Genomic DNA, 275179 nt, shown 5'->3' on the forward strand with positions numbered 1-275179 from the left:
TATAATTGCAATTGTAATACTCGTTTTGTGCATAATTATTTCGATCCTTGCTTTTTGGAAATACAAAAGAATAAAACAAGCGCAACGGGATTCAGTTCAACAAGGTTGATGTCCCCATACATTAAGTTAGAGTTAAAGCATTGCAGAAGCAAACTTTTTTTAATAAACTGAAATTCTCCAAACATTCTATGTGTAATTCCTGAAAGATCTAACCATTAATTGACACGAATCCACTTTTGCTAAAATCCAAAGTATAGCAAGGACAGTAAACGTTTCGTCCAATAAATAGGTGATATTAACCGTATGTGGATATTTTGAATGCATTGTGCGAATTAGAACAGCTATAAAAGTTTTAACTTAGTCAGGAAAGTCTATCAAGTTCCGAAGAGTTTTTTTTTAACTTCAAATCCTTATGTTGCTCATTAAATTTTTCGAAAATTATGTTATTCAGATCGCTTGTAAAAGTAAGCCCTTTTTCTCTTGATGAAATTTACTTTGTAGGTCGTTTGAAGAGACCGTTTCATTGTGTTAGATATAAATAACACAATATTATTATCTTCACTTTAAAATGTTATGTATATCAAATGTGAAGATATCGAATATCAGTCTGAACAGTGAACAGTTGTAAAATATGGAACATATATAAATACTCCTAAGCAAAACATTAGACCATTCCACAAAATGTTCACGTATTTTAGCATTAAAAAGGATTATCCGGGCAATGGAAATTTATACAAGTGCCAAAGTGACAACATTTTCCTTTTATTGGCCATTAAAGCGACTTAGCGCGTTCAGTTGATCTGCTCATGCCCTTTGCACGCCTGCTGCCTGCTGCCTGCTACTCCTATCCTTCGACAATTGCTTTGCTTTACAGCTTGTACTCATAGTCAGACTGCAAGTCGCGACTCTTGGAAATGTACAACGTAAAGCTGAAAAGGACTCTTCTGAACGAAGTCAGCCATCAAGCAGCAACCAACAAACGGCACCCAGCGCACAATAAAAAACTTCGACACATCGCCGAGGTGTTTATTGAATTGGCAACACTTTAAATCGTATTTTTCTATTTGCAAGACGACAAAATAAGCTCGCAATCCTTTGACAAACAAACCGGAAAAATAATAATAATTTGTTTTCAATTTTATGTGGATAAGCTGAATTTATTTGGGTGTTATGGTCTCAGCCTTGTGCTTCGCAATTTCCATTTGCGTCTTTACGCAAAATGTGTGCAGTTTCTTAGGTACATTTTCTAGGGTTGGCAATTTCAATTTATTGTTGTGAAAAATTGTAGTCATTAGAGGCGATATAAGTAAACATAAAATCTGCTGCTGGATAAACGACAGCAAAATTTTATTCGCAAATTCGTCAATATGTTATTATTTAATAACATATCGTGTTGATTAAGTTCTGTCTAAAGTTCGAGTTGTGGGATTTTAACTGAAATCTAATTAGTAGTTCAGAATTTTTAGACTTCCTTTAAACTACATTTTTACGTAAGCTATTCATTTCTCTGAGTTCCAATCATTTCTGTGCACAAAAGATTTAATCAATTTTTGCTTTAATTACTTTCATCCGTGTGAACAGCTACATAGTACGATTTCTCAGCTACTGCTCAACAACAACAACTCAACAAAAACAAAATGTAAATAAACGCAAATGTTTAAATTAAAATATGCAGTACGGAAGTGAACATATTTTCAAGAAGCAAATATCCTTAAGGAATAAAACTTCGCCAACGCATGAAATGTATGGGTATTCCAACTGAGTGAAGGAACAGCACTAAACAAACGGTTCAAGAGGCGAGCAGTAATACGTCGCTGAATGCTACAGTCACTTAAGCTAAAGAGCAGTAGCAGTAAAGGTAGAGTTGGAGTTGAGGGTTTATTTCCACTGCAGAAGGTAAATACACGTACTCAAAATATACGAATCCCGGTATATTTCACATTGCTTGGTTTCTGCAAATGGAGCTCAAATCTTCTGGCATACAAAAAGAAAAAGTTAAAAAAAAAAGTCTCACATCCCCAACGTTTACCCACCTCGTTTTCCTGCCATTTAAGTTAAGATTCTTACAAGGATTTAAGAGTCACTTAAGTTGAAGACATTCGAATTATTCTAAAAGCAACGTAAAAATTTGAATTTGTGTGAGTGCCAGAATTGGGTTTGCCTTTTTCATTTAGATTCTTTCTTATCCTTCAAATTTTATTTAATTTTGTGCTTTTGTGCATTTTTAAATGTTGTTGATTTAGTGAAATGTAAACTGCAATGAATTAAAAATATTTAAACTGTTGAAGAAGGATTTCAAACACTTTGAAGAAAACAGTATTTTACTGCAAGTTAGTCGTACATTAAATTTAACCTGTTTTTTTACAATGTTTTAACTCATAATTAGATAAAACGATATGTATTTATAGAAATCGTTATTTTCTTGTTGAAAACAACTTCTAAAAGAAAGAAGAACGGTACACACATACCAGTCAATGGACTCCGGAAGCGAAAGCAAAAAAGTTATGCTCCTTGTAGGTTCATTAAGCTGATAATAAGTGTAGGAACACAGTTCAATAGAAAGTAATCTGATTTCATCTGTATTTCTATCTTCTTCTTCTTCTTCTAGGTGCCTTGTCCGCTTAGAACGTTGGCTAACATGATTGCTATTTTGATTTTATCTACAGCTACTCGAAAAAGTGATCTTGTACTTTTATTAAACCATTGACGTAAATTCTTCAGCCATGATATCTTTCGTCTCCCAGGGCCACGTCTACCTTCAATTCTGCCTTCAATGATTAATTTTAGTAGTCCGTACTTTTCCGGATGCCTCAGAATTTGACCAAAAAACTCCAACTTTCGGCGTTTTACTGTCTCTAATATTTCTGTCACTTTGTTGACACGCCGAAGTACCACTGTATTTGTAATTTTTTCTGTCCAGCTTATTTTGAACATACGTCGGTAGCACCACATTTCAAAAGCCTCGAGTTTATTCATCGATGCAACAGACAGCGTCCAGGCCTCTGTCCCGTAGAGGAGTATAGAGAATATATAGCACCGCAGCATTCTTATTCTAAGTGGTAATGACAGCTCCCGGGTACACAGCAAGTTTTTCATTCTGATAAAAGACGACCTTGCTTTTTCAATTCGGATACGTATTTCTTTACTATTATCCCATTGCTCATTAAGCTGATATCCCAAGTAGTTGTACTTATCGGTTATTTTTATGGCTGAACCAAATACTGTCAGTCTTCCTCCAGGAATAGGACGTTTGCTTACCACCATATATTGAGTTTTACTGCAATTTAATTTTAGGCTCTATTCTCTGCACTTTAATGCAACAGCGTCTAACAGGTTCTGTAAGCTCTCTATTGAATTGGCAATAAGCACTGTATCATCAGCGTACCTCAAATTGTTTATAAGTATCCCGTTAACTATAACTCCATCTGTCGCATCTTGTAGTGCTTCTTTGAAAATACTCTCCGAGTATATATTAAACAGTAATGGTGACAAAATGCACCCTTGGCGAACCCCGCGCTTTATTTCTACTTCTTGCGTTAAGTAACCATCAATGCAAACATTTGCGTACTGCTTCCAGAATAAGTTTGCTATTATTCGGATATCCTTTTCATCTAATCGGCAATGTTTCAGAATTTCTATGAATTTGCCATGTTCTACAGTGTCGTAAGCTTTTTCGAAATCAACAAAACATAAAAAGACATCTCTGTTATAGTCACGGCAACGTTCTATTAGAACTCGTATTCCATACAAGGCTTCTCTAATACCAAACGCTTTGCGAAAACCAAACTGAGTATCACTCATTTGTTCCTCGAGTTTTGGATATATTCTATTATGTATAATTCGGAGAAATATCTTTAACATATGACTCATCAAGCTGACTGTTCTAAAATCTGCACATGTTTTTGGTATAGTTTTCTTTGGAATAGTAATAAACGTAGATTGAAGCCAATCGTTTGGTATCTGACCTGTATTATAAATTTTATTAAAAAATCTTGTTAAATTACGTATGCCATTATCTTTGAATAGCTTCACTAATTCTGTTGGTATTTGGTCAGAACCCACCATTTTTCCTATTTTTGCACCATCAATTGTTTTTTGAACTTCATATAAGGTTATATGTGGACCTGAATCATCTCTTAGATCGGATGTCACAGATGATCGGTTGCTCGCAAATATAGTTTGGATATAGCTTTCCCACATGCGAAGTGTTTCGTCTTTTTCTGTTATGTATTTACCTTCGGTATCCATAAGTGTGCATCTCTTTCTTCTAACAGATGTCATCATGTTTCTAATTTTCTTGTGTAAGTTAAATAAATCGTATCTTCTTTGATAACCCTCTATCTCCTCACATTCTTTTTTGTGAAACTCTTCTTTTGCTTTTCTAATAAGAACACGTATAGATCTGTGTATATCCTTATATTTGCGATTATCTTTATTTTTATACCGACTTTTTTCGTCCATTAATGCCTGGATTTCATCTGTCATCTAAACTTCCTTCTTTCTAGATCTGACCACGCCCACTTCATTATTTGCAACTTCCATTATTGTGTTTTTAATTTTCATAGATATTTCCTCAATGGACATGTCGTCGGGTTGTAAACTTAATAACTTCGTTTCAATTTCATTTTCAATTCGCCTCCTCAAATCTGTGCTTTTTAATTTCTATACATTGAGTTTACTCCTCGGTTGAGCTGAGCTTGTTGTTTTGAACTTAATATTGATTTTAACAGCTAGCAAGTTGTGATCAGATGGAACATCCGCACCGGGGAAAGTTTTTGCGAATTTTATTGAGTTCTTATATCCTGCACTTATTGTTATAAAGTCGATTTGGTTACGAATGACCCTGTTTGCTGTATCAGCTGGTGACTTCCAGGTAGAAAGTCTTCGTTTTTGCAGTTTAAAGAATGTATTGGAAATAATCAACTTTTTACTTCTGAAGAATTCAGCCAAACGATCACCTCTTTCGTTTCTTTCGCCTAGGCCAAATTTGCCAACAATAACATCATCCGTACCTTGGCCTTTCTTGGCATTAAAGTCACCCATAACCATCAGAACATCTCTTGACTTTGTACTTCTTATCAATAATTGATTTCCTTCTATCTACAATTTTAATTCACCGAATCCTAAATCATGAGTTTTCCTTCCGTGCTAAACATTGCTCTGTTATGTTCACCTTTACTAGGAGTTGTTTTGAATTCATGTTTCCCAAACCAATCGCTTATATTTTACATTTCAAAGTTTCCTTTCCTCTACACAAGCTTGATGAAGTTTTATTTCATCTTTAACATTGAAGATGTGAATGGGACTTCAATAAACATTTGTACTCATCAATTTTCTTATTTGACAGTACTTACTCATTGTCGATTGCTTAAAATAAAACTGAAAGCAAGTAATCAATATCTTCCTTTTTTTAACACTTTTGCTTTTTTCATATATATGAACATTGACTGCTTGCGTGAGTGAGTACAGTGGGTTAATTTAAAAGCGATTTTAATACAATTTGTCTAAATCAGTAGAGTAGTATTTTCAATATGTAAATTAATTATTATAGTAACTGTTGTTGACGATTTTTTATAATCGCAAGTGTTACTAATGTCGTGCTTATTCGATACAATAAAAACAAACAGTAGGACTGCTCTTTTTATCAAATCAACAAAATGTGCAATGTTATTCTACAGATTCCGAACAAAAAAGTTTCAAAAAAACGTAAGCCTAAGGTGAGTTGTAACACCGGTTGAGGATAGCCCCAACCTTCTCCTCTACTTGGTTTGAGTAAATAACCTTGAAACTGTTGTAAAATCAGCTGTATCTAGTTTATTCAATTCTTTTGAATATAAATCTCCTAGACAGTCAACTGTGTCTAAAAACATGCAGTGATCAATAATTTTTGTCGCCATCGTGAAAGTGATAATGACAGAGAAGTCTCTAATGAGGTTAATCTTAAAGAGCATCAATTATTTTTTTGCACACCAGAGGGTGCGTTGTTTTATATGTCTAATGCTGTATGGTAATATTTCATGGAAATAATGTCTTCCAGCACATTTTCTGTTATTGTTTCCGTATTGCATATTTAATCTGACTGGAACGATGAACACTCTTAAGCTTCTTCAATCTCTTTACTAGTTCTGCTTCATATTAGATATCAAAACTTATGGATAAGAAGTTTTATGTTAGAAATATTATCTCCAGTAGAGAGGCGTCAGCTTTTTGGCAAAGTGTTCACTATTCGATCAAAATAGAATTCCAACTATAACGTTTTCCCCCTACTTCTGAGTTTTGTCCTTTCCACAAGCAAATAGCATACAAGACCAACAAAACAATTTATTTAAATGTTCGCAGCCTGTGATCCACTGGTTTTTATGGTAAATAGCTGCAGGAAAACGGCGACTTACCACATATTTCGAAATTTTTACATCAAGTACCGAATTCTTGATATTTGGAGTTGGTCTATTCATTTTATGAATTAAAACCTTTTTTTCAGAAGATTGTTTAAAAAAAGATATTTGAATCAAATCTTTAATCACACATTTATCCATTTGTAAATATTATTTTTCACTTCAAATTTCTTTAATTTTTTTCTTTACTTTTACCATTTGCTAATAAAAAATTGCAATAATGACTTTGTTTTTAGTTTTTGTCCAACCTCTACATAACAGTAAAAAACTCTCATGCATTCATATACTCTTTTACTTTGTATTTACTATGCGCGGTTCAATTTTTTTACTGAACCATTTGCCCATATAAAACGGCAACCGTGATTTTGATTGTATTTGCACGCTTTGTATGAACTTGCGGTTCAATTTCGTCAACTGAACCTCTAGTCAAATGTAAAGCGATTTTCGCTCAGTCATTTTTTTCTCTTTTGTATTTACTTTGCATAACATTGGAGGTTTACATTTTTATTGAACCGCTCGCACGCATTAATTTAAGAGTTATGATTATTTTAGGTACACATTTTTGGGGGGGTTTGTTTTATCTTTTATTTTTATATTTGTTTATATGTTTTGTATTGTGTATTCAATATTGAATAGTCCCAATGTGAATGTGATTTCATTTGCATGCTTTGTAAGCAGCGCGGTGCTGTTTTTATTCTGAATCTTAGTATATTTTAAGAGGAATGTGTTTTCTCTTTTATTAATTATAAGTAATGTTGGGTGTAACTAACATATGTGTGATTTTGTTTGTATTGTACGTTTTGTGTTTATGTTAATCTGTTTGGAAAAGCTATTATAAAAAATGTTAAATAGCAAAATATCGAGATTATTTACCTAATAAAAAAATATCTAAAGAAGAAACTTTGTTAAGGTGTTCAGTGAACACTCTGAACCATTCGACGCCTCGCCACTGATTATCTCTGACATAATTGTGTTATCTGAACAAATAGTGAAGTGTAGGTATGACTAACTTCTTATTTTTATAATTTCTCACAATCTCAACACAAACTCTTAACTCTTAAATTGCACTACAATATTTATTACTACCTCATTAAATAGCTATTTATATATAAATTTTATTAAAAAGAACACAAAATTGTGTGTTTATTCTATTTTGCTACTGACTATCCTACCTACGTTTAAAGTATTCCAACTGCTCCATCCTTTTATGTGACTTTACACGTACCCGCATTCAGTTCAATTGTTTCATTTGTATTCAAAGTCGACTCGTTATTAAAACAAAAGATGCCAATTTAATCTACTGAGGCCACATGGGACACTTAAAATACTTGGACAATATCGTGTAAAATACATTGGCTAAGCATGGACTTCATTTTCCATTTGCAGAAAAAAGGAAAGCGTCAGCAACCAGCAAGTTCAGGTTCAATGGTAAGTTTTTGTTTAGGACAGCAGGTAACTTCCGGCATCAGTTGAACAAAATTTACTGGACGCACACCATCTTGTTGCGGTTCAAGTGTAAAGTTAAGGACGGAGCACATCCTTTGCGCAGCTCTTTTCCCTGAACTTGTGAATGTGTCATAGAGTTTGTGGTGCTGCTTTAGTGGAGTTTACTACGCTTCTCGTAAAGTGTGACAAATTAAATTAATGCTGCTGAAAATGGTAAAAGATATTGTAGTTCGTAATTGTTTAATACCCACAGTGACGACGGAGCTTAATTAAGTTGAACAGGGTTAAAGTAAAAGTTGGTGTTTTTATTTACTTACACATGAATTTAAATATCAACAATAATATTAAAAAGGTTGAAGTTAGCATTTGTCGTGTTTTGTTGTGATTCTAAACAAATATCTTATGTTAGGGTTATTTAAATGTGCGCTTGCTGATTTATTGATTCATCTTCAAAGCTCTAAAGGACAGTTTAAAGAGGCCGCAACGAAACCGAGCCCATTTTCCGATTTTCTGTATGTTGATAATAATACAACAAAAGTAACAACTTTTTAAAGGTCATTTTAAGCTGTTTAAGTATCAACTTTTTCAAATTTAAATAGAATTGATTTTTTTACGTTAAAGAGGTGTACTTCACTTACTAAATGACCGCATCCACTTGACTTATGAAACTCAAACACAGACAAATTTGCCACACTCAAGTTTCAGTCATACTAGAAAGAAATCTTCAACATCCTCTTTACTGTATGTTAGGTCTTCATGCGACAGGAAAGTTCATAACAACACCGAAGCAGCTAAATATGAAAAACTGTTAAAAGTACTTTTGTTTAGTCCAATGCCATGTAAAACCCGAGTTGGCAATGTCAAAAGTACACCACAATGGACAGTGACAAAACGAAACCACAATGTAAACGGTATGTCAGAGCAGGCAGACCGACGCATTGCCATAATATTTCAATGGAAGATACGTAAATACAAGTGAAGAGAAAATCTTAAAGACAAATATGAGTACACACGCATATAAAAATCGACCGCATCCTTTTGTGTAGTGCTACATACGACGGTGTGTTCAAATGACCTTTGACTTAAACTAATCATAGCCGCAACAATGGTAGCGAAAACGTCCCAAGACATAGCAAACGAAGCGCTTATGATGAATCCTGCTAGAGGATGTACATTCGGACGTTAGCTATTTCTGAGTATTGCTGGCGTTGATGGCAGAGGTAAAAACATGAGGTTGTCTGGACAAACATGAAGAAGAAAACATTCTGAAGCGGTCACGAGTAGTAGACACTTAGTAGCAGAGAACACACATTGAAAGCAACCGGACATGGCCAAATAATAGCGTTTTACGAGGAGCCTGGATTTCGTTGTCTCATGTGTGTACATGAACACATCTAGGTAGAGCTTTTAATTTTTATTATGAGAAAATAGCAAACAAGGCGTAAGGATGGTTTATTATCCATTATAGTGAAATCTAATGACTTGGGGGTAGTTGGAAAACGACGTCTTTATCAGTGTGCATATATGTTATCATATTTTTTGTGCATCATTTGAAAAGTATGTGACATATGATTATAAAATAGAAAAAGAAATTTTAAATACATTCTGATATATGTTATATTATTGCTTCAAATTGTTTTAAAGATCTACTTAAATTTTCATAGTAACATCAATTATTATAAAGATCTAACATCCATTAAAAATCCATTCATTAACAAACAAAAAGAAAGTCTCTATTTTTATACTTTAATTGACTCTTTTTGAGCTGTATTAAGAAATACAGCTCAAGGATCAAGGATATAAAAAAGGGTTTAGAGCATGACAAAGATAAAGTTCCTGGATTTGATCTTATCATCGCAATGTCTGCCTTACGCAGCTGTACAACTCGATAGACCGATGTTAATATTTTTCCTTGCAGTGGAAAATTCTCAAATTATAGTGATTTCCAAATCAAAAAAATCACCAAAAGAATTGTGATTATAGAGATTAAAAACCTTTCGTAAATAGTTAGCCAAATCTATGAGTAACTATTCTTTTCAAAATTGAAACCCAACATTTACAACAAGAATGTACTTCCAAAATTCTAATATCACTTGAGTGAAAGTTATAATAGATTAAATCAATTGAATCGAGTTCATAAAATAATGAAAACTGCTATTGATAGAAGGAACTATTCTCATAAGTTTTTTTGAGTGTTATTCAAGTATTCGAACTTGATCTCAATCTTTTTAATCTATACTAAGACAAAAACAATTCTTGTGTTAGTTAAATTTAACAAAGAAATTATTAAAATACATAGGGTAGTGTTGTGGATCCCGTTCTATACACACCTTTCCTGTACACAATTATAAAACCCATATGACAGTATGGTGTACAATTATGGAACTAAATCCCAAATGTGAAATTACTATAATTCGAATGATAGCAAATCCACCTTAGTGTTTCCCTAATAAGACATTATACCACAATATTCACATAGCCACAGTTGTAGAAGAAGCTATGAGATGCAATATTTTTTTTAATGTATTTGTATTTGTATATATTGTATACATATTTCATCTAGGACAGGACTACAAATCATCGAGTATAGGTTATTCCTCTTTAATAGCTGTACCAGTAATTAATCAGCAAAGAATCTCTTGTTATTAGATCACCAATATTGCCAACACTCAAGAATATGTCAAGAGGTTTTATTATTACAGCAATAAGAGTATCATAACTCAAAATAGCTAAGTAGAGTTTAGATTTATTTATCTTATACTAGACTGCTCCTAAATGAGAAATTTTATTCAAAATTATCCAATAGAAAAGCAGGGCTTGAACCAAAAACACAATCAATAACACAGAACGACTACAAAAACAACAATGAGTGAAGCAGAATAAAGGAAAATAAAGAAAAAATATGCCACGAAGGTCATATTAAATTGCCATAAAACTTATCGATTTCTGCTACAAAAGAAAGTTGAAAAATGCTTTTCCCAGCGAGGACACTGACACGACGACGCAGCATAGCAATGAAGCAGAGCAGCTTCGGAACGACATAAAATAGACGCAGCGCAACGTTTCAAGTGCGACCCTCAATGCAACTTTTTACTGCCTTTTCAGCCTTCCTCTAAGAAAAGAGATACAAAATACTCGTGCACAAAACAAAAGCGCCAAAAGTGAAGCAGATAAAGCATATTGGAGCATGTACATAAGAAACTTGTGCCATGGAACCTACCATTTATGTACTGACTGCTGCCGTTGTGTGTGAATGTGTGCGAATGTGTGTGTCTATACATAATACAATTTTATGGTTATAAGACTGAAATTACTTGGCTAATGAACAAAAAAGTTGGCTGAAATAAAAACAGCAACTTTCGCTGACAGATAAACTTTACCCCGCATACCGCAAGCTAATTATAAAAGTATACTTTGCATATATAGTCAGTCGTGTACACGAACTGTGTGTAGTCTACAATACTCAAATATTCAAATATTCAAATAAATATGAGTGGCACCTATAAGAGGCGCATTGTGGATGTCAATTAATCTGTACATGAATTTTATTTAATTCAAAGGGTGTTTCTTTCTTTGCAATTTACCTTTTTATTTTACTATTTTTTAATTGTTTTTCCATTTATTCCATATATTTGATATATGACTGTATCACTTTAAGGTATTTATACCTTGCAATGTAAACAGCACAACCAAATGTCACACCTCTTACTTCATACGCAACCATTGGTTGAAATAAATCAAAAAATCTCCCCTCACTTTACCAACGGGAACAGAATACACATACAGAGAAGGTGGGAAGCTCATTACGGTGTGTTGTGAGCAAAAGCTCTGAAGGTGGAGGCAGCAACAGCAGCAATAGCAACAAAAGCAACAACAGAAACGTGTGGAGCAACCTGCTTTACAGTTAGGTGGGGGCACACCTGAATATAGGTGGAGTCTAAATCTCATTTGTGTTTACCTAGGAATACCTAAATACGTAAACACAGCAAATCACGAGAAATAATTTGAAAAAACGTTTTATATAAACACTTTTATATACACATAAATAATACTTAGATACTCAAGCTGTCTTAGTACATAGGGGATTAGGTAGTTTAAAAAAGTTTTTACAATGTATGCTGCACTGTACGTAGCTGGTGCGGAGTTCTACATTGTTGATAAAGAAGGACTCAGCGCTGGTTGTAACTAATTCCATAGGATCAACATTTGAAGCAATGGAATTTCAAAGAACTGAATATATGCACATAGAAAACATTTTTACTGCACAGTTTATCTACTAAAAGATATCCGCTGGAGATATTTAACTCTCAACACTCTGCATAAGATAATATATGTATGTTATATATAATTCATCTGTTTATGTGATTGGAACTTAGGTTACGAGAAAAATTTAACATACAGTCAATTTTCTATGGAATGCAAACTATCTGCAGACTAATAAACTAATTCAAAAACATAGAATATGTAGTTTTATACAATTAAATAATAATTAAATAATAAATAATAAATAATAGTTTTAGAAATTTGTTAAAACCTCAAGTGGACTTTATTCTTAACTCCATATTGCACATGAATTACTGAATATAATTATTTTAAATAAAATTTTTAATAAAATCATAACAATTATGCGCAATAACATATAATTTTTATGACTTTGAAGTATTTCATACGACAAACTAACTTACTCCTTTACAGTTTCGTGATTAAATCAAGATTAAATTCTGTAGATAATTATAAATAGCCATAAATAATAAGTATAAATAAGATCAGAATAATACGATGATAGCTTAAGATTATGAGTATGAAATACGTTTATTTTAGAATCTTGGAAATTAATATATTATCTTAAATATTACATGTGCACCTTTACAACATCTCCATGCATTTAACAATATTTAATTTTAGTCCTATGAACCATATACACAAACGACGAGATACATGTGTCCAACAGTGTAAGTATATACAACGCATACACGTATAGCGGCACCTTAATATATACTTCTTTCACGTTGAGCGACAAATCAAATGAATATTTCAAGGTGCCGTCGGTTAAAATGCAAAAAAGGTTTAGTTTTATACTCACACATAAACAGCAACGCACACAATTTAGGAATTCTCGTAACTTTGGTTGGTTGCCAATTTTGCACACCTTAGCGCCAACGTGCGAACGAGACGCAATAACAAATCATGCAAGTTAAAATGAACCAGCAGACGCACATCACAACTGCTACTTGCGGTTAGGTATACACGAGAAAATGATGACTCGGCAACGTTAACGTCTCCGCCAGCTTACAGCAACTACATAAAATGTGTAGAAAAATGTAAGAGATGAAAGGAGGACACTGACGTCTGCCATCCCAGCTACTCGGTCACCCAAAGCTGTGTTGAAAATAAACATACAGCCAACGATAACAGCTACACTAATGTAGCATCAGGTGCGCACACTTGCCGTTTTGATTTTATGCTACTAAAGCACAGCTGTGTCCCAGTGTCTACTCTGCTGTTGAGTCTACCAAATAACATACGTACCTACGCCAAGCCAATACACAAAGCAACGAGTGCTCCAAGCTTTCCATTAACTTCAGCGACAAATTCCTATTTACATAGTAGGTTCCCTTTCAATGTGCCTTTCTCAGTGCTTCAACAAAATTTCACTCATATACAAGAACTCAAGCAACTTTCTCAGCTACAGCGCAGCAACAGCACAAGAAACAGCACTCGTGCACCTATCCCAGGTATATAACGAAAAAGAACGGTGCGGATGGAGGGAACAGTTTCTATCCGCAGGTAGATTGGTGGATGCGTAAGGTACATTATGTACACACGTGCCACATTGAGCTTTATCTATAGTGGCAAAAGAGCAGAAAAGGTGCTGGGGTGCAGTCGGTGTTTTTGCCATGCGCACTGATGCAGCACGTAACTCATTATTGAGTCTACGTTGCTGCGACTACTTCTACTGTCTCTGAGCAAGAGCTTTTCTTTATGTGCACTCAAAGACGTTTTGCGGTGTCGTAACAGGCGCTGCAGTTGCGGTTAATGTTAATGCTACGGGTTGTGCTTTCTTAGAAAGAAAACTAAAGTTACACTTTCATTGCGAGACCTTAAGACTTCTGAGAGAAAAATGTTACGTTGTAATGTTAAAATGCCTCTGCTTATCGTAAGATGTATATAAAATTATTCGGAGTACAACTACAGCTGTTAGAGGGACTACTTCTTGTAAATCTAATAGAATATCGTACATATTTTTCACTACACATCTAAGTACAGATGATTTTGAAAGATGTATCTCCTTTAATAAAACAATCGTTTAGCATGTATTTACTGCAGCATGTCGTCCTTCCTGCCTGCAGCATTAGAATTGAAATTTTAGGTAAAAAATTTCACCCTGCACATATATTTACTACATATAATCAATGTTTTCTGTATACGTGATGGTCTTAACTGGAACATAATAGATCGGCTCATTAATTTTTGCTTCTACAACTATCTCCTTATCAATATCTTTATTTTCTTTTTTAACTTACTTTTCTGTGCCAGTAAATCTATTAGGGCTTAATTTCTTCAAATGACTTTAGGGGTCAAGTACGTTTGATTACCAATTATTGATAATCAGTCGTAGGACTCTTAGTTATGATATGTGACAATAGTTTTTATTAGTCAAAGAGGTTTTTTTTTAACGAAAAGTCCACATTTATGCAGACTTTTGCATATTTATACATGCCATGTTTTCAAATTGACTGCTCTTGGTTTCGATATCTAACTTCTAAAAATAATACACTATGGTTTAATCAAACTATGGTTGTTTTAGTTAAGGAACTATTTCTCTTCATTCAATTATTAATCGCCATTCGTTTATTCTTACTTCTCATTTTAAAAATTTACTTATTACTTTCCCAAGAAAAAAAAACTAAACTTTTTATTATATGATCCACTATCATATTTGCATACTACCTAGAGCCGAAGATTCTTCTTACTAGCTTACTTCATACTAGATAGTGGGTTACTTAAAAGCTTCTCTTCAAAAGTTTTCAACTTGTCGACTCTACAACATGCTCTACATCTACGACAAAACATTTTCCTATTCTCTCTACTTACAATTTACTTCTTCAGATAACATAAGCAGATTCGTCACTTTAAAGATCAACAATATCAGTTTTCTTTATTTGTTAATCTTTTGATTGTAGACCCCATAATTACGCATTTTAATTCATTAGCCCTAAATTGGAAATCATTTTCCAATCTAAACAGATAAGAAATAAATACAACAAGGTGTCATGTAATAAAAGAAAAGACACAAAAATTAATATATGATACTCAAATACAGAAGAAAATTGATTAAATTATACCAAAGCTTTTTTTATTAAATCGTGTGCTTTGTTAATCCTTTAAGTTTGGGTTTAGTGTTCTCATTGAAGAAATTGCAGACACTATATCTATTATACTACAAGTGAAAGAACATGATTTACTGATGTAGAAATACTTACTCCTCTTAGCCGGTTGCCATGATTGGTCGCAATGCTGATATAAAGATCAACTACATGAGTGACAATAACAACAAAGCCAGAGTGAAACCGATTTAATTAAGAAGATGATTAAAGCTGATTCCACTTATTTGTCGAAAGGATAAAAATGAACAATATTTGAATAAAAAAAAGAGAAAAACAGTATTATATTCATCATCCCTACTGCTCGTATCGGAAGTAAGGATGAAATGCATTTAAAGTTTTTCACGGCCAGAAGATGCCGGAAATTCCGTAACAAATGACGCTATATTGCCGCCGGAGGTGACGCTAAGTACATAATGCTTCATCATAATCGGAAGCTAAGTTAAAGCGAAAGCGGAAACAATGGAAATTTTGAAATTTTATGCTTTAATGAATGAAGGCAAAAGTAGCAAGAAACGAACGAAGACATAAGATTTGCGGCGGTCCACGCAAAGGTGAACGAAAAACTGCTTGTTTCATCCGGAAGCACAGACCTTGTACGTTAGAAACGGACCAATGCACTGCATAATACTCAAACAACCAAACGGGAGCAGGGAAAATAAGGAGTAAGGGAGGTAATACAAACAAGTTGAAAATTTTGTTAAACTTTTGTTTTGCATATTTTGTCAATTTGACTTCTGCTCTTCTCGACTACAGTACAAAAACAGGAACCGAAGCTAGACTGTTGGTCTTCCAGGAATCGAATTTGGCAGTTAAAGTTTGTTTTTGTTGGCTTACGCAGTAATTAAAATTCAATTAAGGAATTAATTCATGCACAATTTGTGCAAAAGGTGCTAAGCTCTTCCAAAGGTCGAATATTAGTTCGGTTTGCAGGTTGCGGTGATAAAAAGTTGTGCCACTTTAATTTGTTGTTCAAAAAGTTTTATAATTTTGAATCTAAACAATTTATTATAAAAACCAAAATAAAAAGAAACGCAGTCTCGTTAATCTTAGGGATTTCTGTCAACTTCCATGGAAAAAAATTTTTATTTTAATTGCTATTTTCTTAGATTTTTGGTTACGTAAGTATTTGATTTGAAAAAAATTTCTATTATATAAATATTCGTTATTTGTTTGAATTTTTGTATCTGCTTTATTAGTACTAGTGCTATTCACAACCTTTAAAATTCGATTTGAGTCAGTAAGAGGGAGTAGCAAAGATATGTATAGTCTAAGATGTATGATCAAAACACATTACATTTTCCCTTTATCTCTTCTGGCGTCATTTACTTTTTTACTTCAGTTGTAATAATCACTGACAACACGGAATCGATTAAACCATGTGACCAGACAGAAGTAATATTAATAAATCATATTTTACAACTAATCTTAAATTTAACAAACAAATCAAACATAACTGATATAGAGCGAGCCCAATAAAAATCTATATCGAACAATTATAACCCCTAAATAGGGTTTGTTGTCAAAAAATCATTTTCTGATATATTTTCCTATCCTATGTAAATGTAAATTCACATTAGGTATATATTTACTAAATGGAAAATGGCAAATGCTCATACTTAAATCTTTATTCTTATTTAGACCAATACCAAAAACCAGAAGTCAGCTCTTCTGACATCGAAATATCAGGCGGCTGACCGATCTTATAACTATTTAAATGTATTAGGAAAACAACAAACTTTTCTTTCCAGATCTACGCTTGGGAAACTTTATTTACCAAGATATTTATACAAAGCAAACCAATATTACCCCAATTTACAATTCTTCTATTTCAGACTTTTCGACTTCAAATTGTAAAAATGCTGTACAAATTATTAAACCCGTTTATGGAAGTGGCAGTCAGACGCAATTTTTGAGTCTCTTGGCATGCACAACACGTTCCTGCCGACTTAATTCACGTCGGGCATAAAAAATATACCGGAAAGGCAAAGGCAAATAAGCCTACGAACGGCATTAAAATACTAGAAATGCAACACAGAAAGTATTCACTTCCATTTTATGCGTCATCACTGGAGCTAAATAAACATATTTAAAAGGACATCAAGCTGTAATGTAGTCCTCTCGAACTGTTCTTCCTTTTGATTGCAATGTTTTCTTTATTTTGCTTACCTTTGGCCATTTGGCTGATTGCTACATCTTCAAGTTTTCTCGTCCTGGCGGTGTTTATTTTAAGATTCCGTCGCACGTTTACAACTGCTTTGCAGCATAAGTTGCGACATCCAAGGCAGGGTTGCCTAGGACATACACGAAGTGCTACTGGTGCTCTAGAAACGTGATGTTAGACTAGATTTTTTATTTTTGTTTGATTTTTTATTTAACTTTTTCGCCAATACGAATTTCCTTATTTTTTTGTGAATGTGAGCATATCCCGATAGTGACTCCGCACTGAACTTGCCACATATTGAGGTGGATTGCAGGAATAAATCGTGTGTGAAGGTGTGACGTTGTGGTATTCCTTTGACTTGTCGAGCTACTCTGACAGTTATAATGCTCTGGAATGAAGTTGCATTTTTTGCGTCTGACATGAAAATGCGAACATTTTGGCGAATTTTATGCTTGACTGCGAATGTTTTGAATGCTAAACTCCGGCAGATCCACACTTGTATGAGTGCGTGTAAAGGTGCTTGGCCTGGGTGCGCTGGAACACATGTGTAACGTTTCAATATCCTGTTGCGTGATTTTTTCTCCGCGGCACGAAGCTATTTTTTGCGGAATTACGTGAAAAGTCATAAGTCACAAATCATATTGTTCATATCGTTCGGTAAAATGCGAAGAAATAAGGGATCTATTCCTGTCTGCAAAGCCGTACGTTAGCCTCAGCATCTAGCGATTTGACTGTTAAATTTTTTGTTTGCCGAATTGTAATAAATCATATGGAAATTGTTAGCAATAACTTGATTTTTATCTTATTTGTTAGCTGAATGCTCAGTAATTTATTTCACGGTTGTTTGTTGTGTCCATTTATAATTCCATCGAAGCTTCATGAAGAGACATAAAGCTGTATGCGACGTGTTTGGCACTTCTTCAGATATTTTTCTGTCTATTTGTGCACGTTATTTATGGTGTATTTCTTTACTTTTTGTGCCTTCACACAGATAAATCTTGTAAATTCATAAACCAATTAACACAGTTTTACGTACAAAGTATTGAATGGACATATGCACCTCTGCCCCTGCCTATTTGAACCGATAGCTCATTTAATATGTTTACCGTGTTAATGTAATGGAAGTAATTTACGTCAACTTAGGAAAATCTATGTGCTGCCAGACTGCTTACGTGTCCCACTCAATGCACTCCATTTCGAGGTAATATTTATACTCCAAATGAATGTCTGCCTATACACAAAGATATTTACGAGTTCTAAACACTAAACACATTTGTGTTATTCAATTTCGTAAACTAAACGTAAAAATATCGCATTTCCTGCCGAAGAAAAAGCAGCAAATAACAGGAAAGACGCACTTTCACATACGGTGTGGAAAAGTAAATTTCAGGTTAATGGATTTGACTCCCCTCCAGTTTTTAGAGCTCATGAACTGTGCACATACTTCGTCGAAATACACGCAGATAAAGCAATCTACCGACGTTGTAGTTGTTTCTCTTCTTGTGTGTTATTTTGGTCCAGATTCCGATGAAAAGGATGCTTATGTGTGATGGCGTGTGTGCATGGTAGTATGCGATTTCAGTCTTAGATTTTGCCATTTTCCACTCAATAACCTTATTTGTAGCTGTGGGAAAATGTTTGCGATAAGCAATTTTCTTCGTGTTATTATTATTGTTGTAGTTGCTATTTACTCCATCCATCTACTCCGCTTGCCGCTGCTTAATAGTCTTCATTTTTTTTACTTTTTTACTTACGTTTGCTGAATTCAATCTAAATTCACTGAGCCTCATGACACTTCTCTTTAATGCGGAGATCTCAAGTGTCCCCGATTTTAAATATTTCATAGTTGAAGAACTGCTAAAGATTTAAAAATGTTATGTGAACCCAAAAATTATAGGTTACTAAAAACTTAAGGATCCCTGTTTAGTTTTTTTAATATCAACTTGATACTAATTGATATCAATTTCGGGAAATTCTAATTTGGGTCACCTTTAATTGCGGTCAACTAGTGCACATTAATCATGTAACTAGGGTTAATACAAAAAGAATACACACCTATAATAATTCATAGTAAAAAAGAAGTTTAATTTTTTTATATTTGTATTTAAACTTTCTAGACAGAGTAAATCAACTTTACAAATGAACAAGTATGAGCGACCTTAGAAATGTCCTTAGTTTATATAAATCAAGAACTATGAAACTAAAGACTTTATTTTATAAGACTTTATCCAGCTGCAATCTTTTAATAAAATCAAAAAAATTCTAGTATTTCTACGTAACTTCTAACGTCAAATGTTTTTATTCTCACTCATGGAGGTATATACTACTATCTTAACCTTCTGACACTGTTTCTGAAATTCTTAATACACTGCTACACACTCATAAAAGCATAGGTATCTGCTTCTTCAGAATATTGAATCCACCTGGAATTGCTTCTAAACAAATACATTTGTCAAAAACAAATCAAATTAGTAAAAGTTTAACTTGCCTAATAGAATTACGCCTCAAAGTGAAAGGAAAATTAAAAAAAATTCACCCTTTCCGACGTGTCCAATTTACCTTCTTCAGGTTCGATTTTCTTTGACTATGAAAAATGGCAGTCAATATGAAAACAAATAAAACAAACAGGTCAAATTGCACATATAAGAGAGCAATTACAATTAGGAGTTCCTTGACGGACGTTCGCTCAATCATTGAGTTCATCCTTCATTTTCGACGTGCTGGTCCTTCTTGGTCTGTGTTCTGAGCTGATGTTCAGAGTTGAGTTATTCGAAATACCGCGTTCGCGTTAGGATTTGCTGGAATGTCAGTAATGGCGATTTTTATTACTTTAATACTTTTCCCGTCGACGATGAACTGTCAAAAAGTATAAATAGCGAAAGTAATTTAAAAAAGGTAACGGTTTCAGTACTTAAAGGCAAAAATGGTTTTCTCATTAAATTTCATTCCACATAAAGGCAAAGGAGCATCGTTAAAGGAAGATGAGTCTGCACTGTTAATATTATTATTGTTTCTGTTTAATCACCAATAATGTTTACTTTTACTGTTGGAACAATAACTTAGCAGAGATAAAAAAATACAAAAAACCGAATTTCGTCAAATGGTTTAAAGTTAAACCATAACGACTACGAAATAGTTTACTGATAATTAAAATGGATCACAAAATCTTCCTTATCAAATATTTCTGTTTATAAATCTATTTTCCAAATAGTAGATAAACTACTCCAAAAAATCTTCAAGTAAATGTATTTTTTACTGCAATTTATATCTAACGTTAAAAGATTGTGCAACACATAGCCACAACAGAAGACAATTCGTTGCAATCAAAAACCTTTGATATCCAGTATCAGTAGGTTAATGTAAATCGATAGTAAATATTTCTGACCTGTTGAAGTGGTTATATTTTAACTAAATCAATTTATAAAATATTGTGACGTGTTTTTTTACTTTTATAAGACTGCGTCCTATGCTATCTATGATGCTACACCTATAAAAAGTAACAATTACTTTTCTCAAGGATATGACCACTAACATACTTCGCAAACAGTCGGTGTATCTAAGTGCTGACGGAATCTAGCAAATGGAAATTCTAAAGTAAGGTTTTGTACTAAATAACGTAGTATGATATTCTAATGGTAAATATCTTTTCATTACTTTGAATTTATTTGATTGATTTGGATTTTTATCATGGTCTAGGTATAAGCACATTATAAATGATTAGTGATTCCTTCTCATTGCATTATGAAATTAAGTTTATGAATTTTGCTCTGAATATATTTGTTTCTTATTTTCATTGAATTTAAAATTACCAGGAACGTACCAATACCAATACTTGTATCCAACAAGGTATCTTCTTATAAAAAATTGATGGAACTACACCGTACGGAAAGGAAATTGCTACAGTTAGACAAATATTTTAATATTGCTTCACATAACTAACTGCACTCGTCTCTTCAATGGCTCCGAAATCTAAACTACAAACGCACTTCTTTCTGAGTGACAATGTCTGAACTTTTTGAAGTGGTGTTCTTTGTGTAAGTCCACAAGACGTAGAAATGCAAAAATATACGTAACAACAATTTTACTTATTAAGTAAAATGACAGGAGAAGAAACGAGAAGGATATGTACGTGCAACTTTTGGAAAAAATACTTCCATATTTGAACTTTTTCGGGTACATATTTCATACAAGTCTTGCATCTTAGTGTCTTATCTAGCAAACAGTTCAAATTCTTCAACATTCTCCAGTGCGGAATGACTTCACACGCATACAAAGACACATCGTCACAAAAGTTGTCAAAATGAACTTTAAACTGTCAACTCGAAAATTTGGCAAACGTAGAACAGAGAAGACCCCGTCTACACTTTTGTTGATGTTTTTATAGTGTATCTGCAAAATAAAAAAAATCCAAACATAAGTTGTTAACTATTTGTAATATGAGCGCACGTCTAATATTGATTGAAAGAATTTTTGCTAGAAGCTGCTGTAGAAGGTCCACTATAGACACTTTGACAAAAGTAAACTTATCGAACTTGACCGTCAGTTGGAATGCAAAGTTTTGCAAATTGTAGTTAGGGAATGATTATTAAAAGATTTGTTGCCCACTTTTTGTGGTTTATTGTAATATTTCGTACGTTTTGAACACTTTCATTCAGCTTTAATTAAAATACCTTTAATAAATAAATTTAAATTTTAAATTATTCAAATTCACAAAAAATGTTCATTTCCGTATAAATTGAGAATCTTGCACAACTCATTTTGTTGCACATTTGCACAAAAGATAAACATCACCGCACAGGAGCTGGAAAGCCATCAAGGCAGATATAATTGCACACAAGAGTGTGACAGATGTCAACCGAAAAGGAACATTTGGAGGCAGAGCACCAATAATCATTCCACCTACAACAAAACCGATATTCATTGTAGCAACAAAAACAAGCAAAGCTAAGTTGGCGTAGAGTTTAGGTCGTTAACCAATACAAATGCAACGAACCAGTTAGCTATATACCCATCATCCAGCATCGACGCGTAAACATTGACTTGAGGCTGTTGCTGTCGCCGCAAAATATGCCATCGAGCCTTGGCTTCACATAAGCAGCAAGGCGCCAAAACTGTTGGAACAGAAAAAACACAGGAACTAACATAAAATGTAATTCACAAACGCACCGAAGTCGGACAAATGCGACCATTTTAGCTTCAAGCCATTTTTGACAAATGCATTCGAAGCATAGGAATGTATAGGAGTATGTGGTGTTATAAGCATTGGCTTGGTGTCGGTGTCGTCGTCGGTGTTGCTGTTGCTGTGTGGTAACATGTGGAAGCTGTTGCGTGTTTACGCAAAGTATCCAAAGTCAAACCTCGATTAGTATTCAATCTGGCACAGCCACACGAAAGACTCAGAATGCGGTAAGCCGGTGAGCCAGCGCGGAAGCGACATAATTTGAGGTCGATATACAGCTCGGTACTATGGTAGTAGCACGCCAGTGAAGACGATTTCGCATAAAACAAATGTCCTGGTCAGGGCAAATACACGAAAAATTGTTGTAGTATGAAATTTCATTGTAGTGGAGCCAACTAACTACAGTTTAGTTTTTATTTTTGCATATCGGTTGTATGGAACTCTTTAAGGAGCAATTAAATTTGTCCATGTGCATTTAAAAGCCCCTGTAAGTATGCAACGATTTCATATCACGTAGTGACTGTATCGGGCACTGTACAATATCTATGCCCGGAGTTGATATTTTTATTCTCATTGAATATACAATGCAGAAATTTTGAAAATGTATAGCAACTTCTTCATCTTGTAATTTAGAGTTTTTGTACAAGGGCATTGCTATATGTAGTTTGATTCGCTAAGTAGTACCTCCTTCTTCCCGTTCGAACAACCCAAGCCTTTAACAAAAAAATTCAATTTTCAAAACCAAAGTACCAAGAAGTATACCTAATGTGCTTGAGAGGAATTGTTCTATGAACTACAACAAACACAACTCCTATCTCCTTGGCGAAAACCGTCAATTGCAAGGAAGCAATTATCTGAGGTGCAATGCATATTTGAAAAAAGTTTTACATTCTCAACAAAAAATCTGATAATGACACAGCTATCAAGAGATAAAATAAATTGAATAAAAGTTTGAATAAACTCCCAAATACTTCATAGTCTGAAATAAATTATTTTCGTGCAATGGAATATTAGCCTGTCCACCGTGTATCCTTTAGATTCCATTAATTTCATGAAGCTGAAGGACGCACTCAGCTGTAACGGAACTGCTGCACTTCTAGCCACTTAAGTTGCTATAAGCAAACTAAAAAATATGCATTTCTTCACAATGAAGGTGGTAGATATAGAACTGATAGCATCTTGGACAGACAAAGAAAAAACTGTGTTGCCGGCTGTTGAAATCGAGTATTTTAACAAACAAAGTTAACAAATAAAATTTTTATATTTAGCAAATGAAGGTAAAGAGCAACTGTAATTTAGTTTTTGAATTTAGTTCAAACCATGTGATCATATATTAATAGTTATCCAGTTCTTATTGTTTTAACATAGATCTATTGCAAACAGAATTATGCAGAAGGCATCACTCTTCAAAAACTTTTAAATTCATATTTAACATCTCTTTAAAGGGTATAAAGACAAAACAGTATTTATATGAGGTTTTTTAAAACAATATATCGACATCTAGTTGTGACTTTATCCAGATTACTTGTAATTTCCTGATTTAAAACATCATTTGAAACATCAAATCCGTTATCTAGTGCACCGCAAAAAAGTGTTCAGAGTATTGGCAGTCAATCTTCTAGGATCTTTCAAATGGGGATGAGTCACACGTGGACTTTGCATTAATTGACCTAGAATTAATGAAATTCTGATCATGTAATTCCTATATTCCATATATCATAATTCTTAATTTTTAAATGTGTTAAAGCTTTAAAGCTTCTGAGGTACTTGCTTTGTGCCACAAATTTTTATGTTTCTTTAAAAATTTCCTACTAAAAAACGCAATTCGATTCCAACGATTATCTTGCGATCTATGTTATATTTAAATGGTGAACAAATTATAATAAAATTGCTGATTCTTACATCCAATCGTTGTAGGTTTCAACCTGGTCGTAAACGATAAATACCACACTTATGAAGTGTAAATACTTCAACTGCTTGTTGGTTTCATCTTATTCTCCAATATTTCTAACCAACCGAGCCTCGGGCATTTCGAGTACCGCATTTATGACTTATATGAACTCATTGCTTCTTAATCGCAGCATCAATTGAAAAACTTGAGCCATTACAAGTTGTTAGAAGTGGCATACATTTTTGCTGTCATTAGGTGCAGCCAAGTTAGTGGTATGTGTCACATATATCCTGCTGCCACAAACGCAAAAAGTGCAAAAAAAAATTTTAGTGAATGCGAAAACTTTTCAGCGGTAAAAGTGAGTCTTGGCGAAGTTTGAATGGCAAAAAGTCGACGTAAAGTATAACGTGAACGGTCGCCGATACGGATGCCGACTTTAACTTAGTGCAATGAGTACTATTCATTTGTGCGATACCATGTGATATGCCACCGTACTTGGCCAAGATCATTGAACCATTAAGTGGGCAATTAAATTCAATTAACTCCCGTCATAAATGTAGCAGCGGGGCGAAGACACAGACGGACAGAGCACGGAGAAAGACAACTGCTAAAATATAAAATCGGAAATAATTGTAATGTCAGCAATCCACAACACATCGTTTATCTCAAAGTTGCAAAGAGCAGTACTGCCCTGCGAATCGATGTATTCACGTATTCGCATTTGTACCTACAGACTTTTTTACTGCAAAAAATCTTTCGTTTTTCACTAAACAGCAGAAAATCTAAAAACTTTTGAAACTCATTTCAACATTTGAAAATTGCGGTCAGTTTAAAGAAATTCTGCGATTTATTTATCTCTCCATTTTGATTTCTAAACCTTTTGGAAAGATATTGCCGTTCTTCCTTGAATTTAGTAACACAATTGACAATTGATTTAATAGAAATTAAAATTACAATTTTTGAAATATAGTCACACTAATTATATTTTGATTATAATGTGATTTTGATTACATTCTGATAAATCAACAATTTATTTCAACAAGTGTCAAACTGTAAAGAGTACTAGATCTTCACGATGGATTCAGAGATTTTTCTTTCTATCAGACTATTTGTTTAAATATGTAGTTCTATTTCAAACTAAATTAATAAATAATGATAACAAATTTATCTCTATGAAATTTCTACTTTCAAGCTTTTAAAACAAAAGTTGTAAACAAAATAGTTAAAGGTCAAGTTGCTTGTAGCAGATGCGTAATACCGTCCCTAAGTTCATAGGGACGTAGGTTTAAATTGTTTCTTTTCTCTACCAATGAGAAGAAAAAAAATAAAAAAGTATTAGAAAAATTGTACAGTTGGAAGAAGTATAATTTCAATATGCCTTTAACATACTCCTAACGTATTGCACATAATCCACAACTCAGTTGCATTCTGGTTGAACGTAAAATAACTGTCAAGCAACACGCAGCAGGCTGACTAGGAAATGTCATCAGGCGGTTCGCCAAACCGAGCACCAAATCGGCAATATAATTGCAGTGAAACGCAAGTAGCACAGCTAAAATAGTCTAGTATGAATGTATTTGAAGGACAATTATTTTCATGGATTTACTTACACTAAAAGGACCTTCAATTTTTCGATATTGTTCTCGGCAATAGCTGAAAGTGACTGCTTCTACAGCATAAAACAATCTTTTATCGTGGATAAATATTGTACATAAGTGCACCTTTACAGCTCCGAAAAAGCATTTATAAAGAAAGCCCATTGCACAAAGATAGACAGACATTTATACACTACCGTAAAGATAAAAGTGCATACCTCCATACACGTGTCAGTGCTTCTTAGCAGGTCCAAATGAATTTATTACTCTACAATCCAGAAAATATTACCTATAAAAATGTGAAAAACACCATGTGGTCTACAGCGTCTCAAATAAGTGTATCTTAACCATAAATAATTCAAAACATATAACATATCTGTCAAGGAGTTCTAACTTTCATTTGGTTATAAAATTTTTACGAAAATAGCATCATTTGAGTGGCATTTGGCATAATGACAACCACACAATTTTCTGAACAAACTTTAGAGTTCATGTGCAATTCTACTCGAGGAGCTATACTCAAATGACTTTTGGCTCCACATATCACCAGAACAACAAAAACAAACGCAGTTGCAAAACTCAACCACGTGATAGTATGAAATAAAATGCTGTATGACAATACAGAATATTAACACTTGTTAAAATACAATGTCAGACAATCAAAACAACAAAATTCATAATGAGCCCAATTTCTAATATCTCACATATAATTTTATAATTATAACAATCCCTTAATATAGCTTACCATCAAGCAAAAATTAAGAAATGCTTCCAATATACCATAGATACCATAACATGCATTTATTGATTCAAGTGTTAGTGGACGATCATTTTGCTAAACAATAGAATAACACATTGCAGCATACCGATTATCATTATTGCAGACCAAAGAAAGGTAAAACAATAGAATATCATCTGTAGATAAACAGTATTGTGGAACACAGCCATCGTATGCTGATGGGAGTGTAAAACTATCACCACAGCTTTATTATACTAAAATTCTGCCGCTAGTTCTACTAGGGCTTTGCTCGATCTGTAAAGTATATCTCAAGGTTAGTGATCCTGATGTACGAGACGATGCTGCAGTTTCTAGTTGAGAGTTTTACTCTCATGCAGAGTGAATTTGTTAACAATTTAAAGAAGACGGTGGAGGACAACAAACCAAAGGCAACTTCTACTAATGCTAAATAGCTCAATAGCATTATTCAAACGCACCTCGTGCACACCCATTTACCTGAGTGATCACCTTGTACAGTCACCGGTAACGAAGCCATATAATGGACTATATATGGTGGTAAGCCAAAACATCTCTTTTAGTTTTGATATTAAGGATGGCCGCAAGGTGATAATAGAAAGCAGTACAAGGGTAAAAGCTGAATACTTTGATGAGCCTAAAGGTTGATGATTCAAGAACTAGTTTTGATTACTTCAAGTCTGTTATAGAAAACTTATTTACTTTGAAGTGTAGTCATATAATCCAAAAATTGCAGAAGTTCATCAGTTCTGCCACAGACCAATACCGAGTTAGGGACACTACCAAGATACGGCCATGAACATTCTACACACAAAGAAACGTCGGTTTCCGCTATATAATTATCAATCATTTTCACATCTTAGTACAGTAAGCAACATTTATTTCGATCGAAACTTGGCAACAATACAATAACTAAATAATAAATAACTTATATATAGCAGTAGTTATAGTTTTAAATAAATGTCGTTTCTTTTTAACATTAGTTCATTTTTCAAAAATAATGTTAGATAAAATTTTAATTATAATGTGAACAATCGAAAGCTTTCGGTTGCTTTTAAATTTGAAAAAGCTCTTTTGAATGCATAAATTTACTTATACTTGTGTGAATACTAAGCTTTTAACCTCAATGTGAAAATAACATAGCTATAATTTTATGCTTTTATTTTCGTAATTTTTTTTTTGTTCAAACTCTTTGGGTAATTTTATTTACATGCGTTTTAATGCTTGATCAAACCATGCTCTACATAGAACAAATATATGCAATCAAACACATATTCAATTTGTTGGCAAAGTTAGAAGTGGATGGTCTTCTTTTGCGCAAGCAACATAATTTTACAAATGGCAACGCTGAAAGTACTCAAATTTTATTTGGAATTTACTCGTATAGCTGCTGCTTGTAAATTTCATGTGTTCTGCTATAATAAGTTTTAATTTTCAATTAAAAGTGTTCGAAAAGTAAACTGGAAAAAGTAAATGCTTTACGACTAAATAATATTAATTTTCAAGTATTATCAAAAGTGCGACATAGATACTAAGATTATATGGAAAAGTTGAATATATAATTTAATTTTATTTTATCTTTTACCTCTCCTTAATTCGTTCTTTCGTATTGAACTGTATTGAAAGAAATTATATAGAGTGAATATGTGAAAAATGTGTAAACCCATATTTTGAAAATATTCTTATAGCTCTAAACCAACAAATAAAAGCGGTATAAGTATTTTGTTTATTTTGCCTGTTTCATCAAGCATTCAGTTTCCAACTAGACGACGATAGAAACGCAAGTGCAAATTTTCATTGGCGACGACAATCATTCTTAATGCAAATGGTATTTCAGTGTTAAAGACAAATTGTTATTTACAACCGCGAAGTGTGTGAACTTTATTTGTGCAAGAAACTATGCTCCTCAACCGAAACAAGTAAACAAGGAGTAAAAATTAATTTTTATATTTTTAGTTTCTTTTTTAAAAGCTTTAAATATACGACTATATATGTGTATATAATTAATTTTTTTATTATTTTTTAGATAATAAATTTTATTTTTATTTATTTTGTTAAGTCCTGCATTAATTACTACATCTTCCTTTTCAGTGCCCTCCGTCTACTCCAGGTTTTTTAAATATATGTAGTTTTAAAATATCTAACTAAGCTTATTAACTCTAAATGAAAGCAAAACCTCGTTTTTAGTTACAAAAGTTTAATTAAATCTATAAATTTATTTTGTCGTAGTTCCGCTATACAAAAAAGTGCATATACAAATGCTCGAATTTTCGCTGGAAAAATGGAAATATAAATTGCTTTATGCTTTATGGTTCCTTAAATAACTTTTTTACTTTTTGTCAATTTCTTTTTCTGTTCTCGTTCTGTCTGCTTTTGTTTCCATTTTTGTTTTTCGTTTGGTTAAACGTTGCGCGTTTGTTTTTCTTATTTGTTTTTGTTGCTTGCTTTGTTACACACATCATTTCCGACTTCATTTGAATTATTTAAATGCTTTGATTAAAGCAAAATCTATTTCATTTTTGTTATTTTATTGCTGAACTTCAGGTTTTGCTTTTAAATTAACACGTCCGATTAAGACTGTTTTCTTGTCGTCACGAGTTTATTTATTTAATAGATTTTTGATCTACTCCAAAGAACTAGAAAATAATAATATAGCAGATCTCTAAAATTTTATTCTATCAGTACATTTTTCAAAAAGAGCCACAGTGAACTCGCCTTGTCAATGTAAAACACTTACAGAGATAAGATAAAAACAGCCGTACTATACCTCTTTCGTTCTGTTGTCATGTGTTCTGAACGTGTCGTTAGTATTTCCAAAATCAACAAATCAATTTTAATCAAATATAGTTTTACTGCACAAAACAAGATACTATGCTCAGAAGTTGTTTGATTGAAACAACTGTCACAGAAAACGTAGCAAGGCAAAATCAATTTTTCAATTTGTACCAGAAATTGAAATTTTGCTGATAAGCTTCAAGTAGTTTTAATTTTTATTGTAGCCCATGATCTCTTGATGCCAAATTGTAATTTTTCGGAATTCAATAGGTTTCAATTTAGTCTCGAACCCCATTTACTATCTTCACATTCTACAAGTCAATATAAACTAATAAAATTTTAGAAGATATACCATCTTCCAATTACTAAATGCGACATAGTTGAAGAATGTAATGTAGGCATTTCTCTGTTCACCTAATAGATTGGGTGGTCTCCAGTAGATTTAAACCTTTTCAAAATAATTATTGTAATAGTACATTACTAACTTTAAAAAATTAAAAACGATTAATTTTAGCATTTTTACTGTACAAACCAGCATCATTTGTTGTAGTATAACACAGACAGTTATCACGGAAGAAATGTACCTGGAATACCCGCGTCTACACCAGATCACAAGTTACGCTACTCAAAACAAAAAAAAGCGATCAAATCAAACTTCCCGTAGAATTGAATTGAATTGTTTCAGTTCAAACAACATAATGATAGTAAAACTTGTATCTTGCAAGTATATCTTTTCCTTCAAAAGGAAAATTACATCTTATATAATGATAATAAATGCTCTTTAATACTTATGTGATGAAGCGACGTTTCGTAAGAAACTTTCCAAAGTTAACGAAAAAAGGTTAAACATATAATAGAGATCCAGAAAGGAAATTCCCCAAATTGAAAAACTTATACATTGTTCTTTCTTTATCTTTTGTTCTGTTCTTTCATTTTGATTATGTCGAAAGACGATGGTACATCTTTAACCTCCATTGACACACGATCTATTGCTTCATTTCCTAGATTGGAAGCAGCATCTGAATCATACTCAATGTCTGATGGCGGACCAGTGAAAGTACTTGGGGAAGGGGGTGCAACTTTTACTCCATTCTCTTTGTGTTTACTTTGATGTAACAGGATAGTTGATTCGGTTGGTTATAGCTTATATTATATTATAATTTAATACTATTAACGTGCATTGGTGGTGATATTAGTTAAATGATGGAACTTCGTAGGTCGGACATTAAACTTTTAATTGTTGGTTTGGAAAACATTTCTTGTACAAGAATTATGGCTGAATTGTAGTCTACTACTATCTACCACTACTACTATACTACTATAAGTTGTTGAAATTCTCTTTAGACAGAATGGAATTTGCATTCAAGATGATTAGTTTTATGTGTTGTTTAATGTCTTTGTTTATTCGTTTTCTGCACAAGTATGATTTAATTAGTTTTTCTGATTTATGTACTTATTATATAGCTCATGCTTGGCATTAAATAAATTGACGCATTCGATCAAAACATAATTACATTTAGATATATTATATAAATATTTAAAACTACAAGAATTTTATGGTGAACTTTTGAATCTATAAAAAATATTCTTTTAAAATACACTTTATAACAAGAGGAAAATATTAAACGTGTAAATTTCAAATTGTCTAACTAGTCTAACTTCTATTCTTTACATTTCATAGTTCTATGAATTACCTAAAATATTTGATTTTACATTCAGACTACCACGTGTTAATTGATTCAAATCAATAATCGATAAATACGGCTTTGGCGGCATATTAACTGACGGTTCATATATATGTGTAGGAAGCTTAATAGTTTTTTCTGCAATAGACCTACTTCCTTTATAAAATCCTTCATGAGGCTGGTTTAAAGTATCATATCTTTTCGTGTTGATAATTGGTAAAGTAAACTGTTCAGGATCGTGACGACCAATACTACGGTAGCCACTGAAATGACTACACCCAGGACCTTTGGGCCGTAAAGGAGAGAATCCACCTTCGTCAGATGAGCCGCAAGAGTCATAGTTTATTGATATATTCATATAAGAAATGGGTGCATAATACCGCGTTGTTTGCGGCCTAGGCTTAACTTCATAACGTGTTTTCGAACGGGATCGTGATTGATGAGTGCGTGGTCGATTTTTGTGCTTTTGGCGTATGTCTGGAGGCACTGGAACTGCTAAAACGTTAATAAAACGATAATACTGCAGTAGTGTGCGTACCAATGTCCGTCCACAACGGTAGTCTTAACAATGAATAAAATGTTATAAGTAAAATTTTAAATAAAGCTGCATACTTACAGCCATCTTCTGTGTATAAAGCAATGGTTTTTCCATCCCTGAGATAATGGCCACCTACAGAAATTTCCAATGTGTATGAATTAATTGTATCGCTCAAACGTTCGCAACAAAAGCGGCGCACACAACCGACCTTTCGTTCATCCGCATTAAACATCATATTGCTTTGAACATAGTCGGCAGCATTGGCAGCAAAAAGACGTGGAAAGACCAAATGACGTTCATAACGGTAAACATCCTCGTATGTATTACCATATATAAAACTGCCATGCATACTGGTATGTGCATGTATATCGAATACAAAATCGATTTGATAAGACTAAAAAAATTAAATCATTCCTGAATTAAATAATTACAAATATTACTCTTTGACTTACATCGGAGTTATCTAATTCTTTTAACATATTCCTTATAGCAAAAACAGTTGGATGTGAATATTCGGTTGCTATGTGCCAGACACGGTTTAAGTCCTGGCCTATTAAATTACATCGATTATTCCCAAGAAATACCCCATCCGGATTAACCATCGGTAATATTTTGAATACAAAATTTTCCCGTAGTACATTAGCAATTGGGTGGTTGCCTACAAGAAATTCAAGAAATCCTTGGCACACAAATGAAGCTGGAGCTTCTGCGCCATGTAAGCGACATATTACAACTATAACACGTATAAAGGATTTTTCTATTCGGTTTGTTTTCATTTTTCCAGTGACATGATCAATCGTTATGAGGTCTAAGTTACGATTTTGCTAAAGACATAATATAGAATTTATTAGTCAGATCTAAAACGCACTTCTCTAACTTTAAATACCAGAGTTTTAGCCATTACACTACGTTTAAAACGCAATTCCGTTTGCTTCGCATCTAAAACATTTAAATAGGACTGCAGTCGAGAATAACTGTATGGTAAAGCCGCAGCGAACTGGTAGACATCATCTTCCTTATCGAAGGAGAATGCAAAACTTAGCACATATTGATTTTGATGCAAAATTGATCGATAATAAAAAACATTTTTTTTTGGCAATCGTTGCCATTTTGGACGGCTTGATGATTTAACCAAGGGCGTGAGATTAGAATTAAATAAATTCCTTGGCTTACTCATATTTACTACATTAAAAATAACGCGTTGATCGACTTTAACATTATCCACAGTAAAATTAAACCAAAATCGATATCTAGGATTACATGTATCGGGCCGCAAATATAAATCGTATTCAAAATCACCAACGAGATCAGCCTTGCCTAAATTGCCTGTTTCAAATGCAGCATCAAAACAAAGATGACCACGTTTTGCTTTTCCGCTCTGCCCAGGAGGCCGTATAATCACTCGGGATACATTGCCAAGACCACCTTCACCATCACTATCTTCACTTTCTGCAAATATAATATATTTTAATATTCACTTTATGTTAAATTATATGCTATGTATATTTTTAATTAAATAATGACAAAGCATTATACCCTCCTGCATGCGTTCATACATGCTAGTGTGACGCAGAGGATCACAAGCTATTCCAATCATGTGTCTAAACTTGCTCTTTCGAAAAAGATAGTCAACCTTTGCAGTTGACTGCAAGAGTTCATTTAATATTCGTTCTTTTTCAAATACCTTCGTTGACTACTTACTATGAAGATAGAAAATTGAATAGCACCATTACACCTCAAGCCAATCTATTTTTAATTAAATTCTTTCAATTACTAAAGTGTTAGTTTCAAAGCACTCATATCTCAAACTTGCTTACCATTAAATAATCCATCATTTAACCTTCCAACCAAGTCATACTGCTTAAAAGCAAGCCAACGTCACACAATCTGATTGTGAAATATTTCCTAAATCGCGACATTGTCAGGAAGGTACTTGACGTGTTCAAGACTGTGTCAGTTATTCGTACTTTACGTACTTTACCACTTTTACATTTTAGATGCGTGTTGTGAGTTTTCTCGTCAACATTTCATATAAGCTATTGCAATTATAATTTTAGTGTTTTAGGGCTAAAAATTTAATTATTAACAAAAAAAAAACAGTTTTCCTTTACCAACTTGTATTTGAAGTTTTTAGATTGGATTCATTTTTTTTTAATTACAATTATTTAAAATTTGGACAAATGTACATATATTGAAAATACAAAGGTATCGTTATAAGAACTCCATATGTTTTTTATATTTTAACCAAACGCTTAATTTTGATTATACATTAGTAATTTATGTTATTTTGAAATAAATTAATCAAAAACATACAGTGTTGTGCATAACAAAAGCAACCAAAATTTGCCCATCAAATAAATAAGTTTTTTGTCTACTTTTTACTTTTCATTCAAAAATCTAAATACACAGTTTTATTTGTTATTGTATTAGCTATTATAAAAAAACAACAAAATCTACAATTCTTCATATCGGGTTAATTAATTCACACAAATAATAAAATATTGCGAAATGCGGCTGTGCAGAACAATAGCTACTTTATTTATTATATTAAATTTTTGTATTATTTTTCTAAATTTTGTATAAAGCCCTTTGCTTTTTATTACTTGGGCACTTTTACGGGTCATAGGTGATAATTAATTGTTAATAAAACTATTTGAAATTTTACACCATTCATCTTTCATGACCTCAAACAATTGGAAACTTTTCGACCCCCCAAAGCGACGTTTGAGAATACCAAAATGTTCTGAGTTGAATTAAAATCAGGTGTTTGGGCTGGCTAATCTAAAATTGGAATTCCATTTTTCGAAATCCATTCTCTTATCAGCTTTAAGGTGTGTTTTGGGTCGTTATCGTACTTATATACCCGTCGGAGTGACATTTTTCATCCGCCATGGGGTACCATATGGCTCTCTAAAATTTTTTTGTGTTCATGTTGGGCTATTATTTGATGAATTTCATGAAAAGATCTTAGTCTAAATCCTGAAAAGAACGCTCAAATTATCATTGACCCACGCCCATGCTTCACAGTCGCTTGGCAGTTACGCGGATACAAACGTTTTTCTTTTTCGCGACATACTGTGCACATCCCATCAGAATTAAAGATGTTAAATTTTGATTTATTGCTGAAAAAAATTATTTTCCATTTAGTAAGAGTCCAATTTAAGTGATTCCACGCGAAATTTGATCTAAATGAAGTATATTAATATTAATTAAAAAGCAAAACAAAAATCTGCCTCTTTTGCTAATGCTTTTTAGTCAACATTGGTTTTTTGACTGGTCTGTAACTTTTGAAACCGGCTTCGAGAGTAAGCCTGCGTACAGTACTAGAGTCAACACCTTGTTTAAGCTCGGCTACGACCTTTTTCAACGACACGAATGGTTGTTTTTTTTGTAATTCTTATGATGTTTCCATCAATTCTACAAGTAATCTTAAGAGAGGCTTCACCCAAATAAACCGTTTTAACGGTATTTTGTCTAATTATATTTTTTTATAAGCTGCGAAACAATAAACTAATTAATTTTAAATATTTTGGCTATTTCATTTGAGCACTGCCATTTAAATATTTTTCAATTCTTGCTTCTTTAAACTTCAAAGTATACGTGTCACTAGCCATGATAAAAACGTACTTCCATTACCTGATTTAATATTGAACTATTCTGTGTTTATGTTCTAATTTGCTTAAAAACATAAATCACAGCATAAAAATGCAAAAAATCAAAAAAATATCTTGCTAGAATGCACTTTGGTCATAGATCTATCATTGATCTTGTCTCAGTTGCTATTGTTTTGCACAGCCGCATTTCGCAATATTTTATTATTTGTGTGAATTAATTAACCCGTTATGAAGAATTGTAGATTTTGTTGTTTTTTTATAATAGCTAATACAATAACAAATAAAACTGTATATTTAGATTTTTGAATGAAAAGTAAAAAGTAGACAAAAAACTTATTTATTTGATGGGCAAATTTTGGTTGCTTTTGTTATGCACAACACTGTATATGTTGAAGAAAATGTTAATGAAGATCATTATCGTATGTGACCGTTATAAGATAAACCAATGCACCGATATCGGACAATTGATCAGATAATTAAATCGTATGTAATTCGTATGTTTTTTTGTAACAATTTTATAGAAACATTGCAGATTATTTATGATATTTTGTAATAATATTTGACAAAGTTGATCTGTCATTGGTATATCTAAAAATGATAATCGAAAAGACAGTGATATATCTAAACATACTGTCAAAGTTTTTATGTTTCAGACATCTAAAGACAAACTTAATATACTCTTCTTAAACTGTTGTGAAGGGTATTTGCAGTTGGATAAGGATATTTTGCGATTTCACTTAAAGTTCACGTCATAAATTCTAAGCTGCTCGCATGCGACATCACTATTTTCTATTAATCAGTTGCGTGCATTTCCATCAATATCTTTAAACTGCCGACCAAATATGTTTAATTCTAACACTGTAATCACAAAAATGTTTGTTTGTCTAATATTTGTTCCGACCTCCATTTTAACAACACCTTTTCATCTTAATTTAATAGAACTTTTAGAATAAGGCAAAAACTATGAACGCCTCAAGCCTGGTATAACACTGGTGTTTTATACTAAGTTTGAACATTTGATTATGTTGCTCAAGGAAATCATTATAACATTTCGATAAAATTTGTTAACATTTATTCTGTTTTGAAGTGCCTAGCGCAACTATGAATATTTAAAATGACTCACCTGAATCACCCATTTCACCTTAAGCTTCAAAACATTTTAAAATGTATCAATAAAAAATCAATCAAAACCGAACTTCACATATAAACTCATGTGTCCCACGTATCAGTGGATGTGGCTCGTTCTAAGTTCTGGCGTCTGACATTAATGGAACTCCAATTTTTTCCAATTTGGCACTTATGTTGGTTGATTTCTTAAACGAAATAAAAAATTAATTTCATAACGCTAGTCACTTGTATGAGCACGAAATTCTCTTTAATTTATTGTTGTATTTTTGCATTTGAGTTTCCATATAATAATTTAAACTTATTTTTCTCACTCAATAAAGAACACACGCCACTACTTACTTTCCATATAATAATTTAAACTTATTTTTCTCACTCAATAAAAAATACACGCCACTACTTAGATCATTATATAGATGAGCAAGGTTCTTTCTATAAGCCACGTTATAAATTTCAACGGATGAAATCAACTATTTGCTTTATTACAACTACAAAACTCATTACGCACGCCTTTTTGAAGTTTTCCAAAAGTGGGATGTTAAGTATGCCCGATTTCAATTCTTGTAATTGTGATTTCCTGCATTGCAACAGAGCAGAAACTGTTGACATGTAAATTTCATTTAAATACAATACCGTTCCAAATAAAGCTATCTGTTTGATCGATAATTCGATGCGGATATTTTTTCCTTTTCAAATATTCGCAAAACTTGAACAACTTTTTACTTGGCTTGCATAGATTTACAATTCCTGTAGCAGTTTACACTGTGAACTATGTGTCGCATTAAATGGGTTATGGATATTCATATAAGTTGCTGTTACTATCACGTTTAAAACGCGCAGAAATAAAGTATTTGAAACTTGTCGTGTCCTTCTTTGTCCCATGCAAGCAGTACCGTGGCTGCCCTTTTTGTCATTTAAAAACCGAGTTTTGTTGAAACGTGCCTTACTTTCGAATATAGTTTACTAGGTTATTTCGCATTATTTGGTATTGTTGTGTAATCAATAAATGTATCCGGTAACTATCAATACGGAACATATTGCGCCTGTGAAATGCTAGTATATATTACTCTATTTAAAAAAAAAATTTATAGAATATCCTTTACTATACTATAATGTTAGAGACAAACTCAACAATGAAAAGAAGGTACCGAAAGGTAGCATCCATGCATACGTAGTTTACTAATATGTTCAAAATATAATACAATTAATAATTAAAACCATTTCTTATTTATATAATTTTAATTCAAATTCCACCAATTTTAATATAATTTATTTTTTTTGCAATTGCTTTATTTATAGTTTGTTGTTTGCTTTGAATTTATTAGTAATAGTAATTTAGTATATTTTCAACATTACATTATATTTTTTTAATCTTAATTGGTTTTCTTCTTTCTATAGATTAGGTAGCGTTCGGCCTCCAAAACGTTGCAGAAGTGATATGGATACTACATCAGCTTCAGACATTGTTATCATACATGGGAATTCGCATCCAGACTTAGCAAATCTGGTGGCAGAGCGAATGGGAATCAAAAACGGAGGTTGTTCTGTTTTTCATAAAACAAATAGAGAGACGATGGTAGAAATTGGAGATTCTGTACGCGGCAAAGATATTTATATTGTTCAAACGGGCACAAAGTAAGCTATATATACCTAGTGATCAAAAAAGAACGAGAATTTTAATTTTTTAAATTCCCGCGCTTATTTTATTTTCTTGCTGGCACAACATTATTATACAAATTCTGTCAAAGTTTAACGCATATCGTAAGATTTGGTTTTTTTTGTCGTCTACACAAAGAAGTCGAAAAATTTTCGTGTGACGATTTTTATAATGGATCAAAAATTAGAACAACGTGCGTGCATCAAATTTTGTGTTGCAAATGGATTCAAGTGTGCCGAAACGTTGAAAATGTTAAAAAAGGCCTTTTGTGATTTGTGTGTGTCGCAACCACGAGTATACGAATGGTTTAAAACGTTCAAAGACGGTCGTACAAGCTTGGACCATGATAAGATCCCTAGCCGACCAACAACATCTGTTACTGAAGAAAACATTGAAACGGCGAAGCAAATCGTGTTAGAAAATCGTTGTGAACCGATTAGAGAGATTGCAGTGTTGTTGGGCATCTCATATGGATCGGCCGAACACATTTTAACTGATGTTTTGGGTTTGAAACGCGTCACTTCTCGGCTGGTGCCAAAAAAGCTGAATTTCATTCAAAAAAGCATCGTTGTGATGTGGCCAAAGAGATGATTTCCAACGCAGATTGCGACCCCACATTCATCGAACGCATCATAACTGATGATAAAACATGGGTCTATGAATTTGACATGCCTAGCAAACAACAATCGACCGAATGGTGCTAATTTTCCATTATAAAAAATCGCCACACGAAAATTTTTGACTTCTTTGTATAGACGCCAAACAAAAACTAATTGTACGATATGCGTTAAACTTTGACAGAATGTATATAATAGTGTTGCCAGCGTGAAAATAAAAAAAAATTACCGATTGGATAAGCGTGGGAAAAAGAACGAAAATGAAAATTCTCGTTCTCTTTTGAGCACAAGGTACATGTATATATAAATTTCATTTCGTAAGAAAAGAATATAATAGCAGTCTTTATAATGCAGAGATGCGAATAATAATATTATGGAACTACTAATAATGGCCTACGCCTGTAAAACCTCATCTGCGCGATCAATTGTTGGTGTGATTCCTTATTTACCGTATTCTAAGCAATGCAAGATGCGAAAACGTGGCTGTATTGTAACCAAGTTGCTGGCAAAGGTAATGTGATTTACATGATGTTTTCCCGACATTTTAGTCTAGATACGTGTTGTATATTCACAGATGATGTGCACCTCTGGCCTAACCCATATAATTACAATGGACTTGCATCAAAAAGAAATACAAGGCTTTTTTGACATACCAGTTGATAATCTTAGAGCTTCTCCATTTCTTCTACAATATATACAAGAAAGTGTATGTACCAAAAATCATACTAAAACATATGAATACAATTAAATTTATTGTTTATAGATACCCGATTATCGAAATTCGGTGATAGTGGCCCGCGATCCAGGCTCTGCAAAAAAAGCAACATCTTATGCTGAGCGATTACGTTTAGGTATTGCTGTCATACATGGTGAGCAAAAGGAAGCAGAAAGTGATGAAGTTGATGGCAGATACTCGCCTCCTCCAGTGAGGTGAGTTATTTGTATTCAAACAATTTTATAGCATCATTTAGTTTGTATATTATGCTCTCAACATTTGTCAAATGTATCTAAATTCATTTGCTTATCTCATATTTATGTATTATTGACTAACTTTCTGCTAAAACTTAGATCAGGGTTAAAGCACTAACTTTATTGAAAAGTTTTTTGTAATATATGTTAAAATTAAAAAATAAAAATTCATTACTTTATGTCTAATAATTATTCCTATGTAAAATTTATATTCATTTTAAAATAATTGCTCATATAAAAAGTATATTCCCTTTTTATTAAGTAAATAAAAAAGTACATTTCAACTTAAACATTCAAAATTATAATTGTGAAAAATGTCCACGTGCCGCCAATAATTTTGCAAATTATTTTCTATTTTTGTTTAAAATTTTTTAAATGTTATTATTTATTTGCATGAAATTATGTTATTTAAGTTTTGTAGTGTGTATAGATTTTCCGATTGATCCTCCTATTCTAGGAACAAATTAATGAAATTAAAAGTATTTTGTCTAATTTGTTCTATCATAGTGGAGGGTATCAGTATTCGACATTATGATTTCTTAGAAAGAATAATAATAGTGCTCGTACACAACATTTATGATATATTTATTAAATTATAATAATTCTCATAATACTCAAATCCATGGTATTTACTCAAAGCAAATACAATTTTTTGAAAATTCAATATATATATATATATATATATATATATATATATATATATATATATATATATATATTGTGTTGTGCATAACAAAAGCAACCAAAATGAGCATATCAAATAAATTAATTTTTTATCTACTTTTTACTTTTCATTCAAAAACTTAAATACAGAGTTTTATTTGTAATCCTATTAGCTATTATAAAAAAACAACAAAATCTACAACTCTTCATAACAGGTTAAATAATTCAAAAAAAATAATGAAACAAAACAATAGTAACGTTATATTTACGTTTCTGCTATATTAAATTTTTGTATTATTTTTTTAAATTTTGTATAAAGCCCTTTGCTTTTTATTACTTGGGAACATCTACGGCCCATAGGTGATATTAAATTGTTAATAAAACAATTTTGAATTTTATACCATTCATCTTTTATCACCTTAAACATTTGGGAACTTTTCGATCCCCAAAGCGACGTTTGAGAATACCAAAATGTTCTCAATTGAATTCAAATCAGACAATTGAGCCGACTAATCTAAAATTGGAATTCCATTTTTCAGAATCCATTCTTTTATCAGCTTAAAGGTGTGTTTTGGGTCGCTATCGTACTGATATACCCATCGGAGTGACATTTTCTCATCCGCCATGGGGGACTATATGGCATTCTAAAATTTTTCTGTACACATGTTGGTCCGTTATTTGATGAATTTTATGAAAAGGTCCAAGTCTTAATCCTGATAAACACGCCAAAATCATTACTGACCCATCCACATGCTTCACCATCACATGCTTACGCGGATACAAACGTTTTTCTTTTTCACGGTGTACTGTGCACATCCCATCAGAATTATAGATATTTAATTTTGATTTGTTACTGAAAAAAAACTGTTTTCCATTTAGCAAGAGTTCAATTTAAGTGATACCGTTCAAAATTAATATTAATATTAATTAGAACAAAACAAAAAATATAGTTCTTTTGCAAATGCTTTTTAGTTAACATTGGTTTTTTGACTGGTCTGTAACTTTTGAAACCTGCTTCGAGAGTTTATTTGGGTGAAGCCCCAAATAAACCGTTTTAACGGAATTTTGTCAAATTATATTTTTTTATAAGCTGCGAAACAATAAACTTATTAATTTTAAATATTTTGGCTATTTCATTTGAGCACTACCTTTTAAATATTTTTCTTCCTTGCTTTTTTAAAATTAAAAGTATACGTGTTACGAGCCATGATAAAAACGTGCATCCATTACCTGATTTAATATTGAACTATTCTGTATTTATATTGTAATTTGCTTGAAAACATAAATTACAGCATAAAAATACAAAATATCAAAAAAATATCTTGTTAGAATGCACTTTGGTCGTAGATCTATCATTGATTGTATCTCACTTGATGTTGTTTTGCACAGCTGCATTTCGCAATATTTCATTATTTATGTGAATTATTTAACCCGTTATGAAGAATTGTAGATTTTGTTGTTTTTTTATAATAGCTAATACAATAACAAAAACTCTCTATTTAAGTTTTTGAATGAAAAGTAAAAAGTAGACAAAAAACTTATTTATTTGATGTGATTATTTTGGTTGCTTTTGTTATGCTGTATATACATATATACATGCTACATAAGGGTGGGTGAAAAAAACAAAAATGAGATTTTAAATCTGCGCATCTCCTAGGAATAGGAATTCGTCATTGACCAAAAAAACGATATTCCCAAGTATTGGAAAAGTATGATTAAAACTGACGCTACGGTATTCGAGCAAAGTATTTGCCAAAAATAAAGCAAATAACTTCAGGAGCGGTCTTCAAGATTTATACGTCAAAGCGTGAATTTTCAAAGATATCAGAGATTTTCGTGGTGAGCAATTAAAAAATATCACTCTCGCGATCATTATTAAGTATTTTTGGAGGTAGTATTAATATTTTTAGGCGACAATGTCTGCAATTTTAAATTTCGTCACCCAGGTGCCACTTCACATTCTCGAAATTTGAAAAGTGGCACCTGGTCATATATTTGCTAAAAATGTTTATTTTAAGAGATCAATTTACATTTAACTCGTTTGATTTGTATAAAGTATGAGATTTGGTTTAAGTGCACAAGTGGAGTTACAGCAACTAATGAAGATCTTCGAATCATTAAAAACGCTATTGAATATTCCATCATTGGTAAAAAAATTTAGAAAGTTGTCTTGATGAAAATGACCAAGCATTTATGGTACTAAGCAGAAGAACTCATGACCATGGCTTCCTTTGGTAACACTGTTTTACTTGAGGAGAAAGCAAAAATGATTGAAAATCTTAGTCACTCATTTAAATATGTTCCAAAAAATAAAAAGCTTGATCCTTTAGATATTAGAAATATACCAATTTACTCATCAATATTTTATTAAAAAAATATTTAAAATATCTATCAAATGAGTATATATTAATAATTGTTGAATAACAAAGGAATGAAAGGAATCTAAATTGAAAAATTTTCGTTTTTTATACTGATAACCCACCTTTACTCGAGTGGCGAAACGCCAATTTAATCCTATTCTTCCAAAACTTTTGCAATGTGGTTTATTGGTCAATGGCATATTCCTAGAGGTGCGCTCATTCAAAAGTTCATTTTTAATTCTCTCCCTTAAAATATGAGCCATCCTAATGCTACGTATATAAAATGCATAGAATTCATTGACATATGTATATGCATACGCTTTGTTATAACAAAAAGTATTTATTTGTTTCAAAAAAACCATAAGGCCCAAGTAGAGTTTGAAACTTGTAGTTGACTTGTTCTACAAAAAACAACAGCAAATTTAAAAACTACACTAATCTGTAGCTTTATCAATTTTTCATTAAGTAGAAAATTTGCAATGAACTGTTGCACAGTTAATCGTTTTTTGTTAATCATTTTATAAAACAACATTTAAACTGTCTAAATTTTAGTCTACTTAATTTCATTCTTATTTTTGTGTTAATATGACTGCAAAGGTTTACAAATGCATTTACCTCTAAAAGTGTGTTGATTATAAATGTAGTTGTGCAACTCATTTTGTATTATTAAAGTTACACTTGCTTAATAATAATTAAGATAATTTTTATATTCGAATAACAAAAACATCAAAAGCGAAACAAATTTTTTTTTATTTATTGTTTAGTACCTATAGCAATTTAATAGGAAATTCAGTTGAAATGTGCTTACCATCAACTCCTAGGTTTGTATTATTTTATTTAATAAAAGATATATATTTTATATTCATATTTTTAACAATTTTAAACAATCGCATAATCTCATACATATCTATACTATACAAACTCCGAATTTTCAAATATTGTATAAAACACAATATATCATAATAAAATATATAATTCTTTTGCCACTATTAAAAAAAAATCATCACAAACTCAACAGCAATAGCAGAACACGAACTATAAGCGTCTCAGTTGGCGTACCTGAACATCCGCCCAAAGTAAAACCGCCCATCAATGTTGTTGGAGATGTCAATGGACGTATAGCAATAATGGTGGTAAGTTAATTTGTTCAATGCTTTTCTTTTGAATCACACACAAAAATCATAAAACACAATAATGAATAATTTGGATAAGTATGTGTATGTCAACGAAAGCACCTTTATGCATTTCTTTATCTTATATATAGTTTACATACAAAAAAAATCGAAACGAAGGTAGTTAAGTCTTACCATAAAATAATCATTCTAAAATGTCACTTAATTGACACAATAACTTTAAACAAATAACTTAGGAAATGATTAACAATATCGACTAAGCAAAGAATTTTAAATTGAGACTACAACGATAACAGAACAGTCTAACAACTCTAGATGCAACTATTGAAAGCCGGAAAGTAGAAGCATACTGTTATCCAGAGTCAGTCAGCAAAAGAAGTCGAAAAGATTCAAGAATGGACATAAACGTACAATATTATTTAATGAATTCAATCAATTCCTATCTTAAATGATAACATTATGTGAAAATAGAAATTTCGATCTTTACAACCTTATTACTTAAAGAACTGAAAAAACGATCCTTAACTGTGTCAAGGATACAGTCACTCGAACGTTGAATTACCACAAGCTCTTGACGAAAATTGTGTGTGTCGTTCACAATAGTGTGCTACCTGCCATTGCGTTATGCATTCAACAAAAAATTTGTGACAACGTACTGCCGCGTTCACATATTCAGAACAGTAACAAATGAACTCTACTGAACACATACCAAGTGATAGATAAGTGATAGCCTATACTATCCAGTATAAACCCTCTTAACATTGTCAAGACTTGCTGAAATAATATATTACACTGTGTCATATTTCTCGTAGCCAGTCTTATATTTTTCTACAACACATTATTTTGCTATAATTATAATTATAACATATTATAATTGCTATTATTATAATTATAACATATTATAATTGCTATTATTAACAAGCAATTCTCCTAATCGCACAGAATGCTGGTTTTATCGGCATTCGCTTAAAAGATCTTTTATCATATCAATATCAATTATCTTAAAAATAAAGAAGTATCTTTTACCTTTTTACAAAATCAAATGTGTTTCGGTAAATAAGTACAATCGATTAGTAACGTACCAAGTGACACCTCAACTATTCCCCCCGTCACATAGCTATTTTCAATTGAAGATTACATAAAGTAGAAATAAACATACACCTGTCAAATATAATTGTGTATATATTGCAACTGCAAGTGAATAAATAAGCGAAATCAATTTAAAATTGAACACTAATTCATCGTATATCATCATCATTGTTCGGCTGATAAATTCTGATGGCAATCTACATTAAGGGTTTTGCTAGAACTACTAATTCTCTAAATAAATCAAAAAGTATTAAAATTTGAAAATATAAAATAAATATATATTCTTTTTATGTAGGACGATCTTATTGATGATGTACAATCATTTGTAGCAGCAGCAGAAGTCTTAAAAGAGAACGGAGCTTGCAAAATTTACGTTCTAGCCACACATGGATTACTCAGTTCAGATGCACCAAGACTTATTGAGGAATCTCCTATTGATGAAGTAAATTCTCTGTTTTTTTATATCTGTAAATGGATCTCTTTTTACTTTTTTGATATTTTACAGGTTGTCGTAACAAATACCATTCCACATGAAATTCAAAAACTGCAGTGTCATAAAATAAAAACGATTGATATATCTATTCTAATAGCTGAAGCTATACGTCGCATCCATAACAAAGAATCAATGTCTTATCTCTTCCGAAACGTCACTCTGGAAGACTAAATAATTCAAACTACAATTTCGTTTTTTTACTTTAAACGATCAATTTGCTTAAATAATAATATATATGAAAGTTATGTATATGAACAATTTCTAATTGATTAATACTAATAATGTTTTTATTTCTTTATTTAATAAATTATATATAATACAAAACCGTTAAGGACATAAAATATTCAGAAATATAAAATTCAAAGGAATTACAATTTAAACTGTAAACTATTTTAATGTAAAAAACCCCATATATGAAAATACACAACTTAAAATTAACTTTTTGGTTTCTGTTTTCAAACTAAGGTATTTGCGATACTAAGTTACTAATCTAACGCCCACTTACAGATGAGCATACATCTTCTAAACGCCAATTTCAAACCGTTGCAAACTTGAAGGTGACTTAATATTGAATATATACGAGTTTGTATCTGTATTTCGAAACACAATAATTTCTACTTATTATTCAATTTTGTCTAATTCTTCTTTAGAGATTAAAGGTAAAAAAATTTTGTGAAGATTATTTCATTCTTAAATGGAATATAACAATTTATTAGGTTTTTCTGTACAAAAATGATATTAGAAACAAAAACAAACTTTAGTTCACCTACATAAAACACAAGCAAACCTTCGATTGCCGAACACTTTTTTAAAATGGCTAAATGCAAACTCGAACGCTATTCTCCATAATTTATATGAACTGAATGACAAATATTTTTAGATTGATTTTATACATACCAAAAATAAAAAACTACTAAATTATCATCGATAACTTATGGTCATTATCCATATTGATGCATCTTAAAGCGGAGAAGCTGAGAAAATACGGGGTTAATTAAGTGCGTCGCTCTTAGACATATCAGCGGTCAGCTGGAATCGTTAACACTAAAATCGAAGTGGTTGCACTTCATCACTTTCATTGATTTATCTCACGTATTAGAATACATGTAGGCATGTCTATTTTCCTAGTACGTATTTAAATTTGGAATGAAGTCTAGAAACTTAGCTTTACGCAATCTCAAGAGTGTGTATATGAAAGTTATAATATTTTTGCGCACACACATACGTTGATACCGTTTTTGAACTTGCAATACTTGTTTTGAGAATTAAGTAGGTAGATAGATTTCATATATGTACTATATCGCAATGGGAGAATATAATTGCATGGATCCGAAAGCAAGACTAGCTAATCGCAATTAATATGGAACATGCAAACAGTGTTAATGATATCGATTCTACGCTGAAAGTCCATCTTAGTAATTATCATAACATTAGTGCAAGTAATTCAAAATAATTAAATTATTTGTCACTTTTTGTATTTTCGCTAAGACCAATGAAACACTTGTTCCATAAAGTTATCTTAACATTTTGTTTTTATTTTTGTTTTCTTGATTAAATCATTTAATTCCGCATTTTAAAAATATTTGCTGTTTTGCAACTAAGTTTATTTTGCATAATGGAAATCTTTATCTGGGTGTGTTTTTAGGACAGGTTACAGTGTTTACATTTCACTTGATTCATTTTACGTACCATATATAATAAAAGTCTCTGATTTTTATACTGTATTTACATACGTAAGCGTTTATTTATGATAATCCTTTAAGATATAAACCAGTCTAGTGCAGCACGTGAGACAGTAGCTTTTGATACGCTTTATCTAATTTTAAAACTTTTTCTTCTACAATATTTAAATTTATTTTCAAATCGTTTGACAAATTTATGCTTTAACTCTGATGATGATAAGACTTGAAGCTGATTATGAAATAATTTGCAAAGTGTTCTTATCAGTTAGAGATTATATCTTTATTATCTATTTATTAGTTTTATTTTCTAAGCACTCTTTGTGTGACGGTGGAGCATTATTTATAATTCTGGCCTTAGTAGGTCTAATCAAAACGTCAAATTTAGTGTCGTATATATTTAATTATCTATAATCAATTAACTGATTCTTTTCCAGCTAAAAATTTGACTTAAATATTAGCTACGTTTTCTTTAGCATTAGAACTCTGCTGACACTGTACACTGAATTGTTCACACTCAGCACGTATGGCTCCCAATAGTTTAGATACCAACCTTAAGAGGTGCAGTAAATTTTCAATTTCTACTTTAAGTTTTAATCGTAACGATGAAAAATATAGCAACATTTCATAAATCAAAATGTCTGAGTAATCTGTTCACAGTTTAGTACTCAAATATAAAATACATTTTAATACAGCCAATACGAAATAGCAAAATGTACTGATTGACTAAATTATAATGCATGTACTGGTACAATAGCTCTTTTAATATTTGTATTGAAACTATATAAAATATACTAGCTTCTATGAAATGGAGGATTACATACCTCTACAATGTATTGTTGGTATATATGAAAATAACATGTCTGACTGCTCTGTTTATAATTGGATCTTATATTTGCAAGTATTTGCATTTAAACAGCTTTAAATGATCTGCAGCTGGTATTTGTGTGCAACACAATTTCGCATCAAGTGATACATTTGTGCCAGATTAAATAGCAGCTGCCCCAATATAGAATCAAAAGATAAAACTGCTGACTGATAACAATAATTTTAAGAATTTAGTACATAAGTATCACATATAGTAAGTGGTCGCTTTCCTACCATCGTGCATTCATCTTAAAAATATTTTCTTATCTAATAGTCTTCATTGAGTCATATTACACAGTAATATGTATGAAATTTTGTCCAACTGTATGTACTATATGTGTGGAATTATTTCTTAATTTGCTAAATTATTAATCAAATGCAAATAAGCACTGAAGTACTAAACACTTAGCAGGCATATTAATATTAACTTAATAAGAATATCACAATTAGGTACATCCATACATATATAAAAGCCTCTTCGGATCCAGTTGAAAGGAACGATCAGCATTCATTCACAGTTCATTTAACATTCACAGATAGATGAGGAAATTACATATGTAAAAAAGTGCTACTGTTTTTGAATTTCTAAATCTTTAATAAGTTTAACTTTTTATTACATTTTTCACCCTATATCAACCTTCAATCAGGAGAGAGTGAAGCTTACACAAGGGAATAAAACGAAATCGTTGAATGTATAAAACATATAACTGTTGTCACCGTCTGTATTATTTTATTGTATTTATTGTAATTAATTTTTTTTCTGCAAGATACAATATTTACTCACATTCTTATCACTTCGTACTTGTATTATCTCAAACATCAAAGGAACGGGAAAATAATTTAATAAAGCACCTCCGAATTCTCAAGCAGTTTTCAGTTGTGATTGCACCGGATAACAAAAGAAGCGGAGTGAACGCGATATTTTCCCATCTGACATACAATAGAAAGGATAACATAACATTTTCTGGTGTGTATCTGTTTTTTTTTATAAAATTCATAACACAAAACGCATAATTTTTTTTTTGAATAAATTCAAAACTCTGAACTCAATAATATCACTAAAATATTTTTAATTTAATCGTCTACTATGAACTAAGTCTTCGGTCTATTTACTCACTGACATTATGAGCAATAAAACATGTATTATTCCAATTAATAGACGTTGAGCTATGGTACCTCATATTTTAGATTGAAAGGCTACACTTATGAAAAGTGTAGTCATTGCTCAAAGAGCCTTATCAAAGTCCTTAATTAAACTATAAATACGCATAACAGGTGCTCATCATTAGCAAAGAGAAAGAGTAATAATTAATTTCGTATACATACAAGCAAAAATGTAAGTGCATGTAGGGAAGAAAACCTATTGCAAAGGATCTAAAAACCAGCTACTTTGGTATATTAAGAACCAAAGTAAGTTACTTTTCAAACTGCGAGTAATTATTTGTTTATAATCAAACACTGAATATCTTTTTAGCATTCATCAATCGAATGCCGAATCAATCGAATTGTTAATATTTTTTGTCAAAAAACTCTTAAATATTTCATTAACATTTTGTTTGATTTTTTCCGCAAATATGATTATGTCGTTATCATTCATTATACAAAATGTCATGTATGGACATTTCTATTTTGATTTCAACTTTTACCTATATTCTTTATCATTCACAAATGGTTGCTAATTTATAAATCTTGTTAACAAGTAATTTACGAGTCCGTCGAGGCGTACGTCAATGTATATTTTTGGGATAATTGTTTCCCCTTCGTTAATTATAACCGCTGCTGTATATCTTTTAGAACGGCACCTAACATTTGTGTGTACAATAAATCTGGCAAATTGTGGTTTTTTTAGTTACTTGACAAACACCAAATATTGATCTTGGACTATGGCGTTCAAACTACAACTACATTCAATCGATTGAATGTAGTTGAACAAACAAATTTAATTAATTAAATAAACAACTCCATTTGATTTTAAGCTACTTAATCGCGGGCTTCGTGGAGTACATGAACAAACAGTTCAGTTTTAATTACTGTCTATTGTAAAATTGACGTTGCTGTGTAAAATGTGATATGATTTAGTGATTTAGTGATTTAGAAGTGAAGATTAATCTTGACCGAAGTTGATGTTTACCCAATGTAAACCGCGATAAAGTTTAATCTGTGTTTTTATGCAAATTATAGTTTATTGCTTAATAATTACGCCCAACACAAGCGATTACTTAATTAGCACTTGTTTACCGTTAGTTTTATATTTTTTTATTATTATTATTTTACTATTTTTGAATGACAAAAACTAAAGTCACCTGCTCTGCTTATATAAGGTCGCCATTATCGTACTTTTCTAAAAAAAAAGGCAAATTCAAGGTTGAAGGATTCCTATTTTCATAAATGTATTATTATGAGTAATACCATTTCCTTTCAATGACATTATATATAAAATGTAACAATACTTTTTTCATTCGTCACAGCGATCACCTACCGCTTATATAGGAATTTACGAAATTATATGGAAGCAGATATCCAAAATTATGCTAGTTATGTTAATATTAATTCAAATATAATTTGCATATTTTCAATATTTATTAAATTAAGTTGAAATTGTATTAGCAAACGAAATTTAGAATTGTGGACATATGGACATGTGGACTAGGCGCTAATTAAAAATTTCAACAAAAATGTCATGTCGTAGAATCGAATTGCGTATAATTCACTTTTGTGGACTGAAAATGATCCAAATATATGTTAAGTTGAATGGCATTCAGAAATTGGACATCTGGTCCCATTTTTGAGTGTTGGGGATAATTCGAAATGTAAAGATTTATAAAACGCTTTATTGCCTTCACTGAAGAGTGCGAAGTATGTGACTTTCTAGTTTTGAATTTTCCACTTTAGTCTTCGTAATAGTCATTTATGTTAGCGAATTGACTCTGCGGTCAATTCGCTTAGGAACTTATGTCATTCAATGGAAATCTATCAATCTTTCAAAGCCTTTTCAATTTGTTTATTATTTCCGCCATCAGCTACTATTGAATTGAGTTTCTTAATTACAATACTATTATAAGTTGACTAAGGATTCTTTCCTTTTTCTCGTACCTTGCTTTGATTTGAATGCAATATGTCATTTTAAAGAATAGTAGTGCGAATTGTGGTACTCGGATTCCTCTCTTACTCTTTTTGTTGAGATATTTCAATGTATATTTATTATTCTGACTAAATTCCAAAATTATTTTGTTAAATTTGTATGTATTGCGAAATTAGTTACGGAGCGCGCGCTTAGTAGACTTAAGTCTTTATATATGCATTTCATGTGACCAATTCAGACATAAAAACATTTTTTATTTAGTGGTTATTCTGATTTCTTTCCAAAAACAAATTTTTTTATATTAAAATCAAAGCAAAACAAACACGTGATTTTTGAATAAACCAAATATAATGTTACACACATTGGTACACACATTTTTGTATTTAAATAATATTTATATTTCTATAAAGTTATTATCTCATTAATATTCATAATCTATTTTGCATACATATGTGACTGACAAATCTCAGTAGACTGTTAGACCTCACAGACATGTCACAAAAAAATTTTAAAAAAATAAATCCGAACAAATTTTATTAAAATTGATTTGAAAAAAACTGATGCAAAAAATATCCTCTATTTATGTTTCCATTGGCAGAGATAAAATTTTTCATAAATAAAATTATTTACATAGATTAAAATAAAATTTAATAATAATATATTCAACTCTTACGTTATATCTAATATGGTAGAAAGAAGAAAATAGCTTAAGGGTTTTTAATTAATAATTACCTATATTTATCAAATATCTTGTTTAATATTAAATATAGCCGTCGGCACCTTTTATGCGGAATGCTTCTTCCTATTGCTGAAAAGTAATAATTCCACACTCAATACTCTGCCGTCAATTAAGATTTATTCAGCCGGTAATACGAGCAGATCGTTTGCGGCATTTTTTATATCCAAATTCCCTTTGGTTTTTCGAAATAAGCAATTTTATTTTACTTTTTGTGAAATAATTTTTAAACTTAATTGTGTTTGTTTAGGTGGAAAAAAATTTATAATGAAATGTACTCACGTGATGATTAACAATAAGTTCAGAGTAAATTGTGCTCGTCACATGATCAGTGCTTTCAAATTTCACATTAAAGAAAGACTGAAGCAATTAACAATCCCCAAAGGAAATTTTTTTTTTTCAGTTATTAAAATTTCGCTGTCCTAACCGAAGAACAAGGTTAGTTTAGAGGAATTTATATGAAGCCACTTTCTTTCCTTCTTGACTACAAAAATTACAAGAGACAAGTCTTGCACTTCTTTTCAGCGCCTGTGAATTTAATTACATTTGGGTAATCATAAATTCGGGCACATGACTCCGTTGGTATAGTTCCCTTTTTTGCTCAAAAGTTAAGTTAGTAGAGATTTCAACACTTAACTTAATTAAGCCTCATTCTTTTTTACCAAAACTTGATATTATATTTATCAAGCCAAAGCCATTAACTCGGGTTTGCAGTTACAAATGTAATAAATGTAGTTCAACCAAGAAGGGTTTAAAAAGTCACCTTTTCCATTTAAAGTTTGTGAAAACAACACTTTAAGCTTATAAGAAATATAAAATTTACATAATTAACTGGAAACTGAATAAAAAAGATATGTGATTTGAAAAATCTTGAATTTCCCACTGAAAAAAGTTTTGTTAGTCATTATCGACTTAAATTAAAAAATCAACACGTGACCTTCTGCGATTCTGATTTGAAATAGTTTCTTCTTCTTTGTTGTTTTATTTATTGGAAGGGTGCCGACCGGGAAGTTAGCAGAAAAGCACATAGAATACTACTTTTGCAGTTATAGTGAATGGATAAGTTTGTAAATAAAAAATAAAATACTGAACTATTACAATATTGCGAAGACTGCATGAAAATATGAAATAACTACATTTTCTTAGTAATTTATTTTTATTTTCAGTCATAATTAATGGCTGCGGTTAAAGAAGAGCAGGCAAGGAAATATTAAAAATGTTAGGTCTATTTTATGAATCGATTGAGTTATCGATTTGAAAGAAAAATATTCTTAAAATATTAATTAATTAAAATTAATTTTTTTTAAAACAGTTAAAATGTAAATCATTTTCTTTATCTAACTCAATCGAAAAGAACCAAAAAACTCTCTCACTAATAAGCTTTTGTTGTTCATTCAGAAGCAGTAGGGTCTGAGCAATATTTTAATTGCTTACCTAGAATCATGCAGATTTTGTATAGTGAATATTTCAGTTTATGTCAGGGTGTTATCCTATATTGTTCTTCCAAAGATAATAGGAGTTTTTACATTTTACAACGATAGTTTCTTTTTTTTAAATTAATTTCAGAGAAATAAATTATACTGATGCCATATCAGAAGGAACATGCGCATAACCTTTTAACCATGCTACGCAATAAGTAAAACCTAGTAAAATATCAAGAGCTGGTGTTTTTGGTTTTCGATTAATGCCTTTTGCAATTGGTACCAAAGTAACACCTTCTTCCTATATTAAACATGACAAATAATTTTATTTTGAAAATTTTTTAAATTCACATTTTAACAAAAGTTATCTACATTCCGAAAATAAGATTCAAAAAACTGAACGAAAACTCTTTGCGTATTTTATAAATTGTGATAAAAAGTTTGAACCTACTTTTTAAAAAAAATCTTTTAAATCTTAAAAGGGATGTATTGAAATTGATTTAAAATTAAATAATTCAAAAAAAATTTTTAAAATCCTAACAGGAAAATATTATAACAATTTAAAAAAAAAATGATCTTAAATTAAAAAAAAATAAACGAAGAAACGCTATGAAACCCATCTCGAACAGGATACAAACACGATATATAATAAATTCCCTTTTTTTAATGCAAGTTTGAGTCTTGAACATAATAAAAGAAGCGAATTATGGCAAAGAAACCATTCCGTCGTCTGTGAGAGATTACTGGGTGAAATCCTATCCAGAAATCAATGCATCAATAGGTTTAACATTTGGTAAGTCCAATTTATAGAAGTCAAAAACCATTACTATATTGAGTATTGTTATGGAGAGGGTAAACGAAGTGTACTGAGAACAAGATTACGGTTAAGGTTAAAATGAATACAGCTGTAGATAGAGATGATAGGGAATTTGCTCTATTAAAACTTTTTTTATTAATTTGCTGTAGGTGGAAAACATTGAAAGTCACAGTGTGGAACTTGAATCACCTCTTAGAAATGATTACTGAAAATTGCAGTCGCGTTCAGCGGATACAACCCCATTTAGTAATCAAAGGCAAAGACGATTGTAGATAGGCATTGTATTTAGCAAGTTAAATTTATCGAAGCCGGAAAACATGGCCAAACTCCCTTAGAAGAGATGTTACCTATAAGTGCAGGGGGTGGGGTTGGCGCAGATTAACGGAAGGTCTAGCTAATTGCAGACTCTATCCTCAGGGTCGTAGTGGCCCCGATTGTAGAGCGCTATGGGTGGAGATGTGTATGATCTTCTTTAAGATAGAGATCCATCAACTGAGGGGGCTTGTCCTTCACGGTCCAAAGCAGCATGGTTGTTCACGCTCTACCTAAATATATACAAGAATTTAACTCCACCGCCTAAGAATTCTAAAGTTCAAAAAATTTTTTTTTCTGGTAGCATAAATTTCCTTTTTATTTTGGTTTTGAAAATGCGGTGAATTAAAATTTGCAAGAGTAAAAAATTTCATTTCACTTCTCAATTAAACTACCATAAAATTGGCAATTATGCCATATTGCCGATTTAATTTATGAAATTTGTTTTCTTAGAAAAGAAATACAACGTTTTAACAATGTTTTTTATATTTCTTTTAAAAATTTTTGTAGATGACTGATTTAAAATTTTTATTTTTTATTTAAAACTTTCAATGCAACGTATTATATTTGTACGAGGGAAAATATATTTTAAAACGATCAAGTTTACTCTGAAACTTTAAACGCAACCCTCTAAGCCCTTTTCTGTCAGTGTATATACTATAAAAATGATGAAGAAGAAATGAAGAAATGAAATATATCTCGACAAAGTTCTTTCTACCCAGGACTGGTTAGTACTTTATTTATTAAAACTCTTTTTACTGCTGCGATTTGAAATAATGTCAAATAAGAGATGTGCAATGGAAAAAATGTTTTTAAAACAAATTAGTACTCTCTTAAATAATATTCATAGCAACGTCATCATACAGATTATTACAATCTCATAAAAATATAAATTTGCTGCACGGTTACTAATACTTATACCAGTAATTAATTGATATCATTAAAAAACTTAAAAAAGTTTTAGTGAGTTTATCTATTTTTTCTTTTTACGCTGAGTTGTGGTCAACTAAAAAGTTGCACGCTAACTTGTTTACAGAAAAGATACAGATACAGATACAGAAACAGAAAACTGTGCAAGTGCTTGTCGTAGCACATGCTCAATTCAAGTTAGGCAATTCAAAAAGAATCAGGCATTTACAGTTCTGATGAATGCAGAATCATTAAGTTTTGTCAAATTTTAGGCTTTGAGATAGAAAAGATATTCACAACTGATAATGGTAGCGCTTTTGGTTCTTCCCAGAAGTAGAAAATATAACCATTTCTGATTTGAGACGTAGAAAACAATTTCATATGCGCATTACATTCTGAAGTGATAATTTCTATCGCATTTGCATTCGTCATGACAGACTCTTTATATATGAACTCAACGAGCACATACTCGCGACGTCATATTGTAGCACGTAGTGCCCGCAGCAAGGCAGGTGGCTAAGGCACACAACAGACTGGTCAGAATTCACCCAGATGAGCTACAGCACAACTACATAGAGAAGCTTTACAGCCAACATTGGGAGATGAGTCGATGGGATCAAGTTCGATCGACAAGAAGCCGACAAGCGCCGATGCTTATTTCGCTTGTGAGTTGTGTAGTGGCGTTTCATTAGCTTTGCAAACTTTATTGCGAAGAGTTCAAAGTAAAACGGAGCGGAAGAAACTGTTCATTCTTTTCATATTTCGAATTTAATAGACAAATCTCTGTTTTAATAGATAAATCTTGTTTCGGTTGTAGAAAGGAAATTGAACCACTGTGATTCAGTAGCTGCAAAGAAAGAGAAATAAAATGCGTGTGGATGCGTCATCTACAAGAGAAAGTGGGAGCACCGGTTCAGAAATTTCTCTAAATATACCGCCAAGCGGCTTATACAATGGTTCCAGTGATTGTATAATACAGGAGGATGATCCGAAGAACTCGTTAAGTTGCTGGCAAGTTTCTTGTGAATGGATAAAGCAAACATCAGCAAATGTTTTTCGGAAAAAAACTTTATACAAACGCATGCCCATCCTGACCTGGCTTCCAAAATATAATCGACACGATTTTATTGGAGACTTCGTTGCTGGTATAACGGTGGGTCTTACAGTAATTCCACAAGGATTGGCGTATGCAGGCATCGCTGGTCTAGATTTGCAGGTTAGTCGCAATATTACAGAGTTTTTATAAAAATTACATAACATTTTGCTGATTATGAATATAAATAGTATAAAATTATTTTGAATACATTATATAAATTATACAACGCATTTAAATATTGAAATTTATATAGTTATATATTGCTGAAACATTCATTCATAAGTAATACTAACTAATATAAATTTCTGTCGAATGTGGTGAAAAATAATCACAGAACTGAAAAATAACTAAAAATAATATTAAATAAGAATCATTTTCACCACAAAATTGTTTATGAAATCTTTGTACATCAATTTTTTTTATAATTTTACCATTCTAATTGTTTACAGTACGGTCTATATGGATGTTTTCTTGGTTGTTTCATTTACATATTTATTGGATCTAGTAAAGATGTACCAGTGGGACCAACGGCCATATCAGCGCTACTAACATTTCAAACTGCACAAGGTAGTTGGGAGCGGGCAGTATTGTTAACATTTTTAACTGGCCTCATAGAAATATGTATGGGAGTTTTTCAACTAGGATTTTTAATTGACTTCGTATCAGGACCTGTGAGTGCTGGATTCACAAGCGCAGTTTCCTTGATTATATTTACATCGCAGCTTAAAGACATTCTTGGTGTTAACACTAAAGGCGTCACTTTTCTGGATATGTGGATTTCCATTGTGAATGATATTCATAATATAAGTTGGTATGACGCGGCTCTAGGACTTTGTTGTATAGTTGTATTACTAACTATGAGGGTAATGGCCAGCACGACATTCGGACCCAAGGAGGGTAAAAAAGGATGGCAGAAGTTTTTAACCGGACTGTTTTGGTTAATTGGCACATCTCGCAATGCTGTTTTAGTTTGTGCGGCTTCGGGTTTTGGATACTATTTGTTGAATTCTGGAAATGATTTATTTCGTATGGTTGGCTATGTACCGAAAGGACTTCCGAATTTTCAATTGCCGCCCTTTTCTTTGATTACTATATCAAATACAACAACTGGAGAGACTGTATCCACATATGAAAATTTTGGGCAAATGGTAAGCAATTTAGGATCAGGACTGATTGTTGTACCCTTGATATCACTTTTAGAAAACATGGCTGTAGTTCAAGCTTTTGGTAAGCTATTATCATATAATGGTTTATATTAAATTTAAAATTGACGTACTATTTTAAATATTTAACAGCAAATGGAAAGCCTTGTGACGCTACTCAGGAATTAATTGCAATTGGTGTCTGTAATGTAGCGAATTCCTTTGTACAGGGTTTTCGAGGCAATGGTGGTATAGCGCGTGGTGCTGTACTAAATGCCAGTGGATGTCGTACTCAATTATCTAATTTATATACTGGCGTGATTGTTATCATCGCACTGCTCTACCTGACTCCTGCATTTTATTATATACCAAAGGCGACGCTTGCGGCAATTATAGTGGCCGCAGTTATTTTTATGATACAATACCGAGTAATTAAACCAATGTGGAGGACTAAAAGTAAGAATAACATAGTCTAAATTTTGTGTACAAAATATGTGTTATACAATCACCATGAAAAAAATCCATTTATCTTTCATCCCGCAGAAACTGATCTTATACCTGGGATTGCGGCGTTTATTGCCTGTCTGGTACTACCATTACAAATCGGAATACTCGTTGGAATTGGAATTAATGTAGTCTTCATATTATATCATGCTGCTCGTCCTAAGTTGCGTGTAGAAACGCTAACAGTAAGATTTTCATTGGAAGTAATTAGTATTTTATTGACAAGCACTGCTTTTCATTTTACAGACCTCTAATGACATAAATTACTTGATGCTTACTCCAGATCGTTGTCTAATCTTTCCCTCAGTAGAGTTTGTCCGAAATGTTATCAACAAACAAGGCCGAAAGTCCACGTTACCGGTGATTATTGATTGCACTCACATTTATGGCGCAGACTTTACAGCCGCTAAAGTCGTTTCAACAATGATCGGCGAGTTTCAAGCAAGAAATCAGAAGATATTTTTCTACAACTTACAACCGCGTGTTGCCCAAGTATTTGTTGGACTCAATAAGGATTTAGTCGTGTTGTATGATATGAACTCTTTGGAAATGGAGCTTTCAGGAAAGGCTCATCAATCAATCCAATAAGTGAGATTAAAATCAACCAATGTAGGAAAACATTTCAATTAACTAACATAATAAGGCGTTTCGATTACTTACTAGTTTGAAGAATAAATTAACTTATTAGATAGGTGAATTAAAATTGCTAATTTAAATGGGAGCATCATCTAAGTTCAACTAGTTTTTTTTCTCAATGAAGATAAATGCTGCCCGTTAGCAAAACAAACTTAGAATATTTTAATTAATGTTAATATGCGAATAGTATTATAGTTTTCATAGGTACTGAGTAAATGTAAATATTAAGCTTAAACCAAAAATAATCTTTTTTTTTTAATAATAACAGTATACATTACATTTTTGATTAATTAGTTTTAGCAATAAAATAAAAAGTAATACATTTGTATTAGTTTTTTTCTGACAATTTATTTCTATTATTGTAATATTACGAACTTTCTAAATCAACTCTAGAAGAAATGTACAACAGCTAAAAGGTGTAAGAAATACTTTTTAATAACAAATTTTCAAATAGGAATTATGAAAGGAATTATCTTTTCCAGCACTTCGTCATTGGTTAAGTTTGAACTTATAATCAGATCCAGATAAAATTTTCTACTTAATTTTTATTTAAAGTCAAATACAACGAATAAATTATTTTTAATTATAGGGATTCAAACAATAATATGAAAACTACAATAAAGATTCCTTCTCTATGAATTGAATTTTTGGCTACCATATACCTGTTTCGAGTAGCTTTCAATCTTTGAAAGTATTTTTGCGATTAAATTATTAGTTAATAATTTTTTAAATCAAATGCACCAAAAGTTAAACTTCTGCCCTATTAAATTTTTCAAATACAGACCTACATTTATTGACAATAATAAATGTAATAAGACGTCGCAAGGCGCTCTCAGCTTTTTAGAGCCTTTTCCAAAATGGACCATCAAGAGGTTTACAACTGCAATTTCCCTTAGCCAACCTTCGCAATCCACACTTTCTGGATTATACAGGTTGTTCATGAATGGAAGAAAACATGCTACAAAGATAGGCAGTAATACAAAACCAAATAGTGTATGTTATGTCTGTATATATTATCACATCGACATTTATTGAAGATGATTTCGTTGTGGCATTTTGGGCTATCAGTTTAAAATTATATCTTATGTTAATTTTGATAGCCACAGTAAATTGGAAGCAACGATTAATTGTATATAGACACATTATATGAATAGCATTGGTACACTGTACTTAATATATGTTTAATTATAAAGTGCATAATCGGTTTTATTGGGAGTAAAATGTATTTAACACAAATATATGTATATACAGAGGTAATATAATGTAATACAATTAATTCTACAAAAATACTAATTAATTCATTATTCAAAATACAAATCCTTTTAAATTATTAGTTATTAAATATATAGAATTGATATAAATTTTATATGATCAATATATTTTATATGATTAAATTAAATGTAGTTAATTATTCTATTTTATACGATTAAATTAAATTAAGTCAATAGTTCTATTTTATTCATAATAATAAAAAAATTGAACATAATACAATTATATATGTTAAAATATAAATCATAGTTAATAACTAAACAACATGATGATTATTAATATACTTCATGGTTATTATGCATTTCTACTACAATTGTTAGATATTATTGTAAAATTATTAATGTAAGAATGTTTTAGTGTGTTTCGTCTAATATGTCAGTGCTGTTCCGTATAAAAATGATTCAGAATAAAAATGATTATCAAACAAGAAAGACGCATCTTTTACTTTAACATAAAGTAGCAGGACAAGTTTAACATCAATAGTATTAGATATACTATTGCTACTATAAGGCACAACAATGTCTTCACTGCCAAGTATATTAATAGCATTTATACTAACAACAGCCATGGTTGCGCTACTGTAAGTGCTTAGTTGCCTCATAATATTCAAACCCTATATAATATTTCTTTGAGGCCAATATTAAATTTCATCAAAAAACAAATTTAAAATAATTTTGAAAAACTTGTGCATCAAAAGCACACAAAGCCAATCATATATTTGAAAAATAAAAAGCACAAAAAAAAAGGTCTATACATCACCTTCAAAACTATTGTCTCGCCTACCCATGCATATAAAGACATTTATTAAGTGTTTTATAACAAAGAAGAGTAGAAAAAGTGTTGCTATTTATCCGTACCATCAGTTCCAAATAACTCTATTTTGTCTGTAACTACCCAGCGGCACCATTATGCCAGCGCTGAAAAAGTAAGCGAGGAGGTAATAGCTCTTCGTTTTTATTTTTCTTTGTTTTGTGTTCGACATAGTTAATTTCGGGGTTGAAATTATAAAAGAATGAAGAAGAAGAGAATATAAATACGAAAAATTCCTAGTTTTGCCTGCATTGTATACATTTAGTCTGCTTTTGATTTTAATGAAGTGCGTCATATTAGTGCAGTGACCAATTTTTAATTTTTAAAATCAAAATAAAATCAAAAATATAATTTGTGAATCTAAAAATATAAATAAAATATAATTTGTGAATTTAACATAAACTAACTGTAAGTATTATTATTATTATTATTATTATTATTTATTGATTCAAAAAAATTCATACAGCACTTACAAAAATTTTAGAATTTTACTTAAAATCTTATTTGACAATAGCATATTTGTTGTGTGTCATATTAGCATACAAAAAGTGGTGTTTCATTATAATTCATATAAATTCATCAATAATTAATCTTCTGTTAGAAATTTGTACAGGTTATAAATATTGCTACCGTTTAACAAGACTTTAACTTTTTCGGACAGAAGTGCTTTACCAAAAAAAAAAATACGTCTATGTTCTCTGTTCTCTGTAAATATATTATATTGTTTTATGTAAATATTAATATTTTAATTTTATAAAACATAAATATAAAATATAATTCATTCAAAAAAATTTTTAGTATTTTATTTAAAAATCAATAGCATAGGCAAAATTGAAAAAATAAGCTAACATGTCAGCGCTGATATGTTGCATTACAAATTCGAAAAGGTAAGCGAACGATTCAGCGCCTGCCCGCAATGACATGCACGTGTTAAAGTAATTAGGAGTTTCCCTTAATCAGCGCAAGGCATTACCATTCAGCGCTGAAACAATCGAATACCTCAGAGCTGAAAGTCCCGCTGGGCTAATGCTTACTTTTTGCTGTGTACCCTACATTATAAGAGCGAATTCACCTGATGCACATAATTTCAATAATAACATGCATATCGGTCATTCTTTTTCAAACTAGACGGATTTTTGACCTCATGATCTCCGATTTGACTGAAATTTTTATTATGAACTCCTTTCATAAAACAAGAAGACCCGTATCTCGGGAAAAATTTTGTGATTTTTTTCCTAGGAGATATAAACCATACGGTTTTGAGAATTGACATTGTAGACACATTTTCAAAGTGCTATATCTCAAGTTCTATAAATGATAGGAACTTGAAATTTACTGCGTTTTTAAGATAATTGACCTCAGCTAAATCGGAGTACATGAGGTCAAACAGGAGTCCGATTTGTAAAAGAATGACCCATACATAAGTTCAAAATTTTAATTATTATTAATCGAAATTTTATAATAAAATTTTTTTATTTATAACATCTCTCTCCACCTTATGTCACTCTATTTATTAAAAATTAAATCCGTAAATGTTAATGGTTGAAAAATTATAAAATAAATGTAATTACTGTAGCAGTTTTTTTAAGAACGTCAAGTAATTGCTGAAAATGCATTAATTAATTGAGAGATATAGATAATGGGATTGAAAGTTTGAAATTTGCATTTGATCAGGTGGAGATTGTCTTATCATATAAAGCATTGATGACAATTAAACAGCCAAGTGAAATGAAATTAAATACACATTGATGACACCAATAAAGAAACTAAACTTACTTGTATAGTTGGTAATTGCAGACGTGAGCCTCAAGTAGCTTCCGCCAGTCACGCCGTTCAGTGGCTTTCAGACATCAGTTGGCAGCACCGGCCGCCTTCATATCGCTCGATATTTCGATATTTCACCAGAAATACTTACGCCCGATACCAAGCACTGCCGAATCAAATAACTTTCTAGCCACAGCAATTAGTTCAATTCACACGTGTTGACCAAACTACTAAAGTCGCTTAATTTTTTTGTGCTTAACTATATCGCGGCATAGCTCATACAGCTCATCGTTCCATATAATTTGATACTCGTTGCCAACATGCTAAGGACCATAAATCAATAGATCCAACCATAAATTCGAAAGAAATTTTCTCACCAATGCGCTTAACGTCTTCTCATAACTGTTGGATATTATCCAAGCTTCTGCACCATACAGCAGGGCAGGCATGAGGAGATATTTGTAGAGAATGAATTTGTTTATCAATTGCCTACTTAGCCCGAAGTAACATCTGTTGGCAAGAGTGATTTCTCCCTGCATATCATTTTTTCTAATCCTATATCGTTTTTGGTGTTTACGTTGGTTCCCAAATAAACGAAGTGTAAAAAATTAGTCCGTATTATAAATTGATATAATTGGGGCTTATAGATTGGATTGAATAAAGAAAAAATCATGAATTGATAGTTCGAAACCTTTTTAAAGCTATTTTGCTTTGAACTGTTAAGATGTTAAACTACATATTAGTTGTACATATCACAGAAATTATAAGAAAGTCTGAATATTCTGAATATTGTGAATATCACCAATATGAAAACTAACGAACTTTATAATTATAATTATTATAATTATTATAATTATAATTTATAATATAATTATAAGTCGAGCATGGTACTATACATGTAATATGAGTGTACTTTAAGTTCCAAAATATCAATTCAGAATTTGACTAAACTAGTTTAACAAAAATATTTATGCCTAAAATATATTACCCACCGATTGATAAATATAATGAATAGCTATACGTAGCGTCAGTACCAAGAAAATAAAATCTGTGAAATGAATACATTTCTGTTAATATTATACTAAAACGACCTATATAATCCAGAAAGTGTGGATTGCGTTCGTTGGCTAAGGTAAATTGTTTTTGCGAACCTCTTGATGGTCCATTATCGGAAAAAGCTTTAAAAAACTAATCTCGACTTTCGACATCTTAGTACATTTATTATTTTTGATATACTACATATATAATTATAGTTTATTAGAGGCAACAATAGAAAATATTATTTGTACAAAATATGTATTGTCAGTTTTAAGGTGCGCTTTATTTACAGTGTTACAGTATTATTTATTTAACAACGTTGTAATCAATAACTCTGAAATTAAATGCAATATGTCCTTCACATCATTAAAGCAAAAGTTGCATTCTTTTTCCTATTTATCAATAGTTGTCGTTATTTTTGTATTTTACTAACGCTTGTTATTTTACCAATTATGCGCAATATCTTCGAAATTTGAAATAATAAATAATTTATAATACATGCATATATACTGTATTATTATTAATATCTATTCTTTTACGCAATTACTAAATTATTACAGTTTGGTTAAATCAATCCCACCGTTGCACGGACTTGTTGTTTCGCCTTCAATTACAATTGTTTCGGGTAAGTTAATAGGTTCCGTTCCTGCTTTAAGTTCTTGCGATAGTGCATGTATATTATAACATAGCTTCAACTTCGTATTGAGGCCTTCAAAAATCTGAACCACACTTGGTTTCAAGTTAAAGAAAATTATTTTTTGATCACGTTTATTGAAGTCTTCAATCATTGAAGAGATTACCTTGGCAGCGGTAAAATCAGCTCCATAAATATAAGTACAGTCAATAACAACGGGTAATGTTGTCTTTATACCGGATTTAATAACAAGATTACGCACACTTTCAACTGATGGAAATATAAGACACCGATCAGGTGTCAGTTTCAAAAATTTCAAGCCATCATTGGTCTAGAAAAAAAAAATATTAAAGCATATAATTATATCGTAAGTCATTACTTCTAATGTTTCCAGTGACACCTTAGGTCTAGCCGAATGGTACAGAATAAACAGCAAATTTACGCCGATAGCAACTAAAATGCCAATTTCCAACGGCAAAACTAAACAAGCTATGAAGGCCACGAAACCCGGAATCAGATCAGAACCTAGTATAATTGACTCAAAATTAGTCAATGACGAGTTATTAAAAATTTTACTTACGCTTGCTCCGCCACATTGGCACGATAACATGATATTGTAGTTGGAAAATAACTGCTGATATAATAATAGCGGCAAGCACTGCTTTTGGAATGTAATAAAAGTATTCGGTTAAATACATTAGTGCTACAACTACAACAAGTCCTATGTATAGGTTTCCCATGGGAGTGCGTACACCACTGGCATTATTTACAGCTGATCGTGCCAAACCACCGTTCGCACGGTATCCTTTACAAAGTGAATTCGCAATATTAGATACACCAATCGCAAATAATTCCTGGGTAGCGTCAATAGGCTTTCCCTTTGCTGGTGATGATTAGAAACAATGTTTATCACTTCTGTTATCATAGTTATGAGTTGTTTAACTTACCAAAAGCTTTACAAACAGCAATGTTTTCTAGTAACGCAATTAGTGGTACAATAATTAGACCGTAACCTAAACTATTAATCATTTCCATAAATGTTTCGCCCTTGACTTCTTCATTTTCAAAGGTAACATTCGCAGGTACAGAATTAATAGAGAATGGTGGTAAACCAAACTCAGGCAAGCCCAATGGCACATGGCCAGTCAAACGAAAGTAATGATTGTTTTCTTTTTCTAATTTAGAAACAATTACAGTACAAAGAATAACTAATGATGCGTTACGTGTTACACCCAGGAACCATAGCGATTTATTTATGAACTTATGGTACCATTTCAACACCTTAGGCGCCATTTTAATTCGACCGATAGAACGCATCACAATTAATATCAGAACGCAGCTAATGCCAAGCAACGTATCAGGAACTCGAATATTACGAATGTTTCTTATAATAGTTATCCAGCGCTCAAGAAATGTAGTGCCTCCACTTTTAACACCTAGCATGCTCTTAATTTGTGATGTGCTTATTATTAAAGCCACTGCACTTGTAAAACCAGCACTTACTGGTCCCGACACGAATTCTACAAGAAATCCCAACTTAAATATAGCCATAAAAATTTCTATAATGCCAGTAATGAATGTGAGTAACACTGCTCGTTGCCAAACTCCTTGTGCGATTTGATAAACAAGCAAGGAAGCTATCGCAGTAGAGCCAATGGTGGAGTCCTTACAAGTGCCAAGCAAAACATATACAAAACAGCCCATAAAAGATCCATAGAGTCCATACTAAACAGAAAAAGTCTTATTTAGAAGTCTTGATAAATTGTATACTGTATTCACTATACTGTATATTTTTCACAGTTGTGAAATAGATCCCCTGAAATCCATTAAAGCTAATAAAACTACTGAATGCCATTTTTTTTATAGATATAATAATCAACTTTTAAAATTTCCCAGATACAAATGGTGTTTGGAGCATGTAATTTTTAACACTCGATTTGTAAACAAAAAACATACGATTTTCTTAATTTAAGGCAGTAGGAACACCTTCGAAATTAACTTTATTTCATTTTTACGAAATTAAGGAAATTTGTCTGTCTGAACATAGTATTAATGACATGTTTTAACAAAGAAAAGCACAATGCGGGCACAAAGTGTTATATCATAAATTTAGATTTAATAATCTAAATTGTTATTAGGACTAATTTTTAACACGTTTTTTATTAAGACTGGGCTTACGTCGTTAATTTAACACATAAAATTTAAAAATATTTTTTCAAATAAAAATTTACTTATAATCATCACTTATAAATTTGTGTTAAATATTTAATTGTATGACAACTTGAATGACATTCAAAAATGATAGTCTTCATCGCGCTTTAGACTTTACATATTTAGTATACTGTTCGTTTAGGTTTTAAACAGAAAATAGAAAACATAGTGTTTGGTATTTTACAGTTTATTTTCGTTTACTGGTTAAAACACAATAAATACAAGCGTATTATATCTTTAAAAATAAGAAGCGAACTGCGGTCAAAGTGACAAAATACATTAACGTTTTTGTTAACGGATAATTTTCTTATCATTATTTAGTGACTTTATAGCTTTTATACTTATTTACACACTGTTTCATGTTATCACAAATCCCATGATCATTATCACAAATGAAATCGTGATCACAAAAAAAAACATCAATAATATTATCATGTTTCAGGATATCAAACAACACTTTTGTACAACCTATATGTAAATAAAGATAACAAACCTCTGATGGTAAGCCTGCAACTCCAGCGTAAGCTAATCCCTGCGGGATAACTGTCAGCCCTACTGTTATTCCCGCTATCAGATCTCCGATTGCGTCGGTAGTTGTGTAATTTGGTAGCCATTGCAAAATAGGAAATCGTTTATACAAAGTTTTTTTGCGGAAAACATTTTTGACGTATGCTTTGCAACAGCTGGTTTCGGTTTTTGTTTCTAGTTGTTCTAAACTTTTATGCAATGTTGTTTGATGATCCGTTATCAATATAAATTCAGTGGATCCATTGAATTGAGACTCCACTGGTTCTTCTATTCTTGAAGTTTTCCGAAAAGGTGCTTGGTTCTCTAATGTAGACATGTTGTTCTGATTCTTAGTACATTTAATAATATTGCACCCACACTTCTATATACTATTTATGAGATTCTTTGTATTTTATTTGAGAATAAATGTGCGACACGTCCGCTAACACTTCGATCTCGTTAGAAAATAACGAAAATGGCAGACGAGAAAACTGTACCACTGTCTACGTACTTTTGATATCTTCATCTACATTAGGTGTTATAGCACCTTTCGTATTTATTTTGACATGATTTATTATGTTAAGATAAAATTAAAATATAAAACAAATTCTGGTTGACTCTTTTCATATACGCTTTTGTCCGCTGATCTTGAATGACAACGCGATGTCGCTTATTATTTACTCAATAAATTTGGATAAATTTATTTTGCTCCAACTTTGTTGCGTATCTACACTATGATCACGGAAAATTATGGACCAATTAACTTTATTTACAAATAAATTTTGCAATTATTGTTCAGTAATTTGAGAAATACCAACAGCTGCGTAGCGATGATAGATATCGATTTACTAATAGTCAGCAGTTATTCAATCTTGCACCTACTAAAGTGACACCCAAAATATTCAAGTTTTTTCTATTCTAAACAAATTCTGTCATCTCACAGATGGCAGTTAACTCAATTCATACTGATCAAATATTTAAACTACAGCCGCTCAAAGTGACTAAATACAAAATATTTTCATAATTCAAAACAATACAAAACAACTTGAAACAATGTAAAGAGTGTATGTGTATGTAAAAAGAAACATCCATCATAAATATGCATATAACATTTTAAGCTATTTTATTTTTAGATATTTTAAATGTATAAGCGATTTTATAAGATATGAATAAATATAATTACATTACATAATCCTCACTTAAAAGAAATTAATATTTTATTATTTTTAATAAAACTCAATAAAACTCTAATGCAGAAACTGTTAAATATTTTAATTTTATTTATAACTTCTAAATATATGAATTATTCAAATTTTGTTCATTTGCTCCATTCAAAATAGAGATACTTGCACATTATGAATAAATATCTGCGTATTGCTTTCTTAAAATAAAAATAGTGAAAACGTAAAATTAAACAAATTTTTTATTAATTATACAATTTAAAAAAAACTTTACTTAAGGTGTAGAAAATCAAACTATAACGTGCCACAAGCGATCAGCGTAAGTTTTTGTCAAATTCAAATATAATATTAAATTTATGTGGTAAATGGTATATTTAAACGTATTATTATTAATGTTTTATGATAAAAACATATCTATAAATGGATATATATTGCGAAAAAACCGAGCTTATGTCTTTTCATATTATTTAAGTGCGTACATATCTGAACCCAATAAATATATATTTCATTTTACAATAGCTTGCAATTCTTCAAACAGACGAATTCATTTCATTTTGCTTATGTGTAATCAAACTTAGATAAACTATAACTAAAATGTCTATAGATCTCATTCTGGCAGCGTTTTTTCGTATTTATTTTCAGTACATAATTCTATATACAATTTTGGTATATAATTTTCTAAAATAACATACACTTTATAAAATTTAAGACATTTTCGTAGAAAAAACGGTTAATGTTACAGAAAGAAAACTGTAAATAAATTTTGACTGTAAATGTTAGGAAATTTGTATAAATATTTGATTTTTACCAGGGACCGTAACAGTTATCATAAAAAAAATAAAAATCATCTTATAACTGTTATCATATGCATTTTAAAATAAAACTCAAAAAATAATAATTAAATTTGATTTTTATTATATTCATCAAAAATAATAATTATTATATGCCTTTTATTTTTTTCGCGCAGAAATAACTCTTAAAATTTGCTTCTTATATTAAAACGCACAAATAACTGGTATACTTGCGTTATATAATATAAAAAGCAAGAGTATTTTGTATTTTGGATTCATATTTTGTATTTATCTTCGCATTTTGTAGGAGAACAAATTTGTATGTAAAATACAAAAACAAAAAACTGAACTAAATCTTTACCTGCACCAACCTTTTCAAACATTTTCTATGGAATTGCAAAAACAACTACCTTGTATGAAACTTGCATTTTATATTTTCATTTTAAAAATATCGCGCAGAATTTGAGCGATACTCTTGCTTTTTATATTACATAACGCAAGTATACCAGTTATTTGTGCGTTTTAAAATAAGAAGCAAATTTTAAGAGTTATTTCTGCGCGAAAAAAATAAAAGGCATATAATAATTATTATTTTTGATGAATATAATAAAAATCAAATTTAATTATTATTTTTTGAGTTTTATTTTAAAAAGCTCATATATAAAAAGCATGCATAATATTAAGGATAAAAGTTATTAGAATGATAACTATTTACTTAAATAAGAGTTTAGACAACTTTTTGTTGCTGCTTTTTTTCATAAAAAATTTTAAAATAACTGTTATTTTCGGTCCCTGATTTTTACTTTAAATATAATATAAAGTGCGATTTGCAGATTTGCAGAGTTTAAATATGACGAGTGCTGCTACTCAAATCAATCTTCAAAGGATTTATATTGCCAAACTCCCACGGTGTAATTTCTTCCAAAGTGACCCACGCGACGTTGACGCCCGCCTGCAAAGTAAGATATAACTTTTAATAAAAGCACATTTCTTAGAAAGGCCTTAGCCAGGTCATAGGTCATATACTGTTTATTTTATTGCACCAAAAATTGAAAAAAACAATTATTATTCGTATTATATTATGCATTTAACGATAAAAACGATACAAAATAATGACAATAATGACAAAATAATACAATATTCATATTTAAACCTAAAAAAGGCACAATACATAATTACAAATAAAATATATGTATATAAACTTAATATTTTTACCTATTTCTGATTTTTCAAACAACAATGGGACTTTCTTTCTCGTGGTCTGTAGTTTGTATTGACAAAATCGTTTGTACTAATCAATTTCAAAATTTCCTAAAGCTGCAAATTGACTCTTACTTAATTTGAATTTGTTTCTATTGATCGTTATTGTATTTTTAGAATTAAATATATTTAGTGGTGGCAATACAGGTGTTGTTCGGGATCTCAGGTTTTTCGGTACACATTTATTTACGCTGGTTGAGGCGGTTGACACGTACTGTAAATAAACACAAGAATAGAGACAGAAGGAGACAAAAATATTACGATTAGTCAAAAATATTATTAGGATAATTGGATAAAAGTTGTTAGCAAAAACAACAAAAAAATAATTATTTTTCAAAAACAATGTGCATTTTAATAATAAATTTGTTAATATTCAAAAATATATATATAACATGTTTACATCAATTTCATACATTTATTTGAATTACTTCTTGAATTACTCTTTGAATTACTTCAAAAAGTCCATTTAATTGGGCAAATGTGTTAAAGCGCTGGAGTTAGCTTTGGTTTTGTTCATAACAGTAACTAACTAATAAATAAATTCCAAATTTAAGCTTAGATAATTTTAATCGTGTTTTGCGTATATTCTTAAACAATTAAATCCAATCTTTCTCAAGAAGTTATTGTTAGTATAATTATCCTACATTTTTCAAAAGCTTTTATATAAATCATTTTTATATCTTTATATATTAACAATAACAATAATAATAATAATAATAACAACAACAACAAGTACAACGACAACAAGAACATCTTAATCAACTTATCCAACTGAAGTACAAACTTTTATGTATACACACACACACGCACACGCACATATACATATATATACATGTATATAGGTTAGAATGTAGAGGTCCTTGCGATGATTTATTTGTGTGCTTAAAATTTCCAAGCGCTGTTCTTAATAGTTCTTCTATTAGTTTTTATGTATACGCAATTTATTTTATCTGATTTGTTTTATAGTCTCAATTGTATATACTTATAACTTATTGTATAATGTTGAATTAATTAGTTCTTAAATTTTTGCATATATAAAGTTTTATATTTTTATGTTTTATAAACTAATTTACATTCAGATGGATATTTGTCCTAAATATGTTAAATAAATAAAAAAAAGTTTGGCTTAATTATTTATAATATCTTCATCAATATGGAAATGAGAAATGATTTGACTGTGGTGTGTTGTTGTGTAGATTTTTGTGTTGAAGCTAAAAAATTTTATCTAAAATTATAGATTTCTTGTGCGATTCATGCAAATTCACAGATATAATATTAAGTGTTTATGTTTTCATGCAATCTATAATATTAGTGTAAAAAACAAGATTCATACGCGGGATGAAGCACATTCAGTTAGAAGGACATCCATAAATTAGGACAAATTTAAGTTAAATAATTTAAAATATGGACCAATGAACTTTTTATTCTGATTTATTTATTTTTTCAAATTAAATAAAATTTTAGTCGAATTACTAGTTAAACCTACATTAAAAGATGTTTTCAATTGCAGCACTTACTTAGCTTTCTAATTACGGTTACAGTCAATTTTAATTTCAACTATACGCAACGCAATTTAAATTCAATTAAATATATTTTTATTTAACAGTCTTGCAGTTAGAATTAAGCTATTTATAGTGAAGCATATTATCTATTTTATAACTTTAGACTAGTAAAAATTTATGAACTAAACAACAAGACGTGTTAGAGTTTTATGTAATACAGCAACTCATTGTTATGAAAATCCATAAGTACCTTTTCCACTTATACAGATCTATATTTTTATATACTTCTTAAGAATTGGTTTTCCATGAAGATTCACAATTGTTTTCGTTTATTGATAAATGTATTATTTTGTCTAAATAGTGTTTAACTTATCTTTTTTCCGTCAATAGTTCAAAGTCGTATTCTAATCCGACTTCACGATATTCTTCATTTATTATTAATAATTATTCTTAATCATTTCTATTGAATTAATAGCATTAAGCACTTCGGTTAATTATTTTATATTTTATACGTAATCAGTAAATAATTTTGTATTATTTTTATATATTATTTATGTGTGTATAAATGATTGGTTTGCTTAACTAATATTATCAGTTTAATTTATAAACAATTATATTTTAAAAAGTTTTCTTAGTTCTTACGAAATAAAAATTTCAATTTTTTTTTTTTACTATTATATTTGTTGAATTAATTTTTGCTTTTTATTTATTGAATTCTTGTTGATTTCCTGTGTAGATTATTAAAAAATCTGAATTGCAGACGTAACTCAAGATCTTTTCTTACTGCAAACAAAAAAATAAAAGTAATAGAAAAATAAACTATTAGAAACTTTTGTATTTTTTTTTAAATAAAATTCGAACTATCATTTGTATTCTGTGTATGTTTGATATGTACGAAAAACAATTAACAATTAAGTTAGAAGAAGGTAAAACAATCTCATTGAATGTGGACTTGCTGGACATAGAAATACAGGAATAGCTGAAACCTTTCTAGAACTCCAAACTTTAAAATAAGAAACAAATTGACAAGGGTCCACATAAATAAAAAAAATGAGAGGTATATAGGTACCCAAAAGATAACTGGAATATGTGCGGCAATAATGACAATGCGATAATGACAACTAATTTTTTTTATTTACAAATGAAGCAAAAATTATGATAAGCAAAAACAACTAAAATATGATTCCATTTCCCACATATATGTCGGCCTTTTAAAAATACAGTATCAACATTTTAAACACCAAATGAGATTTATATTAAAATGAGCATTTCCATCACTTTTATTAGTTAAAAGTTAAGAATTGTAATATGCGAAAGGACAGCAAAACAAGTATATATACAGGCAATGAGAGCAGTAAATACTTTTGTATAGAAATATGTACTTAATGACATAAATTAACATTGGGATAATTACTAAGGTATATGGGATGCATAATAGTCAACAAACAGCTATAAGCTATAAACAATAAACATTGTTTTATATACAGAGGAGTTCATTTCATTCTTAAATATGAAGTAAGTATATCTGATTGGCCACATTCCAATGATTTATACTAATCATGACGAAGGTTAATTTTGTTTAATATTTTTAATGGCTGAATGCGTACTTATAATATTGTATTTTATTGTTGTGGTTATTGATCTGATTCTGTTGTTTTGTTTGTAGTGAGGATTGAGTTGGAACCATATTGGTTTTGCTCACTCACGTATGTGCTTTAAAACTGGAGATATCTTCATTAAGAGTTGCAGTTTGCTCAATGTTATCATTATCATCTATTGGTGTAACGGCACGACTGCCAGGAATTATGGTATTATCAGGATCAATTTCTGGATCAAAATTATTTGCGCCACCACGAATAACCACATTGTCAGGGTCCACCTCTACGTCATAGTCGTTCTGAGGCTGAGGGGATGGTGTAGGTGATGGAGTTAACGAAAGGGGCTCCGGGTATTCTATTTCCATATTCGCCGGAGGTAAAATTAATTTTGGTAAGCTCGGTTTCATTTTTTGTACGCGTACAACTTTTTTTGTCATTCATGATGTTGGTTATATCGATCAATCATTATTTAACATGATTTATATATTTATATTTTTACAAAAAAATAAAAAATTTATATTAAATGAATTATTTTAATTATACAACTTGAAATGTGAAAAATACAAGAGAAAAACAAATAAACAAAAAATGTGTAATAAACAAAAACTATTTAAAAGGAATAACATAGAAACGAGTAATCAATTCTACAAGTAGGGAATGAAATAATGGATCTAAATGGTTCTAAACAATTTTTTACTAAACTTCTTTCAATAAATTTGTTTAAAACCATTTGTATTGTTATTTAAAACTATAGCAATGGTTCATTTATCGAATTTTATTTCATGTGATTAGGCATTAGTGATTTGTTTATGGATAAGCATGTATTTGAACAAAAGTCCCGCTATTACGATTCTCTATATCTATTTTTGTAACTTTCTTACAATTTAAAAATATCCTTTAAACAATAATATACTATATAACATTTTTACATCATAACAGAACTCAAACATTTTTGGTTGATAGGCGACGATTACGATGAATTATGACCACGTAAAGTGTTATAATTAAAACAAATTATTTTTCACATATAAATATTGGGACGAAGGTAAAGGGGTCGGCAATATTACCTGTTGTCAATTACGGAATTATATACATGATAATATTTTATATGAACTTCAATATTATGAAGGGAGAAATATAATTTATACTCTTTCCAATAATTACGAGGGATGCAATAAGGTATGTGAAAGTGTGCTTCAATCGATATTTCAATAAATTTTTTATCATTTATATTTCTTTTTCATCATAACTATTTTCAACGGAGTTTTGTATAAAATTTAATCCTGCTATTGTTGCCACAGTATTTGTTGCATCTGTTTCTACTGTTCTAAATGTTCTTGTTTCCACAGCATTTTTTTTCGTAGACAATGATAATGATGTTGCCATGGAAGCGATATCAATATCTAAATTTGTGGATACGTTTAAAATGTACTGATCAGCAGTAATTGTCAAGTTTTGTTGTAATGAAGAGCCAATTTCAAATTGATCATTAAGTAATGAATTTTTCTTGACTTTTCGAAATTCTTCAAATGAACCATTTTGTGCACTTTCATTTGAATTTTCATTATTTAAATCATTCACACATGATTTTGCGGTTAAATTTGGTTGTGATGGTAGCAATGGTGTAAGAATATCTTTAATATTGTATTGAGCATCCGCAACATATTTTTGTTTCTCTTTTATTAAAGATGGAACTGCTTGTGACGATGATATCAGAGATGACGAAATGGATGATTTGACAAATGGTGACAAATTTTGCAATTCACCTATATTTTTAAGAATTTTTCAATAATTAAACCTATCAGAGAGTAATTTTTTTCATTTATTACAGAAAAACATTCGTATAAACGAATTTAATATAACAAAACCTAAAGAGAAATTATATATAAGCACATATATATATATATATATATAGGCTCATATATATCAGTCACCAGCGGTGAGAGTTATCTACGACATTAACATTTTTAATTTTTTTTATTTATTCCTAGAGAAATCATACAAAAAGAAATAAAAGCTCGAAACTTACTTCTATCAATGTTACGTTGTAGATGTGCAGCAACTCTATGACGAGCATCATTAAATTCCAAGTGCAACCCTAGCCTGAGTAGTGATGTATTCTGCTCCACTAAATCGGTAATTTCCATTTCAATTTTGTTACCAAGCACTGATGATCGCTGAATTAAAAAGAAAATTTAAAAAGAAAGACCATATAAAATTATATATACATTTTACTTGATTTGAAGCTCTAAACTCTTCAATGGTACGACATTTAAGCAAAGCTTTTACTAGAGTTACAATCACGGGCGGGCTAATGAAATTTGTTTCAACATTTAATACTCTTAAGGTTTTGCTTTTTTCAATTGCTTCTGCTAGAAGAAGAGCTGTTTTATCAGTAAGGCCAACATTAGTTAACGAAAGAACTTCTAAATGTTCATTCTGGGGCAGTGCTACAAAAAGTTGCTCAAATTTTTCATCAGAAATATTCTAAAAATATATTATGTTGTTAAAAATCTTGGAAACATCAATTTTGTAAGAAAACATTCAAAGTGAGACATTATTCTTACTTTAATATTATTTAAGTTTAATTCGATCAGTTTCACGTCATCATTTTTGACGCGTTTTATTGATTCATCAATATCAGTATCGTTAGGTGGATCCATAGGATATAATTTTTGCTGTGTTGATTTGGTTATACCATCCCATCCTAAACCAACAGGTTGACCTTTATTTAATAAGGAAGCATGATACTGATCTTGGTTCATCATAGAATGAAAACCAAGTATTGCTACAAAATATTGAGATGCAATTTCAAACATGTCATGTTATTAATATAAAAATAGATAATACCTGCTAAGTCTATTATTTCTTCTTGCGTGGCATCTGTCAAAGCCTGTTCATACTCATCACCTAAATCAATAGCAATTTGTTCTTCGGCTTCAATTTCGCGTTCATCTCTAGGTGGTGGGACCCATTTCTTGCCCCGAACTGTACCTTTAATATATGGTTCAAATTCTGGTTGATCAGGAGTTTCCACAGCCTCCTTGTTAATATGTTCAATTAGCTTCTTACGATCCAAAGGTCCGGTAGGACTTTTAACACATTCATAACTGCAACGTTGATCAGGCGGCAAAAAATTGTCCTTTAAAATTAATTTAGAACATTAAATACACTCATGTTAACATTAAATATTATTCTTACATCGGGATCTACTTCCTTAGCTAATATATTTATTTCTTCAGGTGATAATTGTGCCAATAAAGCATCAACGTCCACTTCATCATATTCACTTAAATCTTTGCCATAAAGCTTCGCCGGCGTTGTCATAGTAGTGGTTTTTGTAGTCGACGAAGTCTACAAAGAAAAATAGTGATATGTTAATTAAAGGAATACAGTAAATATGTGATAATTAGGATATCATGTAGAAAAATTTAAAGCATCACACTTTTCTCGTGTTTAATATGGGTGGCTGTGGAGCTCGTCTTTTTATTTGAGGTACTGGTCGCAATTTTATCTTCTGAAATTCTGGTATTTCTTTAGATAATTGTAAGCTGGGTGTTAAATCCATATTTTTATTGAAGAAATGTTTACGATTCTCGAATAAAAGACAGGCTAGACTGAACTAAAAAAATAATATGCCAAGGGCTACTTAAATTGTATTCTTAAGCAAAAAAAAAACGATTTTCTTTAATATTTTATGGAAATCAATAAGTTCATTTACGAATACAAACCGTTTAGAACAAATCCAATTATGAGTTAATTTTTAAAAATATTTATATATATATATATTAGTATATAATTATGTATATATACATACCTATATATATATTGTCTATCATGCAGGCGGTGACTAGTTAAATGTAATCATTTTTAACTCAGTTTGAAAGTTAAAATGCAAAAATTAAAATTAAAATCATATAAGCCAACAATACGAATTAACGTTGAATTTTACTCGTAATACAGAATTCAATACTATGATACGATTTTGTACGTAGCAATTTCGAGACGACTGCGGAAATTAATTATGGTACAAAGTCATTGTTTCCAGTTGGTTGTTTGGGTCGACAACACATTTAAAACCATGCACCCAACAAAACTTTTGGTCGTAAACCAAAGAAAACAAAACCAAACAGCTTTCAACATTTTAGACAATGTCCAAATATCTTCACTGGTACGACCGTCGCAAAACATTGTCGAGCGTTGAGTTTACCTATATGTTTCTTGACGGTGATGCGCTTTGTGCACTTGAATGACTTCTCGTAAATGCCTTAAAAGTGGGTCTTGCTGATCTATTTAATATTTTAAACTTCTTCGTTGCTTATAACAGACTGTCCAAACGTTCTTACTAATACGGATGAGAGAAATTTAATACATATTCATATATATATACTACATATACATATATATATAGAACACATGCATATACATAGTACATATACATATATATACTACATATACATATATACTAGATATATATATAGTACAAATATAATACATACATATATATATATATAAGCTGTGAACTCATTTTGCTTAAATACACACAGTTGTTAATACAAAAATCATGGTTTTAAAAATATTTTGTGAATTTTTTAAATATTTAAATGAAAAAACGGCCTAGATTTTACAGATGAAATATTTTAATTTGGTTGATAATGGCGATTTCGGTAACTTGTTCGTTGGTCAGTATCTGTGTAACTGCGTTACACAGCAACAACAACAGCCAACAACAACATACATTCACTCGAGTTATTCTGTTACCAAGCTAATTACTCGAGATCGTGAATACCACTCATGACTGAATAAAACTACATAATAATTACCTGACATAATGTAATTTAACCTAAGCTAAACAAAGAAATGTAATTACTGGTTGTACTGAACTATTGATATTGCAGCATTAAAAATTACAAAATAAAGCAGACTAGTATTCACGTTAAGCATGAGTAACATTCGCATGTATCTGCGCAGATACCCGTAGTAGCATAACAAAAACTAGTTTCTTTAAAAACGAATACAATATAAAATGTTTAAATTATGTAACTGCTTAGCTGGCCTAATTTAAAGGTAAAAAAATATTTATGATGGATATTTCAAGAGAAACGAAAATATTTTCAAATTAAACTGAAAGTATTGATTATTGAACTATATCGAGATTTTAGTTTGAGTTGTTGTTTAGTACATTTTTATATTCCGAAATATTTATAAATATTTGTAGTAAAAAAGTTTTTCCCGAATACAGCAAATTTCCTTTGTATATTAATGCCGTTTCCGATTGATAAACCTGGCCTAACTTCTTCAATTGATTGGCCGCCCTAGATTAAATCCAGATTTACCAACCAAAAACGAAAACAATTTGAGTAAGTGACTAGAACAAATGTTTGTTATCAACTGACGATATGGAATTCTTAAAGTTTACATCTAAATTTTGTTTAAAATCATACCAGAAACTGCTGAACAATGCGTTGAGTGGAGCGTTGAGGATTCTGATTTTGAGGAAATTTATTGCCTTATTGCCCTATATTATATTTTTAAGAGTTGATAAGGTAATTGAAATATTAATTAAAGGTGCATTTAGAAGGTCAGGATACACAAAAATGAGAACAGAACAAATTCTAGACAATTTTTTACTCTTAACCAATATAATTTTTATATTTGTTTGGAATAAATAACTTTTGAATAAAGTTTGGTAAGACCAAATGTATTTGGTTTCGATTTGTTAATACATTTTTAAGTCTAAGTCTACTTAGTTCTTAATTGTATTTAATTTGTGTGTGTATATTAGGGTGCCATTAAGGTATATGGGCAATTTTTTTTTCGTAAAAACGGTTGACGGCACCCACTAGATCGGTTCATATTACTAAAAAAATAATCTGTGTGAAATTTTAGTTCTTGCATTAATGTTTTTAGGAGAAAAGCCGAACTGTACCATAAAGTTTCGACCTCCTGGAGCTATACATCATGCAAGATGGATGGTGAAAGTCATGCATGTATTAAAAATATTTTTATTTAGGAAAGAGTTCAAATTATCTACAGAAGAAGAAAATGCTCTTTGCGATATATGTATATTTATTACTAAAGTGTATGTTGAAGTATGGTTTAATGCTTTGTCATCAGTCAAAGCTCATTTTCAAGATTTTAATCTTCTTTCTATTCTCAGTCAAAGCTTGTTCATTTTGCTTTTTTGGATTTAAATATATCACCTGAGACAAAGAAAAAGATGGTTTCAAATTTTAATATAGTAGATAGTGATGACAAGAAAGTCAGGAGAGTATCAATAGATCGCGCAAAAATAACTGAAGGTAATAAGGATACTTTGCTCCGTCAACTTTAACCAAAATAATAAAAATTATGTCGGACAAACCTAGAATTAGTACCTTTTTATTTTTAAAAAGATTAAATTTTGGAAATATTGAATTTATTTTAAATTTTTTAGAAATATTAAATTTTTTGTAAAGCTGAAGCGGACAATTACATTCATAGTACTTTCAAAGCTAGCAATCGGGTGACTTCAACTTATTTTTTGTTTTATTCAATAACTATTAGAAATACAGAAAAACTTTGTATGAGTGAATTGTTTATTTTAAATAGATTTATAACTTTTAGGAAGACAGTTTTTATGTAAAATTAAATATGTCGGAGATATAAGCAATCAAAGATGAATTTTATGGAAAATCGTTAATCGTTATTTTCCAATCTTTGAGGCTCTTGGGGCACCATTTTCACTTACCCAATTGAACTAAAATTTCAAAGATTATTTTTTTAGTAAAATGAACCGATCTGGGGGGTGCCGCGGGCAATTTTCCGACTTTCAAAAATTAATGGCACCCTAGTGTATATACAGAGTTTACTGCAGAAATTTCAATATTATATTCAAAATTCTTTAAGAAGTAAATTTCAATTATTTTAACATTTTCATACCAAAAAATAGGCACAATTTTGTCTATTCTTCAAGATGATAATACAAGACTATATGTAATATGTAATAAGATTATATGTAACTGTCAAAAATTATTTAGAAGATTAAAATCAGGCAATCACAATTACTACTTCTTCCGACCCTTAAATAACGCCTAGTCTAAAAACAGTTAAGCAATTATATAGAAGTCGGATACTATTGTATATAATACATATTCATATTATTTATTGTATAAACTCAATTAAACGATATATAAGCAATATAGGCTAATTGACGTATAAACATATTTATAAAATCAACACACTAAAAATTTCAACTAAACTTGCTACTTACCCAATAAAAAACAATAAATAAATTTCTAAAAATAACAAACATTTTTGACAGCACAAATTTCTTTTATCTTTAAAATGTCAATGTCGAAAAAATTTAAACAAAACAGAGAATTAGTATAAATTTAATTTAATTAAATATAGCAATTTTCGAAAAAACGACAAGCTGAGCAAAAATAGGAAAGAAATATAAATTAGTGGATTATGACCTTAGCGTGACCAATCATACACATTAAAAATGGCTGTTGTGAAGAAATCTGTTTAGAACCCAAACAACTATTGGATCTTCCATTATTTTTCTGTTCTCATGACTAAGATTCAGCGCAAGCGAATTTAATAAAAGCCAACTATGCAGAAATTATTATTATAGATTTTGAAAAAATATTTTCCTATATTCAAAATAATATATTTTCTAACATTAGAATAAAAATCTAAAGTTTAAATTAACGCTAATAAAGTGGATGATCGGAAAATGCCTGCTTTGACAAAATCATCGAAAAAAATAATAAATGCTCTTATGTGATCGCCATATAAGAATTAATGAGCTTTACTAAGCCACATTTGGAAAATATTTTGTATTAAAATGCAAAGATTAAAAGACTGTCAGTATAGAAAGTTACAGCTAGGTAAGAACGGTTTACTGACTACCTTGAAAAATATCGCACAATTTCCAAATCATTATGTGTAACAATTTTGGTTCAATTGAAGTTGACTCAACGTATCGAAAAATATAATATAATATGTTGAAAAATAACAAAAAAAAAAATTCTTTCAACTTTCTGTGTGGGTCGCGGAACTTTTAGTAAATTACATGGAACAAAACTCGGTTTTCATATTTGAAATTTTTGATTAAAAGATTTGATTAAAATAATTGACAATTAAAATAATATAATTATATCCAAAGTGATATATGATTTATATTCCATATAACATTAACATAAGTAATGTATATCTAATATGCCAAGCTGAAAAATATTTAACTAAATTTTCAACTACTTTTTTTAAAAATTTATTAGTTTTAATGAAAGACGTGTTTGGAATTATTGAAACTTAAAAATTGGTCTCATCAATCTTTGCTTCAAATGCATATTAGATACGCACACACACATACACAATGATATCTGTAGCCAAATGTGAAATGTAGCTGACTGTTTTGTATGCAGAACACTGTGATGTGATGTATGGCACTTCGAGAATAATTGCTTCATTTGCAGTTTTTGAAAGTTTATTGTGTTTAGTTTGTTGAGTTGTAACTGAAAGTCAAAATACAATAAAGAATTTAAATTGTTCTCGTTGAAATAGTATGGCACGTTCATTATGTAAACCTACTAATACAAATCATAAAAGGGATATTGAAGTATTAGAAAGTTTTCTATATATTCTAACTTATATTATTAGTTCAAATTATTAAAAAAAATAAATTAAAGAAATTCATTTTTCCGAACTTAAATCAAAATGAATCAATATTCAAATATTGTTGTGTTTTTATTTATTATTAAATAACAATTAGTTTTAACTCTCTGGGAAAACATTACAAATTAATTCTTATTTTGCCATTTAAACAAGAAACAATCAATCACTATCATTTTCATGCTCTTAGCAGAATGCAAACATTCTTCTACAACAATCCATATATGGTTGCAAAACAAATAACCAATGTTCACGTAATCATCAAAAAGAGTGAGATTCTCTAAATTCTCATATATACGGTCCCCTATATAATCTATGTTGAATTGTTCGACTTGACATACAATTTCGTTTAATGTTTAATTAAAACTGCAAGCCCGGAAGCAGTTTTGAATCCAAGATAGGCTGACACTATTCCACGCCTTATATGCAATTTGCATTGCCGTAAATAGCGTATATTTGAACTCTTTTCTTTCATCAATGCTATTAGCTAGATTAATAACCATTTCCTTGAGGTAAGATAATTAAAAAATTTTTATAACACGATGGTCAAGGGACTGCCCTTTGGAAGTAGTATTTACTGGCAAAAAATTTATTTTTACATGACTGAGATTAGGGGACCCATTATGCGCTATACAATTGTCCATAAATAACACTATTTTTCGATTTTTAGTTTTCATATTATCATTCAGCATCTGAAGCCATTCGTTAAATAGATCCATTGTTATCCACGGGTTCTTATTGTGTTGGTAATGCTTTAGAAAGCTGTAAATGTTGTTGAAGCACCTTGAATTTGCAGACAGGTTTTTTGTTCTGCATTACGAACTACGATCTCCTCTTAGATCAAAATGTATGGAAATTTTACGAATTAATGACGTTTTTTCAAGGGACCAGCAGTTTGTCACGAATTATTGAGGTTTTCGATTTATCGGGGTACGAATTATCGCGATTTAACTGTATTTATAAGTTCTGCAAATTGACACATGAAAAATATTTGAATGATGTTGCATTTAACACCTAATGGCAAGATTTAAATATATACGAAAAAATTAAAAATATAAAAACTAAATCGAATCTCAATCACAAGTGTAACACATCATTAACACCTTTCCTAGGTTTACCTTAGATATTACGAAAGTTTATTTAATTATCATTTAAATAATGAATGTAATATATCGCATAAATATGTTTCTTTTATAATAAAATAAAACCTTTACTCGTAATCAACAATTTAACAAGAAATTTATTTTAATTCTTTGAGGATTATTGGTGGTGGCTAATGCGATTACAGTTCGTGCAGTGAATTGAATATAATAACGTAAACCTCTTTGTTATGGCTGCACTGCCAAAAGGTGACTGAACCGAAGCAATTAATTTAAGGGCTAAGTTAAACGGTTGTAAGTTTGACTCACTATTTAAACCAAATGTGTTTGCCATATACGCTTTTTACACTGGCATGTTTTTACATATATATATGTTTTCAAATTATTTAAAATGGTTCACAAGTCATTTGCACAATATTTAAAAATAAATGTTTTACTTATTTTGGATACTTAAACAATGAAATAAAATTAAATTGCAAATGGTTTTGAGAATATAACAAAATTTGCCGTTAATAAAACATTGAATTAAAGTTGCTTGTTCCAAAAAAGGTAGTAACGGAAATATAAACATTAAATAAAAATATTTAAAAAAACATACTTCAAGTTACAAATAATTTATAAAATCAATAAGCAGCCCCCAAACAACATTCTGAGGCTAAAATTTTCAACTACTCAATTGTTTATATAAAATCAATGTAACTTCAACCGAGTGAAACTTTCTTAGTAGTAAGTGTTAAGTAAAAAACGGTATAGCTACATTTGAGTGAAAACAAAACTGACGTAATCATATCAAATTTGTTTTTATTGTGGGCAAAACGTCGCCGCTGACACATTATTGCTTTCGATAATAATTAATTTTTATACATACGTTTACAGTTAATATTGTGTTAAATTATTTACTAACCTCCATCATTTTTGGTTTATTTTCGAATACCGTCTCTGCCGCAATTCAAAAATATTTTTCTTAAAACTGGTGCTTTTTTACCCACTAGAAGAACACAAGCTCTAAAATGTTTTTGGGCGTTAACTGCGCTCAGATAATAAATTTACAGCAGATGGCAGTTTATTTGTTTTATTTGGAAATTATTTTGCACACTTAATCTTTACTTGCATTAATTAAACTATAATGTTTTTAAACTGTAAACAATTGTAATATTTTTATTTCTTAATTAAAAATACAATCCGCCCCACACAACAAGCAACAAAATACAACACAACCAACTCGAATCGCACTGCATATGTAACATAAAACCACTCAAACAATGTATGGTCATGTCGACAAAATTGTGAAGCTGGTAATTCTGCTAATATGAGGTTTACAAATATTTTAGAGCTGCCAATACTTAACAAACCGAACAACAAACTTAACAAATGAGTGGATGAAACACTTAATAATTGCTGCGTATGATCGTAAGGGATATGTTAGACTGTCGTTACATTACATGCGAATTTTGTCTTGTCTATTCGTACAAACAAATTGAATGTACGTAATAATGTGTGAGTTGTTACTATTGTGAACTATTCTTACGAGGCGTTGTTTCTTTCGTATGAGCAGTTGATGGAACAAAATATTTTGTTTGATATTCATTCGTTCGTGCGAAAACGAAGGTGGAAATAAAGAAATTGAGAGGTGTGTCTTGTTTTCTTGTAATTTTAATTTTAAAAATGGAAATGTATGTAAAACATAAATTACTTTTTGGAAATGAATTGCAATTTGCTAATTATTATGGTTGAGGAACAGGCGAGCAACAGTAAATTCCATTTTTATCCATTTTATATACATTCACCCAAATTTAACTTTTATATTTGAAATAAATAAATAATTTAATAACGGATTTTTCGCTAAATATATATCAACAGAACTGTCAATCCGACGTTCGACATGTTCGCACGAAAAAAATATACGTACAAACACTCAAAATAAAATTCGCATGCAATGTTGCTACAGTCTTTTACAGACAGTCATGTGACAATTGGTCACGACAATTTTGCACTTTTTTGGTTATGACCAAAAGGTATATTTTACAGATAGTAATAACACAATTGTAAATTGAAGAAAGGCAATAGATATTAATTTTTCATATAACATAAAAAATATGTTTGGTCTTTCATAAAAAAATCTTTATATGAAGTGCCATCTATATTCAAAACATGCACCCATGCTAACAATCTATTTTTTTTTATGACAGTTGCTAGTGATGGCTTTGTTGTTGACAAGAAGAGAAAATATCAAAAAAAAAAACAAAAATGAAAATACGTATACAGTATAATTCGCTTAACTGCCTTGAGTCGTTTGCAGAGATTATGGAGTATTTTTAACAGTCTGCCTAAAATAGTGTGCATTTCATCGCAACCAAAATTATTTTTAATATGCCCTGACTTTTATTAAACATTACAAAATAAAAAAAATTAAATTTTACGGTATTTATACATATATGTATTTATTTTATACATATTAAAATATTTTTAATTATTTAGACAATAAGTATTAATTATCTTTAAAGAAAGTTAACATTTTTGTTTACACTGCAGCCACTTTTATAGATAATTTTAAAAATCTATCCTCGAAGGATGTGAGGTTTGGTAAAAATTCTTCGCAATTATTTTGAATGCAAAGACGCTTCAGCACCTTAATGGCGAAAAGACCTTTTTTTTGTTTGCAAATTCGTTTCTTAGGTGGCGCAGCTAAGTTGGACGATATTTATAGAAAATGGCAATTTAATTCTGCCGATACGAGGCGCTTAAGTGCGACAGGCAGTTAACTTGGATGCAGCAAACGTAATTATTTTCTTATAAATGAAGCCATAAATGCGGAAAAATTATAATTTAAGGCAACTATCTTATCGATGCAGCTAAGCATCGAGGCACCTAAGCGAATTATACTGTATTAATAAAATTAAAGTAAAATTGTTCTTGTATAAAATTTCTTTTTTTTTGTTTATATTTTTATATATATAACTTTTTTAAAGACATAAATTCTCACATTGAATTTAAATTCTTACAAAACTTCATAATAGTAATAAATTAGATGATGTTTTTTTTTCTTAGTTATACGATTTTATATTTTGTGATTAATTATAATAAAATAAAAGAAATAGATGATGTTCCCGATGCGTTCATTGATCTGTATATTTATAATCTCATTGAATACACTATTATATAAATATTAATAAATCAAAGATTTGAAGTGTTACAAGTTAAAATTTAAGTTTGATGTAAGTTATATATCGCTTAAAAATAAATTAAAATTTATCTTGAGCTCAATATACATACATATGTACGTATTAATTTTTTTTTCTATTGTTATGCATTATTTTCGCAACATGTCATTTTCACGTTTGTGTTAGTTATGTCATGATGGTGCGATCATTTTGTTGCCATGTTAAAGTTGCGACCAAAATTTTTATACATGTGAGTGAATGTGAAATGAAAAAGAAAAAATGCTTGCAACAATTTTGCCAAAAAACTTGCTAATGTAGATACTCGATGCATTATATTTTAAAAAATTTCCATATATTTCTTTTATACAGCCAATTAATTTATGTTAACTTGTATATCAAAATTCATATGAAAATACTAAAATGGCAGCCCTGGCGATTTAGTCTCGACTTAGCCACCTCGAAAATATGCTAAGTATCGACACATCAATACACTGCACACACTGCACACATTTAGTCACTTAGCCCAAAAAAGTGTGCGAGTTACATTTTGACAGCTTATATCAGCTGTAAATATGTTTTGATTTCAGACCAATATGAATGGGGAGATATTTTGTACAAAGAATTACATATGTGTAGTGTCGCTCAGATAGTTGTTCTTATAAACTACGTAGGAATATATATTTAAACTATCAGACATTTCAAATGTTATAGTAAACATACAATGGTGGACATAAGTATTTTGACATTAAAAAAATCGTATATTTTGTGTGATTAACTTTAATTTATTTATCCAAAAAATATAAAAAATACGTGTATAACAGTAGTGTGTTATGGTCATAAAAACAACAAAATTATTGAAATGTCCTTCTAAAATCTTGTTATACTTGGACTTCTCTTGCGTTTTATATAAGCCCACACATTCTCTATTATATTTAGATCCGGACTTTGGGTTGGCCAATCTAGTGTATTTACATCCAAATCCCTTAGAAAATTTGTGATAATTTTGGCATTGTGGCATGTAGCATTATCCTGTTGCAGGATAAAGTCATGTCCAATGAGTCGGTCACCGAAAGTAAATGCCGAAATACCTGCGCTGTGCTTTATTACCATTTTGTTACGCTGGATTTGGCGTAGTTCACATGTTTTACCCATATTTTAAATAAGAAAAAGCGAAAAATGAATGAAATTCAGATTAGATTAGCCAAGCTTACAAATAACAAAAAGCTGTATTTATTGCACGCGACAAAAATAACAACCAAAACAATGCAATGTCAAAATACTTTTGTACAGCCAAAAATGCATAGTCTCTCACATAACATGTCACAGCAAATTAACGGATTAGCTTATCAGTGCGATCTTTTATTATCTTATAGCTATAAATAGTAGTTTTCTATTGAAAGTTTAATAGTTACCGTTACTTCTATGAGTGAAATCGGCAATTGTACATTACTTTGCGATTTGTCAAAATACTTATGTCCACCATTGTAGTGAAAAGTTAAAATTTTGTACACATTTCAGGTTTCCCAAAGCGTTTGGTTCAAGTAGAGCTACTCCACAACATTGTGCATTTATATATATATATATATATATATATATATATATATGTGTGTGTGACATTAAGCTCTTTTTCTCAATAATATTAAATTCAATAAATGGAACTTGTTGTTCTAAGGACGTGTGCGAGTTAGGCTAAGTTCATGCTAAACCAAATGGAAAAATTTTTTGGGATTTTTTGCACTGCATATAAATATATATATATATATATATATATATAGATAGATATAGATAGATAGATATATATATATATATAACAATTGTAATACATTAAATTATAATTTTGTAAGTTTGTGTATTTTCCTGAACGCCTATTTATCATACGTACTTTGTAAATATGTAATTATAAAACATAACATAATTAAAAATATATTCAAGGGGTTCAATGGAGCATATTAATGTTAATTTAAATTACCATAGTTAGTAAACAATTGAAGTTGTTTATTATAAATGTAGATAAATAGCTTCTAAATAATACTATATGTTACATTGAAAAAAACTTTGCTGTATGTAGGTTTTATATTACAAATTTCATTTGTTAAATTAAAAATTGTATCTATATGCATAAATTAATCATTTTCATTCTAAAAAAAGTAGTCGTAGGCAAAAGGAATCTAATGAGACAATTAATCAAATATAAAGTTGTTACCATAATTTTTAGGCAATAAACTGTACCACTCAAAAAGCATTCTGCTCATCAGAAAAATGGAAATTAGCTATAACTGTCATAGGCATCAAGAATAAACCCATTAGCGTTATTAAAAAGTCACAATATTTGAAAATTTTAGTCATTTATTAAATTTAATTAAAACACATTACAAGAACTCAAATGAAAGTCGTAAACGTTTCACGTTTTTGCTGTCAAAGCTAAGATGGCAAAAGTTGTAGGAAACCTTGAGAATGTGAGGTGGCAGACAGGGACGTATTTAGGTACACAAATTAACTTCTTAAGACATGCCTGCTTAAGCCTGTTGCGCTTTAAACAAATTCTACAATATTTTACGAATTGCACAGTTATGAGCGCACAGGAAATTACTTTGCTACGTAACTTTTATCTGTAAAGTTCACTTACATAACGAAGTAAAAACAGGCAACAAGATGATATGGTGGTTGGGTGATTGGGTGGTAAGGTGAGGGGATTGATGCAGCAAATGTGTAAAAAAATTTGAATTGCCTTTAATACTACTGTAGCATAACAACTTCAAAAGCAACAACATATACAATCAGTTGAGAAGTGCGTTCCTATTGTTTAAGAGATACACGCTAAACACTTTAAAATTACTCCATAAATTGTTTTACGAGGAGACGGCGCTGTAAACAAAATCAACAAATTAAACGAATGAAATCGTAAATACGCACTTTGGCATTCACGCATCACTGTTCACGAGCTAACAGTAACTAACTGTTATCACGGCACGGAGCACTGCGTAACAGAAGGTGCTCCATGTGCGCTTTCGAGCACTAATTGAAAAATCAATAGAAATACAAATTAAAAATATGAAATTAAAATAAAATCAAACTAAATTAGGACACATTCTGACAAACAGCTCTGCGAACGAATTGCGACAATTACTTACAATAGAATCCTCCGCAACCAAATCGCACCCAAAAGCAATAAAATAAGCACCTGACAACACGTAGAGCAATTTTAACTGTTCGAAAATGGAATGGAAATATGCAGATGGGTATGAACAAATCTGCAATTGATTTCCTAGATTTATAGGTTATAACCAATCTATGTGGATAATAGAGCAATGTACTGTTTGGAAAGCATTTTCAACTTCTTCCGCTGCATAACTTAGCACCACCGTGCACATAACACATAATGCAATTACGAACTTATTTTGCAAAGTTAAATTGGCTTGAGAGGATAAATTTATAGGATATTTGAATAGAACACCCAATTTAGTGCAAAAGAAGAGTAAACTCTGAATGATATTACCTTAAAACAAGCAATTTTTATGGGCAATATGCGGCCATACCGGCAGTCAATTGATAGGCAGAAATGAATCATTGAAAGGAAGTTAAGGCGCACATCATTTCGAGTCATATTTACTTAAGAGCAACAAATATAATAACATCAAAAAGTCAATAATGAGTACAACAACAACGACCTCACTTATTTGCTCAGTAAAAATATTTCAAAAACGGAAATTTCTTTAACTTCCTGTTTCAAAAGGAAGATGGAAAACAAAATCTGAACACACAACGAACAAATACTCTAATTTACTGACGTTGGACTGAGCTCTTTATCATCAACTCCTCCCAAAAATAACTAATTTTAGTAAAATATTATGAAGTGCACCCTTTTTCGTTTAAATAGTAGACACAGCTCATAGTAAATGTCGTTGGATGTTATGTTATTGGTGTTCAGTGCGTGCAATATAGAAGTGTGAGGCATGATCATATATTAAAATTTAAGCAGAGAGTTTACTTTTTATAAAAGTTTGTGAAAAAACAAAATATTAGAGTCTTCACATTGAAATTGTATATTGCACTTCTGTACAATATATTGTTTTGTACCTCTTCGAATCGCAATACCGTTCAAGTCTATCAGGACCATTTTTCTATCGCGGATTAATGACATTTGCAAAAAATAGAGACTTCGCACAACTTTTAAAAGTGACGCATTTCTGGCAAATGGAATTCCATGTATGTGTGGTTTTTTAGTATGAGCTAAGAAAAGCAACAGAGGCAATGACAGCAACAGTGCGAAATTTACAGAAAGGGCTTGTAGGAATAACTCATGCAGCGAAGAACTTCGTAGAGAATTTGGTTCAATGGAACAAGTTACAGCAAACAGCAAATAGCGTTTCAACAATAGCACATAAAACAAAACAAAATGTCTAGGCGCATAAAAGCAACTAAAAGAACAACTACAACGACAGCATGTAAACTTATTTCGCCAAGAAAATACGACTTCTACCCAAAACAGCACAAAAGTCCTGACAGAAAAGAGGAAATGGCACGAGCACACAACGAGGCTTCCCGATTGCAGAGAACCAACGTTAGCGGAACTATAAGACGATGCGAACTCACACGCATAGACAGAGTCGTGCAAGGAACTCCGTGCCGGTCGGATGCTCAACAAATTGGCCGAACTTATATAATTTTATGATGTGCACCACGCGACGCTACGTAAAATTCATTTCAGCATTTCGGTTGTACATTTCATTAATTGTTCTTTTCTTTTGTGAATGGAATTTAAGGAAGCAAATTGTGTCATTAGGGATTTGAATGAAAAATTCCAACTGTGAAAACGTAGATAAGCGGCATGGCTGCGTACAAATGAAATTAATTTACAATTCAACGCGGACAATACGTGAACTGTTGGTGAAAGTGGGAGAGGTAAGGATTAAATTTATAAGCTATTCAATGCAATGCAATGAAATAAAAATATAAGGATTATTGGGCTCATAAAGTTATATATCAGAACAGAAAAACAAGGCCGTGATTCGAAAAACGTGACTTGGTTTGATAGCCACAGGAAATATTAAATTAAATGTCGGCATATGCTCCGACATTCATACTCTCTTATTCCTTCTGCGTATGTTAAATTGGTTGCACGGTGCATATGAACTAAGAAATAAGTAATTGTAGTAAATTAAATAAAATAAATAAATCTTCAAAATATTGGTCATATGTGGTATAAGATAACAAATAAAAATTGTATAAATAATAAATATTTTAACAATAGCTATAATTTAGGTAGGTGGCAAATATAATGTTCTTCGAATGTCACGTGCATACATTCATATGTGAAATTCGATATATATGAAAACGTTATGAGACAAAGATACAACTCCTTATAATACCTTCATGCAGCAATATTTAAATACATTATAATTATTTTTGATTTTCTAAATAAACTTTATAAAGTTTATATAACGATGTACATATATATTATTTATATATTAGTAATATATAAAGAAGTACAATATAAACTAAATATTAAATACTGCATTTTTATAAATTATTAACAAAATAACCCAACATTTAAATCGAAGTCACTGAATGTAATACATCATTGTAGATTTCGTTGAAAGCTAACTCGAAAACATTTTTAAATCATTCTGTTCCAGATTATTTCCATGTACTCATGAAAATAACGATACGAACATAATAAAAATATATTTTTTCCACAAAAAGTTTTTAATGAGTTTTGTGAGTTTTTTGCTTGGTCTTTCTGTTTACTTTTTGCGTGGGTGGTGATCCGACTTGCAACTTTGTAGAAGATTTTTCTCTTTTAATACTTTTACTATTTGATTATGGAATTCTCGGATTTAAAAATCTTAAAAATTGTTGACGTGTAAACTGTTTACGAAAAACAATTTACAATTTCAGTGTGAAACTGCATTTACTTTATAAACGTTTTTCATGCAATCTTAAATCATGAAGGTTCTATGAAAAATAGGCACACGTTTGGTATTTTAATAGAATATATTAAAGGTACAAGAAGGTTAGCAATTGAGAGGAAAAATGATGAAATAAAATTTAGATGCGTATATGAATAAACGAGGACCGCAGTCACTACTACAGGATTCAAAATAAGCTCAATTTTAAGCATGTTTGGTATTGTACATATATATTGTATATGGAAGCGAATCTGCAGTCTTCATAATTTTCTTTATAAATATATCATCGTTCTTTTTTGGTAAAATATTCAACACATCAACCTGTGTCACAATTTGCTTTTCATTTTTAAGGATGTTTTGAAAGGATTTTCATTAATACGAAAAAAACTTCAAACGCATTAAAAAACTATGCTTCAGTCAATTCTGTCCCATTTAAAAGCATAGCAAAATTTTAGGGGCAAGGATTTTTCATTCTGGTTTTTATTTTTTATTTTTGAACAAATTTATTTTTATCATCTATTTACTTTTCAGCTTTTAATGTTTGCAAAAATAATAAAATCATAATAAACCCGTGTGAATAAATTTAATTTTAGTTATAAATTTATTATCTATTGTTTTATGTCAAAAATTGATTGGTCACTTTTTGAGTAGTTATAATATAAGAACATCTATAGAATGACTATAGCATATAGTCGATATATCGGTCAATAACTGTTTTTTAAAGAATTATTAGATTTTCTTTTTAATTAAAGAAATTTATTTATTTTTAAATATTTTGCTAGAAAAAAATGTATTGCTTACTTATTTCAGATGTTAACAACTTATCATAACTATAATGTATATATGTATATGTAACATATGATATAATTCTGATTATCGTTTCACTAATTAACTTTAGTATGGCTTTAATTTTCTGTTCTTATATCAAATGTGTGTAAATTTTATTTTTTTATAATGTAATACAAATATGCAAGCTATTTCATTTGAAAATGTTTTCACTTCGGGAGGTGTTTCAAACAACAAAAAAAAATGTATGGCTTTAACTTCCTAAAAGTCTCCAGCGAACTTATTCGTTTTTTTTTAAAGAATTTTGACAATATACATTGGAAGTGGACAAAACGAGTTTTTTTCTTTATGCTAATCAATAAATTACTTTCACTCTAAATAGAATCACTTTAAAACGAAACATACTGTATAAAACTTCTGTGATAGCATAAGTATTTTTATATTAAAAATTATAAAAATTTATTAGACGCTGTGTACTACTCAACGAAATTTTTGTCTGAAACACATTGGCTTTAAATTTCTTGTGTACTTGTAATCCCATTAATGTAGAGTATCCCTGATATGCTTTGTAACACTTTCAACAACTTTGCTCCACATTTTTATTTCTGTTATTTACTGTTCAACATTACAACTGGGAAAGTGGTTGTAGTTCCCAAGTATTAACCAGAATAACTCCCAGCACCCAAACAAAGCACACGACGAATGTACTGAATGTTTGTCAAGAATTTCATTTTCCATTTCCTCATTAAATTCTATTGAAATATACGGCATAATTTCCATTGCATGTAGAATGTGCCTAAGTAAGGATTCCACCTGAATGCAATCACCTGAACATATGCAACCGTCTCTAATTTTATATGATTTTGTATAAGTTTACTCATAATCATTTTTTTTAATACTTTATTTTTGCAGAATTGCAGTGATTTGCAAAAACATTCATGTCGTAAATCCAAATGCAACATCAGTACTACTATATTACAGCATTCGAAGAGATACTGTGAAGATATGTTAATACACTACGTATCTAGACTAATTCAGTACTATCAGCTCCAACTGTTAAACAGCGGTATGAACTAAAACAAAACTTCTGTGAACCTCTTAAAACTCTACAGGTAAATGCTACTTACATCAAACCAAACTAAATATATAACAAAGGAAAATATATCAGAAATTTTTTCGAGGCATACTATTTCATCAACTTGTGGCGCTTACTTCAGTCCAATTGTTTCTGAAGTGTTTTATGTCAACCGCTTCAAAAAGAATAAGAAATTATTGCACTACTCGTATTTTCCATACTGTGACCGTACAGTTACGGTAACAGCCACCAAATATTTATATTATATAGTGGAAGCAGTACGAATTAAACAGTTCAACATAAGCGACTGATTCCGCATAATATTAAGAAAGTCAAGTTATTCTCATGGCAGCAAGCAATAGGACTAGCCGTTAATTTAGATTACAATGTTGCGCGATATCTTTTTATACTTGGTTTTAATCATTCTGTTTTGCTTTATTTTTATGGCACAATTAATCGTTAATGTTTACGCGTTCCAGCGTCAACCGACGGTACAAAAGCCAGATCGCAGTGACATAATTTTTGTGTAGCGGAACAGCGGAACACAAATATGCCTCTTCGTATACTTAAACCTCTGAACGGAATCAAAAGATGGATAGTTCCATATAACAACTTTTTCAAGGTTGATCAGATCGTTATAAAAAGCATCTGCTTTGAACGACCGAAGCAATCGCATCAAAAACAAAACAGGAACTGTGCGCAAATAGGCAAGAAAATGTTGGATCAAATTATAAATAAACTATTAAGAATACAAAAAAAGTAATATAATATATGCTGTTTTTATGAATAAGAATCATTAATGGCTAACTCTATATTTTATTATTTTTATGAATATTTCAAATTGATAATTTTTCTTTTATTTCTAAAATTAATGAAATGAAGTACATTTTTTGTTAATAATGCACAAGAAACTGTACAATTTAGTTTAAACAAATACGGTAACAAATTATTGTGTTTATATTTTAATTTTAGGCAAAAATTTGTATATTTCGGTAAACGAATTATAAAAAGTCTTCCATCGTTTCAAAATAAAAACTTTGTTAACACCATATGTTTAAATTAAATTAAAATAGAAATAAAAAAATGTATATATAATGTAAATATTGATAATGTTTATCTTAAAAGCCATTGGCAGGTCTTTGTTTATTGTTGTTTTAATCGGTAACTTTGACACGTAAATATTTAATAAATAATAACCGTTTTTAAATACTATAAATGAAAATTATAAATTAGTTCACTTTAAAAGAACATTTTTTCTAATATTCTTAAAGCACATTAATTATGTATTGACTATATAAAAACAAAAAACTTCATCGAGATAATAAAAAATATTTACGCATATTTACGCATATTTTCTAATATATTACATTTAAGGCATGATTCTTTGAAAAATACACCAAATAAATCGTACATACGGTATCGAATCGTACAATAATAGATTAATACCCATATTATAAGAGTATTTATTAATATATTGTATATTTTCTAATATATTACATTTTATCGACAGATACATGTGTAGATAGATCTTTCAGTTTACACTAGTATATATCGAGTTATATATCGAAGTAGTTAATATTTGCATAAAAAATTTTGATGTGAAACTAAATTAATTTAAAAAAAAATAAAGTATATCAATTAACAAAAACGACTAATACTTTCAATAAATTAAATGCTTTTAAAATATTTTTATAAATATTATTTATATTTGAATTTAGTTCAGATAGTTTTTCAGATTTAGTTTTTTGAACTACTGAAATTTTCTGATATACCCTCGAAATAATTTCTGGCTACCGGTATACCTTCTGCTCAAAAAGTGCTCGGATTTTGTAAATAAAACACAAATTTAAATTTTATTTCAAATTTATTTTATCTCCTTCAAAATATGCTCCTTCTGAAGCGATACACATATGCCAACGCTTAACGCAATCTTAGATACACTTTTCGTAGACCCGTGAAGGTATAGCTTTTAGTTCCTTCAGCGAATTCTCTTTTACCGATTCAATCAACTCAAAACGCTTACCATGAAGGGGCAATTTGAGTTTTCGGAATAGGCGCTCAAATTTGTACCATATGTTAAAAATTTTTAAAAAAGGTCTATTACTTCAGGAGTAGTTAACAAACAACAAAATCTGAACACTTTTTGAGCAGTTTACGTTAAAATTGAAATAGTTTTTTTTGCAAAGTATGAATATTAACAATGTAATATCAAAACTTTCACCTATTCGTATGAAATGGGGTAGTGCTATTCTGCTACTGTCTGCCTTTAACTCCATTTATGGAGATGTAGTATTTGAATCTGTGGTGGTTGCTTTGCACTAAAAACACTTTAAACGAGAATAAACACGTATGGATTCAAAACTATCGTTTAGTTAGAGTAATTAAACAGCACAAACTGCACATATGTTCATTTTTCTCATACTTCGATGACATGCATTTAGATGTTTCCATTACTCCCCTATGTAGCCGTGACTTTCGTGACTCTGGTCGCAAAGCCTACAATTAACCCACCCCGCGCTTGTGCAATAACCGAACGCCCATCACCTACTTTCAGACTCCTTTACTAAACCTATGTCTTCTGGCTTATATAAACCTGGACTTCTTAGTGCTAAGATTCTTTATCTCATCTCTCTCACCCCTAATTACTGGAATCAAGTTTTACCCACTGCCTCCGGGACTGTTATGAACATTTTTTCTATTTATTCTTAAGATGTGGTTTTACTGGTTTAAAGTTAAACACTCAAAACTAAATAAAATATATTCACTAGTATTTAATACGCTTCGGCGAGGGGGCAAACGATTTTCTGGGTCTATTAGAAAATACAAATCACCTTTATATGCTCAAAAACTATTATTTGTTTAAATTCCAATTTTGTACCAGCGTGTAGAGCTAAATTTAAGTTTTTCCGTAGCAGAATATTTTCTAATATTATTTATAAAATAAATACTGTAGAAAGTAAATAATTTTGAGGTTACTGTTCGTAAAAATATTTCAATTCATTGGAAGAAGTAATTTCCTTCAGTAGTGGACACTCAATATTTCAGGAATGTTAGATAATTGAAAAATATATATTTATTTCAATTTTTTTTTAAATTCATAACATTTTAGCATATTTTAAAAAAAATACAAATACACAGAATTAATACCAAAATATCAAATTTATTTTAAATGAACACTGCTTGTGGTACATCAAAGCAACATCGCAAAGAAAAGAAGTCGTTTCTGCAAGATTTTTATCCTTCACCTTAGTTAAATTTTAGAGAGAAACACTGCTGTGTTTAAATTATGCCATAAAATTTCTTTATAAAACAAACAAATTAATTAATAAATCGGTATAAAACATAAGTGAAATCCCTGTTTTTCATTGGACACTTTCTCTTAAATTTCATGAAGTTTTACTAAGAGTAAGGAAAAAAAAGAGAATTAGTTTTCTCTTTACATTTACGCATATGTTTACTAATCCATTCCCTTTCCCCTCGTATTTGCTAAATCAAATTTGGCAAATTGCCAAAACGCTATACTTGGAGATCATCGGGAAAAATTGCTGATTTTTTGCCAGAAATTATTTATAACCAATTTTATTTGTGTTCTCTTTTCCGCAACAGTTGAATGGGTTAGAAGACGGCATGGTGTTGACTTATTCTAATAACAAAACAAAGGAAAAAATAAATAAATAAAAACCATTAAAGAAATTTAAATTTTCTGAAAAGTTCAACAGTTTTTCTCATATTTATTTTTTATGAAATTTTTTTCAGTAAATATTTTAAGTGCAAATTTTATGTCAATTTTGCATGAAATAAAAATATAAGAAAATTAATAATTTACAAATGCTGACGAAGAAAGTTTAAGGGACAAATTCATCATGGCTTCATAAAATGTACATCTAACAATTGCCCATCGAAACCTCTTCACTACGAAAATCCAAGATATAATTTATCATTTGGAACCAGTGGCGTAACTACATTTTTTAGGCCTGTAAGCAAATTCTAACTAAGGGGCCCCTATCAACATACTAAAGGGCCCCTCTTTTTATACTCTTTACACGAAAAAATGTGAAAAGGGTATATAAGGTTTGTCAAGATTTTCGTAACGCATTAAAGGAAACGTCGGAAATATCATTAAGTATATGTATATCAGTACAATATATATATACTTTTTCAGTTCAAACTACTCTCTCAGCTTTTGAACTCTTCGAATGAAACTTTACACACATACTTTTCGGGAGCCGACCCTGTTCACCATTTGATTTGATTGAAATTGGACGTCTATTTCTTATAGCTGTGATATAAACTTAACAATCGGATATGAAGTTTCTCCGTTTTTAATAAATTCAAATGGAATTTGGTGTATACAGTACTGATATTTGCAAAAGACAACGTACAAAATTATTTTTAAATGGGTTTAAATCTAGATATAGCTTCCATATAAACTCTCGATTAAGACACATATTTTTCTTAGAAAAAGTTTTTTATTTTATAAATAGGTTTAATATTTTATTTGAAGTACATACATATTATGTACTTTAAATTTAAAATTTACGTATCTTTTATAAAATGCAATATGAAGTTATTCCAACAAAAAACGTTTGTCCCACTTTTGAGAATTTATTAAAAATAAATACAATGAATACAAAAATTTATAGTGGGGCCCCCTAAATTCGGGGGCCCGAAAGCGTTGCTTCCAGTTGCTTCCCTGTAGTTACGCCACTGTTTGGAACGTTATGTGCACATGAACATGAAAATGAAGATGAAGAAGGAGTTATGTTTGTATTTTTACATGGCGTGCGTGCGTGGCATAGTGGGCATATGTATATAAATAGTCTTGCGGAAGCGATCTTTAAATAACAAAGTTCATAGCATATGTTGTATTAACTAAAAATGCGTAGACTGATTGGACATACTTGTAGTAAACACTATTTTCGAATTTTCATAAGAAAGTATTTGTCTTGTTGCCTTCTGATTCACTTATATATTTGAATCTATCGAAAAATTTAATTTAAAAGCGTAATTATAATATTTGTATGTTATAAAATTGTAAATTATTGTATTAATAAAAGAATTGCTAAAGCGACTTTACCTAACATCAGTACCATAAAAATCGATCATAATCCCTTTTTGAATGTCGAATTCATAAAATATTGTATTAAAATAATTGCAACCAATACGTTTAGAGTGACAAACGCTTTTACAGGATAAACAAGTAAAAATCGTTAAAAGCAGCATTAAAACATAACATGTTAGATGCTTATTTTTAATTAAAAGATAGTATTATAACAACACATTTTTTTAATAAACACAAGTAAAGAAACAACAAATAAGAAAAGAAACAAACTAAATTGATTTCGTAATATACCTCAAAAAAAATAAATAAATTAATATTTTTGCACCGTGAAATCAATTTAACGGAAATAGAAGAAATGTTACTAACACCATGAAGCGGACTTATTTAATTTATTAAATTATTAAATCTGAACACACAAATATCCTTATTCCATTAAATTCATAGAAATTTAAGGATGATTTTATATTATTCAAGATATTTTAATTTTAATTACTACTCGTAATACTTATATAAGCAACAATTATTAATAAATACTACGTCTGTTTAGTTGACAGACGTACTTTACTAGAAGTCTAGTAAAGTTGTAGTTCCAATATAAGTACATCTATATTAATGAAGGCTCATACATTTTAAATTTCCGAAGTTATGGTTATTGTTTGGTTCAAAATTTAGATAAATATTCAAAAAAATTTTATTTAATTATTCCTGTTGCATTAATATTTTACACTGTTTCAGTTTGAAACTTTTCAGTACCATATAAAATAATTGAAAATAAATAGAAAATAAAATAAAATACAGGGTAAATAATAATGAAACAAGCAATGGAGGTGCAGCTATTAATTGATATGATAACAAAAAATTTGATTGAAAAAATCAAAACTATCGCAGTATATTAGTTGTTCGTAGGTATACACTTAGTGTAATATACTCTTTTGCCATGACATTAAAAATTTCAAAAACCTTTTTAATCAATTATTTAAGCTTTAAATTGCGGTCCACATGTATTCAATCAAGTTCAGACCGTTACTGACTCGATTATTCCTTGATACATTCGTTTTTATGTTTAATGCAAAATATTTGTAACAAAATGAAACCAAAATAAAAGCGAAATAAATATACGAGTAAATTAAATTTCCTCAGTTTTAATTTATGCATCTTCACGTTGAATGATACAAAGATAAGACCACAAATAGGATCTCATGTCCCATCGTGTATTATCATCATTATTATCACTTTCATCATTCCAAACTGAAGGTAATCATTATCGGAAAAGCAGTAACACATCCGGCAGAAGGGTTGTGGATGGCAGCAAAGTAGCCCAGAGCTCTTAACCCAACAATGTAAAATCGCAATAACAACAGAAGGCATTGTTTTCATAGTACTTTTACTAAACTCAAACCAAAATGAAAATCACTGACCTGGAAATATTTTACTTAATACTGAAAGTAACTGTATCACCCAAGTACCTTTGTTGTTTGTAAATAAAATACGAGCATACGCTGATGTCTGCTTTCTATTTTTTTTACTAGTTTATAGGAAATATTTATTGTAAAAACTTGTAAGCTAATCCTTGGGGCAGCCTCTTTGGAAACAAATTATTTGATTTTGGTTTTATTGATTTTAGTCAACGCTTTGCTACAATGAACTATGGTACGTTTAGTTTTGTATCTGCAAAAATAATTACAACATTGCAAGCAGGTTGCTTATTGAAATAAACGTCAGCAATGATATTGGTGAAAAGAAAGCTCATTTCATTAAATGGAGTTTATACACCATTAATATCACGATATTGAAATGTACAGTGGCATTGCAATACATACATGTATGAATTTATTTATTGTATAATTTGTGTATATGCATATATAATTTTATTAAGGTACGATTCAGATGGTCTGAAGATAACAGTTCCTCCAATTATTTAACTATTTTTCTCATATATAAAACATCTAAAAAGGCCGAACTAGTTTTAAAAGATATTATTTGTAAGGATTTAAGGACCTTTTTTGTTTACCAACCTTGACTGTAGTGCGTGTTTTCTTCCATTTTGATGTTTTTGTTGTTGTTTCGGTTGTCTCTTCATCAATAACATCGTTATCATCCATTTCAAAAGTGTTTGGTGAAATTTGTTATATGAAAGGATCTCAGCCACTGTTCATTAATTTGGTATGTATATTAAATAGCGTACAATTATCCTTATCGCAGGGTTCACACCGTTTTATTGCTGTAACCCCTTTATATCCTTTCGTTGAGATATCTTTTCAAAATCTCATTCGATTGCCTTCTTTTTAATATTTTTAAAATTGATATTTCTTCTACACAAACTTTTACTGGAATATTCACAAACTTCAATTTTATTTCTTTCAATATTTTTTGAATTTTTTATTGAATACATTTTTTCATTTAAATTTTAAATTAAATTTTATCGAAAACAAAATCTTTTTATTGAGATTTCAAACTTAATTGGTGGTCGCCTTTGATGCATAGTGAAAACAATTTAACAAAATTTTACAATACACATATTAATAAAAAATTTAATAAAACAGCTATTTATCTCTGATATTACATTAAGTTTTCGATTATATTTTCATACTGATAATTTATTAATTAGTTAAAAATGATTGACTTTATTTTATTATTTTTATCATTGATATATATGTATATATGTAAAGTTATCATGATAAAAAAAATGCTTCCAACTTTGTTAAAAAATATCAAAAGCAGGCTATGCAATTTATTTTTTTCTTAATAACTAAGTTCAGCTTTTTCATACTGTAATAGTTAAAAGGTTTAAAGCTCTAAGTAAATTCAGATAAAATAAATTTTGTTAATTAAAAATGCTGAAATCTATTAATTCCTCGAACCCTGGAGACATATACAATATATGTATATCACCTTATTTTGTTGGTTTAAAAATAAATAAGCTTCTGTAAAAATTTATGAGTGTTCTATGTATAAAATTTAGTATTTCATTTATTTAAACATGTGATTTATTTAAAAAATTATGAACATTTTGGCTGTTCTGGATTAAAATCATTATTAATTTTTATGTCGCGATTTTGCTGATTCTTGTCGATATTGGTTTAGTGTGCCTTGAATGCTTTTCACAATTAAATTGTTTTCAATTAAAATTATTATTAAAATAAGAAAATTTTTAAACTTTCAATGTATTATGTAGTTTGATTTATGTTAACTGTTTTGTTCTTTATTCCTTTGTTTGTATTGATTATGTGTACTTTTAGTGTATTTTGTTTTAAAATAACTTAAAATTCTGTTTCATATGTAAAATATTTGCTTTTGAAATGAAATCAAAATCCAAGCGAAATACTTTTCACAGAACGGACAAATTCAACTAAGAATATAAAATCCATGATTTTTCCGCACAAGTTTATGTATTTTGTCATATGCTCATTAAGAGGGGCACTGAAGTCACTATTAGCATATAACCAACGCATTTGCCAAAATCGAGCATCAGTGCTTTAGCTCTTGGACGTTTGTTTAATTGTCAGAACCAACCGTACGTTGATGTGTCATCCGTCTGCCCTCTCAACACTTAAGAGAATTGCGATAGAAATATTATTAAATTATTTGCTTTTATATTATTGACCGCTTTCTTCGCATTTCTATTACCTGTCCACAGTCTTTCCTATTACAAAAAAAAACAAATATTTTTATTTTCTTATATGATTTGTTTATCTTTTTGAGAGGAATGCCACACCACTCAACAGCATTTAAACAGTATTGGTTCCAATACAATAATTAACAAAACAATGAAAAATAATTTAAATAACATTTATAATAAAATTCGAAAAAAACTTTGAAATTCGAGTGAAACAATTTTTTACATCATATAAATATCTTCCAACTGATGACTACGTATTATTAATTGTTGAATATTTCGAAAATAAACTATAAAATATCAGTTGAACTTCTTGCCATTCAGATCGTTTTATTGAATTTGCGCGATTTAACTGCGATGATGTGTTTGTACCGCGAATTTCGACCGAAATGGTGTATACTTATCCGATTATTCAATTGATCGTACCAGCAATTACGAGTATTTATTTTAGTAAATATATTCAACTTGCTTCTGCACTCACCCACACAATTCAGACATCATTTTTCGAAGTGTTTAAGTGGATGCCATTTTTCAAAGTTTACAGAACAGATTCCTTCAGTTTTGTTTCCTTGTGTTTCATTGCAGTCAATTGCTTTGTTTTAAATTGAGTGTTTCAATATAAAATATAATACAAAGTTCCTTATGCTCTTTGTGTTATTGTTTCCCTACTCTTCCCCATTTTTCCACATCTGACCAAGTAAGACAATGTATTTGAATACATTGGCTTTGCTGGTGTAATCTTTGTTCAAAAAGATTTCATTGTGCGTCTTTAGGATTTTGAAAATATATTTGTCACCTTTTATTTTATTATTATAGTATAAATAAAAGCATAGCCATTTGTAAAGTGGCTACATGGTTGTCTATAAGTTTTAATATTGTGTATCTAAAACCTCTCCTAAGATATATTCTATTAAAATAAAAAATCATGTATTAGCTTTTGGAATAACAATTTTTGTTTTCAGAATTGTTTATATAGTTTAAACATTTATTATTCACTTAATATAAATACAACTGGCATTAATAAAAATTTAGGTAATTAGAAATATATTAAGAACTTGATTTATTAATGGATCTATTTGCAGAATCTTCAGAAAAGATTAACCACTTGCAATTGTCATTGTTTTCTCAATACAGATAATATTAATATGTAGTAATAAAATTTTTAATTTAAACATTTTCCTTAAATGTATAATTTATATACCACAACGTATGTTAGTCATATCCTTATATCATCCTTTCGATCTACTATGTGTAGATGAAATATATCTATTATATGATATATTTGTTATATTTCTGTCTACGAACAGCCTCTGTTAACACAAAGGCATATCCGTAATTTAAATAGCAGATTATAATGACCACAACGTAGTCATATCCTTATATCATCCTTTCAATCTACACTTAAATGAAATATAATATATAATATTTATAATAATATATAATATAACTGTTATATATCTGTCTATGGACAGCCTCTGTAAGCACAAAGGTATATCCATAATTTAAATACCAGAATATAATGACTCCAACTTAGTCATATCCTTATAGCATCCTATAAGGATGCACACAAAGTTTCATTTCTACAATGAAACACCTTTTGTATAAAAAACACTAAAGATTTCTTATATAAGAACTTTTTCATTTGTAAAGCAATATCATAGGATAAAGAAAGAGTTTCTATAAAGCAACCACCGTCAAAACAAAAAAGCATCGCCTAAACTTTGTCAACAATTATCGCAATTATTGAACAGCATAATTACTCCTCACTGAAAAGTTCGCACCTGCCCACGCTGACACGACCGCGTTTATCATTGACATTGCTGCGTTGGAGGTTCAGTTTTAGTTGTTTAGTATTTTTATTTTTTGTTTCTATGAGCTCTCATATGCAAATGAGTCTAATAAAATGAGCAAGATATACTCTTAGCTTCATAACACATTCTACGTTAGCATATATCACTGAATTTTAAAGACCTTTACTCATTATTCAATTATTTTACTCGATTGTGTTTCACCTGTATTCGCAACCTGTCTCCTCTTGTTAAAATATATTTGCTTCTCTTACAAACAATTTAAGAGCTTACTTTTGGGGCCTAAAGATATTTTGATTGAAAACAATTTCAAGGTAACCCAAGGCTGAAAAGATTTTTCCAGTTTCAATTCGATACGCTAATAACATAGACGGATTCCATTAAAGTTCCACCTGTTTGTTAAGCCAGGCCTTTCTGTTTACATTAAAATTAGTTAAAATCTTTCACTAACGCACACCTATAAGAATTATGTTTTAATTTTTCCTGTTCCATACCACGAACTGGATGTATTATTATACCTTCAACACTACTGTGAGTAATATTATTAAGCTCGTCAAGAAGTCTACCAATTTTTAAACCAATCGAAAGCAGTTTTGCACAAAAAATCTCATCAATAAAATTAAATCAACATCCAAAACACTTAATAAATAGTAAAAACTTCATTTCATTTTAAGGATACTAAAGTTTCAGTGAAATCGTAGCAAGCGAAGCCTTTATCATTAACACTAATTCTACTAAACGTTAATAACTTTGAAGAATCAAAAAGTACAAAGGACATTTCTATTATATTATAGTAATAATTAATGACCGTATTTCATGAATATGTACAAGAAACAATCGTGTCTTTTTAGTCGGTATAAAATAATTTTTTAACTTATATCTGTAAAATTGTTTTTAATATTGTATAGAAATTATATGTTTTAAAAATTTTTTCTTGACTTTTTAATATCATTGCTGTTCTCTTTAAAATCTTAAAATCACATTCATTTTTATTATTTAGAAGAATTTCGCATCGCTTGAGGTTGTGTTCGGTACCTCTTAAGATCACATAAAGAGCCAAACTACTTAACATTTTTAATTTTTTATCTATTAATAGAGATTGATGAAACATAAAATATTTTAGTGAACTAAATGAAATAGTTTTTATTATTATAATTATATTAAATATATCCTATTTTTTACTATTTACGTAAGGGCATTCCAGCTGGAATAGTCTTTTTCTTATATACAAAAATAGTTACGCTTAATATATACATACAACCTCATTTTCGAACTATTATTATACTATATTATATTATATTATATTATATTATATTATATTATATTATATTATATTATATTATATTATATTATATTATATTATATTATATTATATTTATTATATTTTATTATATATATATATTATATTATATTATATTATAATTATATAATATTATATATTATATTATATTTATTATATATATACTATATATTATATTATATTATATTATTAATTAATAATATTATATATATATTTTATTATATTATATATATATATTATATATATTATATTATATTATTATTATATTATATTATATATTATATTATATATATTATAATATTATTATATTATATTATATATTATTATATTATATTATATCATAGTACTATAGTGTTTATTATATTATATTACTATACATGTAATCATATTATATCACTAGATTTTTATTATATTATACTATATTTTTTATTATATTATATTTCTATATTTCTTATTATTTTATATTTCTTTATTTTTTATTTTATTATATTTTAATATTTTTTTTTATTATATTATATTATTTATTATATTATATTATGTCATAGTACTATAGTGTTTATTATATTATATTACTATACATGTTATCATATTATATCACTAGATTTTTATTATATTATACTATATTTTTTATTATATTATATTTCTATATTTCTTATTATTTTATATTTCTTTATTTTTTATTTTATTATATTTTAATATTTTTTTTTATTATATTATATTATTTATTATATTATATTATGTCATAGTACTATAGTGTTTATTATATTATATTACTATACATGTTATCATATTATATCACTAGATTTTTATTATATTATACTATATTTTTTATTATATTATATTTCTATATTTCTTATTATTTTATATTTCTATATTTTTTATTTTATTATATTTCAATATTTTTTATTATATTATATTGCTATATTTTTTATTATATTTTATTTTTATAGTTTTGAGCTATATTTTTTATATTATATTTATATATTAATATTATATTATATTATATTTTATTTATATATATTATATTTATATTATATTATATTTTATATTATATTATATTATATTATATTTATTATTATATTATATTATATTTTATTATATATTATTTTATATTATGAGTATATTATATTATATTATATTATATTATATTATATTATATTATATTATATTATATTATATTATATTATATTATACTATTATATATTATTTACATATATATTTTCATATATACTATTATATATTATTTACATATATATTTTCAAAATCAAAGCCAAAATCATATATTGAGTCATAAATACATATTCGTATAATATAATTAGTTTTGTTTATTTTTATGATCGGAAAAAGAGATACGCAAAATATTAGTTCTATCGCCTTTTCTTCCCAGAGAAAACACAAACTCTTATCGTAATTATTCTCCGTAGTTATTATTTTACAAACAAATAATCGTTTGTTTAAATTTTTACTAATAATGTGTCAAATTCTTTCATCAAAGCTATATACTCTTCATTAATCAAGGCATTTATTAAATTGTGTGTTTATTAATATTAATAAATGTGTACATATTTTTTGTAATATAATTTTTATATTTTGTATAATGAATGTCGTTACATGAAATGTAGAAATTAATTTGACATATTTTCATACTTTATTTACTAAAGTTAAGCCCTAAAATGCTTACAATATTTTTTATAAGAATTACATGTGTTAAAATATATCAGAGAAATGACTGAGCATTGTATAACAGAATAACTTTTCTATAAAACATAGAGTCAAATGTGAAAACAAAATCTTCAATGAACTGTAAATAGAAAGCACACTAATATAATGGCTAGCAACATTATGACAGTATATCACAGTTATGATAGCACCATCATTATTTCGATTTGCAAGTGTTTTAAGAAGAACCGAAGCAGTAGACGAAATAATAACAATAACTTATAGAAGAAGTTTCACACACTGAAAAACTAAATCTATCGATTTTTGTCTAACAGTGGAATTATATATATAAGTCTAAATAAGTTTTTAAATATTAATCATGATTGTGATTTAACATTTTTATACAAATAAAGGCATTTATTCTATTGTAATGGATAGGTAGGAAAAAAATATATGCACATTTACACTACGCTTTTTAAAAACTACTCCGGAGCCCCAACTTGAGCCCAATGTGCATTTGCTATTATTTTAATTTTTACGTTTTAAGATTAAGAAAAAAGTAATTATTCACACTTTCCATTTTTTATAAATGCTTACCCATTTAAAATAATATTTAAAGGGGACTTCATCAAAACCATGGTCATTATTAGATGACCCATAATTGTTGTTTAAAAATCTATTTTTATTATGTTTCCTAAATATTATATATTTCAGCTATATAGTAAAATCTGTTTTTAATCTAATATCCAATTTACATACACATAATGTATTAATAACAAACTTATTTTTACTATACGAAATGCAATTGAATAATTCACAGAAAGAGAGATTAAACAGACAGATAGACCAATTCTCTAGACCATGTTCTCTAACATCTTCTTCACAGTATTACAAACATTTGGATGAACTGATATTCTTTGTTCATAATGTTCCAAACGACACAAAAAAAAAAAAAATGGTACCAATAAGTTGAAGATGATTCGATCCGTTTTGCGTAATAAACAAATAACATTTTTACATTATCCGGTATATTTCAGTTAATCTGATGTTGCTATGTTGCTATATGAAAAATATAAATATGGGTAGTATGTTTTATAAGATAAAACAGATTCAAAAATAAAATTATAATGAATAAATTATATAAATATATTTTTATTTATTTTATATATTAAAAATGAAAAAAAGTTGAAATGATCAAAATCAAATTTTGTGTAAAAATCTACCACCGAAAATCCTTGACAGTGGCAAAGATACTACTTGGCAAAGCTGGCAAAAAAGCAGAACGATTGAACGATTCGTTATTGAAAACGTAAAGTAGAGACAAGGGCACTATATAAAGCATTCTTAAGATATTATGGGAACTACCGTGCATCTTTCAAACATTTACCTTGAACTATATCTACAGCAATCACAGTCTCAAAAACACCTTAATGGCGCATAAAGACTTTGTATATAAAAATGTCGTTTTCTTTGACTGTGTGAATTCATTTTTAAAATCAATGACACCTTTATTTATTTCCCACCTTGATGCTTTGCTCTGTAACAACGCCAAATCATTTCTGATATGAAAATCAACACAAATATTAAAATAACACAAGCAAAACCACAGCACAAGCACCCATGGAGACATGGAAATTGTGTAGGATTTGACATAAGTAATGAGGTTGCCGCCAATCGATTTAATATGCGAAGTATCTTGCGAACATGCTTGCAGCACAATGTACTACTCGAGGGCCCCGGTTCTTATTCTTCTAGCATATAATTGTATATATGGAATCATAGGCGATTGAAAATAATGGCAATTTAACTTGATTCTGTTCCATATTTCATGTTCATGCGTTCAATGCTGGAAAAAAGTTTGATTATCTTACCTCATCCAAAATTGCCATTATTGGAATATTTATCTACGCAATGTGGTTTTGTTTAAAAAATTGCTGCCAGATATCAAATGAAAAATTTCAAATGATTTTAAAGTTGCACAACATTTGAAAATTATTCTTCGAGCTTCACTGATTGTGAAATGCGCAATTCAGGAAATTTGCATGAACAGATTTGCATTTATTTAATAAATTTAATAAATTGATTATGTTTATAACTAAATGCAATTGAATCACATCAAACAAACGCAACACAAATCAAATGCACTTTAAAGGAATTCAATATTCAATCTCCAATAATTTTCAATTGACTTTTTATTTTTAGAACGTATATTTTAGAACGTAACCATTACATATATATGAGAAAAACGATTCCAAACCGTTTCTTATTATTTGTCTTCAGGATGTGATGCGTCCACTTTCACTTCATATAAATGTTAGATCCCGAATTGAACCGACAGAATTTCACCTCACATGTGCTTCCTAACTTCGACTAAAATTTTATTTTGATTCGATTGCATTACTTCAGTTCCGAGATTTCGAAAACCAATTTTCACAGTCAATCAAGCAATCAAGTATTTACATATTTTTTTTATTTGATTCTAGTAGAAAATGTATATACAGCCATAGTCAAAAGTATTTACACAACGAAAATTTTTGTACATATTGCATAAAAACATGTTTTTATTGTTGTTGTTGGACGTAAGTTGCAAAAAAATTTTTTGCTGTCACTTCATTTGAAAAAAATATAAGCAACTGCACTGATGCGTATTAGTTGTGAAAAGTATTTACACACATTTTTTTTGCGTCAAAAGTATTTACACAAAACATTAATTAGCATTTATTCTAGGATTTCCCTTAAGTAAGTGCAGTTGTTAGCTTTTGGCAAAAACTACACACATTTAGAGATTTCAAAATTTCAAAAATTATTCAAGAAAATGGTAAAAACCAAGAAATTATCAATTGAAATTCTATCTGAGGTTGGTACCTAATATAAGAGTGGGATGTCGGCGACGAACTTAGTAAAGTTATGCAAAATATTACATAAAACGGTGTAAAATCTAGTTAAAAATAAGAACATATGTGAAAATTTAAAAACTTTGAAAAGAACTGGGTGGAAACCTCCCATGAATCAAAGGGAATGCAGAAGATTATTAAAAGTAGTTGTAGAAAATCCTACAATAAGTCCTGTCAAAATAGCATCATTGGAATAGTTGATTGGCAAGATTATTAGTGATGCTACACTACATCGCAGGTTGAAAGATGCTAATATCAATACCTATGTGGTGCACAAAAGAGTCAATATTACTCTAACGACCATATCAAATATTCTCAAATTTGCTTTGAAGTATTTTAAGAAACCTATACAGTTTTGTTACAATGTGTTATGGACAGATGAGTCTGGATTTCAATTCAATGGTTCATTTGGTAAATTTGTTAAGCACTCCATGTACTTACGACAACGCCAAAAGAATAAAGCAGTGCAGTCACTCAATAGATTTGAAGGTGGCACGGTTTTGTTTTTAGAATATCTATCATACAATGCATTTGGAGATTTGGTACCGAAAAATGGCACCTTAAATTAGTCCGGTTATATTGGTATTTTAAATAACCATGTCTTAACGTCAGAAAATAGACCTTTTCCAAACCATAACTGGGTTCTACAATATGACAATGCACCATGTCATCAAGGATGTGGACTTAATCCAATTGTAAAAGAGTTAAATCCTACTTTTTTTTATAGCCTACACAGAGCCCTGGTCTTAATGTCATTGAATATGCATGAGACGTCATAAAACAGCAAAATACTATTGATAAAAATCCAAATTGTAGTGATAGCACATATAGCGAATATCGGTTCAAATTGATTCGCAACTTGATTGCATCAATTCCAGCTAGGTTGCGGGCAGTTATTGATGCCAAAGGTGGTGTGACCAAATATTAATTATATTAATTAAATAAAAATAAAAAGATTTTTAAAAAATTCATCAATTAAGAAAAAGAAAATGAAATTAACGTTTTGTGTAAATACTTTTGGCGCAAAAAATATATGTGTAAATACTTTTGACAACTAATAAGCATTAGTGCATTTGCTTATATTTTTGTCAAATGAACAGTTATCTTTCCAATTCTTTTTTATTTGGTTCTGCATAGAAAAAACTAAGTGACAACAAAAAATTTTTTTGCAACTTACGATCAACAACAACAATAAAACATGTTTTTATGCAATATGTACAAAAACTTTCGTTGTGTAAATACTTTTGACTATGGCTGTATAATAAATTTGCTGATAAAATACAATAAATTCGTCTTGCTTAGTATTTGTATTCGTCGTTTATTATTGTTTGATTTTTTTTGAATGTGGGAAGAAAAGCTTTTGGCATTGTTCCGATGTTTTGTCACTTTCATATCAATGAATTCCTGTTAACCTCGAATGAAGTGCATAAAATGAGGCTGCAACATAATAAAGATGAAGATGGAAACGATCATAATAAACATATGCAATGTCACGAAAGCAGTTACAGTGAAGTCAAGACTAAAATGAAACCGATCATACCGAAGATTATACAAGTGATGAAAATATCCGTTTCAATATCCGGTTCAAATTAGTTACATGAATGCTGAGTTTTTTGTACCGTTTCTTATTATGTTGTTATGATCAGAGTATATTGGAACAATATTTTACAAATGTGTGCAGCTCCTTGCTTACGCCGACGACATTGACATCATTGAGCGTAGCAAGCGTGATGTTACAGCTGTCTTTGCTGCTATCGAAAAGGAATCTGCAAGAATGGACTTAGCGGTGAATGAGGACAAAACGAAGTATATATCGGCTACTGGTAGAAATGTGCGTCGCTCCGAGCTAGTGACTGGCGACTATACTTTGAAATCTGTTAAGGATTTCATCTACCTTAGCACCATCGTAACGATCACCAAAGATATCAGCCTGCAGATCAGATGAAGAATCACCATTGCTAATAGGTGCTGTTATGGGCTCAGTAGTCAGTTGGGATGTAGAGCTCTCTCTCGACAAACGAAACTTATAGCACGCTCATTCTCCCTGTGCTTTTGTATGGCGCAAAAGCATGGAAGTTATCACTTGGTTCTCTACGAGTTGGCGACGACTACTGCATACGAATGAATCACGAGCTGTATGAGCTTTAGCACGACATTGTTATAATTCAACGAATTAACATCTAGCGGCTTTGCTGACTTGGCCATGTCGTGAGAATAGATGAAGATGCCTCAGCGAAAAGGTGTCTAAAGCAGTAGTTGGTGGAAAAAGACGTAGAGGTAGACCGTGTCTCCCGTGGAGTGTTCAACTTGAGGGAGTACTTACTGTACTTGATGTACGACACTGGAGGAGACGCGCACGCAGAAGAGGCACCTGGGGAGACATACTGCGTTAGGCCGAAACTCGGTAACGGTTTGTTATGGCCAAATTAGTAAGTATGATCAGAGTATATGCTTTAAAGTGACAGTAAAAGTCGTTTTATTACTTTAAGTCATTTTCATTTTCGTTCACTTAGCATTATTTCAGTTGTCAATTTACATTGAGTTGGAAACAATACACTTATTTCTAAGTTGTATATCTTAACTCTTTTTCGTCTCTTTGATTAATAACACGTTCTTTAAGTTGTCGTCAAAGGTCATACCAAGACAGTTTGCAGTATGTACATATGATATTTTGTCCACAGCACATTTACCTATAACTTCATTTACAGGCGATGATGTATATCAAAAGTATACAGCACAGTACCGTAGAGAATGAATGGTTTAAGAAATTAAATTTTGAAGAATCATTTTATTAATCCACATAGAAAATCATTCCAATTGTCGATAAAGTGAATTATTGTTAACAGCAATTTTCTAAATATAGCATCATCACAACAGATATCATCTGTTTCTTAACCTGTTTTCATCAAATATTTACTTACTTTTGGTTAATATAAATTGCAATTCATTTGTTGTGTTCTTATTCATGTTCTTATGATGTTCTAAAAATGTTTTTATTCAATGCCAGTAATTTATTATTCACATTACTTATTTATTTTAAATCTTTAGTGATGTTAATATGCATTTCTGCTCATTTTCGGTGCTGTTTTTGAGTAATTGTTCATGTGAGAAATAGTTCAAGTGAGTTATAGTTTAAATGAGATAAAGTCAGCACTATTTAATTTGATTTTTTTTCCATATATGTATATACTTAATAACATAGACTTGAAAAGGTTTATTTTGTAATTTATGTGATATATATACAGTGTGACATTTTTATATAAAAGTTAATTCGTTTGCTTTCACAAGCATGCGTTGTTAAATTCTTAAAATAAAGAAGTTTCTAATTATCATATTGCACATTTATCAGGACATTATTACTATTCAAAAATATTGAAGGAGTTTAATTTTGATTGCAATGATTTCTTAAAATATATATGTAACTTCCTGTTTTAAGCATAGTCTGTCATAATATCAACAAATTATTATTTAATTATTTTATTATATAATATAATAATAATTATAATATAATTATTATTATATTATTTTTAGTTAATAAATCTGACTAAATTAAAATAGATAAAAAAATTTTGAGAAATTAGAACGTGGCCATGGTGAATCAAGGTTTGTAAGGATCACTATAATTTATTCTACCAAAGAAATACTTGTTTTAATTGACATCAAGTTATATCTATATAACTATTCTATATTCTTATAAATATAAGCGTCTTACATTTCTGAGATTTCATGTACTGCCGTTTTCTGTCTTGAAAACTATGTAAGATGAATTATAAAAAGCATATGAAATTTTTAGCTCTTATTTCGCGATTCATTTCCATTTATTTATATATTCACATTTTAATTCGTTTTAATTTAAATGATCATAATTATCATTTTATTTAGAGTTGTTATATGGTCCGCAATTAGGACTGATTTTGCAAGACTTTAAATTCACGAACCTTTATGTTTATGAAACCACAATAGTAGAAATAAAATAATTTTAATAAACTTTAATTTTAAACATTTATTTATGCAGAAATTAATATTAATGTTTAAATTATGTTAATGTGGGCATACGCTTCTATAGGGTGCAAAGGAGGTAATATTCTAAAGGTTGTTTTTCTCACAACAGACATGCAGCCAGTGCAGATATTTGAAACATTGAAGGTTTTTCAGAAATTTTTTATTTTCGCTTCATGTTGGCAAATCAATAAGGAAAACTATAATAAAAATAGTTTGCATTGTCGATGTGGTTTGCCAGCTATATTTATTATAAACATTTTACTAATAATGCGATTTATTGACTTAAGTATGATATTCATTAAATTGATTAAATTGTGATTGTTTTCCTTAAAACAATATTTGAAGAAATTTCTTAACTTTTTGCTTTAAGGGTATTCAAAGGGACACCATTAAATTGAGATGGATGTCAACTACAATGATAATTTAAACCATTTGCCTAAAATGACCCACAACTAAAACGTCGAAGTTTGGATGTATCAGGACTGAGTAAAAAAAAACTTAGTGACCGAATTACACCATATGCCATCTCCAACTGTGAATCGCTGTTTAGATGGAAAAAAATCAAATCATTTTCGAAACTCATATTAGTAGGTGGTTGAAAAAGATCAAGCTCCACAAATGATAGAAAACCAAAATTAATAATAAAGAACGTAATGCTATGTGTTTGTAGATTAAAGCTGTTAGTTCACACATATTGGAAGACATTCAATAGATTCACATTTTCTACATGACATTGGACCGTCAAAGTTTTTTTTTATATCTGTATCACTCTGTAAATTTGGTAAAATTCATATCAAAAAAGAACTGTGTAAAGCACTAGAGACAGTTTTTTAAAGATAAAAAATCGCAATTCGTCAATAAGAAACTAATGCTTCTACCCGAAAACTTAACGATGGTCCAAAGTGTTTGGAAATATAAAGTCTTCAAAATAAAAAAATATTTCAAAGTGTGATTTAAAATAAAATATGAAAAATAATTTTTGCTTAGCCTAATATTTTTAGAGATATTTGTAACATTTGTAACATGGCATTTGTATTTACTGATTTATTTCACTAAATATGGCATTATGATGATATAAATATGGAACAGTAAATTTTATTTTAAATTTATAAGTTTTTTTTTATTTATTGAAATAATCATTGCAGTTTCATTCAAGATATATATTTACTTCATTAACTAATTCTACGAGCCCTGTTTTCATTATATAAAATTATTTGGCAATAAATGAGGGACTAGGTGTATAAAAACTCCTAAAAAGTTTAGTGTTTAAGGTATTTAAGGTTTCGCTGCCTGTTTGTTTGTTCACAAACATTTTATATATATTAATTTTTTATTTTACAACTTCAAACCTATTTATTTTTGCCTAATTCTTATCAAAAATAGTAAATTGTAATTCTTGGTATTGGTGAGAAGGTGTACGATATAATTTTAAATGCTAATGGTCATCAATAGAACATCACATAAAGTACTCGTAAATACATATTAATCTTAACCAAATAAGGCCTAACACCTTGTGCCCTTTTTTTCTAAATTTTTATATATTGTACAATCTGAAATGATGATTTAAATTTTTAATTGATTTCCATTCAACTTAGTTTACTTTTAAACAATAAATTTGAGCAATCTACGTATTCAAGGATTTGTCAACGAGACGCAAATTCGTTTAAAAATTTCTGCAAATTTAATATAAAAATTTCAACAAATTTTACGAACAAAAATTATGGCAAAGAACCAAAATATGCGACGAAATTGTTTTGCACAATTTATTGGAAAAACTGTATCGTAAAGTTTATCCGCATATAATATATAATCTTTATATCGTCATTATAAAAACATAAACCTACATTTGTTTTTAATGCTGTTTATTTATTAATTTATTTTTGCTTTATTTTTCTTTCATTTGTTTTCTTTTTACATTTTTAACAAATGAAAATTATGAGTTCGTTTAAAATTACGCCTTTTTGTGTTATATTATTAAAATTATAATATACTATAATATAGAATATTTTATGGTGGAAACATGTACAGTACAGTATAGTGTACAAAATTATAGTACTAAAATGTTTATTTTTTGACGAAAGTATATGCAAACTTATTAACTATAACTTACCTCTGTAATTTTCATGGTACGCTTTACAGTTTTACGAGTTACTTCAGTGGTCTCTTCCACGACATCACCATCCTCGTCGACAGTCTCAGTAACCATTTTTTCAGTTTCGCCTACAACCTCCTCTTTAAGCAACTCCTCGGTTTTCTCTGGATAAGTAATATTATTGGATACGTCCTGCTCTTCAGGAATGGAGCCTTCAACAATATCAGTGACTTCAGACATTTTGTAATTTTAGTTTATATATTAAAATATCTATTCGAAATATCAAAATGTACGAAAGAATTTTGTTGCTTATTATGCACTATACACTTCTTTTCGTGATTGAGCTGTGTATTTCAATTTTTAAACGATGTTGCATATGTTTTGAGTACTACACAAAACAAGTTCTATATTCCTAAAATAAACTCTTCGTTATATAAATAAAAATTTGTTATTTTCGACTTAACATTTATTTATTTTGCTTTAAAAAGAATATTTTTCTTTTATTTAATCGTTATTAGTTATATATTTAACGGCACGAAAAATTAAAAACTTTTATGATTATTAATTATTTCGATATAACACAATTTTTCACTTCTTGGTTTAATCCAAAATACCCATGCACAACTCGTCATATATATATTCAGGTTTTTCACAGTTGAATTAATTAGATACAAAATTTATCATAATCAAGTGGATGTATCGACTTTTCCGCAGATTATCGTTGAAAATATCAAATTAAAATGAGTTGTCCATTTCAATATTTCGGTTTTAAAAGAATGAAAACATTCAATATTTTATGGTTACTACTTGAGTAGATAATGAAGTGCGCGAAATTATTCCGGGCACAACGAGAACAATGAAATTATATTAATTAAAATTTTATTGTTCGCTTAATATCTGTTTATATAATATATCACACACACATATATCATGTATATATATGTATATAATATACGTATATATATAATACATGTATATATATATTATATATATATACATATATATATATTTAAAATACAATGAAATTAATACGAATAATTTATTATAAATCGATGGAATATGTAACACATGAAAAACAAATAAAATTGAAAATAAGATCAACAATAAACGAACTAATTGCACAAATTATTTAAATCAGTGCACAGACAGCAAACTTATGACTGTTCAAAAGATTTAACACTAAATTTTGTATTTCCTACTACAAAATGCCCCATCGGATGGGTTTTTCTTATAAACACATTCTCTTTAATATGAAAACATTATGTGGAGACAAAAGAGATGAATATAACTTTTAGTGTTTCCGGAGATTCTCCATCGAGCGCATACATTAGAAGAGAAAGGAAGACAACAAATATTGCTTCATTTCATAAACTTTATACATTTTCCATTTTTCATTATTTAGTGCTTTAAAAAATGATTTTTGTTTTTTCGTATATCGTGTCGACATACATTCATACACGTAAGGACAATATTTCCAAGAGGTTCCCGTGTCTTAGAGACATGCAACACATTTAAATGAAGTTGTGCATTTCATTTTCTGATATATTTAATCTACATTTCTGCAGCTGATAAAGCAAATACAGAAGAAGATTATGTTTTGAAAAGTTTCGAGATCAGTCTTTATTTGCATTATGAGTATATTTCTATTGAAGACAATATGGAGGAAATAACACAAAATTCAATCTGACCGGGCGGTATATTGAGGCCACACTAAGAATATACTTGGTGTTCCAAGTTGACTTGATTGTTCAGCATGTAATCCCAACATTTCTTCTTACCATGTGAGAGGATGCATAATTTTCAGAGTAGAACTTATTTGAATTAAAACTTAAGTATAGTTTAATGCTCAAAACTTTCCCATGAGGCGTAAAGGGTCACAATTAACATACGTATATATTTATTTAGGCAAATTACGGGTTTAAGTGTTTTATTTTCTTTTCAAATATATGATAAATATACATGTAATATACCGTTTATTAAATAAATGAGTACATATTCAGAATTAACGCAATTTTAAAAAATGTATTTAAAGAATATATTTAAATTTTCATTAGCGCTTTTTGTCTAATTACCAATTTGCACAATTGGGAACGTTTATAAAAAAAAGATATACCAGATATTCATTACCCTGTATTTGAAATATATGAAAGGCAAATGCGCCTCGCAAATCAAAACACTGAAAAACAAACGCACGAGGAAAATTCTAAAATTAATTTCTGCCAGAATATAAAACAATAAATATGTACTAAAAGAAAACATTCAGTTTTTTGAAAATTCAGCACTTTTCTTTCTTCCATTCTCTGTGTGCCGTGCACTCAGTTGATAGCGTCACAACAGCTATTGGATACGTACACTGAAATAAATTTGAAGTCTTTGTTTGAAGGCTGATAAAAGACTTTCAGTTAATGGCTTTGCGGCCAATTTAAATAATTAATTAATAATGAATAAGTAGAAAAGGCAGAAACAATGGACCGATGAACTCTCAATTTGCAGTTCAAAATACGTGAATAAAAAAACTACATTCGGATGTAATTCTACTTGCTGTCAATTTAAATCTTAATTCCCATAGCGAACACTTCATGGATTTTGCGCTTAATTTTATTATTTTAAATATGATCGAAATGAATTATAATATTATTTTTATTCAATAACTACTTAAAAAAATCAAACAGAATTTTGCTTAACACAATTATTTTTATGTGTATGTATATATTGATTCAAATTCGTTTAAGTGTTTTGTTATTAAATCCTAACCTCATCTTTATGACAAAAAATTCATGACTCTGAAATCAAATAAAAAATTCGAATTTACTTTTCATCGTACTCTAAAAAAAAGCCAATCAAGCATTGAAAACATTTTGTGAATAGACTAAAGTTAAATCAATCACCAACACTCGAACTTGCTCATTACATTTTCTTTAAAAAAAATTATGAAATAAAAACATTAATTAATATTATTGCAAACATATATATTTGTTCTTTATTTATTTTATAAATAAATTTGTATGTGTTCATTTCGGGTACTACGAGTATAATTCTCCCCATAAAATGGCGTCCACATGCCTAATAGCGGTTAATGCGAGCTCTAAAAACTATTATTCTCAATCCAATGTTTCGTTTCAACTTCTTCATTTCTTCATTTCTTCAGTTCCTATCCATTACTCACTAACCCAAGATGTAATGTCATCTGCAGTTGTTGGATTAATTTAATAACCAAGAAATTAAATAAATCTACTAAATTTAAAATAAAAGACTAAATTCTTTTATTTTTCCTATTAAGTCACCGCACATAGGGGTTTTTTACTGTATGTCGCTTGTTGTCGTTTCAGGCATCTGACGGAACAGACAATCACATGAAAGAGTTTAAGTACCTTAAAAAATAAGAAATTTCTAGCTAAAATATAGTCACTAATGAAGTAATAGGCCTTAGAACATTACTAACTTATAAAGTCAAAATAATTTTTTGAAACGAAGAGGCCAACACTAACGACTAGCTAAACAAACAAGAATATTAAAACGCAAGCAGCACCAAAAGGCTGTTTATCAAATGCAACCCAAATCTTCACCATAAAGATCTCAGGAAAAACTTGATATAACATAACACCGAAGAACAAAATGTTTAATGGGAATAGTAGTACTTACCGGAAACACTATAACCCGGTGACTTGAGATCATCGACAGAATAAATGTTTCATTTCTGAAGCCACAACGCATCAGAAATATAAAGCTATTATTATCACAAATGTTATGACTCAAAAAACTCTTAATCACCCTTAGCTTGACACAGATAAATGATAAAATGATAAAAATCATGATCATAAAAACCTTCAGATTCGAAAAGGAACTCTATTAACTTCATCCCAGAATTAAATTTTATCTATCTAAAGTCGGCTTATTTAAAGATGATATTCAGCAAAAAGAAAGAAATGCTTAAATATTCTACATGATAACATCATTATACGACCATTTATATTTTATAATTAACACCACATAACACGAGGACGTGTAAAATTTGATGGCTTGGATAAATGTAAAAACCATAGTTTTTGATTGTGTTTTAAAATTCCTAAACATTCACAAATGTTTTAATATCTCCTTCTCTGTATCAATACTCCCTGTGGGTAAAGGGTTTAAATTTTCCCGAGATAAGGCATGCCTGCCGTAAAAGGCGACTAAAATCCTGGCGCTATTCTAAAACTGTTTAGAGTGAGAATGATAGTTAGTGAGATTCACTTGCTACACCCGATCGGAGGTGCAAATCTGGTACCACGGCAGTGTCGTGATGGCTGTAGGTAATACTCAAACTTACGCGTACTCACACCGAGTGCTGTGAGCTTTCCCCTCGCTCCTTACCAGAGGGAAAGCTATGCCGAATATATAAATTTAATTGGTGCCAGTCAAATTCCTTGGAATTTCCAATGAGGCGCATTATTTTGATACGTGGTTTTTTAGAACATCATGGCCTTAAGCCTTCAATGGCAGGTAACCACGCTAAACAACACTACATTTTGTTTCAATTACCCTGTATCAGGAACTAGACGCCAAAGAGTCTAGTAACATTTCTGTATTCGTTTATATTAAGTACATGTCTACAAGTATTTTAAATTATATGTTATTTATTATACATAAACCCACAATTTGTAATGATCTTATATACTTAATAAAACGACGCGGAAGCTTCACATTTGTGCGTGTTTATCCGTCACGTTCTTCTTTTCCACTACCGTCTTTCCAGCTGTCATTCTGCCTCGCAAGTTTGCATTCACCCCAGTGTTAGTTTTTTCTGTAACATTTCGCCCTCCCGTGAATCTTCGCAAGGTTCACTACTCTGACAAGCGACTAGCTTGGTGGCTGAACGAGTTAAGAACCCATTCTTTGTCTGTACGCGGGCTGATCTAGCCTGATCCTTCTTCGAAAGAAACACTTTAACAATTCGACCTTTCAACCATTGATGTTTGTAGGCAACATGATAATGTTCCATTATCCGTTCGGAAACGGCATGACGCCTCGGTAATATAATACGGCGTTGAGCTTCATCCAGCTTTATTCAGGCGACCACTGGCACGAATAATTTCTTCGTTGTCTACATATGGCGTTAATTTATATAGCTTTCATTTTTTGGAAAGAAGTTGTTGAAGCTTAAGTAGGCTCTTCTCCTCCGAAAAACAATCTACCTGTACCAGCCTCATTACGGCGACAGCAACTGCAAATTATCACACTCTTCTATAGACTAACAATAAGTTCTAAAATCTTATCATTAATTACATAATATTACAAATTTTAATTTTAACTATACATAGTATAAAATAAAATAAGTAAACCTTATATCACGAACCTCACTTAGATCATTGGGTTTCATTGGAGTGAATGTTAGATGGTTTATTAAGAAAGCAGTTCAACTTGGCTGGACGGTCAGCTCTTTTTAGGCGGGAAGTAGAGGATAGATGTGCGAGATTTCTTACTAAGGGATTAACATGTTCTGCCAGTCTTTTATTGTATTTTTTTCTTATATTGTCAAATTCAGCTTTAACTAGGGGAATTTGTAAATCTCGGTGGATACTTTCATTCCTTATATACCATGGAGCACCAGTAATTATTCTCAGTATTTTTGACTGAGCTCTTTGTATAATTTCAATATTTGAAGCACTAGCATTGCCAAATAGCTGGATACCATAAGTCCATATTGGTTTTATAATGCTGTTATACAAGAGTACTTTATACTCTAGGCATAGGGAAGATCTGCTATTAATGAGCAAATGCAAATTAGAGGCTTGGAGCTTCATCTGAATTTTTTTGGCTTCAATATGTTTGCGCCAAGTTAGTCGTCTGTCTAAGTGAATACCTAAGTACTTTATATTCTCTGCTTGTGGTATGAGAATGTTATTTAGTAAAATTGTTGGAGAAGTACTCCGATTTAAAGTAAAAATGACGTGTCTACATTTTAGTTCATTAATTTTAATTCGCCATTTTGACAACCATTTCTCCACCCGAAATAAATGAGATTGAAGTTGATTTGAAGCTAGCACAACGTTTTTGTTTCGACATAAAATTGCCGTAGCATCAGCAAACGTTGTGGTGACAACTGAGCTACTTATTGGGATATCAGATGTATAAAGTACATACAAGATAGGGCCAAGAACACTTCCTTGTGGAACGCCAGCTTCTATTGGGAAATTATTAGAAGTATATCATTTACATTTAACTTTAAAGCTTCTGTTATGGAGATACGATTCTAAAACTGAGTGGACATTTGAAGGTAATGAACAGCGTATCTAATATAGCAGCACATTATGCTATACTTTGTCAAAGGCTTGTTTAACATCGAGAAATACCGCGGAACAATATTTTCTGAGCTCAAATGCGTGTCATATTTCGTTCGTTATACGATTCACTTGCTCAATAGTTCCATGATTTTCCCTAAAATCAAACTGGTGGGAGGGTATTAGGTTTTGACCGTCAAGGAATGGTTTCAGCTTTAAAAGCAGTGCTCTTTCAAAGAATTTAGAAAGGCATGGCAGTAAGCTTCTTGGCCTGTATGAAGAGGCAAGCGTGGGATCTTTACCTGTTTTATGAATCATAATAATCATGGATGTTTTCCAGTCTGTTGGGTAAAAGCCAAATTTAATAATGGCATTAAAAAGTCTTGTGATAAAATTTATGACTAGAAGGGTAAGTTTTTTATCATGATAGGTGAGATGTTATCATATCCCGGTGCTTTTTTCCAATCTAACTTCTTTGTGATTATTTGAACAAGATCATTGGCCGTGATATTCATGTCGATAGGTGGTACATGTAGATACTGAGTGGGAAAGATTTTTGCCAATCGCGCCTTAACCTACGTTTTTGAGAAATTAAGTTTTCTATGTCACTATTTGTAAGTACTTTATTGGATCTGTAAATTTTATTGTTTTTAGGGGTGGAGTTTTCGGCTGCTGAAATCTGAATTGAGTTTAAGACTGAAGTTGCGTCCTCAATGTGAGATTTAAACTTTATCTTGTAATTTGTGTGTATGTAAGAACTAATGTTCTTTTTATATTTGAGCCAGTTTGTTCTAGGACTTGTAAGGCTATTGGAACAATCACTAAACAGAGGAGCGTCGAGTAAACAAAATGTAACTGGAGAATGGTCAGAAGATAAATCGCAGCTTGTGTATGTTGTGATAAAATTTCTGCACATGCCTTTGGTTACGGCGAAGTCTATTAGGTCTGGTATTTTATTGTTGTCGGTAGGCCAATATGTTGGCTGCCCAGGAGAGATTACGTCTAGTGCATTTTTTCTGTTTAGAATGGAATTGTAAAGCTATTTACCTTTTAGATTACAGAGCCGTGAACCCCAATACGTGTGCTTGGCGTTGTAGTCTCTTGCTGCAAGAAATCCACTTCTATAGATAGTGGATTCCGTTTTCTATGGAATATTTGAATGCTTTCACGAACCAAGCAATAGAACGTTTAACTCTAAAAAAAGAACTAAAACGGTTAAACTTAATCAAAGTCTCACCGATCTGATATTGTAGTAGTGTCAGTATCTCTTCTCCTGGCGTGTCAGTATGAAACGAAAATGGAGCAATTGACCAGTACTTTTGTTCTTATCTTAAGAAGGTTGGCCTTTTTACCCAAATGTTGTCATTGTTTACTTTAGACACCCCTTTGGATCGTATTGCAGCCAGAAGGATTTATTTCAGCTGACACGCATCTCCATTGGTCTTCTTTCGTTGATGTCAATATTTCAACTATACGATGCACAACAAATGGTTTGAATCACCAATTTCTTGAATTTAGCCGACAAAGAACTATTTTAGCATCAGTTCAAACTACAACACGGCTTATGTTTATTTCATGTCTGTCCACCATCAGCGTTGATAATCGAGTAGCCAACACTGCAACCTGCAGTTCCAACCTTGGCATTGATAGGAGTTTCTGTGGTTTTATCACAGACAAAAACTACATCGACAGCATATTGATTTTCAATTCACAGATACGCGGCTGCAGCAAATGCAACTTGACTGGCATTCATAAATATATATATTTGAACTTCTATGGCAATGTTGAGATACGGCGAGTAGCACCTTGGTACAAAGAAATTGGTTATACTGGTAAATTCGTTCCACCACAGCAACCATTTTTGAGATAACGCAGATGGTAACAAGTCGTCCCAATTTAATTTGGCATTCCAGGTTTCTTGCAACAATACTTTGTCAATAGGTAATAAAGTCAATACATCCCCAAGATTTTTCAGTTTGACTCTGCCGATACAAACAGATGGCATCTGCACTTTCACCTAGATTCATAGCGTTTTGTACACTTTGGATTTAATGAAAAATTACGAAGTTCAACACCGGCGTTTGGATTCCCTTGTACAACTTATTGACAAATTCTTAGAGCATTGTCTTCTGTATTGAAACTGGCAACGTAATCGTCCACATAAAAAATTTTATTGATGGCAGACACAGCTTTCGAATATTGGCTGCGATAACTTTCGGCATTTCGTTCTGCACACACCGGCTTTGTGATATCTTCGATTTCATCTTCTGTGAGTTTCTTAGCGTAACCCTTGGCGATGTTTTTGTTGATTTCGGTCTTATATCTTTCTGCGAACTCGACATTATTTCTCAATTTTGGTTCAATTCCGTGCAAACGTTTGACAGCCATGGCGTAACTATCAGTCAATATTGGTGAATTTTTTCTCCATATAAGGCCTACGTCATAACGATCATTGATGCTATTAATATGGCGTGTTGTATTAGACAAGGTTTTACGTGCTCTTAACTCATCGACTAACTCCATAGGCGGTGACGAATTTTCAATTTCAAAATTCTCACTATTAAAATATTCGGCAACAGTACGATCAAAACATTTAAATGGTGATTATGCTCGGGCAAACAAAATTGGCAAATGGAGATTGGCACTTAAACCGGTTGGACCATATGCCACTCATCTAAGTTTAGTTCGAATAGCAACTGGATCAGATGCACCGACGGTTACTATTGCAGAAGATGCACTTATGTTCATCCACGAGTTCGAAAATCTTCAGTTGTCCCTTTGGACCCATAATTTTTATCGGAACCAATTTAAAGAGAAAGCCGGAACATGGCTTGGCATAACTCAAAACCTGCTGAACTGATTCGGACCGCCTTTATTATGGTTTTTACGGCAACCATTTATACCGCAGGATCTTTTCATACGGCACTATATGACATTGTGTCCTCTCCACAAACATGAAAAATACAATCAAAGCTGCTTCACCTTTACCCAACGCTGCTGAATACTTCTACTCAAAAACGCTTCACATATAACTGTCAGATGTGGGCCTGAGCACTCAAAACACTTATTTCCCAGGTGATTCTCTTGTTCCGTCTCATTGTTTTGTGCATGCATAACTCGGCACATATAATTTTGGCTAGCTGGCATTGTAATTATTAGCCGTAATTTTTCCTTTCAGAGCTGTAAAAAAACAACATTAAGTTTTTGTTGTGCAGTGTGTAATATGAAATATAAAAACTGTAAACACTAAAAATTAATTAATTTAAATAAAAGAAAACAAAATAAATATTAGAGGGGCAATAGATGACACTTTTTTCTTATATATTTAAATTAATTTATTTCTTTATATATTTGAATTTATTTATAAATCAAATGCTCATATGATTTTAACGTATGACTGGATTTTGCAACATATTTTCAGTGAACACTCACAATTAACTGATTTTTGAATTTGCTTGCACTAAAAATTAAAACGTTAAAATTTTTATAAGTAGAATCTAACTCTGGAGATTTTAAAAGCATTAAAAAAATACGGCTATTATTAAGTTAAGTTTATAAAAGATCTATCAGGTCCGTTCATTATGTTAACGGAACTGAAAGTATGTGTAAATACTTTTGACTATGGCTGTATAATAGGTGCTTTCGGCAACTCGCAAGTGTGGCAAAAAACAATAAGTTGCTGGCTTAACATATAGTTGCTTAAATGTACGCAAAACAACAACACTACTTTCTCTGTCTAAGCACCTAATTGTGAAGTGACCAAACAGTTTGGTCATTAAATAAAAAAACATTACAAACGCAATAAGCAAACTATTGTGAACCTTCATTGGAAATTTCATCAAATATTCGAATCATAAGTCAAAACTTTGTACACAAAGTTAAACAGTTTCACAAATTTAATAATTGTGGAAGTTAAATATTTAAAAATTTTGCAAAATTGTGAAAAATAAATAGTATGTACATAATAAATATACAAAAATTTTATTTGCAAATACATAAGGAAAGTATTGATTGAAAATTATTTAAATTTTTTAACTTATTAGTTGCATAAATATTCTAAACTACTATTAATTTTGTTGCTAAAGGAAATTTCATTACTTCATGCATTCTTAACATTGCTTTATATTTGTTATTCATTTTGATTTTCAATTTTATATTAATTATTTATTTTTATAAAAAATGTAGTTTATTTGATTTAGGGGCACATATGCAAGATTTACTATTTGCGAAAACGTAATAATTGACAGATTGCAACAGTGATGCCAATGCCTCGTTTAGCACCTATAGGCTAGCAACTTTCTGATTTCTGTTACACTTGCGAGCTGCCGAAAGCACCTAAAGGTGCATTCACACAAAGCGAACGCTTGCGAACAAACGAACATTCGCAGATAATGGTACCTGTAAATATGGATGTACTTTAATATTAATTTCAAATGAAATATAATTTGATTGTTAGATGTTTTTTATTTGCATCATAATCATGCTTCAACATTAATTAAATTTTCTATGTAATCATCTTAATAAAATGCCTCAAACATGCCTTATACTCAATGCTTATACCTAGAAATTTTTTGATGCAACAAGTGCAAAATTGAAAGCTTGTTTAAGCTCAATTCACATAAAACTTTTTGTGTGATAGTAAGCTTTTCCAAATAATTACTTGTCCACAAGAGAACAAAAGCTTTCAAGCTTTTTATGAGTGAGAAAAATAGAAATCTGTTAATACTGGAAAAGCTAGTTTATTTATGCACCAATATGACAAAATCAATTTTAGCACCAAATTCATCCAAGAATTTCTCTTACCTTTTAGCCGTTTAAAGGGCACAGGTTTTAATAAGAAGATTTGCGCCACTGAAAGCCAATGCAATCAGAGAAATGAAATTAAGTTGTTTTTAAAAGCTATATATGCCCATTCTTCGTAGGTTTACAGTTCTCTCACCCTGATTTAAACCTTTAAATCTTAATCAAAAACATTTTAATCACTTCCCTTTAAGACAAACTCATTGCATACAAAAGATGTGGCGTTTGATTTTATTCCAATTGCTTTCATCTCATTTGTTGCTATAACTTTCCAGTAAAGCCCGCGCTGCTCTTCGTAGATATTCGCTTAATCATCGTTTCATTTTTGAATACAAACAACGGTGGCAGTTTCGGTTTTGACGTGTGGCCAGCGACAACAACGCGCTGTTGTTGTTGAGATTTATTTCAGTTTGAAATAAAAATTAAGTAATTATAAAAATTTAGTAATGCATAAAAATTTAATAGTTTCTCATTATCTTCTGTTAAGCTCATTCACTTTTATTGTTTTTTGTGTCACATTTAAATAAGTTCTTTGAAAGTAATGTAGGATTTATTTTGTTTTATAAATTGCGTAAAAACAGGGCGAATACATCCAGTTTGTTCGTATTTCTACAAAACATTGTTTAAATATTCGGTAATCAATTCGGTAATCGAAAACCAGTATTGCGTTCATTTAGTTTGATTCACTTTTCAATTTCATATTCGAGTAATTCAAAGCATTCGTGACCTACGATTTGGCTAACAACAATAGATAATATGTGTATTTTGAAAAAAATCATAATACATATGTAGAAAATTAATTAGTGTTTTGTTTATTCTATTTTTTAACTCGTAGCTAAAAAATCGTCAACAGAACGATTAAAAAATAACATATAAAATGAGTGCCGTTGATTCTGTTATCAATTTCAAACGAAACCCGGATGAAGATTTTTATGGAATGCTCAATTGTGATGAAAATTCATCGGTAAGTATACTTATTATGCTATAGCATTAGTTAAGTCAATTAACTATTAAAATGCAATCTAAATTCAAAACAACATATTTCGATATAAAATTGGTTTAAAAATCTTTTATATAAATATTTATAAATTGATTACATGTAAATTGCATTAATTTGACTCAAAAACCTTTTAAAAACTATAAAATGAAACTAAAACTCCTCAATTTAAGAGATAAGTAAATTTGCACATACTTGCTTGTTCTATCCCAACCCTAACACCTCTTAAAATTTATCTTGAAACTCGATAATCGATAATTGATTATCATTATCATCTCGATAAGTTAGCTACACATTTTTAAAGTGCATTCCCAGTATGAATTGCTAAATTTTATTAGCTCAATATGTTATTATATTGTATTGTATATTATATAGGTATGATAACTATTCATAGTTTACAAAAGATATTATGACAATTAAATGTAAATGCCACAATTACTAAATAAATTCGAATAATTTATTTATTTAATTATTTATTTTGTAACAAGTACGTGACTATGATTTTTTGTATACATTTCTGATTCTTCTAATTTTTTATATCAATACTTTTTATATTAATCTTTTCTGTAAACTATAATAGCTTAATATTGAAAAACAAACCTATTTCAATAATAATAAATGTCAAATATTTTAGTTGGGAAACTGAGACGTTCTTCCCCCAATTAAGGTACTTAAACAAAATTTAATTAAAAAATATAAAATAAAGTACGTTCACATTGTCATACAATGAAAAAAAAACTATTCCAATGGATTCCAATGGAAAATATTGCAGGGTCTTGAACGTCTTCATGTTTCTGTGAAAATTTATTCAAAACCTAAATCTTGAATTAAAAAAAAACATCTTTAAATAGAAATTTTACTAAAACTGGATATTACATTGAATAATAAAAAATGATTTGTGTTTGCTAACGAGTTTTTTATGATTAAAAAGTGACAAATGCTCATTTGGTTTTTGTTAATTCACAGGTTGAACAAATTCAGGCGGAATACAAGGTTTTGGCGTTGCAGTTTCATCCAGACAAGAACAGCGGTGAGAAGGATGCTGAAATGAAATTTCAAAAACTTAAGGTAAGTGCTTATAAAGGAACTTTTCTACTTTTGATTTTAGCTTTTTCTTTAGTTGAAACTTATTTGCAACTTGACTGAATTTCATTAATTTATATTGAAACAATAAGAGATAGATAATTGATATAGAACCTGAATATCAAAGATATTTGTTTCTTTCACAAATACAAAAATAAACGTAATTTTTTATTTAAAATTGTGTACAAAATATTTATTATTGATTACTATTACATTATGAAAATTGGAAAAGAAATCGTATTAGCGGGACGTTTTGTTGGGTTACTTTTTTGCCTAGAACACTACAGCCAATAGTCACTATCGTATAGGTAGTAGAACTATATTGTGAAGGTGTCATAGCGAAATTAAATGTTTTGACATCAAGAAAGAAGAATCGTAGACATTATTCTACCAAAATTTATGTTTACGGCAAGCATACAAAATCATTCGACTTTATATAAGGAGTGATTTCTAAGTACCTAAAATTATTGAAGCTCTTTTAAAAGCCAACAAATTATTAAATTCCTACTAGTGATAAATCAATGACAAACTTGTCATATGTATTCATGGTGCCAAATAGATCCATTATATTTATTAGCATCAGAAGAATGCCATTCCTTATGTGTTGCTTAAATCTGATGATACTATGACGGGAGAGTTGTACAAATAACAAATAATTCATTTGGTGTCATAACCAACAAATGGTTGGAATATGTAATCAGACATCAAATGATTAGCGGCATGTTGTTGCATCGGTTAAAAGTATTACGCTAAAAGCATACAAGTTATATCTTAGCCAGCACGTCTTACGATTACCACCTTCATAGCTCATTGCAAAATATTGTCTCTGGAATATTTTTCACTTTAATCCAAGGTCGACTTCAACCGTCAACCGCTTGTCATGAAAAAATATTATTACTGCCGATGGACACTACTTGGAATGACATATAGGTATTTTCAACAATGTATCGAATTCGATTTTTAGCTTATGTAGCCAATGATATGATAGGTTTGCTTAGCTCTAAACATGAAAATCGTTCTACTCACAAAATGGAAAGCTGCATTTAATTGAACACGCAAATATTTTCTGAAGATACCATCGAAGGGTAAAAAAATGCTTGGAGTTTTGATTTTATATGAGTATCGCTGGATATTGGCCTCATATGTGTCCTACATGCTTCTACTGTTTAGACAGAAATGTAGATGAAAACGCAAAAATAAGAACATTGCCAGCGCAATGCAAAGGAACTGACACACGACTAAAGGATCCAGATAACATGCATACCGAGTTGCAAATATTAATGGAAATGCAAACACTTGAGTGTTTTTGCATTGAAACGTGTCATAAACGTTCATAAATTGCTACTTCTATTGTTATGCGATGACTTTTTGCTGTTACATATTTTCATTTATTTTTAATTTCAATGAAAATCAACATCATGTAATTTAATATGTGCATTCATTCCATACTTCGGTGCGGTACTTACAATTTTTGTTACTTCATGAAAATTTTATTCGTTTTTCTTGTTGCTATTGGAAATTAAAACTTATTTTAACACGAAAAGATAGCATTATATTGAAATTGACTTTCTTCATTATGAGTTGTTGCATATTTGAACACGTCAATGGTGTTCCGAAAAATTCAAATCAACACAATTTATATTACAAACATGGATATACAAATACCTAACTATTATATTTACTTACCTTTACTTTAAGTATAAATTGAAACTTTCTGCCAATAGACAAAAGTTAGTTAAACTTAGATATACTTCTAATAATAAAAAATTGTTTCTAATGCTTACAAAAGATACTAAGTCCACGAATCAATAGCGAGAATATTCATAAGTTCGTGTTTGTAGTTTGTATGTTTTATGTAAGTATAAACCATAACTGTGTTTCAAATGCTCTTGAATGACCCAAATATTCAATGAGGAATAAATAAATTGATTAACCTATATTTATCATGATGTTCCATTATAAAAGTTCAAAAGCATCCTTTTCTTTCTTTTCGTCTATAAATAGCTTTGTGGATTTTCAAGCACATTTTGCTTCAGTTAATTTCAGCGATTTACTTTACTGCTTAAGACTATGCAGTGAATAAGTAATATTTATTTACCGGTCTATGTTTTGCTTATTTAAGGCATAGGCATAAAAAATTATCACATTAATTTTGATATTTTTATAAATTTTTATATTTACTTTTAAATTCCTCCGAACAGGAAGCGAAAGAAACGCTTTGCGATCCTGAAAGACGCGCCAACTACGACAAGTGGCGGAATAGTGGCATTGCTATGAGCTATAAAAACTGGTTGGGTATGAAGGAACATGTGGGTCAGGTGAGAAGATACACAATTGCTGAAAAAGTGGATAAAGAGGTATGAGGCTTAACAAATAAATAAACAGTGCTTACCACCTGATATGTACCTTGGATCTGATTAAATGCTGCACAATCTCAGAATTTACTGTTTTTGTTTAGTTATGTGTTACCTCAAATCCGAAAGTTAACGTAGTTTTATGATTTGAAAGTACTCAAAGTTAGTTTTGTACGTTCTTATATGTGTCATATGTTTTAAAAAAAATATTCTATTAAAAAATAATTCGTTATATATCATACCTCAGATAATATATAAGTTTATCTCGATGCAAACCAAATATTTCATTTGGCACACATAATTATGGAAATTCGCTTTTGATGTTCATTACTCATCTGTAAAGTAAGCCTTATATTGTAATTAATTTTAATATGCGTAAGAGGCGATTTCGTATAACTTAAGGTTTTTATTATTTTTCCCCACACTAAGGAATAATATTTTGTAACAAGAAAATAAATCTCCAAAAAGTTCTTAATTCTAGTTTTACCTTTCTCTGTCTATAACACTGCCCTACCTCTGCATCCATTAGTATTTGCACGTACATTTTTTTTAATTTTTAAATAAATGATCTAATTTTTTAAATATCTTTTATAAATTTGTTATATGTTTTCTTAGTCTATGCACTGGGTGACGCCAAAAACCAAAGATCGTATGTTACCAGAGACTGGTGGATCTACTGCAAGCTCTGCAAGCAGTGGAGGGTTATCAGCTGCGTCACCGAATCCGGCTCATCGTCGAGCTTCAGAAGGTGGAGCTGCGCTTTATTATGGCAATCGCAAGACAGAATGGGGCACAGAAAATTCTGATGTAGCCAATAAATTTCGTAATTATGAGATATAAGCAAACTAGCTTCAATTAAACATACCAAAAGAAAAAAACAAAAACCATTTTAAAAACATTAAGAATCAAAATAAGAAAATTTCAATGTTGTACTCTTAAGTAGAAATCTTAATGTTGTTTTGAAAGATCAGAATGATCGGCACTATATTCAAAAACTTATAAAAAATGACAAAACCAAAATTTTAATGTGTGTTGACATATCCATTCCGAATATTATATAAATATGCATATTATCCTTTATCATACGTATGTGTTTTATGTGAAGCACTAATTTTAAATGTTAAACAAAAAATATATATCACGTATAAATTACGATATGATACTATTTTAAGTATTGAAGAAAACTAATTAAGAAACAATTAAGAAACTGTAATTTCACTAAACGAAAAATATTTTTTAATAAAACTTTTTTGTAATTTTATCATACGCATATTATAAGAAAAAATACATATATTAAAAAAAACTAAAATTGTTCAAATATGAGATTCATGGAACATGTATACATACTCGTATATAGTACACAATCTCTCGTATATTAATGTTAGGTGTGCTCCTTAAGACAATCCCCTTTGAAAAGTAATTTAATCATTGTTTTATACAAGACAAATTACAAACTGATAAAGAACCACCAAATGAGAAAGAAATGACTCAACAAAGCACAGACTTTTCCTAATATAAAGAAGAAAATAACACTCAAAATATATTTTACCTGAAATCAAAACTTTAAAGCGAATTTAAAAAATTAAATTTTAGTAAACTTAAAAGTATTTACACGCAAAACTCACTCGGTGTCCTTTCGAACAATAATTATTACTATTAAATGAAATGAAAATTGTTTTAAATGTGTAATTTTTAGAAATATAAGTGTGATGTTTAGTTGTAAAAATGTTGGTGTTTATATAAAAACACAGATTTATTAATAGATGTTTGTTAAATAAGAAGTCATATTAAAATACATTATTTACAAATATTTTATCTGGAACATTAAGAAAATTAAGCAAATTGTAACTTAAATGTATTTATATAAATTAAATAATAATTAAATCTACATTTATCTGAAGGCTCATATAAAGAGACTTCTAAACTAATAACTTGTGTTGTTTTCTTAGAAGAACTATAAGTATTAAGCAATATGCATATAACATAAATAAACCTTTATTTACGTTTTGTCATTATACATGAGACATGGTCGTCGTTCGTCCTGATAGAATTCTCTGATCCATCGATTTTGAACTACAGATAAAAGAACTGTGTTTAAAATGTCAGCAAAATTTTATATTTTAAGATGTACCCCATTTGGATCCAACAATTATAGGACAAGCACCATGTAAAGTACGCATATCACCATCACCCGAAGCATGTAAATTGTACCAAAATGCTGCTGTTCCCTTTTTAGGCATCAGCAGCGTCTTTAAGTGCGGAAACGCTGTTCCTCCACCTTGTTCGACATCACTAAGCTACAAAGTATTCACAGTTATATTATTATAAACAAATGATATTGTCACTTTTACATAAAACAAAACTGTTCCGATGCGGTTTCCCATCTCTGGAGATGCTATTAAGGATTTATCCTATGAAAGTTTTAAATATAAAAATGATTAAAAAATATTAATACAATATGTGAAACTTACTGCATTGTAAAACCAATCATAATGTTGTGCATAGTGTCCACCGACACCATAATTTGCAAACTGATGATCTTCTGAATAAAGCATATTAAGATTCGTCATATCTTCCACGCGTCTATCAATCGTTTCCAACAATCTATGTTGAGATTTTGGTAAGAAAACAAACTGACTAGTTCGAACGGGAGATATAACTGAGCCATTATGTCCAATAATGGTCGCTCTTTGAATTCTGTTATGAACCAACTCCTTCATAACCGCAATCTCATTATCGGATATTATATCATAATAAAGTACCAACAAAGGATCATGGTTTAGTTCCTCAACTTTAATTGGTGCTAAATTTAAAAAGGGATGTGTCTCTGTTAAATATCCGCACCTTAAGTACCGTTCTTCACTAGCACTACGTTTTAAATATCCACTGCAAGTTAACTTATAGGCGTCATCTTCACTAAGATTGTACATATTAACAGGTAGTGGCTGCAATTTGTTATTAACATTAAACGTCTTAAAACTTGCTTAAAATATGTTATACCTCGTGTTCATCCATTAAGTCCACTTCTAAAATAATCTGTTTCCTATATTTTTCTAGGAAGCTGGCATATTTCTTAACAAATGCTTTATTATCCGGTGTTAGCAATAGCAATTTCATATATATTTGATTTGCACCTCTAAAATCTCTCAACACAATTTTACTTTGAGCCAACGAATCAAGAATTTTAATCTGCAGTGTTAAATTAGTTTTGTTAGGATCACCATTTTTGTCCAAAGCTTTCAAAAACCAAGAATGTGCCAGTTTTGGTTTATTAATATTACTGGCTTGTTGACCTATATCGAAACAGAGTGACGCATCTAAATAAGTACTAAATAAATCATAAGCAAGAAATATAATTAGATTGATCGAAATAATATAAAAGTAGAATATTGCTTACGGATACACTCTACCCTGCAGTACACCAGAGGCCATATCGTTAGTCTTTAACCGATATATGTCTTGCAAACGTAAAAATCCTTCGATAGCTCCTCTCAATTCCGATTCATCAGGAAACATCTCTTTTTGCATACTTTTTTTGATTTTATCCAAATGTTCTACAGAAAAATTAAAATAATAGCGTTGTAAAATAAACAATATGTTCATTTAAACAAACTTTTTCCAGATTTATGTTCAATTAAGTTTTGCACCCGCTCCCAATCTACTAAAAGACGCTTTGTTAACAGATATTTATTAACGGGATTTTCAAAGTACTCTAATCCAATCGAAAGCGCTTCATCGTGTTCAGTTTCCATTTCTATAAGTCGTCTATTTTATTAAAAATATACTAAATGTTTATATGATATTCATCTTTTGATTTAGTACTCACGTCTTCAAAAATACCAATTTATTTTCGTTTTCCTTGATAAACTTCTCCATATTAGTTAAAAAATATGTCTCATACTTGAATAATTTTGATAATTCTTGAACCGACGAGTAAAACTCGCATTTTGCACAAGGATGATTGTTTAAAATAATTAATAAAAGTAAAATGCCGAAAAATTTATTCACAAAATTATGATGGAATTGTTTAACAGAAATTTCCATGATATACACTACACTTCGTACGCAAAACTCTGACACTCTCATCCGGCTAGCGTCAATAAGTAAATTAACCTTTATCTATGAAAATATATTTGATTTTTTCAAACATTTAAGCTTTTAACCCATAGAAGAAAGCTTTTAAAAGAATGTTAGAACTAAACTCGTTCGAGCTTATAAGCCAGACTTTGCTCGGGTCATTGTGCTAAGAAGAGGTTTAAGAGTTCAAAAAATTATAAATTTAAGATATTTTCAACTTATTAAACGTATTGCAATCATCAGAGAAAACCTAAAACAATATATTTAAGCAACTACTCTAATGTAAATCTTAGGCAAATTTAAGGACAGGCTTAGTCTAAATTATTATCATTGTTTCTTGCATTTAACACAATTTGCTTTCTTCAATTAATTTAAACTTAAAACCTCCAATCTTTTTATCTACAATATATGTATGTACGCATATATTATAAGTCATCCACTTTCATAATGCTTGTTATAATCTATATTATAATGTTACCTAAAAATGTTTATGTTCATGGAGCAGTTAAGCAAAGTAGACCCAAATTTCAATAGGAGAGATTTTCTATTGTTTAAAAATACACTTAAAGCAGTTTTTGCGGATTTAGCCGCCGTGCACGCGAAAAAACAGGCTGACCAGTAGTGATAATCTGGTGACGAACCGTAGTCTTAGGCTCGTTATTGTAGTTATATGAAACAGGCATTGTCACCTCCTTGAATGAGTTTAGAAGCTCTTTGAATTTGTGGTCATTCTGAATGGAAAAGACTGGCTCATATCCAGTGTGTTCCGATGCACATTGTGTACTCAACTTTGTTTGCGTATCGCTCAGGCATCTACGTTTTACATCTACCACAAGACCGTAATGTTTCAAGAAATCGGCACCCAAAAATGGTTTTGAAACATTGGCGATTATAAAATTCCAATCGAACTTCCTACGAAGGCCCAAGTTCATTGACAGCAACTTGTTACCGTAGGTTGGAATAGCCGAACCATTCGCTGCATACAATGATCGCGATGTTGATTGTAGCTTGGAGTTTTTGAATCGAGACACTGGTAGTATTGAGAGATCAGCTCCAGTATCTATCAGGAACTTGAATTGTGTGTTTCGATCCGTGATGAACAGGCGGCTAGACGTATTTACAAATTGGACTTCATCGGCCGCCACCGATGAAGTCTTTATTGGTTTCCCTGTTGATTGAAACTACACGGCAAGGAACATTTTTTTGCTTCCACACCGAAACGATAGTGATAGTAACACATAGGATAACGTTTTACTTGTGAATCAGTACGGGTTGAATGATGTCGCTTGCGATCTGGAGTTTGAGATCTTGTTCTGCTTCGTCTTTGTGCAGTTTTTAATTCCGCAACCTGCTTACTCAAGGCGTCTATGGCTTTCATGATATGATCATTATTCTGTGCAGATGTGTTGATAACAGCTACAGAATTGTAGTTTCCCATTTCCAACATCAGATCTGCTTGCTGCGCACATTTGTCCAAGTCAGCCTCCGAAATTGAAACGACTGCTCGCACTGCTTCAGGCAAACGATCCAGCCACAATTGTTTTATTGCTCCATCATTCATGGCGCCGCTGGCTAAATCGCGCATGGTGCGCAACAAATCTGTTGGCTTGCTATCACCTAACTGGCACTCCTGAACTAGTCGCCGCAGTTTTCGATTTTCGGAGTCTGCAAAGTCTTGAATTAGTCGCTTCTTAACCGCTTCGTATTTTTCTACAGCAGGGGGAGCACGAACAATGTCCGCGATATTTCTTAAGGTAGCGCTGTCAAGACTGCCGACTACATGATCATATTTGGTTTGGTCAGTTGTAATTCCTGCGTTTCTGAATTGAGATTCCATCTGGATGAAGTAGAGGTCTGGATCCCTCTTACAGAATGCTGGTGCTTTGATTCCGATACGACAAATGTCACCTCGAGGTTGTTCGTTTCTGTAATCATTTGATACATTACTATCTGCAGGAATGTTATTTCTATCCAGTGCGCTATTGTTACTTGCTTCTACTTGCGACATTTTTTATCACGTCGGGGTCACCAATTGTAGGCTTTGCCCTACTTAATTCTTAATGTTTATTTATTATAAATAATTCAATTTCGAGTACAATAATTATACGTGTACGAATGACAACTTTCGTTTTTTAACTAAATCAAAATATTAGTTTCAATAATTTATTTGTCCGAATTTGCATGGCCAACCTAGATCATGTGAATATGCAACCGCCACACACTTAATATTATATAACCAATAATTAAACAAGATTATTATATTATTTTAGCTTTAATAATTAGTTTCTATAACAGATTTTAATATTTCATTCCATTTTTAACATTTCATTAGATCATATATTACTCCCTGGCACAGGGCTTTGTAAAAAGTTGATTTCGTTCCCTTATCCACTTATTGCATACTAAATTAAGATGTGTACAAGATATTCAGTATGTGTTATCTGTACCAAACGATGAACGGTTCAAACTCACCCCATTTGGATCCAACTATAACAGGACAAGCTGCATGCAATGTCAACCAATTTCCGTCCCCTCTATTGTTAAGATTATACCACATAACTGCCATGCCTTTCCTTGGTAAAACAGATGTTTCTATATTTGGAAAAACCGTTGCACCTCCTTGTTCAACATCACTTAACTAATGAAACTTATAACTGTTAATATTATCATATAAAAAAATTTTATATATATTACGTAAAATAGGACAGTTGCAATTCTATTTCCAGTTGTACGTATAATTTCGGTATCCTAACTTGTGAAAAGATTAAGAAACTTTGGCGAAATAAAACATATTACTTACCGCAGAAACATTAAAAAAGTCATAATGTGTATCATAATGACCTCCGAGACCGTAATTCATCACCTGCAACATTTCCGATCCCACCAAATTAAAACCTGTCATGTCAGTTATCCGCTCATTGAGTCGTATTGTCACATCATTTGTTTTATCATAAAACCACGCGAATTGAGAAGTTCGCCTGTCAACCACAACACTTTTACTAGAATTTTCACTATAGACTGTAGCTCTTTTTAGTTGTGGTATTGCCATATGTTTGAGAATAGCTATTTCTTTGTCGGATATCACATCATGGTAGATAACCATGTAGGGATCTAATTGCACAATCTCCATTTTAAGAGGTGCAATTCGTAAAAATGGCGTAGTCGTGGTGTTAAAAGTACAATACATTTGAGGCATTTTATCGTCGTATTCTCCACGGCATCCTCGTTCATAGTCAGATGGTTCCTTAATCGAATACTAGATAAATATGCTCAGACTTATTACTTATTTATTTCTTTGCAATAATATTAACTTACAACTTTGGGTGGTGACTTATCTACTCTTATCTTTGCTTTAATATCAATTTTTTTACTCAGAAGTGTTGCACTTCGCGGAGATAAATCAATTGCTTTATCTAATACTAAAAGAGCATCTTCTGGTCTATCTAAAATTCAAGTTATAGAATGAAAAGTATTTTCAAAAAATATATTAACATATGCATTCTTACTATGCTTCAGCATTGTTTCCGCATACATTTCTAAAATCTTCACTTTATTAAATTCAATAGCAGTAAAAAGATCATTTTGATCATATAACTCTAGCGCGATATATAACCAGAACCCTGCATCATAGTACATCTCTCGATCAAACAGCCCCACTCCTATTGTATAACAATCGAGTGATGATAGTTTGGCCCTAAAGACACACAAATTGACAATAGTTTATATTTATTTTGAAACATTACTGCTAAAAGTACATATCTTTATAAGATTAGCTTACTCATATTGATTGCCATGTAAGTAACCAGCTGCCATTTCGGATGCCTTTAAGTCATAAGTTCTTTGCAGGCGGTAAATTGCTGATATTGCTTCGGAGAGATCTTTAGCGTCAGGCACATTTTCCCTCAACTGCTGCACAGCTTTTATATTAGCTAAAAAATTTATTTATTTTTTTCGTACAATGTAAGCAATCTTAGCATTCTTATATTTGGTCAACACATGTTTACCTTCACCAACGGATTTCGACATAAACAGTTCCCAACTAATCCAATCTGCTTGCATACGACGCATAAGTGAAAACGCATTTAAGGGATTCGATAAATATTTCTCTGGATCACTTTTTGATTTAAGATTTTCCCGCCGCATCATAGCCGCACCGCTAATACAAATATTAAAACTATTATTCTTAACTCATAGATCCAGACTAGTATACCTGCGTATGATACTCAGTTTTGTTTGTAATTCATTGGCAAAGTTTTCTAACTCTGCTATAAGCTGAATCTCTGTTCTTAGCAATCGCTCCATGTTCGCGATAGCAGTGGTGAAACTCTTTTCTTCCTTAATGTTTTGACATAATGCCGCATTAATAAGCAATAGCACAAGCACATATTTTAATTGTTGAGAGTACATCCTCCTAAGAAGTAAACGTCGCGACGTTCTTTTTTGTCTACGTGATTTTCTTTTATATTTGAAAGCGATCAAATAACCGTTCGATCCAATACTTAGTTGTGATAAAAGTCGAGAACTTGTACATTTTTTCTTTTATACGTTTATTTTGAAGTATTCTGTTAAGATAATACACCAACGTTATTGTTAAATTTTTGCAGTGATAATTTCGTTTTTTAATTTTGGCAGTAGCGGTTGCGGGTGTTCAATTAAAACCTAATTTATACTAGAATTCTTTAATAAGATAGTTTTAATATGGAACTTTATATTTTAAATGAAGTTCTTTACATTAAGGTGCCGAAGTGCTAATGACGCCCATTTGCGTTTTCATAAATCTTACTTCAACAATTTCTAATAGTTGCTTTAAAATGTTGGTGCCGAACCTGGTCTCTTTACTGATAAAATAAATTAAAGTGGAGTAACTTGTACACGCTGAGATATTGCTTGATACCGATTGTGTAGACTCGTACGAATGCCAATGACTATGATTTCATTAAGTTACTGTTATCAGTTGGGCTGCCGGTGGGCATTCAGTTCCATAATTAGTTGTTGCTGTCAGTATAAAAAATTAGAAATATGCATTGTTTCAAGATCCGCTGCGTACAGTTATATTCAATATACAGTTTTTTTTGTGTGTAAAAACAATTCAATAAAATTTAAACATAAAAAAAAGCTCAATATTTTTAACGCAAATAGTTATTTTAATAATCATCTATTCTGCTATTTACTATTAAACTTTTTTAGCTGCATATTTACATTTATCCAATATATGTATATAATGTATATGTATATATATATATATATATATAACTATATATATATATATATATATATATATATATATACTCGTATCTTAAATGAGCTCATTTCCACTCGTTATTTTATAAAAGCGTGGTTCAGTGGATGTTTCAGGGTTCAAATCTCCCCGACGAATGTCTTAAATACTATTCAAAATACTAGTATGAAGAGTATAACACGTAACATAACATGAAGTATGTTTTGTTTGTTGTAATTCATTTGTCATTAAATGTCCAGTGTTTCTTTAAATTCTCTAACATAAATAACTCATTTACTAAACATTCATCCAGCAGCTGTGCAAACAAGCCGAAACAAATATGCACCATTATTCATCAATGCTTTAGGATGGCAATCACAAAAACCAAAAAATATGAAGACCAAGTCAGTAACGTCATGCAATTAACAGTGAATTAGTTCTCTTCGAAATCTTGATACGACTGTTTCGCTATGATTGTATCCATTAGCATATCATTATTTTTATTACAAGTTATTTTTATGAAATCTAGTAACTGTGATTATTACACTTCCATAGCAGGTTTGGACGACGTTTTGAGTGTGGAATTTTACTTAATAGAACTTTTTGACGTTTACATTACACAGGCAGAGGAAGTGAACAATGCAGTGAAAAGGTAAGAAGTATAAAAATATTGTTTTACAATATTCGAAAGAAGTTATTCAATTTAAAATTATATATCTAACTGCTAATACAGGATAGTTTTTGATATGGAGAAAGAAATGAATAGCTCATTGACATTATTGGAAACGCACTATCAAAACCCTTTGCACGCATTTAAAATATTAAAAAGATTGGTGGTAGACTGGAAACAAGTGGAAAAACTATTCATTACTAATGAAATTGCCGAAGGTATATAGTCATATATCTATATCACATGTATTTTAAGAAATTATACACAATATATCGCACATAGTATTTTCACAAAATTTAACAAAACTTGAAGGAGTGGGGTTTAAATGGCCAACAAGAGAAGATTTACAAGGCGCAAGTAACGGTTTAGTGCGATTGCAACAAACATATAATATCAGTACCAACGACATAGCAAATGGCACAGCACTTGGAAAAGTGTTAAGCAGACAACTGTCAGCAGCAGATTGTTTTGAATTAGGAGTCACCTTATATGAAACTTCAAATTTTCAATTTGCTATTGAGTGGTTAATGAAAGCAAAAGTTCGCTTAGAAAATGAAAGTTTAGACATAAATTATACACTTACCTTTCCACGCGTTTTCGATGCACAAATTTTGCACTACTTATCACTTACTATGTTCAGTATAGGCAAGTCTTAATCTAAACAAATGAAATAAATCCTTTGTAATTTATTATTCCAATTTTCTTTAAGGCAACTTAAAAATGGCACAGCGTTTCAATTTTAAACTTTTAATCCAGGATCCCGAAAGTCAGGAAGGGCTACAAAATAAAATTATTATTCTTCAGAATCTCTTAGATGATAGACGTACACTTTACGTTACTGACTCTAACCAAAAAAAGGTATTTGAGAAATGCTGTATTGTATAATTTAATATACACTTTATCAAGCTGTTTTTTTTTTTCAAAAAGGATAACTTGCAGGAACTATACGAAAAGGTTTGCCGCAAAGAAATTACGCAAACGCCAACACAACAACGCGTTCTTCATTGTCGCTATGTTACTAACAATACTCCTTTTGCCACAATTGCTCCCTTTAAAATGGAGATACTTAATCAAGATCCTTTAGTAGCATATTACCATGAAGCGATATATGAAAATGAAATTAACTATATAATCAATAAAACAGTAAACATTGTTGAAAGATCTAAAATAGGCGACCGTCTTATGCAAGCATATTCTGAAATAAGAACAAGTAAAAACTCTTGGTTACACCACAATGATCACAAATACTTAGAAAATTTAAGACAACGTTTACATGACATAACACTGTTAGATTTGACAAGTGCAGAAGCACTACAAGTAGCTAACTATGGTATAGGTGGTCACTATGGACCGCACTACGATTTTTCAGAGGTAGTTTCATTAACATGTTTTAAGCCAACTAAACTTGTTCTACAAATACAACTGTGATATTTCTTTTGCAGATTCCAGATTCATTTCCAGGAACCGGTAATCGAATACTTACCGCTTTATTCTATGTAAAATATTAATATTAATAATAATATTAAAATATTCATATTTCAAACAAATATTTTCCTTTTAGATTAATGACGTTGAACTCGGCGGAGCAACAGCCTTTCCATTTCTGCACCTCTCCGTGTCACCAATTAGACGCAGTGTTCTAATTTGGTACAACATGCATGAATCACTTGAATATGACTACCGCACTAAGCACGCTGGTTGTCCTGTTTTGAAAGGTTCTAAATGGAGTACGTAAATAAAATACCGTACTCCGTAAATAAAACACCGTACTCCTTAGAAATATGTTCAATATAACATTCAGTAAAATAAAGTAAAACGAAATGCAACAAAATATAATATAATATAATATAATATAATATAATATAATATAATATAATATAATATAATATAATATAATATAATAAAAAATATAGCAATATAATATAATAAAAAATATTGAAATATAATAAAATAAAAAATATAGAAATATAAAATAATAAGAAATATAGAAATATAATATAATAAAAAATATAGTATAATATAATAAAAATCTAGTGATATAATATGATAACATGTATAGTAATATAATATAATAAACACTATAGTACTATGACATAATATAATATAATAAATAATATAATATAATAAAAAAAAATATTAAAATATAATAAAATAAAAAATAAAGAAATATAAAATAATAAGAAATATAGAAATATAATATAATAAAAAATATAGTATAATATAATAAAAATCTAGTGATATAATATGATAACATGTATAGTAATATAATATAATAAACACTATAGTACTATGACATAATATAATATAATAAATAATATAATATAATAAAAAAAAATATTAAAATATAATAAAATAAAAAATAAAGAAATATAAAATAATAAGAAATATAGAAATATAATATAATAAAAAATATAGTATAATATAATAAAAATCTAGTGATATAATATGATTACATGTATAGTAATATAATATAATAAAACTATAGTACTATGAATATAAATATAATATAAATAATATATATAATATAAATAAAATAAATATAAATATATAATATAATATAATATAATATAATATAATATAATATAATATAATATAATATAATATAATATAATATAATTTAATATAATTTACTCTATTTCTCTATTTTAGTTTGCAACGAATGGTTTCATGAGATTGGTCAAGAATTTAAGCGTCCGTGTATGTTACAACCAAATGGGAACATTTCAATAGGTTATAAGAATATATATTAGTTTTTTTATTTAAACTTTAAAGACATTAACATTTTTTTTATCTTTTTGATATAAAATTAAAGTTGCATTTAAATTAAGTCATTTATTATTTTGGTATTAAGCATAAGTTTCAAAATTTGTGGACTTAACTTAGGATTTCACGAATCTAATTTTTGATTCAATATATCTAGTTCTCCAATACTTATATTTTTTTATATCTTAAAATAGCTTTGAAGACACAACATAAAAATTAAATTAGCTGCTGTATAACCTTGAACAGACCAGAGGCCTTACTCTATTACTGTCACGATCAGATATGCTAACCATTTAGACATTATGGTGAGCAATAGCTGCCATACAGAAATTGTATTACATTTGATATTCGCTTAGTATGTGAAGTTCTTCGGAGTACTGTTTTTTTTCTCTGAACGACTTTGATGTTATAACTAGCTATTTAAATACTTAATTAGAGCTTAAATTCAATTCAGTAACGAAGTAGGAATATATATAGAATAAATATAAAAGTAGTAATACATTGACTATTAGTTATTAAAAGTATTTTACTGCTAGTTACTGCTAGTTACTGCTCTCTTTAAATATTTATGCAATCTGAGAAGTGGATATCCCGCATTTGGGCTCTGTCGAGGACGATAGAATACCATCCTTCGCAAGTTTCATTCATATGTTAACTGTCGGATCACTGGATCTTCGAATAATTCGCATGTATCACTTTTAAAAACTGTATTTACATATGAATGGAATTTTTAACTTATAACTTAATCACGAGATAAACTAAATTGCTCCATTGTTAATAATAATACAATTTTTATAATTAAAATTAAGAAAATATACAAAATACCAAAGCACTTGTACAAATAATTTTCATTTTTGAAGCATCGAGATAGTTTTCGTTTGAATAGACAACAAAAATGTGGATCAGTATTTGCCTATTCTTCAAATTAAAAACAACGTGTAGTTCAAAACTATGGTTAAGGCTTTACAAACTTTAATATTTTTTGAAATTTTTATATTATTCATAAATATAAATGCTGATTTTTACACATCGACGACTGGCTTAGAAACTCTAATAGATTCTGAAGCACATTTTTTAAATGCTCTTGAGGATTATTTATATGTTGAAGAACATAAACATTTGAATATTCAAAAGTAAATAAGATTACATCATCACAGTTTTTTAAGCGATATTATAAAACTATATTATAATTACTTTTGTACAATTTCTATTAGATTTCTGTATGATGTGGAAGACGAACTTCAGTATAGAGATAGCCAAAACGATTCATATTATGATAATCCTATTAATGCCTTTAAAATTATAAAACGTTTTTCAAAAGACTGGTATAACGCCCAAAACTACATATTAGAAGAAACCAATGAGAATCGTAAGTTAGCTTAAATTAGCACTCAAATATTGGAACTTTCAAGAGTTTTTAAACAGAACATATGAAAGCGCTGGAGTTGCATGAAAACTTAAAACTACCATATCCCGATGATCTGATGGGCGCTGCACGAGGTATAGCGAGATTGCAAAAAACGTATAGACTAAAAACTGAAGATGTGAGACAAGGATACATCAGAAAAATAAAAGCTAGGTGCGATTAATTTCTTTAGAGAGTTTTCAGTTTAAATAATTAATTTTATATATGTTAATAGTCCACCTCTGAGTTCCTCAGATGCATTTTATCTTGGTCTTAATTTGATGCAAACTGAAAACTATGTATATGCTATGGAATGGCTAACAGAAAGCCTTAAGATATCCGCACAAGAACTGCTCTCACAAACTTATAAATCCATCGATTCCTTATTCATTGAAGAAGAACAAATATTGGAACAACTTGCTGCAGCTTCCTATTTTAATGGTTAATATGTTAAACTTTAGTACTTACGCTTCTAAATAAGTTATCATAACATTTTAATTAAAAACTATAAAGGTGATCTTATTTTTGCCAACTGGTTAACAAAACAAATGCTACAACTAAACTCCACAAATTTGATTGCCTCGGAAAATGCACAATTTTATTCTGAAGCAATGAGTAAAGCCCGATTCAGATTGGAACATACAACTCAACCACAATTAAATGTTGTTGACAGAAAAAAAGTAGGACTTTGTCATAAAGGATGAAAATTAAAATTGAGTTATATATAATTGTATTGTACTATTATAGGAAATAATGATCAAGGCGGTAGACCAATATGAGAAGGTTTGCAGCGGTGAAGTAACACAAACTCCAGCCCAACAACGAAATCTTCGATGTAAGTATTCTCATAACAACGTACCTTTTTGCATGATTGGACCTTTTAAACTTGAAGAACTGTGCTTGGAACCTTATATTGCGAGATATTACGACATTATATCTGATAGTGAGATCAAAGAAATTTTGTTTAAGTCCACTAAAAGTATCGAACGATCGAGAGTATTTGGTGCTAGCACTGAAGAGAGAATATATTCCGAAATGCGTATCAGCAAAAATTCGTGGCTTTGGTATCATCAGAATCCTTCTATGAACAACCTAAAACAACGCTTGGAAGATATATCTGGACTAAGAATGGACTTCTCTACAGCATTGCAGGTGGCTAATTATGGAATTGGCGGCCATTATGAACCACACTGTGATTTTCGTTATGTGAGTACTTTGGAATTGTGGTATTTGAGTACATTTTTTTGAGTCAGTTTGTTTTTCAATAGACAAGTAAAGAATTCGGATCGCGTGGAAATCGAGTTAAAACAGCTTTGCTATATGTAAGATTCACTTTAAAGTTAGTTAAAGAATTACACTATTAAGTCTTAAATGTACCATACAGTTTAAAATTCATTTCAACTTTGTTTTTTAAATTATTGGTTTAGCTTAATAAAGTAGAAATGGGAGGTGCTACAGCGTTTCCCTTTCTAAGCTTTGCAGCGGAGCCTATTAGAGGTAGTTTAATAATATGGCGGAATTTACATAAATCTGGTGAAGGGGATTATCGTACTAGACATGGATCATGCCCAGTTCTAAAAGGCACTAAATGGAGTAAGTATTTTTGCCTAATTAAAAATACTAAGTTTATTGATTTTATTTAGTTGGCACTGAATGGATACACGAATATGGACAAATATTAAATTGCGACCTTAAATCAGACTCATATTTATCTCTTGCGTTTGTGGCACCTGTCAATTAATTAATATGTTAACAAAAAAAAATTTTTGAAAACAACTCTTTCGCTTAGTCAATCATCACCGCTATAAAAAATATTATTAACATAGATGTACCTTGTACTTATTTACTCAAATGTTTTAGAATTTAATTTTAGAATATATATGTATTTTAAAACAATATATGAAATATGAAATAAAGCAAAAATCTGATTCAATAAAAAAATCTTAGATTTAGTAGTTTACGGAAAGTTGTTGCCTTAATACATCAATTTATAGGTTTTGCATATTTAGAAATAAAAAGGGTTTAAGTTCTGTGATTAAAATTCATTTTGAAAGTCGCTATGGAATGGAAATCAAATATTGTGTTAATCTTAATGACATTGACTCTACTGAAATGTAACTGCGATTACTTCTCATCCATTAATGGTTTAGAAAAATTACTTTATGCCGAAATGTATTTAGTCGAAAGTTTGGAAATTTATTTAGAAAATGAGTTGAAGAACTTACATGCCTTAACGCAGTATGTTTCTTTTATAGTATGTAAAATTAAATATTATGTTTTAAAATTGTGTTATTAGATATCTACATATAGAAGAAAACCTATTAATACAGACTAAACAACAAAATGAATTTAATAAAAATAACCCACTGCTTATGCTAGAGATGCTTAAACGATTATCCTTAGAATGGAACAGAATATCCAGCAATATACTTAATAATTCAAATGTTGAAGGTAAGAAATATACTATTTTAACATACTTATAGTAAAAATTTGATATTTTGCGATTTAGGCTTCGAAACAAACATTAAAACTTACTTTGATGACCCTACTGAATTGTACCAACAACCAGAGTACTCTGATCTTATTGGTGCAGGAATGGGATTAGTTAGATTACAAAAGACCTATAAATTACCGACAAGTGAAATCGCAAATGGAACACTGTTAGGAAAAAAATATAGGTAATAACATTATGAAGCTAACCTTAAACATGAAACTAATTTTTAAATAATTTAGCGCAATATTGACTGCATGTGATTGCTTCGAATTTGGTAAATTATTGCACAAGCTTAGTTATTTTAAAAACGCCAAAGAATGGTTTCTTCTATCACACACAAAATTTGTAAACGAAATGGGTGATAACTGCTATCCACAATTAAAAGTTACTGATATTCTTAATTATATATTCAATTCAACAATAATTGAAGGTCCGATTAAGACACTTCAACGTTTCTTTATAAAATTTATTGTCGATAATATAATTTTCTTGTAGATGAATTTAACTTTCAAAAGAAAAGCCTTACTACTTTCGACCAAGATGAGTATACATATGATGAGATCATTGCTTTTGATACTGAGTTTGACGACGATGAGCTGAATCAAGAGTATATAGCGGACCATAACGTAAATACTAATATAAATTCATTGAATATAAATGCATCCTAAATTCAAATGTAATACATGTAATACATTTAGGAGCTCATGTCAAACGATCTTTACGAAGGCACATGCCGAGGAGAATACGTACAAACAGCAACAGAAAAGCGTTTACTTCGCTGTAAATATGTTCACAATAATGTAGCTTATCGAATAATTGGTCCCTTCAAACTAGAAGAATATAATTTAAAGCCATACATTGTGCAATATTACGATGTGATTTCAAATACTGAAAGTGATTATATTATTGATATAGCCTATGATAATCTAAATGCATCAAGAATTGGAGATAATGTTGTTGATACAAATTTACGGACTAGTAAAAATACGTGGCTCGATTTAATATTGGACAAAAATCTGATTAATTTAAGTGATCGATTAACGGATATGACTGGGTTAAATCTAGAGTATTCTGAAGCATTACAAATAGCAAATTATGGAATTGGGGGTCATTATGACCCACACTTTGATTTCACAGAAGTATGCACTTTTAATACAATAATATTGTTGTTATTTTTTTATAATGTATTGCTTAGGATGTCGATTTAGAAGATCTAGGGGAAGAAGGAAATCGAATATTAACAGCCTTATTTTATGTATGCCTAATAACTAATTTAACCCAAATTAATGTTCTTATAAAACCAGTATTTATATATTATATATAACAGATCAATGATGTCGACTTAGGCGGATCTACAGCATTTCCTTTCTTACGAATAAATGTGCCTCCAATCAAAAATAGCTTACTTGTTTGGCATAACCTCCATAGATCTGGATCACCTGATTACCGAACACTTCATGCTTCTTGTCCTGTAATTAAGGGATCAAAATGGAGTATGATTAAGAATTATAATATATACAATATAACGTATCTTAAAAATATGAATCGACATGCTAATTTTAAATAATTATTTTATGTATTTTCTACATTTAGTATGCAATGAATGGTTTCTAGATGAAGGACAGGAATTTCTTAGACCTTGCGAAATATATCAGGATAAATATAAATCAATTTCACACAAGGATTTCTTCTATAATCTTAGAACTAATTTCTATGCTCATTGACTTTCATTTTCATAAATTCAATAAAAATAGAATTATATTTCACATTATTAAGAAAAACCATAGTTTTTATTTGAAAATTTGTTATACACGTTATAACCAAAATGACCAAAATGAGATGGCATCGCCTCGGATCTTATATTTTATATGCGCTTTATTTAGACAAGCCACTGTAGGTTTTTAGTGCCTCAGTTGAAAGCATAGTTGCCAGTAATATTCAGGCAATTGTGAGAACAACACGTTAACAAGAAGTAGCGTTAAGAAGAACGACGAATGTGTGGTCAAGAGAAAAGCTTTAAAAATTCACGTATCAATAATAATTTGAATCAATAAAATAAGCGTTACTTTGAAACGCTTTAAGCCTTGAACTTGAGCAAGCTAAAACTAAAGTATAAACAATTTTGGCAAAACCAAACAACTTCTGCCGGTTTTTCAAAATGCCAATGACCCGTTCGTTTAAAACGGCCATTTTAGCCGCAATAAATACAACAAAACTTCTTGCGACGTTTATATTAGCATTTATAATTTTTTCGAATACAACAAAAACTGAAGCAGCTTATCGAGATAACATTAAGGAATTTTTGTCAACAGAAACATCCCAAATAAACTTCTTACGGCAGTATACGCAACTAATGGAAAATAGCTTAATGCAACTAAAACGGTAAAAAATTCGTTTAAATTTTAAATAATTTATTTACGAGTGCAAAAGTCACGCCCATAGAAAAACAACATATATTGCAAACATTCACAATAAGGGATCTAACGACACTGAAACATATTTACATAATCCCATTAATGCTTTGAACATTCTGAAGCGACTGACAACTGATTGGACTCAAATTATTGATTATGCAGAAAAATTGGAACCCTCTGAAGGTAGTAGAAAATACTAAATGCTATTAAAAGTTAAGATTTTTTATTCAATTAATTTTATTTAAAAAAGTGGAAATGAACTTGATGGCTATGGAGGAAAATCTAGCCTATCCTACTGAACGTGACTACGACGAGTCCGTTGCTAATTTATTGCGCTTGCAGCAATTTTACAACTTGGAACCAGAACATTTATCTATAGGCGAAATGAATGGAATAAAATTTGGGTAATTCATTTACATGAAAACACCCACTTTGCTTTATATATAATATGCCAAAAATTGACTTTTAATCAGTTCAGAAATGACGTGGAGTGATTGTCTGGAAATTGGTCGACAGTCTTTAATAATCGGTAACCAGAACATAGCAAAATTTTGGATTGAGTTGGCATTAAGTAAGTTACCTACAACATCCAAGAATATCAGTAGCACAGCGAAAAATACAATATTTGAAGTTTTAAAGGCAGTTTTAAATACAGAATATGCTTCGGGTAAAAAAAAAACAATAACTATGAGCATATTTCAAAAAGAAAACATTTCAGGTAACTTTAACAAATCACATGACATTGTAAAGAAAATGCTAGAGTTGAAACCAACGCACAAAGGTGCACAAAAAGCAAAAACTCAAATTGAAAGTAAAGTTCGAAGTAAAACAGGCGAATCAAAAAAGAATATTGAAAAAAAGGTATTATAGATCATTTTTCAATACCTACTCTATATATTTTATAAAATATATTTTTAATATCGGGGCAATACTTTTTAGAAAAAACTTAAAACGACTGAGGAAGTATGGTTCGAAGAAATATGTCGAGAAGCAACTTTCACAACACAAGCTCCTCTTTCCATCAGTGCCCAAAAATTATGTAAACTAGACAGAGGCAATTTCCCACAACTCTTTTTACAACCGCTTAAAGTGGAGTTCCTAAGTGTGAATCCCTTAATTGTTATATACCATGAAATATTTACTTTGAAACAACTAGATAATCTAAGGAATTTACTGAAAATATTTAAAAGTGACAATAGGGCAGTGGAAGAATATCAAATAGAAGATATATTGATGTCGATTAAACAAATTTTGCAGTTAGTGACTGGATATTCAAGTATCAAATTAAGCGATTGGAAAACTGATTGCAATAGTTTTGAAAATTTTGGTCCCTTTGATGCTGAATATTATAAAATTACTAGTGCAAATATCATAGGAACTACATTTTTAAATGTAATTTGAACTTGAAAAAATAATTTTTGTAAAAATCAAGGTTAACTTTTTTGTTACATTTAATAGTTTCAAGCATCTAAGCTGGGTGGTGCTATTGTCTTCCCTCAACTTGAGGTTGGTATAAATATTCCTGTCAGATCATTGCTATATTGGTCAAATTTAAATGAGTTTCATGAAGTCGATTATAGAACTGAGGCACATTTATGCCCTGTAATTATCGGTACTCAAATAAGTAAGTAATATTCATTTTGACATTTTAAAAACTGCTCTCTTTTCTCAAATCAACTTTATAAATTTTTAGGTGCAACGGCCTTTGTTCAAAAAAAACCGTGAATATTTTTATTAATATAATATAATACCATATTCTAATGAAATTATATTTTTAATAAATAAATATGATGTATTAAGTTGGGAACTAAAATTTTGTTTTATTATTTAAAAAGATTTTAAATGAAATCAAAATTTTGAAAAAATAACTGTAGTCTAATATTTTAATGTCATCATTCAATTCGATGAATATGTTATATAATATGTTATTTAGCCCATTATCTAAAATATTATATACTAAATACTAATTCAGTAAAAATGTGCACGTATATTGTTACGAAAAAAAATCAATAGAGTAATAACTTTTACTTAACTTAATATTCATTCACTTACCATTGATTGCTATTATATGTAAAATGACTTTTAGGAATTTGTACCTTTATATTTTTTGAATATTTAGGATACTCAATGAAAACTCCTGTGAATGAGATCTAAAAATATTCTATATAATTGAGAATAACATTTTTATTTAAAAAAAAAATTATCAATTGCTTAACATTGGTATATGTAATCTAAAAATTATTTTTACCTTTATTATTTATTTTTAGCCAATAACTCTAGTAGTTCTCCAATTCAGTTATCAAAAATCTAAATAGTGTTCCTAGTTTTGTCCAAATAATGTTGTAATACTGTTTGTTGATTGCGTACAAAATAATAACTAATGTGTAAAAACTAATTAATGTTGAATTTCTTCAACATTAACACAGCTTTATTATATTTAACTATTAATTATGTTTTAAATATACTTTGCAAGGTAACAGCCCGTACACACCGCATAAAAATGTAATAATATGAGCAGTAATGTTCAAACTATGAAGTGCGTGCAGTTGCTACTCCGTTTAATTATTAAGTCATGACCTTATAACTATGATATATTTCCTTATGTATCAGTCACATCTAAAATGCAATAGTATAAACCGCAACTTTTGCTTTGAGTTTGTACGAGATTAGCTTAGAGTATAAAAATTTTATAATATTTAAACTGTAGCTATGGTTCATTCAATGCTATTCCCTCTCTTTCTTTACATTTTTTCTTGTATATATACTATATAGCGGTAGTATATGTTAGCACAAGAGTGAATGTAATCCGAAGACTTGTTCTTCAAACACCCAAAGATATTACCAACGACCTTGAAAAATTTGTAAATAAGTGGAACAGCTCAAATGCTTTTTGTGCTAATTACTAAGCTTCCCGAGTGTGAGACGATTTGGTATTTGAAACCAATTTATTTGCTTTCAACGCACTTAAAGCAAATATCGTTGCGATTCAACAAATCAGTTCACAACTTGAGCGCCGCGCTTTTAAGCTTGACTTCGCTTTGACGGAAGAAGCTGTATTCATTTTACCATCAGACAGAGCCAAGAATGTCTAACTTAAGCATCCATAAAACAAGAAAAGAAAATAACATTTCGAATTTTATTATTATTTCTGCATTGATTTTATTTGTATATGTTGAAAATGTTTACGCCTCTAACGAATATTATTCCTCAGTATCAGGTTTGGAGGATTTATTGAACACAGAGGCCATTTTACTGCAAGAACTGCAGGAGTATGTTAATGGGGTATCTAAACACTTAAGTGGCTTACAAAGGTGAATATTGCTTGAGCGTCGACGGGCAATTTACTTTAGATTTGAGAAATTAGTGACAATACATCAAACCAAAATATGATTTAAACATTTGAAAAATAATATTAATAAATAAATGACTATATTTTATCTAATATCTGTAAATACTGATCTGTGGCAATGACGTTTTCATTAATATATTTGATTATTTAAAAATCATCAATCCCTCCCACGTGCATAAAACATAGTCGACATCTTCGCGAGTTTAATCTTATAATTATCACCAGTATTTCTACTAATTTTTTCTCGCTTTAACAAATAAATGATCAATATACATTTATTTAATATTAAAGTAAATCTTGTGAAATGTGTTTCTACAGTGCGATTTTATTCCATTCAATTAAAGCTAATTAAAACGACAATTACAAAATAAGAATTGAATTTTAATCAAATTCGAAGATTGGAAATAAATCTTTATTAATTCCCCGTTTATACATTTCGGAAACTAGATTTCAAACAATTTTTTGTCTTTTAAAATTAGAAATTTATCATTATTAGGCAATAAACATTAATAATCGTCGATTGAAATATGCATTTTGTGTGCAAATAATTGGGAGACGAGTTCAACCTGCCGAACTAAAAAAAACCTTTAGTCGATTTATAAAAATTATGGACTGAAACAAGTCAATAGCAGATATTTACTTCTTTGCAGATTCAAATGTACTTTGTGCATTTTTATCACTCCATTAAAAACATTTAAGTTATCTTTTAATCTTAAATAAAGCGATTATTTTTATTCAAATCAAACTCTTTTATTTTATTTTTAAGTTTTATTTTATTTCCAGTGAAATAATAACAAATTTAAATTATTAATCGATATATCTTACATCTCATATACAATTTAGTGAAATTGATGCCATTCAAAAAGAACATCTGAGTGCATCACTGAACTTAGATGGATATTTAAATAATCCTGTCAACTCATATCGTCTCATCAAAAGACTACACAATGATTGGGGTTACTATGAAGAGACCGTTCGTAATGAGACAAGTCGCACAAGTTGGTATTTGCACTACGTGAACCTCCCATTTTTATTTATTTTATTTTATTTTATTTATACATTTCATATTAAGAACGTTTACTGATTTGTCATGTTAAGATTTATCAAAGATTCTACTGTGATTTTTTAAAAACTAGCATAACACTAATAGGTTTTCTTGAATCATTGGAAGAGAAACGGTATCTGATGAATTATCCTAGCGAAAATGATCTTTTCGGCGCTGCAGTGGCTTTGGTAAGATTGCAAGAAACTTATAAATTAGATGTGACCGAGGTGGCAAGTGGAATATTGAACGGAATTAAATATGGGTAAGTGATGTAAATTTGCAAAATAATAATTATAATCATAACTACTGTTTTAAAGAACCGCTATGTCATGGCAGGATTGTTTTACATTGGCTCATAACTTATATGAAATGCGTGATTTTAATCACACAGTATCGTGGTTAAAACAATCAATGAAAATGTTAAGTTCGGAGCAATACAGCAATGATCCCTTAGCGCTAGATTATATGGAAATCGTATCAACGTATCATCAAGAAATGGGTATGCATTCTCATATCTAACAATTTTGAACCAATATCTTAGTAATGTATATTATAGGAGATTTTCATACAGCACTGCAGCTGATCAATAATGTCCTGTCCGTTGATACAGAACGTGAAAATTTAATTGACACTAAATATTATTTGAAGCAAATGTTAACCAGCGGAGTAAAAAAGGGATTTTTATTTGAAACTAAAATAAGTCCAGATGACTACCGTGTAAGTTAATCCAGTATTTATAATACATATACCTATTATAAGAATTCAAATATTTCAATTATTTATACATATTTTAATTATTTAAATTAAAATCTTGAATTATTAGTTTAGTTGTGATGATATAAAACTGGTAACTAACATTTTTACAGCAAACTAATGAATTTAAGCTTTACGAAAAAGTCTGTCGCAATGAAATCGTTCCAACACGAAGACAACAGCGCCCATTGCTCTGCAAATATCACACCAATGGCTTACCTTATCTCTTACTTCAACCTTTTAAATTAGAGGAATATAATCTAGAGCCATATGTTGCACAATTTTATGATGTCATTACTGAGAGAGAAATAATAGCTGTGAAGCGATTGTCTAAATTACGGCTTAAACGTTCGAAAGTGCGTAATCCCAATGGCAGTGATAGTGGTGCAATTGCGACGTACCGTACAAGTAAAAGTGCTTTCTTTAAATATAATGAACATCGCTACATACAAAATATGTTGTTCCAATTCGAGCTAATTTCTGGTTTAAATGTGATTAATGCGGAAGACTTACAAGTTGCGAACTATGGTATTGGTGGTCACTACGAACCACACTGGGACTTTTTCACAGTAATATTCACAACCACTCAAATCAGCCCTTACCTTCTCCTTTATTAAACTCTACAACATTTCAGGATAATACATCATATAATGAATGTGATGGAAATCGTGTAACAACGGCAATTTATTATGTAAGATTACTATATGAACTTGAATTGAATTAGTATTTGAATTTAATTTTTCATAAAAATAAGCTCTCCGATGTTGAAGAAGGTGGCAGTACAGCTTTTCCGTTTCTAAATGTTTTAGTGAAACCTAAAAAAGGAAGTCTTCTCTTTTGGTACAATTTGCATAGTTCGGGAGATCCTGATTACCGTACCAAACATGCGGCATGCCCAGTACTAAAAGGGACAAAGTGGAGTAAGTTGAACAAATATTTGCAATATGAATTTATTAAATAAATATTTTTAGTTGCAAATATTTGGCTGCGTATTCGTGATCAAATATGGAACAGACCGTGTAGTCTAATATCAGACCATAACTTATCGATAACATATAGAGATTACGATTAAATTACTTGCAAATTAAAACTAGTATAATCATTTGTTATTTAATATCATTTTAATATATTATATTTTACAATTTTGAATTTATACCTAATTAAACAGAATTAATTTAATTCAACCGACTTGTATTTATCATTTGTCAGCTCACATGGACGCGTAAACTCTTGTAGATCGGAATGAACCCAAATATTGCCAACTGAAACAACATTTCCAAAAGGTAATCTTAAGCTTCAAAACAAAAGGTTTTTCAAATCGAATGAATTTAGAATTTTACTTACTTCGCTTTGACCCCTTGATAACAGGACATCCAGCGTGTAACATGCGCATATCCAGATCTACTGATTTATGTAGATTATACCACATAACTAAAGCACCCTTAATTGGCGGTAAAAACAAATTCAGTTTTGGAAAAACCGTAAAGCCACCCTGCTCAACATCAGAGAACTAATGAAGAAATATTTAATTTCATTTAAATAATCTGTGATCTTAACAACTTACGTAAAACATATTTGTAGCAATACGATCTCCTAAAAGATTTCTAAGTTTTAAGAATGTTGCATTCTTAAAAAAATATTAAGATAAAACCTTTTTATATTGCGCTTTTATATATTTTTAAATACAAATATTTAAAACAAATATATCTACTTTAACAAAACTAATAAAATATACTTACTCCAAAAAAGTCGTAATGCGGTTCATATTGGCCAGCTATTCCATAATTTGCCACTTGCATTATTTCTGCATTTTTTAGATCTAAAGCACTTATATGAGAAACTAAATTATAAATTGTTCGCATAACAGGACTACTATAGTCAAGCCAAGTTTGTTGGCTCACACGAACGTCACGAACTACACTCATTGTACCATTAACAACTTCCGAACGAGCCATATTATTCTTAGCTTGCTCTAACACATCATCAATTTGATTGTTATTCAATAAGTCATGGTATAACGTTATTTCTGGCTCCAAATTCAATTCTTCTATTTTTAGTGGTGCTAAAATAAAATACGGATTGTTTCTGGTACCAATTTTGCACTTCAAAGTATGATCCAGTTTATCCGGCAAACGATCTCCTGAACACAAACGTGTATAGTTTGCATACCATGCCATACTTTGTAAATTATCGAGTTGAATAAATCTTTTCGGCATTGTGTATAGCATGTAGTTCTTGAAATTTTTCATAATGTTTTTAGGATCAACATTTAAAATTTCGTCAATGTATCCAACCGCTTTATCTGTATCACCCAAATCATACGTGGCCAATACCAAATACTCGAGAGTATCAATTTCAAATTTGTATTGTACAGACTCTTCAGTTTCATCTTGTATTTTCTCTAATACCATTTCAAACCAGGTAACTGCCAAAATAAGTTCGTTTTGATCATATAATGTGGTTGCTATCTCAAAACAATCTCTCCACGTTATTTCAACTCTAAAAATTTAAAAAAAAAAACACATGAACTTTCTTTGAACAACTTAAAAATTAAGTAATTTATTTTACTCATAATCAACGCCGTTGATAATTCCATATGCAAGCTCTTCTGTGCTGAGTTTGTACACTTTCTGAAGACGTGCGAAACCCCTTACAGTTCCGATTAAGTCACTTTCATTTGGAATATCTACCTGTTTACCTAGCTCTTCTATATCTTCCCTTAAGGCTGCATAGGGTATGTAATATGAAACGAAAAATTAAATTCACTACATTAAATTTGTATGTTAGTTTATTTTCAAGTAACTACTTTAAAAAAAACCCACTTGTGTATTTGAAACCTTACCGGCTTTCAACTCATTTTCTTTAATAAGTTCATGAATATCTGTCCAATCGATAACCATTCGTTTAATTAAAGTGAATGCATTGATTGGATTCCCTAAATAATCCTCCAAATTTCTTTCTGCCTCTGCGTGTTGCGCTTTAACCTTCTCAATAAACCTAAAATATAATAATATGGTACATTTATAGAAAATCAATACATCCCCAACATAAATAATGCACTTAAATGTATAGCTGATATTAACTGCTATTTATAGAGAACAAAAGAAATAAGATAGAACGACTTACTTGCGATAACCAGCGAACTCCTCTGCTTGTAATTCAAGGTAATGTCGAAAGCCTTCAATAAGTTCCATTTCAATTTCTCCAAGCCTGTTCAAGCTATCTACTGACGAAAAGTACTCAGCATCACCACATGGCACATATGCCGCCGCTATGATTAGGCTGCACAAGATAATCACTTTTTTGCCACACATCCAACTGTTCATCAAAGATATGCCTTCCAGCCAACATCGCATTTTTAATACAGTAAAACTTACTGGCGATAAAAATGATGGTGACTGATGAGTTGGCATTATTTTTGCTTTCTATGCGAACAAAGTAATTATGTGTATGCAACATCCCAATAGTTACCTCATACTGAAACTATTTTCTCAAATTCGTTCCCTACTTTTGCCTTCGATACTAATATTTGTCTATAAAATTGACACAGTTGTAGCGGTTCATTTGTAATCACACAAACCATTTTTATTTACACATTTTGTTGATGAGTCAATAAGACAGCCACGTTTAGGGGGGAAAATGTTAATATTATTTTCCTTGCAAGTGATATTTAAAATCATTATTCAGTTGCTAGTGCGCTTCAAAGTAATGAAAAATGAAACCTCTTAAATTGAATAATTTATAAAAGCCGTGCTTTTGTGTTAAAGTGGAAATTATTTTAATTGTTTGTTTTTTTTTATTTGTAATTGGACTATAACTGAATTCTTCACTAATTAAGACGACTTAATCAGTCAACACTATTCAAACCATTTTAAGAAATCACATCACAACAACATCAAACACGTATTATACATATATAAATTTCAACAACTTTTTATTATATTATTATATCAAAACATGTAAAAAAATGCCTCGAAACTTAATATACAAATTAAAATATAAAAAAATAATTGAATTTATTTACATTGATCAAATTGTTTCACTCCTGTTATAAATTAGTATCTAATAGTTAATAGTTTCACATATGAAACAATTTTCGAATATATTGAGAATTCTTTTATGTACCATCTGATAATGAGTAAAAACTAGTAAAAATTCGATTTAAAATCTATTATTTCGCTTATATATACGAGTATATTCGTAAGTAAACAATAAAAATTTAGCTAAAAATTTCTTTCTTTAAATTGCAAATTCACCATGATCTGGTTCGAGTGCACAGGAGCGTCTAAACTCTTGATTTTTCTCGTGAATCCATTTGTTGGAAACTACAAATGACAAACAATAAATAATAGTAAGATCACAAAATATCAACCCAGTATCGTACCCCATTTTGAACCAGTCAAGACAGGACATGCGGCATGCCGAGTTCTAAAATCACCTTCACCTGACTTGTGTAAATTATACCAAAATGCAGCGGAGCCTTTTTTCGGCCATAATGCAATGCGAATTGTAGTAAATACAGTTGCACCACCTTGTTCAACATCACTCATCTATAAAGTATATTCGTAATAAACAATGTTAAATTAATAAATTTCAATTATTTTGTACGGCGCATATAACACTCACATAAAATAGAACTGTAGCTATACGATTACCGGCATTCAAACCCTCAAAAGCACGTACTTCCTCGCGCTTTGTAAATATAAAAATAAGTAAGTCAAAAAAATTTAATTCATATAGTTATATATAATTGATATATTCAAGCAAAATTGTTGTAAGCTACGAAATTAAAAAAAAAAATAACATCTTACCCTTGCAAAGTCAAAATGTGGCTCATAATGACCTCCAATACCATAGTTAACTACTTGTAGTTCTTCAGCTGTCTCCATATCTAATCCAGTCATGTCCGCAGTACGTTGAACTATTTTAGCAATAACTGGATCTTCATCAGTTTTCAACCACGATGATTTACTTATACGGTAGTTAGCAGTTTCTAATTCACCAGTGATCGAATTTTGCACAGTGGCACGTCTAAAGCGAGGTCGAGCCATTTTCTTCACTAATTCAATTTCATTATCGAATATAGCGTCATGATAAATAACAATATATGGTGCTAGAAAGGCTTCCTCTAATTTCAGTGGACCAATTTTAAGAAATGGAACATTATTTGTCACATATCGACAACGCAAAGGACGTAGATCAGAAGGAGATTGTTTTAGTTCTCCACGACAAAGCATTTCATAAGCTTTGCGCTCAGAATAATCAAAAACTGTAGGATCCGTCTTTTGTATCGGCTATATTAGGCGGTAAAAAAATGTAAATCCATATTCTAAAGCACACTGCAATAAAACAATGACGTGCTCACCAAGTCAGATAAAGGCGTATCATCCGATCCATCGTCTCCCTTCACGCGCTTCTCAGCTTTAAATTTAGCTATTTCTTTTTCATAAAACACTTTATTTCCCGTAGCTCGATCATGATTCGGAATCAGATGCAGAAGTTCATTGGTCATTGTAAGTGCACTCTCCACATTTCCTATAAAAATTTATAATTTGTATTAAAAAGAACAATAGATAAGCCATTTACAAACATTGTCGAACTGTGTGCTTTGTACAATATATAACTATTAATAGGAAGCCAAAAAATATGCTTCTAAAATAATAAACTACAACTTCAAATTTTCAATGTTGCAATTCCATTTGGAGATTGCGCAAAGTTTTGGATAAATATTTTACACTCACCCTGTTTATATGTCGAAAAGGCTAAATATTCAAGTATATCAGCCCGTGTAAAAGCCTGCGTTTGATTACGTGGTTCATCCAATAATCGTGTCATTGCCTCATTCATCCAAAGCACAGTATGATAATAATCTTGGTTGACATATGATTGCCGCCCAAGCTCGAAGCAATCGTCTGATGACATTTCAGTACTAAACAACAGTATGCAAAAAATTTTAATTGTAAAAAAATAAAATTAAAACAAAAAAAACAAAATCTACATAACATTTTTTTTATTTATTTAAAAAATTTATTAACCTGTATTGTATTCCGTTAAGTTCACCTCGTGCAACACTGGACGTATCCAGTTGGTATGTGTCTTGTAATCGCATCAAAGCAACTGCGGCACCATTTAAATCCTCATCGGAAGGAAATTTGAGTATACTTCTATAATTTGTGATATTGTTGAGGAAATCTAATAATAAAATTTAGATAAATAAACTAAATACTTGCTTTTTTGAGCAAAAAGAATGATAGATTACTTACCAATACCTACATCATGAGTCATTAAATTTTCAACTTGTCTCCAGTCTGTTGTTAATCGTTTTGTTAGCAAATAAGCGTTAATAGGATTGGATATATAACTGCTCCTATCCACAGTCGCATCAGAGTGTTCTCTTTGGTATTCTTTTAATTTGCTATATAAATAAAATGAATTAATATAAGTCTTGCACACACACAGAAAGGAAACTTATAATCATAAATTTGATAAAAAGAATTAATCCAAAAATGAAAAAAAACTTATTTACTACTCATCGCCAGCTAGAAATTTCACAAAGCCAGGCTCTGAAAAGACTTTTCAAGGTACCATGGTATATTAGGATGAATGACATCCTCAGCGAACCTCAAGATTGATCCAATGAAAAAACACATAAAAGATAGAGCTCTCAAATTATTTACGAAAACTGACAGGCTTATCAACACCGCGTTAACGAATCTCCAAATTTATAACAGGCTTTTCGGGAAGGTATGCAGATCTGAGGTCAATTATTGCTTAATCTGATGAAGTGATAAACAATAATCCAGTCAAGGCGTAGAGAGGGGTAGAGAGAGTAAAAGTACTCAAGTCCACTGATTCAACTAGCCTCAACATATTAATACAAAACAATTTTTTTCTACATTAACATCTAATAATTTTGAATGATATTTCTATAATAAAACAAAACTAATAAAGCCAGAGTTTGAGCACATACAAAGCTATAGGACGCCCTATTGCGGCTATTATAGCTCAAGTATCATCTTATCTTGTAAAATCACGGCATTACGGATTGCAACCGGCGGCCAATGTATATCGCATGTTGACCACCTTTATGCGGAATCGAAAATGCTTATTGTAAAAGAGCAAATACCTCCTTACATGTCACACAGATGTACACCCAAATTTTCATTAAAGCCATTTTCAGTAAAGCTCTCCTAGCAAAAACTTCCCTAGCTCAATTGAGATCAGGGTATAGCCAAGTGCCAAACAGTTACTTGTCACTCCTCCTCCTTTTTCCCCTCAAAAAAAAACTTATGACAATCACAACAACAACAAAATGAGACACCAATCATAAAAGTTTATTAAAAATATAATAATTAACATATGTACAATATTTTTCATCAATTCTATAATTTTTATTTTTTTATTTTTCTATATATATAATTTCCGTTTACTTTGAAAATATTTTAAGTAATCTTAAAACGAACTTAGTTCAAACACTACATATTTAACGCTAAAATACTACAATGACGTCTGTAAAACAATAAGAACCTCGTCTTCTTTATATGAAATATAACCACAAATATTTGGTACTTAGCTGATCCAGTACTAAATAAAAACTTATTTACTGCATTATTTTACAAGTTTAATAAATTTGTTCATTATTAAATAATTAAATTAATAATTAAATAATATTAACTCTATTATCAGGTGGCGGTCTGTAGCACCACAGCGATCCAATCACTCCCAAACCTATGAAAAATATTGTGAATGTGGATAGTCCCAATATCACTCCAGTTGTTACATCATGCAGAGGTAAACCAGGATACGGATCCAGCACAAGTATAACCAGAAGACCGCAACATTTAAGTAAACAAAACATAGTAACCAATATATAACCTGAAGTGTAACTGCGATTTGGCAGCCACTCACAATGACGTGACCGAAAGCCTAGAAAACCAAGACCTACTCCACAAAAAGCAGCCATCAAACTAAATTGCAAATAAAATGATTTTCCAAACTAAGAAATATTATTGTTAGTGTTTAAGAAGATTTAAGAAGAGAATTTAAGACGGCTTACATGTGCAATCATATAAATAATAAGGCCAGAGTTCATAGTGCTACCCACAACTAACATCAAAGAAACTATTGCCAACGTAATGGTAGCATTGGCAACTTTTTGCGGATAGGAGTTATTCAACGACTTCGCATGTATACTGCTACAATCGTCCACCTGTGCATAAACTTTAGATTCTGCTACACGTGGTGTTATTACAGCCATTGTACGATCAGGTTGCACAATTGTTGTTGGAGTTTTTACAGTTTCATAGTGTAAACGTTGCGGTAAAAGTTCCTTTTTGCGTTCTCCTGGTGGTGCGTAATCAATTTGTTGTTGAATATGGTACTGAGTACGATGCTCTAAACGTTGTAAATGATTGATGCCAGAATTGATACGATGTGCAGACTGTTGATGTGCAGACTGTTGAGTTGGTGTTTTCCGTGGTGTTGATAACAATTCATGAAGCATTTTAGTGGCCGCAGGATTTTTTAAGGGGGTACTTGGATAAGAAGCATTTTTAGATATTGATACATCCTTTTGTGGCGTTGAGGTACGTAAAGACATCATTTGTTCTGTCTCATAATTTAATCCTAAATAAATTTGTGAGCGATTTAGTTCTGCAGAGCTTAGACACGTTTCCTCTTCCTCAGTTTCCAAGTTCTCATTGTCATCTTCAGTTGGTATGACGGCATAGCGGTGAGCACGACCATTGTGCATTTGTATTATTTCTTGATTATCGTCAACAATTTCTTCATCTTCTGCAGTTGGGACCATTTCATATTTTTGATTACTGTTCTTATCCACCAGTAAAAATGAGGTACTATTAAAATCACTAGAAAAGGCATGTTTTATTTTAGGAGTCTGATTAATTATTATTCTACTTGAAGACACGGCTGGCAAACTACAAAATTGATCGGTAGAATCTCCATGAAGAAAATTTGGTTCATCACTGTTTTGCAATCTCTCACATAAAGTTATGCGATCCAAATTTTCTTGAGATTTTGCATAACGTTTTGAAGCCACATATGGTGTTATACCTGGAATAATCGTGTATTGCTTATTTTTGGTATTTACTAGCTCTTCAACGGGCACTAAAGCATATCTTCCTGAACATGAACTTGAGTATTGCGTATGATTTCCCTCGGTTATATTATTTTCTGAACAATAATTGCCAAGCTTATAGTGATTTTTTACATTTTGTTGTTGATTTAAAATTTGTTTTCTGGGTAAATTTCGAATAACCGACGGTTTTCGTGCTAGTGTCGGTTTAGAAACAAATGAACGCGTAGACATACTTCGTTGAATTCGTAAAGGTCCATCCCGTGAATTGCAGCTAACATTTGTAGGTACATTTTCATTCAAATTCAAACTACTATTACATACTTCCTCAGCGTTATTGGGTTTTGAGCTATTTGTCGAATAAAATTCACTGTTCTGACAAAATGCTGCATTTGAATAGCTATGTTTGAACATTTTGCACTGAATTATCACTTCGCTTGCAATTTTTTATTACTGACGCAGTTATCTTACTTTAATAATTCATAACTTGATGATTTTTAACAAATTATATACATTTAATGATTGTCTTCATACAATTTCTACCTAATTTCCGCGAGTACTGCGCTTCCGACAACTTCTTCCTCGCAACTGCGCATGCCAAGTCTTTTACTACAAGCAACTGCCACTAACTTTGGTGAACGCAGTCGAGTGTGGACTTCTCCCCCTCTTAATCAACACATAACACTACATATATAATCTCCTTTAGTGCCATATAAATCGTATACTGGTAAGTCAGTTCTAGCACAATTGACAACTGCTGCACATAAACACACGTGCACGTATGACTTCATTGTTCGTTGTTTGGCGCGTTCCGTTCCGTTGTGAAAACATCTGCTGTTGCCACAACGTCTTTAATCGTCTTTGCGACTTTCGAGGGTTGAACTACTACATCCTGCATTTGCTCGTTGTATACATTAAAAACTATTTTCGTTTTATCATTCCAAATATCTACAAGCATTCATATATGTATCTGGAACATGTAATTTGCTCTCTATGTGTGACGTGTGTACCTTGCATATGTATGAATACAACATTTAAAGTAATGTTTGCAATCAAACGCAGCCGGCTTTTTGTTTTTATAAGAGGGTAAAGAAGTTTTTGTCCGTTACATTTTCATACCCTTAACGAGTTTGAAACTTTGTCATTTTGTCATTTTTGGAAATTAAAATTTCTAGTTCAGCGGGATTCAGAGGCTGCACAATATATTATATGAAACATTTTTTCCTATCAGAATATATTAATCAAAAATATTCAAAATTTAATTAATGTGTTTATATTGATCACAATATGTATATGCTTTTTCCTAATAAAACTTTTTTCCCGTTTAAATTACAACATGTATCATAACTACAAAATCCGCAAGCTTAAGCCAATAAAACTAGCAGCGGCCCAACAAAACTAAAAGCAAAAGGCACGAGTGAACACACAGAATTGCAAGGATAATTGACAGTGAAACAGCTGTCAGCAGTTTAAGTTTGTGCTTTATGTCTACATTTTATAAGTAAACTATAGGACCTATATGTATGTACATATATAGTAACGATGCATTATACTCATGAGTATAATGCAATATGAGTATATAAATATTATTTGAGTGTGTTGAGGTAGTCATCCAAAATGTTAACTTCACTAATCGGAAAGAAATATTCTAACAAACAAAATGCGTTCATAACTCACTTTTGCAGGTAATCCAATTTTTGCTGCTGGACTTTAATAAATCCTTCCAAATTACTTATTAATACAGTTTCAGTCTCAAGTAACTCCTCCATATCTGCCAGAGCTGTGTACACTTCCATATTGATTGACTTAATATCAAAGACACAAAGCATGAGCCCTACGCATAGCAGAATTCGTTTGATTTTAAGATACACCTTCATTTCTACAAATCTCACCAAACCTGCAAACAAACAAAAGTTCTATTTTAAATATATGTAGTATTTAAATACTTGAATAAGATTAAATATGCACGTATTGTAATTCATTTCAAATTACAATATAGACTGAAGTACAAAATTATAATATTATAGTACAAATAATCAAAGTCTTATATTTGATTTAAAATTCATATTATCTAAATTCTAACTCAAAAAATCTAGATACATGTTAACAAACAAATTTAATGCCTGATTTTAAGACTTTTCATATTATTTAGATAATTTGAATATATATAAATATATATATATATATATGTATACATATATATATACATATACATATACGTGTGTTTTCGATATATGTATATAATAATTGAGTTAACTGAAAAATGAAAATTAACAAATAACAACTGAACCACAGTGTATTTATGGTTCCGATTCTTAAAGGGTGAAGAGTATAAATACCAATTCTATAAAATTAGAAACAAGTTTTAAGCCTCACAATAAAATTTCGTAGATTGATCAATAATGATTTTTAAAACAAACGCGTTTCCAATGAAATCAAATTCAAATGATATACAATTAAACTGGATTTAATTTAGATCATAAAAAGATCCATCTAAGGCTGTTTAATGAGAGGAATACAAAAATGTTATCAGTTATCGATTTAAATTCATTTACAAAAAAAATTATTTAAGTCCAAATAAATAAAAAAATTAATGCTTAAACTAAAATTATCAACTCCAAACCATAATAGATTGATAATTACAATATTTAAGTCAATGTAAATACTTTTTTGCCAATGCTTTTATTATTATTAGATATTTTCAATTCTTCGGTTTTTTATTAATAATTTCATAGTACAATTCATCTGTTTCTCTTTCAATTAAACTAATTAGACCCGAGTAATGTGATATAAAGTTTGTGAATTAATTTAATAAATTAGTGAACAGTTTATTGCCTCACCTAATACGTCATAAAGCAACCAGTTTAAGTTCTAAGAACGAAATTTGTTTCGGGTAAAGTGTTTGAGATAAATTCGAGATAAATTAATTTGAAATTCTGTTAGTAGTATGTTTATTTTGTAAAGTAATCGCATCTCATAAAATTATATAACCATATAGATTGCGAATTGCGAAATGCAAATTTCGAAACAAAATAGTCTTCTTCTTCTTCTTCTTCTTCTTGAGTTAGTGCTATTACGCACTTTTACTCTATAATGACTGGGGGGTTAATCACTACCCCACACTAGGCTTTAACTAGGCTAAAAAATCATATCATTTATTTGTCTTTTAGTTGATGACGGACCTTAAATCAGCATATCTTCCTGAGAGTCCAGAAGTGGACTTGAGGATTGTTATGGCGGGGTTAAGTAGCGTATCAACTTTAGTGAATAATTTTAAAGCTCTGTCTCTGATATATTTTTTCACTGAGTCAATCCTAAGATCTCTATGTATGTCCGTAGATCTAATGTACCATGGAATCTTAAACAGTTTTCTTAAGGCCAGGTTTTGAGCTATCTGTAATTGCTTTAAGGTGGTATTTGAGGCTTTGCTATATGTAACACATCCGTACAGAAGTGCAGGTCTAATTACTTGCGTATAAAGTAACTTTCTGTTTTTAAAGTTGAAGTGATAATTATTAAATAGCGGCTTTAATAAATGTAGAATCTTAGAGCAACTATTCCGTTTGTATTTCAAATGTTTAAGCCAATTGAACCGTTTGTCAAAAGTGACCCCCAGATATTTTATGTTATCCTCCCACCGTATCTCCGTGTCGCAAACGCTCACTCTTGGAGGATGCTGTCTTCTTTTTCGAGTTATAAATATAGCCTTGGTTTTGTCATTATTAATTTTAATCTTCCATTTTTGGAAGTATTCCACCATAAGGTCTATATTTCCCTGTAACGTGTTGCTTACATTTAAGGCATCCCGATCCGAGTAGATCAAGCATGTGTCGTCTGCGTAAAGCGCCATTGATGTGGGACTTAAGGTGGGGATGTCTGCCGTGTATACATTAAACAATGTGGGAGACAAAGGCGACCCTTGAGGTACACCTGCTACAATTGATCGGGCGGACGAAAGAGTGCTATTAATTTTAGTACGGAAGGACCTTTCTTGCAGGAAAACAAAATAGTATGACAATTATTAAAATTTCATTTAATAATTGTTTTAACTGACATTTAACTGACATATTTAGCTAAATAACTAAATTTGAAAATGATTGATTTCATAATCTATTAATATCTAAATTTACTTTTATTTTTATTTTTTTTTTGCTATAATGAGCCAAAACGAAGTTTACCATTAATTTTTATATTAAATAAATTAATAAAAAATATTTATATTTATATTTTATAAATATTATAGAGATACTGAGATTATATTTGATACATATATTTGTTACTTTGCAAGCTAAACAGAGTTCAAAAACCACACATCCAATTACAAGTAAAAACTCTCTAGTTTTATATGGAGTTCAATAAAAGGAACAATGTATTCCCTTATATACTCGTATAGTTCATTTATTCCATGACGATAACATCAGAAGGCGAGCGGCGAAAAGCATATTTCATTATTAATTAAATGTAATTATGAAGCAGCTATAGAGCATCCAAATTTACTGTGCTTAATTATTAAGCTTAACCATATTCACAGATTGAGTGTGTTTGTATGTTGCAATAACTGAATGGTATAAACGTTGATTAAATATCATACTTATATGTTTTTATTCTATTAAGAGTCACATATCTCAAAAGTTTTACTTCGTATTTTTTGTGCACTTTTATGGTTAAAACAGTAATGACTATAATGTATTCATCATCAGAATTTTATATCATTTTTTAAATTTTAGATTCATTTCAATTCAACAGCTGATCTTAGCTAAGAGGCTAATTTAAGGCCAGTAGACCCTTTTAGATCATAAGTCATTGAATACAACGTCTCAATTAACGTAAACGGTACTGAAAAAAAACGTCGACGTTTACAAAGACTAAAATCATATGCAAATCGTAAAAATCGTATTAATACTTCTAAATGTATCGAAAATTAAGGTTTGGAAACTATTGAAAACAATTCAAAAGTATACTCGTACATAAAAATTTTATATAAACAAAACTATTACAAAATACATATATAAAATAAATTTAAAAAAATAAAAGATTTTAAAAAAATTAAAAAAATAACAACAAAAATTGTAAAAACAAAAAATTAAAAAAGAACTAAAAAAAATCAAAAAATTTTTTAAGCTAGAACAAATGTGGATGTCCCTTCTAAAGGATGCTAAAGGCATATACATATTGTTGAATGTGAAAGAGTACGTATGAATATAACGGGAGTTGGTAGTGGTCAGGACTCCCTAGCGTTACTATAGGGATTTTCACCCTGTCTTGCAAATTTATTGCAAGACGCAGGAAATGAAAGAATACTATGCTAAAATTGCAAAAGTACGAAAACACTTCTGTTGCAGAATCGCAACATCAAAATGGAACAGCTGTTTTTGCAGCATACCACATCCACTAAACAGTAACTGCTGTTTTTTATCCTTTTTTGTTTCGTTGCAAGCATATATACATAGGTTTAGGTATAGCAAGATTTCGATAACCTTTTCGCATGAATTTTATTGCTGTCCATTGCATGGTCGCGAAATCTGTACGTTTTGTGTATCTTGCAATGAGTTTGCAAGACAGACTGATTAGTCCTTATATTTTATTTAACGCATTGTACAGAAATATGAAATGTTCAAAGCATTTTTGTGGGGATTAAGCTGCATCATTGACTTTTGTACATAGCAAATGCACAATTTTTCAATTAATAATGCATTTGTCCGTTTAATTTAACATTCTTAATCATGGATATTAGTTACCTTGTGATCAAAAAATAACGAATTCGTTCTTTTTTTTAATTCCAGCGCTTATCCAATCGACAAATTTTTTTATTTTCACGCTGGCAACACTATTATACATATTCTGTCAAAGTTTAACGCATATCGTAAGATTAGTTTTTGTTTGGCGTCTATACAAAGAAGTCGAAAAATTTTTTTTTTCATTTGATATGAATGCCCACCAAACAACAATCGACCGAATGGTGCTTCGAAGGTGAGCCGAAACCGAAAAGTCGGTCTAAAAACAAAGGTTATGCTGACTGTTTTCTTCGATATTCGTGGTATGGTGCACTATGAACTCCTTCCGGACAGTCAAACGGTCAATAAGGAGTATTATTTGGCCATTATGTGTCGTTTGCGTGAGGCCATTCGCAGGAAAAGGCTAGATTTATGGAAGGGAAACTCATGGATTTCACACCACGATAACGCACCGGCTCACACAGCGTTGGTTGTGTCGCAGTTTTTTGACCAAAACCTCCACCAATATCATCAACCAAGCACCGTACTCTCCGTGTGACGTTTTTCTCTTCCCACGACTCAAATAACCATTGCCATTACGAGGATCACAGACACGTTTTGAGACCATAGAGGCCATAAAAGAGAATTCGCTGCGTGATCTAAAGACCATACCTTCGGCGGCCTATAAAACTTGTATGGAAAATTGGATCAAGCGTTAGCTTGCATGTATTGCCGCAAGAGAGAGTACTTTGAAGGCGATAATAAAGAAAATTATTAAAAATTAAAATTTTGCGTTTTTTTTAACTTCTCGTTCTTTTTTGATCAATTAGTATATTGGCGATAGCGACAACTGCAAATAAGGGTGTGTTGTTAATTGTTTTAAGTTTTTACATATTTTATATTTATTAATTTTATATATGTATTATTTGGTACTTGCGCTAAATGAGCTATTAGAATGAACTAATTAACTAAAACATTATATATAACATGTATTTAATAAAATTTTATTTAATTAATTTGTAATGAAATTAATTAAATTTAAAAACTGTCTACATTAATTTAGTTTTATTACAATTTATTATAGGGATATTATATACAACAATTTGCTCCACATTACTGGGCTTATGGTACTCTTATCATGTCTTCGGAGACTTTTAAGTCATAAATAATAATTTAGTTCATTCTAATAGATCATTTAGCTCAAGTATCAAAAAGCAATAAAATTATTATATTTATGGTAATAAAAAAAATTTGTTAATATCTAAATCCTAATCCATTACTTGCAATTCATCTTTTTAATAAATGCATAAATATAAAAAAAATACTCTCTAAAATAAATATTTCATAAGTAAATAATATAAACAAAGTATAAAATGTAAACAAAGTTTGAAATTAATTTGTACGAATAAATTATTTATTGCTGCATGTTGAAATTTATCTGCCTCGTTGCATTTTACTGTTATTTCCAAAAAATTTTTTAATAAACCTTTCACTATTTTTAACGGCGATATTAAAAAATTATGTCAGTAAATTTAACCATTATTTGAAACAAATGCCATTCTAACAAATATTTAAGGTCCGTTCCCAAAAAAGGTACACGTAAAATTTTTTTTCTTAACATAAGTTTAAGATCTTAGATTTAAGATTTAAGAGACTTATTAATAATAAAGCATAATAAGTTTTGTAGACAATTGTACAACAGGTATACATATATTGTAACACTTGCTCAGTTCTTTAAATTCAGCTTAATTACAAATTTATCCACTCCTAAGAAATGTTAAACAAATCTTATTAGTTGCATTTTATTCTAGTTTATTTTTTTATTTAGCTTAAGTAGAAATTGTTAATAATAGACCCATAAAAATGCAATATTGCTCTGAGTCGCTATATAAATTACACATTTAATAATGTTGGCTTTATTAAGTTTTTCAGACTGACGTGTTAGATTGACTTACATCAGCGCCATTATTCTTCTACGCATTCCATTACTTTATAATAAAACTTGGACAATCATAACAGAATTGTATTGTAACATGTGCATTTCTGTTATTGTCATTATCACCTTTTCTGCGTTAGAAATGTCTGGCAACCAATATAACTTTCACAAACATTGCATAAAGAGTATGACACGATAAGATACCTAGTCAATATTGTCTACTGTTGGTTTACTTGTAGAATTTAATGTCAATGCAACGGATTTCGGCTTTATAGACTCACATAGGTACATAATGATATCCCATATCAAAGTTTGTAATCACAGTATCAAACATTTAGAAATAATTTAAATATTACAAAACAAATAGAATTAAATTTAAACTTTGCATGTTTCCACAGGCGACACCAAAGGCAATAAATAGTTAAAGAGTCATTATGCATTGAATGGATATACAGCAGATGCGTATTTAAAAAAAAATTATAGATATATACAGGTATTATTAATTATAATATATATTGAGATTATAATTGCCAGATTAGATTTTTACATCCCTAAATAAACTAAGTAACTAATGAAGTAATTTTCTTTGATACCATGTCATTCCGGATAAAGATAGAATTAAGAACTACATATTAATATTTCCTATTATGAATAAATAAAGTATCAAAAAATAAATAAATCCAAGTGTAATCCTTATTTTTTGATGTGCAGTTGATAAGTTATTAACAATTGATGAGTAAGTAATTGAATATTTCACAACAATATACATGAATATCTCCTTAACTAATTAACATATAATTAAAATATCTAAACAATTTTGCAAAAACTTTTACAAAACTCTACTAAAATACAAGAAACACGAATTCGTTCCCAACTTCTACAATTGTAGGAAAATGTCAGCTTAATCGTGAGCACGTTTAAATCTTCGCCTGACCTTATCGATATTTCAACTTCACGTTTTTCATAGCACTTTATTAATAAGCCACTACGACATTTAATGTGAAGGTTTTATCGATTTAATTGCAAATAAATTAATTTTTTGTAACTTTATTAAGTTTTTCGATTTAGAATTTTTTGTTTACACGAAGCCGTTCCCGATATTTAAAACTTAAGACAAATAGCGGGCATTAAACTTTTAGATGTTATAAATCAATACTTTTGTGATTAAATAATACCTAATTCGTTTTAGGTATTAGGAACTAGTTCAACTGGTTATTCGATCATTTTTTGCTTCTCTCTTATTTGGGTAATTAAAATTTTCATGTGCAGTTTTTAAAAATCAAGATACCAATAGTGTTTGTTCTATAAATTGCAAATATGTATGTATCCACACATTAAATTTTTGAAACAATAAAAATTTTTAAACAATACATAAAAAAATATGATTTTTTGATTAAATTTCTACCATTTATATAAAATACAACAGGTGGTTTTAATAAGAAAACGGATGAAACAAAACAATAATTATTTCACTTAATACACTAAGGGATTCATATCTACAAAGCATCCAAGTTTCTTCTGAATTTTCTGAGTACTATGAGGTTGTCAATACGTATCTCAATGCCACCGATTGATATACCAGCACGTGATCTGCAGATATAGTTCAATATATAATCGATTGTTTTTCATTTACAGTTTCCTCAGCAAATCTATCGTTCGTTCGTAATAATTATCACATTTAAGTCACTTTCAAAAGTATTGTTAATATTGCACTAATATCAATAAGGTAAAAATCGTATTTGTACATAGTTAAAACGCTACATACGCTACATACGCTACAGTTTAATCCAATATTTGAGCTGAAGTATTCGATTCAATTCTTCACACTACTCACTAATCGTTTTCAACCAGTAATGAATGCAAATACAGATGATAAAATATTATTATTTCATTTCAACGATCAGAAGATAAACATTAGAGCATAAATGTGTTTGAGTGGGCAATAATTATTTTAAACTTTAATCTAAATATTTTTCGTGTTTATACTTCCTCACATTATTTTCTAAGTATTGCTTTGAATAGAACTTGAATGTTATCAACATTAAAGAACTCTCTAAAAATTTTGTCTATTTTAAAAGTGTGTACGTGACATATTTTGTCTTATGGAATTTTTTAATCTTCTCAAGTAACAGAAATGCACTTAGCAATATGACTACTACTTTCAAACGTCCCTTCACTGCTCTATCGCCAATGGTCAAAAACATCAAAGATACTGTTATCGCACTAGCTGAGAGTTTTTTAACAGAACGTTTGCGAACGCTACTGATCAGTCAGAACGAAATTAACAAATTCATTCAGCTCATGTGTTTGAATGTTAGAACGATTGTACGTCCGTACATTTTATGTTGAGTTTGCGCATATTAAGCTAATATAACGATGACACAAATTTATTTTTAATATATATGAGATAAATGAATTTCAGACCCATAAAGTACATAGTAATAAATTTAAAACCGACAACATATCACATACAAAAACGATATTTGGAAAGGTCAAAAATTACTATCTGCTGAATTTGTTAATTCAACCGGCTTCGCTTTTAATTTAATAAAATCGCAGTCCTAAATAAGAACTTATAGAAAGAGTTAAAACATTTTTATATTAAATTATCGAATAAACAAAAGAACTTAAAATAATTTTTTTAATTGACATGAACCGCTTTAAAAATACACAAAAGAACAAAAAAAACTCTTTCACTTTCATATCAGAAATATCTCACCTATGGCTCTCTCTTGATTCTATTCGTAAACAAACTGATGGAGGCAATTATTGCTTTTTTTAATATGTACGAGTTCCTGTTTTATCTTTTCACACTGTGTCTCTCAGTTCTCACTCTTATTGCATCTTATCAATAACCACACGCTGTATTATTATCTGAATCTTCGTTCTTAAATGACGGGGACATATGACTTTACTTGTTTTATCATTATAAAAGTATATCACAAATTACACAAGATCATAACACTTATTAAACAATTTAAATCCTTTACTTTAATATGCTTCTATTAACAAATATGTTCGTCAGTACTATAACACTCATTTACACTGTGTCCACACATTGAGAACTACAGAATGAGACTGAATCTTTATTTATATTTTGTGGAACGTAGCTACTCTGCGCACTACAAATTATTCCACATTTCGTACAGTGGCGCAGGTACAGTGACATTTGCACGACTCTGCTACTTTCTTACAATGTAGAACAATTTTAAACTGGTATATAATTTTATATAAATCATTTAGTCCAGGGCTGTCCAAAGTGTTTATTTCATTTTCGTATTCAAAACTAAGTAATTTCAAACACAGGTTAGCTTTCTACGCCATTCCATTTGAACCCTTCATTCAATGCTGTGTACGTCTATGCGTATGCTTTTTTGTGGATTTAAAGAGTACCAAGTTTTTTAATTATCTTTCTCTACATTCCACAAGCAGTGTAAATAAAATTCACGGTAGTAGAAGGTATTGTATATAAAAAATCGTAGTTTTGGTAGCTTCAAAAATATACGGTCTTTAACAGAAACGATACGTTTAAAATATAGAGATAAAAAGTACATATCCATTATATGTTAAGTATTGTATAAATAAACTACAAAATTTACGCTTTTAACAATACATAAATTTGTATAATAAGATTTTGATTAATAAATTTTAAATAAAACCATTTCGAAAAATTTTTATATTTAGCCTTACTGAATTCACATCGGATAAGTATTCACAACACAGTTCAATTTTTATTCAAAATAAATATGTTTATTTAGTTATTTCTAAACAATGAAAGTTTTTCATATGAACATAAGATCATACAATATAATAAATCAATCGAATTGTTTAGACACCCTGATGCACGCAGTCTCTTACTGGTCGACTAGCTCACAGACATGATTTTCTAGTCTTCCTTCACTATAAACGATTGACTTATGCCTTCGTATGGAAAAATACCCCCTAATATGTATTTGTAATTTCCAAAGTGTCTTACGCGGTATTCGCCGGGTAGAGTATTAGTATTAATCGTCCAATGTATATGAACATCGCTGAAACCAAGTATTAGATGTGTGCGCTCCCAAATAAACCTTAAGCAATAAATTTAGTAGTGAAAGAAACCAAATAATATTGAAAAACTTACTTTGTTTCCCAGCTGGCATCTGTATAGGCTACTTTCCAACGTTCTTCATTTATTTTTCTTTCAATCACAAAATAAGTTTTCTCGTGAAAAATATTATTTCTTGGATTTCCAGCAATAAAAGTTACTTTTACCGTGTCATTGATTTTGTACTCGTTATTCGGCTGTAATTTAACGTATCCAAAATCCTTGCCAATTGGATGCCCATCAAATATAACTCCAGTATTCATTGAAAGCATGCGATCATTCATATATGGTGGTGATGGACCGGGATTAACCTTTTCCCCTCGTATCATTGCTTTAGTTAAACCTTCATACACATCCATATAAATGCTATGTGTATTAGGTCCAAAAATCGTTGAAGCTGCTTCATAGCGCTGTGCCTTCAAAGTTTAAACACATAAAAACCAAGAACAGAAAATAACTATAAACTTAAATCTTACCTGATATTCTTCGGGTGTAGTTACATAACTAGTATATATATTTGATAACCCAGCGAGTATTACTTCAGTATCCCTCCCACCCGCAGCAACAGCAACAGCAGCTAATTTATTTCGAAGACGTCTACCAGCCATTGTTGTAAATTCACCTGGAACAGCTGCAATTATTAAATCTCCAATTTTAAGTATCTGAGTGGGAATAATTTTTGGTTGCCATTCATAGGGAAATGTAGCCTAAAATTTTTGATTAAAAGGCATATAATTTTAATTCTTTAATAGAGTCTTACTCTGCCAGTGGCTAATAAAATTGGTTTTGGAGCATGACAACTAATATCTTCCTGTGTAGGCGGTACAATAAAATCTCTTACAGCATTCCACATTGCATTATCTGTTATAGTTCCTTGCTCAAAATTGAACGCACCGGGGCCATCTGTAGTACCAGCAGCAAAACTGTACCCCATAGCAGGGTGACATCCTCTTATTATATCTAACTTACGCGAAAGAGGATTATATGATGAACCATTATAATTAGGCATATCCACAAATTGATGTATATAGGCGACTTCGCCAGTAATTTCTCGATAATTGCTTTCTTCGCTATTTTCGTTTAGTAGACGCTATCGAAAAAGGTATGGTAATTAACCAACTCAAATATGTTATAAATAAATAAATACCAAAGCAGCCTCAGCTAGCCGCGTTCCTATTATTTTAGTGCTTTCAAACATATCATGTCCTGGACCAGATGCAAAACATTCGCCTTCTTTAGCAGGGCACTTGGAACTTAAAAGATCACAATCGTTTCCACTTATTGAACACTTGGGTCCCATTATATTTGGCGAAACATCTCCAAGATTTGAAGAGCAGAACGCTCCTACAAATTTACCCTGCAGAAAATAATATTAACATCAATTTTAAATAAAAAATTTATATACTGCTTCTACCTTTCCAGGTACTTTATTTGTGTTATATTCTTTTTCCAATAAAAGTTCAGCATATCCTACATTATCACTTGACACCAATTTATTTGTATTATTCATAGAAACCGGATGCACTGCATACCAATTAAAGGCACCAAGTAGATTGTTTTCCAAATCAACAAAACGCAGTTGTGTTAATGTTTTATCAACATCATGCTCGTACTGAGCGCGTTCCTCTTCAGGATTTCGTAAATATGAAGTAGGTGAACGATTTATATTCACGTTTAGAACTGATGTCTTAGATAAAAATATTTTACCAGGTGTTAAATTATCATTAGCACGTTTTATACTCTGGATTTTTACAAAATTAAAGAGTTTATTTTATAATTTATATTAGTCTACAATTATTTCAGTTTGTGTTACCAAGTAAATACCCTGGGCAAGCGCTTCAAATGTTTGAGGAACAAAACCCAAAATTGATATGTCATAAAGTAGATGCATAAGAAATCCACCAACACCACTGTGCGTATGGGTTCCACTTATAACCACATTTTCATCATTATAAATAGGTCCATATCGTTGCTGGAGACGTTTGATAACCTAAATTTCAAAATACATAATTGCAATCAGTAATAAAAAACTATAGACGACTGAACTGACTTCTCGTTTCACAGCATATCCCATCATGCCAGCATCTACAGTGCAAAATACAACACGTCGCTGGTTGTCATCTTCTACAACGAAAGAACGCGCAAACTGCCTCAGATGAAGTCCGCGACCAACCTGCTTTAAATTTGCATAGCCCATCTAAAACGCCACGTAAAATATAAGCATCTAATAGATTATTATCAAATAATACTTTATACGCACAAAATGTATTTCCACAGGTGGTCCAGTCACATCTGCACGTCCAACGCCCACTCTGTACGCTTCGACACCACTAATCAAAACCCATGTAGCTAATACTGAAACAATCAATAGCTCAAGTTTTTCCATATTGATTCCACTTTACGGCTATTGCCAAAAAGAAATTTTCAAAATTTCAAGTTTGGTTTTTTACTAAAAAGAAGGAAATATATGGAAATATGCATGGATTTTAGATATTACCTGACAGTAGTCTTAGTTGAAATATAAAAAATCAAGATTTTTAACTGCTTTAAATTCGGATTGAAAACTCATACTCACACTTAGTGTGGCATATTTAAAACTAATTCTTTACAAAGTGCAATCACATTATCTTCAGGAATTCCACTGAACCATGAAATTTAAATTGGATTTAATATCGAATAAATAGTAGATATAAAATCTGCATTTTAAAGAGAAATTTGATTTGCGTTTTAATACTGCTTGAATCATACAGATGCAAACATAATTATGCGATAATTGCTCAAGTGCATATGCATTCAAATTCTTTATCATTAAATATGAACTTCTGACCTCCAGCAACGATTTTTTATATTTTTAGACTAGCTCTTCTACTCTTCTGGCGTCAATACTCGAAGCCAGAATAAGAGAAACGATATTTTAAAATTCGATAAGCTCATTTCAAATGCGAATCACTGCCTCGGTTTCGCCTTTGGATAATCCACGCTTTGTGTTAATATTAAACAATGTGTCGTCACATTTCGACATTGAAACCGATAAGTTTACAAGATAAACATAACAGCTCTTTTTTCTACACATGTGTATATGTACGTGCTTTTATTTAATGCTTTTGTTTCACTTCGTAATGCTACTACGACTTCGTAAAATCGACTTAAAAATATTTATACATAATTATGTTTACATTGTGATAAAATACCGATTCAGCTAACGATTCAACAGTTTGACCCGTCGATTGATGAAAGTGCAACTAAGCATTCTTTGTATGACTCATTTTAAAAAATATTAAAAACAAAGTGATTTCAAAACAACACGAATTAATGAAGACCGTTTAGTAGCAACATTCAAGTTTATCAACTTGGATGAATTTGCGCGCCGAAGACCCCTTCACAAAAATTGTAAAGCTACAGTTATCGAAATATCATTTCCCATTCACAAAGAAGGTTAACAACGGGAAAATTTAATATTTTTAAGGATCCACATGCTGTAAATTCTTCACATCTTTTATTCTTTTATCTTTAATTTTTTAACAGTTTTATTATTTAAACAATCGTACCAATATTAACGTCGTTAAGTTTCAGAAATTTTTAAAAGATAAGATTGTTTTATTTAAAACCAATTATATATGTACATATATATATTATCAAAGTAGTTATATAAATTGAGAATTCCTTGATTGTATGAATTCATGTTTTTATCTACGTTTACTGCTGAAGAGTGGATGAAAATGTAATATACGTTTCAAAAACTCAACGAGCAAATATAGGCATCATTTTTTTTTTGTATTAAATATATTTTCCTCTTACATGAAACTAGACATTAAAAAAACGGGCGAAACACTGTACTTGTACCCCGAACGTGACCGTACACTGCAGAAATAATTGAAGTATCCGTTCGAAACATTTACCTTATAGACGCTCTTTTCTCAATTGAGCAAATTTACAGATTCATTGTATACTTGATTGGATTTTCAATATCTAAACTACTGGCACATATTCATTAGCGTAATTTTGATAACGACAATAACTCAATGATCTTCGCTGAACTACAGCAGCTTAAACGACTCACATGGAATGCGGCAGATATTATGTAAAGACAATTTATTATTTTACCTTTTTTGATTTCGCGCGTCTGAATTGTATTTTTTACGAACTAAGTGGACGTTTTAAGTTCAACTGCAATTTGAACAATTTTGTGGAATTCACAAATACACAAATACAATTTTCTGATTTGCAATATTAAACTAATTAAATTTTACGCGAATTAAAAAAAATTTGCCTGAATATAAAAACATTCTGTGTTCAGTTTATCGCACGCAAATCGGCAGTGCTTTTCCAAAACATAAACACGATGTAACAGCAAATGCAAATAATATAATTCAAATAAAATTTCTAAAATGTTTTCATTATCACTGCTTAAGTTTGTGTAAATCACACACTAATTAGCTTAATTGATTTCGCGCTTCATTTTGACATTATCACCTACAAAACCAATGCGTTGATCGTTCCAATTTGCGTTCGCTGCGGACACTGCCGTACGAGTCTTTTAAATTTCATAATTTTTTCGTTTTTTATTTACAATGAATTTAAAATTCGCATTTACATTATATATTGTAAAGAAAAAGCCGAAATTTAAAAATGCAACCGTTTCGCGGCCAAGTTGGCACTCGTTTGTGTCTGATTCGAATTTTGAATTTGAGTGGAGACTTATGAAGAGCAAATAGTTATATCAATTGATACAATTATTTAATATTATTGTATATTTTTTTCGTTTCAAGCACGTATAAAATTAAAAATAAAATCTAACTCAAACATATTATAAAGAGTTTCTGAACATATTTAAGAGTATCGCAAAGTGTGACGAGAAACGTTCATTTAAGAAAAGTAAGTGATATGAAGAAGTCAAGGAGAGAGTTTAAAATTTTTTAATATTTGTTAATATTTAACTAATATTTAACAAATTTTTCATAACATAGATAATGTTTAACCATTTTTAATTTATTTCAAAAGTCTTTTTTATAGTGGAGCACCTTTAATAGTATTAAGAGATGTGTACTATATATATTTATTTTTATTTAATTCTGTATTAATGAAACTTTTGTAAAATATCATATAAATCCAACCGAAATATTATACTTACATATAATTTATAATTAATTCAAAATTTTTCTTGAGTCTCAAATTCCAACTGAGGTAAGTTACGTACTGAATTCTTAAGAAAATTAATTCAAATTTGCAATTTAGTTTACAAGTAATAATCGGCGATTATCTACATAGCTACTTATCATTTTCATTATTTGTTAGTTCAATGGTATGAAAAACGTATTTTTTGATTAGCTATTTCAGTGTTTATCACACTGATTACACTAAAGAATTTAATTGATAACTAATAACGAAACACTTCCAACCATATTAAGATTTGTTTTCCATATTCTGGAAATGCAAATTACCAATATAAAAATATTGTATGGTATAATTATAATTTAGTATTATAGTGCATTCACACGGGAGTTTTGTCTGTCAAAAATTTTTATTTTACATTGAAAGCAACAACAATTGACAGATAAAATCACAAACAAAATACCACTTACAAAATTATCCACTTACATTACACGAAATTACTCATTTCGTTTTTTAACACATATAAGTAATTACCTTCTGAACTATGAACTTTAATACACATATTATATTATTAGTGGCATATTCAGAAGGAATGTTGATACAATAGTAGCTACTTAATTACTTCAACAACTATATGTTCGTTACTTAAATGCTTGTGTGAGCTGATCTTATCTACTTTATACAATTCTTTATATAACAAAGAGATTATTAACGAACACTAAACTAAAAATTGGAATGTATAAATTTTTACTTTTATATGATATCAATAACTGTCAGATAAGTATTATATATCTTACAATAAAGACTCTCGAACCATATGTTTGAAAATTCAATTTGGTATAAAAATTTGTTAACTTTCTATTCAAAATGCAACCCTGCGAATATAAACTGTTTTTGTTTCTATTCTGTTTTACACTGCTTTTTTGTAAATTTTGTTGCGTTATTGTACTTGATCAGCTGTATGTTCTGAGTAATTGTTCAGGTTTAAAGTATTATATTTTTTAAACATTATATTTATCAAATGCTTTGATAAGTATAATTCTTAACTGCAACATAATTGGATTACTAAATAATTGGTAAACTTCAAAACGATGTCGAGAATTGGAAAACACAATGAAATTTCCATGACCGAGTACGAACCAAAAATAAGGATACGGACATTATCGAATTACGGAAACATGATTGAGATTGATCCATCAATTTCTATACAGCGGTAAAAATGTTGATATGTTAATATATCAAAGCAATTTAATTTTAAATGTATCTAAAAGTAATTAGCCTTGAAATGTACTTGTTTGAAGGTTTTTGTTAAAAAATAAAGATTTATGTCATTTTTGCAGTTGATTTATAAAAATATAATTTGTGTGCCATTATAGTCTAATGTGAACATTTGTGTAGTGTTTCAACATCAAATAATGACTAATTTATAGTTAAATCACTTATCTTTGATTATTTTCATTGTACAATTGCAGATATTGTCGTTCCGGTACAGAAATGTTACGAATGGCACAAGTTTATTTAACAGAAAGAAATCATGAAAATGCATATATACTTTACATGAAATATATGACTCTTTTTCTTGAGAAAATACGAATGCATCCAGAATTTCATAATATAAAATCTGAAATTAAAGCAATTAATAAGCGTATTAAAGAAGAAGTAATGCCAACATCTGAAAAGCTACGTGCTAAAATTCTTGACCACTATCAAAGAGAGTATGAACAGTTCCTGGCTCATCGAGAGGCTGAGAAAGCTCGGGAATTAGAACGAGAGCGTGATCGAGAGCGTCAGAAACAAATATCTGCAGCAGCTACTTTCATTCCAGCTAATTTGCATGTTCAAATTGATTCAACAGTTCAGCCGAGCGCCCCAGATTTGAATTTGTTAGATCAGGTTGTATACCCTAATGATTTTCCAACCAGCTCCAGTCGTTCACATTTACCAAATTCTGGATTATTATTGGTTGGTGATACAGAAAAAGAGAGCTTCAAATCAAGGTACCAATATATTTTTTGATAAATTGCTGACTATTTATTATGAATATGATAGTCTAAAAACTGCGTATTTGTTTTAATTATTTTATAATTTTTATCATTTCTAGTATAAGTACTAAACCAATTATTGATCGGAGCCAAAAACCACAATATTGTCGATCTGATTCCTTATTAGAGGGCTCACTGCGATCTGTAGTCATACCACAAAATACTATGGAAGTGTTTTTACATTTAGCTCAAAGTAACACGTCAAAAAATGTAGAAACATGTGGAATATTAGCAGGGCATTTGCAACAGAACCGATTTTATATTACCCACGTTATTGTACCAAAGCAACAAGGAACTGCTGACAGTTGCAACACAATGCATGAAGAAGAAATTTTCGATGTGCAAGATCAAAAAAATCTCATTACTCTAGGTTGGATTCATGTAAGAAAAAACAGTTGTATTATTACAAAAAAATGGTGTATTATTGATATTTTTATGTTATAGACTCATCCTAGTCAAACAGCATTTCTATCTTCCGTTGATTTGCACACTCACTGCTCCTACCAAATGATGATGTCAGAAGCCATTGCAATTGTTTGTGCGCCTAAATACCAAACGTATGTCATTTTGATTACATTAATTCATCAAATTATATTAATACTATTATTGCAGTACTGGCTTCTTTAATTTAACTCAAAACTATGGTCTCGATTATATCGCACAATGTCGACAAACAGGTTTCCATCCACACCCCAATGATCCACCATTGTTTATGGAGGCACAACATATTCAAATTGATTCACATACACAAATTGAAGTTGTCGACCTTCGTAGATAGTATGTGGAGTTGTTCGTATAAATTTGAAAACAATGCTTTAATGAATTTATCTGATGTGTACTAATCTACATAAAGAAAAAAAGGTTAAAAAAGATTTTATATTGATAAAACCTTCCGATTGGAAATGTTTGAAAAGTTCAGCAAAACAACTGCCGAAGAGAGAATAACAATGAATTTAATTATGCTTAACTACAAACAGATGATTACACACTACAGTTGATTTGCACATAAAAAGATAGTGCTTTAAAAAATGGTTAGCTTTACAACAAAACTAAAAAACAGATAACATATTTTATGTGTATATTAACTTAATATTTATAAAATTTCTCTAGCTCTTTTATAATTTATGTTAATAAAAGTTTGAGCTCTATTTAAAATATGCATTATATTTTATGTTAAGTTTAAACACTTTAATTCTTGTGATTTCCGAAACGTGGCTTAATATCTAGTTTAATTTAGAGAACAGAGTTTTACATTAGTTTCAAAACTATTTATTTTAAAGATTAGTTTATATTCATATAGATTATATATATATGATTAGTTATATATATAGTACATTTTTATTTATATAGTATATTGTATTTATTTTTCAAATTTGCTATATGAAATAAATTTTATAATCTGTATTTTATTAATCATCCTATTGAAATGATTATTATAATTTTTTTAATAAGATTTAATTCTTTTAATTAAAACCAATAAGGCACAATGGCATTCAAATTCTAGAAAAAAAATCATGAATCTAAAATATAACAATTTTTAAAATTTTTTAAATTTATGTTGTCAGAGATCATATTTCAATATATGTTCGACTAGATTTTTAGAATGACTAATTTCAGTGGCTTTTTTAAATCCATGGAGGTCAGATCGATAAACCAATGAAATATATGTTGACTATAAACTATAAACAGAAAATAATCATGCACTTTTTTTTATTTATTTTTCATAGCAAGTATACTACATCTGTTCAAATTATTGAAGACATTAAGTATATTTTAAAATTGAATTAAGTTAAGGAAAAGTTTGTTGATTAAAATATCTATTCAGCAACAGGGAGTCATATTAGTTGTGGAGTAGATTTTAATAAAAGCTATGAAATTTATAAATATTAATAATAAAATTAATTTAATTAAGATCAAATTAAGTCCACTGGACGAGTTATTTTAAATCTGCGACGTCTTGTGAGCTCAACTAGAGGGAGTAAGCTAATATTGGAATTTTCATGTGCAGTGATTGTTGAATGATATTTTCTACTTCTAGTTTTGATTTCTTCGTTGATTATTGGAATTTGGAGGTCATTGTGTATGATTGAAGTGCTTACGTATTATTAAAATAAAACCTTTAATAAAATTTACCAAGAATCTCCTGTCCAATTTCATTTCCGCACTTAATATAGGTGTGAATAAAAGCAATTTTCATTTATTTTAGAGTTCTACAATCACCAATTTCCTGCAAATAAAGTTGTTATTAACTAAGTTTTGCCGTCATACAAAATTGAACACATTAGATGTTAGAATTAAAGGTTCGGAATTTTGTGTGATTTGTGGTTTTGGACTTGTTGTTTAATACAACTTTCTTATATTTTTCGACTAAGCCGAATATTACTCGCATATTAGAAATATTAAACTTAATAATTTAAATTTCATTGAATATATGCAGACGGCTCGCTATAAAATCGACGCTTTGGCGATACAAGAATGCAGGTGGAATGGAAATGGCTCGATCAAACACAAAGATAATTTGTTTATTTATTCAGGCCAACCAGAAATATCTGATCATGTAAATGGAGTAGGTTTCCTTATATCTTCAAGGATTGCTCAGGGGATATTAGAATGGCATCTAGTCTGCTCAAGGATAATAGTCCTTAAACACGAAACTGCTATGCTCCCACGGAACTTTAAGACGAACAATGCAAAAACAATTTCTATGATCAACTTGAAAGATGTATGAATAGGTGTTCTTCGAAAGGAGATATTCTCTTAGTACTAGGAGATTTTAACGCACAGATTGCAGTAAATAGGTGCGAGTATACCTATTTAGAAAAATACATGAGGCGTCACTGGCTGGCCACCCGAAATGACAATGGAAATAGACTTACCTTTTCCCACACAAAACATCACACAAAGCAACTTAGGTTTCTCCGGACAGGAGAACAAAGATCCAAGTAAAGCACATTTTAATTAATGCTTGTTTTAGGTCATCCCTGCTAGATGTTCGTGTAAAAAGGGGTGCTGAGATCGGCAGTGATCATTATATGGTGGTTGGCAAACTGCGTATAAAAATCTTAGCGCTAAAGAAAGCTGTATAAGTGGCATATAAAATAATAAATGTTGGAAGACTGAATAATAACGAGATTAGGGCCAGGTACAAAGAAGCCGTTACTAATAAATTCCAATCTAGCGTTTTCGAGAATGAAATTAGCGCACAAGTCCAAACCGATTCTCAAATATACAAGAATGTTAGTTTAGATACACTGGGTTGTAAAAATAAAGCCAAAAAAGTCTGGATGTCGATAGAACTTGGCTCCTGATAGAAGAAAGTGATACTTAACATTGAAAATACTAAAGGCGGTACACTTCCGCAATTTCGAAGCATGTATAAACAACTCTGTACATCAATAAGGAAGTCGGTCAGGCATGATAAAAGAGAATTGACAGAAAATCAAGCACAGATTGCTGAGGCTGCAACAAGTGTTCTTTCCGACAAAGGTCAATACAAAAACAAACCTATTAAAGATAAAAACGGTAAACTTCTCTCCAACTCAGAGCTGCAGCTTAAGAAATGGACTGAACACTTTAAAGAGGTGATTAACCCCTTAGGGTTACAAGAAGAGGCAGAACTTAACTCTCCATCAAACAACTTTTATTACTTTCATAATGTCAATTCAGATCCACCAACAGGATCTGAACAGGATCAACAAGACCGCCATAACGTTACTCAAAACTAACAAGACCCCAGGCAGTGACAACCTCAATCCTGAACTATAAAAGCGCGATCTAGAATTAACAGCTTCTATATGGCTCACTATTCTACACAAAGTTTGAGAAAACGAAGCAGTAAGAAAGTGTTCTTGGAATGACGGTGTGCTCGTTAAGATTCCGAAGAAGTGTGATGGTTCCAATTGTAACAACGACCGAGATATCATGCTACTTCCCGTGCCCAGAAAAAAACTCACTTCGATTTTACTATCTCGTATCTCGACGGCCACAGAAGAACTTCTCCGAGAAAATAGTTGTGGTTTTAGGCGAAATCGATCTTCTGTCGACGTGATCAATACTGTCCACATCGTATTCGAACAATGTAACGAATTTAGATCTTCTATTTGTGCAGCATTTATAGAGCTTAAAAAAACCTTTGATAGTCTGAACAGACGTTTCATATGGACTGCTTTACGTCAAAGGGGCATGCCACCAATAATATTTAACATAAAGTCCATCTACATTAAGTTTAAATGCAGAGTTTTGCATGACGGAGTGCTGTTTGACATGTTTGACGTGAGTACAGGAGTTCGTCAAGACTGTCTCCTTTTACCGATGTTCTCCATTGTAGCTCTGGAAAAAATTTTAAGAAATTCGCTTGATGGACGCCATGGCGTGCAGGAGCCTGGCGCTCCTTCAAGAATATGGCGAAGGACAATTGATGATGAACTAACATCAGTGCGCTACTCATAGAGCGACATCTGCACGGCAGCTCCAAATTTATGTACATATGTATATATAAATCAGTCACTTATACTCGCATAAATGATATTAAGTGTTAAAAATATTTTTTTTTCAATTTTCTTATATGTGTTTTTGTTTCTTTCGCTGATTTTCGCCAATACAAATCACTGTACAGATTGGAGGGCCGCAGAAGCAAATACATATGTTCATAATTGTTTTCAACAAAAATGAAAATACGGTTATTATGTTAAATTTAGTTTTATTAATTTATTAATTTAAATTCATTTATTTAGTATACCATTAAAATAAAATAATGTGGTCTTACCAATAAACCAAATTGCGTAATTGTCTTAGATTAAGTACATGTCGTGGGTCGCATAGACATTAGCCATGGGCCGCGCTTTGAACAGTCCTGATGTACACCATTCTCAATTGCCGATGTCAACAAATATTCTTGTACCAGATTATTTAAGATCTACTGCTCAATTGTTCAAATGCAACAACAAAATGTATAGAAAATAAAAACAATTTTTTAAGACGATAATTTCTTAGAGTTGTTTTTATTACTAAATAGTATCTGAATTGCATTACTTAGTAATTGTAATATTTTAATATAGAGAGAACCGCCTGAATAAAAGAATATTAAATTATATTTTTTTAATAAGTGTAATTGATGGTTTTAGTTTTATATATAAGAATCGGTAAAATCAGAACATTTTTATGTCTTATCTTAAACAATATACGAAGTATAATAATCTTCTGCGCAAAAAAAATTCATGAAAATATGTTAAATATTTATTTTGTATTTTGGCCAATTTTGTCCAATCTGGCAACACAATCAATATTTAGTTTTGATTACACAGCTGCGGAGGCTCAGGGGTCTATTGAAAGCTGTAGAAATTATAAAAAATTAGCAATATTAGGCTCGAACTAAAAAAAAAACGGAGTAAAGAATCCAAAAATTGTCATTAATAAATGTACATATTATATTGAAGGCGTGCGCTTCTAGAACTGTAAATGTAAATCGTAAATGTTTTTTGTTTATATACGCCAAGTGCTATTAATGTTATAATTAAGAAGTCAATGCTACTTCTATATATATTCTATAAATAGCTGTGTAAGATCTGAAAATAATATAATATAATAATTTAAACATCAGTCATTGTTATAATGAACATATTTTCTATAATTGAATGGATTATTAAGCGAGTACAATGCCATGATGTAAGTTCTCACCGCCCAACAGGAATGTTTTTTATTGATATTTTTAAGAAAAAGAATTATACCAAAAAATGTTGAGAATTTTTTTATGTAATATAATTAATTTGTAAGTAATTATTCCTTCCTTATTCAAGTAGTAAGTAAATGCGATAATCTAATGGCTAAAACACATGTTACTGCGTTTCCATTTTATCACTAAAAAATCTATGGCAATGGATTTGTTCTTTTTTCATTAATTAAATACTTGCCTAGATACAATCTCAGAAAGAAGTTAATTTAAAATTTTGTTGATATTCAATCAAGTTATTTAATTTTAACAGTAAATTTTAGTGATTGCATGACATAAAAGTCCTTTTGTTTATTTGTAATTTTATTGGCTACAGTAAATGACATTTCTTTAACCTTGACTTGTTAAAACAGCAGTTGAGTAATAGCTTCATCTATTTATGAATGCTTATATATATAGTGATACCCTTAAGTCTACCTACCAGCATTCGGTGTATAAGTAAACACGCGCAAAATCGTTGCTAATAGCATGAAAACAAATTCCATATTTTTAGCAGGAATAAAGTTTAAAAATTTAATGTGTACTAGTTTTTATACGAATATGTGACATAATCCAATATATAAGATTTAAATATACAAAAACTAATTTTGTCTTGATTCCAATATCGTGCGTAAACATCAACTTATCTATTTATTTTGTCATTTGCATGCAGTTCGAAATATAAATAAAATATTCTTTAAAATAAAAAACGCTGAATAATGTTTACTTTTTTTATAAATTACTTTGATTATTATAAAGTTTTTAACTAAAGTATTAGCGAAAACGATATAATTACTTTGTCAATCAATACTTTTGCTAGTCTCTTCTGCTATTCACTAATTTATTTTTTGTTCTTATGAATTTCCATTAAAATTTGTAATTAAAATTAATATTGTAAAGTTTATAAAAATTCTTCCAGTTTATTTAATAAACTTATGCGTATCTTATTTTTTACTTAGTTTGATATATTTTATAATTATTTTATCTCTATTATCTAAATAATCCATTTATTCTTATTTCTCAGATTCTGATGTTCCTTTAAAATTCTTGAATTTTTTTAAAACGATGTCATATAAATAAATTCAAGTTAAAAAACAAAATAAGATTGCACTTGTGTTATTTTTGTATATATTATACATGTACTGAGAGCAAATTTCCAGTCTATGACACAAATCATTCTATAGCAAACATTTTCATTGTCAAGTGTGAAATGTACTCAACTAGATAAAGCTAAACACTTGGGCAAAACGTAAAGTAGAAAGTTTATGACATTTAATGCTACCTTATAAAATAAAAAATCTAATTTCCAGCGAAATAAAAATAATACTGATAAGTTCATTTTGGGTAAATTTTTGTAATTTATTGTATTACATTATTGTTCTGTTTCTCTATATAAAGAATACATAGTATAAATATGCAGATCGAAAAAATAGTTTCTCATTCGAACTTTAACTAATATTTTCGAAAAAATATTAACTAACTTGGTCCAGCATTTTTTAAGTGATACGCTTAACAACAAAAATAAATTCATATTTATTATATAGATATGAATTTTACAAAATATAGACATGCATAATAGCACTATGATTATAATAAATCAGAAGAGCAAACGTAACAAACACTACATTTATAAATGTAATATATAAACTCTAAATTCTGAAAATAGGGTGCAAAGACGTTCCGATTATTTGTATATTTTTTCTGAATACGATGATAATTATATGGAGTTATACAAGCAATCTTTGGTTTCATTGATACACTGGACAAAATATTTTCAAAAAGTGAAATCTGTAACAATTAAAATATTTATTTAAATGATCTATATGTTCATATATAATATATATTTTTTTACTGACATGTATATAAAGTAAAGCATCATTCAATTTAAGCTGTTGCAATCAGGCACCAAATGATCTTCCAGTATTTTTTTGTTTGATTACTTGGATCGGCTCAGGCACAAATGTTCGAACACCATATTATGTTTGACCCTATAGAACAATACGAATAAAAGTAACATTAAACGGAACACCATACGGTGTTCAAACATTTGCTTACCATATTTATACGTATTTATATAAGAATATATATAAAATGAAAGATAAAATAGATTTGCCTTCGACTAGTTCGAAAATTTGAATATTTTAAAATACTATTATAAATTGTTCCAGAAAGAAAATAGTTTGGATTTTTTTGCACCAAAACATATATGCCTTTAGTTTGTGGCAATTATTGTTTACAGTGTAAACTATAAAAAAACTTTACGTATCTCTTAGATTTGCAAATTATAATAAAACAAAAAATTATAACGAAAAATTAATATCAGCTGAAAGGAGAAAATGCAATGAACAAGTTCCGATGATGTGAAAAGCTTTTTCTCTGTTAGAATGTGAAAATCGCGCGCCTAAAACGAAACGTCCGTCAATCTCGGGTGTGAATAATTTCTTTCATAATTTTTAAACGTGGGTGTTAAATAAATATTTAATAAATATATGTATTATGCTGTTATGAAAATTTATTTATTTAAGTATACTAATGAGAGTATTGTCATATGTATTAGCAATATTTATTCGAGAAGTAATGAAACTAGATCTTAGTGAGGCACTTACTCAAAACTGAGATAGAACAAAAATTTAATAAACTCTCGGGCTTTGAATAAACTTACGTACAATAAAATTCCATTTAAATATAACTTTTTAAATATTGGATTTGAAATTTATTTGATTTGAAAATTTTTATTGTGTGTGTTCTATTTTTCATTTTTACATATTAACTACATATATTCAAGGGCTTCATAAAACTGCCAGCAAAATGCCAGAATCCGAACTAAAAGAGGTATGTGTAATGTATTAGAATTGATTACAAAACAAACCATTATTGTCACTAAGAAAAATCTCAATACGTAGATAAAAAGCTATTCAATATACAAAATGTGTTTTCGCTTCAGCTTATGTCTAGAGGTTATATACATATATATCCATAAATAAAGAGGCGAGTATATTTCATGCACATACATATAAATGACAGAGCGACTACAAAATTATATGACTTTGGAAAATCATTGTCGCTTAGGTTCATTACTATTAATTAATATTATGTGCCTTTTTTTTAAATAGGTAAATAAAATATATTCAGAGGATAGACATTCCAAGGTTCTTGAAATGATTGTTTAAAATAACGCATAATAGTGCGCTCAAAATTTTTAAAATAATTAGCCCTGGCATTGCATAACTTGTACTTGTTGAGTTTTTGTTTACACTCTGCTGATATAAAAGCTGGAGCACAGAATAAACTGGGTGTTTCAACTGTTAACAAAGATCTTTAAGATAAATGCGATTTTCAAAAAATAAAACTAATCTAAGAATCAAATATTTGAAGTTTTTTATACTTATTGTTGCATATTTCAAATGGCAGATATTGTGAGATGAATAACTAATATATTATTTGTTAAAATTATAATAAGTTCTATTACTTAAAAGTTCCGAATTCTATACACCGAAAAATGTTAAAAATTGTTTACATAAAATTATTAGTTTCCTAAATTTCAGTGTAGATTGTGCATGTTTCATAAAATCAAAAGATCTATTAGCTAATGTTAGTGAAAGGCCTTAATAGATTTTTATTTCGGAGTTTTGCTGGCAAATGCCAGCAAACGAGTACATTAACCTTCGCTGTAAAATGTAAAAGTAGGAATTAATCTATTTCAATTTACAAAAATTCACAAAACTGCAAATTTTAAGAAATTGCATTTTTGATGACTTTTTCAGTTAGCTTGTCAATTCCAGATATTACTTTCATTGGCGTTTATGCTTGACTTTTCTTTCTCTTTGTGTAGTCTAGTCTAGTCCAAGTATTTCTGAAAAAGTCCTTGCTGCGGATGTGCCGCAATTGAATTTTTCTTGCAACAAATGCTCAAATTTTTCTGTTTTACTGCTTGTACGTCAGATCAAAAATATACAAAAAGGATGTTACTTTAGTGTGTTCTAATGTTTATAAAAAACTTCAAAAAAAATTTTGGCTCCTATTATTACTAATACAATTTATACATTCCAGAATAAAGTATTGTGTCTTTGATATTTAATTTAATTTAAATTAATGCATAAATAGTTAATTTATTTAAGAACACCTACAATATAGATGCATTAATACTAACAACAAACATTTTTTTTCTAAAGAAAAAATCTTATTCAAAAGATTACTACGTAATGAGATGTCAAAAACAGTACATTATAATTTTAGAATTTGTGTTAATGAACATAAAACAACTTATTCCAAAACATGTACCTATTTTAAAACTTCATAAAACTCCGAAACATATAAAATCACTTCAATTCTTTATACATATATATTTAAAAAACATGGCACTATCTTTAAAAATCGTGGATTTATTCCATGACATACCTTATAAAACTATGAATCTAACAGTTATGTATATCCACATAATCGATCTTCTTGTAACAGATTGATAAAAACCATAATCAATATTTGTTTTTTAGAAAATAGATCAGTATATCATATTCTCTGCTAAACATTTGTTTTAAATGTTTATAGATGCCAATCATTTTCAAATTTATTGTGTAACTTTATCTATGAAATAATTCTTTTATCTCTAAAATAAACATGAAGAACCTATTGAATGCTCTTAATAAGCACGTAAACATGTTTTCGTTGATTTTATTCTTTATAATTAATGGACTGTTATCAATTCTCCTAAATATATATTTTTATTTCGAAAATATGGTTATTTCACTTACAATTTGTTTACATTGCAAAAAAAATATGTGTGTGTTTGTCATATATAGTCTTTAGACCGGGAATGCTACCTTATAAATAATCATTTACGTACTTTCCGAATGCATTCATATATTACCAAGGCAAAAGTCATTAATAGATGTGCAACTGTACGTATCAATATATGCATGTATTATAAAAATAAAGTCGTGTGTGAGTCAACAGGCTACTCTAGATCAGGGCTGTCCAGACCACATACAAACGCGGGCCAATACAAATCACTATTCGAATTGGAGGGCCGCAGAAACAAATACATACGTTCTTAGTTGTTTTCAACAAAAATGAAAATACGGTTATTATGTTAAATTTAGTTTTATTAATTTATTAATTTAAATTTATTTATTTGGTACATCATAAAAATAATATAATGCAGTTTTTTGCGTAATTGTTGTAGATTAAAAAATATCGCTGGCTGCACAAACACTAACCGCGGGCAGTGCTTTGGACAACCCTGCTCTAGACTATCTTATTAAAATAGCGATAACATTGTTGCGTCAGCATTTTTATGTATTTAATTGATACTAAATTTATTTGTACTTATTTGTAAATGGGCCAAAAAATCCAAATGTTAACATGTGTACATCTATCTAAAATAAGGGAAGATGGTGGTCAGACTCACGCAAACTAACAAATGCTGTTTGTTAGAGATATTTTATTTAACTGATATTTTTCTTTACGCATTTAATTGTATTGTAATGCTTTTTGTCTACTTTATATTAAAGTTCCCCACATCTTACGAAGGAATTATTTATGCTAAAATTTTATATAGTATATTGTACATTAAATCAATTTATAAGTATTTACAACTTAGGTAGAATTATCTTACAAAGGTTTCACATCTTTTCTTATTAAAATTCCGAAACTATGAGAGGTCAAATCTCTACACAAATATCGTTGGCTTCAAAAGATACATTTCGAATGATTATTTGCTGAAGTATACACATAGCCAATAAACTCTGCGTACACCTTACGAATTTTGATATGTGATAAAGAAACATAACATAAATAAATATTTTTAATTAAAATTTTTACATATATTTATTCTTTGAATTATTAAGTTTAAATAGCAAAACACAAAAATTGTATTCGACTATTTATTCCAGAGATAACGGGATAAAAGTGTGCCTGCATGTAAAAATAGTCCCCATAAAGTCTGCGTACAGTTATAAAAAAACTGATAAAATCGGTAAAAATAATAAAAATAAAGTTAAATTTTATTATAAATTTTATTAAATTAGAACTTTGTTGGGTAACCACGCTGTTTTAGAACTTCACTTAATCTATTTGGCATGGAATTAACCAATTTCTGAGTTTCTTCAGCAGTAATTTTCGCCCATTCTGCTTGCATTGTACTCCGCAAAGACTCTTTACTTGTTATCACATGCTGACGAATTCTTTTTTCCAATAAATCCCAAAGATGCTCAATAGGATTGAGATCAGGTGATTGTGGAGGTGTTTTAAGCTGTCTTGGAACGTTGTACAAAAGCCAAAGTCTAACAATCTCCGCTGTGTGTTTTGGGTCATTGTCCTGTTGGAACCAAAAAGTCGTGGATAAGCCCAAATTATCTGCGCTTTGTTTTCAATTTTTTTTTAAAATGTTTAAATAGCCCCATTTATTCATTGTCGATTCTATAAATTCCAACTGGCCTACACCACCAGCCGCCATGCAACCCCATACCATAACTCCTCCACCGCCGTGTTTGATTGTACCAACAAGATTTTGTTTCTCAAACGCCGCTCCTGATTTCCGCCACACAATTTGACGACCTTTTATACCAAAGATGCAGAACTTGCTTTCGTCTGAAAATATCACTTGTTTCCAGAACTCCGGAGGTTTATTTATGTATTTCTTTGCAAATTCAACGCGCTTTTGCCTGTTTACAAGTGAAATATATGGTTTCTTTCTAGCGACTCTACCATGATATCCAGCTTTATGTAATACTTTCCTAGCAGTCTCTGCACAAATACTTTTTTTAAATGATTGTGTTATATATTTCACAATTTTCGAAGAAGAAATGAAAGGGTTCATCTTAATCATATGGACTATTTTTCGTTCTTCTCGGACTGATAAAACTTTTGGACGCCCAGGACGCGGTTTAGATGTTAAAATTCCGGTTTTTTTGAAGTTGTCCACTACGCGCTGGATTGATGAATGCGTTCTTCCAATAGTTTCACCAATTTTTCGGAAACTTTTTCCATCTTTCCATAGTTTAATAATTATTTTTCTTTCGTACACACTAATTTCTTTTCCCCTTGATTCCATACTTTAAAATAGTTACTACTAAAGAATTAATTGATCACTGAGATCGGTAAATGTTCAATTCAAATGTTAAATAATACCAAATGAGCAAAAATAAGAACAAACTGCTTAAAAATTAACGGTAGTTTCTAAACAAACAAACTGTACGCAGACTTTATGGGGCCTATTTTTGCATGCAGGCACACTTTTATCCCGTTATCTCTGGAATAAATAGTCGAATACAATTTTTGTCTTTTGCTATTTAAACTCAATAATTCAAAGAATAAATATATGTAAAAATTTTAATTAAAAATATTTATTTATGTTATGTTTCTTTATCACATATCAAAATTCGTAAGGTGTACGCAGAGTTTATTGGCTATGTGTATATATACTTTTTCATATATACTTTAAATATATACCTTTTGTTTAAATTTTAAACGAAAGGCCGGCAACAAATGTAATAGAAATAATGATTTCTCCAGTGAGTAAAATTTAATAGTTTGTTTTGTAGGGCACAAAAGGTTTTATTAAAATATCAAATAAAGTAGTTCACGAAAAATAAAATTTATGCTATTGATATTGTCTCAACCGTGCTCACATTCCGTCAATTCAGAAAGTTGAGTGGTACTTTAGATACCGGAATGAGTGAATGTTATTTTGATTTGTGCTGTCCGCTCTTAGAAATGATGTGACCATATTTATGGACTTAACACTAGTAAAACTAGTATAAAGTAAACAAAAACTAATTACAATCCCCCAAATCAAATATCTGAAAATATAATTATATAAACTTAACTGTTCAAAAAATTATATTCTGAAATCCGCTAAAGCATAATAAATTGCATTTGCAGGTCTTTCAAATTAACCTTAAAATAGTTAATTAAGTTTTTCAACTCAAACGCAGTCGAGTGCAATCGCTTTGAATGATAAACCAGCAAACAAAATGTATTTCGCGTTATTGAGCGTAACTCTTTGATTTTATTGCGTCAGCTTAGGGATTTTGTACTTTCTAATAGATACTTATTCGTTATTAAGGTATTATTAATACCTTAAAGTGCTATTCAATATAAAGAATAATATCAAGGTTTTGAGTTCTGGTTACTTTAAAAAGTTATGCCCAAGAGAACATACTCTTACTTAAGTTTTGAGTTTCAGATAGGAAATAATGGAGATATATGTATATATGTATATACATTTAATTATCAATTTGAGTGAGAGATTTTAGTTGATTTTTTGCCGGCGTGTTATTTTGCTTTTAAGTGTCGTGGTTTCTGATTGTGGGGCAGTATTTAGAATTTAGCATTTCTTCCATATTTTGCATAACGTTCCTTGACATTAAACGACAATGCCATATAAAAATATGCAATCAGTATGTGTTGAATATGATTTGTATAAATCTTTACTTTTAATATAAACTCACTTTATTTTTTAATTACAGAGTTCCTCATATTTAAAGCGTGCCAGTACTGACAAATTGCGAGAAGTATTCGTAAAATACGCATCGTTGCAGAAGAATGGTGAACAATACATGACAAGTGAAGATTTTGTTCGAAAATACTTGGGACTGTTTTCAGATGTTGCATTTAACGATGTACGTACAAAATATGTTTATACTCGAATTTAATATTTAAATAACTATTCATATCAACAACCTGACAACTATTAACAACTAAATAAAACTGTTTATATAAATGTATTATTAATCATTTATAAGCAATATTTTTGATAAAACTTAAAACTTTAAATAAGTTTTTATGGAAGCTTAAGTATATAAGACACATTTATATACATATATGTGCTATTAATATAATTATATCAAAATCCAAAAATTTTTAAATCTTTGAACTCTTAACTTGACCTTTGTACAAAATTAGAAAGTTATACTTTAACTTCGTGAGAGTAAAGTAATTATGAATTTAGTTATATTTTGTTTAATAAATTGTTGTTAATATAGAACTTATTTACATGTTTAAGAAATTTATTCAATTATTTCAAATTTTAATATTTGAACATAATATAAATAATATTTGTTTTATTGAAGGAGTCAGTTCGCCTATTAGCTGGTATTGCTGACACTAGCAAAGATGGTCTCATTTCATTTTCAGAGTTTCAAGCTTTCGAAGGACTACTTTGCACTCCAGATGCTCTTTATAAAACTGCTTTTCAGTTATTTGATCGCCAGGGAAATGGCACAGTTTCATATGGTAAATATATTTATTTAATCATTTATTATTTATACATTTATTATAACATTATAAATTATTTTGGATACTTAATTTTGTTATATGTAATTATGAAAAATAATGTTATATTTTAATTAGATGACTTTGCTGATGTTGTTCAAAAAACTGAACTACACTCTAAAGTTCCTTTTAGCTTAGATAGTCCATTCATTAAACGTTATTTTGGAGAGGTAATTCTTTATTATTAAGATGTTTCATAAAACTACCTAACCTTTTATTTGCATATTAAGAAAAAGCAACGTCTTATTAACTATGCCGAATTTACTCAACTACTGCATGATTTTCATGAAGAATATGCAATGGAAGCGTTCCGAAGTAAAGATCCAGCTGGTTCTGGATACATATCTCCACTTGATTTCCAAGACATCATGATCAAAGTGAAAAAGCATTTACTCACCGCTGAAGTTAAGGACAATTTAGTTGCGGTAAATGTTTTATTCTATTATTAACTATATAAATATATATATATTGCGTTAGGTAACGGAAGGTCACAAAGTAAGCTTCCCGTATTTTATGGCATTTACATCATTACTTAATAATATGGAATTGATTAAACGTATCTATCTGCATGCTACTCAAGGGAGTCGAACCGAGCCTGTCACTAAAGATGAGCTTCTTTATGCCGCACAAACAATGAGTCAAATTACACCCTTGGAAATAGATATTTTATTTCAATTGACGGGAGCATTACATCAGTCTGGGTAAGAATAATTAATTTATTGAAATCATAATTCCTTATATAATCTAAATAAACCAGTTTTAAAAAGATCAACATTTAGTGATATATATTATTATTATTATTATGATTATAAAATTGAGAATGGTGGTTTATGTTTAAGAAATATTCATAAAATAATAACCAATCATATACGCAATATTAAGGTATAAGAAACATTCAATAATCGTATATCTCAATATTTTATATATCATTGATTGTACAAAAAAAATATTTTCAAGCTTACGAATGAGTATAAGACATCCTTCTTTATCTTAGATTAGTAATTCATTTAATTGGTTTCAGTATACCTAAGAACGCTAAAGTTTATTTGAAAAATCTAAATTAAGCTATATCAATTTTCGCTCAAAACTAATTTAAATATATTTGCACAATTTACAAATAAATTTTACTAATAAATATTTATCTTGTGTTTGTATTTTTTCTTTGTATATAAATATTTCACTATGTTTCGTAAAAATTTAAACGCTCCCAACTTAGTTGGTGGAGACGCAAAAAAATAAATTCAAATAGGCAAGTTAATTGTTAATAAAACTCAGTACCTTAATAACGTTTTATATTCTATCTTAACTTCCTTCATTAGATACAAACAATTCTTTATTAGTTTGATTGGCTTATATCATAAAAAAATATATAAAGCTTTTATATGTTTTAAAATTTTTGTTTTTAAGTCCTGTTACTTAATCCTTATTTTTTTCATTTCATTAGACGTATTGTATACAGTGACCTTAACAATATAGCACCCGAACATTATACAAAACATATCACAACACGCCTGGCGGAAATTAAAGCAGTCGAGAGCCCTGCTGACCGTTCAGCATTTATACAAATATTAGAAAGCACTTATCGCTTTACTCTTGGTTCTTTCGCTGGAGGTAGGTAAATTTTAATAATGTGTTTATCAGCAAATGTTTTCATTTAAAATGTATTTCAAATGTTGTTAGCCGTGGGTGCCACTGTAGTATATCCGATTGACTTGGTAAAAACACGAATGCAGAATCAACGTACGGGCTCATTTATAGGCGAAATAGCTTATAGAAATTCCTGGGATTGTTTTAAAAAGGTTTGCTTCAATATACTTTACGCATTTTTATGTTAATAGAAATCTTTAATAAAATTAATAATTAATTGTATAGGTTGTACGTCACGAAGGTGTTTTAGGTCTATATAGAGGTTTACTACCTCAATTGATGGGTGTTGCGCCAGAAAAAGCTATTAAACTTACTGTTAATGATTTCGTACGTGATAAATTTACTGACAAACAAGGCTTAATTTCAGTTTATGCTGAAATTTTTGCTGGCGGTTGCGTAAGTGTAATACTTGTATATTATACCTAAGAGTTAATGTAGGTATTAAGAAATTTCCCTAATCAATTAATCAAGATGTTATAAGATCCAACTAAAATTTTTAGAAATGTGAAGTACAGAATGTTTTGATTTAAAATAAATCAGTATTTAAATTTCTAAAAAAGCAATAAATCCTTTTCAGTATTAAAGATCATGTGATATGCCCAAAAAAACTAAAAACTAAAAACAAAAAAACAAGAAAATAAATTTATAATAAAGTTAGCAGTAAAGGATTCACTCGGTAAGATGAAATTTCTAATGATTATATTGCATCTTAAATTCAGATTAATAATTATATTTATCTTTGATTATTTTTTCAAAATATTTTTATTAATTTTAAATTAATAAAATGCAACCAGTGTAATATTTTTTCAGGCTGGAGCATCACAAGTTGTTTTCACCAATCCTCTAGAAATTGTTAAAATAAGGTTACAAGTAGCTGGTGAAATCGCAGGTGGAGCAAAAGTACGTGCATTATCAGTTGTGCGAGATTTAGGGCTTTTTGGTTTGTATAAAGGGGCTCGAGCATGTTTATTGCGAGATGTTCCATTTTCTGCCATTTATTTTCCAACTTATGCCCATACAAAATCACTATTTGCGGACGAGGATGGGTTAGTTATATCATCCATCAATCAATCATATAAGATTTAAAATGTAATTTTTTATAGATATAATCATCCACTTACGTTATTAGCCGCAGGTGCTATTGCCGGCGTACCAGCGGCATCACTTGTTACCCCAGCTGATGTTATTAAAACTCGTTTACAAGTAGTCGCTAGAACTGGACAAACTACATACTCAGGGGTATGGGATGCAACTAAAAAAATTATGAGTGAGGAAGGTCCTAGGGCATTTTGGAAAGGAACGGCTGGTATGTTTTCTTTTACCTTAAAAAAAATTAAATCTATTTCTATGTAGACTATATTTGATTCTTAATTTTATAGCACGTGTATTTCGTTCATCACCACAATTTGGTGTAACATTAGTTACTTATGAATTACTTCAACGTATGTTTTATGTTGATTTTGGAGGAAAACAACCTGCCGGATCTGAAATACTCAAATCTAAACCTGTTGATATACCACTCATTCACAGCATGAATGTTGATCATATCGGCGGTTATCGTGCGGCTGTTCCTATGCTCAATGGAATAGAATCAAAATTTGGACTGTTTCTTCCAAGATTTGGTTGCCCAATTCCAACAACCCCAATTTCTCAGACAGGCTCATGATGATAGCTATTATGTTTCAGTATCAACTTAGTTAAAATAGTTTAAAGTAGATTCATTTTATTTACCATGTATTTTGCCAGCGTAAATTATGTAAAAATTTTAAAAGAAAACTCTTAAATGTTATAAAAAATTTAAAAAATGTACAGTAAAAATTTTAACTTTGATAAACAATAGAATTATTATGTAAACTTTATGAAATATTATATATCGAAAAATGTGTATTAAATAAAAATTAATAAATTTGTAACAAAAAAATCATGTCCATATTTAATGATAATTTTGCACTGATATTACCACCGTTCCTTAGAAAAAACCGAAAATACCTGTCGTATAAGTAGTGTAAATGAAGACACATTATATCATTGTTTTATTAAAGAATTGTAGATATAAAACTTAGAAAATGTATGTAATATATTTAAATGCAATGACCTACCTAAATATATTATAGAAATGATAAATGACAAAAATAAAAGTTATTGTTACTCTTGAGTTTTTAATAAAAAACTAATTGAAAATAAAAAATAGGAAATGCGCAGTCTTTAACTTGTACTTATAGTGATCAGACTTGTTTTTTGTGTGCTCTCTTTTGTTTACGCTTTTTTTTCTTACATTTTTTCTTTCAACTCGCGCTTAAGCATTTTTTACCTTACACGTATTATTATATATCTGCATTAAATCGGTAGTTGCATAACTAAGACGCAGTTAAACTAGTGTGTTATCATACCCCATGTTACTTAATCTTCCAACAATCCTAATATATAGATTAATCGAATTATACAATAACATTTTTGAGAAAAGTATTTATCCACAAAGTTGGTGTACTGCTGAAGTTATTCCTATACCCAAATCAAAAACATCTAGCTCTGAAACTAGTAACTATCGCCCAATTTCACTTCTGCCGTGCATGGGTAAAATTCTAGAAAAAATGATTGCTAAAGGAATATTGTGGTATTTAACTAAAAATAACCTAATTAGTCCTATTCAAGTCGCCTTTAGGAAAAATCAAATCGTCTTCTGCTCTTTCTAGTAAAAATCATGTAACCATCTTAGCTACAGATTTTGAAAAAGCATTTGATCGTATCGGAGTACACGTTGTGCTTATGCAGCTTGCTATTTGGAAAGTTGGTCAAAAGATCTTTAATTTTGTTAAAGCCTTTTTGACTAATCGCCTTTTGACTAACCTTTTTGTATTAGGATTACTTCCACTCGCTCCAATATCTTTGCTCTGCATAATGGGATTCCACAAGGATCTAAATTATCAATAATTTTATTTATAATAGCTTTTGATCCATTAAGTAAAATAATACTGAAATACAATAGAGTTAAACATGCTATATACGCTGATGATGCAATGATATTCTCCAAAGTTAAGGACATATCTATAGTTCAAGTAATCTTCACTGAGATATTAAATGACATAAAAGAATAGAGTAAATTTTCCGGTGCTAATCTTGCCTTAAATAAATGTAAAATTATGCACATTTGTAAAAAAAAGAATTGTAATCAACTAAACTTAAGCTACAATGCCGTAAATATCGAAGTTGTTAATTATTTAAAAATATTAGGTATAGTGTTTGACAACAAACTTAACTTTAAGCAACAATGTCTAGAATAAAGAAAAAACCTAGCTGCCAGGTTAAACATTATTAAATACCTATCATCTAAACATTCTTTTATTTATGTATCAACTTTGATTAATATCATTAAATCACTTATACTTTCTAAATTAGATTATGCTCTACCACTCTTTGGATGGTGTGCAAACAGCAATATTAGATAGTTGAACGCACCCTATCATGCTGCCGTTCGAAGAAGTATTGCTGCGTTCCCGACAACTCCAACCAAAAACTTATTGACAGAAGCTGGGCTACCTACAATATCAAATCGAGTTAAATCAACAACTTATAGCCTTATTCCGAAACTACTGTGCAGCGACAACGCTATTTTACATAAAGACGTTGTAAATGTATTCAATCAAAAGCGAACAAATAAAGTTAAATCGACAATTGTGCGGTGTATTGAATATGCTAAATTGTTCGACCTCAACATTAAACCTCATCGTATGATACAAAATCATGAACCCCCTTGGTTTCTCAATCCTACATCTTTTGTAACCGACCTGCAAACCTATGAAAAAAGTAACACAACCACCAAAATGTATAGACAACTGTTTGCAGAATTTTCTGATTGCTATATAAAAAACAATTGGACTCTATTGTACATAGACGATTCAAAAACTGATAATAATGTCACATTTCCTATAACACAACAAAATGGCTCCATTATCACGACTGGATTAGTTGCACCACATTGTTCCATCTTTACTGCAGAGGCTCTGGCTATAAAACTTGCTACTGACCACACAACATGCACCAAAGGCAAATTTCTGATATGTACCGACAGTAAATCTACAATTGAAGCTGTAAAAAATATCAAGTATAACACCGAACTTATTTGTGCTATCAGAAACAACTGCATACGTTTTTCAAACAAAATTAAAATCATGTGGGTTCCTGGACACGCAAGAATTAAAGGAAACGAACTAGCAGATCATGCTGCCTCTGCCGCCATTCGCTCTCCCTTGTTCTTATTCAAGACATCCGAAAGAAAAGACATTTAAAAATTTTTAAAAAAACATATGGAAGACGAATGGGCTATGGAATGGCCAGAGTACAACCATCGCTACAAATCGATCAATACTAGTGGTTTAAAAGCTATATATCCACTATTATGCACTCGTCAACAATGTTAGAATTTTACCCGATTGCGAATGGGACATTCAAAGCTTTTTCATGAACATCTTTTGAGTGGCAAACAGCCATCAAACTCTCCATTCTGTAATAGCACACCATCCATAGTTCATATACTTAACGATTGCCCTTCTTTTAATTCTATTCGTAGTAATATCTTTCCTAATATCTTAACTACCAGCCTATTAAAAACAATTACTGTTGAAAATATACTTTTATTGTATAAATATACTAAAGCCTGTAACCTAGTAAATAAAATTTAATTTATAATATCCGAGCTGAAGGCCCTGGCAGCTAGCGCTTCTTTTTTTTTCTTATCTAAGTTATAAGATTTTATATTTTGTAATTAATTATAATAAATAAATAAATAAATAGGAAATGCGAAATAGTGGTACGGATAAGTGAAAAATCAAAATCATTCAGAAATCAATTCGAGTCATTTGAAAATGCTTTATGTGATCTCTATTTCGAAGTCATTAGTGGAACAGCAATAAAAAGCAGTTCTGCTTAGTTTACAGTACAACATTTAGGAAAAGTGTGCCCAAGCATAACAAACTTCAAGTTCAGAAGAGCGATTCTCAAACTTATTCGCAATTGAAATAAAGTTGACCTAGTGTAGGTATACAATTTATAAATATTATAATTATTGCCTCTAACAGTGAATTTGATACTCATGGATGCGTGCTGTGCTTCATTCCCCATATAAATACCACGAGGTCGACTTCAAATTATTTTTAGTCGAAAAGTGCAATTGAGAGAACGTTGACTAGAATATAACGAACGATAAAACTACAATAAAAGTTCTGTTGCTATAACTATGATTAAAAATATGTGTAAAATTTTGATTTTTTTAATGGCCCTCTCAGAGTGCCAAATAACAGTTTATGGAAGTGACACTATAAAACTATCAAAAGATGTAGCAAAATATAAAGAATCAATGTTGAAAAGTGAAAAATATGATTCTTTGCACACTTTTATTAATTTTTTACAATTAGAAGTAAAGAGCTGTGTTGGGGTATATTTTCATATACATATATATATATATATATATTTTATCACGTATATTTTAAATATGAATAACATTACTATATAAATTATGCAGAGAAAACAAGAATCAATATGGAGTTGTGTAAAAAGGAGCAGTCTATTTATTCTTGATAAGTTAAATGCTATACCAGTGTTCCCAATTTGGACTGGGATAAAATTTGTCCAGTGTTCAGTTGTTGATAAATGGATTGGAAAGTAAATAGCATTACATTGACAATTTAAATTTCAACAAAAGATAATTTAAATTTTAAAATTGTTTTTTTATATGTATACATATATAAGGCAAACCTGTGTCAAAGACTTTCAATACTCGGACTCAAGGAATAAAACTTGGTTTGATCATATGGCAGCTAAACTGAAACAAATTTTTAATTCGCATGTGCTTCAGATAAACTTAGGAAAACTCACGAACACGTACACTAATAATTTTGAAGCAGGTGGTACATTGAAATACCTGCCATATATAAATATAATTTTTTTTTATTCAATTTGTTTCACCTCAAGGTATTACAAATAAATCTGATTATGTGGGAACTGCACGTTATCGTCGACATAGATACAATATGATAATAACAATGATATTTGGTGTGACCGCTCTAGGTGCAGTGCTTGTGCCAATGGGGTTTCAGTTGCTTTCGGTTGTTAGTGGAAAAGCGTTACTCCTAGCTAAAATGGCATTACTTCTCGCATCAATTAATGGTCTAAAAAGGGTAACATCTATTAAATCACCAAAACAGAATGTGAAATTTAGAAATTAAATTTAACAGGTTGCTAATAGTGGCATACATTATGGACTTTATCATGTACCTGGAGAACATTTCGGAGGTTATTATGACCGTGGCGACATGTACCATCCTAGAAATGTCAAAAATATTGCAACTGCACAGCGTGTAGAAGAATTTGGAATTCAAAAATAAGTATTTAACATGTTTTTTTAAATAATTAGTTCTTTTAAGTCAGCTTATTGTATAAATTCATTTTAAATTTAAAATAAAAGAATTTTGAAATTTTTAAAAATGTTAAAAATGTAATCTATTTATATTCGACAACTCTACTTCGTTAGAAGTTAAACAAAGTTCGAGTTCGAAAAGCTCCCAAGAACTTTCAAGATACAGAAGCGGTGGGATATCGATGGCATGAACCTAAAGCGATTAAAATGGCAACAAGTGCCTTCAAACACCATCTACCCACCGGCGTCAACCTCTTCCTTAAACAACCTTCTTTATTGTAATATAAAAGGATGTGTATAACTGATAAGAGCAGCAGTCTACCAAATATTGTCAGCGGTAACGGTTGTTCAGAGTAAGGAGCCGTTTGCATTGAAGTGAATAAAGTCTTTATTGTTTAAAATATATTTTAACGGAATGTACTTTTCAAATTAATAATAATGTGCATTTAAAAATAAGTAAACATTCATAAAAATAATTGTTTTTGTTAAATTAGAACATTTACGCTAAGCATACAAATATATTTAGTGAAGTAATTCGAATTTGTGCATAAATCAGTTTGTGAATTTTTTCAGTTTCGAACTATGAAACTAAGTTTACTCATATAGTAGGTACGAAATGCATTACACTCTCATAAATCCCTTAAGTTAGCATCTTTAAACTTATTCTAGTAACATGTCTAACTTTGCTACTTAAATCAAGTTAGACCACCATTATTCTATCTGAGTACAACATTACACCGCCGAACATATTAAAAAAATTAAAAACTTAATTAAATTTATTTACTCTCATTTTTGGAATTACTGTTGTAATTCATTTCTAATTTAATTGTATTATTTTTGACATGATTAGTTGAATTCCAACGTTGTTCTAGCACAAAAACCACATCCTGTAAATTTAAAATTTTACACAAACGAGGAAAAACGGTTTTTAATTTACTAAACGAAGAGGACATCTACTTCGACCATTTTTCAGCAAAATGAAAGCGGTGGTATTTTTTTCATTGACCGTTGTACTGTTGAGTGCTAAGGTAAGTCCTACTAAACTAAAACATATTTATACTTAAGACATAACATACCCACGTACAATTATAATTTAATAAAGACCAAAAACAAATTGACTTAGTTTAACGACAGACGTTTTCCTCCGCATTACATTTGGCACAGAATTGGGAAAAATGTGTCACATGAGATTACGGTGAAGTTGAGTTTTCTTTATTAAGTATCTTTTCCCTATAGATAAAGCGGTAGTTGAGACAATAAATTGTTCCCCTTGGCTACTTGGTCGTATAAAACAATATTAGTAATAAAAGTTAAAAACGAAATGCAAGCTTAACTGAGAAGAGAACAATAAATAAACTTTTTTCAATCACGAACAAAACATTTTATTAAAAACTTTTACAAAGTGGGCAATATTTTTGGGTTTTTTGCTTTTAATTCAGTTAAAAGCGAACGAACTATACTTTAAAGCAGAACTTTTTGTGTTCAAACAAAAATTTATAAAAATGTGTCTTTAAAATATTTCAATCAGTTTATCGCTTATATTGTAGCGATATATATTTGATTAAAATAAAAATAAATTAATCAGATTTATTTTATTAAATTTTATTTGTTTTTGTAAAGAAATTTTATGATTTTCTCAGAATATTTATTGCTTTTTGGTTAAAATCCTAAAAACTAAATTAACATTATTAATATTGTATTTAAATTTCATTTATAATAAATTGCTATTACGATCAATTTTCAATAAGTTTTTTTAATATTACTTTGCTTATGTCGCTTATTTTATCATTTATCATTATGTATCATATCCGCAATATATTATAAATTATTTTTTCAATGATTTTTGAAAAAATGTCCGTGAAGTAGTTTAAACATAATAGTATGATTAGAGTAGAAATCAACAATTGGCAATTATGAAGACTCTTGAGTCGACAGTAACGCGAACGTTATGGTATGTCGAAAAGAAGATGCGTCTACGAAATTAATTCCTCCAGTATTGGAAGACAATGGTTGCACGACGTCAACATATCAAAAAGAGCCACATAACGAATACTTAAAAACGAGTGCAAATTGAAGCCTTAAAAGCTTTTAAAAAAATGTTATACTCAATAAACCTAAGGATAATTGTGACATTTACACAGTCAATTGTTTAATTATAAGAATATCATCTTTAATGATAAAAATTACTTAATTAGCCTATTTGTTATCAAACAAGTGATCAAAATACGTCAGATTTATTCCATATGTCTAGTATAAAAAAATTTTACAAGGTGTTCTAAAACATTCTGCAATCAAGGTAACGGGAAGTACAAATTGTAAAAAGATTTGTATCGTCAAGCGAAACACATAGGTATCAACCAATAATGCCAGATATACTTATTTCAAGTCACATAGGACCATTTATGATTATGCAGTATAGGACATTTTCGGGTCAGGGTCAACATAAAAAAATACCGAATTATTAAAGTGTTCATTAAAATACTTTCATAGGAGTGAAAATTCCATTGGTTCACATTCGCGCAGAGTATGATTCGTTTTCCAATCAACTAAAATTTATAGCTCACAGCAAAGATATATCGAACATTTGAAATAAATTGGCAAAAATTTATATTTACTCCAACTTTTCAATATATTAGATGAACAAAATTCAATTATAGATTGAAGTAAACAGCATTCTTATATATATATATAAAAAATATAGCTTTATTGGGCTACCTAATAATTAATTCTGATTAATTAAACTTAAATTATTATTGATTCTTTTGATTAATTTATAAAAAATGTAAGTAATCAAATAGGAAATTAAAGGAATCAAAAGACAACCAACATTTCGACATAACATAATGTGGTTCAATACATGTACACAAGGTTTATTCATGTAAGAACTCTTCGAGGATTCCGTCATTTCCGCTCAAAAAGTCACACTATACGTCTGGAGCGATTACAATACGCAGGGCAATGTTAATTGCCAACGTATTATAGTAGAGTCCACTATTTTAAGCAAATTTTGCATACGATATATGATGATGTACCTTTATTTATATAGACGTTTTAAGTTGTGAACTTTTTACATTGATTACAGTAAAAAAAATTTCACATGCCGTCTAACATAAACTAGTATATATTCATTATACGCAATTTTTACATCTGATCCCTCAAGCAACCATCTGGCGCATCCATTTGTTAATCGTAACCAGTTTATAGACTATAGCAGTTAGAAGTTGGTCGCAGTTCAATTGGGCCACCCCGTATATGTAAAAATTAAAATTTTTATTAACATAAATATGGCGGCACTTATTATTTAATTGAACTGACTTTCACCAATATGGAAGACTTTAATTTTGACAAAATTTTTCGCTATTTTCAATTTGAAATAAAGCTGTTTATGTGGGCTTTTTTTTGATATGTAAATTTAAATTCGCATGAATATTTTCGAGTGTAGGTATTTCGTTTTTTATCTAATGCATTTATATAACCATACAGCAAAATATACGTGACATGCAGTAACTATGAATGATATAATCTAGTATCAATTGAGGGTTTGAGCTATGTAACAGTTGGCGCAAACATGGGAAGGTAATGGCAAGGTGAGTTGATAGTGTAGAGTTTGAATGTTAGCCCGTCAGTTTGTGATACTTCGGTTGTCAACATGTATCTATAATATAAATGATATGCCTTTGTTTGGAGATAAAATTTACCATGTTTATCTCCCTGAAATGTTGCTGCACTTGCGTTATCCTGATAATATCACGTTTACAAAAGTTTAATGTATAAAATTCGTTTAATTGGCAGTCTGCATTTCATATCTGCATATGACATTCATATCAAAACATTTATTTAAAATTTAAGTTTTCTTCATTTTTCTACAAAAGTTATTCAAAACTTTCGTTTATTAAAGTTTTAAAACTTAATAAAAGTAAGCAAATTTTTTTCACATTTTTTTAAAAAATAATTCATTTCATATAATTTATTTCAATGGTAATAAAATGGTGATAGGCTAGAAACAGCATTATATATGTTAAAAAAATTTAAAATAAATATAATGTACTAAACTGGTTTTTTTCATGAGCGAGTTTAAACCGTAATTAAATGAATTGTTTTTAAATGTTAAGTGACTTAACTTTTCCAGGTTTACATCCAATTAAAAAAATTTAGTTTGGTTTTTAATTCTTACAAAACCTTCATATAACTAAGATCTTAGTTCACAATTCGCTCCTTTCATAATGTCATCCCGTTTCGAATTTTTGTATCCGTATCTTATATTTCATTATTTTAATAAAATCGTACTTAAAAGTCACAAGTGGCTTATAAACGTTATGTCCATAAAATCCGCTTATTTGCATAATTAAATCAATTAAATAGATTCTATTCGTCTTAATTTCAAAATACAAGTTTTAAAATATAGAATAAAGCTGTAAAAATTGAATAAGTAATTGTGTAACAAGTGATTTCTAAAACTAATGAATATTGGAAATTTGACAAAATCAAATTTATCTTCTTCTTGTTCTTCCTTAGGTTCTTATAGCTTCGTTCTTCCTTTTTTTAATTTATTTCGCATTTTAGTAATATTTGAATCCTCTTTCAGCTGAGAGAATTGAAGTAGAATAATTTCCAATAAACTTTTATCATTTATTTAGCGACAACAAAGTTAAGGTCATCATTTCTCAGTTTGTCACATACTCATCTTATGATTCAACCAAGTAAAACTTTTAATTAACATCTATTTATCATTGGTAAAAGAATTGTTTCTTTTCAGGCCATAAACAGTCTTAAAAATAAACTTAAGAAAAAATATCTTGAATATAGTAAAAATTAATTAAAAAATCTTATTCAATTAACGCCACCAACCTAAAAAATACAAGTCAAGGAATGTTTTTCCTTAACTTCGCCACAACGTACATAATATAAAAAATACATCAATATTTCTTAGGACATATGTTTGAGCACGCAATTTACTAATTTTGTACAATTTATTTAATAAAGAAAACTACAAACAGCGTAAATGTGCAAAGTTTTGTGCTCAATAAACTTATGAGACATTTTTCCCAAGCTGACAATTCGAAGGATCTAAAATGACTTCGCTTAAAAGGCACTACCTAAGGGTAAATGCGTTTATCTTATTGCAAAACACATATAAATATGCAATTTTAATGTAAATAATACTCGCTATCATATGATGCATTCTTGCACTTTTTTAGGGAAAGCTACTCATCCCCTCTTAGTCGCAATAAATGCGGATGTTTATATACATAGTATTATAGTGTGACCTCTTCACTTTGTCCTTAGTTTGTTTTACCATATTTTACAATTATTGTTGGTGAAAATGTTGAAGACATTGAAATATCAGTTAAATATAAATAGTACGCTTAAAAAATTATGCTTATGAAATATGGACATCTTTTTACTTTTTATAATTAGAAGTGACTCAAAACAAGACAGACTAAGAAGCCATTTAGAAAGAAAAAACTACTTATAAAGTCGCATATACTTTGCATAACTAATGTTTAATGCAGGTACTGCTTCTGTGTTCCCATTAGATCTAAAACTTGAGCATTCACGGTTGGTTGTGATCATGATTCCATGAGATCACCAGGTATGTCCCAAATTATGGATGGGACCGAAAAAAGTTCATTGTCCCACACTAGCGTTTATTCTTGTTAAGTGTAAGCATTTCCGTGTCTTTTCGTATCTCTTAGGAAAAAGTGGATATCGCTTTATTATATTTAAACGCAATGCTAAACTTTTACTATACTCTCTATTGAACGTTGTTCAGTTTTCTTATATCAATTAAATTAAATATTAAATCAAAAAAATTTAATGTGTGAAAGAACTATCAAATACTGTTTCGATACTTTATAACCTTTATGCGGGTAAATTATACACAAATAATATAAGATAGTTTGTATTTAGACATTCTTGAAATCGCATGCTATACAAGAGCTAAACATATTTGATTATTGAGTATCTCATCATATTCTTGTTTGAATTTATTACAGAACAAATTATGTTTACTTTACATCACTTGTACAAATTTATGAAGGTTAATGGTTTTGTTATGAAATACGCATATTAAAAACATAAATGGTACGAAATAATAAGATAATCAAAAAAAATGCCAGCAAAATCTTAGGATGAAATTAAATATATGTATACTAAACCATAGAGTGAAAAAGGAAATCTATGGCTTATAAAGGATATATAACTCAGTTATAATGGAGGTATTGAATATAAATACAGTATATAAAATGAAATAAATATGAACTTCATTTTTATGAAGATATAATATTTATATTTAGTAAGTATAAAGGAAATTATAATTGTTGTGTCTAAATATGACCGCAAAGTAGAATGAAATTGAAGGTACTACAATTTTAAAGAAAGAATTTTTAAAAATATTTTAAAGTTTATACTGATATGGTACTACACTGATATGATTAAGTATATGTATAGAAGCCAGTGGACGAATATATTAAGTTTTCTCCAAACAACTTTTTACTTTGTGTGTAAAGTAAATGCAAATTAAGATTCTCGTTAATGTGGCAATATAATCACGCAGAAGGATGCCAAATAATATACTTTCAAGTTTAAGGGTTAAATATCCACAAGTAATGATGATATGAAAATGTGAGACAGAACTTATGAACTTTAGAGTACTTAAAATTTATTCATAATTAATGCTTCCGTTCTTGCTAAAATAAAATTTCCTAATTATCGTGAGACTAACGTGAATATTGCAAATAGCGTGACTCTAATAAATAAAAAATGAAAAGCCCATATTAAGATATTAACAAGATTAGTAGCAGTTCGAGTTTTCTATTTACATTTTGAATAAAAGCTTTACTTAAATGTGTAGTATATATTAAAGCCTTAAGAAAAAAGTTCATTCATTACACGCACATTTTTCATAGTAAAATTATACACAACAATATTAAAACCCTAAACATAAGTAGCCTTCTGAATACACTTCAAATCAAATTGATTTTCAGTAACAGTTTTGCAAATCATATCCTCAGTATATTTTTTTAAAATGCAAGGCACGCATAAGCTTTCAATCAAAAATCAGAATATTTTAATTTTGATGTAACTTGTTTTGCATATTCAAAGGAGTAAACCTTTCGATTTGTTGTGTTTATTTATTATCAATGATTTAGTAACAAGTTTTTTAACGGCTATTGATTATGTTGTTGTTGTTGTTGTTCACAAAAGAAGCCATATAAACACGAATATCCTGTGATTTTACTGGTGTCACTCATCCATTGAAATGCCCATAAATGTCAATGTAGGTAGAAGCGCACAAAATTTGCTCAACACCCACAAAAGAAATTGAACGGAGAATGCTAACAAATTCACACGTATAATTAAATAAAAGAGCCTGGTAAAATACCCCCCACTTTTGAAGCTCTTTTTTTGTTACTACTGGCCTTTATTGTTTCGACTACGTTTCTTATTTTGATACAAACAGATTGTGGGATATGATTTGAGGGTGCCTCACTAGGTCTTGTATTCTTGTTGTTTCTTTAATATTTGTATTTAAGTTAAGTTCCATTACAGAATTGTGATTAATATATACATAGTTTAGTTTTTAAAAGTTAATAACATTTGCGGAAAGTTATTTTAACATACTATACTATATTGTTGCGCACGTTCCAAGAATTGAGGTGGTTGTTCGCGATCGCTGGATCCCGACAAGTAATTAAATAGTAATCGACTCAACACTTTAGTTTTGTATAAACGTGTTTTTATTGCTCTTAGCTTTTATGAAACACCAACTCACAATTTTCTCCAACAAAAATAATATATAACATAAAACTTATTTTCCAACAAACTATCAAATACTTAGAAAACTATTTCTAAGTTTATTTGGTTTTCAAATTTATACCAATATTTTCCATTAAAAGTTGTGGAAGTTTATGGTGACGATATTTAAACGCAAATATAGTATTTTGAGTATTTTTATGGTAGAATAGTGTAGACATCAGAACATCAGAGTGTTAACATCAGAAACGAAAGAACGTCTATTTTTTGAAATCAGAAGAGTAGGCCTTTTCGGTGGCTCGCAAGTACGGCAAAAAATGCATGTTGGCCTATGTTGGCCACGCAAGTCATTGGCATCACTGTTGCAATCTGTCAAATGTTTTGTTTTGACAAACAGCAAATCTTGTATATGTGCATATAAATCAAATATATATTTATAAAAATATTATAAAATTAAAATGAACACGGAATTAAAAGGAATGGTAAAAATATTGAAAATTTAAAAATAAAACACTAAGATAAGTAAATTTTTGTAGGTACTGTCGATGTTGGGAGAAGGAAGCAACGTTTTGCAGTGGCCGAGGGATGCAAGTTGTTTCACGGATTTTTTAAATGTTATGAATGCCGCAACAACCTCCTGTGAAGATTCTTTTCCTTTCGTGTCAAGTAGCACTCTAGAAAACACTTCGTTTCCTTTGTGGTCCATAGTTTGGGTGTATTTCTATAAAAAATTTTTTAGAAAAACTTCAAAAATTATGTTTGTTTATTAATTTTATGTATGTAAACTACAAATTAAATGAAATAAAATAAATGTTACTTGGTAATAACTAACATAATAAAAAATTCAATGTGCTTAATACTTACGATTTCTCCATTCTTATTATTTCTTCGTTACTTTTCAAGATTTTTCAAATTTTTGAATTCTGTTTGAATTTTTATTTCCTCAATTTTTGACATTTGATTGCACTATTCGTTGGAATTTTCAATGAAGGTTCACAATAGTTCGCTTATTGCGTTGGTAACATTTTTTTTTTTACTGGCCGATGTGGTTGGCCAGCATAACTATGCTGGCCGAGGTAGAGAAAATAGTGTTGTTGTTTTGCATACATTGCGGCCAGTATAGGCCTGCATAGGCCAACAACTTGCTGTTTTTTGCCGTACTTGCGAGCCACCGAATACGCCTAGTTTTATCCATTATGAGCTATTTATATATAATCTACAATTGATTAATTTACAGGCAGCTATTACCGAAAAAATGCGACTAAGCACGTATTCATAACTCTCCAGCATAAGAATCCCCGGCCGACTATATTACTGAGAGGCAACAAGAAGTTTTATCTCAACAGTTTACACCTTTGGACTAACGCCTACGTTATGCAATATTTACAAAATAGTCCTTCTGGAATAGGATTCATTTTAATCCAAGGTATTTAGAATTGACTTGATTTATTCTTGACTTAAAAAGAGGACCGCCAGCTAGTACGCCAAACGGCATATCTGGCCATGGAAAATACTTTGGATAGTGTATTAAAATAATACACATACACATCATATATATATATGTATATGACAAAATTCAAAACGTATATATTTCATTGCTTTTCGCTCTACTGTTATATTTTCTCTCTAGAACTAGCACTAATTTAGATTTACGAGGATAATACAGGTGATATTTGACTGCAAAATTTAATATAGTGTTGGCTTTCTAATAAGTATAAGACAAGTATTGAAGGAATAGTTATTTTGTCGTCTCTCTCAGCTATGTCTCTAAAATTTGTAATAGTGAAATTTTGTTTTTTTTTAATTGAAAATATTTATCTTGGCATGTTGTACGGAAATTTTGTTTCTCATTTAGTATTAATCATAATTATTTTTTACGGAAATGATAAATGTACAAATTATTAAATCTATTATCCTTTACTTTCAATATAATATTCACACACACGGCATACAGGTATCACACTGAAACTTGGTTTATATCAATAGCAATAAATTACGTTGATTTTCTTTTAAGATGACATTTATCAAAAATTATCATCCTTACCATCATCTAGAAGTTACGCATGGGGTCTTGGATTTATACATTATGATCTTTGGAATATTTGCCAAGACAAAGAGGAAATATGATCAAGCTCACATTTATTACATAGATGATCCGCCAGACCAAAGAGTACGGCTTCAATTGTCCAAAGACCCTTTTCAAGGTATCGAAGAACTATCAGAAACTTTAATCGAAGACGTCAAAATTCTGAAACAAAATATTATTAGTTTTGCATAAGAAAATCAAATCACTGAAAGATAGCTAGGTCTTTTATAACAATAGCCGTAGCGAAAACCAATAAACCCATAAGGGATTTACGTAGAGTCTAACAAACAGATTTATCCTTAATCCTATTCCTATCTATTCCATCTTTTGTGGCTAGCACATTTTTATTTTAACATTAAAAGTTTTTTTACCGACATTTCCTACAGAATTTGTTGGTGAAATTATTTTTAATTTTATTTTTTTTAGTCCTGTTAACATTTTTGTTTATTTTTTAGGATATAGCATTTAAATATATATATTATTTATGTATGCATTGGGGAAAAAATGAACACTTAACGTTTTCATAAGTGGAGGTGATTGGATAACATCACCTTTGATATATGAGTTCAATTTAGTAAAATTTAAATAGGTTTATTAACTACGCTCAAGATACATGAGCAATTGTTAGATGATATTCACAGGTGTAGAGTAATCTACACCATAATTATGAAATACCTTGTGATAAAAAAAAACGAATTCGTTCTTTTTTCGAATTCCCGCGCTTATCCAATTGGTAAATTTTTTTTATTTTCACGCTGGCACACAACACTATTATACATATTCTGTCAAAGTTTAACGTATATCGTACGATTAGTTTTTGTTTGGCGTCTATACAAAGAAGTTGAAAAATTTTCGTGTGGTGATTTTTAGCTGAATTTCATTCAAAAAAAGCGTTGTTGTGATGTGACCAAAGAGATCATTTTCAACGCAGATAGTGACCCCACATTCATCGAACGCATCATAACTGATGATGTGACGTGGGTCTATGAATTTGATATGAATGCCCACCAAACAACAATCGACCGAATGGTGCTTCGAAGGTGAGCCGGAACCGAAAAGTCGGTCTAAAATCAAGGTTATGCTGACTGTTTTCTTCGATATTCATGGTGTGGTGCACTATGAATTCCTTCCGGACGGTCAAACGATCAATAAGGAGTATTATTTGGCCGTTATACGTCGTTTGTGTGAGGTTATTTGCATAAAGAGGCCAGATTTATGGAAGGAAAACTCATGGATTTTACACCACGATAACTCACCGGCTCACACAGCGTTGGTTGTGTCGCAGTTTTTAGCCAAAAACTCCACCAATATCATCAACCAAGCACCGTACTCTCCAGATATGGCCCCGTGTAACTTATCCTCTTCCCCCGACTCAAATTTCCATTGCGAGGCTATAGACGCGTTTTGAGACCATAGAGGCCATAAAAGAGAATTCGTTGCGTGAACTAAAGGCCATACCTTCGGCGGCCTATAAAACTTGTATGGAAAATTGGATCAAGCGTTGGCATGCATGTATTGCCGCAAGAGGAGAGTACTTTGAAGGCGATAATAAAGAAAATTATTAAAAATTAAAATTTTGAGTTTTTTTTTAACTTCTCGTTCTTTTTTGATCAAATGGTATGTTATATTATCTCTCATGGACACAAACAAGATAAGTGTATACTAAACTTAAAATCGCAAAATATTTTAAAAATATTTTTTCCGAAAAATTTACTGATTCTGGCAAAATCCATGCAAGAGCGTATTACAAAGTACGTATATTTGTTTCGAAGTGTTCTTAAATATTTTAATATGCCCGTAGCAGAGTAGAATTTTTAATTTATCTTTATTAACTTTCTGAAGAAAAAGTCAAACAAATCTGCGCTCATTGTAGTGTGATAATTTATGAGGTCGTCAGTGTTGGCAACTATTGTCCATTATCCCCGAAGCAGAGGCAATTATTTGGTAGTATTTTTACTCAGCATTTAAGACTACGTGGCAAGCCGATTTGTCGTTGATAAAAAGCATAGTTTCAAATTATATGAAGTAGTCAAAAACTTCAACATTGAATTACAATAAAAATGTCAGTTTTGTTAAAATTATTTTAAAAAGAAAAAGTAGTTAATTTTTATGCAATGCAAATCGTTAAGTTTGGTTACTACGTTATAACTAAGTGGTGATGATAGTGTTAATTACAAATCCAAAAATCTTAATGTTGCCTGGTACAGTAATTAGTAAAGTGAACAAATATAGTTGCTATAGAAATAGCCACATTAAAAGCGGAAATAATTGTAATTAGTTGAAGAGCACCGTTTTTTGCATTGATTCAGGTTTAATATTTTTTGCAGAAAACGAAAAAAAATTTTGTGCAAGCATTTTACGTGTGAAGAAAAATCTTAACACTGACAAGAAGTCGATATATTAAAAGTGCGTTAAAGCTGTTATTTAAAATGGGCAATGTGTCACTCCAAATTCCGTACTTCCGTTTATTTGGCTTCCAGCACCGATATGGATTATAATTTCCTATCTTAAATGTGCTGGTTTTTTATTGGCAGACACCTCACATACAATTTTTTTTATTGCTTAGTTAATAGAATAATGTTGTTAATACGAACATCCTGCGGCGCGGCATATTAATATGTGCGGCTTATATTATTAAAACGATAGTCCAATACATTTAATAAAACTGTTGATTTCGCTCTTTTCTAATCCAGTTGGCAAAAAAGTTCATATTCAATTTAATAAAGAAATAACCCATATTAAATTTTCAGAAATATGTATATATATTCGTATCAGTTTGCTTTCAAAGTTCATTAGACAGATAAAATATCTAAATAGTATTTCATAATAGAAATAGAATACAGTTACAGTAGAATACTTCTTCATAGCTGCTCACAAAACATTATCGCCTAGAATGTTTAAATATAACCAACCTGATAATTAAATTGATTTAAATAGATTTCACATCATATATTAATTCCAAACTTACATTGGGAACCATTTTTATTCTGACGCTGTTATACGGAACAACACTGCCATATCAGACGAAAATATTGTTATGTTACATTAATAATTTTAAAATAATATCTACCATATACCATATATTTTGTAATTTAATTTAATTTAATTTATTTGTAATAATTTTTTTTGTTATTAATATAGGCGTGGCCCACAGCAAAAAAATCCTTTGATTTATATCCCGAAACATATGACTTGCATAAAATTTCAGGTAAATATTGATAAATATATGTACATATATGTTTTCGTTATATTTTCGTTTTGATTAATGAATTTACAAGATTTATGCAAAATTTAACATTTTTTTTCATACATACTCGTAGATACGAGCCTTCTTATTATAATCACCATTTTAGTATTAATTATCTCACTAACGAAATACATATACTTATTGCACTTGTTTTAAAAATTAAACAATATTAAAAATTATTAAAAATTTTACATCACACATTATTCCCATTATTATCAGTTATCAATCTGTCTTTTCTGCTTAACAGATTAATTGATTTCCCTATTCAAATTATTTTACACAATTTTCTTCTTCGATTAAATGAAGTCAAATTTTGTCTAATTGAGTAATTTGCAACCATACATGAAATTGTTATCTATAATTTAATTATTATTATGTTTTTTTAGATTTCTTTTATTTTCTCAAACCCGCAACCATATTCGTGCTTAAAAACGTTCAGGCCATAAATCCGACCATTAAATGAGTCGATTGAAAACCCACTAGAAATAGAGGGCAGAAATTAATTTGACGCCTTGCGAATAATACCGCATATAACAAGTACATAAATACATATTTGATATTCTTAGATATTGTGTGCCGTGTGGATACGTATAAGTGCAGATGTTCGCAAATGCTTGACTTGTTTAACTTTTGTATATCCTCAGGCAAAATATATGATTAATTGCTTTTGTTTCAAAGTCGACATTGAAATTTAGTTAAAGCAAAAGGCCATATGAAATGCCTGTCACTATTTTCATATACTAATTATGTAACAGCAGGTTGGTTGTTGGTTGGTAATAATGAAAGTTTTTCAATATTAATATCGCTTTCATTGGTGGGTAACTATTGATAGTCTTAAGCTATTAAGACAGATCAGTTAAATGACCATCATCTGCTAATAATAACTAATATATCTGTATTGTTCACCCACATTCCTTTGTATTGCTTTCCAATTTCCGCTTATGCAAACGTAATTGTTTTCGCAACGTTTACAGCATGTTTCGTTTTAAAGTCCTTTTACTTCAAGAGGTAACTCCAGGTTTCAAGGCACAAAATTACAACTCTAAATAATCAGGCCATTCATTTTTGTTTTCAGATTGCATGCATATTACATCTGAGCCAGGAGATTATGTTTTTAAGAAAACGGCTCATGTGATCCCTAGTAGGAACGATGCTTCGATATTAGAAATTGAAAATTCAATGGAGGTCTGCGGTTTGTATGTAATAGGCGAACCTGATACAATTATTGAACTCACTGTCTTAAAGTATGACATAAATTGTGAAACTGGGGGACTCATGGCTGTAAGTATACAGAAAATTGACAACTCTAACTTAAGTATCATAAGCCATAAGACTCTTTCAGTTTGTCGACGGTTGGGAACTGAATGGGGAATACTTTCCAGGCTTAAGCGATCATCATCGCCTTTTGAAAGACAGAGTTATTGAATTTTGTAACAATTACAGGCAGTGGTTAGTAAAAATAAAATTAACATGATAAATTATACATTTTGATTTTCTCTACTCTTTCAGGCCCGTTATCTCTAACAAGAAGTTTTTCCGTTCCAGCCAGAATGCCGCATTGCTGCAATACCGCATACCATTACGTGGGTCGTTTATTGTCAATATCCGTTACCATAAAATTTCTCAACGTTTGTTTAGCTTAAATATAATGCTAAAATACATAATTAATAAATTTTATATTTAGCTTGCCATGTATTAGTACATGATACTACTGCAATTATGAACATAGCTAATTTTGGCCACCGGCGCAATTGTACTATTTCTGCTCTGTTTCCTGCAACCGTTTCTGTTATCAATCTGAAAGTTGGGGGAAAGTCCGTTCGTCAAGAAAAAGTTAATTATGATGTGGGTTCATAAACTTTAATTCCGAACAATTGTATTAAAAAAATTTGTTTTAGTGTTCTTTTTATGAAGATCGTTTAGAAATTGGAGGCACATCTGGACTAGAAAGTATTGCAATGGAAAAATCAAGTGAAATTTGTGGATTTACAAACGAACAAGGTTTGAAGAAATTTCTTAAAATAACTAATTAACTAATATTTTTTTTAATAAAAAAGTTACTCTTGCAAGATATACCATTATTAGATACTTAATTATTATTAAACCGTATTCCATCAGGACATAGACTATTTACATAGAAACGCCAGTTATTTCTGTTTAATGCTAAATATCTAAATTCATTAAATGATTTGTTCGTTTCATGCCGGATGGTTCTTCTTTAAGTGGTCTGAGGTCTGTTAGATCTTCGATTGCCTTACGGGTTCCATTGTTTCATTGTAAAATATTTTACCAAATTCTTCTAAACTGCATCCTCGACCCAATCGACTGCCAACTCCGAAAAGAGTAAGCTCGTTTTACGCTTAATAGATCATGCGTAGACCACATCAACAGCCTGCGCCTTATTGTAGAGCAGTGTAATGAATTAAACACCCCTCTGTTGTGTTAATCGATTTTGAAAAAGCCTTTAACTCTATGAACCTAAGTGACATATGATCTACGCTCGAGAATTCAGGTGTCCCTGAAAAAATCAGAAGCCTATCAAAGTGCGAAGCAAGTGGTAGAGTCCTACATTGCGGCAGCATTAGTGAGGCCTTTTGTGCAATCACTACTATTATTTGCACCAACGTTAGATGCCGTGTTGAAAAAAGTCACTGTCGAAAGAAGAGGCATATTATGGAGGGTCAACCAACACCTTTTTTACTTTCTTTAAATAAAGAGTACATGCAGTCAAAAATTGACGCCCTTTTAACTAAAGTCCCTCTAGTGGGTCTGCGAACCAACATAAGCAAAACAAAGGCATGCACGATTAAGTTAAATCAAACTCCCACCTTCACAATCAGTAACACCAACATTGAAACCGTTGAGAATTTCTGCTATCTTGGAAGCTCAAGTAAAATATCTCCAAAGACCAAGATCAATGTATATAACGCATGTGTCAAATCGGGATAAACGAGATCCCTCGTCATTGGTTGCAGTCTGTCTTATCACCCTTCTGATAATCAAACTTTTTTCCCACTTCTAGGGTACAACTTCAGTATTCCAAATTTCGATAAAGAGCGGTCTGAGTGTGTCAGACAGTTTCTGCAGATAGATTGTCTATATCCGCCGCTTTGTTGTTTTTAAGTTGATCTATGGTTTGCGCACTTTTATCTCTGTCAAGCGGACTCATAGGGATAGAACTAAAAGGCTGTGCGAGCGAAAATAGCGTTGTGTCGAAGTTCGCAGATATGACAGAAGTTGGCTAGATGCTTCCTGAAAGGTGAACACTTCTTTCCGATGAATTAGTTGCTCATCGGTAGTAGTTAGTAGTCTACCATTCATATCTTTTATGGACACGTTTTTTAAAACTTGTTTGTTTTTAAGCTTTCTTGTGATATTAAACACTGATTTCAAATCGCCACGTAGGCTTGCTGCTTCCGTTTCAGCAACGAGGCTGCTTATAAAACTGGGTTTGTCGTTTCTGGCCTTTCGCTTAACATTGTTTACTAGAGATTAATATAAGCCCTGTGTCAAAGCTTTCTGTTCACAACTTATGGCAATAATTAATTGTGATTTAGCGAGGCGTCTTTCTCCAACAAGAGACCAAAATGCAGGTGTAAATCATTCTCTGTCTTCCTGTCTTCATGCTAAGATGACTTCTTCTGCAGTATCACTAATCATAAGCTTAGTCATATTTCACAACTCGCTTATATCAGTGGTAGAGTTCACTTCAGCGTCTACTTCTACTTTTCTTTAATACTATCGCAGGCGAGACGGAATTTGTTGTATGTTATTTCATATGCTATTTCATGCGACTAGTATGAAATGGTCGGATGCTATTTCGACGTACTCGAACATCTTGAACACATTTGAACCATTTTTTACTAATACAGAAATATTCGATTTGACGATTGAATAGTCAATGACAGTTCTGGAGTTTCGCGATGTCCATGTCAGTTTGTGGTTAATTTTGTGCGGGAAGTAGGAAGTAGATGTTTAAAATACTTTTATACTCCGCCTAAAAACAGTTTTGCATAAAATCTGTTAAAGATTGTAAGTTTTATAAAGTATTGTGGGATAACAGATGAACTTGAAAACCAAATGAAAATTATACGGATAAATACTTATGATCAGAAAAACCCGTGACGTAAAGGAGACGTATTCTAATTCCAACAAGTACCGTTAAACATTTCATCAAAGGCGATCTCAATAATAATATAATCAATTAAATATTATTAAATAATATTAAATTTATAACAGAGACTTAGACTTCTGTTGAAGCGCAGTACTGCCATCCTATTCAGAAGATAGCGCAGATAACTAGTTAGCAAACAACTCTATTCCTTCTGCAGAGAAATGAATTCGCTTTATAGTATAATGTAGAAGTTCAAACAAAAAATAAAAATTAAACTACAATATCTATGTTTAATAGGTTACTTCAAACTATAATCATTTTTACTGTGATTACTGTTCTACAATTCTCAACTCTCTAATTAAAACATAATCTAATAATAATAATTATCATGCAAAATTTATTTCAATGATTAAAAAAATAAATTTCTTTCAAACAGGACCAGAGCAAGCCATTTTCTGTGGTGTTACGACTGTTCGTCTTGTTTCTACTGGCAGATATCAAAATCAAGCAGCAGTCGCCATACGTAAAGCGGAAGAGATTGATTTAGAAATAGCAACTTTAATTTGTGCTATATAAGATGTTCAATACAGACAAGTAATAATATATTGAACATATTATGAAATCAATAATACTATACTGTAAGTCTCTAGGAACAGTGACAGTAAATTAAAAACTTAAATTCTCTCGTTTTTGTCATTTAACCCATAGCACAATAGCATGTTCGTCTTATATATGTATCAATGAAAGCAAATAATGTTATATATATAGCAAAATAAATATCTAAAATTAAACAAATAAATTATATTAATTTCATAAGTATTGTAATTTAACTTATGTGTACGTAAGTGACAAACATAGAATATAGAAGTATTTATTGAAACATGTAGTAATTCCCAGTGTAAACTAATTGGAATAAAGTCAAAATCTTGATGGTTATTTTTTTTAATTTTATTGTATTTTTAGATATATAAACATTACTACAATTTACATGTATTGAACATATTTGTTGATTTTTGTTTTTGGCACTAGTTCAATACTACTACTCATTCAAGAGAATACTACTACACAATATATCTTACAGAAAGGCACACAACCAAAATAGTCGTTAGACTTAAAGCAATTAGCGAAGCGGCGCCATCATCCTCTCCGGTAGGCCGTTTCGTTGTTGGTGCTGGAGTAGTTTCGGATGTGAGCTATTAAAAAAAGGGATTCATTTAATTATTTATTTAAAAAGGATACATCTGGCAACTATTTAATACAGTTCTTATTGTTTATATCTTACAGTTTGTTCCAGCTTAGATTGTAAAGCCTTACAGCGAGTCTTGTTGTGATAAGAAGTTGTAGCAAGGCGACAAATAGTTGTCATTAGGCACTTATTATCGCAACCTTTTTGCAAGGATGGATCTCCTAAAGTTATTTTATGCTGCCAATACTAAATAAGTCATTTAAAACATGATTACAACATTAAATATCATTTTGAAAAAATATTACGTATGGATCAATCCATTTTCTCAATTTACCTTACGAAGTAGTTCCGGATTTTCTGCAAACTTTTCTAATAATGCATCAATACCAGCTGGACTAAGATCATTTGTAAATTCTTTGGAAAACTGATATGCCTTATACCAGACAGGTTTTTTTTCAGCGCCAAACACATTTGCTTCAGTTAGATTAAAAATCCACGTTTCTTCATCGACGACTTGCTAAAATTTTTTAATCACTCACATTAATTTTTTTATAATTCACATTCTTACCAATTTGATAGGGTCGACGTCATATATTTTGTAATTTGGATTTTTATAAGAGTAACTTGTTAAACTACCACCGTTCCAAGATAATCCAATGGCGTGATTATCAGCAGTATAATGAACATTTATTTCATTTTTATGAGTATGACCGTTAAAAATTCCTCCGATAATATGACTAAAACGTTCAATGATGCGATTGTACTCTCTCGACCACACAGTCCAACAATCAGAGTCACCGGATGGTATATGCGCTAATATATGTACATATTCGTTAGCCTTTTCAGCTGCTAACAAAGTTTCATGTAGCCAGTTTAATTGCTCCGTTGCATAACTGCCATCGAAATAGATCCACCAATTAAATAAATAACAGTCATTATTATTTAAGGAGATTATTCTAAGGCCTTTGCTTGGAGAAAGAGTGTAATAGCCACCTTTAAGTATCGTTTCTTTTGTTTCGTCAGGAAGCCATTTACTCCAAACAGTATAGAGATGCTCATACAACCATTTAACACTAAATTCATTTGGTGATAACTCGTTGCCAAAACTAAAACCATATTATACATATATACTTATATTATACATAGAAGTAAAATATTTTTAAAATATAAGTGAATATAATGTAAAATGGAAAAAATGTACATGCTTTTCCTTACACGTTTGTTGGATGTGGCTCATGATTTCCGATACAAGGGTATACAGGAATTTCAGGAAATTTAGAATAAATCAATTGACTAATTTTTGTTATCATTTCCTGATTTCCATCCTTAGTTGTAGACCACACATTATGTGGAACAATATCGCCAGTGTGATATATATAAGTGATAACTTCATGAGTCTCTTTAATGTGATCGAATGCATCCTCAATCATATGCAAAGGGGAGTCACAATCTCGGTAATCACTCCAATATCCAGCCTGTTTATCAACGTCAATATTTTCAGGAGTATTTCGACAACAAAGAGGTTCCGGACATTCAGCTAATGATCCACTCTTATATTCAGGATCGAAATGTATATCTGTTAAATGAAGAATTTTTAAGTCTTGATCGCTTTTATTTGGAAATTCGTCTTTTGGTCCGGTTATAACTGGGCCAGTTGAATCAACATTCAAGCTCCATTCAAACTTCTCATGTTTTACTTGACAAAACCTTATAGGTAAAGTACCGCACATTGTCCGGGTATCAGCTACTGTATTTTGCAATATGTAAATCAAACTATGGTAGTTTAAGTCAAAAAGTCCAGAACACACTTCTTCGGTTTGTAGATCAAGTCGCTTACAAACGTCGAGAAATACCTTTTTAGTGTCATCTTCTGCATTCGGACCATTTAATTCTCCATCAGGGCTAAGAAACATTTTTGTAAGGACATTTAAAGATGCTCTACATGTTGTACATAAGAAAAATTGATCTGCTGCTCCTAATTCGGCGGTGCTTTGTGTGAATAAATCCTTTTTGGAATGAGAAGTTGAGAGTTGCTTAGAAATTTGTCGCAATGCTGCTGTCTCTACATTTGTTTTTAAAAATGTTATGTACTCCTCCGCAAACTTGTTCGCAATGTCATCTGTTAATTAGCAAAATATGATCATTTCAAAATATGTTTATACTATCTCCAAAATCAAGTGCCCAAATATGAGCTTGCTAATATGCTAATATGAGACTGATTGCTTCATTTTCTCTAGACTACGTTCGAGTGCGTTAAATATACAATAGATATAGTTTATAAAAACTATCTGTCATTCGTTTCCGATTCATTATTTAATTCAAACATTTTTTTTCTAAAAAAATTTGTTTTTGCACTGAAAATTACCTTTTACGTTTTTTTCTTTTTGTGATATTTTTATTTTTTTTATTTGTAAAGTACTTAAAGAAGATTGTGGCAGTTAGATTTGAAATATCTGAAATAAGTATTTGCTTGTATATTAATCTTACCCTAATCTTTAATTGAAGCTAAAGTTCAATTCGTTTGTTTATTATATTTTGAACTTGAGTTATCTGATCTTTTTGCTGATAAACATACATGCGATGTGGGCTATATATGTTAATACTAATATCTTGCCTTACATAAATAAACCTCATGAAAATATTTTTGTTAATCTAAAGTGGAAATAAAGGAAAGTGAAAACTAAACGAAATAATAATTACATGTTACCCAACTTGAAATTTAAGGATTTTTATGAACATAAAAAAGGCAATCAATTCAGAGAACCAACATTTTAATAAAAGAATGAACTACAAATTTTATAGGAAAACTTTTTTTTTGTGTTGTTACCTGAAATAGAAGATAAAACCTCGTCCGAATCAGAGAAATCCGTTGGAACGCCAGGCAAATTAAATGCATTGGTTGTGACAACTAAGAACGCGAGAACGGCAGTCCACAACATCGTCAAAAATGTTTTTTATTTCAATGAATCCAGAGCCAAACTGAAACCAACTTGAATAATTTATTGCATATATACTTATAGAGAATATCAAAGCGAGATTAGTTATCTTCATATGATTTGCTTTTATGGCAATGGTTATCGTATTTAGAAACCGATTAGGATTTGTGAAGCAAGTAAATAAAAAACACAGTATAGAACTTACATTTTTTATTGATTAGTTGGAACTATAAAACTTTATAGATTCTGATTAAAAATAATACCTTAACCTAGAGGATATTTTTTACAATAACACTTAATATTAAAAGCGTAGTTATGCTCATGGCAATTAGTGCTGAAGCTCCATCATCTTCGTTACCAGGTCGTTTCGTTGTGGGATCAGTCGGTGTAGTGGAAGTACTACTAGGAGATGCTGTCGTAGTATTCTCTTCGTCGAGCTAAAACATATATATATTGTTTCATAATAAGTTCCTTTACAACTTTTTAGAACAAAATTTAACCTACCGCTTTAGCTAGTTTGATTGTTAGTTCATCACAACGTGTTTTTTGGTCATTTACTGTAGTTGCCAGTCTGCAAATTGTACTCATCAAACAGTTTCTGTTGCAACCAGCAGCAATTCTAGGGTCAGCAGAAGTCATTTTAAATCTCCAAAACTATTAGCATAATTTCAAGAATTAGCATAAAAAATGGCATATATTTCATTCTGATTATACTTTTCTGAGTAACTCTGGCTTTTCCGCCATTTGATCTAATAACTTGTCTATACAATCTGGACATAATTCTTTAGTGAATTCTGAAGAAAATGTGTATTCTTTGAACCAAACTGGGCGGATTTCTTTTCCATGAATATTAGCTTCAGTCAAATTAAAAATCCACGTTTCATGGTCTACAACTTGCTAATTGTTTAAGAAAATAATAGATTGTGAGCTACAGTATTAACTTATACGAACCATTGTTTTAGTTTCAATTTGATATAATCTGTAGTTTGGATTTTTATCGGAAAATGTTGTCAAACTGCCTCCATTCCAAGATATACCAATTGCATGTCCTTTGGAGCTATAGTGAACATTCATTTCGTCTTTGTGGGAATGCCCATTAAAAATGCCGCTAATGGTGTTGGAAAATCGCTCAATAATTTTATTGTATTCACGCGACCAAACAGACCAGCAACTTCCATCACCAGAAGGTATGTGTGCCAATATATGAACATATTCATTTGCTTTTTCGGCAGCTAGTAATGTATCATGTAGCCACTTTAGTTGTGGTTGAGCATTTTCGCCACTATGATACAACCACCAATTATTATTATAGCAATCATTGTTATTTAGAGCAATAAGGCGGAATCCAGCTTTTGGTGAATGTGTATAATAGCCTCCTTGGAGAATTGTTGTCTCTGTACTTGATGGTAACCATTTTGACCAGTCATTATACAAGCTCTCATATAACCATCTCGTATTTAAGTGGTCTTCTGCATCAACAGGACTAAAACTTTAATAGATATTTCTTTAGTATCGTATTGTACTATAAAACTAAAAAACTTACACATTTAATGGATGTGGTTCATGATTGCCAATGCAAGAAAATACTGGGACATCTGGGAACATTTCTTGTAATTTATTACTTACTTTAGATAAAACGTCCGTATTTTTCTCAACAGATGTTGCCCATACCATGTGGTCTACAACATCTCCGGTCTGGTATATGTAATCAATATGGGGATGTGTTGCCTTAATGTGATTCAATGCATCTTCTATCATATGCCAAGGAGCATCACAGTCTCTAAAATCCCCCCAATAACCAGCCGCCTTAATTGTACCTTCACTAGTTTCTTTGTGCCGTTGACAACAAAGAGGTTCTTCGCATTCTGCTAATGAGCCTGGCTCATAAAATGGATCATAATGAATGTCAGTTAAATGTAAAACAGTAAGCACTTCTCCATCACTACTTGGGACATCAGCTTTTGGTCCATCGATAACTGGTCCACCTGAATTAATAGAAAGCGTCCAATTGTAATCAGCGCTTTTTACGTTACAAAAACTGAACTCCAGGAAAAGTGAACAAAAACTTCTCGAATCCATTTCACTCTTTTTTATTATATATTCACAAGTTGGCCAATTCGAATCATATAACCCAGCGCAAACCTCTTCTGTTTGAATATTTAAACGTTTACATAATTCCAACACTATTTCCTTTGTAACTTTCTCATTATTTGGGCCATTCAGTTCTCCGTCATCCTCACGAAACATTTTGGCAATTATATTTACTGTTGCCCTACATGTTGTACATAAAAAGAACTGATCGGCACTACTCAGTTCATCAACTCCTTTGGTGAAAATATCTTTCTTGCTATGTGACTTTGCCAACTGCTCTGAAATTTGTCGCAGTGATGCTGATTCCACTCCAGTTTTTAAAAAAGATATGTATTCATTTTCGAACTTATAAGCAATATTATCTATGGTATAAAAAAAATAATTTATTAATCATATGTGTATGTATATATATGAATTTTATATATATATATATAAATTGAGACAAGGTCAAATCTTTCAAAACTTGTGAGGACATTCACATATTCGCAAATTGTATCGCTTTAATTTATGAATTTATTTGATGCCGTAATATTTCATAGCACACAAACCGGAAATCGCAGATAATACGGCATCAGAATGACTTGTAAAATCTTGTGGAACTCCTGGAAGATGAATTGCTTCGCAACTTAATAATATTCCGAAAAAAATGTATATCAACATTATTTAGCTTAACAAGACTAGCTTAATCACGTAACTTTTACTTATTGTACTAAACTGTATAGATCCACAGTTCTTTCAATTTATACATCATACTCTTATCAATATTCGATAATTAGACCAATTGTTCTTTCGCGTTTAAATAATCGTAATCTTTTAATCTCTCTACATTCTTTAGATATACTTCTTACTATATTGATGTATATAAGAATTGTACACAGTTTTATTACAAATATCTTTTGCTTCACCTTTAGATTACTTCAGTATTCGAATACTTAAAAGGTTTGAAATTGTATTGAGTTCTTAATTGATATGAAAGAGATTATTTTGAATTTGTATACATATGATTATATCTCCATTAATACGAATAATAAAAGCATTTTAATTTATAATTTACAATACAGCTACGTGTTTCCAATTCTTAATATAGGAAAAATAGGAAAAATAATATTCTGGTTTATTGAAATTCAAGTCGTCAATTCAAGTCATTTTCTATTTACTATTTCAATATTGCTTGTAGCATTATATTATGGATTAAGAAGAGTTAAAGAAATTTCTCTTTGCGTACTACACGGATGCACATCTAAATGCCAAATAGAGCCCTTCCACATTGTTGTAGAAATTAATAATTGTTTTTGTATTTTGAATTCATCGACATATGTCACAATGAAGGCGGCATAGATGAAGTCAAATACCAAAATTGGGGACTACTCTTATCCTTTACGCCGAAACTGCACAAATCCGTTCTCAAAATTTTCAAAAAGATAACTACGATCCCCTGTGTTTGTGGTTTAGTCTTGTAATACTTCGCTTTTTACAAAAGTTAATACAACTTATATTATATACATATATGCTCTTTAAAAATGTTCCGGTTGCGTGGTTAAAGTGAAATCTAGATTTGCTATTGGCTTAAATCAAATTTGCCATATGCAAGTCGAAAAATAGTTTTCTATTAAATCTTTTTACTTCCAATCGCACCAAAATGTTAAAGCTTATTTAATACTTTAATATTTTTTTCACTGTTCGTAAGTAAAGCATGATATAGACGATGAAACATGTTTGCAAACCAAATATGCAAACCGAGTATGCGCTTTGCTATACACTTTGAAACAAGGTTTGCATACTTCATTTTGATTTATTTTCTACAGCGATCATATCAACAGCGGAGTAAGTACAGAGTGCAAAACAATAATTGAAACTGAAGAAATTGAGGTGATGATCATAGCAACCTGTTATTTATTTCATTTTTTAAACTAAAATTATTTTTGTTTCAATTTTTTAATATGTTACATTTTAAAATTTTTATTCATATAATAATTGTTTAAATATTAAAGCTTACTATAAAAATGTTTTTAGCACAAATTAATTTTTAAAATATATAAACTTCTTCAATAATTGTCTAATGTCTAGCAATTTTTTAATTATTTTTCATTTATTTTTCTTTTTACCAAAAATTAATAATTTTTTTCCGTAATCTTTGCTTGTCCGACGCTCACCAAAATTCTTAAATTATGAGAAATTTGCAAACTTCGATATACACAAGTAAACATGTTTGCAAACTTAACAAATAATTGAAAAGTTTTAATTTCACCGCAAACTTGTTGCAAACTTGAATATAGACAGTGCAATTTGGTAGCCCGCAAACCTTACTTTTCTTTACACTCTGATATATGTTCACTTTGAATATTTTTTAAAATACAACTCTGTGTGAAGTCTTGAAATTGTAAAGTAGAAATCAAAAATTTTTGACGTTTCATTTTAAGGTTTTAGTTTGATTACCAATAAAATTTATGATTTCGTACGTCTTTGCGTTTTAACTCAATGAAGTGACTTGTCGTTGCTTTGGAAATCTTGTGTATAATGAGTTTTTGTGTGAGACGAAATTAAATTTGAAATATAGTCGATAAAAATCCATTAAAACAAATTTTCACAAATTCAGCTGCATACCTAATGAGCCTAATTAATTTTCTAAATTCCAAACTAAAACCTTCGGTTGAGTGTGATGCTATTTGTCTTGATGGATACACAGGTAATAACAAGTCTTTATAAAATATCTTTTTAGTAATTTATAACGTTTGTGACAGCCGCCAATCTAATAGCTGATGATGTTGAACAACTTTCCCGTGGATTTATTGCCTACTCAATTACAAAGCCGCCAGTTGAAATGATTTTTGGATTTCCGAAGGGAATAGATTTAAAAGTAATTAAACTGTGGAATACGACTGGATCATTACGTTCTACAGCACTCGAAGTTCACGGAAAATATCAAGGAATATGGGAACGGGTTGCCTATGTTCGTGATATAAATAAAGATGTTGACTGTGTAATGTTTTGTTATCAAAGTGAGTACAGTTCTCGGAGCAATAATGGAAATGCCTTTCAACAATGCAATCAAAAGGTTTTCTTCTTCAAAACTGCTGGAAGAATTTTATCCGATTGTAATACCATTAAGATTATTATTTTGCAAACCTATAAATGTGCTCCCGTGTTACGAAAAGCAGAAATCTGGGGTTTGCCTGCTCGGTCACTTTCGAAAGTAGACAAAGAACTTATGAAAACTATTTGGAATGAAGTAGTGAATCCTTTAGAATTAAAGCAATCTGTTCAAAGATCTTTTAAATCGTCAGAGCAGCATACGTGTTCCAATCTTAATATTCCAGAAGAATTTTTAGATACAATAACATGGGAAATAATGGTAATCTTTAAGATCGATTTTATAACTTAAACATTATTAATTTTTTGTGTTTAGATTTTCCCGACAGTCTTGCCTTCGGGTAAAGTAGTTGATCAAAGCACTATTGATAAGCATTCAGAAATGGAAGCTAAATGGGGTCGTACGCCTTCCGATCCGTTCACAGGTCTAGAATTCACAACTCATCGTAAAGCGATTTTAGATATTGGATTAAAAGCCAGAATTGATAAGTTTCTAACAGAAAATTCAGACCATTTTAAAGCAGTACCACGTTCCTTGGGTTCGCGTTTACGTCGCAATCAAAATCGTCACGCATCACAATTTGCAAGTCTTTGTCAAGGTGATACCATATCAATGGGAGCTTATTCTGCATTATTAACTGCATCAAATTATACAAATCCTAAGTCAACAGCAACCTCCTCTATTGTTACAACAGATGTACCGATCAAACGAATAAAGTTGACTGATAATGTTGAAACATATCGCTATGAAACACCTTTAATAACATCTACCACTACACAACCATCTACTACAACTACTGCATCATCACCGTTTTCTTCAAATCACATATCAAGCATAGACAATGCTATTCAAAATGCTTTACAAAAAATGTCACGCTTTACACAACCGTTATCAAGAGATTCCACAACTTGTATTAAGTGTAAAACAAGTGATTTCAGCCACAAAATACAAACTTGTCAGCATTTAATTTGTCGTAGATGCCTTGTAGAATTAATGAAAGACCAGCTATGTACATGTAAACAAAGCTTTAGTACTGCGGATGTTGAGCGTTTTCACAAATTGTAGTAAATTTGTGTTCAACTATGGATTTTAATATCTTAACAAAATCTACGTTGGAACTGATAACAGAATATAGTCGCGTATATAATTTTAAAATAAATTTTGATTTGCATGAAACTTAAAGTCTTGTTAAGGTACTCCAAACTTTATGCTATAATTTTTGTTTAATAAAATTTATTTTAACAAAAAACTATGTTATCTCAATAAGTTATAATATTTAAAATAAATTTCAAAACATAATATTATGCATGTCTAAAAGCTAAAGATTTAAATATACATACATTAAATTCCATCTCACGCTTAATTTTTGTGTACAGAATATAATAAAATCGTCATATTTATATTCCGATACTACTCCGAAATTACTCTGAATCACAGTATATATTTATTTGTATAAATATATGTTGCCACATTATAACAAAACTAATTTGTATATAGGTATTATCATATATGTTGTATGTAGAACATGAAATGTTTTGAATTATAGAAGAGTGGACGTTAAGAAATTAATTAAACTTAATTGGATACTTATTTTACATTTTTTTCATTTGAGACAAGTATTTAAATATTTAAAACTTTCATATTTTTTTAATACTAGTAAAAAATTAGGTGTAAGATTTTGAAACATTTATTAAATATGTTATTTACGAGCAGAGTTTCATATTTGCAGGGTCAGTTTTATAACAATGACCAATATATAACTCATTAGGTCAAAGCACTGAAGTCCATTTACAGAATTTAAATAATAATTTAATATTTATGTGGTCGAGTTGGTTTTTCAGGCTCAAAGAGTTTAGGATCTTGCAAAAAGTCAATGTCCTTATAATAAGTTGGCATCAATGCACATCGTTGTGCACGTGCGATTGCTATTTCAACTTCCTCCTGTTTTTGCTTGCATAAACCAGTAATATGTCTACCATAAATACGACCTGTATAAGGCGACTGAAACTGTGACAGTAGTTTCACGTTTTTGTAATCAGGACTTATATCATTTTTACAAAGAATGCATAGTTTTTTTTCTTTTTCAAACGGATTTGGAATGTCTATGGGTTCATCATTCTGTTTTATTGCACAATACGCACGTACCGCAATATTTATCTTAGGTGCTGTTGCTGATAAAAAAAATATTATTTTAGAATAAAATTTATTATTATAATATACTTCTTACTATTGGATAAATTTAATCCCAGAATTCTGAACATATTTATATTATTTTTTGTACGAAGTTTTTTTAACACACAATCTCAGCTGTCTCTGACAGAATATAACTGATGCCATCTAGTAGCAGATAGTCACTGTTATGTATATGAAATGATAGAATTGCAATTACGAAATAAACTATGTCATGCGCATTAGTGATTTAGTTCATTTTAAATACGCATACGTTTTACTTAAAAAATATTCGAGATATGAATTTAAAAAAGAGCCATATAAAGTATATAATTCAAAAAATATAAAGAGAGCTTAAATCGGAAGTATAAATGTCAGAAAACTAAATACTTATACACAATAAAAGAAAATGTTTTTGACTTGAGATATGCATATACACATTTTCGAAGTATATTCACAAATTCACAGACGACTTTATAGTTTTGGTAACTCTACGCTGTGAGCTACTTATCGGTAATAGTGCTTTCTCACTAGCATTTGAAATAGTCCAATTTGTATTGTTGTCATTTTTATATGATATTTGTTCACATTATGATCACTTATGATTCACTTCGTTACACATTCGTTTGAATGTGTTTCGTAAAAACAGTAATAATTTGTTCAGAACAAACGCAAATTTTTTTTTGTCAGTTCGATAAACAATAACTATTCCAATTGACAACTTTGATCCGTATTGATTCGCAACAGTATATCGAAACTTGCCAGCCAATAAGTATTAAACTTTAGTGCAACTGCCTGTGCATTGTCTACATGTGGACGCACTTCTTATATGTGTACGTGATTGTAACGACGAATCTTCGATCGACAAGTTCAAGTATAGCATCCGTCTCTTTGAAGCTTTAACGCCTGGATAACTGATATTATGCAACTAGTCAATAAACATTTAATGTAAGCCTTTATTTAGAAACTGACGTATTGCAGGTATATTGAATAACTTTTATTGAAGTATAAACTCTGAATTAAGGAATGACTTAAACTCTTTGTCCTCATTAGGTTGTCAAGCAATCTGTATGATCAACCGGGTTGCTTATACGAAGAGTCTCGATTTACCTTAAATAATATCCGCAGCGACAATAAAATTCTTGACAAATAAGTTATGTCTACCGTAAACTATCAGATATAGTTGAGATGGCGGCTTATTTAGATGATACAGTAAGAATCGTCGAAAGAAATTCACTATACCCAAGAAAAATTTGAAATTGCATAGATTTTAATAGAGGCATCTGAATGCCTTTCATCTAAGTATTACATGTGGTAATGGAGGGGATTTAATGCGCATGACTTGCATGAGATCGGAAGGAAGGAGGCAAGGTGAAGTGCTTGCCATCAGGATTACGTTTATAGTTAATGTAATCATGTAGAACCTTGCGCTCTAAGAGACGGATTCTTTCTATCTGAGCAGAAATTATTGCAGACCAAACGGAGAAAACGCACGAGCTGTTTATAGCAGAAGAGCTAGATTTTACAGTAAAGCTGGTTGTGCCTTTGATGGGTGTTTTTTAGTTGCATATACCAAAAAGTGGTGTTTTGTCCATGACAAAGACAACGTATTGAATGAAGTTGTGCCGAGTAGATAGCACAACACCGGGGTACTTGAGCTTTTCAAAGAGCTGAATGGATTATCATTAAACTTTAGCTCGAGGAGTGGTGCATCAAAGCCATTATTGCGATTTCGTCTAGGAAATCAAAGGCAGAGACCTTGGTGAGATTAAGGTAAATCTTCCACTTGACATAGTCAATGAGGAGGGTTTTAAGGTACTAAACTCATTACAAATTCGACACTAGGGAGGGAGGGGTGTCTGCTATAAACAGGTTGAAAAGAATTGGGCTTAAGACAAAATCCTGTGGAGCGCTGGCAATATTGCAGAAAATGCGGAACAGAGCGGAACTGATTCTGACTTAAAAAGTCCTATTAGAAAGGAACATGTGGACAACACTGCAAAGTATTTGGAAGAAGTCGAATTAGCCGAGTTTGTAGACCAAACCCTCAAACCAAAGAGTTTTACAATATTGAGACTTACTGCCGTAGTGGGCTGATTGTTGAAGAAACTGACTCATATCTCGTTTTAGAAATGATGCAGTGCGTGCACCTTATGAACATGTCCCTTAATTGTGGAGATGAAAATGCTTTCGAGTGCGAAGCGACGAAATCAATCTCCGCCGGAGTCCTGTTTCTATATTCAGAAATGCCTAACTGGAGGTAATGGGCGAGAGTGCAGAATGCAAGGCTTATCGGTTGCCTGGTCTGCCAAACCATCGACAAGACTGGGAAAAAGTCGTATATTTGCCAAGATAAACTCTAGGACGTTATTGTTGCGAGTCAGTACCAGTTAACGATCAGCTTAACCAGTCGTTCGAAGAGCTTAGTAACGTTTTAGCAGAAGGCTGGATTGTTCCATAGGAGGTGCTTGCTATTGAAGTTCCTGACTATCAAAAACTGGAGGAGGGAATTGACAACCGTGATTTTCAAATCCGCTCAATCGGCAAATTTGCCAATCGGTCACACCGCTGGTAATTGGAGCACTGACGGATATCATTGTGAGATTTCAGAACTATCGAGATAATGATGTTAAAAGACGAAAGGTGCCAGACAACGTCAATTGCTAAAAGTTCAATAGAGAAAAGAGAACAGAGAGGAAACTTTTTTAATTTTTAATCAAGTGAATTCTTAAATTGTTCATATTACTATTTCGGGTATCGCCAAATATCTATGATCAGCGGTCTTTGGAAATATTTTTTGGCTTGATTGTCGGTATATATTTTTAAAACTGCAAATTCCAAGAATTGAACTCCGTCAAATTTAAACTATGTTAAAACAAGAACCTTATGTACACTTTATTCAGAAATTTATTTAAAAAATGTTTGTTTCACTAACATTTTGTAAAATGGAAAAAGACATGATAGGCTGTACAGGTAAGCATAATTTAGCCTGTTTAATAGTTTAAACTAGCCTATTTGTAAATCAAATTTAAAAGCTTTTGCTAATATCAAAAAGGATGTGCACTATTGTTGAGTTTGGATGTATGTATATATTATTACAGATTTTTTTCTTTTTAAAATAGTGTGATTATTGCAAAGTAATTTGCATAATGTTCAATAAAATTTTGAAGTTAAAATGCAAATTCGTTAACAAATTTAAATGATTCTTTTCATTAGTACAAAGTATTGTAAAATTATTTTCATTGATACATTTTCTTTAACTTAAATGGAACTCATCATGATATCATATAAATTCCCTTGTGAATTACATTGTGAGTTGTTAATACTGTATAATATTGTATAATATTTATATGCCTATCATCATCGTGACATCATTGACATACTGGCGCCCTTTTTCTTTAACTCTTTTGCTTAAAAAGTTTACTTTCTAATAACAATAAACTTTTACGAGAAATCGCGAAAAGCATTTCTACATCCGCTTCCGCTAAGCTGTTTTCCGTCGGAAGTGTTATTCACGAGGAAACCCTTTATGTCAAACCGCGCTATTGTTAGTTTATGTGACTTGATTGGACTTTTTGCAGAAGGGGAAGTAAACGTTTTGCCTTTTCTGGTAAGTCATTCCGTGAGATAAATTTATGTTTAAATATATTCATCAGCAATAAATCTTTAAGGTTTACTGCTATTGCCAATCAAATGCGGCTACGCACATAATGAAAAATTGGGGCTGAATCAAAGTTTGGTAATATGTGTAGAGTTTAGTAATATTTCAGTTTTTTGGAATTAATAGTTTATAAATGATATGCATACCATCGCATACGAGTACTTATAAGTAACTTCTATGTAAATTCAGTTTCAGAAAATGTAGTTGAGCTTTATAAGGATTACACAGAACGTAGACACATTAAAGTTTACTTCTTACCTCGTCCAGATTAATGTTGCGAGGTATTGAGATTTTTAGTAAATATTTGGGAGCTTCTTAGTGGAGTATAACAAAAAATATATTTTCTAATTCTTTTGTGTTTAATTTTAAAATTTCCTATTTAGAGTCAGAAAACATTTTTTTTGCGCGATAAGCAAGACGCAGAGCTAATATTAATTAGGAGATTTCAATGCGGGCGGTAAAGTAGATATGAGGATTTTTTAAAATTCCAGTGATAAGTGAAAAAAGAAGTGAGTTTTTGCTTATACATTTGTAGTAAAATATTCTAAGTTTTTGATACCTTCTGCAAGATAGGATATTTCGAGGTCCTCTATATATTGTTTGTTCGCAGAGTTGTGACAGAGTTGTAGAGATTTAAATTTCTGCTGATATTTTTTCTAACATTTTTGTAAATAAATGAAGTCAAATCTTTTGAATACAGTTGAATATACTTCATTTATTTTTATTACAGCAATTGTTAATGAATGAATTAGCAATTACAATGTTTTTTCTTTAGTTTATCCAAATGGTCTAGAAGCATTCTTTAATTTTGTGATGTGCCTACCATAAGGCAGAAACTATAACTTGAATTGTTTCCTCATTTTTTGGAACACATTCTTCAGAACTCTACTTTTTCGACTACTCTTTCATTTTCTAGGTATAGCGATGTAATCATGTCTCACCCACAGTTATAAATACTTATTAGGATTACGTTTAAATATTTGGTTTTACGTAGTAACAGATTTTTTCACTTAAATTTATTCAAATGAACTTTAGATTAGTTTTAAAACTTGCCTTAAATAAGTCTCTTAATACGCCACTGGTTACACAGGTTTGAAAAAATATGCCACTTATTTTGCTTACAAGCTTCTCATACGCAAATTCTTTTGCAAAATTTTAACAACGTGTTGACTTAAAAATTTGTGTCTGTCAGTAATCCCATGCATTTTTATATTATGGTCTTCCATCGCAAAATCATCTTTTATCGACCATTTCGAAGATTGCTACCTTATTTGAGCGTCCTAACCCCCTAGTATCATTGGTGCTTACAAAACCACAATAAAACGAAGGAAACTTATTAAATCAATTTATTTGACAGTACAACATATTTGTATTGCTTGACGAGTTTGTTTTGTAAATGAATGATTTCTTTTTCAAATAAAAAGAGTTTATATTTTTAAAAATATTTCAAAACTTTTGTTTTTTGCAAATTTACCAGAACTTCTGCATTTTAAACACCTACAACACAAAAGAAGCTTACATATAGAATTAAAAATCTGGACTGAAATATTTAAATATTGGCACCGGTTTATCAAACTGTCACGTAAAAAAAAAATTATTAAAAAAGAACCTTAAACGTAGACTTTTTATTATATTTTTATTAAAGAAAATCTTCTCTATTATATATTTATATTTCTTCAAAATACTACAACCATTTTTAATCTCATACTTTTAATAGTAAATTTTATTTTGTAGGCGATCTATAACTATTGTCTTATATTACATTTAGTTGGATTATCACGAAAATGACTTTATTTAAATTTCAGAAAATGGCAGAATGCAAATGGCAAATATCATATTGGTTAAAAAATTCCGTTAAAATACACCCTTTCGATTTTAAATCATCAATACATAAAAGAGGCTTTTAATTGAATTTTCTGGTCACCTCACTTTTCACATTAATGCAAGTTCAAAGGGTTTTTAAGTAAAACTTTAGTTTTAAGGTGAACTGAAAGCCTGAAAGAAAAAATTGGTAATAAGTAACAGTAAAAGTACAATTGGCCACTTTCAGAGAAAGCCCTTTTTTATCTTTGAACTTATTCTTTTTACATTGCTATGGTTTTATTCATCATACCAACAAAAAAAAAAAAAAATAACACATAAAAATAATATTCAAAGCCCAATTTTATTCCTTATTATTTGCGTCCTTAGCAAGTACAACATCTTTACGTTTATTAAATTATTTGCCTAAACTAAATGGAACTGAACAGAAATATTGTATAAATAAAAATGAAAAATAAAATCAGAAGAAATAAGTTTTTTTATTTAAATGAACAGAAATGCAAACAAAACATAAAATCAAATTGAAAATACATTGAAATAATTGAAATCGATTGTCAATGCAGCAACTCAGTCGTGCATTGTGCGTTATCCTTCCAAAAATCTTGTTACAGTACATGAACGTAAAGCAACCCCAAGCATTTAATACCCATAACTATTCATTATGGAATTATAATAGACGCATCCTATAGTGAATAAATAAAAAACACACCCAGGATTGCTTGCTGCGAGCAACGCAACAGATTTCCTATGTGTGACACATAGTATTTGGTATTTGGCAAAACACTTCGGGATAACGGAATGCTCATAATGGAAATTATGGAATTCATATAAAATATGTTTATTTATTTTGTTGCCATTCAAACAGGATATGAAAATCGAAACCCAAATTGAAAGGGGTCTTAATATTATTCGAACGTGAAAGGGTTAACATGTTTTGGATAGTCTTGTAGGGCGGTTATTTGTCCGTTTATCTTAGTGTTGAGACTTTTGACTTTTTAGATTTATGATCTGTAGTTGGATTCGTCGTTGGCACAAGACACATATTACCTAACGCATGCTTTAATTTTATTTTCAGTTAACTTGTATGCCATATTTTTGTCAATTAAATACAACATATATTATTACTATTAAATTATAAGTATTGTATTAGGGGCCATAATGATTTTCTTTTAAATGGCAAACTGACATACCGTGTGATCAAAAAAGAACGAGAAGTTAAAAAAAAAACGCAAAATTTTAATTTTTAATAATTTTCTTTATTATCGCCTTCAAAGTACTCTCCTCTTGCGGCAATACATGCATGCCAACGCTTGATCCAATTTTCCATACAAGTTTTATAGGCCGCCGAAAGTATGGCATTTAGTTGATGCAACGAATTCTCTTTTATGGCCTCTATGGTCTCAAAACGCGTCTATGGTCCTCGCAATGGAAATTTGAGTCGGGGGAAGAGGATAAGTTACACGGGGCCATATCTGGAGAGTACGGTGCTTGGTTGATGATATTGGTGGAGTTTTTGGCTAAAAACTGCGACACAACCAACGCTGTGTGAGCCGGTGCGTTATAGTGGTGTAAAATCCATGAGTTTTCCTTCCATAAATCTGGCCTCTTTTTGCATATGGCCTCACGCAAACGACGCATAACGACCAAATAATACTCCTTATTGATCGTTTGACTGTCCGGAAGGAATTCATAGTGCACCACACCACCAATATCGAAGTAAACAGTCAGATTTTAGACCGACTTTTCGGTTTCGGCTCACCTTCGAAGCACCATTCGGTCGATTGTTGTTTGGTGGGCATTCATATCAAATTCATAGACCCATGTCACATCAGTTATGATGCGTTCGATGAATGTGGGGTCACTATCTGCGTTAAAAATGATCTCTTTGGCCACATCACAACGACGCTTTTTTTGAATGAAATTCAGCTAAAAATCACCACACGAAAATTTTTCAACTTCTTTGTATAGACGCCAAACAAAAACTAATCGTACGATATGCGTTAAACTTTGACAGAATGTGTGTAATAGTGTTGCCAGCGTGAAAATAAAAAAATTTACCGATTGAATAAGCGCGGGAATTCAAAAAAAGAACGAATTTGTTCTTTTTTGATCACAAGGTATATTGATATAGTTGATATATAATATGATTTTAGGTCTACTTTAACAGGTTGCAAATATTCCGATCAAGATACATTCTCTTCACTTCATAAATAAAGAGTAAAAACCTAGCCAACTGGTTACGTTATTCTGGCTGTATATATCTATATCGCATAATGTAACAATATCGCATAATGTAACAATGCTTAGTAACCATTCGACTATATAGTTATCGCCATTGATTCATAATTTAAAATATACATATAAAATACCTATTACTGAATTATGATAAATTTGAATAAAAAAGTTTGGTATAGATCGCATAATGTAACACCAAACACCAATCTTATCCCAAGATTTGCAAACAAGAGGATCTGGTTCTCTAGGTTTGGGGTTGATCGCTATATTAGCAGCCTCGCATCGGAAAAAATGCAGTTCATAGTTCACACTGGACAGTAGTGCCAAACAAAAAGAAGAAGAAGAATAAAAAAGAAAGCAACCCATCGTAACGTTTTATTCACGTTCTGCGAATTCTAAAAAATGATTTTGAAAATGTATTTGAATACCTAGTCCAAGTCTAATATTTTATACTCTTTATAAAATATACACTGATCTTATATTTATAAGACCTTTATGTAAAGAGTGATCATTTACATAAATCATTTTTAATAAGAAATTTTTATATTGAATGGCAATTTATTTTTAAAAATTTAAGATCTAAGTATTTCAGCTTTAAAGAAAATACAAGAAAACAATAAAATGATTTTCTTATTAACACTTTTTCATAGCATTTATTTATTAAGTAATTAAAATTTTTTTGGGAATTATTGTAAAAATAATGCCAATCAAAATTGTAAGCAAAATTGTTATTATTATAATTACAAAATTAAAAATTAATTTTATTAATTATTGTTATTTTTTTTGTATTCTTAATTATTATATGTAATAATTATTATATTATTATTACAAAATTGTAACAATAATATGGCTATATAAACCAATGTTCCAATGTTTTGTTAATATGCGGAACATTAAGCTCAACTGCACAAAAATTTCTGCGATAGCCCTTATCGGCTTTATCGAATGCGGTAGGACCTTTACGCTCTCCGAGCTAGAGCTTCGTATTGATGATTCAGCTTATTGACAAGCAAAAATATCTTAAAATTGTATTACTTCTAAGCACAACTTCGTCTCCCATATAAGATATGTCATCCAGAACATCATCATACATAAAAGCCGCAATCAGCTTAATAGCGCTTTACACAGACGACACGTACTTGATCTACTCTGACCGAGATGTCATAAATGTAAGCAACACCTTACAGAGAACTATAGACCTTATGGTGGAATACCTCCAGAAATGGAAGATTAAAATAAACAATGACAAAGCCAAGGCTATATTCATGACACGAAAGAAAAGGCAGCATCCTCCAGCAGTGAGTACCGGTGGCACGGAGATACGGTGGAAGGAAAGCATAAAATATATGGGAGTCACATTTTACAAACGGTTTAATTGGTATAAACATATGAAATGCAAATAATTGCTCTAAAATTCTACATCTCCTAAAGCCGTTGTTTAATAATAATCAAATCAATCTCAAAAATAGAAAGTTATTATATACTCAAATAATTAGGCCAGCACTACTGTATGGATGTGTAACATACAGCAAAGTCCCAAATACTGGCATAAAGCAATTACAGATAGCGCAAAACCTGGCTTTAAGAAGACTATTTAAGATTCAATGGTATATTAGAACAACAGACATGCATAGAGATCTAAGGATCGACTCAATCAAAAAATATATTAAGGACAGAGCCCTAAAATTATTCACAAAAGTCGATACGTTGCCCAACCTCGTCCCAGGTTATTCATGCCTCGTTGTGGGGCAGGAATAAGCCCCCCAGTCACAAAAGAGTAAAAATGCTTAATAGCACAAAGGTACTCTGTGTATATCGTCCCAACTATGCTGCTTGAGGCCGTGAGACACAAGCTCCCATAATTCCCTGTCCACTATCTTGAAGAAGAGCTTGCTGTTCCTTAACTTATTTCGCTCTACAATCGGGGCTCCTATAATCCTGAGCATAGAGTTTACTCTTAGCTAGAACCCCTCGCAAGTATGCGTAAACCCCACCCTTTTCACATATAAGCCGATCCCTCCCTACCTGAATACATCGATCTTCGGCTTTTATAAATTTAGCTTGTTGAATCCTCTCTGCCCTTGATTACTGTAATGGGATTGCATTCGCTGGGCTCGGTTTTCACAATCATTCCTGAAAGGTGGTTTTAGTGGCTTTTTATTAATTATTGTGAATAACTCTTTGTTATGACTGTTAAAATTTCGAACATGTCAAAGTTACTTCATTTCTTCATTCCTGATTTATTTCATATTTATGGGAATAGAGAAAATTAATCTACATTAATCTTATTAAATTTGATGTTTCTAATGTACAATAATATCAATTTTTACTAAATAAATTTAAATTTAAATTTTTGGATTAATATATATCAAATGCAGTGGTAGAACGTATTTTTAAAGTTATAGAGAACTACAATTTTTTTGAATTATGTGTAATTCGATATTTTTAACTTAAAAACCCATTATTTGCGCTAATAGATTTGCGCAGAAATAATGGGACAATTGTTTAGGCGCAATATTCACTATTTGGCTTTATTGCATTATCATTATGACGAATGTTGTTTAGAGCTTTCCAAAATATCGGTCATGTGTAAACATTTTGTAAATATTTTCGTCGTAAAAGAAATAACAATAAATGATTTAATAATAGAATTTATAGCATTCTCAGCACATTACACACCTAATTTGGATGGTGAGTTTTGTTACACATTGTTTTGTGTTTCGTGTTTTGTGTGTTTTCTCGTACAAAAATGTATATGAAACCCTCAAAACTGCTCTAAAATGCCAATATATCTTTTGATGGAGGGTAAAAAGCAACAGTACAATGACAAAGACAAATTCGATGACGTCGTTAGAATGTTTAACATAAACTCATACGTCTGGATATCTTGAGTTTTGATTGGGTTTTTGTCACGGTTTGCTCACAAGAATCGATTTCAACGCTTTCACGTCGTCCAAAGCATAGAAAAACAAAATACTTCAAACATATTCTCGAATGTCGTAGTTTGTCCAATTTGTTATTTGGCGAAAATATTTAAGCAAAACTTAATAAAAATATGTGCCTCATATTGTTTTTATGTTATTTTTGTTATCTTTTATAAATACTGACGAAATATATTACGAAATATATTTGCACAGTTTCATAGATTTATTACTGTTGAAAAGGGTGCGCAGAAACTTTATAAGGAAGGAAGATATTAAGCTTTATAAATTGTAGGTATTTATAGTTTGATATCCTTATTTGTTATTATTATATATATATATATAAGGCAAATAGGAAGCAGCAATATATTATTGTTCATATCAGAAGTTTCTCATAATTTGGTATATAATGATCAAACTGTTTTATCCTTTGAACTTTAAGAAATCTCATTGAAAAGTAATACATATCTGAAACTACATAAAAAATTTACAGACAACTGCTTACATTTATTAGGTTATTTATCGAGATTTATAAAATGAAGAACGTTCTACTTGTAAAATAATTAAACTTTTCAAATTCTATACTAGTTTGAGATTAATATATTTATTATAGTGTAAGATATTCCAATACTTATTCGGTTAAAATTGTACAAATTATACAAATAGAAGAATATGAACAATTTTTATAGTTCACTTATAATTTTAAATTGTATTTTGGACTTTAGGTTATTGATTTATGTTCTCTATATCAGAAGTGGTGTTTCTTGGAAACTGTATTGCTAACGGAAGTTATGCATGCGAAGCTTTAAGGTTAAAGCTTAGCCTAGCCAATGAAATTCTAGGTCGACTAAAAACTCGCATTTGATTACTAAACATGAAAATGGTGTTAGGAAAAGTACTTCAATTTCTTCAGCAGCAAAACCAAAACATGCCGATGCACGTTTGGGTAGTCATCAAGGACGAGCATGACAAACAGTGGCGCGAAGCCACTAGAAAAAGTAGACTTTAGTGTGCAGTACATCAAAATCAAAATCTTTCTCCCATCAGGCAACGATGAAGAGTGTAACGATTAAAGAATGCTTCTTGAAATCTTGAAAGTAGCACAAGCCAACCCTTAAACCAAATCGCCTCGGATAATCTCGCCGTCTTTCTAGTCGAGAAGGAAGTTGACGTCAGCTATGTACAAGAGTCATGGGTCAAAGATAAGGATGCCTAACCCCCCTGAAAAATTCAAACAACAATCAATATATAAGGAACAATAATAAGCCTAAAGCATGTATCCTAGTCAATAAATGAAAAAAAAATAAATGTATTAATGCTTTTCTGTGTCCACAGCTTAGTAATAATGATCTACTAACTGTGATGATCAAAATACCTGGTAGACCAGACTTAATTTTGGCTTCTGTCTATATTGCGCATGATAGGGATGCTCCGCCGGAAGAGGTAGCTGCGCTAGTATGCAGTAGTTCATCGAAGGCATTCCTATGTTAATTGGATGGAACGACAATGCGAGACATACGCTTTGGACAGTTCGGAGACCAATGACAGAGACGAGTACCACCTCTGATCGGTTGGTAAGTTAGAAAACGACAGAGGATGGTGCGCATTGAAATCATCCAATGCAAAACGCGATTCCCTATCAAGAAGGTTAGAAACATCGGAGGTAGACTACAGAGGACTAGAGTTGGGTGGCAAGTAGGAGTTTATTACACTAATGAACTGGATGATCTACCAAAGAAAATCTTTAACCTTTATATATTCGTCATACAACGGGGGCAGTTTAAGCTCACTATATGAAATTGAGTTCCGCAATAGAATGGCTACTGCGCCTAAAGTGCTACTTTTGAGTTTCTTACGAATAAGGGTAAAGCTTAAGGAGAATGAGTTAGATAGTAGTTTTGTCTTCTGCAGTGTAGCTACTGCGATGTTGTTAGAGGTTGTGAATGCTGTAATTTCGCGCAGATTTTCGATTGTGGTCAGTTACAATTGCCAACGAAATTTGCACCATGGTGCGAATTTAATCCAGAGCAAACGCTAAGATGACACCATTCATTGCAAGTCTTGCAATATGGTAGATGATGAGACAGATACCGGGAGAGTATTGTTGTTGGTAATTGTCTATATAGGGGAATTGTTGAACAACAAGCTTCTCTAAAAGCAGGGTTCCAATCGGAATGGCTTTGCAAACCTGAACAGTTACGAACGTGACATCAGTTTTACAACGTTTGATTTCTGCAAATAGTACCAGATAGAAGTGGTTGGTCGGTCAGAATCTGCCTTAAGTTTAATTCCGGCCGTTAGAAGTAACATCTTGCTTCTGGACGGATCTTGCTTATTAGTGGAAAAAACATATATAACGACAAATATCAAACAGACACGTACCTGTGTAATCCCTTAGCGGGTGTTGAAAGCTACATGGTCGCCGAGATTGACGATGGGCTCCGGGACTTAGACCCAGCCGTTCTTGGAACCAAAAACAGTCGCTGTAAATGCCCGAATTTGACGTCCAAAAAAAATAGGTTATTATGAAACTGTTTCTTTGACAGCTTATCAGACTGTTTACCACGAAACACCTATTAAATTATCTAAATTCAACAGGATGGATTTAGTTTGTACTCTTCTATCTCAGGGGTCTTGCGAGGAATGTGGTAGGAAAACGGCGAAATATTGTTAGTTGAGTTACATGGGAAGTTATCTGATGGCCTGCCCTGCAACCAACCAACCAACTATGTATTGTGATTACTTTCAATTTATTTTCATTCATATAAAAAGCACTTTCAATATATAAAAGCAAATTGCTGTGTTTCTAAAAACTATTAACAATCATAATATGCTGCTTTGTTTCTTAAAATAAATAATTACTCTATATTATTGTAGTAGTTTTCTAATTGAAAAGGTGTTTCTGATACGGAGGAAGAATATATTAAGTGTACATTATTGATTAGCTAACGGGCTATACAAAGTCTTGATTCTAATCTGAAAATCTTTTGTTAGCAATTTCTCAACATTTCTGTATCGATATATGTAAAATATACAAATCTTACTTCTAACAATATAAAAATGAATTTATTTTTAAATTTAAGAATATAAGTCAAATGGGTTATTGAGTTTGTGATTGATCAATTTTGTTGACATTATCCCGTTTGTTTCTCTTTATAAACACAAGTGTTTATTCGTATTGATTTAAGAAGGAATATTTTTTAATTATACTTTTAAATTTTAGCTTGTATGGTAAATATATTTATTTCAATTGTATTAAGTTGAGGCATACAAGAAATCTCAAGAGACTCTCCCATTCAAAGATTTGAGTAAATTATATATTCAATTATTGCCATAAATGTTTTTTAAATAATGTAAATGCAAACACTAGATACTTGTAGAAAAAAAAATGCAGTTCATTTTTGTTTGCCTAATTATAAATTTAATTTTGTGGTTTAAGCTGCAATAAATGGAAAAGTTTATGGTTTCGTATAGCTACTGGATTTGCATAAGGATTTCAATGAACTAAGCAAAATAAACAATTAACGCTACGATAAATCGTTACAAAGTTTTGATATTATCATTTGCATAAAATGTATTCAAAATTCAAATTTCATTCAAATATGAATTGCTAAATGATTCCAATATAGTAACCTGGTGCCGCATACATGTAAACCCTTGGGCTTACCAGCCATAAATCTATTACAGATGTCAGAAGTATCCATATTCTTGCAATAGAACAAATTTTGTTTTCGTTATAGGGTGCCAAGATCAAGTGCTCAGAGAAGAAAAATGCAAATTAAACTAAACGAGGCGAGAAAATTTAAAATCAACATTTTGTGAATGGTGTGGGACTTTTCATGGAATTTTTAAACGCATAAAGATACAAGTCAATAAGAGAACTTGAAATTAAACGAAAACATCCACCAACGCTTCCACAATCATAAACACTAAAATAAACGGACATTGTGGCAACTCCCTCTTGTGAATGGCACGTTGCTAAGTACATAGACGTGGAAGTGTGTTTTAAAATTATGACTTTTTAATGCCAAATAGTCATCGGATTAGTATCGGTATAAAACAAAATATGTATAAGGAACGATATAAGGTGACTAAGCTGCTCAAAATTGTGTTGAAAGCACATTAAATTATAGTCGATAACGCAAATGTACGATGCGACATTCCCCACGTATTTTGTTTATGCACTTAAACGACGTTAAAACGCGTCCAATGCGTAGTATTCTTAGAGATTATTTTACGTGCACAGGAGCTTAACTATAACATTCAACATTAGTTATTTTTATTGCAAACTAATACGGACTCAGTAATGAAGTATGGGATATACTTCACCTTTGTCGTCGTATTATTTGTTGGATAAAAACATAAAAAAGAAAGGCTCCGCTACAAAGACAATTCGCCGTCTCAAAAAAAATGTACTGTTCTCAAGTTCACATTGAAATCGCAATCTCTCTCTCTTATCCTCATCTTCCAGTGGACCATAGGGCCTCTAGCATATTTTTATATCGGATTCTGTTATTTGATATATCGGCATATATCACACACAGGAATAATTGGCTTCTCCTAGTTTTTCTTCACCTCTCCTCCTCCAAGTTTTAGCCGGCGCTCCAGGTCGACAGGTCTGCAGGTCTGCTTTGCGGATTCCACCTCAGAGCTTAGCGTGAAATGTTTCCATTGTGTCTACGGAAATTGTGGCCTATCCAGCGCCATTTACGTCTTCTTATCTCCTAACAGTAGCAGGTGATTGATGCGTAGCGACCCATAGGTTGGTGTTTGTGATGCGGTGGGGCCACCATATTTTTAATATTTGACGTAAACATTTGTTCACAAAAGTTTGTATTTTTGTATCAATCACTTTTGTTTTCTTTGAAGTTTCACAGGCATAAAATAGCACAGACTTTACATTAGAGTTGTAAATGCGAAGTTTTGTGCGAGTGAAAACTTGATTAAAGCGCCAAACAACACGCAACATGCCAAATGCAGTTTTAGCTTTGAATAAACGAGAGTCAATGTCTTCGCCCACTCCGCTCTTAGTTGCGACTATGCTACCTAGATAATGGAATTTATCCACGCATTTCACTGCTTCTTCTTTTATTTTAACAACTGCCGAAGAATTTGAGCTGTATCTTTCAGCCATCACTTTTGTCTTGTTGCGATTAATCTCTAGCCCGGCGATTGCTGCACTTATCCTAAGCGCTTCAATATTTTCTTGTAAGTCTCTGATGTTATGGCTGAGTACACAAACGTCTCCTGCATATTCCACGTCTTCCAGTTGCATAAATGGATTCCACTGGATACTTTAGTTGCCTTTTAAGGACGCTCGGATCACTTTGGTGATAATATGCACATTTGCCTTACTCCTGTGGCTACTTGAAATGAGTTTGGTAGCAACCCGTAGTACAATACTCGACATTTGAATCCCGCGCACCTTGCTTTAATAATATATATTATTTTGGTTGCAATTTGTCGTTTCTCTAAAATACTCCAAAGAAATTCTCTGTTGACACTATTAGCAGCCTTTATTGACTTTTTGCAGTCAATAAAGGCTGCATATTCTGATGTCCAAAACTCTTTACATTGCTCAAACACAATGCGGATTGTGTTAATTAGAGCGACGCATCAGCGTTTTTTCCAAAATCCGAACTGATTTGCGTGCAACGTTTTACCTATTCACTTCTTCTGAAATGCATGATTGAATAATACGGCTCAGTATCTTACTTGAAATAGGAAGCAAGGTTATGCCTCTATAGTTATTACAGTATTTTGTATCTCCCTCTTTGGGGATTTTTACTGGGGTACCTTCATTACACAAATTGGGTAAGGATTCTTCACTCCAGATTTTTTGAATAAGTGGAAGCCATGTTGTAGCTGTCTGTGCCATATCGCACTGCAGTAATTCAGCACAGATGTTATCGTTTGCAGGTGACTTGCCGAGTTTAAGACTCTTTATAGCATTGATTACACCGATTTTTGTGGTGGTGAGTAATTTATTCCAGATAAAGTAATAATACATTCAGGTGGTATTTGCTGATCTGTAGAAGGCTGTAGTCTTAGCGGATTATTCAATGTTTCGGTAAAATGCTTAACTCATCGGATCAATTGTATTATTTCTTAAAGGAGTATATAAAGAACATCCTTATAAATACTACCTAGAAAAATATTATTTTGTAGAGAGATCCCTCACCAACAATACCAATTTGAAAAACTTCGTTGAGTTCGCATACGGAAAATTAAATAATTTAAAGGAAATTAAAAAATTTCCTTAAGTCACACATGCCTAAATTGCTGTAATTATGATTTGTTAAACACAGGAAATGTGTGGCGGTATAATTGCAGATATAATGGTAAAGCCATATGCATAAAAGGCAGTTTAATTAAAATTAAAACGACGTAATTGAAACGCACACATTCAATATTTACCCTTTCCCAACAAGTATATACATACCAGTGTACAATATTCGGCGGTTTTGACTTCATTTATCCATACAGCGATAAGGCAAAAACGTAATAAATTTTTTGGCATGAAGAATTCGTTTAAATACGAACGCAACTAAAACAAACGCACCGATGCATGAAATATGCTACGCTGACACATCTATAAGACAAGGAAAGTCCTTGTACGAGTATAAGTATCGCTGCAGACCCAAGTATTACTGGAAACAATAACATTATAATTTGTGGATGCCACTAAGCTCATTAATGAAACAACTAACGCAAACGGCCTCATTTTCTTACTTGTGTTTCTATAGAAATGTCCTATAAACGTTTTTATTCTAAATAAATGGTAAACTGGGAGTGAAATGGCAGGGAGTGAAAGTCAAGCATAACTCTTTACCAATATGCTACGTCTCGGAAAGGATAAATACAGTTACTTGAATTTGAAAAATATTGTATAAGAATCATGTTTGTGAACTGTTATGTTGCATTGTAGTTATTGAAACATGCGAATATAAAAATTACTCCACCATTATTACTGGTGGAAGTAAAAAAATAACTGGGGTTGGTGTAAACAGAGAAAAGTTTCAACTCTGGGATGCAATGTAGAGTTTAATTTATTAAGTCACCTTAATGTGCCAAAATATGAATTCATGGTTTATTTCTTTATCAGTTAATCATTTTTTATTAGCGTGTATTGGTTATGCTGAAAAACACTTGAAGGATTTTGTTATATTAATATTGAACAAAAGAGCTTTTAATGGTGTTTTGATAAAAATTTCTCCAACTTTTGTAACAAACCTTTTTCTTTAATTTCTATGAACTCAAGCATGTAAAATTAAATTTTAAAGGAATCACGTCTTTTAAGATTTAAAAGTACACCAAATTACTTACTAAAACTTTACATTTACATTGAATAATGGGGGTTTATTACTAATATATTTGATAGTAAACACAGCGTTTTGTTTCCTTCGACGAAAAGCTTAAAAATCCTATAATTACGATTTACTTTGTACAACATTAAAATTGCTTCCTCTTTTTTTGAGGATAAAATGAATTTAATTTTTAATTCTTTTCAAAATTTATTGCTCTAAATTTTCCACCATCAGCGCAAGCAAATTTTATTGAATTTTCGCTCTTTTTAATTTAGTTTTCACTAAAAATTTTTTTTTGGGCTCAAAATAGGTGCAAAGTTTCAATAAAATTAATCAAATACCGGAATTTGTAAACGACACCATATTTCATTAATGAATTTCATCTTATAAATGGATGCAATGTTACTTGACGTAGTATACTTGACAAAAAAAAACCGCACCCAAAAGGACCGTTGTGCGTTATAGGATTAGAGTGGATTCAAGTTGAATTTACTGTATAAACAAAATGAATAAGGTTACATTTAAGCAACATTTGCATTTAATATTATAATTCCGTAAACAATTATTTTTTTTTATGGCAAAAATTTGACCAGAGATACTAAATGCCTACAAACAGATTTGCTCGTTATAGACCAGAAACTAATTTAAAAATTGCTTCCTTGCATTAAATTACATTTCGTCCGTTAATGAACGGTAACTTCAGGAAAAGATATTTCAAATTGCGATTCTTTTTTATTCTCTACGTTTTAAATCCTCAAGGACTTGCCTGTTTATCACTTGAAATCAAAAAAAAATTCAATTCATGTTTCGACTTGCTTTCAAGTTTTTTTTGTCTAACAGTTCGTTAAATTCCCAATGCAGATCCAATGTGTTGAAACTGACACCGTTGTCCACCATAGACGAAAGTTTTCCTAATCGAAGTAGGAGTGATAAGTGTTTTTATCCAACAGTTTCTTGTTGGTACTCAACTGTTGCGTTTTCCTGTTTCATTGTACATTGTCACACAAACATTTTATGTACAATAATAGTCTCATGCGTCACTTACATTTTCAATCAATCAAATGTGCTAACGACGCACTGCTTCTTAAATGTTAAATCCTTGTCAGTAAGTGCGGTGTTCTGCCGATTTACGAGAACATGTGAAAACAAACAGAGCACGTAATTTCGATTAGGTCAAACGGTTGGGGGGTGTTGAATGTAATTTAAAAATAAATTATGGTACAAATAATGGTTAATGCGTCAGGATGTGTGAAAGTTGTTCATTTCCGATTGTTTGTACGACAGTGTGAATATTGCAAACTAACATAAAAGTTTAAATTATATTTAAAACATTTTATCTGAAATATTCCGATATGTGAGATTAACGATCTGGGTAAAATGTGTATTCTAAACCTTCAGTATTGTTAGAGGTTTGGTATCCGTTTGGTTCGGTATCAGAAACGCATTATTTTAAACGCTTTTATCTATTCATTATTATTTACATGCAAACAGTAGGAGTCCAATATTCGAACAAAATATCATAAATAAATTTCTCATTTGTAGTAACTCATTAATTTTAATGTTTGGAAATTACTTTCCGTAAAAAAACAAGAGGCTTAGAAGTAAAAGTGAAAGTAAAATGCGTCATAATTTTCGTAATAAACAACCCAAAATTTCCCACTTTATTTTTTATGATCCATTTTCTACGCATAATGGTCACATTTCACCTCCTTTTCACGTTCAAGCTGTTGCGTGAACCAAGTTCCTCTCAGACCGTTGTCTTTGCAAGCATGCGATTTTACCCTTATTAGTGTTTTTTACTTTTTTTAATAATTTACATAATTTACTGACGTAACACCCCTTAAATACAGCATATGTTGAAAAGATTTTAAATAGCAAAAATTACAAAAAATTTCTTAAATACGAAGTGAAAATATTTTTGTATGAAAGCATTGACTATCGACTCTGAATTTAAAAGAATAAAGATAGAAGCTATTCAAACACATAAATCGGTTTCAGGTCAACCTTTATAATAAATTTTCAGTTGCTTAAAGTTCATTTGGTGTTTTTTTATCTTAATTGAACTTCGGTATCAAAAAACCCTTATTTTCAATTAATTTTAAACTCTGTCGTCTTTTTTTTCATGGCTTTTTAATTGTTTTCTTAAACGCTCTACAAAGTTTGGAAATAAAATTTGACGATTCGTCAATTAAATCAACTGTTGTGCTCTTTGTACTTCTTCAGTGCAGGGTATGATTCCACTTGTTGCTGTAATGTAGGACGTCATTAAGCGTTATTAAGTTGGTTGCACGGTTCGGTACGTGGTTGTATAAAACTTAGTGAGTAGCCAGCCTGGTGTACTTTTATTATTTTTATGAATTTTGCTAATTAGCAAGGAAGGTTCAAAAGTTGCGATCGAGTTTTAACTTATAAAAGTAATTAAGTTAACACCAGAATGAGCTAATACTCTTTCTACAGTGTTAATGATAGTGTTAATGATTGAAATAAGTGAATAAGTGAAAAAATTGCGCAATGATTACAACGACATAAAAGTTCGAATTTTAACGTAATGTATTAAAAAGAGATGTTATGCGATAACCATACATGATTATTGACTATATATGATATTTTTCTGCATTTAAATCGAAAAGTAAAAGTTTGATCTAGGAGTGTATACAAGTTAAAATGTGAAATATAGAAAAACGCGAACACATAATTTGAATTTATTTTCTAAAATTTCAACTATAAATTTATTTATTTACAACTACAAGTTGAGTTATGGAGAATATTTGTATTATATTGCCATATACTAGTACAAGTACTTCAAAAACATCTTTTAAATAATGTTTTTCATCGATAAAATAAATGTGCCAACAATACGTTGACGTTTAATCTGCGAATCACTTATATTCTCTACTTGTATATATGCGTACTTGCGAAATTTCAGGCTTTTAGAAATACAACAAATATTTTTTATTCGTAGAGTTTATTTTTACAATAAAAAAAATTCAAAATGTTAGAATATCTTCATCCAACACTCCCCCTTGTTGCAACTCGTACAAGTGATAAGGGTTGGTTTCTCAATGTTACTACTAAATTTTGCTCTTTGACTTACCTTCTTTATTTGGAAGTGTGTTTAATGCCTATTCATTCACCAGTTCCGCAAAGCTCTACAGTCAAAAGTACAGTCGAATTCAATGGCAACGGTTATCTGTTGCTTTCTCTGAAACTGTACCAAAACAATCGAGTCGCTGCAAAGAAGTTGCGACGCTGTTGATACTGCCGTAACGTGCGTCATGTACCATTGACATCATTACATAACCTCAATAGCTCATATTTGGTACACGACACACATAACTCACTGCCTTCACATGTACTTGTCGTTGAACACATTGCCGTTCAACCCTCTACTCAGCTTGCGATTCCATTGTGCCAATGTTGCTTGTTTAAAATATAAGGCAATTCTTAAAACATAATAATTCAAAAATTAAAGTGACCATGTGACAATTTCAATTTCGTGCTTTATGAGTGGAGTTCTTAAAAAAAATTTGAAGTTCTGGCATGAGTTGCAATTCATTTTCTCTCACAATAAATCAATTTTACTTGTCTCCAATATTTTCTATTTTATATTTGACAATTTCGCCTCAGGGTGTTGTGTGTGCTCAAAGGACAATTTCTTGTACCTTCACTATTTGTTATTGAAAATTTGTTGATTTAATAAAGGAGCACATTGCTCTGTTTATAAATATTTTATAACTACAAATATGACAACAAAAAGTTTTTGAACGTTTACACTAATCCGAAATATTTTGTAAGTGGGGTCACTCATCACTTCTTTCTCTACTTCAAAGGAGTGGTCTTGTGGTTAATTCTTTAATGTATTGTATTTTCCAAAAATAACCATCTAATTTTATTAAAGCTCATATGATAAATGGATTAAATATTCTATAAACCACATTTTCAATTTAACTCAACAGCAAAAGTTGAATAACTATCAAATGTGGGCTACTAAATGATTTTTTGCATTTTACAATTTATGATGTGTACTAAATATTTTCTGGCACTCTAAACAAAAGTAATTGAATTGAATTATGGCTGCGTTAGTGCAGATTTCACACTCATAACTTAATTTTCAATACTATCTTAAGTCATGCTTAAGGCATCAACTTTACTGTTTTAATTCGTGTTTAAATGAGTTTCAAAACTTAAGTTACAACTGTGAAAGGCCATTACATTTACAAAAACACGCTTTTTGGTCTTGTGGGCCAAATATTTTTATACACAGCTACGCTACATGGACAATGACATTTATATTTCCTAATTAAGTGGCGTTAATGTGTAATTATCTTGATTTCAATATAACGACGTAAAATACCATATAGCCTACATTACAATCAGGCTATTGCAGAAAATGTAAGATGAGCGCATAATTTCATGTATTGGTCCTATAACTTACTTCAAACATCGAGTGATCTCACCCCTCTCGATTTTTTTATAGGTACATGTGAAGTTGCTGATTGACTCACATATACCGATAAAATTGAACCACCTGAGAGCCAACATACTCTAATTAGCAATCTAACGTTCTAATAGTTTGAAGTAGTATTTGAAATTGGACTTCCAAATTGTGTTCATTCGAACCATCCGCACCGTACATAATTTGCTTTTCCATAAAGCAATTTTTATAGATATTATATTGATTTAAATATATTTCGTTTATCTTTAAAAATGAAACTTCTGAAAAACAGCTCCCTTTATTTATAGTCATATTTCAGTTTCATGGTATTGTCCCTTTCTTACAAGTTTATACATATTTATATTTTTTTTCAAATCACTGCGTAGTCAGTCTTAATCTTAGAGTTCCATCCTTCGTTATTTACGATTTATTTGCTTTCAATAGGCAAACAATGCATTTGCCCAAGGTTACAATTACCCGAATTCGTGCTGATATTAGACCACAAAAATAGCACCCGCAAAATGGAGTGCTATTATAAATTTATTTCTGGGCATTTAGGTCTATAGAAGCATTCAGTTGCTTTAGTTGCTGACAATTACAAACACAAATCCAAAGCCAACCGAACCCATTTTTTTTTAACTTCCGTAAGCGAGATCAACTTTTTAACTCCTTCAAAGCATATCCACATTTTATTGTGTTTGTAAACAAGTTCTTCTTTGTCCAAACACTGTAACTTTAACGCAAACACGCTCCAAAAATCCTTTGTAAGTCTTACTTCTCCTCATCATTGATTTATTTCTTCTGGTTTTCATTTTTAATTTACGACACCAACTTTCAGTATGCATTTTGTTTTGCGGAGCAGGCTGACATTTCCGCACTAGTATTAAGTGATTTCGTAATTTAAACCAAACCTATATTAACCGAATTTCCATACATATGATTTTATTTCGCTCTTTCCTTTTGCCCTATCTACGTATTAAAATTATTCACATGCACTCAAAACACAATAATAAAGTACACAAATATTTGATACATATACCAACAGAAATTATATACATACAATCAGTCACAGATGCGTATAAAAATGAAATCAAACAACTGTTAGAAATTTGTCCCAATGTTTATTTTGTTTCACTTGCATATGCAGCATTACCATTTCTAAAAATCTAAATGAGAAATAAATTGGGTTAAATTCGGTCATTTAAAGACCATAAATGATCATTTAAATCTGCTAAATGAGCAAATAAATTATAATTTAGCCCCTTAATGATAATTTAGCTACCGTCTCTCAATAATATTATTGATACGACAAGTATGAAGTCATCAGAAGTTTAGGTTTGGCAAACACAAGAATTATTATTAAGAATTGTAGGCCATTTGTTTATTTACCATTATTTTTAAATGTTATAAGCTTAAATATTAATAATTTTGTCCTTGAAAATTTTGTATTGAATCAATAAATGTATGGAGGTTTACGAATTGCCATAGGATATTTTAACAGGACTACGTATCATTACTTCAACTATATTTATTGTATGAAGGTTACCATAGATTTAGCATAGATTTAGCATAGATTTAGCATAGCACCTAATTGAAAAGATGAGAGACTAAATTTGGTCTTCACTTAATAGATTACTATCTGTGGTCAATTTGCTTATGAGAAAATAATACGAAACTATGGAAATCATGATGCGCAATTTAAAAAAGGGAAGGTAGTCCATAATATTTTGAACTTATAAGATTTATCAAAGCAATAGACTATCGAAAATGAGAGTTTTATCTTCAGGGGTTTTAACGTGTTAATTAAAAAATGCAATAGTACTTTTTTGATATTAAAAGCAACTTGTCAACTCCAGCATCCTTTTAATTAAATACTCTATTCTTTACTGTCCATGAATTCTTAAATTAAACATTTTCTGCCTACTTACCCAATAACATCCATGACCGCACAATCAATTTTTATTTCAAATTCACAAAATTTCATGGAATTTTTATGTTAATTAAAATTTCTGCTTCTTTTATGTTGAAAGCTAAAAGGAAAAGGATTTCGCGTGGTTGTTCGATTGTAGTGTGTACACTTCTATCTCCACCCAAAGGGCATAGCAGTGTTAAAGTATTTCATTTTACCAAATTTCCGTGAACTAATATCAAAGATATAGTTTATGGCTGAACACTATATTACCATAATTATTACTACACAATAAAAATATATACACATATACATATAAACATCCACTTAAAACTGAAATGAATGGATACATACATTTATTATAATTATAGAGCGATTTTAGGAATTGCTTACAAAAATCCGTTTGTTTATTTTTGTGACATATAGTCATTATTAGTGACTTTAAAGCGAATAAAAAACCTAATTACAAGTAAATAATTACAAGTTCGTTTTATTCATACATATATGTAACAGATATGCTGAGAGATTTTAATTCGTCATATTCTGTAACAAGCACCCGCAAATCATTTGACGGACTTTAAGATGTTTGTTGCTTCTCTCCCACTTTTAATACCAAATGTAAAATATTTATGCTATGAAAAATAAAGTTTACATAAATTTATTAAAATTTCAAATAATTTTACCTGTCGTACTTCTCGCTGTTGAAATTATTATCCATTAGCTACAGTAAGCTACAATAATTATTGTAACTAAGTTTTTTGGTTTCATCTTATTTTTATATTATTTTAATTAATTGAATTTTTGGCTAACCATACAGCTGTTTCGAGTATTGCCATATTACCCATCATCAGTGATCTTGGAAATAGTTCTTATATTTAATTATTCGTAAATAATTATTTTTGAGACTGCAAGTACCAGGAATCGAAATCGAACCCGGGTCCTGCCAAATTTGAAGCTCAGAATCAGCGCACCTCAACCAACTGACCCAAAGCCGTACTTGACTTTTTATGTTCGCACATTTATATGAAGTTTTGTTACTTTTGCTATGAAAGTATTTATTAACAATTTTACTTGCTGTGTTTATATTAGAACGAAATCATAAACCAGCTGAAGAATAATTGAATTAATTAATTAAAAAAATATATTTTTATTTTTAATTTTTAAATTTCAATACTAATCTATTCTTATGTATTATCTTTATAAAACTTTAAAATTGTTTTCATTTTTTCAGGAAAGTTTTTTTTCTTAGGAAACACCAACAAAATATCCTAACGGACGGTCATACAAATACCTTAAATATGCTATCGAAAAAACATGGATAATATAAAAAGCTTTTATTATGATGCCTAATATGTTTTTTTACTTAAAAGGGTTGACGTAATTATTCAAAATTTTGTTATTGATGACAACAAGCGCACTTATAATAATAATTTTCATAAATTTGACATTGATGACATAAATGGTATCACAAAATACTTTGTCAAAATGATCATCAAAGATGAGTTCAACGTTAGATTTAAAAAAAATTGTGAAGTATGGATTATGATTAAGTTCGAACTCAATTACAGGAAAGCTTTAAGATCTCTCAGAAGATGTAAAATCTCAGAGATATCTTTAAGGTATTAATTATAGTTCTAAAAAAAAGTAAATTCCTTAATCTCATTCCAGGAATCAAATTGGAAATAGAAGACTTAGAATGTAAAATACATTACTAATAGCAAGAGTCATATTACCAAAAGGCCTCTGCTTATGTTCTTTATCGATATTGAGCTTTATAACATCATTGCTGATATATAGTACCTATGAAAAGAAAATATTGCTACATTGTTCAGTCCTATAGATACAGGGAATTTGAACATGCAAAAATATACTCTAATAAACAATACAAACGCTTTAAACGCACTTTTGTCAAAACAATTTGAACTGATTAACATTCTACAAATGATAACATTATTAATATACATTCCATCGACATCCTCAGCCCCTGCTCAAAAACAATAAAGGCGGACAAAGACGAAGGTGATCTCAACATCAAGCTAAGTACTTTCAGACTCCATAGGTTAAGTTAGGTGATGTGAGGGGAGAAACAGATCCTCCTCCGTTAACTAAGAAAGCCATTTTAATTACAAAATTTCTCGTAATTGTGGGTAAAAAAATGATCATGCCAGAACCAGACACTTGATAAATGCAAGTGTCTGGTCAATGTTATAAAGGTTGTGAACAGACCTGAACATATACATAACAGGTGTTCTAGTGTCTTTTCCTCGAGCACCGGTGAATATGTACTACAGGAGATACTTCAGGTTAAGCACAGCTTCACCCCATACTGTCCTATAGACCAGTATCCTATTCAAAACAGATATGGACTTTCATAACATCTTGGTACCTTCTGCGTATCAAATCACAGATTCTACATTCGACGAAAATGCTCGGTAACCCAAACTAGAGTTAATATGGACCTGGTACTTAGTACGTTAATACATTGCCAACATTCTTGCACTATTGACTTTTTTACTGATGCCTGACAGTAAGAATACAAAATTCTTCTTTGTGAAAATTCAGGTTCACTGTAAAAGAACATGCCTTTATGTTGTCAAAAATGACTGCCTGAAATACTGAAATAGATTAAAAAAAAAAGTCAGGATTTACTAATTCCTAAGTCCTTACAATAGATTCCGGTTCCTATGTCCTAAACCTGTCAGTGTAGATCATGATATTTTCTTATGTTGTAATCAGCTCTGTCTCTCATTCCCCTCTTGAAGAAATTATAGTGGCAAAGTTATTCCCAAAGTATAAACGCACGCATAAGTAATCCGATTCGCTTTTTGCATCAATCGGATAGATTCATATAATATTACCATGTCCGAGCGCAATCAAATGCCAGATTTTAAGTCCTTAAGCCTTTGTATACTAAGAGTAATCACTATGAGTAAGAGTAATATAAATCTGAATAAGTAATAAATGAAGCATGAGATTAAATGCACTAGTGGATTAAATGCGTCCATGCAAACAGATCTGTGTAGTCTGATAAGCCTTTGAACAATATACTGTTTATTCAGCGAGGGCCTTTTGCATGCATAGCCACACATGCTTTGCGAATTCTTTCATCATTGTTAGTCCCCCAGTTAAGCTTTGTACTAAGAATTACTCCTAGATACTCAACCTTGTACTAAAAAGGTTGCACGCCTACGTCACGTTTGAGACTCGCCCAACATTGAAGCGAACCATCGAATGATGCAGGCCCGGATATTCATTTCTTTGAGAGCTTCCTGAATGGCCTACACGCTGACGTTATTGTAAACCGATTCTTTGTCTAAGAATGCATCTTAGATAAATTGTTTACACCTTGAACATTTTTAAACTATGGTTACTACTTCATATAAAGCAATTTCAGTGGACTTCCCTTTAAGATTAGTATACTGAGCACCCGATAAGTTTATGAAAGTCCAATGGGAATTACAGAACATTTTCTTGAATTGCACTCTGGGATAATATCAAACTCAATGTCCTTCTCTCAGAATAAGACTTCGAGATTATGCGTGCCTCATTTCGAGTGCGTCAGGTTTATTTGTACGACCTTGGCTAGTAGCGCATCAACAGTGTTTTTTATTTATGATGAGGTCGAGCAGCAACTTACTAACACCTTCTACCTCATCTAGAATGTTGCCCAGTGCCACGTTTTTGAATAACTTAATTTTAGCCTTCCGGATGCCATATTAAAGCTTGCAGTTATTAGCCTTAATGGCTGGCAAGCAATCCGTTCCAAGTTCTGATTAATTGCTTTGCTAAGAAAATTCCTCAAGTACTCCTGGTCACAGCTTATCACGTGATAAAAATTTCTCAACTCTTCTTACAAGGCCTCTAACTGTGTTGATTCCTAATGGTCCTTGAGCCAACTGTAGTTCTAAAACACTGAAAATCTTTCTGAACAATCACATTTCGGGGATATCAGATCAGATTCTCCTACCTCCTCAGATCATCTACTCGCGAAGGTCCGTTCATCATTTCTTAAACAACTCTACATACTCAAATTAAGTGGGCTATACATAAGTCTAAACTATATAAGTCTCCAAGTCCAGATGACGTTGTTACCGCTGATATTCAGGGAGTGATGATAAAACCGTCACCTTTTCCTGGCTTCTAAGCATCTACAATAGTAACCTCAAACTGCTGTACACCCCCAGGTGTTAAAGGATTGCACGAGTCGTATTCATTCCTAAAATAAGGAAGGCAGCACACGCCACCACAGGACCTAAATCTATTGATTAGTTATCTACAATATCGAATTCCATTAACTACACCTTTCAAGTATGCTGGTAATCTTGCAGTTTTAGAAAACTTTTTATCTTAACGATAAAAAGTTTCTTAACAACGTACTTAGATGTTTATTTAACCTAAGTTTTTTACTACATAAAAAAATTATGATATCACCCATTAACAATTTCTTTTAATCGTGCTATAAATCCAGCCACTTCTTTGTAAAACAGGACGAAAAGATCAAGCAGATTTACTACAAGGTAATGCTTTAGGACCAATATTATACCTATTATGCAAAAATAACTGTAAAGTCACAAGCGTTTTTGTGAACAACAACGAATATACTAGAATATAAAAAAACCAACTAAAAAAAAACGACCGTTCGAAAGTAGAGTCGAATTTATTCTGATATAATTTAAATTGTAAGAAAGAACTGTAAGAAAGTTTACACTGAATGTAAGTTATTCTCAATAATCAAAAACTTTTTCTCAAGTAATAAAAATTAGGAACTTGAACACAATTTATAATGGGTGATCCAACAATGACAACTGGCATCAAGCAAATCGCGAGCTAGTCTAGATAAAAATTTATTTTTATTAAAAGCTAATTATTTCAGTTGTAAAATTTAAAGTGTTTACTTAATTTGGTTATTATTTTTATAGTTTTCCAAATAAAATTGCAAAAAAAGATTTTTTTATTCAGAAAACCTTTTAAAGTATTTATTACCAAATAAAATATTCACAAATGTGGTGTAGAATTCATGTGTCAACTTTCTTCAGAACTGAAAGCAGAGACCAACCTCAAGCTATATCTCAAAATTTTGGCAAAAATTGTTTTTGCAGTTTTTTATATAGTCATGATAAGCTTAGTGTTTTCTAAATATTTCTTGCGGAAAAATTTTCTATCACACGACGTATTTCCTGTAATCAATTTTTTAAGTTAGCTACTTTCAAAAATCCCAATCAAAAATTTGAGAAGAATACTTGAGAATATAATGCATAAACACAAAATATTACAAAATCACTGTTTAATTATACAATTTATGTATGGATAATAATTTAAAAAATTTTTTACTATCTCAATTTACAAATTCAAATTTTAAATAAGATAAAATTGTATTACATTTATAAAGGAAAGGTTTACCCATATCCTTTGACTCTCCTAGAAAATTCGAATGGAAATTCTCATTTCGATTACATTTCACAACCTAAGGGCATAAATTGAATCTCAATCCAGAAAACATCAGATATTTCGCGCATAAACGAGTAAACTTTACGAACGAGGTCCTTACGTAAAATGATGCGCTTTTCAATGACCCCTTTCAGGAGTATTACAGTATATTCAGTTTAAGAAGGATGTTACACTAGGACAAACGCAAATTTATACATTCGTTGACGCTGATTTTAAGAGATTTGAATTTCATAGATATTTTTAAGCCAACGAGTAAATTTTAGTTTACAATGAGCGAATTGGGCATTTTTTAGCCGTCCACTGGAAAAATAAGAAAGATACGCGCAATTAAAATGCAAAAGATGTCTTGCAAGTGTTAATTTATAGAAAACCATTGAAATAATTTAAATTGTTCGACTGAAATGTGTATTTTAATTAAACTATAAATATACCCCACTGTTCTTAAAAACCAAGGTTGTAAAGCAATATTTATGTTAAAAATTTAATTGGAATTCCAAATTATTCAACGCTCGGAAATCTAAAATATGGTTTATTAATGCAAATTAAGAAACTTAATAAACCCGAAACTCATTTCAGGAGTAATTGTCTGCTATTTACTTCGTTAAGCCATGTCCATTTTTTTGTTATTTGTAAGCACATATTTATAAATAAAAGGGTAATTACTAATTACTCTTTTGTTAATAAATACTTCGTTATAAAAAGAATAAAATAATGTGAATAATATTCTAATACTAAAAGCAAAAATATTATTTTGTTATCTCTCAATTCAGACAATTCAGACAATTTAGAAATTTAAGATTTTACTAAATTACTTCAATACAATTATTATGAACGCATTTAATCAAAACTGTTGAGGTGCTAAAAACAGACTTTTGGGATTTTTAAAGGACTGACATATTATTCAATTATTGAGCCGCTATTTTCTCATATTTGACGAAGGATTAACTTATTGCACACAAAGAAACTTACAGAGCCGCAATCGAACCTTTTATAGTTTTTGGAATAAGGAATTGGTTGGAAGTAATATTAGCACGTCAATCACTTCGTCAACAAAAAACGACATAAATGGGTAAATCTTATTAACCATGGCAATTGTTGGTACAATGGGTGTCATCATTCGTTTTGGTTTCAAAATTTGTTAGAATATTAAGAAAACGTGCCGAAATTATTGGTAAAACCGGTTGGTGGTAGCACTTGTGTTTTCATATCGCCAAAGGATTAATATTTCTGGCAGTAGGCAGGTTTCAGTGCCCACCCCTGTCATGTTAATTTAATTGCAACACATTAAAATAGTTCCTTGTGATGTTTGCTCTTGGTGGTGTGGGTAATGAATTAAATCTTAAACAAATACAAAATAGTTTTCGCTATTCAAACACACATGGTTTCACTATATATGTCCTCAGGGGCAGAGTCGATGCAAAACATAATATTTATTTAGTTGATACGTAACTAGTGTTCGATCTTAATGAATAATAGTCCCATATATTGTATATTAATCGTTACTATGGTTGGTTGATAGTTTAGTATAACTTTGAAGTTTGCTTCAGGGATTTTGTGAAGGGAGTTTATTTAACATGTGAACGAGACTTTATGCTGACAAATTACAAAATTTTGTTAATTAAGTTTTACTTTTATTGCGTTAACTTGAGGGAGTATGACTTCATAATATACAATAACACAATATATTAACACCATTACCAATACCGATACCGAACGTCAAAGATATTTCCCAAAATGGATTTGCTTTTGCAAGAATGTCGTCAATTAAATTTTAATTGATGCCTCAAGCTTACAGCAATAAATACAAATTTTTATTGCGTATAAGGTTTGTTCGTATTTAAATTGTCATGCGCGCTTTTATATCATTGCGTTCTAATTTCTTTTCAAGACTGTGTCAGACAGAATTTTACAAAATGCAAAACAATATTCCAATGCTGTATATAATGCAGTATTACTGCTAGCATACAAACTACACATGTCCTTTGAAAGTGTTAGTATTCAAATTGAGTACGACAACAAATGATTTATAGGTGTCTAAACAGTAAAATACTTGTTCAGAAGATTTACGACTTTTTCTCCACGATCTGCTTGGCTAGACGTATCACATATGCAATGTCCTTTGGTTGATGTTTTTTATGGTAACTGTAATAAAAATGGCTGTGCAAAATTTAAGAGCATAAGTACGTGGTAAATATGTAAAAATTTCATATATAAAAATATGGGTGTATTTAATGAATGAATAAGTGGATGCACATATGTAGTTTCCCCTATGAGGATTTACAATTTTGTAGTTCAAAGTTCACATAGTGGCACGCGTACCAGGTCGCGCGTTTGGTAACCTGCTAAATTGGCTTTGGTTTTGTTTTTTACTTTGCTAAGGTTTACATGCGTTTACAATGTCACGCATTCGGGTTAAAAGTCTTATCCGAAATACCAATTAAGTGCAGCGAAACGTAAAAAGGTTATATAATGACATACTACTTTTCATTGTCTATTTCTACGCTTAAGCTTCTCAAACCTGTTTAATTTATATGCAAAGTTTTGCAAAGCAAATTTAGAGCTTATTACAGCTAATTTAAATAAGTTTGGATATAGGAACATGTTTAAAAGCATTATTAAGAAATCTAAGCCTCTCACAGTAAATACGCTAACACAACTAAATTCTAAATAGTTAACATACAATTGATATAATTGGAAACCATTTGTTTTATTATTTATTATTTTATTATTACCCAATCATATATAAATCGCGCTCAACTTCCTATTCATTGCAATGAACCTACTTAAATTTTACTTGATTTTTGTAATAAATATTTAGAATAACGACGACGTAAGAGTTGAAATCCTCTTTATATTTTGTTAACTACTAGTAATTTGTTGATGAAATCGCAGTAACAAATGAGATAATGTCTGTTTTATTACAAAATCTTAGTTTGACAACATCCACCGGAAGGCGTTAAAGAGCAGCGAATCGCGAACATAGCAAAACAAACATATATCTTGTTTCCCTCAATCTCTTGATCCACACATAAAACTGTTACAGTAACAAAAATTAATTTACGTCGCAATTCACTTACTGTCATGATAATGCCATTCCCACTTTCATCGTCAATATAAAAGCATCCTCAACAAGCAATTGCGTTCATATTTGCTATGATGACATATCCTGAACTGCTTTTTAATGGAAAGCGAAATTGACATAAAACCACTCATGCAAAAACTAATATCAAAGTCACAAAACTATTCAGTTCGCTAAAGACCTCTAAAAATGGTTCATTTGTGTAAATTCTTTTCAAGAGTGTTTAATATTGTCTTAATTACAAATTATTCAAACCGATGATTAAACTGGGAAATAATCATTTGATGGATTATCAGCCATATAAAAACATTTTATTATGAATTCATAATACATGTATTTCGTGTATTTTGTTTTGAAATTCTGTTTTAACACTATTTTATTTTTATTAAAGAAAACTAAGTTAAATGTTTTTAAATATCTATTTTATGAACAATAAAAGTTCCTTTTTAAAATCAAATTTCTCCGGCTATTCAGATATCACAAGATTACCGCCTTCCAGCAGGGAAACTAGAGCAATAGCACGACAAAAGTGTGACAAAAGACTGCTATTATTTTGCCATTTTGCCATTTTGCCTGATTGTCGAAGTCAATCATAGGTTGGAGTTCAACGTCTTTCGATGTACATGTACACAGTGTTGACTTTGTGCTTGTTGAAGCACCCAATAAACTTGTCACAGCTGTCGTGGACTGGTTGGACTCTGTAGTTGGACTCTGAATAAATCACATTCACTGCAATCACAGTCGCAGTGTGACCGTAATACTAGGTATGCTCAGATGCAGCTACCGGTTACTGGTGGCGTCGTGGTAGTATAGTGTAGGTGTAGGTGTCTCAATAGGTGGTAATGTTGTTATTGCAAGTATCTCCGAAACCATTGCTGCACCTAGTCAACATTGAAACAGTAGCTGATATAAATCTTTACAAAGAAGTAACGACTTTCGTGTGACGGCAAAGAAGTCAATTCTAAATTAACTTAATATTTGGTGGAGTGACTTAGTGTTGTATGATTCTGTTCGCTGTTATTTATTACCATGATGACTGCTTAAAGTCGATATAGCTATTAGCGCACGATGCTGTAGCTGCAGCAAATATTGCTGTCACAGACATTGATGCATCGTACTTCTCGTTGTGTTCAATTATAGCTTTACATAAACTGTTAATGTGACCTTGAATCGAAGTACCTGAGCTAAGCAACATAACATTGATATAGTTTTGTTGACCTTGACACAGACATGGTGTTCGATGTATGGCCTGGAGTTAGTTCATTACATTGATTTGGTGATAGTCTTGCATTTCGTCGTTGATTGATATAATGAAGTATCGTTTCGAAACCGTCTCATATAATGGTATAATTTCAAAGACCACTGTATCACTAAGCTTATCACTGGTATCACGGATGTACACATGTATGAAGTCGGCTCACTGAACTGGTAATATAGTTCATCACGTTATCGAATAAAGTGTTACTTCTGAAACTATGAGCTGCATTATATTGTTACGACCTGCACATCCTTCAAAATATATTTTGGAGGCTGGGGTACACCATGCTGGCAGGAGACCATGGCTCGTTATAAGAGCGTTATTGTTAAACGATAGTATTTTTTGGATTGTATATATTTATTATGGTAAATTTTGAATGAGATATCAGTTACTTGCTGAAACAGACTTTTAATGGAACTGTTGAAGTTGAGTGAAACTTGATGACTGAGTTAAACTTATTCTAGAACCCCGTGATGATGACGGCCTTGTCTCCGCCTGGGAATTGCGATATAAGCAACGTGGTTATAATTAACGTTAATAAGACTTGCTCGGATTGGGCTCTGCAACGTGACCAGCAATCCAACCCCTTCTACAGTGTTAGTCGACAATATAAAATATGAAAACACTACTAGTCGTTTGTAACCTGCATCAGGTATTATTGATATAATTATAAATCAAAATCTTAAATCCTAAATTTATATCATTATTTGATATAATGATGTAATATTATCATGGTATTGTATTATTAAATAGGTGAAAAAAAACTGTAACAAAAAAATTGAATTCAACACAGCATGAAAATCAAACAAAAAATAAAACTTCTGTGGAGCGTTAAAACAATGACAGATTATTTTCATTTATATATACTTTTAAAGAATTTCACACATATGTAAATCTTATCAAAAATGTGTTCTCAGTAAATTTTTGTATTGTCTCATAAGTGGAAAATTTTTGATGATGGAAACAGACATTGGTTCATAATTGGTGACAGTATCGAGTCACGACTGTTTATATATATGGACTTTTGTTATTTGACATTCTGTATAGAAAAATATACCAGTTGCATATTTATAAAAAAAACAGCTTTGAATAAAGAATGCATCAGCACAGATTAGTACAAATTCATATCGCAAAGACAAAAAAAATTTCGGCAACAAATCTTTATGTGTTTTCCAAAAGTGTTTCTTTAAGTTTCATAAACATAAATTAATTAAGAAAAAAAATATGTTGTATAATAAATGTTTTATACTAAAAAAATTGTCCACACACAATAAACACATTCAATTAGTAAGACAAACAACGGTGATGGGAAAAATCAAAACTTGCAGAACAGTTTATTATGCATTTTTACTAACTCGATGAAACCAAACCGCTCTTAACAATAAAGAATAAAGAAAAAATAAAAATATAATACAATAATTTTTCATTGTTAAATTTGAATAATTGAATTCAATAACTTCTAAAAAGCAATTACATATACATATTATTCCTAACACGCGTTCAGCAAGTGAAAATCAATCAACACCTCGACATTCTATAGACGTCTCATTCAATCATTTCTATATCTCTCAGTCCTTTTTAGGCAATTGCTTAGTAATAACACTATCACATCAATTTAGGATATTGACACAACCACTAAATAGCAACTATTTAGCTTTGACGTCCGTTTATTATTCAATACAAATGTTACGTTAATAGGAAATTATTTTAAGGACTACTAACTACTATTTTAATGACTGTAGGTTAGAGGAGAAAAATAAATACGTTACTTATCTACATTACTATCTTCTACCAATTGTTACTAATCAGAAGGAGTCTCACGTTCTATCCAATATAAACTGTTGAGCGAATATTTCGATAGAGGTTTTAAAATATAATTTGGGTCTAATTTATTCATTTTATTTCAAATTTATATATGTATGTATATACATATAAAAGAGCATAAAAAGCAAAACTATAGATTTCAATTAGTTTTTCGAACCTAAGATTACTGCAAAATCATAACATAACAAAAAATTAATTCATTTAGGAAATTATGCCATAAATTAATTAAATGTCAAAAATTAGTTTCTCAATGACTCTTCAAATAATTAGCAGTCAACAACAACAGGAGGACAATAGCAAAATAGACAATATTTCACACACCCCAGAAATAAATAACTTCAAATCAAATGAAATTTGTTCTTTCCAAACATTTTTTGTAACTTTTAAATGTCACAACAAATAAACAGAGAAGTTATTCCAAACACTTGAGGCACAAAAACCATAATAAATAAGAAAATCAAATAAAAAAGTTAAGACTCTGACAAAAAGGGAACAAATTAAAAACTCAAGAGACCTGAAAATATTCTTAAAAAGTAAATTAAAAATAACAGTAATTACACGTTTAATTACATTGAATCTATGAAGCAGCACCCGTCTGACCGGCGTCTTTACGGCCCGTATATAGGCATACATCCTTAATGGCAAATAGGTATTTTGCTACTAATTTTGTTGAATCTGGGACGGGGTAGATTTTTTTTCTTTAAATAACAAAAAAATAATATGCTAATTTCATAATCTACGCCTGGCAGCAGTGCCAATAACAAAAAATGAGGGAAAATGAGAGTGGGGAGTAACTTACGTGTCCAGCATTCTGTATACCAACGCTCAGACTCGAGAAATGAAAGTTCAATTGAATATTTTAGCGGTGGATCCATTTTTGGACCTTTTATTTATTAGATTTGTTTCAATTTCCTATTTAAGCTGTTGAATATTTATGGTATTTTAACATAATATTCCTATGAGGGACTGCTTTGCCTTTATTAGCCTGAGACTTAAACACGGGGTTGACAGACGTGAATTAAATATTTTTAAGACGCATTTTTGAAGCGATTTTTTAATTAACGAAATGCACTATATTGATATAGAACATTGACAATAAAGGCTACTAATGACATTCTTCGAACTCTTGTCTATTGTGATGTCTATGCTAAACTAATACTGTATTTTCTTTTTTTAAACATGAAAAATATGCTGCTTAGTTATATGCTGACGTACATATGTATATGCATTTAAAAATATTTTATCTTATGCATTCTTGCAGCATTCTTGGAAATACGTGAAAAAACACAATTTTGAATATTCCAATGCTTAAATAATTAGAAGAATTTTTTTTTTATTTTTAACTTTAATATTACAATGAAGGTTATGTTAAGTAAAAAGCTTCAAATTTCACAGGGCACGAGTTTGATTCCTGGTACTTGCAGTCTCAAAAATTATTTATGAATAATTAAGTACAATAATTATTTCCAATTATGATAATAGGTATTTGGCAATACTCGAAACAGGTCTGTGTGGTTCAAGACCAAGACCACTGATGATGGGTATTTGGCAATACTCGAAACAACTCTATATGTTCCAAGACCAAGGCCACTAATGATGGATATTTGGCAATACTCGAAACAGCTGTATGGTCAGCCAAAAATTCAATTCATTATGTTAAAATAAAACAAAAATAATTTTTGTTGTTGTACCTGGCTACTGTTCGAATATGCTCTATTAAATACCACAGTTTCTGTTAAAGTAAAAATAATACCGATCATTTAATAATTTAATAACCGATTTATCAAATTATTTTGTAATAAAATAAAGAATACCGATTTCGTAAACTTTCTATGATGGGTATTGCAATTTTATAGAAGTCAATTTCGATTGGTGACTGTAAATGTTTTCGCAGAAAGCCATCAAAATTATCTTTACATCCGCAGACCGCAGTGAGTTGATAAAATAAAAAGCAGCATAAACACAAACAATAAACAATAAACAATTTTCAATTGTTGTCGGAAAATAATAAAACATTTTTAAATTGACATTTGATGTTGTTTTTATATTCACTGCATTGTGGCAAGAAAATAAAAAGAAAACATAAATATGTTTCGAAAAAAGGAAGCACGGTTCATTGAGAACACCTTAAGGCTTTAATCTAACTGCAATAAATCCATCCCCTTGGATGTATAAAATCGCCGCACGTTCTTTCACATTGTTAAAGGCACAACCAGTCGGTCATGACGACAGACAAAAAATAAAAACGTGTATTATTTACCAAAGTTGCAACACCAAAGTTCATTATACCTTATATACAAATTATACAAATAGCTTTTTTAAATAAATTCTTTAACCCAAAACTTAAAATTGTCGAAAGCAGTTGTGATGAACTCAGGCTGCTTTCCAAAAATTGTATGTCAACCCATCATAAAACTTCCAATAACCACAAAAACTGTACTTTAATCGCATTGAAAATAAACTCAACGTGTGTGCTCCAGTAATTTCGTTGATCCTTGAGGATAATCGTTAAATTGTGTCATTTTGCAAAATTTATACAATTAGAAATTAATATTATGCAATTTTAAGATGTTCTGCCCCCATACGACGTAAAAGTCTTCGCTTCAATATTTGTTAGCTTTTTACGACAGTATAATAAGGATGCGTGGTAAGTGCAGCTTTAAATGCCATTTCCATAATTTAGGATGGGTACAGTACCCATTTCCTTACATTTTCTCCTATAACTTTACTCCAAGCAATTCCAAATTATTTTGAGGCATACTTGGTTTTACATACCAAATTAAAATTTTAATTTAAGATATAATCAAATGTGTATTCCAACTATCTGGAATATAATTTATATTGCATTATTTTTGTGTTATATGTAAAATTTAGCATTTCGAATATTATCTTAGTTGTTTGGAATCTAGAACCGAGATAGGTATTACAGGCAAACAATGATTATGACGATTTCCAACCACAACCGTCATGTGGTATTCTGTTATCTGAGTATATGAGAGTAAAATCTCATAAAAAGGGTTTTCATTAGCATGAAAACTCTATTTTTCTCCGTTCTCTTAAAACTTAGCAAGTCTCCAAGTGTATTCAATGCTTCGGCACCGATAAATTGGTGGTATACGTTCAGTTGATTGTAGAAGTTATACGGATATACTGAATTCCTTGAAACATAACATAAAATGAGAGAAACCGGACATTGTGATATTGAAGTCACAAAAGATGGAAAGAAAGTGGAATTTTGCAAATCCATAAAAGAAACGCTGAATGAAATAGCGACGGTGAAACGCCTGAAATCACCGATATCCTTCTGTATTCTGTTATCTGAGTATATGAGAGTAAAATCTCATAAAAAGGGTTTTCATTAGCCTGAAAACTCTATTTTTCTCCGTTCTCTTAAAACTTAGCAAGTCTCCAAGTGTATTCAATGCTTCGGCACCGATAAATTGGTGGTATACGTTCAGTTGATTGTAGAAGTTATACGGATATAC

At 30.5% G+C, this 275179-nt stretch overlaps 23 protein-coding genes across 62 annotated transcripts; 12 read left to right on the top strand and 11 right to left on the bottom strand.

The window, feature by feature from the left end:
• The first annotated feature begins 28177 nt into the window (after window positions 1-28177).
• LOC119685589 (phosphoribosyl pyrophosphate synthase-associated protein 2) lies at window positions 28178-45943 on the top strand. 5 transcript variants are annotated; one of them, XM_038099910.1, is made up of 10 exons: window positions 28475-28728; window positions 28901-28919; window positions 37945-38181; window positions 39175-39331; window positions 39395-39526; window positions 39584-39750; window positions 43577-43633; window positions 43831-43945; window positions 45330-45476; window positions 45540-45840. In XM_038099910.1, coding segments are annotated over exons 1-10 (1191 nt in total). In that variant the 5' UTR covers window positions 28475-28727; the 3' UTR covers window positions 45699-45840. The 5 variants fall into 5 exon arrangements, with proteins under 5 accessions (XP_037955841.1, XP_037955838.1, XP_037955837.1 ...); XM_038099913.1 differs by lacking the exons at window positions 28475-28728; window positions 28901-28919 and adding an exon at window positions 28178-28278 and having other exon boundaries at window positions 45540-45839; XM_038099909.1 differs by lacking the exon at window positions 28901-28919 and having other exon boundaries at window positions 28476-28728; window positions 45540-45839.
• On the bottom strand, window positions 31152-36934 carry LOC119685587 (cytosolic carboxypeptidase 6). Of its 2 annotated transcripts, none has more exons than XM_038099907.1 (5): window positions 36545-36934; window positions 32694-33256; window positions 32260-32631; window positions 31886-32201; window positions 31152-31830 (listed from the first exon to the last, which is right to left on the bottom strand). In XM_038099907.1, exons 1-5 carry the CDS (start codon window positions 36555-36557, stop codon window positions 31268-31270), a joined length of 1827 nt encoding a protein of 608 aa, XP_037955835.1. In that variant the 5' UTR covers window positions 36558-36934; the 3' UTR covers window positions 31152-31267. The 2 variants fall into 2 exon arrangements, with proteins under 2 accessions (XP_037955835.1, XP_037955836.1); XM_038099908.1 differs by lacking the exon at window positions 36545-36934 and adding an exon at window positions 33344-33867.
• A 2989-nt stretch (window positions 45944-48932) lies between the features above and the next one.
• On the top strand, window positions 48933-58981 carry LOC119685590 (sodium-independent sulfate anion transporter). Of its 3 annotated transcripts, none has more exons than XM_038099915.1 (6): window positions 48933-49040; window positions 56168-56566; window positions 56896-57673; window positions 57742-58044; window positions 58132-58277; window positions 58339-58981. In XM_038099915.1, exons 2-6 carry the CDS (start codon window positions 56219-56221, stop codon window positions 58678-58680), a joined length of 1917 nt encoding a protein of 638 aa, XP_037955843.1. In that variant the 5' UTR covers window positions 48933-49040; window positions 56168-56218; the 3' UTR covers window positions 58681-58981. The 3 variants fall into 3 exon arrangements, with proteins under 3 accessions (XP_037955843.1, XP_037955845.1, XP_037955844.1); XM_038099917.1 differs by lacking the exon at window positions 48933-49040 and adding an exon at window positions 53920-54105 and having other exon boundaries at window positions 58339-58680; XM_038099916.1 differs by lacking the exon at window positions 48933-49040 and adding an exon at window positions 55049-55168 and having other exon boundaries at window positions 58339-58680.
• A 4874-nt stretch (window positions 58982-63855) lies between these two features.
• On the bottom strand, window positions 63856-67979 carry LOC119683840 (sodium-independent sulfate anion transporter-like). 2 transcript variants are annotated; one of them, XM_038097705.1, is made up of 6 exons: window positions 66948-67979; window positions 65191-65968; window positions 64824-65126; window positions 64623-64768; window positions 64410-64574; window positions 64236-64338 (listed from the first exon to the last, which is right to left on the bottom strand). In XM_038097705.1, exons 1-6 carry the CDS (start codon window positions 67296-67298, stop codon window positions 64321-64323), a joined length of 1761 nt encoding a protein of 586 aa, XP_037953633.1. In that variant the 5' UTR covers window positions 67299-67979; the 3' UTR covers window positions 64236-64320. The 2 variants fall into 2 exon arrangements, with proteins under 2 accessions (XP_037953632.1, XP_037953633.1); XM_038097704.1 differs by having other exon boundaries at window positions 63856-64574.
• A 239-nt stretch (window positions 67980-68218) lies between these two features.
• On the bottom strand, window positions 68219-117612 carry LOC119679812 (tropomodulin). 17 transcript variants are annotated; one of them, XR_005252428.1, is made up of 11 exons: window positions 117529-117612; window positions 116434-116827; window positions 76495-76647; window positions 76144-76435; window positions 75861-76081; window positions 75529-75780; window positions 75323-75470; window positions 73402-73717; window positions 70996-71285; window positions 70149-70407; window positions 69683-69885 (listed from the first exon to the last, which is right to left on the bottom strand). XR_005252428.1 is itself a non-coding variant. In XM_038092365.1 (9 exons), the coding sequence occupies exons 2-9, from the start codon at window positions 116653-116655 to the stop codon at window positions 72463-72465; spliced, it is 1620 nt and encodes a 539-aa protein (XP_037948293.1). In that variant the 5' UTR covers window positions 116656-116827; window positions 117529-117612; the 3' UTR covers window positions 72380-72462. The 17 variants fall into 17 exon arrangements, 10 of the variants coding, with proteins under 10 accessions (XP_037948296.1, XP_037948293.1, XP_037948297.1 ...); XR_005252427.1 differs by having other exon boundaries at window positions 70978-71285; XR_005252429.1 differs by lacking the exon at window positions 70996-71285 and having other exon boundaries at window positions 73303-73717.
• LOC119679813 lies at window positions 90484-94769 on the top strand. Of its 2 annotated transcripts, none has more exons than XM_038092370.1 (2): window positions 90484-91114; window positions 93820-94347. In XM_038092370.1, exons 1-2 carry the CDS (start codon window positions 91004-91006, stop codon window positions 93982-93984), a joined length of 276 nt encoding a protein of 91 aa, XP_037948298.1. In that variant the 5' UTR covers window positions 90484-91003; the 3' UTR covers window positions 93985-94347. The 2 variants fall into 2 exon arrangements, with proteins under 2 accessions (XP_037948298.1, XP_037948299.1); XM_038092371.1 differs by having other exon boundaries at window positions 90490-91114; window positions 93820-94769.
• Window positions 117613-127806: 10194 nt separating the features above from the next.
• On the top strand, window positions 127807-133837 carry LOC119679814 (J domain-containing protein). Of its 2 annotated transcripts, none has more exons than XM_038092372.1 (5): window positions 127807-127901; window positions 128311-128439; window positions 129439-129540; window positions 131757-131912; window positions 132525-133837. In XM_038092372.1, the coding sequence occupies exons 2-5, from the start codon at window positions 128353-128355 to the stop codon at window positions 132747-132749; spliced, it is 570 nt and encodes a 189-aa protein (XP_037948300.1). In that variant the 5' UTR covers window positions 127807-127901; window positions 128311-128352; the 3' UTR covers window positions 132750-133837. The 2 variants fall into 2 exon arrangements, with proteins under 2 accessions (XP_037948300.1, XP_037948301.1); XM_038092373.1 differs by having other exon boundaries at window positions 131757-131873.
• On the bottom strand, window positions 132976-140727 carry LOC119676930. The gene is made up of 17 exons (XM_038088196.1): window positions 140197-140727; window positions 139991-140142; window positions 139765-139915; window positions 139493-139680; window positions 139302-139429; window positions 138787-139242; window positions 138681-138734; window positions 138459-138624; window positions 138331-138388; window positions 137202-137911; window positions 135523-135663; window positions 135307-135463; window positions 134910-135237; window positions 134381-134854; window positions 134261-134320; window positions 134041-134206; window positions 132976-133982 (listed from the first exon to the last, which is right to left on the bottom strand). Exons 1-17 carry the CDS (start codon window positions 140391-140393, stop codon window positions 133909-133911), a joined length of 3660 nt encoding a protein of 1219 aa, XP_037944124.1. The 5' UTR covers window positions 140394-140727; the 3' UTR covers window positions 132976-133908.
• Window positions 140728-141309: 582 nt separating this feature from the next.
• LOC119676931 lies at window positions 141310-157245 on the top strand. Its single transcript, XM_038088197.1, has 39 exons — window positions 141310-141856; window positions 141938-142092; window positions 142157-142519; window positions 142584-142732; window positions 142802-143245; window positions 143317-143370; window positions 143436-143601; window positions 144524-144604; window positions 145852-145935; window positions 146063-146216; window positions 146278-146483; window positions 146556-146722; window positions 146790-147248; window positions 147311-147364; window positions 147470-147635; window positions 147686-147774; window positions 148062-148156; window positions 148339-148493; window positions 148552-148720; window positions 148776-148966; window positions 149032-149162; window positions 149235-149675; window positions 149732-149791; window positions 149864-150007; window positions 151073-151133; window positions 151201-151354; window positions 151424-151617; window positions 151669-151811; window positions 151890-152342; window positions 152409-152574; window positions 153991-154261; window positions 155143-155297; window positions 155450-155606; window positions 155662-155843; window positions 155901-156061; window positions 156211-156666; window positions 156732-156788; window positions 156852-157017; window positions 157069-157245. Exons 1-39 carry the CDS (start codon window positions 141675-141677, stop codon window positions 157167-157169), a joined length of 7236 nt encoding a protein of 2411 aa, XP_037944125.1. The 5' UTR covers window positions 141310-141674; the 3' UTR covers window positions 157170-157245.
• On the top strand, window positions 148018-149234 carry LOC119681122 (prolyl 4-hydroxylase subunit alpha-1-like). Its single transcript, XM_038094212.1, has 5 exons — window positions 148018-148280; window positions 148339-148493; window positions 148552-148720; window positions 148776-148966; window positions 149032-149234. Exons 1-5 carry the CDS (start codon window positions 148102-148104, stop codon window positions 149202-149204), a joined length of 867 nt encoding a protein of 288 aa, XP_037950140.1. The 5' UTR covers window positions 148018-148101; the 3' UTR covers window positions 149205-149234.
• Window positions 150483-152729, top strand: LOC119681121 (prolyl 4-hydroxylase subunit alpha-2). Of its 2 annotated transcripts, XM_038094211.1 has the most exons (8): window positions 150483-150918; window positions 150979-151133; window positions 151201-151354; window positions 151424-151617; window positions 151669-151811; window positions 151890-152342; window positions 152409-152574; window positions 152644-152729. In XM_038094211.1, exons 1-8 carry the CDS (start codon window positions 150695-150697, stop codon window positions 152673-152675), a joined length of 1521 nt encoding a protein of 506 aa, XP_037950139.1. In that variant the 5' UTR covers window positions 150483-150694; the 3' UTR covers window positions 152676-152729. The 2 variants fall into 2 exon arrangements, with proteins under 2 accessions (XP_037950139.1, XP_037950138.1); XM_038094210.1 differs by having other exon boundaries at window positions 151424-151811.
• Window positions 157219-159831, bottom strand: LOC119681118 (prolyl 4-hydroxylase subunit alpha-1-like). Of its 2 annotated transcripts, XM_038094206.1 has the most exons (7): window positions 159224-159829; window positions 158940-159094; window positions 158666-158822; window positions 157837-158596; window positions 157662-157724; window positions 157442-157607; window positions 157219-157359 (listed from the first exon to the last, which is right to left on the bottom strand). In XM_038094206.1, exons 1-7 carry the CDS (start codon window positions 159508-159510, stop codon window positions 157268-157270), a joined length of 1680 nt encoding a protein of 559 aa, XP_037950134.1. In that variant the 5' UTR covers window positions 159511-159829; the 3' UTR covers window positions 157219-157267. The 2 variants fall into 2 exon arrangements, with proteins under 2 accessions (XP_037950134.1, XP_037950135.1); XM_038094207.1 differs by lacking the exon at window positions 157662-157724 and having other exon boundaries at window positions 159224-159831.
• Window positions 159832-160335: 504 nt separating this feature from the next.
• Window positions 160336-176407, bottom strand: LOC119681119 (prolyl 4-hydroxylase subunit alpha-1). Of its 2 annotated transcripts, none has more exons than XM_038094208.1 (10): window positions 175561-176407; window positions 166869-167088; window positions 162361-162512; window positions 162133-162289; window positions 161839-162026; window positions 161463-161632; window positions 160909-161391; window positions 160724-160789; window positions 160482-160647; window positions 160336-160422 (listed from the first exon to the last, which is right to left on the bottom strand). In XM_038094208.1, the coding sequence occupies exons 2-10, from the start codon at window positions 167066-167068 to the stop codon at window positions 160337-160339; spliced, it is 1668 nt and encodes a 555-aa protein (XP_037950136.1). In that variant the 5' UTR covers window positions 167069-167088; window positions 175561-176407; the 3' UTR covers window position 160336. The 2 variants fall into 2 exon arrangements, with proteins under 2 accessions (XP_037950136.1, XP_037950137.1); XM_038094209.1 differs by lacking the exon at window positions 175561-176407 and adding an exon at window positions 174607-174625.
• On the bottom strand, window positions 163537-166175 carry LOC119681117. The gene is made up of 2 exons (XM_038094205.1): window positions 164154-166175; window positions 163537-164093 (listed from the first exon to the last, which is right to left on the bottom strand). Exons 1-2 carry the CDS (start codon window positions 165603-165605, stop codon window positions 163758-163760), a joined length of 1788 nt encoding a protein of 595 aa, XP_037950133.1. The 5' UTR covers window positions 165606-166175; the 3' UTR covers window positions 163537-163757.
• Window positions 176408-176575: 168 nt separating the features above from the next.
• LOC119681123 (neutral ceramidase) lies at window positions 176576-182078 on the bottom strand. 7 transcript variants are annotated; one of them, XM_038094217.1, is made up of 10 exons: window positions 182060-182078; window positions 179189-179377; window positions 178979-179125; window positions 178742-178918; window positions 178343-178669; window positions 178076-178285; window positions 177689-178018; window positions 177405-177635; window positions 176965-177344; window positions 176576-176911 (listed from the first exon to the last, which is right to left on the bottom strand). In XM_038094217.1, exons 2-10 carry the CDS (start codon window positions 179312-179314, stop codon window positions 176728-176730), a joined length of 2112 nt encoding a protein of 703 aa, XP_037950145.1. In that variant the 5' UTR covers window positions 179315-179377; window positions 182060-182078; the 3' UTR covers window positions 176576-176727. The 7 variants fall into 7 exon arrangements, with proteins under 7 accessions (XP_037950145.1, XP_037950148.1, XP_037950142.1 ...); XM_038094220.1 differs by lacking the exon at window positions 182060-182078 and adding an exon at window positions 181033-181457 and having other exon boundaries at window positions 179189-179332; XM_038094214.1 differs by lacking the exon at window positions 182060-182078 and adding an exon at window positions 181033-181457.
• An 896-nt stretch (window positions 182079-182974) lies between these two features.
• On the top strand, window positions 182975-185187 carry LOC119683012 (STAM-binding protein). Its single transcript, XM_038096605.1, has 5 exons — window positions 182975-183253; window positions 183513-184037; window positions 184142-184463; window positions 184527-184639; window positions 184695-185187. Exons 1-5 carry the CDS (start codon window positions 183132-183134, stop codon window positions 184858-184860), a joined length of 1248 nt encoding a protein of 415 aa, XP_037952533.1. The 5' UTR covers window positions 182975-183131; the 3' UTR covers window positions 184861-185187.
• A 4457-nt stretch (window positions 185188-189644) lies between these two features.
• LOC119678898 (calcium-binding mitochondrial carrier protein Aralar1) lies at window positions 189645-202480 on the top strand. 5 transcript variants are annotated; one of them, XM_038090982.1, is made up of 13 exons: window positions 192151-192248; window positions 192575-192621; window positions 198258-198410; window positions 198861-199023; window positions 199141-199232; window positions 199293-199487; window positions 199540-199763; window positions 200507-200673; window positions 200743-200861; window positions 200935-201105; window positions 201520-201755; window positions 201813-202015; window positions 202089-202480. In XM_038090982.1, exons 2-13 carry the CDS (start codon window positions 192598-192600, stop codon window positions 202373-202375), a joined length of 2034 nt encoding a protein of 677 aa, XP_037946910.1. In that variant the 5' UTR covers window positions 192151-192248; window positions 192575-192597; the 3' UTR covers window positions 202376-202480. The 5 variants fall into 5 exon arrangements, with proteins under 5 accessions (XP_037946909.1, XP_037946910.1, XP_037946913.1 ...); XM_038090981.1 differs by lacking the exons at window positions 192151-192248; window positions 192575-192621 and adding an exon at window positions 189645-189746; XM_038090985.1 differs by lacking the exon at window positions 192575-192621 and having other exon boundaries at window positions 192168-192248.
• A 3403-nt stretch (window positions 202481-205883) lies between these two features.
• Window positions 205884-207127, top strand: LOC119683851. Its single transcript, XM_038097718.1, has 5 exons — window positions 205884-206140; window positions 206228-206367; window positions 206455-206609; window positions 206677-206882; window positions 206940-207127. The coding sequence occupies exons 1-5, from the start codon at window positions 205943-205945 to the stop codon at window positions 207087-207089; spliced, it is 849 nt and encodes a 282-aa protein (XP_037953646.1). The 5' UTR covers window positions 205884-205942; the 3' UTR covers window positions 207090-207127.
• A 528-nt stretch (window positions 207128-207655) lies between these two features.
• LOC119682347 (corticotropin-releasing factor-binding protein) lies at window positions 207656-225086 on the top strand. Its single transcript, XM_038095762.1, has 9 exons — window positions 207656-207730; window positions 207972-208149; window positions 220104-220170; window positions 221285-221490; window positions 221552-221658; window positions 221719-221837; window positions 221894-222054; window positions 222108-222210; window positions 224760-225086. The coding sequence occupies exons 2-9, from the start codon at window positions 208099-208101 to the stop codon at window positions 224897-224899; spliced, it is 954 nt and encodes a 317-aa protein (XP_037951690.1). The 5' UTR covers window positions 207656-207730; window positions 207972-208098; the 3' UTR covers window positions 224900-225086.
• Window positions 225087-225279: 193 nt separating this feature from the next.
• On the bottom strand, window positions 225280-228477 carry LOC119682348 (sphingomyelin phosphodiesterase 1). The gene is made up of 6 exons (XM_038095763.1): window positions 228337-228477; window positions 226725-227628; window positions 226078-226615; window positions 225844-226026; window positions 225606-225755; window positions 225280-225516 (listed from the first exon to the last, which is right to left on the bottom strand). Exons 1-6 carry the CDS (start codon window positions 228446-228448, stop codon window positions 225385-225387), a joined length of 2019 nt encoding a protein of 672 aa, XP_037951691.1. The 5' UTR covers window positions 228449-228477; the 3' UTR covers window positions 225280-225384.
• Window positions 228478-228671: 194 nt separating this feature from the next.
• Window positions 228672-231231, bottom strand: LOC119680922 (sphingomyelin phosphodiesterase 1-like). The gene is made up of 6 exons (XM_038093945.1): window positions 231085-231231; window positions 229989-230898; window positions 229397-229934; window positions 229160-229342; window positions 228950-229099; window positions 228672-228882 (listed from the first exon to the last, which is right to left on the bottom strand). The coding sequence occupies exons 1-6, from the start codon at window positions 231194-231196 to the stop codon at window positions 228715-228717; spliced, it is 2061 nt and encodes a 686-aa protein (XP_037949873.1). The 5' UTR covers window positions 231197-231231; the 3' UTR covers window positions 228672-228714.
• Window positions 231232-232626: 1395 nt separating this feature from the next.
• Window positions 232627-234933, top strand: LOC119680563 (RING finger protein 37). The gene is made up of 4 exons (XM_038093457.1): window positions 232627-232735; window positions 232957-233222; window positions 233278-233888; window positions 233943-234933. Exons 2-4 carry the CDS (start codon window positions 233144-233146, stop codon window positions 234690-234692), a joined length of 1440 nt encoding a protein of 479 aa, XP_037949385.1. The 5' UTR covers window positions 232627-232735; window positions 232957-233143; the 3' UTR covers window positions 234693-234933.
• Window positions 234934-235298: 365 nt separating this feature from the next.
• LOC119681391 (28S ribosomal protein S18c, mitochondrial) lies at window positions 235299-235987 on the bottom strand. The gene is made up of 2 exons (XM_038094567.1): window positions 235855-235987; window positions 235299-235798 (listed from the first exon to the last, which is right to left on the bottom strand). Exons 1-2 carry the CDS (start codon window positions 235886-235888, stop codon window positions 235437-235439), a joined length of 396 nt encoding a protein of 131 aa, XP_037950495.1. The 5' UTR covers window positions 235889-235987; the 3' UTR covers window positions 235299-235436.
• Window positions 235988-275179: the final 39192 nt, after the last annotated feature.

Source organism: Teleopsis dalmanni, chromosome 2 (assembly GCF_002237135.1).
Source record: "Teleopsis dalmanni isolate 2A chromosome 2, ASM223713v2, whole genome shotgun sequence".
In the NCBI taxonomy this organism is placed as follows: domain Eukaryota; kingdom Metazoa; phylum Arthropoda; class Insecta; order Diptera; family Diopsidae; genus Teleopsis; species Teleopsis dalmanni.

What these genes read in the sequence shown, in the direction of transcription:
- LOC119679813 (XM_038092370.1), top strand. Translation starts at nt 91,004, where the DNA reads ATGAAAAATTCCAACTGTGAAAACGTAGATAAGCGGCATGGCTGCGTA. An exon ending in TGTTGGTGAAAGTGGGAGAG is followed by an intron (nt 91,115 to 93,819) that starts GTAAGGATTAAA and finishes TTATTTTTGCAG; the next exon opens with AATTGCAGTGATTTGCAAAA.
- LOC119683012 (XM_038096605.1), top strand. Translation starts at nt 183,132, where the DNA reads ATGTCGAGAATTGGAAAACACAATGAAATTTCCATGACCGAGTACGAA. An exon ending in AAAGAGAGCTTCAAATCAAG is followed by an intron (nt 184,038 to 184,141) that starts GTACCAATATAT and finishes TATCATTTCTAG; the next exon opens with TATAAGTACTAAACCAATTA. An exon ending in TTACTCTAGGTTGGATTCAT is followed by an intron (nt 184,464 to 184,526) that starts GTAAGAAAAAAC and finishes TTTATGTTATAG; the next exon opens with ACTCATCCTAGTCAAACAGC.
- LOC119676931 (XM_038088197.1), top strand. Translation starts at nt 141,675, where the DNA reads ATGATTGTATCCATTAGCATATCATTATTTTTATTACAAGTTATTTTT. An exon ending in TGCAGCTTCCTATTTTAATG is followed by an intron (nt 146,484 to 146,555) that starts GTTAATATGTTA and finishes AAAACTATAAAG; the next exon opens with GTGATCTTATTTTTGCCAAC. An exon ending in ATGTTGTTGACAGAAAAAAA is followed by an intron (nt 146,723 to 146,789) that starts GTAGGACTTTGT and finishes GTACTATTATAG; the next exon opens with GAAATAATGATCAAGGCGGT.
- LOC119685587 (XM_038099908.1), bottom strand. Translation starts at nt 33,404, where the DNA reads ATGATTGGAATAGCTTGTGATCCTCTGCGTCACACTAGCATGTATGAA. An exon ending in AAGAATTAGATAACTCCGAT is followed by an intron (nt 32,202 to 32,259) that starts GTAAGTCAAAGA and finishes TAATTTTTTTAG; the next exon opens with TCTTATCAAATCGATTTTGT. An exon ending in TTTATACACAGAAGATGGCT is followed by an intron (nt 31,831 to 31,885) that starts GTAAGTATGCAG and finishes TTCATTGTTAAG; the next exon opens with ACTACCGTTGTGGACGGACA.
- LOC119681117 (XM_038094205.1), bottom strand. Translation starts at nt 165,605, where the DNA reads ATGTTCAAACATAGCTATTCAAATGCAGCATTTTGTCAGAACAGTGAA. An exon ending in TTATTTATATGATTGCACAT is followed by an intron (nt 164,094 to 164,153) that starts GTAAGCCGTCTT and finishes AATATTTCTTAG; the next exon opens with TTTGGAAAATCATTTTATTT.
- LOC119681119 (XM_038094208.1), bottom strand. Translation starts at nt 167,068, where the DNA reads ATGAAGGTGTATCTTAAAATCAAACGAATTCTGCTATGCGTAGGGCTC. An exon ending in GACTCATGATGTAGGTATTG is followed by an intron (nt 162,290 to 162,360) that starts GTAAGTAATCTA and finishes TTTTATTATTAG; the next exon opens with ATTTCCTCAACAATATCACA. An exon ending in CTTGACTGGTTCAAAATGGG is followed by an intron (nt 160,423 to 160,481) that starts GTACGATACTGG and finishes TGTCATTTGTAG; the next exon opens with TTTCCAACAAATGGATTCAC.
- LOC119680563 (XM_038093457.1), top strand. Translation starts at nt 233,144, where the DNA reads ATGAGCCTAATTAATTTTCTAAATTCCAAACTAAAACCTTCGGTTGAG. An exon ending in TTGTCTTGATGGATACACAG is followed by an intron (nt 233,223 to 233,277) that starts GTAATAACAAGT and finishes CGTTTGTGACAG; the next exon opens with CCGCCAATCTAATAGCTGAT. An exon ending in CAATAACATGGGAAATAATG is followed by an intron (nt 233,889 to 233,942) that starts GTAATCTTTAAG and finishes TTTTGTGTTTAG; the next exon opens with ATTTTCCCGACAGTCTTGCC.
- LOC119681122 (XM_038094212.1), top strand. Translation starts at nt 148,102, where the DNA reads ATGGAATGGAAATCAAATATTGTGTTAATCTTAATGACATTGACTCTA. An exon ending in TAATAATTCAAATGTTGAAG is followed by an intron (nt 148,494 to 148,551) that starts GTAAGAAATATA and finishes TTTGCGATTTAG; the next exon opens with GCTTCGAAACAAACATTAAA. An exon ending in CTGTTAGGAAAAAAATATAG is followed by an intron (nt 148,721 to 148,775) that starts GTAATAACATTA and finishes TAAATAATTTAG; the next exon opens with CGCAATATTGACTGCATGTG.
- LOC119685589 (XM_038099910.1), top strand. An exon ending in TACAATATATACAAGAAAGT is followed by an intron (nt 39,527 to 39,583) that starts GTATGTACCAAA and finishes TATTGTTTATAG; the next exon opens with ATACCCGATTATCGAAATTC. An exon ending in AGGAATCTCCTATTGATGAA is followed by an intron (nt 45,477 to 45,539) that starts GTAAATTCTCTG and finishes GATATTTTACAG; the next exon opens with GTTGTCGTAACAAATACCAT.
- LOC119680922 (XM_038093945.1), bottom strand. Translation starts at nt 231,196, where the DNA reads ATGTTGATATACATTTTTTTCGGAATATTATTAAGTTGCGAAGCAATT. An exon ending in GAACCACATCCATTAAATGT is followed by an intron (nt 229,935 to 229,988) that starts GTAAGTTTTTTA and finishes TATCTATTAAAG; the next exon opens with TTTTAGTCCTGTTGATGCAG. An exon ending in AAATTGAAACTAAAACAATG is followed by an intron (nt 229,343 to 229,396) that starts GTTCGTATAAGT and finishes TTAAACAATTAG; the next exon opens with CAAGTTGTAGACCATGAAAC.
- LOC119679812 (XM_038092359.1), bottom strand. Translation starts at nt 116,655, where the DNA reads ATGTCTGAAGTCACTGATATTGTTGAAGGCTCCATTCCTGAAGAGCAG. An exon ending in CTAAGGAAGTAGATCCCGAT is followed by an intron (nt 76,436 to 76,494) that starts GTAAGAATAATA and finishes TTAATTTTAAAG; the next exon opens with GACAATTTTTTGCCGCCTGA. An exon ending in ACAACGTAACATTGATAGAA is followed by an intron (nt 75,060 to 75,322) that starts GTAAGTTTCGAG and finishes TTAAAAATATAG; the next exon opens with GTGAATTGCAAAATTTGTCA.
- LOC119681118 (XM_038094206.1), bottom strand. Translation starts at nt 159,510, where the DNA reads ATGCCAACTCATCAGTCACCATCATTTTTATCGCCAGTAAGTTTTACT. An exon ending in CGCATTACGACTTTTTTGGA is followed by an intron (nt 157,725 to 157,836) that starts GTAAGTATATTT and finishes TATTTTTTTAAG; the next exon opens with AATGCAACATTCTTAAAACT. An exon ending in TTGCTACAAATATGTTTTAC is followed by an intron (nt 157,608 to 157,661) that starts GTAAGTTGTTAA and finishes TTTCTTCATTAG; the next exon opens with TTCTCTGATGTTGAGCAGGG.
- LOC119679814 (XM_038092372.1), top strand. Translation starts at nt 128,353, where the DNA reads ATGAGTGCCGTTGATTCTGTTATCAATTTCAAACGAAACCCGGATGAA. An exon ending in ATTGTGATGAAAATTCATCG is followed by an intron (nt 128,440 to 129,438) that starts GTAAGTATACTT and finishes GTTAATTCACAG; the next exon opens with GTTGAACAAATTCAGGCGGA. An exon ending in CTGAAAAAGTGGATAAAGAG is followed by an intron (nt 131,913 to 132,524) that starts GTATGAGGCTTA and finishes ATGTTTTCTTAG; the next exon opens with TCTATGCACTGGGTGACGCC.
- LOC119681391 (XM_038094567.1), bottom strand. Translation starts at nt 235,888, where the DNA reads ATGTTCAGAATTCTGGGATTAAATTTATCCAATA. An exon ending in GGGATTAAATTTATCCAATA is followed by an intron (nt 235,799 to 235,854) that starts GTAAGAAGTATA and finishes TTTTTTTATCAG; the next exon opens with CAACAGCACCTAAGATAAAT.
- LOC119678898 (XM_038090981.1), top strand. Translation starts at nt 189,693, where the DNA reads ATGAACATATTTTCTATAATTGAATGGATTATTAAGCGAGTACAATGC. An exon ending in CAGATGTTGCATTTAACGAT is followed by an intron (nt 198,411 to 198,860) that starts GTACGTACAAAA and finishes GTTTTATTGAAG; the next exon opens with GAGTCAGTTCGCCTATTAGC. An exon ending in CCTGGGATTGTTTTAAAAAG is followed by an intron (nt 200,862 to 200,934) that starts GTTTGCTTCAAT and finishes TTAATTGTATAG; the next exon opens with GTTGTACGTCACGAAGGTGT.
- LOC119681123 (XM_038094217.1), bottom strand. Translation starts at nt 179,314, where the DNA reads ATGGAAAAACTTGAGCTATTGATTGTTTCAGTATTAGCTACATGGGTT. An exon ending in GGCTAGCTGAGGCTGCTTTG is followed by an intron (nt 178,019 to 178,075) that starts GTATTTATTTAT and finishes CTTTTTCGATAG; the next exon opens with CGTCTACTAAACGAAAATAG. An exon ending in TTTTATTAGCCACTGGCAGA is followed by an intron (nt 177,636 to 177,688) that starts GTAAGACTCTAT and finishes CAAAAATTTTAG; the next exon opens with GCTACATTTCCCTATGAATG.
- LOC119685590 (XM_038099915.1), top strand. Translation starts at nt 56,219, where the DNA reads ATGCGTGTGGATGCGTCATCTACAAGAGAAAGTGGGAGCACCGGTTCA. An exon ending in GGCTGTAGTTCAAGCTTTTG is followed by an intron (nt 57,674 to 57,741) that starts GTAAGCTATTAT and finishes AATATTTAACAG; the next exon opens with CAAATGGAAAGCCTTGTGAC. An exon ending in TGCGTGTAGAAACGCTAACA is followed by an intron (nt 58,278 to 58,338) that starts GTAAGATTTTCA and finishes TTCATTTTACAG; the next exon opens with ACCTCTAATGACATAAATTA.
- LOC119683851 (XM_038097718.1), top strand. Translation starts at nt 205,943, where the DNA reads ATGATTAAAAATATGTGTAAAATTTTGATTTTTTTAATGGCCCTCTCA. An exon ending in GTTGATAAATGGATTGGAAA is followed by an intron (nt 206,368 to 206,454) that starts GTAAATAGCATT and finishes TACATATATAAG; the next exon opens with GCAAACCTGTGTCAAAGACT. An exon ending in CAATTAATGGTCTAAAAAGG is followed by an intron (nt 206,883 to 206,939) that starts GTAACATCTATT and finishes TAAATTTAACAG; the next exon opens with GTTGCTAATAGTGGCATACA.
- LOC119681121 (XM_038094210.1), top strand. Translation starts at nt 150,695, where the DNA reads ATGCCAATGACCCGTTCGTTTAAAACGGCCATTTTAGCCGCAATAAAT. An exon ending in ATGAATGGAATAAAATTTGG is followed by an intron (nt 151,355 to 151,423) that starts GTAATTCATTTA and finishes ACTTTTAATCAG; the next exon opens with TTCAGAAATGACGTGGAGTG. An exon ending in AAAAGAATATTGAAAAAAAG is followed by an intron (nt 151,812 to 151,889) that starts GTATTATAGATC and finishes AATACTTTTTAG; the next exon opens with AAAAAACTTAAAACGACTGA.
- LOC119682348 (XM_038095763.1), bottom strand. Translation starts at nt 228,448, where the DNA reads ATGTTGTGGACTGCCGTTCTCGCGTTCTTAGTTGTCACAACCAATGCA. An exon ending in GGTTTTATCTTCTATTTCAG is followed by an intron (nt 227,629 to 228,336) that starts GTAACAACACAA and finishes GCTAATTAACAG; the next exon opens with ATGACATTGCGAACAAGTTT. An exon ending in ATCCGGAACTACTTCGTAAG is followed by an intron (nt 225,756 to 225,843) that starts GTAAATTGAGAA and finishes TGACTTATTTAG; the next exon opens with TATTGGCAGCATAAAATAAC.
- LOC119682347 (XM_038095762.1), top strand. Translation starts at nt 208,099, where the DNA reads ATGAAAGCGGTGGTATTTTTTTCATTGACCGTTGTACTGTTGAGTGCT. An exon ending in TTGTACTGTTGAGTGCTAAG is followed by an intron (nt 208,150 to 220,103) that starts GTAAGTCCTACT and finishes TTATTAATATAG; the next exon opens with GCGTGGCCCACAGCAAAAAA. An exon ending in TGTAACAATTACAGGCAGTG is followed by an intron (nt 221,659 to 221,718) that starts GTTAGTAAAAAT and finishes CTACTCTTTCAG; the next exon opens with GCCCGTTATCTCTAACAAGA.
- LOC119683840 (XM_038097704.1), bottom strand. Translation starts at nt 67,298, where the DNA reads ATGTCTACATTAGAGAACCAAGCACCTTTTCGGAAAACTTCAAGAATA. An exon ending in TTGCAGGCTTACCATCAGAG is followed by an intron (nt 65,969 to 66,947) that starts GTTTGTTATCTT and finishes TTTTCTGTTTAG; the next exon opens with TATGGACTCTATGGATCTTT. An exon ending in TGTCACTGGAAACATTAGAA is followed by an intron (nt 64,575 to 64,622) that starts GTAATGACTTAC and finishes TTTTTTTTCTAG; the next exon opens with ACCAATGATGGCTTGAAATT.
- LOC119676930 (XM_038088196.1), bottom strand. Translation starts at nt 140,393, where the DNA reads ATGTACTCTCAACAATTAAAATATGTGCTTGTGCTATTGCTTATTAAT. An exon ending in ATAAGTCACCACCCAAAGTT is followed by an intron (nt 139,243 to 139,301) that starts GTAAGTTAATAT and finishes ATATTTATCTAG; the next exon opens with TATTCGATTAAGGAACCATC. An exon ending in CTGCAGGGTAGAGTGTATCC is followed by an intron (nt 135,238 to 135,306) that starts GTAAGCAATATT and finishes TGATTTATTTAG; the next exon opens with TACTTATTTAGATGCGTCAC.